General features: G+C 42.8%; 4 protein-coding genes across 7 annotated transcripts; 3 read left to right on the forward strand and 1 right to left on the reverse strand.

Moving 5' to 3' along the window:
• The first annotated feature begins 3,600 nt into the window (after positions 1–3,600).
• Positions 3,601–55,747, forward strand: LOC143930148 (lysosomal acid lipase/cholesteryl ester hydrolase-like). The gene is made up of 10 exons (XM_077454170.1): positions 3,601–3,742; positions 7,518–7,647; positions 17,435–17,549; positions 36,800–36,998; positions 41,979–42,088; positions 43,902–44,038; positions 45,519–45,665; positions 47,789–47,860; positions 49,974–50,042; positions 51,892–55,747. Exons 2-10 carry the CDS (start codon positions 7,525–7,527, stop codon positions 52,123–52,125), a joined length of 1,206 nt encoding a protein of 401 aa, XP_077310296.1. The 5' UTR covers positions 3,601–3,742; positions 7,518–7,524; the 3' UTR covers positions 52,126–55,747.
• A 4,204-nt stretch (positions 55,748–59,951) lies between these two features.
• On the forward strand, positions 59,952–124,745 carry LOC143930149 (lysosomal acid lipase/cholesteryl ester hydrolase-like). Of its 2 annotated transcripts, none has more exons than XM_077454172.1 (10): positions 59,952–59,981; positions 67,702–67,851; positions 70,323–70,437; positions 92,540–92,738; positions 93,392–93,501; positions 96,812–96,948; positions 98,106–98,252; positions 103,766–103,837; positions 106,258–106,326; positions 124,365–124,745. In XM_077454172.1, the coding sequence occupies exons 2-10, from the start codon at positions 67,717–67,719 to the stop codon at positions 124,596–124,598; spliced, it is 1,218 nt and encodes a 405-aa protein (XP_077310298.1). In that variant the 5' UTR covers positions 59,952–59,981; positions 67,702–67,716; the 3' UTR covers positions 124,599–124,745. The 2 variants fall into 2 exon arrangements, with proteins under 2 accessions (XP_077310298.1, XP_077310297.1); XM_077454171.1 differs by lacking the exon at positions 59,952–59,981 and adding an exon at positions 65,896–66,009.
• Positions 124,746–130,676: 5,931 nt separating this feature from the next.
• Positions 130,677–181,322, reverse strand: ANKRD22 (ankyrin repeat domain 22). The gene is made up of 7 exons (XM_077454173.1): positions 181,096–181,322; positions 150,219–150,410; positions 147,700–147,807; positions 140,625–140,702; positions 134,080–134,178; positions 132,905–133,013; positions 130,677–131,807 (listed from the first exon to the last, which is right to left on the reverse strand). Exons 1-6 carry the CDS (start codon positions 181,114–181,116, stop codon positions 132,936–132,938), a joined length of 576 nt encoding a protein of 191 aa, XP_077310299.1. The 5' UTR covers positions 181,117–181,322; the 3' UTR covers positions 130,677–131,807; positions 132,905–132,935.
• Positions 181,323–209,915: 28,593 nt separating this feature from the next.
• STAMBPL1 (STAM binding protein like 1) lies at positions 209,916–281,276 on the forward strand. Of its 3 annotated transcripts, XM_077454175.1 has the most exons (12): positions 209,917–210,145; positions 247,353–247,749; positions 249,105–249,188; positions 253,516–253,733; positions 253,820–253,895; positions 254,740–254,835; positions 259,565–259,916; positions 262,137–262,261; positions 271,372–271,509; positions 274,789–274,901; positions 276,612–276,711; positions 280,987–281,276. In XM_077454175.1, the coding sequence occupies exons 3-12, from the start codon at positions 249,159–249,161 to the stop codon at positions 281,041–281,043; spliced, it is 1,305 nt and encodes a 434-aa protein (XP_077310301.1). In that variant the 5' UTR covers positions 209,917–210,145; positions 247,353–247,749; positions 249,105–249,158; the 3' UTR covers positions 281,044–281,276. The 3 variants fall into 3 exon arrangements, with proteins under 3 accessions (XP_077310302.1, XP_077310301.1, XP_077310300.1); XM_077454174.1 differs by lacking the exon at positions 247,353–247,749; XM_077454176.1 differs by lacking the exons at positions 247,353–247,749; positions 249,105–249,188 and having other exon boundaries at positions 209,916–210,145.
• The last annotated feature ends 7,082 nt before the right edge of the window (positions 281,277–288,358 follow it).

The raw sequence follows: 288,358 nt of genomic DNA on the forward strand, positions 1-288,358 counted from the left end.
GCAAAAATGGCCTGCATGGCAGAGTTCCAAGGAGAAAACCACTGCTGAGCAAAAAGAACATCAAAGCTCGTCTCAATTTCTCCACAACACATCTTGATGATCCCCAAGACTTTTGGGACAACATTCTGTGGACCGATGAGACAAAAGTGGAACTCTTTGGAAGGTGTGTGTCCAAGTATATCTGGCGTAGAAGGAACACTGCATTTCATAAAAAGAACATTATACCAACAGTAAAATATGGTGGTGGTAGTGTGATGGTCTGGGGCTGTTTTGCTGCTTCAGGACCTGAAAGACTTGCCGTGATAAAAGGAACTATGAATTCTGCTGTCTACCAAGAGATCCTGAAGGAGAATGTCCGACCATCTGTTCGTGTACTCAAGCTGAAACAAACTTGGGTTCTGCAGCAGGACAATGATCCTAAACACACCAGCAAGTCCACCACCGAATGGCTGAAGAAAAACAAAATGAAGACTTTGGAGTGGCCTAGCCAAAGTCCTGACCTGAATCCTATTGAGATGTTGTGGTATGACCTTAAAAAGGCCGTTCCTGATCGAAAACCCTCTAATGTAACTGAATTAGGACAATTCTGCAAAGATGAGTGGGCCAAAATTCTTCCAGGACACTGTAAAAGCCTCATTGCACGTTATCGCAAACGCTTGGTTGCAGTTGTTGCTGCTAAGGGTGGCCCAACCAGTTATTAGGTTTAGGGGGCAATCACTTTTTCACACAGGGCCATGATGGTTTGGATTTTTTTTCACCTTTAATAATAAACACCTTCATTTACAAATTGCATTTTGTGTTTACTTGTGTTATCCTTGACTATTGTTTAAATTGGTTTGATGTTCCGAAACACTTAAGTGTGACAAACATGCAAAGGAACAGGAAATGAGGAAGGGGGCAAACACTTTTTCACACCACTGTATGTAAACGATGATTGCACCACACATGGGAGGTAATGTCAGATTTAGAGCAATGATTTTTGCATCAGACCTCCTGTGTAACTCTTAACTGGTAACCTGTAAAGGCTTTTAAAGCATCACCTATGGATAATTTAATGTACCTGTATGTCGGCTCCTTTAAGAGCCATAGCAGACGCACGCGCCCTGCATGGGGGGGACCTGATGCACATGGCCGGCATGATGCCCGCTGGCCACCCGCAATCGCAGGAAAGAGAGCCAGAACAGGGATCTGCTAATGTAAACAGACAGATCCACATTCTGACAGGGGAGGAGAGAGAGTTCTGCTGTTCCAATGGATTAGGAACAGAGATCTCTCTCCTCCTCAAGTCAGTCCCACCCCCCCACAGTTAATAAACACCTCCCAGGGAACACATTTAACCCTTTGATCGCCCCCCCCCCCCAGTGTTAACCCTTTCCCTGCCAGTGACATTTATACAGTAATCAGTGCATTTTTATAGCACCGATCGTTGTATAAATGCCAATGGTCCCAAAAAAAGTGTCCGATCTGTCTTCCACAATGTTGCAGCCCCACTAAAGGTTACTAGTAAAAAAAATAACAATAATAATAAAAATATATTCCCTATTTTGTAGACAATATAACTTTTGCGCAAACCAATCAATATACGCTTATTTTTATTTATTTTTTTTACCAAAAATACGTAGAATACATATGGCATAAACTGATGAAGGGATTCATTTTTTTACGTTTTGTTTTTTTGGATATTTATTATAGCAAAAAGTAAAATATATATATAAATTTCTTTCTAAAAAAGGATGCCAATTTTGTTTGGGTACTGCAATTGTCAGTCGAAGCAACGCAGTGGCGTATCGCAAAAAATGGCCTGGTTATTAAGGGGGGGGGGGGGAATCTAAGATCTTCCACTCTGTAAGTGGTTAACGTTCATGTAAAAGCAGGTGCTCTGTGTGTTGGCAGTGTTGTTGCTGTCTCTCTGTGTGTTGGTAGTGTTGTTGCTGTCTCTCTGTGTGTTGGCAGTGTTGTTGCTGTCTCTCTGTGTGTTGGCTGTGTTGTTGCTGTCTCTCTGTGTGTTTGTTGCTGTCTCTCTGTGTGTTGGCAGTGTTGTTGCTGTCTCTCTGTGTGTTGGCAGTGTTGTTGCCGTCTCTCTGTGTGTTGGCAGTGTTGTCGCCGTCTCTCTGTGTGTTGGCAGTGTTGTTGCCGTCTCTCTGTGTGTTGGCAGTGTAGTTGCCATCTCTCTGTGTGTTGGCAGTGTTGTTGCTATCTCTCTGTGTGTTGGCAGTGTTGTTGCTATCTCTCTGTGTGTTGGCAGTGTTGTTGCCGTCTCTCTGTGTGTTGGCAGTGTTGTTGCTGTCTCTCTGTGTGTTGGTAGTGTTGTTGCTGTCTCTCTGTGTGTTGGTAGTGTTGTTGCTGTCTCTCTGTGTGTTGGCAGTGTTGTTGCTGTCTCTGTGTGTGTTTGTTGCTGTCTCTCTGTGTGTTGGCAGTGTTGTTGCTGTCTCTCTGTGTGTTGGCAGTGTTGTTGTCGTCTCTCTGTGTGTTGGCAGTGTTGTTGCCGTCTCTCTGTGTGTTGGCAGTGTAGTTGCCATCTCTCTGTGTGTTGGCAGTGTTGTTGCCGTCTCTCTGTGTGTTGGCAGTGTTGTTGCCGTCTCTCTGTGTGTTGGCAGTGTTGTTGCTGTCTCTGTGTGTGTTTGTTGCTGTCTCTGTGTGTGTTTGTTGCTGTCTCTGTGTGTGTTTGTTGCTGTCTCTCTGTGTGTTTGTTGCTGTCTCTCTGTGTGTTTGTTGCTGTCTCTGTGTGTGTTTGTTGCTGTCTCTGTGTGTGTTTGTTGCTGTCTCTGTGTGTGTTTGTTGCTGTCTCTCTGTGTGTTTGTTGCTGTCTCTCTGTGTGTTTGTTGCTGTCTCTCTGTGTGTTTGTTGCTGTCTCTCTGTGTGTTTGTTGCTGTCTCTCTGTGTGTTGGCAGTGTTGTTGCTGTCTCTGTGTGTGTTTGTTGCTGTCTCTCTGTGTGTTGGCAGTGTTGTTGCCGTCTCTCTGTGTGTTGGCAGTGTTGTTGCTGTCTCTCTGTGTGTTGGCAGTGTTGTTGCCGTCTCTCTGTGTGTTGGCAGTGTTGTTGCTGTCTGTGTGTTGGCAGTGTTGTTGCTGTCTCTGTGTGTTTGTTGCTGTCTCTGTGTGTGTTTGTTGCTGTCTCTGTGTGTGTTTGTTGCTGTCTCTCTGTGTGTTGGCAGTGTTGTTGCCGTCTCTCTGTGTGTTGGCAGTGTTGTTGCCCTCTCTCTGTGTGTTGGCAGTGTTGTTGCCCTCTCTCTGTGTGTTGGCAGTGTTGTTGCCGTCTCTCTGTGTGTTGGCAGTGTTGTTGCCGTCTCTCTGTGTGTTGGCAGTGTTGTTGCCGTCTCTCTGTGTGTTGGCAGTGTTGTTGCTGTCTCTCTGTGTGTTGGCAGTGTTGTTGCTGTCTCTCTGTGTGTTTGTTGCTGTCTCTCTGTGTGTTGGCAGTGTTGTTGCCGTCTCTCTGTGTGTTGGCAGTGTTGTTGCCCTCTCTCTGTGTGTTGGCAGTGTTGTTGCCGTCTCTCTGTGTGTTGGCAGTGTTGTTGCCGTCCCTCTGTGTGTTGGCACTGTGTTGTTCCTGTCTCTCTCTGTGTGTTTCCCTGCCCTGTGTGCGGTTTCCCCCGGAGCCATTTCCTGGACGGACAGTAGGCGGAGCTGTGCAGAGCACATTGTACAGTCAGAGTGGGGACAGATGGGAGGGGGGAGCTTCCTGCTGTCATCCAGAGATCTCCAGTGATCAGCAGAGAAGTAGAAGAAGAGAGGACTGTCCAGGTGGTAAGAGATCTCACAGCCCTTATTATTTATATGTGATAGCAGTGTTCATAGTCCTAGAACACAGCCTGTCCTCTGGGTGGGTGAGCCATCTATGGAAGGTGGGGTGGCTTCTCTGTGCAGATGACAATATAAACAGTTATTGATGTCCTTTTTTAGCATGTTCATAACTTTGTAATTCAGTGTTTTTATACCATATAAAACATAAAATCACTTATATATGACATTCTTGTGTCACCATAGACACTCAGCCTGCCATACATAGGGAAAGGTGACACACACATTGAACTTTCCTTATTCAAATTGCAAAGCGATATAAGCGGGTTCTGATCAGCTGCAGGACAGGAATGGATTCTGGTCCCCACAGCGGCGATCTAAAATCATTTTTTTACGTTGTTGTAGTCCTGTTAGTTTCCACTTCAGCTCGATCTCTCATTGAAGCTGCCCGATTTAAATTTTACAATCAGCCCGAATTCTGGTGGTGAATTGAACCCGTAGGTGGGAGATTTTTTCGTTTCTGGCTTAAAGGCTAACTCCGGGGAAAGAAAATAACTTTTCTAGTGGGATTTCTCAAGCGCTACAAGGGTTACATGTTGGGGGAGGGGGATAGCAGTTATACTTCCTTATTTATTTATTTTTTATTCTGTTCTTATTTTATTTTTTTAACAGACAAGTTTATTAGACAAATCAGCATTACAGTACAGTTATTTACAGGAAGTAATACTGTACATAGATCAAATCATCAGAAGTGTGCGTCCTATCCGAGAGCCATGACCCAATAACTGCGAGCCGGTGCCAAGTTAATCAAAGAGAAACAGTTGTGCGTGATAAACAGTTACTGGCAAATTCTGTTCTTGTTTACATTTTTTCAAGTTAGGCCAGCCATACATGGTCGGTAAGGATGAGCTCAGGTTCACGTGCAGAGCCCGCCATGATGTCGGCGTAGCGCTGCGCTAATCACAGGCAGCGAGACATTGCCCCAATGTGCAGCTGCAGAGATCGGGTAATGTGTCACTGCCTGTGATTAGCGCAGCGCTGCGCCAACTTCCTGGCGGGCTCTGCACGTGAACCATGCAAACACGATTCCGATCAAATTTTAGAAGGAAAAGTCTTTTGAAATTCGACCCATGTATGGCCGGCCTTAGAATGTATACAACAGTATACACAGTAGTTACAACCGTAACCACAAAGCACACACAGACCAGTAGATCAGCACTAGTAGTCCCTGCGCGCCAAAAAATATGTTACAGATGTCCATCGCAGAACATTACAGCGGTATGGGATGCACATCCAATTGTTCTGGCAGTAACCAATAGTTCTACTTTTCTTATCCCTCAGTCCAGGAACTGGGGTTTTGCGCACCTGCATAAACACAGCCACTGCTCCCAGTTTGACATCTCTGCGGGTCCTGGAATGCAGACATTGTGGGTTCAGGGACATGCACAGATATCAAATTGGGAGCAGTGGCTATGTCCAATCAGCTGCTGCTTCCCAATTGCCATGAATGGGACTGCGTGCGCATGTGCATCCCACGCAGGCAAAACCTGGCCCTTGCATGGTTGCACGCTTAAGTAGACCTGTATAATCAAGGCCTTACAGTGCAGGACCACTGACCCTGCATTGCATGTGATGGCATCAGGGTGCGTCTGATAGAGCACCGAAGAGCAATGGCTTGGGGGTTCCTGTGGTTCAGCTTGGAGGAAGCTGCTGGAAGGGTGCCAAATGGATCCCCCTGCTCAGTGAAGGATCTGTCTTCGGATCCCCGCTGAGCAGGCGGGTGACAGGTCAGTGTCCACTCCACTGTGCAGAGCGGACACAGCCCGCTGTTCCCTATGGAGTGGTCAGATGGAAACGGACTGCCTGTCCATTTCTTTCTGACTGTCATCCGATCTGATCCACCGGACGGATGGGGAATGGATCCTCATCTGTCTGTTTTTGGCAGACCGAATCAAATTAGATGCCAGTGGGTGTTGATGAACACATATCCACTGACATTTGGCGGACCCGATCAGTCTGACCATGTGAAAGGGGCCTTAGACTAAACAAACATTTAACTCTTTAGTTACCATGGGATCCCCACTGCAAGAATCTTTGTCCCAGAGCTTTAAAGAAGCACCCCGGGCCTCCCTCCAGTACTGAAATTGCTCCTCAGATTTCACTGCACACTGTGAGATTTCTGTAGTATGCTTTAGAAACTGCAGCAAGTCAGATAGAGCCTGCCTTATTTCCTGGTTGTAGGATGTCCAGCACCATTTCCTCCCCAGCCTGATTGTCCCCGTTCTTTTCATTCATTGGATTTCAGTTCTTTCAATCATGGAGGCCGGCATCATGTGTGGGCATTACCATAGCTTCTCTATGCAACGTACAACATCCTACCAGCCATGACCTGCCTGCATGATGTTTTGCATTTGGGCCAGAAACTATTATGCCTGTTAATTCGGCAGGCTTACTGCCTGCCAAACATGACCCACATGACGTGAATGGGGAAGCGCCGCAAATGGCGTGTTTGTGTGGCAGTAACAGTCCTCACTGCCTAGCAGATGCCTCTGAAAAGCATTCCAAACATAGATCGTTATCAGAGGCTTGATGTTTTAGATGCTAAATCTAAACTTAACCTTGCTGCCATATTCTGTATATATTGCTAGGCAGCTGTGCAGTGGATGTTTATACATAAGACCAGGAGAGTTCCAATACACATACAGATCGCAGTACTATTGCGGCAATCTCTCTGCTTGAGCTATTGTGTTCTGACAGCGGGACTGGCCCCACACCAGAACACACCGGTCAGCGCTCACAACCATTGGTTTTCCAGCATGCTCAACAGAAGCCAGTTGTGGGACCGGCTTTTGTCGGACCAGGCGCTGCACACACGGGTCGAAAGTCAGCCAGTGGTGACCAAACCAGCTGTTTTCAGACGATTTTTGGCTGTGTGCACCTAGCATAAGATGGAATGGGGGACCTTCCCCCTTGCTCCCTAGCAGACACACTAAAACACTTTATAGCATGAGGAAGGTTTAGAACAATGATTAAGATTTTATTGTGTCCATGTGAGGTAGTTTAGATTCCCTTCCTGTGTGGGTGATGGGTATCAGATGAAAATAGAGAAAAGACATTTCCTCTCTGAGAACACAACATTTAAAAGAATAGTGCTCCTTTCTGACCATGTTTAATGCTACACCCATATTTATTCCCCAGCCCCCCCCCCCCAACATTAAAACACATCCCCCTTACCTAAATCTTCTCCCTGGAGCCCTCTGATTTCATTGGAATTTACTTTGGCTGTGTTTGTCTCCATCTGCATAGCCACATCATCCATTCTCAGGATCTGTGAGTGGAAAGACTACAAGTCCCATCTACCAATGCAGCAGAGGGACTCAGTGGAGTAGTTCAGCAGATCAGTGACATCATCACACTTGTAGTCCATTGATTATATCTGTTAGCCCTAAATATAGGTGTAACTTGAAACAGCCATGACTCCATACAGACCTGAGGCTGGAGGAATAATCTACAGGAAACTGAGCATTGCACCTGCAATCTGCTGATCATGATTTCAATGCTTTGCCGATGCAAAAAATAATAAATACATATTCTTTCTTACAATAATGTGGGGGCATATTTTTATTTTGTTTAAAAGGTACTGTACCTTTAAAAACAGAATTTCTAATTCTTCCCTGTTCCAAAAAAAAAAAATAAAAATAAAAAAAAAAGCTGCCTTTCCAAGCATGTCAGAATTCACAATGATTATAAGTTATAAATATTCTTTTTTTTTTCCTTCTAGTCAGAAGATGTGGCAGTTGATTACAGCGGTATTATTTATACTCCCGATTGCAGTACAGTCTCTGGACTGGAATATCCGTATAGATGATGGTTTTTTCTCTACAGCAGACCCTGAAGCCACAATGAACATTGTAAGTCTTAACCAGATATATGTTTTTATAATTGCAGAAATAAAAAAACCCCAAAGGCAAACTTCTATATCATTATTGGGGCCTGTTTACAATATTGTGTTGTGTAAAAATGCTTAAATTACTGCACATGCCGTATCATTCCATACGTGCGTTGCTGCACTCCAGTTCCATTCATTTAAAGACACCCTGGTGCACCTATATAATGCACCTGCAGTGCAATGCAGCATGTCACAGTCTACTGTGTACGTTGCAGTATGCTGAAAAAATTCCAGCCTGCACTAACCTTTTGTGTGTTGAAGTGAGGAACCATTCAATTTGATTCACTTTTGTCTCCAAAAAAGTGCCCATCACAATGTTGTTAATGTTTTGAGGCTTTCAGCCCCTTGTTATAGCAATAAAATAAGGTGAAAAACTTGTAAAAAGTAAAAAAAAATGAAACAACCCCTTACCAACATGCACATATGCATGAATAAGTACACCTAGGACACATATAAACCTGTATAATAATAATATATGTACCCAAATGTCATTAATAGATATGTATATAATGTTTTGGAGGTTTTAAGTAATCTTCAGGCCTAGGGCCCCTTGCACACTAGTGCACTGATCCCTATGGGGAGCCCTATCCTATCTGCTAAAAACAGACGGATGGGGATCCCCATCCATCTGATGGATGGGGATCCCTATCCTATCTGCTAAAAATAGATGAATGGGGATCTCTATCCTATCTGCTAAAAATAGATAGATTGGGATCACTATCCTATCTGCTAAAAATAGATGGATGGGGATCCCTATCCTATCTGCTAAAAACAGACGGATGGGGATCCTTTCCCATCCGTCTGGCGGATCGGATGGCAGTCGGGTGTAAATGGACAGGTGGTTCATTTACATCTGACCACCCATAAAGAAGAGTGGGCTGTGTCTATGTCTGCTTTGCAAAAGCGGAGCAAACACAGGCAAGCCATCGGACAGATTCCCTGCTAAGCAGGTGGACTCCAACAGAGCTTACCATGAGTGGGAATGTGCATTTTTACAGACGGTCCGTGTTCATCCGATCCTCCATAGAGGAGAGCGAAGATCTGACAGGGTGGTCCCTGCGACGTGTGAAGGGACCACCCTGTCAAGCGGATCATCACGGAGCAGATCATTACAGATCCGTCCCGTGTGAAAGGGGCCGTAATCAATAAAAATAGTAAAGATATGATCTTGATCAAGGTTAATGCCAGGGTTGAAGATTAACAAGGTCAAAGGTCGTGCTTTTTTTTTTAGGTTGGATTAAAAAAAACGTACAGTTTTACTAACACAAGTGATAACATTTACATGAATTGGTTAAAAGAGACCATTTATTTTACTTACTCATCTACCTTAGTTTGAGAATGGGATTTTACCTTGTTCTCAGAGTTTGCTGTGACTTTGCTTCCCTGGGGACTTTTTCTTGTTAGCATCTCTTTTTTTAATTTCCTCTTTCATTTGCACAATAGCTACTGCAAAACATTGTGACAAACCAACGACCACAACTAAGTCTAGCTGATTTATTTCTTTATTTTGCATCAGTTTTTTTGCTGCTCCTGGATAGCGAAAATCCATGCTGGGTTTTTAGTTTGCTTGCTGTTTTTATTTTGAGAACTCCAGACTAAACTTTCAGTTAGAAAGTAGAGGGAAAAAAGAAAAAAAAATGCCACATAAAACCCTAAGAAAAAATAGTGACTATACAACCTTTAAAAAAAATAAAAAATAAAAATAAAAAAAATTAAATAAAAATAAAACCTTTTTAAAATGTAGAAATCTTTATTAACAACATCGTTGATTACAAACCTATATCCCCAAAAAATGTTGGTATCCCAATAAAAACAGTCTGTCCAACAAATACAGGCCCTCCTGTACCTTTTGTATTGTACTGTAATTGTGTTGCCCCCCCTATACATTGTAAAGCGCTGCGTAAACTGTTGGCACTATATAAATCGTGAATAATAATAATAATAATGTGTGAATATGAATATTCCTGAAAGAGCGCTAATCCTTCTAGGCCATAATCTTATATAACCATACTTGAACAGGTTCATATTATTGCACTATAATTGTACAATAAGCATGGTAGGCCAAGATGCAGAAAAGAAATCCTAGGTCTCAACTCATTTTGCCTATTAATTGTTTCATCAATTACATGGGCACAGCCTTATTTATACTGCGCTATATCTAAGCAGGTGATACCCAAGTCGCCCCAGGTGGGAAAAACATGCAAATGCAATAAGAGTCTGCAGTGCAAAATGGAGCCCCTTATAGGTGGCTGATATCGACAGCTAAGCGGTTAAGACACCCACACACTCAAAAGGAGTGGGTCCTCTTCTATGGATAGTGGGCAATGCAAAATGTGATTGTAGCCAAACAATAGAGATGTTCATCTGCCGGTCCAAAAATGTATACTGCCCCGATGCTCTCTCAAGGCCGTAAGCAAGTGAAAACCGCTGCTTTTGACCCCCATTTCCAATCGATTGATTGGGTTGGCCTGCTCAGTATTGTTTCTGGCTTTTTGACCTTGGTAGCAATCTGCCACTGTTAGCTTCCTAACTCTTCATGGAAATATTTGGCTTTTGTAGTGTGACACGTCCAGCTATAGAAATCAGATGACCTCTGATGGTATGCTTTGATATTGGAAGAAAGACGAGCACCAGTAGAGGATATTGGGACCCTCTGAGCTGCTAGTCAGAGACTGGCAGATCTTGCAGGTTGGATGTGCCTACCACCTAGCAGCAAGTGCGGACAGGAAAAGTAGAAAACCTTGTGTAGGATCATTGGAAATCACTTAAGCCATGCTGTGTTTATGCCCATCCCTGCCAGGACATTATCATTCTGATACCTGAAGCACAAGGAGGAAACTCTTATATATTCAAATATGGTTTTATATGCCCAACTATAACATGCTGAGAAAAAGGGGTGATCAGGAAAACTCCTGTGTTATCTTTATTTAAAAACCAAAAAAAAATTTTCTCTAGTTTTGGATGGCATGGAGAAGATTTGGAACCCCTGTCGTGTTTTACCAATGTAAATGGCTCTGTTAGAGAGATTTCTATGACTTCCTGTTTTGATCACACACTTTGGTACCAGACAGGAAGTGAGGAGAAATCTCTCCAACTGTAACAAAGACAGAGGTAAAATATGTTGATGTTAATGTTGTCTGTTTCCCTTTTGTCGATTTTTCCCTCTATTCCTGCGTGGTAATACTGTGTCACCAAAACAAAAAATGAGTCTGGGATAACAATAAAATCTGACAGGGGTTCTAACCTTTCTCCACGTCATCCCAGAATAGGAGAAAAAAAAAACAGTGTTGGCTATATACAGTAGATCCACTTTAATTTCCTCTTATTCAGACGATGTCATGGTACAGTCCTGGGGACTGGGAAGTGGTCCACTGCATAATAATAATATGGGTGAAGTATGGGTGAAGGAGCAGATAGTTCTGGTCACCAGTTATTTTATTTGGCTTCTCCAATGTGGATTGAGTGGGAAAAAATGAGAAAATACATGGATTTACATTGGCAGGCATACAATCTAGGGGGTGTCAGGGTAGGAAATGCATAATTTAATAATATTTAATTGAATGTTGCTCAAACCATTGACCCATGTGAGTATCATGTGGCCAGACAGAGCAAGGAGTCATCTGCTCTGAGGAGGTTAAAGGAGATAATCAAGTAGTATTTGCTTCTGGCAATGTTTGTCCTGTGAAGACCAAGCCGGGCAGGGGTTAGATTCTTTCCAAACATGTTACACTGCAGATTTTTTTTTTTTTTTTAAATAGCTTTACTTGAGCATGACTGACCTGGTGACTGAGATTATAGTGACAAAGCAACACAAAAAAAGAAGAAAAAAACATGTATACAGCATCTCACAAAAGTGAGTACACCCCTCACAATTTTGTAAATATTTTATGGTATCTATTCATGTGACAACACTGAAGAAATGACACTTTGTTACAATGAAAAGTAGTGAGTGTACAGTTTTTATAACAGTGTAAATTTGCTGTCCCCCAAAATAACACGACACACAGCCATTAATGTCTAAACCGCTGGCAACAAAGGTAAGTACACCCCTAAGTGAAAATGTCCAAATTGGGCCCAATTAGCCGTTTTCCCTCCCCGGTTTCATGTGACTCATTAGTGTTACAAGGTCTCATGTGTGAATGGGGAGCGGGTGTGTTAAATTTGGTGTTATTGCATTCAATCTCTCATACTGGTCACTAGAAGTTCAACATGGCGCTTCATGGCAAAGAACTCTCTGAGGATCTGGAAAAAAAAAGTGTTGCTCTACATAAAGATGGCCTAGGCTATAAGAAGATTGTCAAGACCCTGAAACTGAGCTGCAGCATGGTGGCCAAGACCATACAGCGGTTTAACAGGACAGGTTCTGCTCAGGACAGGCCTCGCCAAAGAAGTTGAGTGCACGTGCTCAGCGTCATATCCAGAGGTTGTCTTTGGGAAATAGACGTATGAGTGCTGCCAGCATTGCTGCAGAGGTTGAAGGGGTGTGGGGTTCAGCCTGTCAGTGCTCAGACCATATGCCGCACACTGCATCAAATTGGTCTGCATGGCTGTCATCCCAGAAGGAAGCCTTTTCTAAAGATGCTGCACATGGGGCTGCATGAGTGCTGCCGACACTGGAGAGCTACAGTTCATTGAGGGAACCATGAATGCCAACATGTAATGTGACATACTGAAGCAGAGCATGATCCCCTCCCTTCGGAGACTGGGCCGCAGGGCAATACTCCAATATGATGACCCCAAACACACCTCCAAGATGTCCACTGCCTTGCTAAAGAAGCTGAAGGTAAAGGTGATGGACGGGCCAAGCTTGTCTCCAGACCTAAACCTTATTGAGCATCTGTGGGGCATCTTCCAATGGAAGGTGGAGGAGCGCAAGGTCTCTAACATCCATCAGCTCCGTGATGTCTTCCTGGAGGTGTGGAAGAAGATTCCAGTAGCAACCTGTGAAGCTCTGGTGAACTCCATGCCCAAGACGGTTAAGGCAGTGCTGGAAAAATAATGGTCTCCACACACAATATTGACACTTTGGGCCCAATTTGGACATTTTCACTTAGGGGTTTACTCACTTTTGTTGCCAGCGGTTTAGACATTAATGGCTGTGTGTTGGTATTTTGAGGGGACAGCAAATTCACACTGTTATACAAGCTGTACACTCACTATTTTACATTGTAGCAAAGTGTAATTTCTTCAGTGTTAGCACATGAAAAGATATAATAAAATATTTACAAAAATGTGAGGGGTGTACTCACTTCTGTGAGATACTGTGTGTGTACATACATACATATAATATACTTTTTTTTCCATTGTGAAGACCTGTAAGATCTGAGCTGTAGAGGAGGCTGGGCTGTGTACTTTGGACTTTCAGTGTGACAATGATTGTTCCAGCAATCAGATGATGACTAGTACCAGTAAATGTTTTTTCATAGTTTCTCTAAGTTAAGCCCTTTTATTGCAGAGTTACTCAGCCTTTTTTTTTTCGGTTGTGGCATCAAATAAAAGTGAATCGTTTTTTTGGCACCAAAGCTGTCCGTTTTTTTGTTTTGCTGCTTGTTTTGTGGACTCCAAGATGTGTTTTTGAGTAGAACCGGTCATATCTGTTGCTTCTAACTTTAAAGCGGAGGTCCACCCTAAAGTGGACCTTCCGCTCATCGGAACCCTCCCCTCCTCCGGCAACACAATTGGCACCTTTCAGGGGTGAGGGGGGTGCAGATTACGCCCCTTTCCGCAAGTGCCCGCCCCTTTCCGCAAGTGCCCCGCTGCCTGCTGGGAAACACACAGATCCCAGAGGCAGCGGGGACCGTCCTTATTGCGCAGCGCGACTCGCGCATGCGCAGTAGGGAACTGGGAAATGAAGCCGAAAGGCTCCATTTCCTGATTCCCATACCCAAGATGGCGGCGGCAGCACCCGAGAGACGATCTAGAGATCGGCTTCGGGTGCTGATATCGCGGGTGCGCTGGACAGGTAAGTGTCACTATTTTAAAAGTCAGCAGCTGCAGTATTTGTAGCTGCTGGCTTTAAAAAAAAAAAAAAAAACGCGGAGTCCCGGCGGACTCCCGCTTTAAAGAGGTTGTAAACCTCAGGCATGAAAGATAAACAAATCATATCCCTCCATAGTGTGTATTTGCCTCAATTCAGAGCACTAAGTGCCATTTCTGTCTGCTGCTTCCTTCCACTGCTATCCGCATGAATCACTCCTGAGTTTTCCTGACACCAAGAGAAAAAAGGTGACAGGGGTAGGGATCTCCAGGACACCGCCTGTGATTGACAGCCTCGGCTCTGTTCCTGTGTGTTGTGTGAAGCAGGGTTAATTTTGACATCAAATTTTGATTCAGTTTTAGTTATAGTCTTTTGACTAAAATGCTGTTTTAGTCATATTTTAGTCAACTAAAATCCATTTAATTTAGTTAATGAAAATAATTTAGTCTATGAAATTAGCACTGGTGTGTGTCCTTTCCCTCGAATCAGCTGTCCGAGTTCCCCTCACTGAGCTCTGCAGAATGTAACTTCAGCTTTCCGACCACCTGTTTTCTGACAAGCCAAGCTTTATAAATTCTGGACATTGAATAGAGGTAGAGAAGAGAAGACTGCAGATAGACAGGTACACCTTATGTAGGAGGATTTGTTTCATCTGTGTATCAACCAAGGCCAGTCACTTCACTGGATATATGTAAGGGTTTACAACCACTTTAAGGCTAGCTTACCTAATGATACTTTGATGACCCCAGTACGTGAGGCGCTACTTGCAATATTTGCAAGACTGGGACGCTCTCTGGCAACCCAGGAGAGAATTCACATATCATGTAAGATAGTTAGACTAACTGGTGTGATTTAAAGAAGCTACTGTATGCTGGTGTGATCTGGGGACTGACTCATAGCCTAGCATAGGCTTAGTGGTGGTCAGGGCTGATGGCAGACAGTAGCATAATCCATAGTCCAGGCAAAAGGTCAGGGCAACCGGCAATCCTCATAATCCAAAATCCAGGCAGGGGTCAGGGCAGGTTACAGTCAGAGAAGAAATCTGTGTCCAGGCACAGGGTTAAGGAGGCTGAAGCAATTGTTAAGTACAGGAGCCAGGAAGCTGAATGTGATCTCAACTCCAGAGCCCTTGGCTTGTGATTTTCAAAAAAGATTTCTAATCACGCGGACACACAATCGGAATTCCGGCCAGAAAAAGACAGATGAGAGCTTTTCATCTGAAAATGCGACCGTGTGTATGCATTGGAATTTAGCTGTCCAAATTTCCGCCAGCCAAAAATTGATAGCATGTTCTCAATTTTCCCGACGGAAGAACCTTCTATCGGAAATTCCGATTGTGTGTATGCAATTCCGACACGCCAAAAATCACGCATGCTCAGATTCAACTACGAAACGGAAGCTATTGGCTACTGGCTATTGAACTTCCTTTTTCTATTCCCGTTGTACGTGTTGTACGTCACTACGTTATAAACGGAATTTGGTGTGACCGTGTGTAGGCAAGACAGCTTGAACGGATTTCAGTCAGAATTCCATCGGGAAAACCATCAGAGCTTTTTCTGATGAGAATTCCAATCCTGTGTACGTGGCATAACAGTACAGCTGGCCAATCAGGGCAGGGGAAATAGAACAGTCGCCGCAAAAAGGATACAAGTAAGTGCAACAGGTTAAAAATGACTGGGTTTTATTAAAAGCCAAATGGTAACCTACATAGGTGGTAGACAGGTAGGCATATATCTATATGTTGTATCTGAACCAGATGGAGATTTCTCTGAGTCATTTGTGGAAGTTCTTCGGAAGGTAAGCTGCTTTTAGCCTAGTGTGCCTGTTACCAGCCGGAAGGAACCGTAGCCAGCGTGGAACATAGGGGGAGCCGGACCAGAAGTGGCGTAAATGGTAAACCAGAAATGCTGCAGATAGTTCAAGTGTCATGTTTCCAGGCATCCAGTTCTTATTCAAACCTCCTTTTTCAAAGAGGATTGAAGAAGAAGCGGATGCTTGGAAACACGTCACCTGACCTATCTCTAGCATTTCCGGTTTTCCATTGACGCTTTTACGGTCCTGGTCCCCCCTGCATTCCGGCAGCTCTCAGTCCGGTACAGACACACTAAGCTGAGGAGCAGCTTGCCTTCCTAAGAACTTCCACAGATGACTCCATGTAACCTCCATCTGGCACAGATACAACATATAGTAGACAGGTAGGCACCTGTCTATCTATGTAAGTTGCCATTTAGCTTTTAATAAAACCCAGTAGTTTTTAGTCTGGCGCCCCTTGTGTCCCTTTTGTTTCCTACAGAGAATTGCTTCACTATACGGGTTGCTGCCGCTAATATTACTTATATACATTTTATATATTGACCCTTCATATATTATGGCATTTTATAATTAAGGACTTTGTTTTTTTAGACACTAGGCAGATCTGTTTTTCCAGCGCTATTAATATTTTTCCAGGCACTCCCAAGCCGCTGCCTAGCAATGAGGATGCTGCCCACCACTAGCCAGTAACAGCCCAGTGCCCTGCAACTGATTCTCAGGCCAGGGAGTAGAGAGCAGCGGGGGACAAGGAGACGGGCATAAGATTGTGTCCCACGCTGCTAAAAGATTTCAGTCTGAAGGCCCTACGCACATACGCACACACACTCTATGGCCAATTTGGTGTTAATCGCAATTATTTTTGAGTTGTAATAGGAACCAATGCAAACACCAGGAGAACAAATTCCACAATGCCATACAAAACAGGTTTTCTATGCTTGCTCTGATGGTGAGCAGAAGGCTGAAAACAGCTGCATACGAGGCTCTGTGAAGCTTGGCTTTATGTGTTATAAATCAGCAATTCTGGATGCAGGATTGGCCATGGGGCATACAGGATTGATTTGCATGGCCTCTTGTCCTGAAATGAAGCATGACCCCTTCCCTTGTTGTTGAATGTGATAACATGTAAATGCCTTCTGGTTTGTGAAACCAATGCTGTGCAGTGCTTCAGGTCACTGGTTTCCAGCCAATGCTCCATGATAGCCTAACAAGCATGGGCAGTCCCTGGGGCTCATCATAATAGTTAAACTAATTGTAACAGTTATTCACATATGCAACTGGTTTGAGATATACATTTTTGTTTTGTTTTCTTAAATGTAGGGAATTGTTTTATCAGTTTTTGGGGTTCTGATCATGTATGTACACTTCATAGGGTTCTCCAGATAAGGTGACATACTAATGCCGCGTACACACAACTGGACTTTTCCGGCAGACCATTCGATCGTGTGTGGGCTGCAGCGGACATTTGATTTGCAAAAGTCTGACAGACTTTAGAAATGGAACATGTTTCAAATTTTTCCGCCGGAACTCCGCCGGACCCAGTTCCTATCGAGAAATCCGCTCGTGTGTGTGCTAGTCCGACGGACAAAAACTGATGCGAGGGCAGCTATTGGCTACTGGCTATGAACTTCCTTATTCTAGTCCGGTCGTACGTCATCACGTTCGAATCCGTCGGACTTTGGTGTGATTGTGTGTGGCCAAGTCCGTTCATTCGGAAAGTCCGTCAGAACTCTGTCAGAACTCCGTCAGAACTCCGTCGAAAGTCTGTCGGACCTAGTCCCTCTAAAAGTGCGGTCGTGTGTACACGGCATTAGAAGTACTTGACGAACACTACTCTTTATAAAGAAGTTTATATTTTAACAAAGCCGAAACATATGGGCTCTGAGCAGAGAAAATGAAGATGATATAAATTAGACAAGAATTGTCCACAGTTCTTAAAGATTATATTTATAATATTTTTCAGAGTGAACTGATCCGATACAGGGGATACCCCAGTGAAGAATATGAGGTGGTCACTGAAGATGGGTATATTCTGAGTGTCAACCGAATACCGCATGGGGTCAAGTATCCATCCGCAGGTATATACATATAGCATGTATTTTGTGCATGTGTGTGTATATGTATGTATGTATGCATGTATATCTCTGTCTCTCTGTCTCTCTCTCTGTCTCTCTTTCTGTCTCTCTGTCTCTCTCTCTGTGTCTCTCTCTCTGTCTCTCTCTCTCTGTCTGTCTCTCTGTCTCTCTGTCTCTCTGTCTCTCTGTCTCTCTGTCTCTGTCTCTCTCTCTCTCTCTCTCTCTCTCTCTCTCTCTCTCTCTCTCTCTCTCTCTCTCTCTCTCTCTCTCTGTCTCTCTGTGTCTCTCTGTCTCTCTCTGAAGGTTCCGTGGGCCTCTTCTATGAACTCTGATCTTTAGTTTTTTCCATAGATTTTCTATTGAATTCAAGTCAGGTGATTGGCTGGGCCATTCCGGCAGCTTTATTTTGTTTCTTTGAAACCAGTTGAGAGCTTCATTGGCATTGTGTTTGGCATCATTGTCTTGCTGAAATGTCCACCCTCGTTTCATCTTCATCATCTTGGTAAATGGCAGCAGCATAACCATTGACAGTTTTTTTTTAATCTGCCTTTAATGCATTTTCTGTGTTTAAGCTAAGCTTTTAATAGTAGCACACCTCCCAGCTCCCACTTAAAGCGGAGTTCCACCCAAAAATGGAACTTCTGCTTTAAGGGAAGTGACCCCCTGACATGCCACATTTGGCATGTCATTTTTGGGAGGGGGGGGGGAGTGGATACCCTCTTTTTAGAGGATTCCGGCTCCCACTTCATCCCGGGCTCCGCGGAGCCAGAAGGGAGATCACCTCTCCCCCCTCCCTCTCGGCAATCATTTGGGACATGTCACAGGTCCCAGATGATCGCCCGGCCAGTCGTGGCACGCACATGCTCAGTGGGTGCCTGGCTGTGAATCCACAGCTGGGCGCCCACAGTTACAATGCCGGCGCTGCAGAGAGGAGGGGGAGACAAGCGGGGCTTCGTTCCCCCACATTACTGGAACCTGGGACACTGTAAGTGTCCGAATTATTAAAAGTCAGCAGCTGCAGTATTTGTAGCTGCTGACTTTAAATTTTTTTTTAAGCAGAACTCCGCTTTAATACTTACCTGAGCCAGATCGATCAAGAGCTGTGCATGTCTGCAGTAGCTCTTCTCCTCTCTCCACTCTCACAGGCTTGGCTGAGAGCAGCATCACACCTGTGATGCCCACATGAGAAGTATGGCCAAAAAAAAACAAAAATGCTTCTCTTTTAGGGCCAGTTCACAACAGATGCAGTTCCATGCAGTTCCGTTTTTTCTGCACCAATACAGTCAGTTCCGGTCAGTTTCTGCACCAAAAGCTGACTGGAAACTGACCAGAAGCTGACTGCATGGTGTGAACTAGAGCCATTGGAATACATAGAAAACCCCGTGCATGCATTTTTAGTGCAGAATAAAAGCACACGGAACTGAACGGAACTGCGTCTTGTGTGAACTGGCCCTTAAGGCAATCTAATAAAGAAATATGGAAACTGTCATTGCTGACTAAAAGGAGCAGATCTCATGGCTAGCCATCTGTTTTGACACCCTCTTATACTTTATTTACTTCACCATTAAAAGATTAATTGACCCAAAGCAAGCAGGCGTCAGGACAGATTCCTGAACTATGCATCTTTAAAAGGAAGCGAGCATCAACAGCAGAAACTTTGATTTGTCTCCTGACAGGTTCCTCCTTACTGCTTTGGGACAGTGCATCCCAAACTTGTCAAGTTCCCCAAATTATGTTTGTTTTGCAAGTCGATTACACACAGGTAGAGTATTATATGAATATCCACTAAACATTAACTATGGCACCTGAGTACAGAAGAAGCAATAATGATAAGTGCAGTAAGTGCTCTTATCCTGTAACATTAATTCCTCTGCCAAGTTCAGTCCTTGTGAATGTGGAGGTTATTAGCACATGTTTAATATTATTAATTAAAGCCATATTAAAGTGATTGTAAAGCTTTCTTTAAAATAATAAAAAAAAATGTTATACTTACCCGCTCTGCACAGTCTATTTGCACAGAGCAGCCCAGATTCTCCCCTTTTGGGGTCCCCTACCAGCACTCCTGGCAGCCCCCCCAATGGCTCCTGCTGCTCTGAGCCAAGCCTGTGAGAGAGGGGAGAGAGGAGATTTGCTATTGCAGACATGCACCGCTCTGGATCGATCTGGCTCAGGTAAATATTAAGTGGGACCTGGGAGGTGTGCTACTATTAAAAGATTTTTACCTTAAGACAAAAAATGCATTAAAGGCAGATTTAAAAAAAACTGTCAGTGGTTTTGCACAGAGCGCCCCCAATCCTCCTCTTCTTGGGTCCCCTGCAGTGGTCCTGGCTCTTTTCTCCTACTGAGTGCCCCCCTAGAAAGCAACTTGCTGGGGGGGCACCCAAGCAGGCTCGCTCCAGAGTCACTGCTCTGTGTGTTCATTCACAACTTCGCTCTCTCCTCATTGGCTCACTGGCTGTGATTGACAGTAGTGGGAGCCAATGTCAGAAGAGTGCCGATGCTCTTGTGCACATCCCTGGATCAAGATGGGGCTCAGGAGGTATTAGGGGGGCTGCTGCACACAGAACGTTTTTTACCTTCATGCATAGAATCGATTTAAGGACGTGTTACAGGAAAATACTGTTGAATCTTACCCATGGGGAGGTATGGAGATTATAAATACAGAAAAAATCAGCGCAGTACAACCCCTTTACGAAAAGCTGCTGAACACCAAGGATCAAATCCCAAAATACAATATATCAAACAGATGGTACAGCGCTCTAACTAAAATAAAATGATTACTAACATATTAAAATTAATAAAAAGTCCAAAGATAGCTTTTTTTTTTTTTTTTTTTTAATTAATGTTTATTAAAGAAGAGAAGCGTGTACAGAGCATAACAATCAATATAGAAATCAATAGCAAGATCTACAACATTATAACGTTAGTTACATGGGCACATAAATATACACCCTCCTCTTCTATCATATAAGAGGAAATATAGTAGACAGAATTAGGAGGGGAGTAAAGGAAAAGGAAAATAAACAGAAAGAGAGAGAGAAAGAAAAAGAAGGGAGAGGGGGGGGGGGGGCGGGGAGGGGGCAGACCACCGTCAGACAACCTATTGCAAAATAACAGTAGATGTAGTAAAAACAAGCGTCATGTTCACTTCACTCTGGTTGAGACATTATGGCTGCATAACTCGAGGAATATTTGAAGGCAACCCAACAGGCCCAGATCTTTGTTGACAACTCAGATTTACCCCGGAGGGAAAGGGTCATATCCTCCATGTAATATGTGGTATCCACAGTGAGCAACCAACGCCGGAGGGTGGGGATCGTCTTCATCTTCCAAAACTGAGGAATGAGGGTTTTAGCAGCGTTTAAGAGATGTGGTGTAATCGACCTCTTGTAGGAGCCTGTCGGCCTTCCCGTGCAATGGAACAGGACATACCACGGGTCATTAGGTACCTCCCATCCCTGGATTTCTTTAATTGTGTATATGATCGCCAGCCAGAATGGGCGGATCCTCGGGCAGTGCCACCAGATATGGGCATGAGTGGCTACCTCCCCGCACTCCCGCCAACAGAGTGGGGAGGACTGGGGAGAGAACCTATGTAGGACAACCGGTGTGTAGTGCCATCTGGTCAAAAGTTTATATGCCATTTCTGATGTCTTAGAGGATCCCGAGGAGGCATGAGCCAGTGTTAGGATTTGTGACTGCTGGGACGGAGACAGCTCCATTTGTAGTTCCCTTTCCCAGTACCGTAGAAAGGAGGGGGTACCCGTAGAGGTGAGGGACAGCAAGGCCTGATAGAAGTACGAAACTGGCCGCTCAATCGGGTCAGGTTCAGCAAATGCGGTTTCCACAGGTGTAAGCTCCGCCAGGGTGCGCAGGGGTTTTGGGAGCATGCGAACAAAGTTCAACAGTTGATGATGTTTCCAGCGATCCATGTAGGAAATGGAGGAGTCACCCATGATGGAAACAAGAGGTAGCACCCCGGATGGGCCGGTGAACTGATGGAGATAGGTGTTAGTGCCCAGCCACCACGGGTGAATCTGAGGGTCCATGTTACCCGGTGGGAAAAAGTTGTGACCCACCAAGGGCATCAGGGGGGAGTTATGCAGCCAGCCATTTCTCTTACAGATAGAGTCCCATACCATCAAGGAGGAGTGTGTAAGTGGGGACGTGGTAGGCAAAAGGGTTCGGAACTTCCTCGGTATCCACATCAGCGTGGAAGGTTCAGCTCCACAAAGGTCTGTTTCCACATTTACCCAAAGTTTCGTGCCCTTGCAATACTTTAAGTCAGAGAGTCTGGTCAGCACAACGGCCCTATAGTAGAGTTTGAAATCTGGTACCGCTAAACCCCCGCTACACTTAGGGCGGATGAGGAGCGTTCTATTCAGCCTGGGCCTTCTCCTATTCCATATGTACCGGTATACCATAGATGTCAAAATTGTAAAAAACCCCACCGGTATTCCAAACGGGACCATCTGCAACATGAAGAGCACCCTGGGCAGCAAGTTCATCTTAACCAGGCCTATTCTTCCCAGCCAAGAATGTCGTAGCTGGGACCACTTTTGGATATCGGATCTAAGAGTGTTGAGTAAAGGCAGAAAGTTAGCGCGGAAAAGGGACGATAATGAGGGCGTTAGGTAAATGCCCAAATATTTCATGGAGCTCAGCTGCCAGTTAAAGGGATAGTTCTTTTTCAGGTGGGATACTTGGTTGGCGGGTACAGAGATGTTTAACATTTCCGATTTGGACATATTGATTTTAAAGTTCGACACCGCGCCGTAGGCCGCAAACTCGGACATAAGATTTGGAAGGGTAATCAGAGGCTGTTGCACGTAGAACAAAATATCGTCCGCGTAAGCCGCGTATTTGTGTTCCGTCGTACCAATGGTAACACCACGTATATTCGGATTTTGTCTAACAAGGGATAAAAATGGTTCTAGGGATATCGCGAATAAAATCGGCGAGAGCGGGCACCCCTGACGAGTGCCGTTGTATAGGGTGAAGGGGTCACTAAGGGTTCCGTTGATCCGTATCTGGGCTGTGGGGCAGTGGTACAACGCCGCTATTTGGGAGCGCAGAGTGGGACCTATGCCCAGGTGCGCCAGCGTAGCCATAAGGAAGTCCCAGTCCACCCTGTCAAACGCCTTCTCAGCATCCGTGGAGAGTAACAGGGTGGGCTGGGCAGTCCGCCGCACATATGCCATCAAGGAGAGTGTGCGGAGAGAGTTATCCCGCGCTTCCCTCCCGGGGATGAATCCTGTCTGATCCCGTGAAATCCATTGTGGCACCAGGGGGAGCAGCCTATTCGCTATAGCTTTAGCATAAATCTTCGCATCTATATTCAAGAGCGAGATAGGGCGGTAGCTCGCGCAGTCACTAGGGTCCTTGCCCTCCTTGGGTAATACCGTGATATGTGCATGAGTGGTCTCCGGGCGAAGGTCCCCGCCGTCCGAGGTCACGTTAGCATATCTGGTCAAGTACGGCATCAGTATGTCAGCGTACGCTCTATAATACGATACCGTGAGGCCGTCTGGACCCGGTGCCTTACCGCGCGCCATAGCTTTCATGGCGCCCAGAAGCTCCGCAGTCGTCAACTCCCCCTCCAAGGAAGCCAAAACCTCCTCGGAGAGTTTCGGGAGAGCGGCGCGGGCCAGATAGTCCCCAATAAGGCGTCTCCGAGCCTCTCTATCATGGTCCCCCTGGTGCACCCGATACAGGCGCTGGTAAAAGTCCCGGAATGTCTTAGCTATACGGGGTGTCTCGAACACCAAGTCTCCCGTGGGGGTCTTAACTTTGGCAATAAACGCTGCATTCTTCCGCTGTCGCACCGAATTAGCCAGCAGTCTACTGGGCCTATCGCCCCACTCATAAAAACGGTGAGCTACCAACCGCGCGCGACGTTTGTGGTCTAAATGAAGGAGAGACTTCAGGGTCTCCCGTTTTTCCGTTAAGGCTTGGAAAAGGGCTGGAGTCTGGTTCAACTTATGTCGGCGTTCTAAGTCAGTGATGTCCCGCAACAAGTTGGCCTGTTGAGTTAAGCGCTCCCTCTTTTTCCTAGAACCCAATTCCATGAACTTTCCCCTAATATAGACCTTGTGGGCCTCCCAAAGCACTCCCGGTGAAACTTCAGGACTGACATTAGTCTTAAAATAAAACTCCAAACTTTCACCCATCACCTTTTTATCCGCTTCTTCGGCTATAAGGTCCTCGTTCAATTTCCAATTAGTGGCCTTCAGGGGTATAGACGCCACGCTAATGGTTAAGGATATCGGAGCATGGTCCGAAATGGGGGAGGAGTCAATGCTTGACTTCACTACGAGCGGGAGATGTTGGTGGTCAATGAAGCATAAATCTATTCTAGAGTAGGTTTGGTGCACCGGGGAAAAATAGGTAAAGTCCCTTTCCCGTGGGTGAGCAATTCTCCAGACATCCATCAATTGTAGGTCATGGAGTCGAGAACGTATATACCTTATTCCCCTGCCGGAAAGCGAGGAACCACCCCTAGAGGTGTCCAGAGTAGGTTCCAAGGGAACATTAAAATCGCCTGCTAGGAGGATGCATCCACGTGCAAAGTTCCGCAGGGAGCTAAGTGTGGAAGCCAAGAAACGCACCTGGTTTTTGTTAGGGGAGTATAAGGTGGCCAAAGTACACTGCATGCTGCCCAAGGTGCCCCGCAGAAACAGAAAACGTCCCGCAGGATCACACAACATTTCCTCAAACGTGAACGCGGTTCCCCTACGAAGCCCGACGGCCACACCCTTGGCTTTAGAGATGTCCGAGAGGCTGTAGTACCACGTGGGGTACTGTGGTGAGTGTAACCTAACTCGAGTCGTCTGTGTGAGGTGGGTCTCCTGGAGGAAGACCACGTCCCCCCGCAAACGGTCCAGTTCCCTATATAAATTGTGTCTCTTCCCTGGGGCGTATAGGCCCCGTACATTAAAAGATACAATGTTCACAGTAGCCATGGGGCTTCAGGAGGAGGAACCGCGATCATCACAACATTATCAATACAATACCAAGGCGGTCTGCCGCCAGAGAGGGGGGAGGGGAACAGAGGAGGTGGAGGCAGTAGACAGAAAAGGTGAGAGAGAAGAGGACAGGAGAGAGAAAGGCAACAAAAAAATACAAGGCCCCACCTTAGTGGGAAAAACAAATTGAACCAAAAAAGGTGCTGTCGAGAAACAGCCATTAGTGCACGCATTACTATGCCGTGCAAGAGCGGGCTGCGTGCCCGCCACAGGGCCCCCACGCCCGCCACCCCAATGGGGGAACGGACGCCGAGGCCCCGCGCCGGGCGGCCCCCGCTCAAAAAGGGGGAGGCGGGACGCCGACAGCCGGGCGCAAACCACACCATAAAGGTCCAAGGCAGCGCCCCGCGGTCCGGTGCCGACACCCAGGCAAAAAAAAAAAAAATCTATAAACAACATCATCCAAAACCTAAAGCGCCTGTACAGAACAATATTGGTATAAAACTGAGGCGGTAGGGTACCCAATGGGGGGGGGGAGAGAGGAACCAAGAGTCAAATACGCTCCAGAGGCACAGCGAGGAAAATAAAGAAATGTCACGCCAATAAAAAGACAACGGGCAAAAGTGCAGCGATGTTCATATCCAGACTGAGGGCCCCCTAGGGGTGCTCAGCCCTGGCCTGCAAAAACGTTGTCGCCAAAGGCGGTCAGCTTCCTCGCACAAACTTAGTAAAGGAAACATTCAGGCGGTATGCCCCACAGATGCAAGTAGACGTCCTGAACAGGTAACCAAGCTGAACAAGTTGGTGGGCAGGATGCCCTTTCAAGGGCGGCAATCAGGTGCAGAAGTACGGCGGGCACGGCTCACTCTCTGCCAGCCCTGGTCGGTCCCAGCGGGCAGGGGCGGGATGCCTTCATGCCATCCAGGTAGTTCTGGGGTAGAAACGGACATGTCCGTGCAGAATTTGGACAGCTCCTCCGGAAATCGAAGTATTGCGGTTTTGCCATCTCTAGATGCGATCAAGGCCGCAGGGAAGCCCCACCTATATTTAATGGACGCCGCCCGGAGCAGTTCCGTGAGGGGCCTTAAAGCCCTGCGTCGATCCAAGGTTTCTTTAGCGAGATCCGGGAAAAAGGATAGCATCGCCCCATGAAAATCAAACGGATTAGCTCCCTTAGCTTTCTGCATAATCAGTTCCTTTTCAGGATAATGGTGGACCCGGCAAATAATGTCCCGTGGGACGTCTGTAGCAAGATTGCGTGGGCGGAGTGCCCTGTGCACCCGGTCAATCTTCAAAGGGGCGTCAGGTGCTCGTCCCAGAAGGCTATTAAAAATGCCCCGAACGGATGGTAACAGATCGTCGTCTCCAGTCGCTTCGGGAAGTCCCCGAATCCGAACGTTATTACGTCTGTTACGATTCTCTTGATCTTCGATCTTGTAGGCGGTCGTACGATGCGAAATGGCAAGTTGACGTGTAGTCGCCTGGAGGGATCGAATAGCGTTCGCGTGGCGATCGAGACGTTGCTCCGACTCTTCAACACGAGCCAATACTTGCGAGAGATCCGAACGAACTGCGGAGACCTCCTTCCTGATGACCCGCTCGAGGTTCAGAAGCATGGCGGCGAGATCGGAGGTAGTAGGGAGATCGCTCACTCTCGGCGCCGCTCCGGCGGAAGGATGTGACTCACCCTCGGCCCCCGAGCCCGCCGAGGACTCGGGCGAGCGCGACCTCCGGTCCGGCCCATCGCGGGATGCGGAATCCACTCTACTCCGCGGCTTGCGGCCTAGGTCGTCCTGCTCTTCCACCTCGTCCGGTTCCACGGAAAGGAATCGCTTAATCGACCCCGTTGAGGCTCCTTTCTTGGGCAGAGACTTGCCCGTCCGCCGGCCCATCACTCAGGTAGGAAAAATATAAATTTTTGGATGATTTTATGTATATTTCTCGGTGTCGGCCTCGGAGCTCACAGAGCACACGTCTGCTCTAGCACATCACCAGGCCACGCCCCCAAAGATAGCTTTTGAGTCAAAAAGTCCACGTGAGGAATCTTCAGTGGTATACAGTCAGTTCATGCATAAAGTGACTTAGTGCCAAGGGGGGGACCACCACCAATGGTAAAATTGGCTGCTCACCTCATCGTATGGACCCTTTAAATTACAGAGGGTCGTATGCACTTAAATATCAACTCATCCAATCGCTGTACTCCTCTCCGACAATATCCGACCGATTCACAAACGAAAACACAGCTTTCTCCCATTCAGAGTCAAATGAACTGACACGTTCGTGGAATACCCACACTGGATCGGTATATAGCAGTATTCACAATTCCTCAGACCATGTGGATAGAAAGACAGGCCATAGTGCTCTCCATAGAAAAACGTTTTAATGATGAATATACATAAAAAACACACTTACAATAACGAAGCTTCATACGATCTTTAAAATGATCAATGACCGCGGGTTCATGCATAGAATCGATTTAAGGATGTGTTACAGGAAAATACTGTTGAATCTTACCCATGGGGAGGTATGGAGATTAACAGTATCCACTCTCTGGCAGTGTACTCTTAGCCCTTGTACACACGGTCGGAGATTCCGACAACCAAATCCGTTGGATTTTGTCCTACGGATCTTGTCCGAAACTGTTGCATACACACGGTCGGACAAAGTTGTCGGAAAATCCGATCTTTCAGAACGTAATGACGTAATTTCGTTACGATGGGACTACGTTCACGCTAGTAGCCAATAGCTTTGGTGTAGGAATTTGATCTGAGCATGCGTGGCACTTTGTCCGATCGGAATTCTCTACACATGATCGGAGTATGTCCGATCGGAGCAGTTTGTCAGAAAATATTTCCAGCAAGTTGGAAAATTTGGTCCGACGGAAACAGTCCGATGCATACCACACACAGTCGGAATATCCGACAAACCACTCCGATCGGACACATTCTGACGGAATCTCCGACCGTGTGTACAAGGGCTTACAGTAATCTGTAATGAGCCATATGCTAACATCACCATATTACTGGAGCTTATATAGTATATTACTGCCTTGATGGCCATGTTACATTTTTATTTGGGCATGTAGATACATCATCCATGGTTATGCAGTCCATTTGGCACCAAAGCACACAGCTTTGTAACATTAGGCACAGCTATAGTGTTTATACAGACACTCCCCAAGTTTCCAAAGCTCTACTATTTATTACACTGACTTATAAAACTCGACCCAAACTAAGAACTAATGGTAACTATACACTTAAATAAATCAGCGTGTTCCAAATTAGGAACTTTAGGAGGCTTTAAAACAAATTGCACATCAGCTTTGGGAGTAAAGTTTTTGCTCATTAAGTGTAAAATAATACAGTTGGTGGAGCAGAATCTTCCCTGAATATTTTATATATGAAGAAAGATGCAGGTCCTATGGTCGGCCTTTGCTATTTATCAGACATAAACCTTACAGGCTTGTTTATGTTCCTCTGAGAGCAGAATGAGAGTATATGTTAGATTTCCAGACAGAACTGTGAACACGTCTGCACTTCTTCTCATGTGAGGAAAATTATTTTCCCTTTCATGCTTTTTAGGCCGTGTTAGGAAACATCTGTCTCTTTATAGTGATGTTCTGGCTAATTTTCCGAAACACAGTAGCTTGTTCAAATAAGTGCCTACAAAATGTTATTTTCTCTGTGCAGGAATGATCCTTTCCATTTGAAATGACACCATTTTTTTCATTGCGTATGTCCTGCTCTTTAAGTTAATTACGTGTGAAATGTTCTGCATTGATTTGGTGAGGTGACACTGGCCTCACACAAATGCCCTTGCAAGCTGCAATGACAACACGTATTCATTTGTACTCTTCTTCAGCACATTTGGCTCAGTGTTTGTGGTGCTTCAAAACATCTAATGAGGCTTCTAGGTGGCCAGGACAATATGTCCATGGCTATCTGTACTCTTGGAAATATTACAGAGTGTGGAAGTGCGTAGTTTCATTTGGCAATGCATGAGACCGAGATTGAATAAACACCTCTGACAGAAATGACAGAACATGATATTAGTTGACGGCCTCAAAGATGATGCCAAGATCTACTTCATGGAATTTTGTAAACCAGTTAATCTCCCAATTTTTATTTGGATGTATTGAGCTTTCCAAGTATGAAGCAGTCTAGGGGCATCCAAAACACAAGTTCAGTTTTTCTTGCTAGGATTGTGTAGTCACAGTAAATTCTGTGATTTAGGTTTTGGTTTATATGAGGATTATACAAATGGGAACACTCTTGTTCCAGTTCTTTTTTCATAGTACAGGGTCTTTAAAGGGGTAGACTACTAAGGAACCATATTTCAAATGTGGATAGATGTTGGCAGAATGAATTGCCCACTGGATTTAAACATCTTTTGAGGGCTCTGAAAGCGAGATCCCTGAGTTCCCCTCTTTGCCTTTGCCCCCACTGTCTCAGTTTTATTTTTAATTTGTTTTTGTTTTTCTATTCGGTTTTTGTTTTTCTATTCGGAAAAAGCTCTGATGGTTTTCCCGACGGAATTCCGCTCAAGCTGTCTTGCCTACACACGGTCACACCAAATTCCGATCGTTTCGAATGCGGCAACGGGACTAGAAAAAGGAAGTTCAATAGCCAGTAGCCAATAGCTTGCGTCACGTAGTTGAATCTGAGCATGCGTGAAAGTCACGTGTGATGTGACGCAACGCGTCAGGGAGGAGTTGATGAGCCATTTGTTTACTTCCGGTCGCGGCCGAGACCGGAAGCACCGCTGTCTGTTCGCTGCTAGTACTTATTTTAATGTAAGTTGATATATTTATTTATAATAAAAAGATTGAATGTACTACTCATTGGAGGCCCCCCTTTCTTCTCATTTATACCTACCGATGTATGGAGGATTAATTAAGGATTCGGAGGTGTATCTGTAAGAAGTGGAAGAATGCCCTTGTAATTACCCCTCAAGCGTGGTCTGGTGCTTAGGGACCGTTATTAGAGGTGAGAGGCTGGGGGAAACAGTGGGTGCACTTGGAGCACTGAAAGCCTAAAGGAACGATTTTTCACGGATTGATTTACACCTGCATGTTTATTACTTACTGGTTGGATAGAGTGCACAGTTTTATTGGAGTGGATTGTTTACATATTGCTGCACTTTTCACTAGATGGACTTATATCCATTGGAACTTTTTGGATGATTAAATTTGATACACACCTACAGGATTGGCACAGTATCGCACTATTGCATGGACTTTTTGGTCGCATATTGTTCAATGCACTGTATACATTTTATTTGTAATACGCTATATTGCTATTTTATGCACTTTATTGTTTTTGCACACTTTTTTGCACATTGTTTATATAATATTATTTATTATATATTTATTGTTAATTTATGCATTACTTTGATTAGCGCCACTTATAACACCCCCCCCCCCCCTTGATTATTACTTTGAGTGCAGAGAACACTTATATATGTGTGCAGCTTTCCATATTATATATATATATTCCTTTTTATCCCTATTTTTTAAAATAAGGTTGTGCGCAACAGGAATCTCTCTTTTTAATAAATTCCAAAGAAGCATACACACGGTCGCTTTTTCCGATGGAAAAACTCTTGGTCTTTTTTCTGTCCGGAATTCCGATCGTGTGTACGCAGCATTAGACTCCTCTGCTAGCAACAGTAGAAGTAGAGATCATGGTGGGTGAAGCAGTGCTGGAAACTTTGGGGAGAATTCACTGGGCTCTGATGTGAGTGATAACAGAAACCAATATGGCTAAACCAGCTTTTGCTAACCTTTTCAACACAGATAGTAAAAAAGATCATTAGTGTCAGTGGGAACTTATCTGAGAGGCAGAAGTTGCTCAAGAAGCCCCTAGCAACCTCTGGAGGAACCCTAGGGTCCCAATGAAACCCTGGTTGAGAAACCCAGGACTAAACAGCGCCTTGAGGCGATTTAGTTTGCGTTGTGCGCTATACAAATATTTCATTCATTCATTCACAAACCCTCTACTGTCTGTTACTACAGTTGAGGTATATCAGAGTTGTGATGTCATATTCAAACCTCATTAACAGGTAGAAGTGTGTGGTCTTGAATGCTGTATCTTGTTCAATTTGCATGGCAACATTTTGTGGGTAATTTGCTTGGTACAAATTCCTAAAACAGTGCTGGGATTGCCCTTTGAGCTGCCAGATGATAAATATCAGGCAGACTTTGTAGAAGAGTACTTGAATTGTTTCAGACTTAGGTAATGCTTGGGCTGTATATAGAGCATTAGTCACCTCAGTAGATAATTTCAAGCACCTTTCAAGAAATGGCCATCATGTTGATTATACGTTAGTGTTTCCCTGATTAGTGCCAAAATTGTGTTATCAGCCATGCATTACAATACAAAGATTGAATTGTAGTTTGATTTTCTTTTTTGTAACAAATAAGTCTAATGATAATAAGACTTTACACTTTTCTTTCCACTGTAAATCATCTATCACTCCTTTTATCACTTGGGTGGAGCAGACCTTTAAGCCTACTACACACGCACTGAATGTCAGGCGGCATCGGCTGGTTTAATAGAAATTGAGTATTCGGCACGTGTGTAAGGCAGCCGGTCCGGCATCTGTTGAAGTCATGACAGAAAAAGGTCTGCCGACCAACTCCCAATCAACGGTCTCAGCCAATGGCTGAGAGCTCTGACTGGAGTGTTCTTGCGGGGGTTGTCACCCTGTCATAAAACAATAGCATAGCAGGAGAGATCGCTGTACCAAGATCAGATTGTTAGTACAGTGACTCCAACCTGAGTACTACTGGATTGAATGAAAAAAAAAAATAGTAGTGTGTATGTGGCTTTACATGCAGTGCGGCTAATTAAAGATGAAAAGGTGTGGAACTATTACACGTAGCACCCTATAAGATTTTCATCTTCCATTGTCTGGGAAAATCAAGCACAAAATCTGCAAGTTAATGATAAGGCTGGTACACACGAACCAAATATTGGCTGATTCAACAGAAACTAGCTGACATTCGACCAACGTGTACAGCAGCCTGTCCGAACAGAAGCTGGATTAATGCCTGGCTTTTATTGAACAGGCATGCTGAAAAACCAACATCTGATCAGCGCTTGCAGCCAATAGCTGTGAGCACTGACCATTGTGTTCTGATGGAGGCGGGGGTGGGATTGGACAGCCATTGAGCTTCCATTTTCTTTTTATTGCCGTTTGTGTCCCCATTGGATATTTATCTTTCCACAGTGATAATGCATTCACCAGGACAGGAAGTAAAGGGAAATTGGGACAAAAATAAATAAATAAACAGACATGGATGCTTACCTCTTCACTACTCCACAAAAAGAAAAAGAAACCAAAAAAGAGTGAGTTTTGGCTTGGTTTCACTTGGTACATGGGGCCCAATTGTTAGCAAAATAATATATTTTCTACAAAAAACAATCACCCATTACAATAATTTAGAAGACAGACATGAAAAGAACATGGTGCCAAAATAGTTGAAAAGTGGATATTGGCGAAATGCCCTCCCTGAAAAGTTTTCCCCTGCGTTCTCAGAGCAGAAAATAATGATGCCAAGTAAAGGTGGTGGAAACATTCACTAATAGGAAATTTTCACTACTGATGCACTGGGACTGCACTTAGCAGCCTTTCCCAGTACAATCCACCACATTGCCTTGTGTTATTATGTTAGTTCATACCACTGCTTTGTGGTGGTAAAAAATGCCATATGCAGTACTTTTTTACACCGCAAAGTGACACAGTATACCACATTGCAACAGAGAATAGAAATTAATTAAATGTCATGTTGACCTTTTCGATACAGTTAAGACAAAAAAAGGTACAGGGCGCGTTGCGCCGATAATAACAAATTGCACTGCCCTTCACTCAGTGCCCACCAGCGGCCGTACTGTGCAGTTCTGGTGTAAACAAGCCTAAATTTTATGAAAGCTACCTTGGTTACCTTGGTTCACTAACAGAAGAGTTCACAAAAATTTGCTTTGGTTCACGAACACGAGCCGCGGCCATCTTCCCTGCTCTGATACATTCATATTGAGAAGAACAGTACAAGATGAGTCTTAGCCCTTGTACACACGGTCGGACATTCCGATGATAATCCGACCGTGTGTGGGCTCCATCGGACTGTTTCTGTCGGAATATCTGACCAACAAAGTTTTAGAGCTGGGCTGTAAAATTTTCAACAACATGATCCGATCGGACTTTGTCCGATCGTTTGTAGAGCATTCTGATCGGACAAAGTGCCACACATGATCAGATTAAATTCCTAGACCAAAGCTATTGGCTACTAGCCTGAACGTAGTCCCGTCGTAACGAAATAACGTCATCACGTTCTGAATGATTGGATTTTCCGACAACTTTGACCGTGTGTATGCAACACCAGTTTCGGACAAAATCTGTCGGACAAAATCCGATGGATTTGGTTGTCGGAATGTCCAACCGTGTGTACAAGGGCTTAGGAGAACCTGTCCTCAGCTGGAGATGGACACATGAAGGTGGGCTCACTTGATTGGGAATCACGGAAAAAACGGTTCCTATGAATTCTACAACTTGATCATGCTCTCGGATGATCTTTTCCTGGATGCACAGTGCTGTTTTCTGGCCCCTAGATTAATCATTTAAATTGGGGTATGGGATTGTTTCAAACAAGTATTAAAGAGGTCAGCTTACTGTAAAAGAATGTATGTAATATATATTTGAAATCCTTTTTTTTTTTTTTTTTGTACATACATTTCATAATTTTACTGTATATATAAACAAAAAAAAAGTTCAGAATGGATTAACCTGATTAACATTGAGCACTATGGGAAAATTTGGTTCGCGATCAGAGTTGTTGTGAGTTTGTGACCCGAGGTTCCACTGTATCTGCAAAATTATTATTATTAGTGAACTATGCGAAGAACAACTTTGCAACTGCAAGACTTTTAAAATAAATGTTTCACAGAAAGAAAATTACGAATTTCTGTTTCAGCCTTTTACAAACATGACCAGTTGTGTTCATAGATGATAGTATTCAGATTGTTCATAGATGAGCTTACACGGTCCCCGAAGTTTCTTTTTTCTTTCTGATTTATTGACTATTAGATATCTGTACATGATGGACATCAGCCTTCCCCTCATTTTCTGTCTTTTAGATCGTATTAGCTTAAGACATAATAAAACATTTCATAGTAATTAGGAGCCTAGTCAGATTTTGAACCAGTGAACTGTTTGATCGTAGTACAGCAATTGACCATTCTCAGCACTCCAGACATAACAGGAGCGCCCTCTAGTGTATCTGTATCCTAATCTGTGGTGTCCAGAGCGTACAAAGACGTATGGAAATGTCCACAGAAAGGGGAGAGAGACAGAGACCGTTAATATTTGTTAGCAGCAAAAAAGAAAGATTCGGCTCATTCAGTTAAAGGGTGTAATGTAAATCTGATGGGCTGTGGATAACCCTAAACGTATGGTGCATGCAACCTCACAGTAGCGCTTGCAGAGACTATGTCTGTCTCCATGTAGAGATAATTTAGGTCGCTCTTTTTGTTTTGTTTTTTTTTGGGGGGGGGGGTGTCTATGAAAATGTCCAGGGATTTCTTGTTAAAGTGGAACTTTAAACCAAAGGGGAAATTCCACTCTTCCACCCCCTCCTCTGCCATATTTGAAACATTTTTTTGGGGGGGGAGGGGGGAGGGGGTAGCAGGTACCTGGTTTTGACAGGTGCCTGCTCCCACTTCTGGTCAGATCATCTAGGCTAGTGGTCATCAACCCTGTCCTCAGGACCCACTAACAGGCCAGGTTTGCAAGATAACTGAAATACATCACAGGTGATATAATTTGCTGCTCAGTGATTGCAGTATTCTAGTCTACATCTCCCCAAGGTAATACATAAAACCTGGCCTGTTAGTGGAGGACAGGGTTGATGACCACTGGCCTAGGCAATCCCAGCAGAAGTTATCCCCCCTCCCTGCCACTTACTGGGACACGTCACAGGTGCACTTTGTAACTGGTCAGTGGGACAATTCACAAAGCGCAGGGCGGCTTGTGCATGTGCAGTCGGTAGCCGGCTGTGAAGCCGCAAGGAGTCGCAGCCAGCTGCCCACGGTTAACATGCTGGCGCTGGGGACCAAAGAATCTGGCCTGGGTGAGGCACTGGATCCTTGGACAAGTCAGTGTCTGTTTATTAAGTCAGTTTTTGTAGCTTCTAAATATTAGTTATATTATTATTAAATAATATTTAATGACTGAAGAACCGCTTCAAGCAGAAGAACCCTTTCAGTGAGTAAATAAGCTAAAACACAAAATAGCGTAATAAAATCCTGGTGGGACAGAGGAGTTGATAAAAGGCAATATCTGGTGAATAACAAAGACACGTCACTTCCACAGATCATAGGTGTAACACAGATTTAGCAAGCTGTGCTCTGGTGATTGCTTGTCATGTACAACTTCCTAAATCTCTCTTTACACCTACAGAATAATCGGAGGAAGTGACAGTCACCAAATGGGTCATTAGTGTTCTCTATATACCGCTCAGCCCTAGCATTATGACCACTGACAGGTAAAGTGAGTAACATTGGTTAGCTTGTTACAGTGACACCCAAAAGCAGGCGGTATATATTAGGCAACAAGTGAACATGTTGTCCTTGAAGTTGCTGTGTTGAAAGCAGAAAAAATTGTCATCGCCGTTTGTTGTGTATGGGGCTGTTTAGCTGCAGAGCAGCCAGGGTGCCCATACTGACCCCTGTCCACAGCCAAAAGTGCCTACAATGGGTACGTGATCATCAGAACTGGCCAACGGAGCAGTAGAAGAGGGCAGCCTGGTCTGATGGATCACGTTTTATTTTACATCATGTCAGGTACATATGCGTTGCTTACCTTGAGTGCACCAGGATACACTGTGAGAAGAAGACAAGCCGGCGGAGGCACTTTGATGATTTGGGCAATGTTCTGCTGCAATCCTTTGGGTGTTATTTACCAAAGGTAAATCCACTTTGCACTTGAAAGTGCAATCGTTGTAGATCTGAGGGGAAGATCTGAAATGAGTGGAAGCTCTGCTAATTTTATCATCCAATCATGTGCAAGCTAAATGCTGTTTTTTATTTTCCTTGCATATCCCCCATGGGTCCTGACAATTATATGGATGTTACTTTGATATGTACCACGTAAGCATTGTTGCTGAAAAAGTGCACCCCTTCATGCAAACTATATTCCCTGATGGCTGTGACCTCTTTCACCAGGATAATGTGCCCTGCCATATTGAAAAAAAATCTTCAAGAATGGTTTGAGGAACACAACGATGAATTTTTAGGTATTGATTTCAAATTCTCCAGATCTCAATCCAATCGTGCATCTGAGAGATGTGCGGAAAAAACAAGTAAAATTCCCGAAAGTCTCACCTTGAAAATTACAGAACTTATTTCTGCTCCTGATGACTTGGTATTAGATACCACAGCATATCTTCAGAGGTCTAGTGGAATCCATGCCTTGCGGGGTCAAGGCTGTTTTGGTGGCAAAAGGGGGACCTACACAATATCAGGTGGGTGGTCATAATACTCTCTGTATTCACACATCAAAGGGGGAATCTGATAGCAAGAAATCCCTGGTCTTTTTTACCCCACCTTATAGCCCCCTAGTGCATAGTCTACTGCAACAATGTAGAGCTACACCTGAAAATATATTTGTGATCTTTCATCCATGCTAAAATGGATGCTATAGATAAAAACCAGATGACAAAGTTTGATATCATATGGAAACCCTGGATTAAATATTATACGTCAGATAATATTGACAACCGAGTTTTATTGTTATGGTGATTAAGATTTTTTATAGAATTACAACATTAGATGATATATAAAACCTCCTCCGGAGAATTATTCCCTCCCCTTCCCCTCCTATATACCTTTTATGTTCTTCCCTTACTATATAATACTTACTATAAACATACTTTAGAAATTATGGTCAAAACTTTAAAATCATATTTTCTTTTAGACATATTTATATTTTCTTGGGATTAAAATGTTTAAAACTCAGCTATAAGAATGTTTTCAAATTCTAAAATATATAAGGCCATTTATTGTCATTCCCACGAGAATATCTTGAAATTCTTCTTTGCTTTGTATCATTCGTACTTCAATATGTCTACTTTTTATTTCTGGTATCACATAATTTGTCTTATATTCTGTACATGTAATTTATTTTAACATAAAATAAAAAATTTTGAACGAGAAGAAAATATATTTGTGAAAGTATAGCACTATATGTTTATCATTCATGTTATTTGAGTATGATTTTACTCTCTCTTTGTAGATGGAAGACCGGTGGTGTTCTTACAGCATGGATTGCTCGCAGACGGCAGTAACTGGGTCACCAATCTGGAAAACAATAGTTTGGGATTCATCCTGGCTGATGCAGGCTACGATGTGTGGATGGGGAATAGCCGAGGGAACACTTGGTCCAGGAAACACAAGACCCTGTCACCTGATGAGGATGAGTTTTGGGCTTTTAGGTAAGAAAGGCTGTATATTGTGAGCTTGGAACATGTTACAATTCTATGACGGTGTTCTTCCTATCTAATTAGTAATCATTTGTTTAGGGTTCCCGCTGAGCTGACGGAGGGATTTGGATTCTGCAGAAGGTACAGCTGGGGAGCATATTCTGGCATTTCCCAACTTTGTGTTGAGTGTCAACTATGTACCCCGGCATGTACCAATTTATCTGCAGTAGCCCCTTCAATGGATAACTTTATTAATTAAAGTGGTTGTAAACCCTTGCAAACCACTTTGACCTACAGGTAAGCCTAGATTAAGGCTTAGCTGTAGGTCCAAGAAATATCTCCTAAACCTACACGGTTTAGGAGATATTTGCCGAAAGACAGGCACTGCTGTCTACGGAGCAGCGAGACCCACCAAGAAGATGGATGCTCCGGACTACAAGGGACAACGGTTACTTCGCTGGCTCCTGTGTCAGGTAAGTGACACATAATGGACTACTATGCGATGCATAGTAGTCCATTATGCTTTACCTTTGCAGGGAATCAAAGAGGAAGTAAACCCATCAGGGTCTACTTCCTCTTTAAGTACTTTGTGTATATATTGTACTTCTCTGCGACTTTTTATGTTTTAATTGGACTGTTAGGCTGACTCTATACAGAACAATAAAAGCAAGAAATGCTCCAAGTGACAGGTATCTCTGCTGACTAACCAGCCATTTCTCTACTGCAGGAGGGTGTATAGAGTGCAAGGTGCAGGTGCTTGATTTCACACAAGGAGATTTTTCTAGCTATTGGAAAGCCGAATCTTTAAAGTTATATTAAATGCACACTGTTTATGCTCAGTTCACACTAGATTCCGCATAGCGCATCGGATTGCAGAGTGTATTTTAAGTTAATGACACCCCGAAATCGGTTTGCAAAAATCTATTTTTTTTTGTCTGTATCAGAATTGGATTGCATTGGTTCGATCCAATTCTGGTACAGACAAGTAAAGGGCCCGACACGAGTTTGGTGAGATTTGAGCCATACAAATCCATAGCTCAAATCGCAGCCCAGAGACACTGCATGAAATTTGCACAGGATGTGCAATGATTTACATTTTTCCTTCTATTTCTGTTTATAGATGATGGCACTGTAATTATTTTAATAAAAAAAAAACATCTATGAGTACCTTTTTTCCTAATCGATATACAGCTGTCACATGACCCAGATCTTTCCCAGCCTGTCTGCAGGGAAACATAAGCAAGAGGAGCTTCTAGTCCTTTGCTGCTGGTCACATGTTCAAATTATAAAAAAAAAGCCTTTGGAATACAGAGTAAAAATAAATAGTATAAATAAACTGTTTTAAATTGTCATACAAATATATATTTGAAATGAAATTTTTATTATTTTGTGGAAATAACATGGTGGGGGTGGATCTTTGCCAGGCATAGGCTGTGCCACACCCCTCCAGCTTGTGTCTTAGAATAAGAGGGAGTTGAAGCCACCGTTAATCTACATGTAATCTCCCACCCCCATTGTGTTTAGCTGGGAATGGAGGAGGAGGGAGGGGGTAGGCTGTCATTTACCACTGTGTATATACCCACATTTGTGACTCTGTAGTCACATGGGCTGCTCAGATGTGATAGGGAGGAAATGTTTAGCATAGAAACCTTGAGCATGTGCAGAGCTGACACCACAGCAGCAAAATCCCTAGCTGAATTGGGGACAGGGATAGAAGGTGGAGATAGAGAGCAGCATGATTAACCAGGTTTTTGGCAGACTACAGAAAACAAATAGTTTAATAGTGACTGAGTGAGTAAGAACGGCATGTAATACGGCATTTATTGATAGTTTTTATGATGTGGGTTTAGTGATACTTTAAGTCCCAGTCATTTGCTAAAAGTGAAGGATTATGTGTACGGCTATGGGCATTGGCTGGGGACCATGTGTAAAACTTGACTAGTTTTGTTGAGGAAAAACAATTTCCTGAAAATAATCTCTAAATTGCAAGGATCTTGGCAAACTTTTTTTATTTTGCAAATTTATATCCGTTTCTATTCTAAAGAAATTCAAGCAGGTGAAACAGTCAGTCATCGACATAAATAATACGTTGTCTTTATATTTCTACAGTAGTTTTGCCGCAAGGGTATCATACTGCAAAGGTCTTTCATTGACGTCATTCTGTGAATGAAGTCTTGTGTGCTGGTAGGGATTCCTGGAAAGTGTAGGGACTGTTTTCTTCTTCCAAACACTTTACAGGTGTAGAGGATGTAAGCCTGACTTGCTCCCACAACATCTGTTGAGCACAGTTTTATCAGTTTGTTACATGCTACTGCTATGTGGTGCCTAGAGCTGGCAATATTAGAATAACAGCCGTACCCTGAGAAAACCAATAAAGCACTCTCTGTGCATCTAGCAGAACTCTATTTTTGCATGTGGAAAAAAAAATTAAATGGAGACTAACATGTTTCTAAACCTATGAACAAAAATGTATAGTGTTACAGCTTACTGGTCCCTAAATGTGGTGGCTGCATTTGTTTTCTTTTTTCACCCTTTTTCCAGTTATCCTGGTAATCCTGCCATTCTCACACTTCCTGTCCTAGGGTGACAGCCGTATTGAGCAGCACTGTCACCCTGAGACAGGAATTGAGTTAGGACTACATTACATTGTGTTAGGGCTACATAATAGCAGGGAACAGTACCAATAGTCAGGGAACTGATCGTAGTTCAAGGCAGAGAGTACAGGTAGTTATCAGTTCACAAGATTTCTGCCTGGATGAATATCCACATTTTTTTTTTTTTTGCACTTCTCGAACAGATCTAATGAAACTCTTTCAATGGTAAACTTTACAGACTGAAAGGGAGCAAATACTAGAAATTTATTATTGAAGTTTACATATCCATTAACCCATAACTCCATCCATTTAGTTTTGGGTTGTTTATAGAAGTGTTATCATTTTTATGTCAGTTTTTTTTGTTTTGGGTTGTGACTCCATTGGAGAGAATTTTCTATACTTTCTGTCCCTGTGACATCTGTACAAGGAACTTGGGGTGTAGTTGTCACCAGAACAGGAAGGCAGAGATAACCTTATAAGGGTTTGTCTGCACTGGTGGCACCAATTAAACACTTTCAAAAGCTTTGAAAAAGTGCCCTGCCCACCCAGTTGCCACAGCCCATCGATGATGTGTACGTTACCATCGGTGGTAGGGATGTCTGATGAGGTTAATAAAGTTTCCATAGTAATTGCTGCCACACGGAACTGCATGGACCACAGCTAAAAACAAATTCACTAGGTCAGGGTGAGGCAACCAAATACATTTTCTATCAAGCAACACAATAAAAAGATGGCACAAAGAACACACAGTGTGTCACAGTAGTGTCCTCTGCCCCCCTTCACATCACCTACCCCCCATCCCAGTAGAATCCTCTGCCCCTTTTTACATCACCCCCACACAGTAGTGCCCCCCCACCCACAAACAGTAGTGTACTCTGCCCCCACCCACAGTAATTTCCTCTGCCCCTCTTCATATCACCCCCACACAGTAGCGTCCTCTGCCCCCTGATAGCAGTGTCCTCTGACCCCCATCACATTACCCCCCACACAGTAGTGACCTCTGCCCCCTGATAGCAGTGTCCTCCACCTCCCATCACATTAGCCCCCTCACAGTAGTGTCCTCTGCTCTCCCCCACACAGTAGGGACCTTTGCTCTCCCCCACACAGTAGGGACCTTTGCTCCGCCCCACACAGTAGTGTCCTATGCTCCGCCCCACACAGTAGTGTCCTATGCTCCGCCCCACACAGTAGTGTCCTATGCTCCGCCCCACACAGTAGTGTCCTATGCTCCGCCCCACACAGTAGTGTCCTATGCTCTGCCCCACACAGTAGTGCCCTATGCTCTGCCCCACACAGTAGTGTCCTCTGCTCCGCCCCACACAGTAGTGTCCTCTGCTCTCCCCCACACAGTAGTGTCCTCTGCTCTCCCCCACACAGTAGTGTCCTCTGCTCTCCCCCACACAATAGTGTCTTCTGCCCCCCACACAGTAGGGATCTCTGCCCCCCATATAGTAGTGTCCTCTGCCCCTTCAGGTCATCACCCTCCGCCTTCTACACACACATACAGCTGTCTTAGCTCCTAGCAGAAGGTAGCACAATTTTGGACACAAGGCGGGAGTTAACTTTTCCCAATAACAGGCTGGTGATTGGCTGCTAGGACTACCCTGCATCTGAGCAACCAATCACTGCTGGTTAACCCGAAAAATTAACTCTGCCCTCAGTGCAGAACTGTGCTGCCTCCTGCTCTCTGCTCTTCTGTGAGGTTGAGATTGGCGGAGGCTGGGGGGGGAAGGACCGGCACCTAAGTGGCGCGACTGGGATAGTGATCTGTCATTTGGTAATCCCTGGACTAGGGGGTTGGCAAAGCAGGAATGTATTTGCAATCTCCCTGTCCCCTGTCTGCACTTGATGGGTAGATTGCGATTGATGGTTTGCAAACCCCCGCACTAGGTAGTATCTGCTCCAGTGGCCCATTTTTAGGAAGGTGGGCATTGCCGCTCTTGATAGTCACCCTTCAAATTTTTTTTGCCTTGCTGTAAAGCTTCTGCTTGCATTTGTAGTGTGCCATTCAACAACATTATCATGGTTGTACAAGGTTTTTTTGGGGTGTTTCAGAGGTGGGGAAAAAGCCCTAAATCCTCCCTGTCTTCCCCCAGCCCTAACATTGTCAGAAAACGTAACGCTTTTTCACAAAATCTTGTCTGTGTCCCCATTGGAAAGATTTTTCATCACTTTCTATACTTATAATCTCCCCAATTGAAACAAATATTTTATAACCGTTTCTTGCTCCATCAAAATCTAAATAAAAGGCTTTGGTTGAAGTTGGGCTTTAACACATAATAGAATTCGTTTTTTCCCTTCAGCTCATGGACTATATTATATTACAGTTTTTTTTTCCTTTTTGTAATGTGTTTTTTTTTTTTTTGCACTTTATAATTATCTTGTATTTTTCTTACAGCTATGATGAAATGGCCAAGTTAGATCTCCCGGCTGTTATCAACTTTATCTTACAGAAAACAGGCCAGGAACAAATATACTACATTGGTCATTCTCAGGGCACCACTATAGGTATGCAAAACATTTTTTTACATCATTTTAAAAGTAAATACATTAGTAGATACACATTTAGATCTATATTAGTAAATATATATAAGAATATTTTTTCAGGGATCCCATGCTTCTTGTTCCACTCTTCAGTTTTCCATTTTAGGCTTGCCATACATGCTTAGGTTTCCCTTGCTCAGCTCAATGAGAGAAATCGGTAGATTCCCCCATCCATGCTAAACATCCATCCATGCTAAACTCCACTGCCGGCTATTGTATTCAGACAGCTGCAGCACCTATGCCTGCCTTAATACCCAACAAGTGACTACATCTGATATTGTGCAGTCACTGTTAATCTGCCTTTTTCCACCCAGCTCCTTTTGATTTTGAAATTTGTGTTTTGTTGAACTGAGTGGTGCCAACAGGGTCACCCACGGCTCAAATATTACCAATTCAGCAGTAATCAACCAATATCCGAGTCTTGTATGGGCAGCTTTATAAAACCCAGATTACCCTGGCTTATCAACCAAATTTACTGCCTGACATGCTAGGGTAAGAGGAGATCTCCCATTGGGCCTTTACAGTCCATGGTGCCCAACCACACCCAAAATATGTTCTAAAAACACATGCACAAATGTATATATCATTCATAGGAGAGAACATTTTTTTTCCCTCTGCCATTTTCATGGAATTGTTTAATGGATTCTTTTAAATATGAAAGAGGGCATATTTATTACAGCAAAGATGTAATTATTCTATATTAATACATTGACCACACGCTCCACCTCAAACTCCACTCCCTTGGCCTCCAAGATTCTGCTCTTTCCTGGTTCTCCTCCTATCTTTCACAGTGCTGCGTCAGTGTTACCTACAACTCTGTCTCCTCCTCTGCACTTCCTCTTTATGTAGGGGTCCCCAAGGCTCTGTTCTTGGACCCCTTCTCTTCTCTATCTACACCTCCTCTCTTGATCACGAAATAACCTCCCACGGCTTCCAATACCATCTCTATGCAGATAACACTTTCTCCCTACCCCTCACCTTACTCCTTGAGTCTCCTCTCGCATTACTAACTTACTAGCTGACATATCAGCATGGATGTTGCACCACTTCTTCAAACTAAATCTTTCTAAAACTGAGCTTGTAATATTCCCAAATCCGTATTTCACTCCACCATATTTCACTCCCTTGTTACTTTGCCTTGTCTATTGCAATGCCCTTTTCACATGCCTACCTCTACACAGGCTATCCGCCTTCGGTCTATCATGAATACTGCTACTGGACTTATCTACCTTACCAACCGCTCAGTGTCTGCCACCCCTCTCTGCCAATCACTAAACTAACTTCCGATTGCCGAGCGAAATTCAAAATACTAACAACAACATACAAGGACATTTACAACTCTTGTCTCTCAATATCACCCAAACCACCCTCTCTGCGTCTCCCAAGACTTCCTGCTCTCCAGCCCTCATCTCCTCCTCCCATGCTCATCTCAAGAGCTCCAGAGCCTCTCCCATCCGCTTTGCTATCCCCTACTCTGTACACATTTAAGGGATCCCTGAAAACTCATCTCTTTAGGGAAGCCTATCCCGTCCCCACCAAACAACTGAAAATGTAATTCTTCCATCAACTTCTCCCTCACAGGTATTACCTTTTGTACCACTTGCCTACCCTATTAGATTGTAAGCTCTTATGAACAGGGCACTCTTAATTAACCCTCCGTATTATATTCTAACTGTACTGTCTTCCTTTAGATTGTTAATCACTGCACAAACTGTTGGCGCTATATAATAATAATAATTTCATTGTCATATATATATATATTTTTTTATCATCTTAGCCTTTATTGCATTTTCAAGCATGCCTGAGCTTGCCAAGAAAATCAAAATGTTCTTTGCTCTTGCCCCTGTGGCTACCATCAAATTCTCCAGCAGCCCACTTGCAAAACTTGGTATTTTCCCCGAATTTGTGATCAAGGTATGATAGTTTGTTTTGCAGTTAATATGTATCTAAATTTAAGAAGAGAATTTTAAATATTTTACTCTATGCTGTGCTCTATGTGTAATGTAATAGATGTATTACTGTACCATATCAGGGATGACCAACCTGCTGGATGTGGCTGCCCGACTTAAAGTCGTAAACTTACCTAAAAAAGTTTATTTTATTTGGAATTTTTTGTAAAAATGCGTTTACACTTAGTGAATAAGCGCAGCCACAGTGTCTCTTTACTGGACTTTTATCTTCCCTGATGAGCACCTTGAGAATTAATTAAGAATTTCTAATACATCGATCCAACTAGATATTGATGTGTTAGATTAGCAAAAACAGTGATAGCACTAGCATTATGTTGCCATTTTTTTATTTTTATAATAAAAAAAATTACAAATTTTGTTTTTTTGTTACTCAAATAAGTACATCTATATCAGTGAATGTTAACTTGTGATCTGCCTGACTTTTTCTGCTCATCAGCTACCCTTATTGTTAGTGTATTTTATGTGTGGCCCAATACAATTTCTCTTCTTCCAATTTGGCCCAGGAAGGTCAAAAGGTTAGACACCCCTGTACTAAATGTATTATTAAATAAAAAAATTGCAAAATATATAAAAACAATATGTGCAGTGGCAAGAAAAAGGTATGTGAACCCCACCTAGTTTTCTGCAGTAAAACCTGTTCTGATCATCATCTAAGTCACAACAATAGAGAGTTGAGTTGAGTTGCACCTTGATATAGCACGGCCCTTTACCCCATAGGGTCCCAACACCCTTACAAACACATACACAGATACACATAGTGGATCCGATTATGCGTATGCCAGTAGACCATTGCTAAACTACGTTACCTAAAAATATATTCATGCGCGTCACTTTAAAAGCCCTTACAGATTGCCAGTTTAGAATTACACAGGAGATTTGGTGCTAGAATTATTGCTCTCACTCTGATATTCGCGATACCACCTCACATGTGTGGTGCGATCACTTTGTACATATGCGTGCGGGACCTACGTGTGCGTTCGTTCACACTTGTACGTGAGCACAGGCTAACAAGGGTTCTTTAAAACCCTTTTTTATTTTATTTATTTATTATTTTTTATTTCATTATTTTTTTACACTGTCCTTTTTTTTTTTTTTTTTCTTGCTATCACAAGGTATGAACAACATCCTTTGTGATAGTATGGGCCAGGACAGGTATTCCTTATGGAGAAATCTGGGGTTTATTAGTATCTGATCAAACCAAAATCAGCTTTACCAGATGCTGTACAAGCTGGTAACGGCTTGCAAAGAAACTGAAACCGGAAGTGACAAAATTCTCATCACCTCCAGTTTCTTACATCACAGAGATAGGCGGGTAGGCTCGGGAGATCCCATTAAAGGCATTGGTGGTGGGGGGATTCTAAATTAGAAAAGGTTTACTATTTTTATAATGTTTTTAAGTAAAAAAAATGTTTTCATTGTTTTAGGACCTGTTTGGGAATAGAGAATTTTTACCACAGACGGAATTTATTAAGTGGCTTGCCATTCACTTTTGTACCCATGAAGTGGTGGAACAGATATGTGGCAATATTTTCTTTATTCTGTGTGGATTTAATGAGAAGAACCTTAACATGGTAAGCAAGGCTATAATTTAGATAATTATTATTTGTAAGTAATAAACATCATCCTTAGCATTTTCACACTTTCAAGTGTATTTCCACTTTTGCAGTCAGATTTGAGAAACTCCTACTATATGTTAGTTATGTGTTCCCATTGTCCCAACATACCTAAAAATAATAATAATAATAAAAAAAATAATATATATATATATATATATATATATATATATATATATTTCTTACATTTCTATATATTTATTTGAAGCAATTCTATAGTGCTCTTCCTTTAGGCAGATTCTATTATTTAGAATAACTTTCTTTGTTATTGCCTGAATCATGGGGTTCTGCTCCCCACAGCATCCTGAGGTTTTCCTTAATTTGGCATGGCTGTGGGCAGCTCGACTTGCACAGCCTCATCATTCAATCACATATTCGATCAAATATTCATTCACACAGATCTGTGAATGGAAAACGACAAGTCCTATCTGCTACCAAGGCAGAGGGACTCGTAGATCTCAATGAAGCACAAATGTGGTGGCGTCGCCATACTTGTAGTCCATTGATTATTTCCTCCGGCCCCAAAACGGAAGTCTGTACCCCTGTATAGGCCTGTGGCTTGTGGAATGGTCTGCAGGAGCCTGTGCATTGTGCCCACAATCCAGTGATTGCAGTCGCAATGCTTTGCGAACTCCAATGCAAAAATATTCAATTCAGATTTTTTTTTTAATATGGCTGCATTGCTCCAAGCGTAACTTCACTCACTCAGTCAACATCAGGGGAGTTTGCTTTGAATATTAAAAATTAATTAAATAACATTTTTGGTTTGTGGTACTATAGTGTATACTAATTAATATGGGCTACTGGCGCTACCTCAAATTTATTTCTATTCAAAATATAAAAGGATTGAAACTAAACTTATTTTAATCACCGTTTTCTGGCCCTGAGGACTATGATATATTCAGTGTTTGGTGCTTTCAATCAACTAATGTGTATAAGCTGAAAGATTCCTCACTATTTTACTCGGAGAAACTATAATTTCTCAATATTTTATACCAACTACCATAAGTGACCTAAAAAATCCTTACTCTTGTAACCAAATAGAATTAAGTGATATCTAAACAATTCTGTGAAAACAAAAAAGAGGAAAGAATTTTTTTTCCTTATATAGGTAATATAACGGCTAGACTCCCAGTATTAAACAAAGCCAACTACATAAAACATTCCATGTGATAAATATACAGAAAAAAATCAACAACAATCCTACACCTTCCTTCAGAAGACAAGAGAGTGACTTTCGTGATTATAACTGCTTATTCGTGACTTCCGTGCTCATTCCCCCTCAAGGGTCCCCACTCACCGAATCCACACACCCCCTAAGGGGTTGTACGCATGTAAGCTGTATTCCACTTTGTTGAGGATTCCACCAATTGGCTGTATCTTCCAAAACGATTCTCCACAGATTTTTTCGTTGTTAGAGAGAAAAAACTCCTATCTCCTGTGGTAGTTCCTCAAAGGAAAAAAAACCCACTCATGGTGTAGTATTTCTGGTATACAGCACACTTATTGTTGGGGGGAGGGGAACAGGCTAGAGCTATTCTTCTATTATGCTCTTAGCAGAGCTGAAAGAATTTTATATATATATATATATATATATATAATACTATAGTGTATTTCAGCTTTAATTTACTACAAAAGGTGCAATATTCCTTTAACATAAAATGTATCGCACAAGTTTGAGATCTTTAACCCTTTGTTGAACAATGTGCACTTTTAGTTTACAACTGACAATGATCTCTGCCAGCAAAGACAGCTATTTTGGCTATACTTCTCCTATCAATCTCAGGAGTGCAAGTTCGTTCTGCACTTCTAAGTGCCCTGTGTGTGTCTTCAGCTAAAGCTGCAAATGTCAATGTAAAACTTTCTGTGTGAAAGCGTGCATTCTCTGAAATAATGTTATTTTAAATACAGTTGTTTCTGTTAAGAAATCAGTACTTTTAAAATATATTTTCTGTTTACTTTTTGCTATATATATTTATTTTTTTTAAATATCCCCATGAAAGCAAATGCATGTTTACTTCTGAGCCATTTTCTTCTGCAAACTTAACTCATTTTCTTAGTAACTCATTTTTCTCCTACAGAGCAGAGTAAATGTGTACACCACACATTGCCCATCAGGAACGTCCGTAAAGAATATGATCCATTGGGCGCAGGTACTGATTAAACTTTCAATTTTACTGTATTGACCAGTGAAGCTTGTAATCCTTAAAGTATAACTAAAGGCAAAACATTTTGGGGGGGGGGGACCACTAACACCGAAAGAGAAAGTAAAAGAAAATCCTGAATTTTGAGTGGTCACCAGAATAGGAATAGAGGGGAAACCTTCCAATTGGGACAGTAGTTCTGGTGACAACTATGGATTTCTTTTAACTTCCTGTTTTATCTATGGGGCAGGAAGTGAAGGGAAATCACCCAAATGGGAGACAGACGGCAAAAAGCCTGACAAGGGTTATACCCCTCCTTTACTCTCTCCAAAAGGAAAAAAAAACGTAAGGAAAAATGTATTACCCTCAGTTCTACTTTAAAGGGGTTGTAAACCCTCTTTTAAAAAATAAATAAATAAATAAATAACAAACATACTCATACTTACCTGCTCTGTGTAACCATTTTGCACAGAGCACCCCCGATCCTTTTTTTTTTTCTGGGGTGCCCCGCCAGCACTTCAGGCCCCTCTTTTTCATTGGGTGCCACTTTCCCTTGGGGCACCCGTGGGGGCTCGTCTCTGAGTCCCCCTGCTGCATCCTAACCCCCCCCCCCCCTCGCTCCTGTGTCACTGGATTTGATTTACAGCAATCTGCCCAATGAGGAGAGAGACAGCAGCCGCTGCGCTCGTGCACATCACTGGATTGGACCGAGCTCAGGCAAGAAAAAGAGGGGGCTCTGGGGGGAGCTGCAGCACAGAAGGTTTTTCACCTTAATGTATAGAATGCATAAAGGTGAAAAACCTTGAGGCTTTACAACCACTTTAACTGTCATTCAAAGGCTGTGTAGGTTAGAAACCTAGGTGGGTGCCACCCATCTGCATGCATCGATGGGCTCAAAAAAGCAATCACCTGGGTCTGAACTACTGCTTGTCACAGAATAAAATGTAACTAATTCAATGGGAACAGGTCACAACAATTCTTATTGAACTAAAATTGCCAACAGTGTATCTAAAACAAAGTCCACAAAAAGATCAACAGGATCATAGGATCGACAAGTACCCAATAGTTTAAACACAACATAGTCTATAAGGCAAGTGTCAACAAGCAGTATATTGCAGACAGGCGGTAGACACAACTCCAGGGTTTTATCACCACTCCCCCCCCCCCTCTAATATAAGTGTGAACGAGCCCTATGGCTCATTCACTGCTGTTCCTCTGAAAAGCGATCCAAGTTCAGTACAGGTGGTGGGTGAGGAGGTGACGTGTTGCCACCTCACCGCCTGATTTAAACACATGATTGCTGTACAATGCACGTGATTGTGATGTGGTAGTATGGCAATTAGAGGTTTAAATGAGGTGTGAGGAGGCAACACTGCCCGGGGATCTTTGACTTCTCCCATGTTGTTAAGGTAGATCTCCACCTCTTTAAAGTTCCCTACCCCTGCTATAAGGGCTCAGTTACACTAGCAGCAGCCCTTGCCACCCCCCTGAAAAATGATTTGCCATAAGTCGCTTTCCGGAGGGTGGTTGACAAGTGGCTGGGAGGCGATATGTTACCTCCCCAGTACTTGTTTAACCCTGAAAGCCCACACCATCACAACTGCATGCATTGCACATACTTGCAGGGCAGCTGTGGCCCAGCCGTGTTGACTTGACATGCAGTTAAAATTTTTGCCACAGCTGTAAAGAAAAGCATTGCGGCATGAGTGTAATCCCATCTGGCTGCTTTATTGAGTTAAAGAGGGTGGTTGGGAGGTGATAAAACTATGACTCAAGCGCCGATGTATTCTGAAGGTAGCCATACACGGCTCAGTTTTCTTTTTTCTGTGATCCTGGGGGCTGAATGGGATAAAGTCAGTTGATTCCCTCATCTGTGCCGACAGCATGGATGAATCATTGTCCACTGCAGGCTATTGTGTTCAGACAGCCGGGGCATCTGATTGGATGTAGTCACTTTTTTAAATCCAGTTTTTTGGACCCAGGGCAAGCTTGCATGGCTGCCCACGGCTTGAATTGCAGTTTATTCAGCAGGAATCCAGCGAAATTTGAGCTGCACAAGACCAGTTTAAGGGATAGGCAGCCACAAGCTGTCTGCATTTACAGTGTGAATTTTTTTTTGCAGGGTGTGAAGTGCGGTGAGCTGAGTGCATTTAACTATGGTACCAAAGGTAATCTTATTCATTACAATCAGGTAAGATTATTATGTTCCCTTTATGGTTAGAGCTTATCAGTTGTATGCTTGTGCCCGATGGGGATGCATGCTGACTGCACACTATCCAATACTGAAATATTCAAGAATAGCTTTTGGAAGTTTTCTCACAACGTCGCACCAGTCTGCACGTGTGGAACACTAAAGCCTGGTAAACACTAACCCTGGGTCGCACGAAACAAAACTAACAGCTCCGGTCAGAGCTGCTGTACTAACCATCCAACATTAGTACAGCGATCTCCCCCGCTGAGCTGATGTGTTCTGACAGTCCCCTCCGACAGCACACTCCAATCAGCGCTCTCCGCCATTGGCCGAGAGTGCTCATCAGCAGTCGGTTGGCTGCTGGTTTTCCAGCATGGACGTCCGACAGATTCTGGCCGAACGTCTGGCTTCTGTTGGACAGACCAACATACACACGACACAAGTGTCTCCTTACGTTCGGCCCATGTGTACCCAGCTTAAGGCTGCTTTCACACTGAACTTTTTTTTCTTCCGTTTTTGATTTTAAAAAAATGGAAGAAAATCACACGACCATTAAAACTTGTGGGTATTTTTCGCTCCATAAGACACACCTGACCATAAGACGCACCTACAAACAAGAAGAAGAAAAAAAAAATATTCTGAACCAAAGGGTGTACTAAAATATTTTCCAGTGCCCATGAAATGCAGAGTGACCATTACCATAGAAAATGCAGAGTGACCATTACCATAGAAAGTATTGGCAGGGTCTGACAGAGTATTGGCAGGGTCTGATAGAGTATTGGCAGGGAATTGCAGAGTATTGGCAGGGTATGGAGGGATGGCTGTGACTGCACTTGTCACAGAGCAGTGCTGTGGGCACTACAGATGCAGCCCACAGCGCTGCTGCCATCCGATCTCTCCCCTCCACTGTACAGATCTGTACACAGAGGGGAGAGAGGAATCGGTGTTGTCATGACGCCGGTTTGTTGAACCTCCTGCTGTTGCGAAACTACAAGTCCCATAAGGCATTGCAAGGCTGACCGTTACAAGCATGACTCCCACAGGCAGAGGCATGATGGGACTTATGCCATGTACACACGATCAGAATTTCAGCCAGCAAAAGACAGATGAGAGCTTTTCATTGGAAAATGCAACCGTGTGTATGCTCCATCGGAATTTAGCTGGCCGAATTCCCTCCAGCAAAAATTTGAGAGCATGTTCTCAATTTTCCCAAAATTCCGATCGTGTGTATGCAATTCAGACGAGCAAAAACTCACGCATGCTCAGATTCAACTAAGAGACTGAAGCTATTGGCTATTGAACTTCCTTTTTCTAGTCCCGTCGTAAGTGTTGTACGTCACCGTCTTCTTGACGGTCGGAATTTAGTGTGACCGTGTGTAGGCAAGACAGCTTGAGCGGAATTCCATCAGAAAAACCATCAGACCCTTTTCCCACCATAATGTTGATCGTGTGTACGCGGCATTATAATTTTGCAACAGCTGGAGGGCCGCCAGTTTGAGACTCCTGATTTAGGGTAATTTGCCAGCCCCTCCCACCCGTCATGATTTGCCTGCATTCCATAGTGAAGCTCAGAGAACCAGTGGTGACACCACTAGGTCCAAAATAGGTTATGTAATAAAAATTTAAAGGATTTGTTTTAAAAACATGATTTGTTAATGAAAGGGAAAAGGGGGGAACCAGGGAAAGCAAATATGAGCAGATTAAACTGTAGCTTTTTCCAGTTATTGTTAAATAATTTAGGAGCAAAGAGCGAAGTCTGTTTATTTAAATAGTGAAACTGTCAAGTCTTATGTATGGTGAAGTTGTGTGCTTGATTCCTTGGTTCATCCCTTGCAATGCTGTCTTTCAGACTACTCCTCCTTTGTACAATGTGAAAGACATGAAGATCCCAACCGCTTTGTGGAGTGGAGGCAATGACTGGCTAGCTGACCGCAAGGATATGGCTTTGCTACTCACTCAAGTCAGCAATTTGGTCTACCACAAGGAGATTCCAGACTGGGAACATCTAGATTTCATCTGGGGTCTAGACGCTCCAGATCGCATGTACAATGAAATAGTCCAATTACTGAAGAAAGCCCCCTGAACATTAACATTTCACAAATAAATGATGAAGCAAATACTAACAGATTTAGCAGGAAAACTTTTAGAAAATACCTATTATCCCAAAATACTTTGATTTTGTCAAACCACTGTCTATGGATGGACACCAAACAAGCCATTCTTACTAACAACAGGTGTGTCTAGCTGCACCTGGACAATATCTTTTACCCCCAAGGCTAAAAAACCAAAGTGCCCCCCCCCCCCATCCATGAGTTGTGAGCTGCTTTAGCAGCATAGTTTGCAACCTCCTCCCGCTTAACCACCAAGATGGCTGCTTCTTCTGCCCACTGTTTGGCCCAGCCTTGACACTCAATAAATTATTATATTTGTGTAGGTGGGGGCTGTTGCAGTATCCTAGACTTATTTTTATTTTACAGGAGGCAAAATATGCCACTAATCTAACCCTTAAGGGCCAGTTCACACCATAAATTGCAAAGGAATGTGCTGTGCATTCCTGTGTGATTTACATGCGACCTGGATAGATTTCAGCCCACTGGTCAGCGCCAAAAGTAGAGGGTTCACTACTTTAAGTGCGCTGCAACCAGATCGCATGGTACTACTGTACTGGTGCAGGCAAATGCACTGCATTTGAAACCTGCGTTTGGGGTGTCATTAAGTTAACACTGACATGCGCTGCAGATCGTAAGTGCAGTGCAGTTTGAACACGGTGCAGAAAGCGCCATCAGAATGCAGGTTTCCCACACCACATTTTGGTGTGAACTGGTAAGGAGGATTTCTTGGTTTTAGTCAAGAGATTTTATACTCAGCAGGAGAAACAATTAATGGTGTCCCTTTTTAATGTCTTTTTTCATAATCCAAAAATGTAAGTTTTAAAAGGCAAACATTCACCATACTGCAGTCCATGCTTTAGACTGGCCTGTCGATTTTTTTTTTGTTTTTTACCATATTTTTATTAGTATTAAACGCCTCTCCTTGTGTAAACACTGTGCTGATATAGGAGATAATTACATTTGCAGGCCCGTGTTGCATGAAAGAATCAAATGTTCAATGGGGGATTCTGATTAACACTGGGAATACCCTCTGTAGCCTACCTATTTTAGTTTGCCTACAAAAATTATATATTTGTGTCGTTTCAGATTTATATTTTTTTCCTATAGTTCCAAGGTCTAAAGCGGTGGTCTCCAAACTGCGGCCCAGGGGCCGAATGTAGCCCTTTTAGCTTGCCTCTTTTCTGGCCCTTGGGGCACCATTCCACCGACTAACACCATCAATGGGGCACTATTCCTCCCACTGACAGCATTTTCCATTCAAACCAATAATCGGGCATTGTTTGTGCCCGCTGATGCTGGGACATTTTCTATTCCCACTGGGCACAATCCAGCCCTCCTAAAGTCTGAAGGCCAGTAAACTGGCCCTTTGCATAGAAAGTTTTAGAGACCCCTGCTCTAAAGTCTATTATCCTTTAGTTCCAGTGTATCATTTTTTTTAATGCTTTTGAAATCATTTTTATCATTTTTATTTGTCTGCACACCAAATAGAGAACATTTCCTTGCCAATTAACTTATAGAAAAATGATTACCTCATTTCCTGTGGCATGCAATGTATTTTCTTGCTCAGGGCACATTCAAATTTTGCATTGTGATAACACGTTAATGCAGCACATTCTCATACATTAATGCACACCAGATAGTTCATTTTCAGTAAGCTAGCAGAGCATCTTAAAGCACTTGACCTATATTTTATTTATTTTTTTATCAGTGCACCATAGTTCAGTGTTGCACTGAAATGTATATATTGAGGTTAGCTAGAAATGTGCTTTGGGGTTGCCATTTAAAATAAATAGCACTGCATCGCGGATTGCAGTTTAATGCGAAATCTGGTAAAATGCAAATTTTGAGCTGTTTCCACAATTATATGTGCCGTTAAAGTTTTTTTTTACCAGTTCTTTGGTAGTCTGTATACTGGGTTGACTGTTTTTCCACCAGCAACAAAAAAAAATGACCAATACCCCAACCAGCTTTTGTTTGTTATATGCTGCTATAGGGTAGTGTCTGTGTTTTATTACAGGATCTATGTGGTGCCATCTCCATGGCTTATCGTTGAGTGCTATGTTTATACTAGAGTGCTTTTTACTAAATAGTCCTTCAACATAACATGTCTAACAATGTGTTTGCTCATCACCTTGAACCATTAATAACAAAACAAAAAATCGGTTACTCCAAAACAGCAAATAATGAACAAGATATTCTGCAGAAGGAAGCCATCTAATCCCAGCCTTAATAAATCACTGCACTGCTTTCTACTTCTCAAATACTTGTCATTTTTATATATTTGATTTACAGATTTATCTATACAAGTCCTGTCCATTTTCTGCCAGCAAGACCTACATTTGGGTCATAATGTTAACGTAAACAAGGCAGTCTTGATTGTAGAGCTATTCATGATTGTGAGAGAAATGCTAAAACTTTGGAAGGTCTAGAGATCACGGTGGGCAGCACTAGTTTATTCCATAATGAAAATGTAGAACTTGTATATAATGATATATATAATTAGCTAGTGTACTCTCATCCTCTAAACCAGCTCCACCCTCCAGGATACAAACTGCAATATTTTTTTTTATTAAAGGTTACGATGTTTGTCTACATTTTTGATACCACAGATTTAACATCTGGAAGCTCAGCCATTGACCGCATTGCTGTAAACAACTTTGTAAAGTAGCTGTCCTTAGATTTGTAACCAGGAGTTTTACATTCAGTATCTATGCTTACCATTTGCAGGATGGGTGACTGCGAGGCATGATGACTGTGTACACTCTTAGGTGCTTAGTGCTGAGTTACCATTGAATATCAAGCCGGTGGTAGCTAGATACTCTTCTGCATCTATCTGATGGACCAGATAATACTCGTACTGATTTGTGTAGAATTATAATCCAATATTGAAGCAAATCCATCACTCTATTCCAAACTTATCCTAACAGCATGCTAGGGGAAAGCATTTCAATTAGATCCCTGCTATCAAATCCACTATTTTTATCTTTTGAGGTTGTAGAAAGAAGTTGCATTACTTCCGCATCACTCAAAAGAATTACTAACAAGTATTATGTAAAAAATAAAATAAAAAACTTTTAATTATTGCCTAAAAGGTTCAGTATTATCCCTCATGGTGCGCAGAGATGCAAAGATGTCCCCAGAAGATTGGGAAGATTTGAGGGAAATTGGAAAATTGCTGTTGGAATAAAATATCATTTAAATACTGCATTGAAAGAATAAGTGCAATTTCAATGGTGTTATACAGTTCATGTCCTCTGTATAATCTAAATACAGCCATATTCCTTGCTGTAAACAATCAATGTTTGTAATTTTTAAAAAGATTCAATGTTTTAGTGGTCTATACACAAGGAGATTGTTCAGGATTTATAGGGGATGTTCCACTTCTTATAGGGTGACTCTTATTGACTGGTAAGGCTTTTCTTACTATGTTCAAGTCCAATCACAAGTTCTCAGGTTATCCTTTGCTTTTACAAAATAAGATGCTCTTTTTATGTGTGTATATAAACTGTAAGCTAATCACAGTTTTTACCAAGAGTGTGCCAAATAATGTATTTCAAATGTTTTTCAAGAATAAACTTTTACATTAGACACCTATTGGTGTGTTGCTTTTTGATAACTTACTTGCTGTTCTTGTGTGTTTTTGTTTTACATTTTTTAAATGTATGAGTTTTTTTAAAACAAATTCTATACCTATAAAACGAAATTTATGGCATATAAATGAGCTAGGCAAATTTAGCTAATGTAGGACTTTTAAAACAAAAAATCTGATTGTATGTCATACCTAATCTTTAACAAAAATAAAGTAACTAAGAGGAAAACAAATAATAATCAAAATCGAGACAAAAAAAACACAAAAAAGTACTTTAGGACAGTACAGTCAATATAGCAGAAATACAATTACTGGATCTATCAAATAATAGTTGTAGGTATAGGTAGTGCATTACACCCAAGTAGTACAAAGGGATGTGATAAACTTGGGACAATCCCTGAGATTGTGTCTAGCGTGGTTATCAAGTCCAGATAATATCACAGTACAATCCCAAAGAGTAAGTGGAGAGGCAAGTGAAAACAACCATTTAGAAGTAGTCTAAATGTACTGTGCTGATTGACACTGCCCTGTGTCTGTAAATCAATTAGAAATTGATGTTGAAGGGACAAGAGAGGAGTCTGATAGTGTAGATGCTCACTATGGGGATCATACTTTTTTAAATGTTTTTGGGCAACCCCTGTGCTGGGAGGGCAAGGGAACAATAACTTTTGGGCTATGAGACAAGGAAGAATATGCGCATCGGTATTAACCTAAACATCGGTGGTATAAGGTCCTCGGGAAGAATGCTCAAATTCGCCACCCTAGGATCAAGCGATAAGGAGCTGTTTTAAAAATGCAAGTCCAGTATTTGAAATTTTTTGAGCAACGCCATAGCATATGAATTAAAGAGCTGTCAGCACTGGAGCATCTCGGACAGCAAGGTGAGTCGGTTAGTCCCCATGTGTGCAATTTCTGGGGGATGTAAAAACCCTATGTAATATGAACAGTTGGTTTAATCTCTGGGAAGGGAAGAAATATAGTGGGTGCTGCCTCTGAGGCCATTGTCCATTGGTCATCAGTAATTGCCCCTATGTCCTGTTGCTATCTCTCGCCACAGCGCAAATGCATCTTGGAAGATGTGTTCAGAATAAGTACAGAGTAAATATCTCCAGTTAGGTCGTTTTTGGTAGTATTCAGAGGCGCTACCATACGAAGAATAGTGGAAGGGTTATACAGTAATGGTGAGTGGTGAGATTGCCCCTGTACAGCATGGCAGAGTTGTAAATATTGCTAGAAAGACATATGCAAGAGCTGATATTCGTCCAACAGTGATTGATAAGGAAACAGCATACTATTGTCAAATAATTGACATAGATAATTTATACCTGCCTGCTCCCAGTGGCTAAAGCCTTCCAATTTTCACCAAATATGGGTACCTGAGATTGTCCCAAATAAGCATATATTGAAAGTAGCCAGAATGACCTATTACTGTTTGGGTAGCCCTCCAAAATTTGTGAATCAGCAAAAGGGTAGGGAATTGTTGTAAGGTATGAAAACATCCGGCCTCCAAGGAAGAGACCAGTGGGTCTTGCGGCAGTTAGGACAACAAGACGCTTTGTGTGGAGGCTTACAATGCCAATTCCCCCCAGCTAGCAAGGTGTTGCATTTGTGAGGACAGAAAATACAGTTTAGGGTTGGGAACTGCTAATCCACCACCATCCTTTGGGAGTTGGAGAACCTCCAACTTTTTCTTGGCCATCTACCCTTCCATATGAGATCCCTGAACAAAGAATACATTTTGCTAAAAAAATCTTTGAGATATCCATATGGAAGTGTTGTGTAGGGAATACAATACCTGCGGGATCCATACCATTTGTATAAGGTTGACTCTACCCATAACAGAGATATGTAGCTTGAACCAAGCAGTGTGGTTCCTCTTCCATTTAGTAAATGGTGGGTCTGTATTCAGGGTAACCTATTCAGACAATGTGAAAGAAACCTTAATCCCTAATTATTCAGCAGGGAGGAGTGTGTCTGTTATTGGATCTATTGGGATACCCTTTTTGAGGTTGTCATATTAATAATAGGGGTTAAATTGTTACTAAACCCACAACAGTAAAATTAATTAATCGCTGTGGAACCTAAGGGGTTAAATCTCTGCATTGTGTAAAAAGGCTGTTTGACCCTGTATTCATTGATCCTCCTCTTTTACTGTCCCCTAACCATCTGCTGATAGTACAGAGCCTTGGGGGCACTCTGCACATGCTTAGTTTGGTGTAAATTGCTTGAGTTTATTTTTTTTTTTTTTTTCATTCTTGGGCGGGTGCATGTGATCGGCACAGGGCCAATCAGCACTGTCCAGACAGAGGGTCAGGGGTCCTGCAGCCTCGTAGGACAGTCAGAGTGGAATTAAAACTCCTCATTCAAGCTTTAACCAGACACTGATAGAAGGCACAAGATTTAGTTTATATTTACAAAAAAAATTGCATTTCTGTGTACTGTGGGAGACTAGACATATTTAATGCAGGGTCCTGGGTTTAGTGGTTTAGTAACACTTTAATTTCCCGAAAAAGTATTAAAGGACAACTAAAAATTGTCTATCAGGGCCTGCCTCCTTAATTGGTCTGATATTTACAGTAGCTCTGCCCAAATTCCAGCATTTTTTACTGAGTGCCCTGCCTGGAGCAGCACAACCATTCTTCATAATGCATCCTTGCCGAGTTCCCTTTATCCTACAGGGAGCTGTATCTATTGCGGCCCTTCAGAGTATGGCTCTTCTCAGCGGAAAGCATTTGGCCATGGAGAATATGAGCAGGATTAAGAGGATCCAACGTGGAAGCTTCCTGAAGAAAGGCTATGCTTCTCCGGCAGGGCCACACAGTAAAGAATGCTGGGAAAGGGGCAGTAGTATCTTTCAGAACCAGACTGGCCACATTGGGGGGAGCGACCATGCCTTAATGAGCCACTTATTCAAAAGGTACAGGTCCTTTAAATCTGAATACCACACATATAAAATGTTTCTCATCATGTGCCCTATCCTAGTTATATTTATGCAATGGTTTTGCCTTGTGTTTGATCCTCTTGAACAGCCGCCCTGGCTACTTACAGACTCCTGATATCTGCAAAGGCTAAGATCATGTTGTTTGGATCCCATAGTCTTTGGCTAATGACTGACATGATGTAAATGCCTTTCTACCACGGGTTCAAACGAGGTTTTACCTTGGTCTCCAATGTATGTGGGTTTGGAGACACTCTTTCTCATATATAAATAGTAGCTCTGACAATTTTAATCCTTTTCTAGTGTTTACATTACTATGAAAAAAATCAGTTGTTTACGATGCTCATTAGCTGAAGCTGAGATATGCGCACACAAGTGAATAAGTGAGGGCAGCCTTTGTACAGCACTCTCAAAGGTTTTGGTAAGAGACAACTATTACTGCTGGGAGTGCAATAGCCCCAAAGCTTAGTAAATGAGGTGAAGCTTCACTTTGCAAAGAATACCAAATCAAACACAAGGGAAAAAAAATTATTTTTGCTTGCACATAATTTGATGATGGAAATCAGCAGAGCTTCTCCTCATTTACCAAGTTCTGGAGTAACTGCACTTGCAGAGTTCATAGTCTATTTGCCTTTAGTAAATCAACCCCATTGATAAGATTTACATAAAGGCTTTGTGTACACTGCTGCTGGTAAATGGACGTTTAGGAGCAGTTGGACTTTTTTTCAGCTGCCCCTGAACTTTCCTCTGTGTTATCTTATCAGTATATATACACAGGGTCATTTTCTAGTAGTTTCTAGGCAGGCATTTTTCGGAAAGCAAATAAAATGCGTTCAGAACGGATGTTCAGAGGCATTCGAAACGCCAAATGCTTGTAACAGCTTGTAAACATGGTAACTCGCGTTTAGCCACATTTCCTTTACAGGCGTTTTTTAATGGATATACATTTTTAACTGTTTTCAATGCAATAAACGCTTCTAAACCTAAACGTGGCACAAACAACGTTTTTAAACATCGGTTACTATCTGTTAAGTTAATTCATTCAGGAGAGGTTTTAAAACATCCCGTGTACATGAAGCCTAAGCTGAGCTCTCTTACATGCTTCCTTAAAAACATAATACACTTCTTTTAATCCTGCATTGTAAAAATGCAATGTCAGTGTAAAATTTTTTTTTTTTTTTTGTTCAGCCTGTATAATTCAGATAAGGCAAGGCGTGTCAGTGGATTGAGGTGGGAGATCTTGTGATATACACTGTCTAGTTGCTGATATTGCTGACAGTACGTTACTTCTGATACCTGGGGTGAGTAAGGAAATTTCTTACTATACAACAGAGTTCAGTGCCCGTTCACACTACCGCGACTTGGCAGGCGACTTAGTCGCCTGACAAGTCGTGCTCCGTTCTGTACTATGGAACCGTTCTAATAGGAGCGACTCAAGTCGCTCCGACTTAGAAAAAGGTTCCTGTACTATTTTTGGGGCGACTTGCACTGACTTCTATACAGTCGTCGTTTTGCAAGTCGCTGCTGAAGTCGTGTGCAGGTCGCGTCTGTGAGTCGCGCTGCAAGTCGTGTCGCCCCTGTGTGAACGGGCACTTAGAGTTTATGTAATATTGGCTAATTGGCTAACTTGAGTTAATAAAGATGTAAGCTTTGGGACAACTCAGATCCCTTCATTGGGCTTTAAAATACAATACAATACAATAATGCAATGCAGTGATTTGCTTCTCTGTGTTAGTATATCTGTTGTGTTTGTTGTGTTACATGAAATATCTTTAGTGCAAAATAGCTTATAGCTTACTATTGTTTTTAGGGACACTTGTCCTTCGTGCATGAAGGGTTCATCAGACACATTATGTATCTATGTATATATATATATATATATATATATATACACACACACAATTAAACATACATGAAAGGATCTGCTTGCCAAAAATGTAAAATATTTAACTGTCTATAGTATTGCCAATAGGTACTAATAATGTAAAATGTAAAATTCATGAAATAGATATTGTAGGACAGATGAGATAAAGAACAGATAATAATGGACATTGTGGTTATAGGTTTGTTACAGTCTGTTGTATTTATCATAATGCACAAAACTTTATAATGTTGTATAATATAAATTATTGCATGTTGTTTTATTTTTCTTCTGGCAACCTCTAGAATAGAAGTAATCATATGTTTTTTTATATTTTACAACTATAGTTGGATGTTAGTATTTAGATTTTCAGGAAGTTTCTAACTAGTTAACTTTATAGAGGCGATTCAGTTCGCATTGTGCACTATACAAGTATTTCATTCATTCATACACAGAAACTGTGCTTTACATTCTTATAATAAAATAAAAATATACAATACGCCAATATAGCTATATTTATACTGCATACAAATGATCATTTCCATTTCGTTTTTATAACTTCATTACATTCATCAAAGTCTAACATGTCAGAAAGATCTCATTAAAAAAAATCTGATTGTATGGCGTACCTAACCTTTAACAAAATAAAATAACTAAGAGGAAAACAAATAATCAAAATCAAAAGAAAAAAAAAAAAAGTACTTTAGGACAGTACAGTCAATATAGCAGCAATACAATTACTGGATCTATCAAATAACAGTTGGAGGTATAGGAAGTGCATTACACCCAAGTAGTACAAAGTGATGGGATAAACTTGGGACAATCCTTGAGATTATGCCTAGCGTGGTTATCAAGTCCAGATAATATCACAGTACAATCCCAAAGGGTAAGTGGAGAGGCAAGTGAAAACAACAATTTAGAAGTAGTCTGAATGTACTGTGCTGATTGACACTGCCCTGTGTCTGTAAATCAATTAGAAATTGATGTTGAAGGGACAAGAGAGGAGTCTGATAGTGTAGATGCTCACTATGGGAATCATAATTTTTTAATGTTTTTGGGCAACCCCTGTGCTGGGAGGGCAAGGGGACAATAACATTTGAGGTATGAGACAAGGAAGAATATGCGCATCGGTATTAACCTAAACATCGGTGGTATAAGGTACTCGGAAAGAATGCTCAAATTTGCCACCCTAGGATCAAGCGATAAGGAGCTGCTTTAAATATGCAAGTCCAGTATTTGAAAATTTTTGAGCAACACCATAGCATATGAATTAAAGAGCTGTCAGTACTGGAGCATCTCGGACAGCAAGGTGAGTCGGTTAGGCCCCATGTGTGCAATTTCTGGGGGATGTAAAAACCCTATGTAATATGAACAGTTGGGTTAATCTCTGGGAAGGGAAGAAATATAGTGGGTGCCACCTCTGGGGCCATTGTCCATTGGTCATCATTAATTGCCCCTATGTCCTGTCGCTATCTCTCGCCACAGCGCAAATGCATCTTGGAAGATGTGTTCAGAATGAGTACAGAGTAAAATATCTCCAGTTAGGTCTTTTTGGTAGTACTCGGAGGTGCTACCATACCAAGAATAGTGAAAGGGTTATACAGTAATGGTGACTGGTGAGATTGGCCCTGTACAGCATGGCAGAGTTGTAAATATTGATAAAAGACATATGCGAGAGCCGATATTCATCCATCAGTGATTGATAAGGAAGCAGCGTACTATTGTCAAATAATTGACATAGACAATTTATACCTGCCTGCTTCCAGTGGCTAAAGCCTTCCAATTTTCACCATATCTGGGTACCTGAGATTGTCCCAAATAAGCATATATTGAGAGTAGCCAGAATGACTTATTACTGTTTGGGTAGCCCTTCAAAATTTGTGAATTAGCAAAAGGGTAGGGAATTGTTGTAAGGTATGTGTGACGGATCCTATCCCTCACACTCCGCTTGAGTGTGCCGTCAGTATACCGCTTCCTAAGTCCTGGAACACGGGTCCAATGGATCTGGCTATAGGAACCCCCAAGAACTAGACAACACCAGTCTTGGAGTACATCAGATAGTCTTTTATTTGAGAACTCACACAAATATATACAGCAGTATTACTAAAACCTAACCTAATTAGCATGAGCTAATTATCTAATCATTGACCCAGACTAGTTGTCTGAGAGATAAGACTTTTCAGGGTAAGACTTTATGTCTCCTAGCTCACTGACTGACTATGCAATACACATTACCATAAACATCAACACAGGGTTAATTAGCACAACAACAATGCGTGGAATACTCTTATAAACCAGACTAGGCTCATTTACACAACAGGTGGCTGGAGTTGATGACATTAGCATCTAACAGTTTGTGTCCCAACAGTATGATTCAGTCACTAATACTAACATGATATATACATATCCAGAGTTTGTGTGTCTTGGGGGGGGGCATGGACCTGAATCCAAGTAACACCACCTCAGGGGTTCCCCAGGCATACAGCTCACATAGAGCACCGTTCCCCCAAATGCCAGGGCCCATAATCAGTGCGCAAGAGGCTCACATTCAGTCCCCTGAAAAAGCCTCTGTCCCGGCTAGGTCTGTCACAGTATGAAAATATCTGGCCTCCAAGGAAGAGACCAGTGGGTCTTGCGGCAGTTAGGACAACAAGACGCTTTGTATGGAAGTTTACAATGCCAAGTCCCCCCAGCTAGCAAGGTGTTGCATTTGTTAGGACAGAAAATACAGTTTAGGGTTGGGAACTGCTAATCCACCACCATCCTTTGGGAGTTGGAGAACCTCCAACTTAATTCTTGGCCATCTACCCTTCCATATGAGATCCCATAAATAGTAATTACAATGTATGTATTAATTAGGTTTTTAAAATTTAACACATCCTGATAAAATGTACACAACAAAGAATCAATTTTCCTAAAAAAATCTTTGAGATATCCATATGGGAGTGTTGTGTAGGGAATACAATACCTGCGGTATCCATACCATTTGTTTAAGGTTGACTCTACCCATAACAGAGTAGGTAGCTTGAACCAAGCAGTGTGGTTCCTCTTCCATTTAGTAAATGGTGGATCTGTATTCAGGGTAACCTATTCAGACAATGTGAAAAAAAAACTTAATTCCTAATTATTTGAAGGATGAGACCAAGGCTATCTGGCTGACAGCAGGGAGGAGTGTGTCTGTTATTGAATCTATCGAGATACCCTTTTTGAGGTTGTCATATTAATAATAGGGGTTAAATTGTTACTAAACCTACAACAGTAAAATTAGTCTGTATATGCAGTAAAGCATGCTTATTATACTCGCTGTGGAACCTAAGGGGTTAAATCTCTGCATTGTGTAAAAAGGCTGTTTGACCCTGTATTCATTGATCCTCCTCTTATTTTACTGTCCTGTAACCATCTGCTGATAGTACAGAGCCTTGGGGGGGGCACTCTGCACATGCTTAGTTTGGTGTAAATTGCTTGAGTATATTTTTTTATTTTTTTCATTCTTGGGAGGGTGCATGTGATTGGACAGTGCTGAATGGCCCTGTGCCAGACAGAGGGTCAGGGGTCCTGCAGCCTCGTAGAACAGTCAGAGTAGAGTGAAAACTCCTCATTCAGGCTTTAACCAGACACTGATAGAAGTCGCAAGATTTTGTCGCAAGATTTTGTTTATATTTACTAAAAAATATTGCATTTCCATTTTCTGTGTACTGTGGGAGACTAGACATAGTTAATGCAGGATCCTGGGTTTAGTGACTTGGTAACACTTTAATTTCCATAAAAAGTATATTAAAGGACAACTAAAAATTGTCCATCAGGGCTTGCCTCCTTATCTGGTCTGATTTTTACAGTAGCTCTGCCCAAATTCCAGCATTTTTTACTGAGTGGCCCTGCCTGGAGCAACACAACCATTCTTCAAAATGCATCCTTGCCGAGTTCCCTTTATCCTACAGGGAGCTGTATTTATCGTGGCCCTTCAGAGTATGGCTCTTCTCAGCGGGAAAGCATTCGGCCATGGTAGCTTCGAAGCTTCCTGAAGAAAGGCTATGCTTCTCCCGCAGGGCCACACAGTAAAGAATGCTGGAAAAGGGGCAGTAGTATCTTTCAGAACCAGACTGGCCACATTCGAGGGAGCGACCATGAGCCACTTATTCAAAAGGTACAGGTCCTTTAAATCTGAATACCACACATATAAAATGTTTTTCATCATGTGCCCTATTCTAGTTATATTTATACAATGGTTTTGCCTTGTGTTTGATCCTCTTGAACAGCCCCTCCTGGCTGCTTACAGACTCCTGATATCTGCAAAGGCTAAGATCATGTTGTTTGGATCCCATAGTCTTTAGCTAATGACAAACTAACATGATGTAAATGCCTACCTACCACGGGTTTAAACAATGTTTTACCTTGGTCTCCAATGTATGTGGTTTTGGAGGCACTCTTTCTCATGTATAATTAGTAGCTCTGACAATTTTAATCCTTTTCAAGGGGTTTACATTACTATGAAAAAAGCAGTTGTTTACGATGCTCATTAGCTGAAGCTGAGATTTGCACACACAAGTGAATAATCAGGGCAGCCTTTGTACAGCACTCTCAAAGGTTTTGGTAAGAGACAATTTACCAGATAACTATTACTGCTGGAAGTGCAATAGCCGCAAAGCTTAGTAAATTAGGTGAAGCTTCACTTTGCAAAGAATACCAAATCAAACACAGGGAAAAAAAAATATTTTTGCTTACACATAATTTGATGATGGAAGTCAGCAGAGCTTCTCCTCATTTACCAAGTTCTGGAGTAACTGCACTTGCAGAGTTCATAGTCTATTTGCCTTTAGTAAATCAACCCCATTGATACGATTTACATAAAGGCTTTGTGTACACTGCTGCTGGTAAATGGACGTTTAGGAGCAGTTGGACGTTTTTTTCAGCTGCCCCTGAACTTTCCTCTGTGTTATCTTATCAGTATATGTACACAGGGTCATTTTCTAGTCGTTTCTAGGCAGGCCTTTTTTGGAAATCAAAAAAAAATGCATTCAGGACGGATGTTCAGAGGCATTCAAAATGGCAAATGCTTGTAACAGCTTGTAAACGTGGTAACTCGCGTTTAGCCATGTTTCGTTTACAGGCGTTTTTTAATGGAGATGCAATGCAAAAAACGCTTCTAAACCTAAACGCGGTACAAACAACGTTTTTCAACGTTGGTTACTATCTGTTAAGTTAAATCATTCAGGAGAGGTTTTAAAACGTCCCGTGTACATGAAGCCTAAGCTGAGCTCTTTTAAATACTTCCTTAAAAACATAATACACTTCTTTTAATTCTGCATTGTAAAAATGCAATGTCAGTGTAAAATAGTTTTTTTTTTTTTTGTTCAGCCTGTATACTTCGGATAAGGCAAGGCGTGTCAGTGGATTGAGGTGGGAGATCTTGTGATATACACTGTCTAGTTGCTGATAGTGCTGACAGTACATTACTTCTGATACCTGGGGTGAGTAAGGAAATTTCTTACTATACAACAGAGTTTAGAGTTTAAGTGATATTGGCTAATTGGCTAACTTGAGTTAATAAAGATGTAAGCTTTGGGACAACTCAGATCCCTTCATTGGGCTTTAAAATACAATACAATACAATAATGCAATGCAGTGATTTGCTTTTCTGTTAGTATATCTGCTGTGTTTGTTGTGTTACATGAAATATCTTTAGTGCAAAATAGCTTATAGCTTACTATTTTTTTTTAGGGACACTTGTCCTTCGTTCATGAAGGGTTCATCAGACACATTACACACACACACACACACAAACATACATTTTGAAATGTAGTGACACTTGCACTTTGAAAAGTGGTTATGGACTATGGGGTGTATTTTGTTTGTTTGTTTTTTTTGTGCATCTTATTATTTGCACATATCAAATGAGCACTTAGCACTTTTTTTCATTATATTTTTTCACGTTTAATTTATTTGTATTCATATATACAGATGGACATATAAATTATAGCACTGGAAGTGTTTTATACGCAAAGGTTGTCTCTGTTGTGCGTTTACTTTTTTCTTTTTTACTTTTATATTTTTTCTTATTTATTGGCACCATATTATGCTCTAGCTTTATATTTGATATATAGTATTCAACACTATTATATCTTTTGATTACACATGCACAACACCGCTGGGTGTTTAGCACCTCTGTAGTGTGTTTATTAACTTTGGATTGTCACTGTGCACTTTATATTGTTCAATTTCTTTTGGCACTTTACACATTGAATTTATGTGATTTATGTTTAATTTTTTTCTCTTTATATATGTTTGCACTGCAATTGTTAGCAATTTATGTACATTTGAATACCGTATTTCTTGAACTATTTGTTTATGATTGAGAGATTAACCTTGTATCAAGTAAGGTAGATTAAGAAGATTTATAGATAGTCCCTTGATTTACAATTTAATAAGAATAGCTCGACATCAATACACCCCATATTTCTTGCATTAGTGGATACGGTTTGATCCATCTCGGTTATTAGTGGTAGCGCAGGAATAATCATTTATTATTATTGGTTATGGACTAGTTATTATAATATTTTTCACTGAATATTTTTTCCTTTTGGGTTTTCTTTTTAATTTTTGGTTTGTACACTATACATGATTTAAACCTAGCTCTTTATATATACTGATGTATATGGGCCCAACACATAGCGATCTTCACACAGAAAGCTGGTGGGCCGTGTGGGTATCAGGGGGTTTGATTTAAACTTGATTTGTGTACAGCTGTGGAAGGTGAGATTTCCTCTCACTTTGAGAAGGTTTCCACAAACGTCTGTTCGGTCTTTGATGCAGGAAATGAGCATAAATTCCCCAGGTGTGGACACAGACAACAATAAAACCAGACAGAGGGTCTAACCATTTATTACTGAGACCTTTTATCAGCCTAATATGGTATAAATTCTATAACAGTATAACAGGTCAGGATAAGCATCTTATTGTCAAAAAGTGACAGTAATTTATAGTAAAGTTCAATGATATATGAAAATTAGAGTCACAGATCCTTATCCTTATCTTTGTGTTAAACATTGAAAATGCCTATTATGAAACATTAAAACTAGAAAAAAATTGATACAAAATGTATTGTGAAATAGTACAGAAGTGTTGTGCTATTTATATGTTGTGTTTCCCTTTTCTATAACCAGTTTTGAGAGTTTTCTATGACCAGATTTGAGATGTGGGTGTTGATGGTTGTGAGCATTTTGATTGCCGGATCTATTATAGAAACACTGAACATTCCAAGTGAAGAAAATGAAATGATTCATAAAGTGGACCCTGAAGTACACATGAATGTTGTAAGTTGTTCCTAGTCGGTGGGATAGAATTTACAAATGCTAAAGTGTAAAATAACTAGACGTGTGCAATTTGTTTTGTTCCAAATGAGTTTTTTTTGTTAACGAACTTCGACAAATTAGTTCATTTGGAAACATCCGAATTAACGAAAACCCGCTTAACGAAATGTTTGTGAATATTCGTCAATTCGAAAATCTGAAAAACCCGAAAATGTGAAAATCTGAAATAATAACTATTAAATTATAGGCATTGGAATTTCCTTTTAAATTTGGCTGTTAGTGAATGTAACAAATACAAATTTATCCAAAGTTACGAATTATCCAAAATAGCGAATGCCGTATCTAAACAAATGGAACATAATAGATTAAAAATAATAATAATAAAAACTTTTTATTATTCTTAATTTGTTCCGTTCAATATGTTTAGATGCGGCATACCTTATTTCAGGTAATTCGTAACTAAATTCGTATTCGTTACCTTCACTGACAGTCAAATTTGAAAGGAAATTCCAATACCTGTAATTTAATAGTTAGTTATTATTAGTTAGTTACTTGTTATTTAGAATTTTAGGATTTTCGTTCTTTCAAATTTTTCGGGTTTTCTTTCTTGTGTTCAGATTTACGAATTAACAAATTTTTTAAATTACAAATTTCCGAATTGTCATTATAACGAATGACCCAAAAAAAAACAAAAAAACGAATGAAACAAAAACGAACAAATTTTTCGGCAGTGCACATGTCTAAAAATAATATTAACCAGAGAAAATGATCACACATTATTACCCAATGAAAACCTTTCCAGAGAGACACATGGGGGAGGCATTGGCAGTTCTATTCTGAAGGTTATAATTGCCTGTATGGTACAAAGTTTGAGTCACTGATCTGGAACAATTATGCATATCTGTAAAGTAAGACATCTTTATTTGCAAAGGAATTAAAAACAAAACAAAAAAAACCAAACAGGTCACCACACTCCAATGACATCACATAACCCTGTTGGGTGAAATGCGTTAGTGAGTTTTTGTGGTTGTTAATTCTAATAAACTGGTATCTATGTGGTCATTGGAGTGTGGCGGCATATTTTTTTCTTCCTGTGTAATTGTAGCATGGATGATACTGTATACTGCCCACACCAGGCATCTGAGGAGGGAGGATTCTGCTTGGAGCAAGGTAGAAAATCATCACATGCATCTTTATTTGAATGCTTGTTCCAACATTTCAGGAATAAAAAATAGACAATGTTGCCTCCATGCTAAGAACGTTTTCCTTTAGGGCTAATTCAAGACAGACTGGAAACAGCACACTACAACATACACTTTGACCAGCACAATAGACATGGCACACACCTTACCTGACAATGAGCACAGCTAAATATACCACACCTAGTAAGGGGTACAATACATCACCTGTCTTGTGGCAAGCTTCAATAAAAGAGTAGATTAATATTTTTGCCCCTAATGGAACGTTACAGAGTATCTAACCCCAAAAACAAAGAATGTAACACATTGCAGCTCACCAGTCCTCAGCCAGTCCAAGAGAAACAAGCCGCTGTTAGCAGACATGCAGCAGTGCCATTGATTCATAGTGGCACCCCATTACCTTGCATGAGCAAAATGCCCACGGTTTACACATGCCGCAGCACCATGTGATTCCATGCAGCGCAATTTTTAAAGTTGGTCCAGGACTTCTTATTTTGCATTACTGTGGGTAGGACAACCCATTGAAATAAATGAAAAAATGTAACTTAGCCCACAGCCCGAACAAGTGTGAACTGGGCCTTAGATGTAGTGGTTGTGTTAGTTTTCTTTTTTTAATTGATTTTGTCCCTTTGTTTTTCACCTGATGGTCCTGCAAAAAAAACACACCTTCTAGGGGGACAACGCTCACTCCTCCAATGTATCTATGAGGCAGCCATTGTTGTCACCCAGACTGGACTTAAGTCTTCCTTTCTTCCTCCCCATTACATAGGGTGGGGGTGTTAATAAATTACAGAAGGAAGATAAGATTGTTGGTGTTTTCAGTTCCGCTCATAGGAAGTTACAAGGGCATTTCTGACAGGTGCAACATGTATTTTCTTTACTTCTTAAAATGTTCTTAGCTTGAAAAAAAAACTAATGTAGGTACCACATGTAAGGGCTAGTAAGCTGCAATATATAACATTTTTTAGTTTTGGGTTTAGATATCCTTTAAGGTTTCTCTATTAAGAAAATGAGGTTTACCTGTGGAAGTTTGGCATATGATATGTCTGCAATGTGTATGGTGACTAGGTTTTGGCACGCAGGTGCCATCTTGTATGCTACAGATTTCACATTGCTGTTTTAATTTTCACACTGCCATCATGTGGGTTTTTTAGGCTGCCTGTAATTTTTTGGACATTGGTCCATATAGGTTACAGTTTCAGCTGTCACCCCTTAAACCGTTACTAGAAAAACCTGTAAATTGGCAATAATAATGACTTGTGTATCATGTTATAGAGTGAGCTGATCACATACAGAGGATACCCCAGTGAGGAGTACGAGGCGGTCACCGATGATGGATATATTCTGACCATAAACAGAATTCCACATGGAGCCAAGTTGCAGTCTGCAGGTATGTTCACTCTCTGAGGGGTGATGTCACATTTTCTGTGCGTTTTACCAAAAATTTGAGCTCTGAAGAAATTTTGTATTACTGACTAGAAACTGATGATACAGTGGTGTTGGTTTATTAAACACTGTTTAATAAAGGCTGTTCAGTTTCCAAGAGAATTTTCCCTAGCTGAGTGAAGGAGGTGAAACTCTGCTAACTTCCATCATCCAATCACGTGCAAGCAAAAAATGCAGCTTTTTATATTTCCCTTGCATGTGATTGAGTATTTTTTGCAAAATTAAATCTCACTACATTTACTAAGGTCTTGGGAAAATTCTCTTGCAAAGTGCAACCTCCCCTGGCACAGTGAACCATCTTTTTGCCTTTAGTAAATCGAACTCCAGTGTGTTGTTATGCCATGCTGGATTGATTCCCTGTTATAGAATACTATTTGCACTAAGCTAAACACTGAAATAAGGCTGATGTCAGATGGATGATTCTGGTTCAGGAGACAAATAGGCAGCAGCAGGATCACTACAGAGGCTGCTTGTCTGTCCCTATGGAACCGCTCCCTCTCTCTGAGGCAGCGAGCAACATCTCGCTGCCTCAGTTACCAAGGGAGTGATTACTCAGGCCCCTTTCACACTGGCAGAGTCCACTAGTGGATCCACCTGCTCATCAGGTAATCTCTCTGCTGATCCCTGCTGAGCAGGTGGATGACAGGTCCATGTCTGCTCTGCTGATACAGAGGGGACACAGACACAGCCTGCTGTCGGGTGGAAACAGACCACCTGTCCATTACCTTACGACTGCCATCTGATCCAATCCGCCAGACGGATAAGGATGTGTTTTTAGTGGACAGGATCAGAACGGATGCCAGTGGGTGTCAACGGAAGCATGTTCATTGACATCTGCTGCTCTATAGAGAGCAATGTTTAGTCCGATCAAGCCTGTCTGTATGAAAGGGACCTAAGGGACAAACAGGCAGCCTCTTTATCAATCCTGTTGCTGGTGATTTCAACAGATTTCCATCAGCAGGATCAATAGCATCGGTGGCTCATCTGACATCAGCCTTAAAGTGTGTGTAAACTCTAGCAATACATTTGTTCTATTTGCATGTTAAATATACCATTGAAAACATTTTGGTATACCTGTTTGATGGGAGTGAGAAATCTTGTGAGATGTTAGATTCCTGTGCTCTGTTCTTCTGCTGACACCGGCCATCTTCCTTGATTATAAAACACCTCCACTCACGGTATGGCGAGGAGGAAGCGTTATATAATGCTATTATCCTTCCTAGGGTGACAATGCTGCTCCTTCTAAAAAAAAAAATACAATTGCCACACTAGGAAAGGTAGTGTGTTAAAGAAAAGATCACCAGATGAAAATAAAGAAGAAAAAAGTGTGAAAAAAAAACTAATGCAACCTTCACATGTAAGGAAATGTAAGTTTGTTGGATGATTTACTAAAACTGGTGCAGCTGTGCATGGTAGCCAATCTAACTGTGACTTGTTCAATTAAGCTTTGACAAAAAAAAAAAACCTGGAAGATAAGTACCCTTATCTGCACCCAAACAATTTATTTATTTTTTTATGTATTCTTTATTAATCAAAAAGCAGTTTCCAGAATATCTATACAATAGGAAACAAATGTGGTCTAGCCATAGATGGGAAATACATCCGTAAACTTCTGGTAGTAATGACTGCCAAACAGTATAGTTACATAGTTAGAATAAAGACACCAGTCCATCCAGTTCAACCTGAGTGAGTGTCTACAATTGTCCCTATCCCTATACATTGCACACTCAGATTGATCCCTACCCTCAAGGAGCCCACAATCCAAGGTCCCCATTCATATACTATACAGGGAGAACATGCAAACTCCAGGCAGGTAGTGTCATGGTTGGGATTTGAACCAGCAACCCTTTTTACTGCTAGGTGAGAGTGCTAACCACTACACCACTGTGCCACCACCTACACCACTGTGCACCACCTACACCACTGTGCCACCACAGGGTCAATAACATGTGTAAACTAAGTGAAGCAGAGCTCACATTAAAGGATATGTAAAGGTTTGTTTAAAAAAAGAAAACATGTCATACTTACCTCCTCTGTGCAGTTGGTTTTGCACAGAGTGGCGCAGAGCCCTCTCTTCTGGGGTCCCTCAGTGGCACTCCTGGCTCCTCCTCTTCTCGAGCGCCCCACTGGAGAGCCATTCTTCTTCGGGCACTTTTGTGGGCAACTGTTGTGTCCATTGACACAGACAGCAGGACTCGGCCCCGCCCCCACGTCATTGGATTTGACAGCAGCAGGAGCCAATGGCTGCGCTGCTATCAATCAATCCAATCAGGACCTGAGACCGACTGGAACTGGTGTGCTCAACACCATCATTGGAAAGACTGGGTTCAAGTAAGTAAAAGGAGGGCTCTGGGGGGCTGCTGCATCACAGGAGGTTTTTCACCTTAATGCATAAATGCATTAAGGTGAAAAACTTTGAGAGTTTACAACCCCTTTAATAAATCCAAGGGTAGGTCCATACCGTGAAAGGGTGCAAATAAGGTCCAAAACAACATGAGGAGCTATAGACCGGAGTTGGACCCTAATTACAAGGAACAATAAGATTGTTGCAGTAAGGGTAGATAAAATATCTATCCATAACAGATAGAGGACTACTAGAGTTTTGTAGAAAAGAGAAGAAAAGGAGGAAGAAAAGTGAGAAGAGAAATTTAAAGTAGTAAAGAGGGAGAGGGGGAATGGGTAAGTGTTGACCTATGGGAGGAGGGACAATCTGCACCCATCAGCTTGCAGTACTCACCTCAAAGAGGGCTTTACCCTTCTCAGAGAAGACAAACATGTTCTACAAAGTCCACGTTTAAGGCCTGGTTCACACCTATGCATTTTTTTGTGCGTTTTGAGTTTTGGAGAAACACACTAAAGTCCATTTAACATGGTTTCCTCTGTGTTTCACGTTCACATCTGAGCATTTTAGGGAAAGGGCCAGGGACTCTTTGTTCCATAGACTTCAATGGATTAAAAAACGCAAAATGCACCTGAAATATGCAAACCGCAACCTGCATAGGTATGAGGCCTGTTTTAGATGATGCTTCTTTTCTATGTTGTGCAGAAGGCACCAAGTCTTCCATCTGATTTAGCTCTTTGCTTTATTGAGCCAGAACCCCCAAAGTAATATTTACCATTTTATTAGCTTTGCTGGGCGTTGTACTCCATATGTGTTGCAGTTTTATCCTTGCTGAGTCTCTGTTCATTATCAATATACAGTATTTCTTTTATATCGGACAAATTTGGAGATATATTTAGAATACTTGAAGTAGATTAGTAGATTTGGATGTGTTCTGAGAAATAGCTTTGGTGGTATATGGAACATATAAAATGATTAGAAGAGATTATCCTATGTGGAATGGTGAACTGGAGCTGCGGATAATTTGTAAGGCTGAACAGCCGCATGTCTCTTTGTATTGTGCTGCCTGCAGTCCTGTGAGTCATCATTCCAGTCTCACTTCATCCTTCCTCCTCCTCCTGAACACCCACTTCATCAATTGTGAAAGACTCTCTGGAGAAACGCTGCTCATATTAAGGACACTTAAACGCATACCTTTTACTCCAAGAGCTCTTAATCTTTGTTCCCTTTAATCCAGGCAGACCACTGAAAAATAAAAAAAACTCAGTAAAATTAGATATATTAAAAGTCAATCTGATAAAATGCATGAAATCTTTGGAAGCTTGTTCCTATTTTTAACATAGAACGATAGAAATATATAATTTATTTACCCTGAGCCTAACAATAAACCACAAAGATCCACATAAAAAAGCTAATATCAGCTTAAAGAGACATTGCCAGATGGTGTGTGTGTAAAAGCCCCCCCGACCCAATAATACTGCCCTTGCCAATGTTCCCCCAACTGCACATTCCTCCATCATAGCCAACACCAGATTCTTTAATTTTGGCTGGTGTCAGACACTAAGGGGATCAGTCACATCATTCACTTCTTTATGTCACAGTGTTCAGTCCTATCAATTGTTGCAATATTTTGCTAGACCCCAGCACTGTCACATGGGAGGGGGCCACATGCTCTACTGTACCCTTTTTTCTAAGCAAGCAGAAGAAGACATGGTAGATCACATCCATTGAGAGTCAGTTGGTCAAGGAAGCCTTTTTAGCCCCCATTCACACTTGAGCATGACTGTTACCAAGTGATTAGAGACTTTTATTTGTGCATTTGTATGCACACTTTTCATTAGTATTATTATTATACAGGATTTAAATAGCGCCAACGGTTTACACAATGCTCTATAATATAAAACTGAGACAATACAGTTATAATACCGTACAATAAAATACAAGAGGATTAAGAGCACCCTGCTCAGAAGAGCTTACAATCTAAAAGTGTGGGACAGGTTGTAGAAAAGGTTGTAACTGTGGGATGGAAGCTGATGGAAGTGGTAGAGGATTAGTTGGAGGCGTGATAGGCTTTCCTGAAGAGATGAGTTAGCCTGAAGGTAGCAAGAGTAGGGGATAGCCGGACCGGTGGAGGCAGCGAGTTCCAGAGGATGGGAGAAATCCTGGAGACGAGCATAGGAGAAGGAGACGAGAGAGCTTGAAAGCAGGAGGTTTTGAGAAGAGCGGAGGGGACAATTTGGGTGATATTTGGAGACAAGGTTAGTAATGTAGCTCGGGGCAGAGTTGTGAATGGCTTTGCATGTTGTGGTTAGTATTTTGAATTAAATTCGCTGGGTGATTGGGAGCCAGTGTAGGGATTGGAGGAGAGGGTTGGCAGACACTGAGCGGTTGGTAAGGTGGATGTCTGGCAGCAGCATTCATGATAGACTGAAGAGGGAATAGCCTATGGAGAGGCAGGCCAATGAGAAGGGAGTTGCAATAATCAAGGCAAGATATAACAAGGGAGTGAATAAGGAGCTTGTGACTTACTGTACAGGAGCCTACAGGAGCCTGCCCCTATTCACACCTGACCGTTCATTCTTCATCCTAAGCCAAAAAAAAAAAATGTTTTTCTTTAGAGCAGAAACACACATTTTTGGCATCATAATCTTTAATGGGAACTTTTGAGTATATGTGTGTATATGCATGTTTTTCAGGTGCTTCCGTTTATGTCTAGGAGGCAAACAACACACAATTCTCATGAGCCCAGAACCTAAACCTAAGGCTTATCTGTAGATTAAGTTTCAGAATTCAGATTCAGAATACTTTTATAATGCCAAACGGAAATTATTGCGATGCAGCTACATTCAACAAAGACAACACAAAATCACAATAATGAACATAACAATGACACAATAAAATTACCAATAACAGCAATTAGTAAAAATAGAAAAAAAAATACTATACTCTAATACAGTCCTCAAGGCACCCCAACAGGTCACCTTTTCAGGATTTCCCTCAGATGAAACGGCTGTGATAATTACTAAGGCAGTTAAACTGATCAAATCACCTGTGCAAAACAATGGACAGCCTGAAAACATGACATGTTGGGGCACCATGAGGACTGGAGTTGAGAAACACTGCTCTAATAAACCATCCATACTATTAAAATACAACATAGAATAATTAACACAGATTGAAAACAACCTTTAACTTAACCTTAACCAAAACCCTAAGACCCCTTTCACACTGAGGCACTTTTCAGGTGCTTTCACGCTAAAAAAAAGTGCATGAAAAGCTCACGGAAAACTATTTCATTTAAAATCAATGAATGCTTTCACACTAGGGAGTGGTGTTGAAAAAACACCCCTCTACATCGAAATGAATAGAAAGCTATTCAAAAGCACCTGAAAAAGCTCTTCAAATGCTCTCAGTGTTTTACTGGCAGTTTAGAAGCTCCTCAGTGTGAAAGGGGCCTAAGCCTAATTCCCAGCTATATACATTTTGTGACAGTACTAGGCCCTGCTACTGTGTGAAAGTAGCCAAAATCAACACTTGGTTCTCACATATGCAGGTTGAGGGGCTCCAGAGCATCTGTACTGAGCGGGGAAGACTGGGTTTTCAGTTTTCTCCATATTTTGTAATCCTGAATCAAGGTCTGGAGTCCAAAAGCTTCAAGGAGTCTTGGATGGGACAAAGCCTTTAACCCTATGTCCAAGTTTTATTAGAGACCTGCTGTGGGAGTGTGCAGGTGTGCACACTAATGCTGGATTCACACCTATGCATTTTTTGTGCTTTTTGCATTTTGCAGATTTGCACTAAAGATCGTCGCGTTCCATAGGAAACAATGTTAAATAGACTCTAGTGCAAATCTGCAAAATGCAAAAAGCACTAAAACTGCATAGGTGTGAATCCAGCCTTATTGTAAGCAAGGACCTCACCATAGTACAGGCCTCCCATCAGAAGACAGGTGTACACCCGTTAAGAGAGGTGCTCTACTGCACTCCATGTTGGAGAAGAGATTCCATACCCACAGGATGAGAGAGTCAGGACAGCTAAGCGAGTTTGGAGGTCTTGATTAACTGAGATGACTAGGTAAGTCTAGTGGACTGATGGAATCTGAAAGTCTTGGAGGAGTGAAAGAGCCCAGGGTGTCAGGAGAACCCCTATCAAGAGGCCAGGAACCTTTAGCTACAGGCTGAGTGAGCCAGGAGAGCAGGGGGAGATGGGTTTAGGGACCAGTAAAAGAGCAGCATTGATGCTGAAGAGAGAACCAATGGCTTGGTATTTTCATTATCTGTTTTGGTGGAAATGGGCAATCGGTGGACTTTACATTTTAAAAAGGTTAAAATGTGGGTTTTCAATGATTGTGATAATTGTGAACCATCAATCAGCATGATGAGCTTGCTTTGTATTGTCGTTACAAAAGGGACATACTTGGCCTAGAGATTTATTATGGAAATTCAAACATCTACTGATGTACATAGAATGATCCAAATGAAATAAAGTTAAAGCTGTCCATAATTTGAGAGTTTATTTACAGTATAAGCTCCTAGTTTTCTGTATTTTTGTGTTTTTTTTTTTTTTTGTACATTCCCACATACAGGGTGATTTTTTTTCATTCAAATAGCTGTGATGTTTCTATTACAAAATGAACAATTTGGAGGCAGCTGCTTCCTGTGCTCTTCACAGGCTACTGACAACTAGCCATGTTTATATTAGTAAAGTAACAAATTGGAGGCTCCGGTTTTTCTAGATAGAAAGAGATGCAGCTGGAATGCTAAGCAAGGAATGATGGCTAGACAAGAATAGGAAAGGAAAAAAAAAGAAGAAAAAAAAAAGAGTGCATTTAAAAGAAAAAAAAAAATGTTTGCTAATTGAAATTGCACGTAGATTCATTCTTTTAGAGTGGGGCAAAATCAAAATCAAAGCTATATTCTCTGCAGATCAAATGTTATTCAGTGAAGCAAAAAGACTGTGTGAAGGGGGAAATATCACATTATGGCCACCAGATGGTGCTAAGGAGAATACTTACCTTATTTATTGGCGTATAACACGGACATTCATTTTAAGAGGGAAGTTTCAGGAAAAAAACTTATATAATAAATAAATAAGGGTCAGTGCCCATCTGCAGCCTCACCATTGCCATAAATGCAGCCTGATCAATACTCATCTGCAGCCTCATAAGTGCCATCAATGGAGCAGCCTCACCGTTGCCATCAATGCAGCAGCCTCACCATTGCCATGATGCAGCCTGATCTATGCCCATCTGCAGTCTAGAGGGGACAGGAAGGGGGGCAGGACGAACACCACAAATTACATACAGTGAGAAATTGAATCTCTTATGATAGACAGAATAGTGGTCCAATGGTGGCCCAGGAGACAGGGCTTCCTATTACATTTTCATATTCTTCAGCAGCCACAAGAGATATACAGTGCCTTGCGAAAGTATTCGCCCCCCTTGAACTTTTCAACCTTTTGCCACATTTCAGGCTTCAAACATAAAGATATAAAATTTTTATTTTTTGTGAAGAATCACCAACAAGTGGGACACAATTGTGAAGTGGAACGAAATCTATTGGATTTTTGAAACTTTTTTAACTAATAAAAAAATGAAAAGGGGGGCGTGCAAAATTATTCGGCCCCTTGCGTTAATACTTTGTAGAGCCACCTTTTGCTGCGATTACAGCTGCAAGTCGCTTGGGGTATGTCTGTATCAGTTTTGCACATCGAGAGACTGAAATTCTTGCCCATTCTTCCTTGCAAAACAGCTCGAGCTCAGTGAGGTTGGATGGAGAGCGTTTGTGAACAGCAGTTTTCAGCTCTTTCCACAGATTCTCGATTGGATTCAGGTCTGGACTTTGACTTGGCCATTCTAACACCTGGATACGTTTATTTGTGAACCATTCCTTTGTAGATTTTGCTGTATGTTTGGGATCATTGTCTTGTTGGAAGATAAATCTCCGTCCCAGTTTCAGGTCTTTTGCAGACTCCAACAGGTTTTCATCCAGAATGGTCCTGTATTTGGCTGCATCCATCTTCCCCTCAATTTTAACCATCTTCCCTGTCCCTGTTGAAGAAAAGCAGGCCCAAACCATGATGCTGCCACCACCATGTTTGACAGTGGGGATGGTGTGTTGAGGGTGATGAGCTGTGTTGCTTTTACGCCAAACATATCGTTTTGCATTGTGGGCAAAAAGTTTGATTTTGGTTTCATCTGACCAGAGCACGTTCTTCCACATGTTTGGTGTGTCTCCCAGGTGGCTTGTGGCAAACTTTAGACAAGACTTTTTATGGATATCTTTGAGAAATGGCTTTCTTCTTACCACTCTTCCATAAAGGCCAGATTTGTGCAGTGTACGACTGATTGTTGTCCTATGGACAGACTCTCCCACCTCATCTGTAGTTCTCTGAAGTTCATCCAGAGTGATCATGGGCCTCTTGGCTGCATCTCTGATCAGTCTTCTCCTTGTCTGAGCTGAAAGTTTAGAGGGACGGCCAGGTCTTGGTAGATTTGCAGTGGTCTGATACTCCTTCCATTTCAAAATGATCGCTTGCACAGTGCTCCTTGGGATGTTTAAAGCTTGGGAAATCTTTTTGTATCCAAATCCGGCTTTAAACTTCTCCACAACAGTATTACGGACCTGCCTGGTGTGTTCCTTGGTCTTCATGATGCTCTCTGCGCTTTCAACAGAACCCTGAGAGCCGGTTCACACAGGGGCGACTCAGATCCGACTTCAAGTCGCCCCAAGTCACCTCAGGTCGCACAACATGTAGAAATCAATGTAAGTGAATGAAAGCTGTCTTAAAGAGGAAGTAAACCCTGATGAGTTTACTTCCTCTTTCATTCCCTGCAAAGGCAAAGCATAATGGACTACTATGCATCGCATAGTAGCCCATTATGTGTCACTTACCTGACACAGGAGCCAGTGAAGTCGCCGCTGTCCCCTGTAGTCCGCCACATCCATCTTGTTGGTGGCGTCTCGCAGCTCCGCCGCTGTCATTCGGCGAAGCCGCGATGACGTCACTCCCGCGCATGCGCACGGGAGCTGACACGCGTGGCAGCTCCGTCGCTGAGAATGCTGCGCTCAGTGCGCCTGAGCGCCGCTGTCTACGGCGCATGCGCCGTAGACAGCGGTGCCCGTTTTCGGGCAAATATCTCCTAAACCATACAGGTTTAGGAGATATTGCTTGGACCTACAGGTAAGCCTTAATCTAGGCTTACCTGTAGGTCAAAGTGGTTTGTAAGGGTTTACAACCACTTTAATGCACACTACTGAAGTCGCTCCGACTTCAGAAAAGGTTCCTGTACTACTTCAATCCGACTTGTAGGTGACTGGTACCCATTGATTTCAATGGAGGTCGCCTCCAAGTCGGATCTCCGTCTATACGGAGGCGACTCTCAGAGAATTACCAGCTCTCAAAAGGAGTTCCCCCCTGAGAGCTCATTCTCTGATTGGCCACGGTAAGTCGCCTGGCCTGGGGTGAGAGTCCATTCACACAGGGGCAACACGACTTTGAGCGAGACTTTGGGAGGCAACTTGGACACGACTTGAGTATGAATCACAGCACGACTTGAGGCAACTTAAAAGGCAACTTGAAGTTGCTTCCAGGAGAGGAGACTTTACCAGTGGCCAATCACATAATAATCAGCTCTGTGGGAGGGAGGGGTTTGCCTAGAAAACTATTTTTACTTCCTGGAAAGTTGCTTCAGTTAAGACAGGGGATCAGACTTTGAGGCAACTTCTATTGAAATCAATGGGTACAAGTTGCCTAGAAGTCGGATTGAAGTAGTACAGGAACCTTTTCTGAAGTCGGAGCGACTTCAGTAGTGTACATTAAGGGCCGGTTCACACAGCAGGCGAGGCGAGGCGACTCCGACTTGCCTCGCCGCGACCTGCCGCGGCCTCAGCGGCGACTTGCAAATGACTTCTGTATAGAAGTCAATGCAAGTCGCCCCAAGGTCGCCCAAAAGTAGTACAGGAACCTTTTTTCTGAGTCGGAGCGACTCGAGTCGCTCCTCTCAGAATGGTTCCATTGTACAGAACGGGGGCGACTTGCGAGAGCGATGCGAGGCGAGTCGTGTCGCCTCGCATCGCCCGCTGTGTGAACCGGCTCTAAGACGGCTCTCATTCACTTACATTGATTTTATCATGTTGCGCGACTTGAGGCAACTTGGGACGACTTCAAGTCGGATCCAAAGTTGCTCCTGTGTGAATGGACTCTTAAAGTAGTGTTGAAAGTTGTGTCCAAGTCTGTCCAAGTCACGTCCAAGTCACGTCCAAGTCGCGTCCAAGTCGCGTCCAAGTCGCCTCCAAAAGTCGTGTTGAAAGTCGTGTTGCCCCTGTGTGAACCCAGCCTGAGACTATCACAGAGCAGGTGCATTTATACAGAGACTTGATTACACACAGGTGGATTCTATTTATCACCATCAGTCATTTAGGACAACATTGGATCATTCAGAGATCCTCGCTGAACTTCTGGAGTGAGTTTGCTGCACTGAAAGTAAAGGGGCCAAATAATTTTGCACGCCCCACTTTTCAGTTTTTTATTTGCTAAAAAAGTTTAAATTATCCAATAGATTTTGTTCCACTTCACAATTGTGTCCCACTTGTTGGTGATTCTTCACAAAAAATAAAAATTTTATATCTTTATGTTTGAAGCCTGAAATGTGGCAAAAGGTTGAAAAGTTCAAGGGGGCCGAATACTTTTGCAAGGCACTGTAGATTTACTTTGTGAGCATCTTTACAAACCTGGATATTCCCTTGTATACATAGTAGTGACATCATCACCATGCTTTACATGCCTGTGCAGAGAGCAGAGCTATTGGGGAGAGGGATTCTGCAGGCAAGACCCACCCACCCCGCTGCCTGCAGAAAACAGCATGGGGGAGCAGATACAATCACCCAGTCACCCTACAGAAGGAATGAGTGGCAGTGATCGCTCTTTATTACAGAAAGCTCCTGCACAAAGACAAAGTCTCCCGCTGAATTACTGCACAGAACTGGAAGAAATACACATTCAAGAAAGAATACACATGCCTTTTGAATTTAGACAGTGTGCTCAATTCACTTAAAATTAATGTTAGCGCTTATCAAAAAACACTTCTAAAATAATGCATGCGTTAAAATGTAATTATTTTGTGGTATTTAACACATTTTTTGCACCTTATTTTACTGCAGGCTGCAACAGAAAAGAAACCTTTAGCAGTAGTATCCCTGCCAGGTGTAAATACAGTTCCAGCTTGGAGATGCTGGTTGTCAAGGAGCTGGCATCTGTGTCCTAACAACTAGTGACTCGTCCCTGCCCTGCTCATTCAGCTGTCACTTGGTGATTCCCAGCTGACAAGTAAATTATTTTTATAAATTAAGGAGCAAAGGCTATATTTTGTAAAAACAGCATGGGAATTACCCTCCACGATCCGTACAAGGCACTTCAGGAGGACTATGAATTTTAAGGGGTTACCCAATGGCAAAAAGAAAATGGGCTGAGGTTCCCCCCAAATTCCATACCAGACCCTTATATAAGCATGTAGCCTAGCTGGCCAGGAAAAGGGGGAACAAGCGTGTGACCCCTCTCCTCCTGAACCATTCTAAGCCACATGTTCTCAATGTGTTGGGAAGACGCCCTTGTCCTTATCAACATGAGTACCCCCCTATGTTTTGGGCATGTGGCCTGATATAGTGGAGGAAGGGTGGGGCACGCGCTCCTCTTGCCCCTTTCTTGGTGTATTGGGCTGCATGCTCGGAAAGGTCTCATATGGGATTTGGGGGGTACCTCATGCCATTTTCTTTTGGTGTTGTGTCCCCCGTAAACCTATACCAGATTGGAGGGGCCAGGTATGAACTGTGGGGTAACTATTTTTTTTTTTAACTTCCCTGGCTACTTTGTTTACATTCACCTGTCACTCGGGAATCCCTGGGTGACAGCTGAATGAGCAGAGGAAGAATAAGTCACTGGTTGTTAGGATACCATCAGGTGTCGGCTCAAATTAAGTTTATATATTTGTATAATAGTGAGCGGCTAGGCCATTAAATATTTTAAGAAAGTGCTAGTTACCTTGCATTTCTTGTTTTTTCAGTAATTACCATATAAAAAGATAATGAATTCACACTTTCATTATGGCATGCGATATCTTAAAAAAATGAGTCACGTGATCATCTTAATGAAATGAGTCACGTGATCCAAATATCACATGCAATATCTCTTTGTGAATTGAGCCCAATGTTGCTTATCTCAGAGTTCAGCTTTAGGCTGGGTTCACATATGAGCCACATGCGGCTCACAGCACCGGGTCTGGTGCATCCTGGTTCACTGTTTCAGGTCCGATTTCAGCCTGAATTTTGGGCTGAATTCAGATCTGAAACGGACCAAAAGATGAACAGAAATTTTGTGCAAATCGAACCGGACCCGCTGCAGAGATATGTGAACCGGCTCCATGGAGAGCTGGTCAAAATCTCCTGCTATTGCGAATTCCCCACATCCAATTCGCAATGGTGTGAACCCAGCCTGAATACTATACACTCATTACCGATTTTCGTGCCAGCAGACTTGGGTAATGTACCAATGTGTTCTTGTTAAAATGTTTACTCTTTAAATAACTTTGATGTTGGTCATGTTCTCTTAATAGCTAAGAGGCTTTCAGCAGACATTCATAATATGAACACAGCAAATGAGCCAAACAATACTGGATTGCTTGATTTGCCAAGAAAAAAGTGTACATCTCTTCATAATGATCATTACATTAAAAAATTGCCATAAGTCTGTATACCTTAACACACTGAGCCAGATAAACACCAAATAATGGTGTCAAATAAACCTGCTTTTTAATCCACCAAATAGTGGTATTTTGTATGTGAAATTCAATTCACAAAGTATATCTCTCCTTATAACCCAGCTAGCTTGGGGCTACCATTATTTGGGAGTTTCTATGAGTTATCTGCAGAGAAGGTCAATTGAGGGCCCATTCATACCTCTCTATGTCTCTATATGTTCATTAAATCCTGTTTTTTAATGATTGTTGACGCAATATATGATAGCACATGGTGTACTGAAGTGCAGACGGGTTTTTGGCATTAATTGCCCACTTTGACTCATTAATTGCCCGTCCAAACTGAAAAGGATGCCTTACAGCAGCTTGCATTGGCATGAAAAAAAGGCATGTATTATCCATTGTATTACAACACACAGAGAGGTGCAATGAGGTTCTAAAACTGTCTGGGGTTTAAAGTAAGGCATTTTCTTAATGTATAAAAAATCTTTTATAAAGCAACATTTCTTTTATAAGACAGTTCTCAAAAATACTAAAAACACACAAAAGAACATTAAAAACACAAGTGCAACAGCTGTAAATTTGAAGTTAATACTTTTCCCAGTTAACGCAGAACTATAGACAAAACGATTTCTTTTGTTACATCAGGGGACACAGAGCCATAGTAATTACTATGTGGGTTATATCGGACCGACAGGGGCTAGACACTGGCACGCCCCTAAAGGCTTGTACTCTCCTATATAACCTGTCCTATAAAATCTCATTACTGGGAGCCCTCAGTTTTTTGCCAGTGCCTAAGGTGTTGGGCACAAGTAAAGATGTGCTGTGCTGAGCTCCACGGCAGTAATCTTGATGATGCTGAACAGCTCCGTTCTGATGTCTTTTTCATGGGCTAAATGAATGGTACCCAGGCCTCGTGTCCGAAGAAACAAGGTTTTGCTTGCGAATGCTTCTCTTTGAGAGCTGTGCCCTGGGATCCAGTACTTTTTGGTAGTAAGGCCATAAAGTTTTACTGGCAGGGTGCTGTCGCAGGTCCAGGATTGTGGGATAACCTGAGAGTTCCCTGGTTCCTGAAGGTTTCCTTTAAGGTCTCAGAGCCTACTGTGAAGGGTGAAGATTGGGTTTTTATCTCTGATAAAACCCTGCTGCGAGGATAAGGCAAGGGAGATTTTCTCAGGTGACACAGGCATTTTCCTTTTGACATATTGTACTGTAAGAAGCTAGGATTAATAGCAGCTATTGTGCTGTACTATAGCCTAGCAAGTTTACATTCTTTTGCTCGTAGTGCCTCTGCTTTGTGCTGTAAGCTATGAGTGGCAAAGGGACCAGGAACTCCTCTAAGGGTTCTAAGGGGTCAATGGTTACACAACAAACTAAAACCCTTTCCAAAAGAATGTCATCCTCCTCTAAGAGGGATACATCTAGTCAGATTTGGCCGTCAAGGGTAGAACCAGGGCTCAGGTCCTGCGGGAATGCATGGGAACGGAGTTCCTATACTTTTTCCACAACAGGAACTCAGTTCCCGTTAACAGCCGTGTCCTGCAAGACTTTGAAGTATGCAAGCTGTGTGGCAGGTGCTACACCAGCAGCTGCCCACACAGCTCGCAATAGTAAGTGGTGCACACCTGACCATTCAGGCATTGCCAGTAAGGGGGCCCCATGACAACTTCCACTTCGATCTACCTGTCAATCATAGCTAGCTGACGGGTAGATCAGGTCCCTGCTGCTAAGAGATTGTATTTAGTCAGACCACTTGTAATGCGCTCCTCCCCGCCGACCCCTCCTGATTTTCTGTCCCCTGCATACTTGCTCTATGTGTCCCTCTGAATACCCCCCTCCTCTAACTTCTGTGCCATATGATGAGAGAACCCAGAGGAGGAGCACAGCTTTTCTGCTCACAGGACATGCAGGGAGAGAGGTGAGCTGAGGGAGGAACATCAGTTTGGGGTGGTAAGCTGAGCACAATACCTGGCAAAGTTTAATGCCAGGAGGGAAGTTTATGTGGAAATATGTGAAGGGTTGGAATAGCAGCGAGTGTGTGTTGGAGACCTGCAGAGTTTGCAGCCCCCCAAGCTAACATACATCTCCTAAGCAGGAAGACATCCCTATCTCCCCAAGCATTCTGTCCAGATACTGTGCAGTTAATTTATGACCTTTCCGTTTAACCCTGTGTTCTCCAATTCTGTTCAATGAAAAGTGTAAACTCACCATAAACACTCTCTTTATAAAAAATAAAATTCCCCAATAAAGATCAGAACATGATGTTCACATTTGCATGGAAGCACAATTGAATGAATACTGATTATTCAGAGAATTACCGTATTTGTGTTTATTGAGGATTGTTTTTTTTATGTACTAACAGTTAAGCTTCATACACACAATATAAAAATTGGATGGAAAATACCACTTTTGAAGCGTTTGTGCATATGAGCGTATAATCTTTTTTTTTTTTTTTTTGGTGGGGGAGTGGATCTTGGGTGGGAGTTCTCACGCTTTTTTTCCCAGGACTTGACCCCTGGGTAGAACACTTTAGTCCCTGTATATATCATACAAATGTGTTTTTTTCTTCTACCATTTAAACATTTGAAAGAAGATTAATGCTATGATGTCTCTCCATAGTAGGACTAAACATAGCAGATTCCGATCTAGTCCTCAGGGCCCTTTTGTTGAGGTGCAGGGGGCTGTGGATCAGGTAGATCTTCCCAAATATTGGAAGATACTTATTTTTCCGCTTCGGAGGATCCTAACATGGAGGGAGTAGCCTCACAAGTCAGGTGTTTGTCTACTCCCTAACTTAACCCTTATGTTCCCCGCAGTACAGGCTCTTGCGGTATCTACCTCTAATTAGGTTAATTTGAACCTCCCACACCTGAAAATGTTTTTTGCTATTCATGCATAGCTTATGTATTCTGAATTGGAACATTTCTATGAAGAAATGGGGGGTTCCAGCAATTGATGCTGCAATCACCTCAGTGAGCAGAGTCTCACATGTCCGGTGGATAATGCACTGATGTTAAAGGATCCAGCAAATTAAAGTTGGACCTTCCTTTTAAAGACAAGGTGTCTTTTGCAGTCCTTGCTGCAATTGGTGTATCTCAGTCCTTTCACCCTTTAACGTCTGCTCCACGATTTTGGTGGAGCACATTTTGAGTCATGCTAACTCATTGAAAAATGTGGACTTCAAAGGGTTAAGGAACAGTTTGTGGAGAATACCGGTGATTCTGCCTGATCAGCAGGCTCAGCAATGGGCTGGTGTATCTGATGCACTATGTCTCACAGTATATGCTATGAAAGTCTCTATCTTATGGCTTATGCTTGGACTAGTGCATTCTCGTAGAGTTCTGTGGCTGAAATATTAATCAGCCGAAGCACCATGTGAAAGCTCTTAGCCAGTTTGTTTCCCTTCCTGGGGTACGGCTATTTAGGGTGGATAAGTACATCCAAAAGGGTAAAGCTCTCTTTACCAGTAAAAGGATGTTCAAACATTTCTCCTTTTATCGTGCTGCCTCTCCTATGCCTAGGGCATTTGCCTCTAGGCAGTCTCGATGGTCTCAATCATCAGGTTCAAGGGAAAGTCCCCAAGGGTAGCACCAGGATCTTGGGGGCAGAAAGCCCACAAAGCAGAATGCTAAAGCCCACTCGTTTGGGTGAGGGGAAAGGTCCTGCAATTCTCAAAATCTGGCAGGAACAATGTCAAGAGCAGAGGGATTTCTGCAATTTTTTCTCTAGGTTACGACTACAGTTCAGAGAGCCCGGATGGCTCAGTTGGCTTTTGACCTGAGGGTCCAGGGTTCGGGTCCCTGTTTGGGTGCTGCCTGTGGGGTCCTTGTGCTGCTGATGGGGTAGTCTTTATGCAAGAGTTTCTGTCTCCTCTGAGAATGTTCCTAAGGATCCAAAGAAAAAAGAAGTCTCTCTTTCTGGCCTCTGAATCAGCTGTTATCCCAGTCGGTGATATCAGAAGTTCCCTTAGTGGAACAGTTTTTTTTTGGCTCAAACCTTTTAAGGTTTCAGAACCAAACAGAGAGGTAAGACCCATTCTAGATCTCAAAGATCTGAATCGGCACTTAAACATCCGATCCTTTCATAATTCGATTGGCTGTGTCCATCCTGCAAGGAGGGGAGTTGCATGTCTCAATGTGCTAAAGTTTCCCGCTTACCAGAAATTTCTGCGGTATGAAATATAAAATTATTTTTGTGGCCCTGCCATTCAGCTTAGCCACAGCAGCACAAGTGTTCTGAAAGATTCTGGCACCTCCTTTAGCCAGGTTAAGGGCTCAAGGCATAGCGGTCCTAGCCTATTAGAAGATCTACTTTTGGTAGATCATTCAGTCTCAAGTCTAAAACCAGAGTCTGATCTCAGCCATAAATATCTGAAATCTCTAGGTTGGATTCTCAACCTAGGAAGAATCTCCTTAAAACCATCAAGGAGATTACGGTACTTGGGGGCTGGTTATAGATACCATACAGAAGAAGGTATTCTTACCCCAGACAAGAATCAGTACCATTGTAGGACTAATTCAACTTATCAAAACAAAGGAAAATTCCTTAATTCGGCTATGCAGGAGATTTTTAGGGGAAATGGTGGCCTCCTTCAAGGCCGTCCCTTACGCGCAGTTTTACTCAAAGACCGCTTCACGACATCATCCTGTCCGTCTGGAATAAAAGATTCAGGCCTTCCAATACGCTTGGCTCCCAACATAGGACAGAGCCTAAATTGGTGGTTGTTATCCAGCAAAAGGGAAAATCTTTATCCATGAAGGTGTTAACAACAGAGGCCAGCCTTCTAGGTTGGGGAGCAGCACTGGAAGAAGATTCTGTCCAGGGGAGATGGTCCAGGTTAGAGGACCTTGCCTGTCAACTTTTTTTTTTGAAGTTTCGGGCTGTACGCCTGGCCCAAGAATCTTGACAGTCAGACTACGGGACTGTGCTGTCACGATTAAGTCTGACAAGGCCACAGCGGTGGCTTACATCGATCACCAGGGGGGGCACGAGAGAACGTGAAGCCCAAAAAGAGGTGAATAATGTTCTAGCTTGGGCAGAACACAACATTCCTTGCCTATTGGCAATTTTCATTTTTCAGGCGTACTACTTGAGTCGCCAACAATTATTTCCGGGAGAATGATCTCTTCACCCCGACATCTTCCTAGCAATATGTCAGATAGGGTATTCCGGACATGGACCTATTTGCGTGCAGATTCATTAACAAGGTCGACAACTTTATGTCGAAAACAAGGGGTCCACTAGCAGGCAGAACAGATGTATTAGTCTTCTCATGGGATCAGTTTTTCACTGATCTATGCATTTCCTTCAGTTCTGCTACTTCTGCGCCTTCTCCGCAGGATTAAGCAGGAACAAAAGGAGGTGATTCTGGCGGCCCCAGCGGGTCCCAGAAGATCTTGATTTACCGAGATTATAAATATGGCAGCAGGAGTCCTTCAGAATCGGCCATTATAGCCAGACCTTCTTGCACAGGGTCTGGTATTTCATTCTACCTTACGGACCAAAAATTTAAAATGTTTGACTGTTGAATGCTACTCTTTAAAAGATTATGGGTAAGCTCCTTAGGTAGTGTCTTAACCTCCCTGGCGGTATCCCCGGGCGTGATTCGGGTTTGGATTTTTCTTGTATAATCGGTAACCCCGAGTCACGCTCGGGGTAACATTGCAGAGCGGCCTGCGGAGAGATCTTACCTTCTCCTGGTGCTCCAGCGATGTTCTACGCTGTCCTCCACTGTCCTCCTAGGTATGGCAAATTATCGTGACCAATTTCCAGCGGACCTACGTGCCAGAAAGGGAGGTCTGCGTGGATGAAAGCTTGATGGCCTACAAGGGACGCCTGAGCTGGATACAATTTATTGCATCCAAATGAGCGAGATTCGGCATAAAATCCTACATGGTCTGCGAGTCATCCACCGGGTACATCTGGAATTCGGTCATTTACACCGGTAAAGGCACGAAGTTTAACCCCAGGTACAGCGGCTATGGGATGGCCACATCATCAGTCCTCACACTGCTGGAGCCATTGCTGAACCAGGGATATTGTGTGACCATGGACAACTTCTATACGTCTCCGGAACTTTTGGAGGTTTTGCTAAAAAACATGACCAATGCGTATGGTACTGTTAGGCTTAATCGATGTGACATGCCATCTCTGTTCTTCAGGAAAAAACAAAAAACCGGAGAAATGGTTGCCTGGCAGAAGGGTAAGATGATGGCAATGTGATGGCGAGACAAGAAGGACGTGTGTCTCATGAGCACGTTGCACAATACCTCCACTGCCATGGTCCACACCAAACGTGGGAAAGATGTGCTGAAGCCGCATGTCGTGATAGACTATAATTGCACTATGGGAGGGGTCGACAGAGCCGATCAGGCAATGACATTTTATCCGGCTATGCGCAAGCAGCAAAAAAAATATTATAAAAAGATTTTCCGGCATCTTCTGGAGCAATGCCTTTGAAATGCATATGTCCTATACAGAGCACAGAGTCGCAAGCCTATTATTCATGCCGATTTTATCTGGAAGGTGGCTGAGCAGATTTTCATCAAACACCAGACACCATCAGGATCTGCGATCAGACCTGGACGACATGCTGTTGACATTGTCAACCCAGAACGCCTAACAGGTCGTCACTTTGTGGACTATATACCACCAACCGCAAAAAAGGCAGCACCTACCAGAATGTGTGTGGTTTACTGCTCAAAGAGAGATAGCAGTGGAAAAAAAGTCCGAAAAGAAAGCCGGTTCTATTGTCCGGATTGTGATGTTGGACTGTGTGCTGTACCTTGCTTCAAAATTTATCACACTCAGGATGTTTATTGGATTTTCTTTGTTTGACAAATTTAATTATTTCGCATTACATTATTGAATAAAATTATATTATTTATCAGATTATAATTCATGATTTTGTGTTTCAAACTTTATCACATCTGGGATGTCTACTAGAGTCTTGTTTGGTCAGGTTTTAGTAAGTAATTACTAAGAATTGCAGGCTTATAATACATAACACCAAATTTCCATGCAAAAGAATTGTACCGCTTTTGGTATAGAATTCCTGACAGAATCATACCGCCAGGGAGGTTAATGCCAGGAAGCCGACTTACAGAATCACTTACTTTAGAGTCTGGAAGGCATATGTTTCTTGGTGTGGATCTGGGGGTTGGCACTCAAGGAAGTATGTCATAGGCAGGATTCCTGATTTACTGCATATAGGATCTGAAGTGAAGCTGTCCTTGACTTCTATCAAGAGCCAGATCCCGGCCATGTCTGTGTTTTTTCCTATGGCCTCTTGCTTCCCACTCTTGGTGCGTAGCTTATTCAGGGGGTAACACGGTTTATTCCCCCTATCAAGGCACCTCTAAATCCTTGGGATTTAAAATTGGTCTTATCGGCTTTGCTGAATCAGCCGTTTGAACCTTTACGAGAAATTTCCTTTGGTTCTTTTGACAAGAAAGATAATCCTTTCTGGTTGCAATTTCTTCTGCTAGAAGAGTATTGGAACTAGTGGCTATGTCTTGTTTTATGTCCTCATCCTGAATTCCTACCAAAGTGGTAACAGGTTTTCGTTTAAACCAAGATATTCTTCCTTCTTTCTCCCCAGAGCCTTAAACTGGGAAAGAGAAGGCACTACATTCTCTTGATGTAGTAAGAGCGATCAGCGTCTATTTAAGGGCGACCACTCAGGTTCGCAAAACACAGGTTTTGTTTGTACTGCCAGAGGGTCCAAGATGTGGACAGGCAGCGTCAAGATCCTTCCTTCTCATGTTAAAGCACACTCATCCAGGGAGATTAGTGCCTCTTGGGTGGTGCATCATCAGGCCTCTGTGGCTTAGATCTGTAAGGCCGTGACTTGGTCTTCGGTTCATACGTTTATCAGATTTTATCAAATCGATATTAAAGGTCATGAGGATATTGCCTTTGGGAGCAGTATACTGCAGGCTGCAGTATGAGTCCTCTGGCCTCCTGCCTTTTGTTATGCCCCCCCCCCCCCCTTCAGTTGCCATTGCTCTGGGACATCCCATATAGTAATTACTATGGCTCTGTGTCCCCTGATGTAAGAATGGAAAATAGGATTTTTATAACAGCTTACTTGTAAAATCCTTTTCTTTGATGTACATCAGGGGACTCAGAGGTTCCTCCCTTCTTTGGGACACACTTGTATTGCTTGGCTACAAAACTGAGGACTCCCAGTAATAGGAGGGGTTATATTGGGGAGTACACGCCTTTAGGGGCGTGCCAGTGTCCAGCACCTATCGGTCCGATATAACCCACATAGTAATTACTATGGCACTGTGTCCCCTGATTTACATCAAAGAAAAGGATTTTACAGGTAAGCTGTTATATAAAAAAAAATATATATTTTGGGGAGACTAAGGCAGGGTTATAGTTTATGTCTGTTTTTTTGCCATCTGTGTCCCATTGGGAAGATTTTTATTCACTTCCCGTTCCATAGCCAAAACATGAAATGAAAGAAATCCCTCTTAAGGGAGGAAACCCCTGGTTGTCACCAGGACTAGTGTCCTCATTGAAAGATGTACCATCTATTCCTGTTCTGATGACAACCGAAAATTAAGAAGCACAGAAAGCAATAAAAACTTGACAGATGTTCTCCTTTAGGAGTAATTTAATAAATATCCTAATAAAAAATATCAGTGAAATTGGAGGCATGGAACACTCATACCAAAATTCTTTCAATAAAATCACAAAAATAATTGTATACCTATGAGATATTTATGTAGAGGAATTAAATGTTCTGATGAGAAAATATTAAAAATATTAGTTTGGGGGGGGGGGTGAAAGAGAGGTAGGTGTGTATGTTTGTTACCCTTTCGTTGTTGTGCGTCTTCTTATAGAAAGTTCTTAGACTGCTAATTTAAAATATATATTTAACTTGAGCTATAACAACCAACATTTTCATATTAACAATTCTCGTTCTACATATTTTTGATCTTTTAGGTGGTAAACCTGTAGTATTCCTACAACATGGCCTGCTTGCGGATGCCAGTATCTGGGTCTCTAACTTTGAGTACAATAGTCTGGGTTTTATCCTGGCTGATGCTGGTTATGATGTCTGGATGGGAAATAGCCGGGGCAGCACATGGTCCCGGAAACACAAGCGCCTGTCACCTAAAGATAGAGAATTCTGGGCCTTTAGGTGTGTAAGCATGCTATACTTTATTTCACTCTGACTATTATTTATAATTATTTGTGAGGTTTATATTTGTAATAGGTTTATATTTATTTGTAAGGAGCAAAGGCAAAAGTGCAAGAAGCTAACTAGAATTCACAGAGGAACCAATAGGAATTCACTTTGCTAAAGCCACACTAGTAAAATATGAAGTCTGATTGGTTTCTAGAGCAATTGCACTTTGAACCTATAGATGTTTTTTTTTTTTTTTTTGTGTTTTTTTTGCATTTTTCATGTATAATCTTGATGTTGCCATTTTATTAGTGTGTTTTCAACTTACTACTTAAAACATGGCTACTTTCATAATGTCTTTTGCCTATGCACAGTCAGTTTTTAAGCCCATGACTGTTAATTATAGAAATGTATTCAACAAATAGTGCAAGGAGCAAAGTGCTAAGAGCAGAGTACAATAAACCAGAGAAACTGATCATACTTTACTGAACCACGATAGTGCAAGATGAAATCTGATTGGTTGCTCTAGATACTACACTTGGCTCCTGGCACTCCATTCGAATATAGTCCACAGAGGGTTAGGTACGTTATCATGACCATAAACAATAATTCAAACCTAAAGTAAATGAGAGTTGTGTAAGTTCTATTCACTTTTCTTTTTCCCCCAGCTTTGATGAAATGGCAAAGAAAGATACTCCTGCTGTCATAGATTTAATTTTAAAGACAACAGGTCAGGAACAAATATATTACATCGGCCATTCTCAAGGAACCACTATAGGTGAGTTTTGATTCATGAGTGCAAGTTACTTGCACAGTGCCTTGAAAAAGTATTCACACCCCTTGACATTTTCCACAATTGCTCATGTTACAACCAAAAATATAAATGTATTTTATTGGGATTTTATGTGATAGATCAACACAAAGTGGCACATAATTGTGAAGTGGAAAGAAAACGATAAATGATTTTCACAATTTTTTACAAATAAATATCTGAAATGTGTGGCATGTATTTGTATTCAGCCCCCCTGAGTCAATACTTTGTAGAACCTCCTTTCACTGCAATTACAGCTGCAAGACTTTTTGGTTATGTCTCTACCAGCTTTACACATCTAGAGAGTGACATTTTTGCCCATTCTTCTTTACAAAATAGCTCAAGCTCTGTGAGATTGGATGGAGAGCGTCTGCAAACAGCAATTTTCAAGTCTTGCCACAGATTCAAAATTGGATTTAGATATGGTTTTTGACTGGGCAATTCTAACACATGAATATGCTTTGATCTAAACCATTCCATTGTAGCTCTGGCTGTATGTTTAGGGTCATTGTCCTGCTGGAAGGTGAACCTCCAGCCCAGTCTCAAGTCTTTTGCAGGCTCTAATAGGTTTTCTTTTAAGATTGCCTTGTATTTGGCTCCATCCATCTCCCCGTCAACTCTGACCAGCTCCCCTGCCCCTGCTGAAGAAAAGTATCCCCACAACATAATGCTGCCAACACTATGCTTCACAGTGAGGATGGTGTGTTCAGGGTGATGTTCAGTGTTAGCTTTCCGCCACACATAGTGTTTTGCATTAAGGCCAAAAAATCAATTTTGGTCTCATGTGATCAGAGCACCTTCTTCCACATGTTTGCTGTGTCCCCCACATGGCTTCTCTCAAACTGCAAGCGGGACTTCTTATTTCTTTCTTCAACAATAACTTTCTTCTTGCCACTATTCCATAAAGGCCATATTTGTGGCGTGCACGACTAATAGTTGTCTTGTGGACAGATTCTCCCACCTGAGCTGTGGATCTCTGCAGCTCCTCCAGAGTTACCATGGGTCTCTTGGCTGCTTCTCTGATTAATGCTCTCCTTGCCCGGCCTGTCAGTTTAGGTGGACGGCCATGTCTTGGTAGGTTTGCAGTTGTGCCAAACTCTTTCCATTTTTGAATGACTGATTGAACAGTGCTCCATGAGATGTTCAAAGCTCGGGATATTTTTTTTATAACCTAACCCCGCTTTAAACTTCTCCACAACTGACCTGTCTGGTGTGTTTCGTGGCCTTCATTATCCTGTTTGTTCACTAACAAACCTCTGAGGGCTTCACAGAACAGCTGGATTTATACTGAGATCAAATTACTCACAAGTGGACTCTAATTACTAAGGTTACTTTTAAAAGCAATTGGTACCACTAGATTTTAGTACAAATTTTAATACAAATGCACGCCACACTTTTCAGCTATCTATTTGTAAAAAAAATTGAAAACCATTTGATATTTTCCTTCCACTTCACAATTATATGTCACGTTGTGTTGGTGTATAACATAAAATTCCAATAAAAATACACTTACATTTTCGGTTGTAACATGACAAAATGTGGAAAATTTCAAAGGGTGTGAATACTTTTTCAAGGCACTGTAAATCTAAGCCTGTTCATGTTTTGGTTTCATTTATGAATAGTGATAAATCCTCTTCCTTTCCAGCATGCTCTCCTAATAAAGGCTTATTTAGTAAGCAGAGATTTGTGTTAATGTACAGATTGCAGTAACCTGCACCTACCAGACAATTCAATTTACTCAATCAGAGTAAAAGATGACTTCTGATTGGTTGCCAAGAAGTACTGCACTTTGTACATTGATTTTTACTATATTAAAATAAACCAGTCACAAACTTTGGCTTTTTGAATTAAGCATATGGGAAAATAATTAAGCCAAGGTTGCCTTCATGTCATAAAGGTCACTAAACTAGAGATATAGGGAGCTGGTGCATATCTAAATTTTAACTTTCCTCTAAAAGCTGGGCCTGTCCTCATCCTATCTCTGTAGCCTCTCTGGTTCCTCTTTAATATGATGGGAGGTCTCATCAACCCAAAATTATGCTCAGAAGGAGGGAGGGGTGGGAGTCTAGAGCTTCATATGTATTTAGCTGTTCAAATCTCTGGATGTACTGATGATACCACTAGAGGTTACCTTCCGTTTATAAATGGTCGGGTGGCTGGCCTTATAGAACATAGAGACTACAAAGCTTATTTTCACCAGTGTTCACACTTTGTTTTTTGCAGTTTTCACATAAAAACCTTGACCCATCTGGGTAGAATGAACAGCTATTGGCAGGACCTTGTATTTGATTATGTTACTGTATGCTTATGAGTTTGACAATTTAGAATATTTTAATTCAATGGATAAGCTGCCTGGGTTATTTTCCACTGGACTCAAAAATATGTACTAAACATATCCAGGTAGAGGTGGTAAAGTAGAGATGCCAAATAGTATGGGTAGGAGGGAAAAGCATGATTAATGTGCAAGGTTTCAGCCAGACCTGGCTAGTGTATAAAATGTAGCACTATTTACAACAAGTGTGTCGACACGCGTTGGGGAGGAGACAGTACACACGCTCTCTGAGCAGCTGCTGATGAACACAAGTTTCATAGCCAACCAATTGGATTTTTTAAAATAGTTTGCTGTAGAGTGGTGCGCTGGCATCACCATGAAAGAGCAAGCACCCTGATGTTTTTTTTACCTTCAATAAATTAGTGTTTAAACAATAATACACTATCTAGCCTTTTTTACAATTTGATTTGAGGAGAGCATCAGTGGATTAACCTGGGGAACCCACAAAGACCATCATACTCAGAGCCCAGTGGTGGTTCAGCTGCTTTTTCAGACTAAACTTAGTCGTTTGAAGTCACTGTGCATTTGTTTGAAGCACCGCTGCAAAGTCACATCATTGATTATCATAGGACTTTATATTTAAATACCTTCACTGTGAACTTACTCATCGTAGGACTTTTTAATTGATTTCCTTTCACTGTGAACTTGCTTGGAGCACTGTTATTATACATGTATATTTGCATTTTAGATATCAGTTTAATTTAATTCAATAGTTGATTGTATATATGTGATTGTCAATCGCTTATCTATTTGATCATACACTAATTTATTATTGGTATAAAAGCACTTTATGTTATTCGCCGTTGCATTGGTTTATGTTATGCATGATATTGAGTACACATTCACACAGCACTGCATTTATTTGTTTTATTTAAGTAGTTCAAATAATTACTTGTGATATTTTGAATATTGATGCTTAACATTGTTTTTTTTCTCTCTGTCTAGCATTTATAGCATTCTCTACTATGCCCCAGATGGCCAAAAAAATCAAAATATTTTTTGCCCTTGCTCCGGTAGTTACTCTTCAACATTCCTCTGGTCCAATTGCAGCTTTCAAACATGTGCCAGGCTGTCTTATTGAGGTATGACAATAGAGGAAGGATGGTAGTTAGGCCATATGTTTTGAGGCGCCTGAGTAACAATATAGTCCATGTTGTTTCAGTGATATGTCAGATTACATGTTTTGTTTGTTACCTGTTGGTTACCAATTACAGTTTTGAGCACTATTGGCTGGTATATCGTAAGCCCTATAGGTACAATTTTGATAAGCAACATTTTGGTAATTTTCTGTGCAAGCAGTAGAGGACATGAGGGCCACAGTTCAAAGCTTGGTGTTAGATGCCTCCTACCCAGATAGCAAGCAATTGAGCTTCAAGTTTGAAAATTACTTGCTAAGCTAGTGCTAGACTTGCCAGGCTTCACAAGTTTGTTGCAAAATTTCAGCAAATCCGCATTGCATGACCCAAGATCAAATTTCTTTGCAAACATTCTACAAGTCTGCCTGATCTGGTTCAGTTATGTCATCCCACCACAGGGGTCACTGTGACTTGCAAAGCTCTTGCTGTAGACTCACCATTGCAAATTTGCTCTTGCTAGAGACTTGCCACGCAAATTTGATACAAATTGGAAAAGTCTCAACTAGAACTTGCGCTCCAGGTGCTCTGCAAGTGTACAACTTGCCAGTGAAAATGTGCAGCAAGTTAACAGGCTTACAATTCAACACTGCCACAAATTTGTGGCAAGTTATTTTTGTTATCTGGGTAGGTCATTTAGAAAAAAGGGCATGTTGTTGACAGTTCCAATGGCTTTAACCCTTGAATCGCTAAGCCAGAACAAGTGTTCAGATTTGGAGTTCTGACTTTATCTGCTCCATGCATGTCCAATGTTAATGACTCAATATTAAAGAGAAAGAATTGAAGCTTGAGATAGCCAAGCACCGGTCATTTCAGAAGAAGATCAACAGTGGACTCTTAGTACAGATTTCCTTTCAGAATGCATCACTGTCTACCAAAGGGTGAAATCCACCTCCAGTCTAGGTAAGGGGTGCAATCTTCACATTGGACTTCCTGCAGAATGCTCTGTTGCAATACGAAAACCTAAATTATGGCAAGAAACCTATTTAATGTGGGCTTATTGTTGACTGCTTTTTTTTTTTTTTATATATATATATTTTCATCTGTAATATATATCAGCTATGTTGTGAACATTCGTTTTCATTTCTTTTTTTTTTTTCTTTTAGGAAATTTTTGGTCACAAGGAATTTTTGCCATCATCAAGACTAATCAAACTGCTGGCCGATAAATTCTGTAGTCATGCTGTGCTGGAAGAAATATGTGGCAATATTTTCTTCATGCTGTGTGGATTTAATAAGTGGAACATGAATATGGTATTTGTAGTATTGAAAAGGAATCAAATGTCAGGATATTGCCATCAACTTAGACACTGGCTAACTATGGGAAAGTAGGGCCAAGATACATGTTTGGGATCCCATTAGCATGATGACATTCCCCATGCTCTGACAATGTCATGTTTTAATTGCATAATTTCATTGTATATTCCTCTTAAAAGGGAGCTCCAGGCTTCAGAAAAAAATAAAAGTCAGCAGCTACAGATACTGTAGCTGCTGACTTTTATTATTAGGACACTTACCTGTCCATGAAACCAGCGGTGTCTTCACCCGAAGGCGATTTTTAAAACCGGTGTTCTGTCCAAAAATGTCTGCCTATCGAATACTGTCTGCCCCGTACTGCACAGGCACAGCGCTTGCGCAGTACGGAGCACAAGGAGATTCGGAAAATCTCCGAAGATGAACGGCGCCTGCGCCGTGAGTCCAGGTGCAAGCCCCACCATCCAAGTGGACATAGGGCTGCACATAGTTAGAGGGCCCCTCGTGGGCTCGCTTCACTCGCCATGCTTCGGGCATGGCCTCGCTTCGCTCGGCTCTTTTTATTCTAACTCTATGTCCACTTGGATGGTGGAGCTTGTCATGTGTACTGCGCATGCGCAGTACACAGCGGACACTATCTAGGGACTAGGGACTAGGGACAGTATTTGACAGGACACCAGCAGTGAAGCCTTGCAGCTTCACAGCCACTTCCCTACTGCACATGTGCGAAGAGTGTTGCACATTGTAAATGGCCCAGACGGTGGGGGAAAGAGAAGGGGAGCCAAACTTCCGGATGAGTTTACTGCCACAAAGTCAGACAGAAGTGCCAAATGTGACAGCAGAGGGGGGGGAGTAGGCAAATAAGTGAAGCTTCTCATTTTGGGTGGAGCTCCGCTTTTTAATGGAATTTATAATGGGTTTACAAGTGCTTGAACACATTCTGTGTATATATTATTATTATTATTATTATTATTATTATTAATAACGATTTATATAGTGCCAACAGTTTACGCAGTGCTTTACAATGTATAGGGGGGACAACACAATTACAGTACAATACAAAATATATAGGGCGAGAGGGTATCGTAACAGTCTGCTCACATATAAAAAGGCCAATGGACAGCTGAAACTAATAATAGACATAGGACTGCAGGTTTTATACCACCCAAAGCTCTACAACACCTCTGGGCTCATGGAGCCAGTACAAAATTTATTAAGATTCTGAGAAAGCAAAAAAAATGTTTTCTCCACAGTGGCCATAAACCCTGGAGCCCCTAACCATGTATATATGAATACCTATATAAATATAATGTCTCTTGAGTCATTGCTCTGACTCATCCAGTTCTCTGTAAAGTTTCACTCACTTTGATCTATCTAATCTGAACCCCTGGGAGGGAGAGATAGAGAGAGAGCAATAAAAAGAAGCCTAGAGCTCCACTTGCTGGCTGAATAAATCACTGCAATTTAATAACTACAAATTACTATATTTTTATGTGCAATGTGTAAATATTACATTTTACCTGATATTGGCTAAAAAAAACTGAACATACTAAAGGAAATATCTAAACAAATAAAAACATTCCTTTCCTTTAAAGGAGAAGTACAGCCAAAGTTTGTTCTGCACTTCTGTGACCCGTTTTTGTCAGCTGAAGCCCTCTGTCAGCTTAAATCACAGAGCCAGTCCAGGATAAAGAAATATCACAACCATATGGTCAGGATCCACCTAGATGCCTGAATCGTCATCTGGCTCAGCCTCTCATTGATCTGCTGAGAGCCAAAGCCAGCCGCTCCCACCCCCTCCATAGCCCAGCACTCCAGTGAGCAGGGAGGGGAGGAGGGCAAAGCAGAGATCTGCTCACAGAGCACTGAGAATTGAGTTATCAGCAGTGTTTGATTGCTCAATTCTCAGTCTTAGAAGCAGTGGGGGACAGATGCAGCATCGGACCAATGCTGCATCCACCTAGGTAAGTATGATTTAAAAAAAAAAGCCAAACTTTTCTTTTAATATGAACAAAAATGTCCTAGATTGTGTTTACAATTACAACTTGCCTATACAGTAAAAGTGCCATAATTTATAACAAGGCAGTTTCAATACCACAGAATATATCTAAAGAACATTTATTAAAGCTGATATGTTTAGTTCATGTTTTATAGGTGCTTCCATTGGTCTGTTTTGTCTCAGCCAAATCACCTTCAGATCTTTCAGATCATACGCTGTGTGGTCCAGAACAGTTTCTTCAATGCAATCACAGAAAGCTGTCAATAGTCTCTCATATGGAAGAATATAGAATAGCTTTTTAGGGTGCTACTCATCTAGGGAATTAAATTAAGCACAAGGTGAATTATCATTACAGGAATACCTATATAAAATAGGGGGTGGACAACTGCATAGCAGATGAAGTTCAATAATGAATAATGTAAGGTTATGCACTTGGGCACTAAAGATATGTATGCAACATACTTTTTGGGAAGGTCTCCTCTGGGTAACCCTGTGATGGAAAGGGATTTTGGGGTCTTTGTAGATTGCAGACTTAGCTGTAGATTGACAATGCATGCTGTATGCTAACAATATAGATAAACCCAATTTTGTCCCTTTTATAAAACATTGGTTCAACCTCATCTTGAATATGCAGTGCAGTTCTGGCCATCAATCCATCAAAATGATGTCTTTGAACTAGAAAGAGTTCAGAAAAGGGCAACATGAATGGATGAAGGAGCTTAGTTTTGAGGAACAATTACAAAACGTACTTTTATTCACCTACGGCGGCGACATTGACACATCGCTGGCCCCGTAACCTGGTATGGACTTAAAGGGGAAGCCCTATGCTGAAAATAACGGTGTGGGGGTCCCCTCCAGGTCCATATCAGACCCTTATGCGAGCATGCTACCCGGCTGGTCAGGAAAGGGGGTGGGGGCGAGCGAGCGCCCCCCTGAGCTGTACCAGGTCGCATGCCCTCAACATAGGGGGGTGCTTTGGGGAAGGGGGGGCCATGCGGCCCCCCCACCCCAAAGCACCTTGTCCCCATGTTGATATGGACAAGGGCCTCTTCCCGACAACCTTTGCCGTTGGTTGTCGGGGTCTGCGGGAGGGGGGCTTATCGGAATCCGGGAGCCCACTTTAATAGCCCACTTCTGCTCTTTTGCTAGTTCTTCTACTAGCAGAGAAGCCTGACTTTCTTATTCGTCGCCGCCGCCGGGGGTCTTCTTCTCACTTTGGGGGTCTTGTCCCCCTCTTCGGGGTCTTGTCCCCCTTTTTGGTTCTTCCGTGCTTTCTTCCAGCTCTTTTACAAGTGGTGGCCCGGTCTTCTATCGCCACCGTCTTCTCTTTTTCTTGTTCTTCTTCCTTGAGATGTTGACTCGACGCGCTCCCTGGCCGCAATTACAGGGATGCAGCGTGCGGCGAGTTATATAGGGACATTGCCAGGTGATGTCCCCACCCATTATGATGTCACAGTCCCAGAAGATGCTGGGACTGTGACATCATAATGGGTGGGGACATCACGCGGTGACCCCGCCCATTGTGCCTATATAAGTCTCCGTGCAACACGTCCCTGTCATTACAGGCAGAGACAGCGACGAGTCAACATCTCAAGAAGAGAAGAACAGAAGGCGGCGCAGACAGCAGCGACAGAAGACGGGGCCACCGCCAGTAAAGGAGCTGGGAGAAGGAGCGGAGGCCCAGCAAGAAGAACCGAAGAGGGGGACAAGACCCCCGAAGACGGAGACAAGACCCCGGAAGTCGGAAGAAGACCCCCGGGTGGCAGCGATGAAGAAGAAAGCCGGGCTCCTCCGCTAGTAAAAGAGCTAGCAGAAGATAGTCCTGCGAGAAGACCCACCAAGATGGAAGAAGACCCCCGGAGCTGTGCAATAAACTATTTTTAACCCTTGTGTGTTGTGTTTTATTAAATTTTTTTTTTAGAGGTGAATGGGTAGGGGTACATTGTACCCCATACTCATTCACATAGGGTGGGAGGCTGGTATCCAGGGGCCCCCTTATTAAAGGGGGCTCCCGGATTCCGATAAGTCTCCTGCCCGCAGACCCCGACAACCAATGGCCAGGGTTGTCGGGAAGAGGCCCTTGTCCTCATCAACATGGGGACAAGGTGCTTTGGGGTAGGGGGCCTCGCAGCCCCCCCTTCCCCAAAGCATCCCCCCATGTTGAGGGCACACGGCCTGGTACAGCTCAGGAGGGGGGGTTTGCTCGTCCCCACCCCTTTCCTGGCCGGCCGTGTTGCGTGCTCGGATAAGGGTCTTGTATGGACCTTGGAGGGGACCCCCACGCCGTTTTTTTGGTGTAGGGCTTCCCCTTTAAGTTCATACCAGGTGACGGGGCCAGCGACCTGTCAATCTTGACATTGACTTCCTTCGCTAGTCCCGGCTACCTGGAGCCGCGTTCAAAATGAATGGACTTTCCTCCATGTGTGGGCAAGTCCGTTCATTTCAAAAGTACGGCAGATAGTCCGCCAGAAAAGTCCCGTGTGTGGGCAGGTCCGCTCGTTCCGAAATTTGGCGGACTTTCCGGCGGTTTGTCCGCCAGACTAAATCCGCCGGATAGTCTGGTTGCGTGTATGCGGCATAATACACAGCCCGTACCCTATGGAATTCTTATATTTGATAGGAGGTTGTCCAGGGATTTATCTAATCACCTGTATTAAGTTTGTGGTGGTGGGGGGGGGGGGGATAAAAAAATTTTTTTTTGCTGGCTTAAAGTAAATTAGACTTTGCTTATAGGGGTTGGTTTTCAAATACCTAAAACTCACACTCTTACACAGAGGTTGAACTTAATAATTTTACTAGGCTGCAAACAACTAGTATAAAAGATGCAACTACTAGTGATGTAAAAAAAAAATATATAGAACAATGACTAAATAAGAACTCAGATAAGCCCATACTGTAACATACTAACATACTGAATTTCAGAAAAATACTAATCTTTTCTGTTGCAGAAAAACGTAGTTTCCATTACAACAATACAAACTTAGTACAGTGCGCTATGATCTGGGTTGTCAAGCATTTTGGATAGAATGTAGAGGGATTAGAACAGCTTTCAGGTTTTCATTGCTGTGTCCCCAGTAGGGAGATTCACCCTCTCTATTTGTTCTGGTGGTGGTTATCAACAAGAGTGTAGGGGAAAGAAATCCCACATTTTGGGATAACATCAGAATAGTAATAGAGGAGAAATCTTCCAATTGGGACACTAGATCTGATGACAACCAATGATTCCCTCACTTTGGAGGGATTCCCTCTCACTTCCTGTCTGTCTACGGGACAGGAAGTAAAGGGAAATCTCCCCAATTAATAGAACAGGGATGGCAAAAAAAAAAAAAAAAAACAGGAAGGGGTTGTAACCTTCCTTTACTATTATTATTTACTATTATAATTGGTGTGCTGCAAGAAAAATACCAAGTGTTTTTATTTAGTGATTTTAGTTTTTCATTTGAAAATCGTTCACTTATTTATACAGAATTTCCTATCTGAAGTTCTTTATGTATTATTTGTTTGTGATTTGCAGAGTCGGATGCCTGTGTATTTGTCTCACAGTCCTGCTGGAACATCTGTACAAAATATGCTCCACTGGTCACAGGTATTATGGGACATAATTTATATAATCAGAAAGCATCTAAACAATGCTAACACAGGTATAACTGTAGGATTCCAACAATGCATATGCCAAAAAGCTTTCACGGTATGGTATATTGGACGCATTTCATTTACAGTAGATGCTGCAATACTGTTTACCTATTCCAGTTGTAATGTATATAGTGTGGTATCTCATGACTTCCAATCAGAATTCCTATTTGCTTTTCTCACTTGAGTAAACTGTTGTTTGCTGGATTACAGCATTTTATAACTAAAGACACAACTTTTTTTTGCAATCTAAATTAATACATTAGTACTAATTGGTATTTTTGTAAATGTTTACTCATGCTCAAAACTAAAGTAAACCTGTTGCCTGCTTTGACGCCATCTTCTAGAGCAGTCTTTCTCAACCTTTTCAACACAGAGGAACCCTGGAAATAATTCTCTGGTCTTGGGGAACCCCTGCTAAAAATGAAAAATCTACAACTCATCATACATTAGTGTGATGGCCAATGAGAAGAATGCTTCTTACACTTGTGGTTATTGAGATGAATTACCCCCTTACAGATAACTAAAAAGATCAATGGTGTCCTTGAGAACTTACCTGAGAGGCAAAAATTGACCGTTGCTCAGGGAACCCCTAGCAACCTCTAGAGGAACCCAAGGGTTCCACGGAACCCTGGTTGAGGAACAATGTTCTAGAGTGTCTTTTAATCCCCAAACATCAAAGCTATTACTAGAGGTGTTATTGACAAAAACTGAGGTATGGGAGACAAGAAGACACAGGCTATATGTTGATGACTCTGGGCTTTCAGGGCACTCAAGCAGATGTCTAGCAATATACACCCATCAGCCATAATGTTATGACCACTGACAGGCAAAGCCAATAACATTAATTATCTCATTGCAATGGCACTCTAAAACCGGGTAGGATATATTAGGCAGTGAGTGAACATGTTGTCCTTGAATTTGATATATTGAAACCCAAAAAAATGGCAAACACAAGTATTTGAGAAGTATTTGAGCGACTTTGACAATGGCCAAGTTGTAATGTCAAGATGATTGGGTTGGAGCAACTCCAAAACTGCAGCTCTTGTGGGATGTTCCCGGTCTGCAGTGGTCAGGACCTCCTAAAAGTTGTCCCGGGAAGGAAAACTGGCGGCAGGGTCATAGGTCACCAAGGCTGATTGATGTATGTGAGGAGCTAAGGCTGGCCCCTGTAGCCCAATTCTATAGAAGAACAACTGTAGCTCAAATGGCAAAAAAATAAATAATAATAATAAAATAAAATGCTGGTTCTGATGCACCACAATGCATCTCAGTTTGTTGCATATGGGGCTGTGTGTACATAGGCCAATCAGGGTGCCCATGCTGACCTTTGTCCTTAGCCAATATTGCCTACAATAGACACATAAGCATCAGAACTGAACCATAGAGCAATATAAGAAGGTAGCATGGTCTGATGAATCACATATTCTTTTACATTCATGTGGATGGCCAGGGGTGAGTGCTTTGCTTACTTGGGGAAGAGATGGAACTAGGATGCAATATGGGAAGAGGCAATTATCTGCTACTGATGGCTTGGTGTCAGACACCACAACGTAACTTCAGAGGTCTAGCTGCATCAATGCCTTGATGGGTCAGGGCTTTTTTGGCGTATTTATTCAATATTAGGTGGGTGGTCATAATGTTATGGTTGGTTGGTGCATGTAGTTATTTGACCTTAGTTGTAGCAAGAATGTTAAACTAACAAAGCAACAGGTTTCCTTTAAAGTAGCCATATTGTGTCTGAGCCAGTTCCCATTAGAACGCAGGGCATTTGCATATTGACCAGTCATGATAGAAACATTATGATGAACTTCTCATCCTGCTGAAATTGATGATCAAGTGACCATCTAATATTTAAAGGCAGAGGTAGAACTGTAATGCTGAAGCCCCATAGCAGAATCATTGTAACATTATGAGTCCTCAGTCTACTGTATTCATAGTGCCTGTGCTGGCGTGCATTGGGCTTGTGTCAGTGACATAGATTTAACAGCAGATTGAGACACTTCTGAGATCATTCTTTGACAGGTGCAGTTGACCTGCAATTGACCTCCTTCTAACTTGCATTTGACATGCTTCATGGGGTCATGCTTCATTGACTTGTATGGAAATGCAAAACCCATTTTAGATTGAACAAAAGCCCATTGACACGGGCCATAAAACTTCCAGTAATTGGATTGGTGTGTAGAAGGTCAGGGCTAACTGGTGACATTGTTACGCAGTTCAATTGTATTGAGCCATATTTTAGTAATTACGGTACATTCGTTTCATAGCTGCAGATTATAATTGCACAGCGCAAAGAATAAAAGGATGGATTTATCATTGCCTTAGTACCCAATGAATGTATTCAGCTAAACAATTTTTTTAACTTCTACTCAGGTTCTGCATTTAGGCCAGCTAAAGGCTTATGACTGGGGTGGAAAAGAAAATAAAAAGCATTACAACCAGGTAATATACAATGGAGTAAAGTGTGTTTTTTTTTCATTACAGATAAAACAAGATTTCAAGTTGTACATTTGTTTAAAAACTTTCAGACCGGACCATTTTGCTGGTCAATGACCAGAGGTCTTTTTACAATTTGGCACTGCGCTGTTTTAACTGGTAATTGCGCGGTCATGCAATGTTGTACCCAAACAAAATTTGCGTTCTTTTTTTCCCACAAATAGAGCTTTCTTTTAAAGGTATTTGACTGACTCTGCGATTTTTATTTTTTGCGATATAAACGTAAAAAGACCGCAAATTTTTTAAAAAAATGATATTTTCTACTTTTTGTTATTAGAAAAATCCAATAAACTCAATTTTAGTCATACATTTAGGCCAAAATGTATTCAGCCACATGTCTTTGGTAAAAAAAAAGTCAATAACTGTATATTTATTGGTTTGCGCAAAAGTTGTCACATCTACAAACTAAGGTACGTTTTCTGGAATTTACGCAGCTTTTAGTTTATGACTGCCTATCTCATTTCTTCAGGTGCTAAAATGGCAGGGCAGTACAAAACCCCCCCCAAATGACCCCATTTTGGAAAGTAGATACCCTAAGGAAATTGATAAGAGGCATGTTGAGCCCATTGAATATTTATTTATTTTTTTTACACAAAGTTGTCACTAAATGATATATTGCTCACACATGCCATGGTTATATGTGGAATTGTACCCCAAAATACATTCTGCTGCTTCTCCTGAGTACGGGGATACCACATGTGGTCGACTTTTTGGAAGCCTAGCCGCGTACGGGGCCCCGAAAGCCAAGCACCGCCTTCAGGATTTCTAAGGGCATACATTTGTAATTTCACTCCTCACTACCTATCACAGTTTTGAAGGCCATAAAATGCCAAGATGGCACAAAACCCCCAAAAATGACCCCATTTTAGAAAGTAGACACCCCAAGCTATTTGCTGAGAGGCATGTTGAGTCCATGGAATATTTTATATTTGGCACAAGTTGCGGGAAATTTACAAACTTTTATTTTTTTTTCACAAAGTTGTCACTAAATGATATATTGCTCACACATGCTATGGGCATATGTGAAATGACACCCCAAAATAAGTTCTGCTGCTTCTCCTGAGTACGGGGATACCACATATGTGGGACTTTTTGGGAGCCTAGCCGCGTACGGGGCCCCGAAATCCAAGCACCGCCTTCAGGCTTTCTAAGGGTGTAAATTTTTGACTTCACTCCTCACTACCTATTACAGTTTTGAAGGCCATAAAATGCCAAGATGGCACAAAACCCCCACAAATGACCCAATTTTAGAAAGTAGATACCCCAAGCTATTTGCTGAGAGGCATGTTGAGTCCATGGAATATTTTATATTTTGCCACAAGTTGCGGGAAAATTACAAACTTTTTTTTTTTTCACAAAGTTGTCACTAAATGATATATTGCTCACACATGTTATGGGCATATGTGAAATGACACCCCAAAATAAATTCTGCTGCTTCTCCTGAGTACGGGGATACCACATGTGTGGGATTTTTTGGGAGCCTAGCCACGTACGGGGCCCCGAAAACCAAGCACTGCCTTCAGGATTTCTAAGGGTGTAAATTTTGATTTTACTCCTCACTACCTATCGCAGTTTTGAAGGCCATAAAATGCCAAGATGGCACAACCCCCCCCCCCCCCCAAATGACCCCATTTTGGAAAGTAGACACCCCTAAATTTAGGGGTACACTAGTGAGACTCGGAGGTAAAAAAGCACCTAGGCTGTCAGCGACTGTATCAAAACGCTACAAGAAAAACTGTTAGCGATCGCAGGGATCAGGCCTGACTCTGCAAACGCTGCAGTTATGTGTGTTGTGTTTTGTAAGTGACAGTGATCGATCGATACTGCACTTGGGTGGGCTGGTCTGGGCTTGGCGGAGGGGCTAAACGCAGGTGCTAGCAGGTATCTGGGCTGATCCCGCTAACAATGCGTTTTGAGAAAACCTAAACTGCTGGCGACGCTAATATAGATCTGATCAGATACTATATTACTAAGGGAGGTGTATGCTTTGTGCGTGGGTGTTAGCGGTACTGGCACTAACCTGACGCTGCCTGGGGCGACGCAGACCCTATCTGACCCTCAAACTTATATCACCCGCCGGGTGATCAGGGGGTTAAACCTTTATTAGGTAATAAATGGCGGGTGCCCTGAAACTATAAAAAAATAACTAACCAACCAGCGTCACCTGTAACAGGTATATGGTGATCACTGGTGAAAGGGTTAACTAGGGGGCAATCAGGGGGCTTTATGCGGTAGTATATGGGGGTCCCTGGCGCTATAAAAAGCTGCGGCGAACCTAAATACCTACCTGCCTAACTAGCGTCACCTGTGACACTAATACAGCGATCAGAAAAACGATCGCTTATTAGGCTGGGTTCACACTGGAGCGATGCGGGAACGCCACGAATCCGCGGCGGGTTCCCGCATCGCATGCCTCCCGGCGGCAGTTCACACTGCCCTATGCGAACTGCTGGGAGTGTCAGTGAAATGTTAATGACACCCCCAGATCAGTTCGCATATCGCAGTGCGATCTGCAAACTCGGATCGCATGGTGTGAACACCCATGCGATCCGATTCTGCTGCGGACCAAAAAAAGGGTCCCGTGCGAGTTTGTGGCGGGTGCGGCGGGTGCGATGCGAATTCAGCCATACTATCTGTATGGCTGAACTCGAATCGCACAGAGATCGGATGTGATTTGCACTGCAGTGCGGTGCGAATCACATCCGTTCTCATAAACCGCTGCAATGTGAACCCAGCCTTAGTGACACTGGCGACGGGGGGGTGATCACGGGGTTAAACCTTTATTGGGGGGGTTAGGGGGGTACCTTAGAACTAAAGGGGGCTAACCCTAACTGCCCTAACAGTTATTACAGTCACAAATGACACCCGCCGGGTGATCAGGGGGTTAAACCTTTATTAGGTAATAATGGCGGGTGCCCTGAAACTATAAAAAAATAACTAACCAACCAGCGTCACCTGTAACAGTTATATGGTGATCACTGGTGAAAGGGTTAACTAGGGGGCAATCAGGGGGCTTTATGCGGTAGTATATGGGGGTCCCTGGCGCTATAAAAAGCTGCGGCGAACCTAAATACCTACCTGCCTAACTAGCGTCACCTGTGACACTAATACAGCGAACAGAAAAACGATCGCTTATTAGGCTGGGTTCACACTGGAGCGATGCGGGAACGCCACGAATCCGCGGCGGGTTCCCGCATCGCATGCCTCCGGCGGCAGTTCACACTGCCCTATGCAAACTGCTGGGAGTGTCAGTGAAATGTTAACGACACCCCCAGATCAGTTCGCATATCGCAGTGCGATCTGCAAACTCGGATCGCATGCGAGTTTGCGGCGGGTGCGGCAGGTGCGACGCGAATTCAGCCATACTATCTGTATGGCTGAACTCGAATCGCACAGAGATCGGATGTGATTTGCACTGCAGTGTGGTACAAATCACATCCGTTCTCATAAACCGCTGCAATGTGAACCCAGCCTTAGTGACACTGGCGACGGGGGGTGATCACGGGGTTAAACCTTTATTGGGGGGGTTAGGGGGGTACCCTAGACCTAAAGGGGGCTAACCCTAACTGCCCTAACAGTTATTACAGTCACAAATGACACCAATGCAAAAAAAAAAAATGCAATTGGTGTCACTGTGACTGGGGGGGCAGGGGTGATTGGGGGGGTGATCGGGGGGTGAAGGGGGGGGTGAGAGTGTGCCTGGCATGTTCTACTGTGTAGTGTCGTGTTGGTGCAACTCACCGATCCTCTCTCCTCGGTGCCGGAACGAAAAATACCGACACGGAGGAGAGATTACATCACTTCCTCTGCCTGTGTTTACATTACAGGAGAGGAAGTGATGCTTCACTTCCATTCGTCAGGAGCGATCGCGAGGGGTTGGCCATGAATGAATGGCCGCCCCCTCATCCCGGATCGCTCCTGAACGGATACCGACCGCCGCTGGCACCGGGGGGGGCCCGATCGGGCCCCCCACCCGCGGGAAGGCAGGGACGCCCATATGCCTGCCCGTGCCATTCTGTCGAAGTACATCGTCGTGCGGCAGTCGGCAAGTGGTTAAGGCTGGTCATACATTTTACAATCAGATTGTTCAATTGCTGAACAATCCCCTTTAGATTTACAAACACTGTTTAATGTAAGGCAACCTTTCTGAATCTTTTTAAAACAGGGGAACCCTTTGAAACACATTTCATGCCAGGGAACCATTGCTAAATACTATCTCTAGCTCATGATATATTTATGTGGTTAGTAAGTTGTAAATATAAAAATATAGAAAGTGGCTATAGAAAGGGAAAAAAAATGTTTCAATAACAAACATAATATGGGACAAATAACAATAATTTCCAGAAAAGAAACAGTGACAATAATACGTGTAGTGCCCCCTACATTGGTGGTCAGTGGAAAAGTTCCTTCTTACATTGGTAGTCAGTGTAGTGTCCCATACAGTACATGGTGGACAATGGGAGAAGTACCCCTTACATTGTCAACCAATAGGAAGGCTGCACCTTTACGGACAGCTAAAAAGATAATTTACGTATATCAGTGGTTAGTGAGAGTGATGCCGCATACACACGATCAGACTATGGTCCGCTGGACAATCCACCCGTTTGTGGGCTCCGGCTGACTTTTTCTTTCCAAAAGTCCAGCGGACTTAGAAAGAAGTTTTGACTCAAAATTGTCAAATCACCTGTCTGTGTGCTAGTCCTCCAGACTTTTGAAATTAACACGGCTCCAGGTAGACGGGACTAGTCAATGTCGCTGCCTCCATCGGCGAGATTGACACCTCGCTGGCCCCGTCACCTGGTATGAACTTAAAGGGGAAGCCCTATGCTGAAAAAAATGGCGTAGGGGTCCCCCCAGAGTCCATATCAGACCCTTATCCCAGCATGCAGCCTGCCCAGGCAGGAAAGGGGGTGGGGACGAGCGAGCAACCCCCCTCCTGAGACGTACCAGGCCGCATGTCCTCAACATGGGGGGTGCTTTGGGGAAGGGCGGGCCCTGCGGCCCCCCACCCCAAAGCACCTTGTCCCCATGTTGATAATGACAAGGGCCTCTTCCCGATAACCCTGGCCGTTGGTTGTCGGGGTCTGCGGGCGAGGGGCTTATTGGAATCCGGGACCCCCTTTAATATACCGGCCCCCCACCCTATGTGAATGAGTATGGGGTACCATGTACCCCTACCCATTCACCTGGTGAAAAAAAGTGTAAATAAAAAAACAACACATGTTTTTAAAATAATTTATTGGACAGCTCCAGTGGTCTTCAGTCTTGGGGGGTCTTCTCGCCGGACTCCTCCGCTATCTTATGCTCTTTTGCTAGCTCTTTTACTAGCAGAGGAGCCTGGCTTTCTTCTTCTTTGTCGCTGCCGCCGTGTGGGGGTCTTCTTCCGACTTCGGGGTCTTGTCCCGCTCTTCGGGGGTCTTGTCCCCCTCTTCCGTGGTCTTGTCACACTCTTCGGTTCTTCTGCTGGGCCTCTGCTTTCTTCTTCCAGCTCTTTTACTAGCGTTGGTGCGCTCTTCTGTCGCCGCATTCTTCCCTTCTTCTCTTCTTCTTCCTTGCGATGTTGACACGACACTGTCTCTGGCCGCAATGGCAGGGGCACGTTGTGCGGTGACTTATATAGGGACAAGGGGCGGGGTCACTGGATGATGTCACATGGTGACCCTCCCCTGCCGCTGTGATTGGCCGGAGCCACGATGACGTCACTCCCGCGCAAGTGTGCGGGAGCCACCGGTAACGGCATGCTCACTGAAGTAAATGGCACGCATGTATCTTTATAAATGATATTCGATCTGGGATTAAAAGTACCATTTCAATCTTTGCAGAAGACACTAAACTTTGCAGTGGAATAACATCATTACAGGATGTCTCCAACTTACAAGCGGACCTCAATGCACTGTCTAATTGGGCTACTGTGGCAGATGAGGTTTAATTATTATGCACTTGGGGGCTAAGAATATACATGCATGTAGGAGTAGTACAACTTGGGACATCCATAGTGAAGAAGGATCTGGGGGTTTTGGTAGATCATAAGCTTATTAATAGCATGCAATGCCAAGCTGCAGTTTCGAAAGTGAGCAAAATCGTTTCTTGAGGTATGGACTCCAGAGAGAGAGATCATTTTTCCCCTGTACAAATCGTTAGTAAGGCTTGATTCACACTAATGCGTTTTTTGATGCATTTTACATTTTGCAGAAATGCAGGGAAATCTTTTAACATGGGTTCCTATGGAACCTGTTCAAATCAATGCATTTTTGTGCCTCTGCATTTTTGAAAAGGGTCGGGGACTTTTTTCCCGTAAAATGTACCATTTTGCATGTAATAGAGTTCAATGGACCAGCATCCAAAACGCAAGTACCGTGATTTTGAAGCGATTTGCGTTTTTTTTTTTTTTTTACATTCTATATATAGCTGGTGGCTAATGCCGCGTACACACGGTCGAACTGTATGACGTACTTAGTCCATCATACAATCCGACGGACAATCCGGCGTACTTTCCACTGAACGGACTTGACCACACACGGATACACAAACAGTCCGACGAAAGCTTGCACGATGACGTGTACAGCACGTACGACGGGACTAGAAATAGGAAGTCCAAGACACAGCAAAGCCCTGTAAATCCTTTCTGGGCATGTGCCATTCTTAGTCCGTCGGACTAGCATACTGACGACCGTATTGTCCGCTGAAACCAAAGTACGACGGAAAGATTTTTGGAAAAACCGAAATTCTTAATACTCCGGACTGCACGCTGAAAAAGTCAGCTGAAGCCCACACACGAGCGGATTGTCCGCTGAAATGTGTTTCAACGGACTAAGTACGTCAAACAGTTCGACCGTGTGTACGCGGCATAAGAAGTCGGCCGCTGTGTCCTTAACAACCGATGAGTCATCATCGCTGTCAGCTGGCTTCCTGCTCAATGTAAAAAAAAAAATGCCATCTAAAAAAACAATTGTGAAAAAAAAAAGCATGGGGTCCCCCCAGGTCCATACCGGGGTGGGGGGCGCAGAGCCTACCTAGCCTAATGGCTCCTCCATTACATAGGAGAGGATTCAGATCTTTGTATGATACAGATTGTATGGTTCCTATTTCTTCATGTTTCTCATTAAAGTTGAGTTAAAGTCAAAACCTTTTTACTTTATTTTGGATAGAGCAAGCAAACGTAATAACCCCTGCCAGATTTTTTTGTCATCTGTGTCATATTACAGGAATTTGTCTTTACATTCTTTTCCAGTGTGACAATAGGAAGTGAAAATTATTTCTTCCAAAGTGGAGGAACTCCCTAGTTGCCACCATAACTATTGTCCACATTCAAAGATTTCCCCTCTATTCCTCTTCTGCTGACAAACCAAAATCTTGGGATACTCTTTGGCCTCTTTCACACGGGGCGGATCAGTAATGATCCGTCCCGTGAAGATCCGCTCGCTCAGCGGGGATCGCTCCGTTGTCCCCGCTGAGCTGGCTGTGGACAGGGCGGTCTCCGCACACTGAGCAGGGACCGCCCTGTCAGCTCTCCATTCTCCTCTATGGGGATCGGATGAGCACAGACCGTCTGTCCGTGTTCGTCCGATCCGCTCTGCAGACGGATAGAAAAATAGGATTTTCCTCCATCTGCAGAATCGGACTGTTGCGGAGGCGGACGAAATCGGGTGTCTGCGGATGCTCATCCACAGACACCCGCTATCCCATAGGGATGAATGTATGCCCGTATTTCATCCGCAAACGGATGGATGAAATACGGACATACCATCCGCATGTGTGAAAGGGGCCTTACACTTTCACTCTTGTTGATAACGCCCGCCGGCACAGATATAGTGAGTGAATTTCCCTAATGGGAACACAGACAGCAGTCAAAACCTGACTGGGGTTCTGATCCTTCCGCACTCTATCCAAACTTTAAAAAATAAAAAGGAAAAAGTTTGCCTTTTATCTGTATTGGCACATCTTTGCCAGCTTCATACAGCTGGCTTCATACAGCTGGGCAGTGGTCTCCTGCCCCCTGCTGGTTTCAGTTGCACATACAATATAAAGAGTGCACAGTCAGAGTAATCACATTGCTAAACACAAAGAAGACAGAATACTTAGAATGCCATCTGTCTCTAGAGCATTATGTTGAGGCTGGCCTTATCCTAGGAAAATCTTTAACTACTTGTATACCAGCCACCGTGCAGGGCAACCGCTCTTTGCCAGACCACGTACCTAGGAGCAGGGCTGGTGCAAGAATTTTTGACACCCTAGGCGAAACCTAATTTCGGCGCCCCCCCCCCCCCCCCCAATTAGCTCTGCCCCTGTAGATTTTTGCTGCACCTCGCCACCTTTTTCTTTGGGCCATGATCAACAGGCCCACACCTGCATCACTGGACCCGGCCTGAAGACAAACAGTGGTGGTACCGGCTTGCTTCCTCATGCCAGCTGTGGTCTGCAGGTATAGGGACAGGCTAGGGTAGTATAAGGGCAGCCTAGGGTATTATACGGACAGGCTAACTGTGTAACTACTACACTAACAATGCCTAAATAATAATAAATGCACATTTTTTTACCTGCAAAAAGATCTGCATTTATTATTTCTTTACAAAGGTGAACTTGAACCTCCACGCCTTAAATCACCCCAATTCCTGTATTCTCAGGCCTAAGATCACCACAATTTGTCCACTTTTACCCCTTTGTAACCCCCCTCCCCCCACAAGCACATCAGTTCCTCTTTGTACCCCCCCCCCCCCCCCCCACACACACACACACACACACACACACACACACACACACACACACACACCTATTCACTTCTGGACACTTGCCCCCGCATATCTGTTCCCTCTGTACCCCCCCCCCCACACATCTGTTCACCTCACACACATCTGTTCCCCTCTGTACCCTCCCCCACATGTCTGTTCCCCTCTGTATCCCTTCCCCATATATCTGTTCCCCTCTTTACCCCCCACGCATATCTGTTCCCCCCTCTTTACCCCCCACATCTGTTCCCCTCTTTACCCCCCCCCCACCATATATGTTCCCCTCTTTACCTCTCCACCATATCTGTTCCCCTCTTTACCTCTCCACCATATCTGTTCCCCTCTTTACCCCCCCCACCATATCTGTTCCCCTCTTTACCCCCCACCACCATATCTGTTCCCCTCTTTACCCCCCCCACCATATCTGTTCCCCTCTTTACCCCCCCCCACCATATCTGTTCCCCTCTTTACCCCCCACCACCATATCTGTTCCCCTCTTTACCCCCCACCATATCTGTTCCCCTCTTTACATCCCCCACATATCTGTTCCCCTCTTTACCCCCCCCACATATATGTTCCCCTCTTTACCCCCCCCCCCACATATGTTCCCCTCTTTAGCCCCCCCCACATATATGTTCCCCTCTTTACCCCCCCCCCACATATGTTCCCCTCTTTACATCCCCCACACATATCTGTTCCCCTCTTTACCCCCTCACACATATATGTTCCCCTCTTTACCCCCCCCACATATGTTCCCCTCTTTACATCCCCCACACATATCTGTTCCCCTCTTTACCCCCCCCCCCACACATATATGTTCCCCTCTTTACCCCCCCCCCCCCACATATGTTACCCTCTTTACATCCCCCACACATATCTGTTCTCCTCTTTGCACCCCCCCACACATATCTGTTCCCCTCTTTGCACCCCCCCACACATATCTGTTCCCCTCTTTAGCCTCCCATATATCTATTCCCCTCTTTACCCCCCCATCTTTTTCCCTCTTTGCCCCCCCATATATTTATTCCCCTCTTTAACCCCCCCCCATATATCTATTGCCCTCTTTAACCCCCACCTCCATGCACAACAGTTCCCCTCTGCACCCACCACCCCACCTCTGTTCCCCTTTGTGCATGCAATGCAATATAAACTTGACAATGCAATATTAACTTATACAGCAGAAAAATGTTTTCTTTTTTTAATTCAAGTTACTGGATGTGTGGTGCTTGTTCTTCCACTACCTGTGCGAACGGCGTGGTGGCCTCACCTCCAGCAGATCGGAGCTGCTGCCTGTCTTCCCACAAAAGATCCCCGATGGTCTAGGAGGAGGAGGACAGGGAAATCGCGGCAAGCTCGAAACTTACATGCAGGGTTCCATCTCATCCGCCCGGCCGATTCCATGTGCCCTGCAACTAAGCAAGCACATCAGGGCCTGCCGGCGCTGCTCTTTGTCCCTGGCTCTCTCCCTCCTCTTCTTACTGCCTCTGCCAGGGACGCACTTCGGGCTGGGGATAGAGTGAAGTCCTGGCAGGGGAGTCCACGGCGTTCACATTGAGAGACCCATCCGGGAGAGCTTAGAAAAAAAAGGAGGCTGACAGAAGGGGGATGGAGAAGGTTATATGTTTGTGCGGGGATCACAGGCACATTTTACCGCGCCCCCCCCCCTCAGCCTAGCGACATTGCTGCTTTATGGTATTACCGGCCCTGCAGGTATTTTAAAAACCGAATCCCCAGTGAGTGGCTAGGGATCCGGATTTTACCGCCCCCACTACCCTGGCGCCCTAGGCAGCTGCCTGACTTGCCTATTGCTAGCGCCGGCCCTGCCTAGGAGGTAATCTGACACATCTGGGTCTGGGGTGCATGTGCACCACTGGCAGCCGTTCCCACTGTGATTATACACAGCAGGAGCTGATCAGTGGGTACAGCAGACTCTATTCCCGCCAGCACATGCCGATGATTCTGTACACAGGCAGAACAGCAGTCTGCCTAGTTAAACAAGGCAAATTGCCATTTTGTCAGTACAGAAGGCATGGATCTCGTGTACCTGTAAAGCAGAAACACTGATCCCTGCCTTCCATTAGTAAAATCACCTCCCCCACTACACTGAATCACAAGCTAGGCACACAGTTAATCTCTGGTTCGCCCCTGATACTACCCCTTTCCAGCCAGTGCCATTAGTGCAGTGAAAGTGCATTTTTTTTTTACCACTGATCACTGTATTAGTGTCACTGGTCCCCAAAAAGTGTCAAAAGTTAATGTCCGATTTGTCTGCCGCAAAAATCAGTGTCCCTCTATAAGTCGGTGACCACCACCATTACTAGTAAAATAAATAAATAAATACATAAAAATATCCCATAGTTTGTAGACGTTATAACTTTTACGCAAACCAATCAATGTAGCAGAATACATATTGTCCTAAACTGATGAAGAAATTAGATTTTTCACATTTTTATTCTTTATGGATATGTTTTATAAGCATAATTGACAGTTTTTTTTGTTTATAGCGCCAAAAATAAAAAACCGCAGAGGTGATCAAATACCACCAAAAGAAAGCTCTATTTGTGGGAAACAAAGAGCATCAATTTTATTTGGGTACAGTGTCGCATGACCACACAATTGTCAGTTAAATTAACACAATGCTGTATCTCAAAAAATGGCCTGGTCATGATGGGGGGGGGGGGGTAAATCTTCCGGAGGTCAAGTGGTTAACATAGATACATAGAAGAGTGACAACAGAAAAAAAGAGGCAATTAAGTCTATCCCTTTTCATTTTCATACATCATGGGACACAGAGTTAGGCTAATATTCATTACATACTGGGTTATACTTCATCTGCAGGTGAATGGACACTGGTAGACCAAAGATCTTTAGACAGGAAGTGATCCCCTATATAACACCTCCCATACAGGAAGTACTTCAGTTTTTCACCAGGTGGATAGCACGATTTGTTTGAGCTATCTGAGCTCCAGATCTCTAGTCCCACAAATGGTTCTTAAATGAATTAAGGGATTAACCGATCGGATCCAGTTGACATGGGCTCTATATGCTTAGATAAATGGTACCCGAGCCTCGCAAAGAAGATCCTGCAAGGTTCTGCCTGTAATGCGACCTCCGGGCGCTGGATCCTGCGAAGTGGAATCCTTGACACCACAGCGCTGAGACATTCCTGCAGGGTGCTGTACAGGTCCAATGGAGTGGACCCTAAACATGAAAAGGGTACCCAGTCCTTGAAGGTCCTCAAGTGACAGGAACCCACTGTGATGGGTGAAGATTTGGCTTTTAGTTTCCAAGCTGCCCTGCACCTGGACGCGTAAGTGAAACCCCTTTATTTACTTATTGTGGGGTGTCCCAGTGATTGTAACAATCAGTCAAGCTAGCTAGATGCTGGACTGCTGTGTGCGGTGACCATACAGGGGAGTTGTAAATATGACCCACCCCCTAATTTAAATATGACCCATCCCTTTCTTTCAAGACCACATCCCTTCCTGTTTAAGACCCACTCTGTCATCTGTAAACCACACTACTTCAGTGCCTCATATCAGTGCTGCCTTATCAGTGCAGCTTAAGAGTGCCACCTCATTATTTCAGCCTTATCAGTGCGGTCTCATCAGTGGCCATCAGTGCAGCCCTATCAGTGTAGCTTAAGAGTGCCGCCTCATTAGTGGGTATCAGTGCAGCCTTATCAATGCCCATTAGTTCTGCCTCATCAGTGCCCATCAGTACAGTCCCAGCAGTGCAGTACCACCTTATCAGTGCCCAGCCCAATGGTGCAGCTTATCAGTGCAGCTTATCAGTGCAGCCTCACTGGAGTGAATGGAGCAGCAGTTTGAGGGCAGATTGCAGGCGCTATTTCTAACGCTATAGCGCCTGCAAAACACCCTCAGTGTGAAAGGGGTCTAAGTGTCCACATATTAAAAATCAATGCAAACTCAGTCCACATTTAGTGAAAGTTCATGAACTGCAAAGTTTGCATTGATTTCAGCATGTGCAAAGTGCATGCATGCTGAAATCAATGCAAACTTTGCAGTACATGAGCTTTCACTGATTGTGGACTGTGAGTTTGCAGCATGGGACACTTTATTACAACAAGATCTTTATATTAATTTCCATATTAGGCACTTATATGCGATTGGCTGCTTGCCACACATTAGAAAAGTAATAGTGACTTAGTAAATTTTACCTACTGTCCTGGCCGCCGCCAGGGGTTCCCCTCCTGCTCTTATCTCTCTCTCCTTCTTCTCCTCCTCCTATCGTCAGTGTCACAGATAGACCCCGCCCCGGGGTAAGGGAGAAGATGCAGTGTGGAAAGCCGCAAGGAGGAGGGTAGGCTGGGCCTTAGGCATAATATTTACAAGTGCCGGGCAATAGCAAATGGGTCACCGACGCTGGGGGCTGAATTTGTGTGGGAAGCAGCCACAGGTTCCGGCACTTGGCAAGACATGTCTGGGGGGCCTTTTTTTCATGCGGGGAGGCCACAGGGGGGCCCACAAGATGCCGACCTAGTCTTGGGCCTTGTCGGCTTGGGCCGAGAAACAGCACTGCTCTTAACTAGATGGTTCATTATGCCTTTATGTTGCCCCTTATAGAGGTTACTGAGCCCCCCTGGTTTTCTTTGGGGTCCCTGAGGCCTCTTCAGGCTGCACAGGCTTTCCCCTTACACCCTCTGTTGAAACAGGTGGTGTATATGCTGATTGGAAACATCCCGACAGGATTTTTGCTCCTCCTAAGAGGTGTTCCCTTTTATATCCCATGGATGAAAAGTTTGTTAAGAAGTGGAGCTTGCTAGCTATATATGCAGCAGTCTCTTCCTTAAACAAGAACTTAAAGAGGAGTTCCATCCAAAAATGAAACTTCCTCATATCCGGTTCACCCCCCCCCCCCCCCCCCCCCCCGGTGTCAGATTTGGCACCTTTTAGGGGGGAGGTGGGAGCAGATACCTGTCTAGTACAGGTATTTGCTTCCACTTACGGAAAAGGATCACTGTAGAATATGTGGTGATCTACGCCATGTCCAGCCTCTCCTCTGCCCCCCTGCTGTTTTCTGTGGACGCACAGGTCCCGGAAGACAGCAGGGACCAATCGGGACACACAGCGAGACTTGTGCAGCCACAGTAGGGAACCAGGCTGTGAAGCTGTAATGCTTCACTTCCTGATTCCATCACTTAAGATGCCGGTGCCTGCACCCGGGAGCTGAGGGACATGTCGGCTTCAGGTGAGGACATTGCAGGCTCCCTGGACAGGTAAGTGTCCATATTTTAAAAGTCAGCAGCTGCAGTATTTGTAGCTGGTGACGTTTAATATATATATTTTTTTTTGACGGAACTTCGCTTTAACTTAAGTCATTATTAAAGTTACTTTTCTTTGGCCTTTTCAGCTATTCAGCCAGCTGTTGCAGCAATTGGTATCTGCCAGTCCATAAAGGATCAGGTCAGATGACCTAACTGGGAGGATGATCTGGCTGAAAATAAGACAGATATTGCTTGAGCGCTGTGTTTTGCTGATGACGCCTTAAAGGATTCAATACAGCAGGTTGCTCATTTGGCTCTCTTGTCTGTACATATGCCCAGACTTTTGTGGCTTAAGAACTGGTCAGTCAAGCTTCCTTGTAAAACGTTATTGTCAGGTTTCCCCTTTCATGGGGAATGTTTATTATTTTGTGATCATTTGGACAAATATATGCAAAAGATTTCTGGAGGGAAGAGTTCTCTACTTCCTTTGAAGAAAAGCACCAGGCATCCCTTGTTTAAAACCTCACGGACTGCTTCCTCAAGTGTCTCAGCGCCAAGGCAGTTCTGCTGCCAGTGGGGTGCAAGAGCCAGGGGCAAGCCGCAAGACCAGGGCCAGAAAAAGCCCTGGGTCCAAAACTCTTCTAAACCCAGCACCAAGCCCTCCTTAAAGGGGACAACCTCACTCTATTGGGTGGGGGGAAGGCTGCTGCACTTTGCGCACATTTGAAGAACAATAGATCAGGACAAGTGGGCCACCTCAACTATATCCAGCGGTTACAAGCTGGAGTTATTGGGGGATCCCCCTCAGAGGTTTCTAAGATCCAGCATTCCCTCCGATCCTCCAAAAAGATTTATTGCTGCACTACATCATTTAGTGCATCAAGGAGTGATTGTACAGGTTTGTGTATCCGAAAGGGGTGCAGGGTTTTACTCAAACCTGTTTGTGGTTCAAAAACCAAACTGGGACACTTTTTGGACCTAAGATCCCTGAACGGGTATCTACTGATAGAGTCCTTTTGGATGGAGTCTGTCCGCTCAGTGGTAGCCTCACTCTAGATGGGAGACTTTCTAGCCTCCATCGATATAAAAGACGCGTAATTACACATACCTATCTTTCAGCCTCATCAGAGTTTCCTATGATCAGTTTGTGGCTCTACCCTTTGGGCTTGCTACAGCTCCACGGGTGTTCACAAAGGTCCTAGCACCTGTACTGGGTCTTTTAAGGGCCCAAGGGATCTTGGTGCTCGTGTATCTGGACGACCTCCTGCTCAAAGATCAATCACTACAGTCTCTAGAACAGAGCATAACATGCACAGTGCGGTATTTGCAAAGCTTAGGCTGGATCATAAATACCGAAAGGTCAATATTGAGACCAGCTCAAAGTCTAAAGTATTTAGGTCTGATCCTAGATACGGTCCAAGCAAAGGTATTTTGAAACAGCCATAAATCCAGTTCCATTCCAGACCAATCCAATGTTTTTATCTCCTCAGGCATGCATAAGCCTAAACTGGTGGTTGCAAGATTAGAACCCACAAAAGGGAAAATCCCTATCCCTGTCCCTAACTTGGAGAGTACAAACTACAGATGCCAGTCTCTCAGAATGGTGAGCGACCTTAGAGGGGCTCACAGCTCTGGAGAAATGGTCAAGGACAGAACAGATCCTTCGGATCAACATCCTGGAATTACGACAGTATATCTGGCCCTACAGTCCAGAACGGTGGAGCTTCAGGACTGTCCTATCAGGGTTCAGTCCGACAATGCCACTGCAGTGGCCTATATAAACCACCAAGGAGGTACCAGGAGTCGTTCAGCTCTGAAGGAGGTGAACCACCTACTAGCCTGGGCAGATGGACATGTGCGGATTCTATTGGCAGTCTATATCCCGGGAGTAGAGAACTGGAAGGCAAATTATCTCAGCCGCCAGCAGACATACTCGGGGGAATGGTCCCTACATCCAGGGGTGTTGCAGGAAATTTTCCTGCGTTTGGGATGGGTAGAGGTCATCCTACTGGCATCCAGGTTCAACAACAAGCTACATCAGTTTGTGTCCCGACCAAGAGATCCTCTGACAATCGGAGCAGATGCTCTTGTAGTTCCATGGAGTCAGTACTCCCTGGTTTATGCAATCCCTCCAATCCCTCTCCTTCCACATTTGTTGCACAGGATTCAGAAATAAGGGGGTTCCAGTCATTCTGGTGGCACCAGCCTGGCCCAGAATGCCCTGGTTCCTAGGAATTGTGAGACTGACAATAGATGGGCCATGGATGCTTCCATGTCGCCTCGATCTACTGTCTCAAGGTCCTATATTCCACCCCAATTCACAGTCTCTAAATTTGACAGCATGGCTATTGAAGCCAGGGTGTTAAAGGACCATGGCATCTCGGGACCAGTGGTGTCTACCCTAGTGAATGCTAGAGAAGCTGTCACTAGGAAGATTTATCATAAGGTCTGGACGATTTATATCACCTAGTGTGAAGCCAGAACATGGTTGATTGGGAGAATTCTCTTTTCTACAGTCAGCTGTGGAAATCAGATTGGCTTTGAGTACAATCAGAGGTCAGATTTCAGCCCTGTCAAAATTCTATCAAAGGCCTTTAACTTCCCATTCACTGGTCCAAACCTTTATGCAGGGGGCAACTCGTTTGCTCCCCCCATTAAATCACTTATGTGTCCTTGGGACTTGAACTTGGTGCTATCTGTGTTACAGAAACAACTATTTGAGCCTATCAAGGAAATTCCATTAAACTTGCTGTCACACAAGCTAGCCTTCCAGGTGGCCATCACCTCGGCTAGAAGGGTGTCGGATTTGACGGCTCTTTCGTGCAGGGAACCATACTTGATCCTTCACCACATCAGGGTTGCGTTACCACCTGTTCCGTCCTTTTTTGCCAAAAGTGGTGTTAGCCTTTCATTTAAATCAGGTCATTATTTTGCCTTTTTTTTTTTCTCTCAGCCTCATTCGGCACAAGAGAGACGACTGCATTCTTTGGAAGTTGTCCAGGCAGTCAAGGTTTATTTGCTTAGATCTGTGGAGATCCGAGGATCAGACTCCTTTTTTTTACCAAAAGCACCCAAGAAGAGCAGGCAGCTTCCATTGCCAATTGAGTCTGTCAATTGGTCATTCTGGCCTATGGTCTGAAAGGTAAAGCTCCTCCCTTAGGATGAGAGCTCATTCTACTAGGGGTGTAGGAACCTTCCTGGGCTTTTCACCATCAGGTATCTGTGGCTCAGATTTGTAAGGCTGCTACCTGGTCTATAGTGCATACGTTCACAAAATGTTATCAAATGGATGTTCGAGCAGCCGAGGATTTGGCTTTGGGCAACGGTGTACTGTGGGCTGCCATATAAGATCTGATGACTATTGTTTGGCAGGATGCCTCCCCTCCACTCAAGGCTATTTCTCTGGGATGTCCCAATAGGTAATGAATATTAGCCTACCTCTGTGTCCCATGATGTATGAAAAAGAAAATAGGATTTTTTTCATCATACTTGCCTGTAAAATCCTTTTCTTTGAGTACATCATGGGACACAAAGGTCCCTCCCCTCTTTTTGAGGATTCAGTGCTTGCTACAAAACGGAAGTATTTCCTGTATGGGAGGAGCTATATAGGGGATCACTTCCTGTCTAAAGACCTTTGGTCAGCCAGTGTCCATTCACCTGGAGAAGAAGTATACCCAGTAGGTAATGAATTTTAGCCTAACTCTGTGTCCCATGATGTATTAAAATAAAAGGATTTTACAGGTAAATATGATTTTTTATTTGTTTCTTGTTTTGTTTTTATGTATCTTTGTTTCTCCCAAGCATATTTGATTCCACCTACTGTTGACTGACTCACTACCAGTACTGGAAGTCTATTCCAAGCATAATAATACTTTCTAAGATTTGTTTTTTAACTTTAACTGCTAATTTGAGGTCATGTCCTCGACTCGTTTAAAACAGAGTATATTTCTATATTTTAACTAGTCCATTAAGGCTTTTTTATTGTATGTGATTTCTTTGTCATGATATTTCTGTATTTTTGATTTTTGTAGACCACCCCTCCTTTGTACAAAATAAAAGACATGAAGATTCCCACAGCTGTGTGGAGTGGGGGCAATGACTTGTTGGCTGATCGTAAGGATGTTGCTCTATTACTGCCTGAAATAAACAACCTGGTCTATCACAAGGAGTTCCCAGAGTGGCAACATCTAGATTTCATCTGGGGTCTGGATGCTCCATACAGAATGTACAATGAAATTCTTCAGCTCCTGAAAAAGTTTTCATAAATTGGACCACATGACCATTTTTCTGTTTTGTAGAGAAAGTTAGTTCCCAGGCAAGAATGATTATAAAGACAGTGGATATGCAGTATCATTGCTGTAAGAAGTATTTAAAATGTTTGAAAACCACAACAATAAACATCTATCTTCATCTTTTGGTCTGTTAAAGGGTCATTAAAACCACATCATAAAACAACTATCAATAAATGTTGTATTACTTGATGTTCGTACTGACTCATTCACTATGTGATTAGTTTTCTGTATTCTGCAAAAAAACTGGTTGATCCTGCTGTTTTGTCTCCCACTCCTGTCCATGTCCCCACTGCAATTAAGGGGAATTTGCAGAGAAGTGTTGGCAGATAGTGCACATGCCCATGTATTTTCTACCCTTACATTTTCTCATTTTCTCAATATCACATCTGTGCCAATCAGCAGCCGTCAATGTACAGCGATCTCGCAGTGCATTATTGGGTGCTCTGCGGCAGACAAATTTGCCACAAAGGCCCCATATGTTCCTTGTTATGCGAACAAACATCTGATGTTCGAGTCAAACTTATGTTTGAGTTGAACATCCAGCCCATCTCCAGTAGGGATGGGCCGAACACCCCCTGGTATGATTTGCACCAGAACACGTGAACAGTCAAAAAGTTCTAGCGCGAACCCTATTAAAGTCTATGGGACACAAAAATGAAAAAGCAAAAGTGCTTTTTCATGTTTATATGCAGGTTAATGACATAAAAAGTGTATGGGGACCCGGGTACTCCCCTAGGGGACATGTATCAAGTGGCGCATCTGTGTCATGTGTAGAAGAGTGTCGCAGCAAAATTAAATTTCTAAAGGAAAACATTTAATTTAAACTTGCTTGTGGCTGTAATGTATTGCTGGCTCCTGGCAATATAGATTAAAAAAATCAAGGAAAAAAAACGATGTGTGGTCCCTCACCCAGTCCATACCAGGCCCTTTGGGTCTGGGATGGATTTTAAGGGGAACTTCACACCAAAATTTGAAACAATTACTTGCTACCCAGGCCAATTCTGACACTTTGCTCCTACATGTAAAAAAAAAATCACCATTTTTTTTTTAGCAAAGACCCTGCGGAATAAAATGGTGGTCATCGCAACTTTTTTATCTCGCACGGTATTTAAGCATGTTTTTTTTTAAAACGGTTTCACGCATTAACCCAATTTTTGGCGATATCTCACATGTGTGGTTTGAACATCACTTACATATGTGGATGTAACCTACATATGTGTTTGCTTCTTTAACTTTTATTTTTCTGTTTTGACACTTTTTTTGATCACTTTTATTCCAAATGCAAGGAATGTAACCATACCTTGTAATAGGAATAGTACATGACAGATCCTCTTTACAGCGAGATCTCTGGTCTATAAACCCCCAGATTTCACCTCTGGGCTGGCAGACCCGGCAGCATTCCTTCAGATGCAGTGGCCGGGCGTGGCATCATAACATCAAGCCCGGCCCCTGAAAGATCACAGAGACGTCCGGGGGCCATCTGGTCTGCCGGATTCTCTATGGTCAACATGCGGCATGGACCGATTTGATCTCCCTCTCGCATATCGTACAGGTGAGCAGGGAGAAGCACCAGAGGACGGCGTCCCCTCCCGCTACCTGTAAGAGTGATCAAGTGACTGAACAGCCAATATGATTGTTCTAAGATCCCTTTCATACTGCCAGCATTTTTCAGGCACTACAGCGCTAAAAATAGCGCCAGGGCTTTCACACTTTTCGGCTGCTAGCAGGGAGTTAAAGCCGAATACCACCGCTAAAATGACGGTAAAGTGGCTCAGTGTGAAAGCCTTTTTATGGTGCAGAGGATCGCTGGCTGTAAAAGAAGATATCTGATGCCTGTAGCCAGTCGACGACATCATATGACGTTGTTAGGTAGAAAGTGGTTAACTAAAACAAAGTCCCAGATAATATCTTCTGTATTAGCCAAGATCAGTGGTATAAATATTTCTTCACTACAACATACTGCACAGTGTGCATTGCATATTACTGTATATTATCCATGTAAAAAAACTCAGTAGTCTCTAAAAACTGAATTTCTTATTGTTAATTCTTTTTAAATCATTAAATGTTTTATAATATACATATTTTTATAGCATATATATATATATATATATATATATATATATATATATATATATATATATATATATATATATATATATATATAGAGAGAGAGAGAGACAGTGTGTAACATATTTCAGAGGGTAATATTAGGTCATTAGTGGTAGGGTAACCAAAGCACATAAACCCAAGTTAGTATAGTAGCAAGTCCTAGTTAATATTCCTATCTATGCACTCTTTTGGAAAGAGAGTGAAAAGGAAAGGTGGAGGGGTCTGTCTGTATGTGAGAAGTGATCTCAAAGCGAGTGTGAAAGAGGATCTGGTGGATGGAGAGTGTGATGAGTCTGAAGCATTATGGGTGGAACTGCATACAGATGTGCGTAGTTCAAAGTTAATCATTGGAGTTTGTTATAGACTACCCAATGTTAATGAGGAGGTGGAGACTCAGCTCCTTGCACAGATGGAAAGGGCTGCAAGGGCTGGGACAGTGATAATAATGGAGGATTTTAACTACCCACAAATTGACTGGAGTAATGGCACTGCTGGGACAGTTAAAAGGGCAAAAATTTATAAACGTATTACAGAACAATTTTATGGTCCAGTTTGAGGCCCCAACTAGGAATGATGCTCTGTTGGACCTGGTAATCTCAAACCATGCAGAGCGTTTTACTAATGTTCAGATAAAGGAACACATGGGTAGCAGTGGCCATAACATGATTTCATTTGATGTTAGCTGTAAGCAAAAATCACATATGGGAAAGATAAAAACACATTTCAAGAGAGCAAATTTTCCAAGGATGAGGGCTGCTCTCCAGGACTTAGACTGGGAGAGAATATTGTCATCAATGGGCACAGAACAGAAATGGGAATACTTCAAAAATACTGTTTGTGAACTCACTGCAAAGTATATTCCCATGGCCAATAAGTTTAAAAGGCTAAAAATAAAACCTTTGTGGCTCACGGCCAAAGTTAGAAAAGCTATAAGAGAAAAAGCTTTTAAAAAATATTAAAATGAAGGAACACTAGTGTCAATTAAATGTTACAAAGAATATAACAGAATATGTAAAAAGGGAATGGAGGATGCAAAAATTCAAAACGAAAGACAGATTGCAAAAGATATTTGGACAAACCCCCAAAAATTCTTCAAATATATTAATAGTAAAAAGGTCAAGTCTGAGCATGTAGGCCCTTTACAAAATAAATTTGGAGTGGGTGACTGGGGACAAAGATACGGCTAATTTATTAAATACTTTCTTCAGCTCTGTGTGTACAAAGGAGCATGGGGGAGCTCATGTCCATAATGGGGGTGGTAGTGACACAGCCCCAAATCCACAATGGCTCAGAATTGCTATGGTCCAGAAATATTTGGACAGAATAAAGGTGGATAAAGCACCTGGACCTGATGACATCCACCCACGGATCCTAAAAAAATTGAGCTCTGTAATTTCAAAGCCATTGTATCTAATTTTTAGGGACTCATTGATGACAGGAATAGTACCACTGGATTGACGCAGGGCCAATGTAGTGCCTATATTTAAAAAGGGAACAAAGTCTTTACCAAGTAACTATAGACCGGTTAGTTTAACTTCTATAGTTGGGAAGATACTGGAGAGATTAATAAAAGACCACATAGTGAAGAACGATCTGGGGGTTTTGGTAGATCATAAGCTCAATAATAGCATGCAATGCCAAGCTGCGGTTTCCAAAGCGAGCAAAGTCCTTTCCTGTATTAAGAGAGGTATGTACTCCAGAGAGAGAGAGATAATTTTGCCCCTGTTCAAATCATTAGTAAGACCTCATCTGGAATACGCTTGCCTCTAGGGGGATCAGGAAGGAATTTTTCTCCCCTGCTTTAGCAAATTGGATCATGCTCTGCTGGAGTTTTTTGCCTTCCTCTGGATCACCTGTGTGTATAGAATTGGGTATATGGGATTGTATGATATATATTTTTTTGTGGTTGAACTGGATGGACTTGTGTCTTTTTTTCAACCTGACTATGTAACCATGTAACTTCAGATAAAAGCACAATTTCCCACAGGAAAACCTAGAATAGATAGTGTCTTTTAGATAAGTTATGCATGACTTATGAATATGCTAAAAATGAATACTCCTTTTATCAACGTGTATTATTTTTAATGACTAAAGGGCCATAATATACCTGACCACTTGATTTCACATGTAAGTTTGTATACAGGAAATAAAGCTCTGCATAGATTTGGAATATTACTTAAGTGTGTGTTTCGGAGTGCCCTTTCGGTAACGTACCCCAGGTTAGATAGGGGAGAGAATGGATTTGCTTCAAAGGAAAGCTCAATTGAATAAAGACTTCTCACCATTGATGAAGCTGGTATTTGCCTCAAGCGCCCCCCCCAGTGGCCAGCGAATTGATCCTTCCTCTTAAACCAGCTCTCTCCAGCTTTAATAGGCAATCCTTTTTCTTCTCTCTCTCTCTGCAAAGTCTGTAACAGCATCTCTGGTTCAGCAGTACATTAGGCAGCACAATTGCTGGAACAGTGGGCCTTCTGGATAACAGAATACACTGGTTTATGGACTACTTTAGTCACTTGCCAACCAGCAAGAATGGCACGGCTGGGCGAAACAAAGTTATGTTACGTCGCTTCGCGATGTGGCCACTAGGGGTGCGCCCGCTGCTCACCCCCCCGAGCCGATGTGAGTGCCTGGTGGTCACGATCACCGCCGGGCTCCCATGATCGCTGCCGAAACATGAAGAACCGGGATCTGTGTGTGTGTAAAACACACAGTTTCTGGTTCTCTGAGGGGAGAAGAGACAGATCATCTGTTCATACAGAGTATGAACAGCGATCTGTCATCTCCCCTACACGGTCCCCTTCCCCCCTTCAGTTAGAACACACACTAGGAAACACAATTCCTTGAGCACCCCCTAGTGTTAACCCCTTTCCTGCCAGTGACATTTTTACAGTAATCAATGCATTTTTATACCAATGATCGCTGTATAAATGCCAAAGGTTCCAAAAATGTGTAAAAAAAAAATGCCATAAAACTATCCCCTATTTTGTAGACGCTATAACTTTTGCACAAACCAATATACGCTTATTGCGATTTTTTTTTTCCCGCCAAAAATATGTAGAATAATACATATTGGCCTAAACTGAGGAAAAAAAGGCATTTTTTTGCTTTTTTTTTATATATATTTTTGGGGGATATTTATTATAGCAAAAAGTAAAAAAATTTAGGTTTTTTTTCAAAATTGTCGCTCTTTTTTTGTTTATAGCATAAAAACCGCAGAGATGATCAAATGCCACCAAAAGAAAGCTCTATTTTTGGGTGCAACGTCACACGACTGCACAATTGTCAGTTAAAGCCGAATCGCAAGAAGTGCTCTGGTTAGGAAGGGGGTAAAATGTTCCGGGGCTGAAGAGGTTAAACTTGCAGTCTCTGAATGCATTTCCTTTCTTCCTGCAGCAGCAAATACTGTAGTAAAACAGCACACTTAGCCCGAGGCTCTTAACACACTCACCTTAGATGCACAGCAACCACATGGTAGCCCAATAGCTAAATCCTCTCTTCTCGGCTCCTCCAGCACACAGCCAGATTACAGCACAACACCACTCTGGGCTCTTGGCATTCTACACCCAATACATCTAATACAGCATCCATTTCTCTCCCTCTCTGATGCAGGGTTCCTACCTCCTAGCCCTGCTAAACACACAATGGGCTGACTTAATAATGACAAATAGGCTGTTCAGTTTGCAAGAGAATTCTTCCAGAATAAGGCGACACTCTAGTGACTTCTATCATCCAATCATGTACAAGCAAGAATGCTGTCATTTTCTTGCAAAGAGAAAAGAATATTTGCCTTTAGTAAATCAACCCCTATGAATTGAGAGAGGACCCATAAAATTAAAAGTGGGGCAAGTCAGCATGAAAGCCAGAAACCATGCGATAACATATCGTAAGCAGGATTATGTTTGGCATTCCAAGGTAGAAATATATAAATACACAATAATGTGCTTCTTTTCCAAAAATATTTATTAACAATTTTTACAAAAATGCTGTAACCTTAAACTGACACACTATAAATAATACAACTCACTGATATAAAATGTAAAATAAATGTAATGTTGAAAGCTGTAGCAGAATAAATAGCACCTTAAGAGCTCGAAAACAAGTATTTACATTCATGTATATCCAGTGCTTGTCTTGTTGCAGTTCCTTCTAGCTACTTCATGTACAAAATAATTAGAAAAATAAGACATACATGCTGTCCACAGCAGTTAGTGAGGTTCTATATCATTTCTATCCAGCAGATTAGAAAATGGAAGAAGGCATCTGACTGGGTCTCATGAATGGCACAATTCTGCCCATTTTGGATTTATTTAATGGTCCACCGATGGCCTTGTACTACTTCACTCACCATCAGCCTTATTGACTAAAACAAAGAGCAAAGCAAAAATGCAGTTAATCGTAACAATGTATTGGCAATCATTTTTCCTCTTATGATTGGCTGTTATGGGTTACTGTACTCTGTATATCATCATTGATCTTTATATTTCTTTATTAAAGAAGTTTGCACAAGTTTGCCAAGACATTGAACAATATATAGATTTGGAGGTTCTACAGGAAGTAACTTCAAAAACATGGCCAACCTTACGTATAGCTGTTCCTGGTCTCAGACCCAGACTTTCAGTACAGGAATCTATGACTGAGTGGGCCTAGGACATTTCCTTCATATTCAATGACACTGCACAGTTCTAATGTGACAGCACTCCACTGCCATAGTAAAGATAGACCCTTAGAACAACTGAAATGTTGGGCAAATGTCATACTTGTGCTGGATTCCTACTGATATAAACCCTACCCTCTTTCCATTAAGCCCTGCCCTTTTATCACTATACAAAAAAACTGCTTATTAATGCATACTGGGTAAAGTATGACCTTCATCCTAGAGATAAACAACTCTTAATTTATGAATTATAATTTATTATAGTCAGGTATGACAACATCATTGTCCCATATGTGGAGATGCTATTTCATTATACAGTATCACTATGGTTGGAGTGGGTCTGTTTTGCCTTCTCTCTTGGGTTTATGAGCTCTAGTCTTCAAAAAGCTTCCACAGATTTGATATGGTTAACCTGCATTCTGAAAAAGCAATGAAAGAAAACATACAGGCAACGATTACCAATCTCCTCCTGAAAAGGTTCACATGCAGATCCAGTGGCTTCCAAGCTCTCTAAATAGAGCAAGTAAGCAGATTAGGTATATAAATATAAACCTTTAATTGGCACAAATCGATATTATAATTATTGTTTATAGGTCATTAAAATGCTAAAGAAATTAGAGCTTTTTTTTATTTTAAAAAACAAAAAAATTAAAAATACATTATATATAGATATAGATATAGATATAGAGAGAGAGAGAGAGAGAGAGAGAGAGAGAGAGATAGATATATACATTTAAAAGTTTGTTCACTTATGTATCGTTCTATAGCATTTCAATCATTTTGTATAACCTTTGTTATTATGGATGAGATATACAAACTTCATGCTTGTCCTCAGCCAGTGACTCTAAATATTCAAATCCAGCCAGGCAACTAGCTTTTATAGAAGGGGACATCAATTCTACAATGTCCTGAGCTATAATTTATTTATCATTTATTTTCTTTGCTGTTAAAGAATCAACTATCATGAAATAAGACATATACATGATTATTAGAAGAGAGCATGCTTCCTGTGCCATGGAATAGCAGCAATATACTATCACTCACTAGAGGCTTCTAATTGGCTGGGATTGGATACATGCAAGCAGTTTTATACCACTATGGTATACTCTGTGTAAGGTCAAATAAAAGCACAGAACAATGGTAGATACCAACAGCACTTGTATTAAGATGCCAAAGGTTGTGGAAATACTAGTATAAATGTAAATAAGGCCATATAGGTTATTTCATGCCAAGTGTAATGTCCGAACCCCAGTAAGAACCACTCCAGTCTTGGCACACATAACGAAGAACTTTAGGACTTACAGCTGAGCCTGCTTCATTATAGCAACAAGATGATATTACATAGTAAATTAAAGTAACCATTTGGCAACTACCATTACAAAAAAAAAACAAAAAAAACTTGTGTATGGCTTTTGATACAGTTACATATCCAGTGCACTCATTATCCACACTTCTCCATTGCCTGTCTGTATAGCATTCCACAGGTAGGTAGACTGATCTTTTTTTTTTTTCTTACCAGCTTTAGGAAAACACGTCCCCCATTAAAGCTATGGAGACTTTTTCATTAACTCCAAAATTTTTGTAAACTTTAATTTCTCTGCAATGTCGACTGGACTTTCACCTTCCTGTTAAAGAACAAAAAATAAATAAAAACAAATGTCTTTTCTAATATTAACTACAATGCAATGGGAAGGATTTACTTATGGCCAATAAGCTGCTCACTTTACAAGGGAACTTAATGAATGTGGTGACATTTCACTTTGCAAAGAATACCCTATTACTTCAAAGGAAAATAAAAAAAAAATTGTATTTTGCTTCCACGACTGGTTTAAGGAAGTTAGCAGAGCTTTCCTGCATCTACTAAAATTGCCTTGCAAAGTGAACAGCCTATTTGCCTTTAGTGATTCAAACCCCCCCATGTGTTTTTACATGACCGTGAAATCTTGAATACTATCAAAAACATTAAAGAGGACCTTGCATTAAAGACTCTTCTATTTACAAGTCCCCCAATGCCACATGCAAAAACAAAGTGACATCTAGAAAAAAAACCAAAAAAAAAAACCAACATTAACGAGACTAAACGCTGGTTAAAAAAAAAAAAAAAGTGTTCTTAACTCAAACAGTACTTCTATAGCTCCCAGCCTTCTCCAAATCAGGAACTCACAGAGGTAGTTAAGTGGGGGGAAGAAAAACAGAACCAAATTTCATGAAAAATAGATTACAGGGAAACTAAATTGCAGATGTGTATGGATTTTTTTTTGGAGAATAAGGATATTGTTTAGTGACACTTTAAAAGAAAAAAGTACTTATCTTAGATCCCAGCTTCTGCGACCATACACTGTCACTTTTTTTCTTTTAGGGGTCACTTCATGTTATTGTATGGGGATGGGGGCATATAGATAATGGACATTTTCAGGCAAGTTCCAGTTTAAAAATACCAAATAATGAGTACAAGTATAGTATATTATATATACACTGATATAGTCCTTTGATGTTACCAGCATGTTTAACCATTTTACTATACATTTTCAAGTGGTGGACAGTCAGAATAATGGCCAATCTGCTGCTGATAATCCGTACAAATTACCAAGGTTACTTATGTATGTATTTCCTCTGAACATTCTCTTAAAATATGAAACCAGCACTGTGCTTTTATAGGTCTAAAGCAACCAGCTCTTTAGTGCTACTCACCTTATTTTTAATGTAGGGATTAGCATTAGCTTCAAGCAGTATTGGTATTGTGGCTTGGGTCTTCATTTTGCAGGCATAGTGAAGGGCAGTGTTTCCCCTCTACAGAAAAAGAGCCATATGTTATTAAAAATCTGACCAGCCTAATAGGGCAACAACTCATCCTATACAGTTTACATAGAAGGTAATACATTTATAACAATACAAAATGCCTTTATACAATATCCAGTATAAAAAAAATAATTACAGTGCAGCTGTCATGTTTTTAATTCCTATTTGAAAAGGATTAAAACCATCTGATTTGTTGTTTAATTATTTTTTTTATTCTTTGCTTCAGCTTTAAAGCTGAATTTTAGTATATTGTACAGTAGGGATGTGCAGTGAGGTCAGTGGCTGATGAGGTACTGGCTAGTATCAGAGCCAAATACACACAGGTTACATAGGCCGTGATCGTTAGAGGGAGAGCAATAATTCTAGCACTAGACCTCCTCTGTAACTCTAAACATGTAATACATAAAAAAAAATAATAATAATTGAAAGCGTCTCCTATGGAGATTTTTAAGTACTGAAGTTTGGCACCATTCCAAAAGGCTGTGCAATTTTAAAGCATGACATTTTAGGTATTTTTTTACTCGGCGTAACATCATCTTTCATAGTATACGGAAAAAAAATGTATATCAGTCTAACTGTAGATTTATTTATGAAACGGTTTCCCCACCCCCCCCACCCCAAAAAAAAAAAGTGTTTGAAAATTGCTGCACAAATACTGCGCAACATAAAAAAAATGAATTACCATAAGTAATATACAAATAATTATAAATAATTTTAAGGTAATTTACTATATTTTCAAAAAATGTCTGGTGGCTTAACGGACAAAATTATGGAAGTTTAAAGTTATAACTTCAAACCCTAATTTTCACAGTAAATAGATAAATAATACATTATCTTATAACATATAGCATACTAATATATGATTTAGCTTCTACCTTTTCAGCAGCAGCAGATTCTCATTCCCCGTCTTAACTGTGTGAAAAAAACATGGGATTGTGGGTAAACCTTACACCCATAAACCCATGTATTTTGTTCTAGTTAAAGAGGAAGTAAACCCTGATGGGTTTACGTCCTCTTTGATTCCCTGCAAAGGTAAAGCATAATGGACTACTATGCATCACTTACCTGACACAGGAGCCGGCAAAGTTACCGCTGTCCCTTTGTGTACGGAGCCTCCATCTTCTTGGTGGGTCTCGCTGCTCCAGCGCTGTCATTCGACGGAGCCGCAATGACGTCACTTCCGTCACTCACGGCATATCGCCGTTAACAGCAGCGCGCTCAGTGCGCCGCTGTCTACAGCGCATGCACCGTAGACAGTGGTGCCTGTCTTTTGGCAAATATATATTTATGGACCTACAGGTAAGCCTTAATCTAGGTCAAAGTGGTTTGTAAGGGTTTACAACCACTTTAAGAGGGCTGGGTTGGAAGGGAGCATGTGTCTTTTAGATACATGCCCCCTTCTATGACACTGCAGTGAGAGGCGTGCTTCTACTGCAGCATTTTTATTGGACAGCTTACCATTGGTCCAAGACTCCAAGCTGTCCATTGAGCTCAGTGCCTCTGTAGCTTAGGACAGGCTACACATCGTATCTCCGCAACCATAGATGATAGGAGCCCCCCTACATTTGACAATAGTGGGGTAGGACTTCGGCTACCTACCTCCCAAATGTGGGGTCTCTGTGACCCCAGGTCGCCAAGCTACAACCCTAAGTCAATCATTTTTTGTTTTCCTTCCTTTATGTTCATGGCTCTACCTCCCCTGACTGCACGTCCCTTTTGTACAGGACACAAGGAATGTGTCCTGGGCAGCAGGTATATTCTCCCAGTATTTGAGTAATGGGACAGTTTTGAAGACATTGTTGAGTACTTGGGTGTTCTCACCCATGCAGGGCTAGGTGTTCCAGGGATGTCTGGCTAGAGAGGACTGACTTTCAGTACTCTCTGGATTGAAAAGTCCTTACTAGGGACCCAGAATTTCAGAGGTTAGAAGAGTTTAGAGTGGGAAGAACCTCCAAACCCTGGTTACATGGACTCTGGTCCCATAGGGGTTAAGCCACAGGTAAGGGAGTCTTGAAAAGCAGCAAAATGCAATCAGCAAATGTATCAGTGAGTCAGAGTAGAGTGATTCAAAAGCTGTGAGCAAGTGTGAACTCTCTGGAAACTTTTGTTGCTGAATTCCCTGCAGCGTTTGGAGCACCCCGAGGCAAGTGGAAACCCTAACCCCAGTGTGGGGCTGAGAGTTTGGCAGGGAGTCTGTTAAATGGTTTTCTTGACACAAGGGCTATGAACTGTTTACTTTACTTATGCTGAAGAAAGCCATTTGTGTTTGACTGCTTTGAGAGACCAATAAAGACGAGTAAGTCTTTAAAGTAAAGACTTTTACAAGTAACATGCTGGTGATCTCGACCGGAATTTAACTCGCTCCTGCTGAACCTGCTGAATTCCAAAGTATACAGAATAATTTTTTTACACAGGGTAGGCAGGATACATACAGCAGGGGAGAGGTGAAGGAATATTTTTAAGACTAGTTAGTGTAAAGCTTAAATTCCTTTTTAACCGGTTCAGATCTGCCCTATAGAAGTATTACCGTTACAGGGCGGCACCTGATCATGTGATTATATAGATTTATTATATATATACACACACACACACACACACACACACACACGTGATCCGACACTTCCGGATAGGGAGTGCGTATTACACACAGCGGGAGCTATGTAAACAAGGCAGATCCCTATTCTGACAGGAGGGAAAGCATGGATCCTGTATCTCTGCAAAGCAGAGACTAGGATCCATGTCTTCCCCTAGTAAAACCACCCCCACAGTTCACAAAACCACAGGCTAGACACAGTTAACCCTTTGATCGCCCCTGATGTTTAACCTCTTCCCAGCCAGTGTCATTAGTACAGTGGCAGTGCATATTTTTAGCACTGATCACTGTATTTGTGTCACTGGTCCCCAAAAAAAAGTGTCAGTTATGCCACGTACACATGATCGGACTATCCGGACGAGCGGACCTGCCTACACATGACCAGACTTTTCCAGCGGACTAGGCCCAGCGGACAATCTGCCGGACTATGGCCAGCGAGGTGTCAATCTCACCGATGGAGGCGGCGACATTGACTTCCTGCGCTAGTCCCGTCTACCTGGAGTCACGTTCAAAGTGAGCGGACTTTTCTCCGTGTGGGCAAGTCCGTTCATTTCAAAAGTCCGGCGGACTAGCACACAGATGGCTGGATTGTCCGCCGGACTGCCGAGTCCAGCGGACAATTTTGAGTCAAAATTTCTAAGTCCGCCAGACTTTTGGGAAAAAAAAAGTCCGCTGGAGCCCACACACGGGCGGATTGTCCGGCAGGCTCTGGTAAGTCTGATCGTGTGTAAGAGGCATTAGTGTCCAAATGTCTGCCGCAATATCGCAGTCCCACTATAAGTCACTGATCACCGTCATTACTAGTGAAAAAATAAATAAAATAAAAATATCCCATAGCTTGTAGTGCTATAAAAAAACTTTTGTGCAAACCAATCAATATACGCTTATTGGAATTTTTCTTTACCAAAACATATGTAGCAGAATACATATTAGCCTAAATGTATGAAGAAATTAGATTTTTATAACATTTTTATTGCTTGTGTATTGTAGCAGAAAGTAAAACATCTTGTTTTTTTCAAAATTGTCAGTCTTTTGTTTATGGCGCTAAAAAATAAAAAATGCAGAGATGATCAAATACCACTAAAAGAAAGCTCTATTTGTGGGGGGGAAAAAAAGGACATACATTTTATTTGGGTACAGCATCACACAACAGCACAATTGTCAGTGAGAAATAACGCAGTGCCATATCGCAAAAAATGGCCTGGTCAGCAAAGGGGGTAAATCTTCCGGAGGTCAAGTGGTTAAGAAAAAGTAAACAGTGCAATGGTGCTGTAAAAGCACAACGCATAACCTTTTACTACCCCTCTACAATGGACACCAGCCTGCAGCTTGTTATTATGCAGGCTGGTGTTAAGGAGCCCTGATGGTGAACATACAGTATATGTAGCTAAACTTACTATGTTTACACAATTCAATAAGATTTGAAAACAGTCACTTGGCTACATTAGAAAGTCTTCTCCTTTTGTTAAAGCTTTGTGAATTGAGTCTATGGTTTTTCATTTTTTTTCTCTCCAATAACAAAAATAATTGTTTTAACAATGGTATTCTACTTTTTAAATAGTCTCATAGAAGAGCTGACTATCGTTGCTCTGGGGACATTGCATTCAGGCATTAGACCAATATCCCATCTAATGCACTTAATACACAATGGAAACAAACTGCATACAGCTGCTTAATGTGTTCTAGTCAGCATGAAATCACGACTACCAATAAATCACTATTAGCCAGCTGAGGCACTTGTGAGCTGATGCTACATTAGTCTAGAGGCTCTTTCCTAGACTAGTGTGTAAGACCATGATTATGATAGTCTCTAAACAAGATCAGAAAGACAGAGGACTGGTATTTCAGAAAAATAACCTATGGTGTCCACCAAAAGGTTGTGTCTGGTGGGCTGACTCACCTCCTGGCTTCTATTTCTTGGAGAATCCATTGACAAATTTCCTAGTCTCTTTCTTCCCAAACTTCCCAGTCATGGCTACATTTGCTCTAATAGAAGGCAAATTAAAAATCCATCAAGGAGTGTAGATCCTGCTGGCAATGAGTTGGGTAAATGTAGAGATCATGGAACTCAAAGGGGTTGGATAACCCATGTTCCAAAGATACAAGCCTGAGGCTTTAATAGTATACCGAAAGTTCCATATACAAAGTGTATGTTATCTCAACATATAGTGGGAAATATCAGAACACAATTAGACCCCCCCGTCAGAACACAATAGCTCAGTGGTGGAGATCACTGTACTAACATGTGTTAGTACAGCGGTCTGTTTTTTTTTTTTTTGGTTCAGCCCGCTGGGTTGAACGAAAAAAAAAAAAAAAAAAGAAGAGACTTCCCGTGTGTACGTGGCATTAGTTAATCCAGGAAAGCAAAAGTGGTGGAGAGAAAGTTTGCCATGGAAGGAGCGTCGCACTGCTCTATATCCCATGCTCCATGTCCAATCCTGTTTTCTTAGGTTTCATTCACAGGCATACGTGTATTTTCTGCATGGAATGCAGGCTCTTGCTGGCGGAGCTAGCAGAAGATTCTGCATAAAATACAATCTTAAAAGGACTTGAATTTATAGGCATTTAGTTGCATACAACATTTAGACGTGAACAATCTAATGACTTATTGTGTATGCATTTACACATGTACTGGTGTAAAATTGGCAGATATGTATAGCCCCAAACACAAGCTACTTTTTTGTAAGCCTCTAAACACAGCACACATTTGTTTGTAGAAGCAGCTGTTTGTACGCCGCCACTGATTCATATAGTGATATGTTTAGAGGTGTATAAAACAATATGCTATATGCATCTAAACGCTGCATTTTAGATGCCTGTGTGAATGAGCTCTTAATGTGAAAATTGCTAAGTTTACCTGAATTTATACAGTGGGCGTATTTGAATGGATAGTATATGAAAATGTTTGAATTGGTATGCAGTAAGAAGCTGTTGAGAGGCTGCTGATAATTAGTAGTTGGCTTGGGTGAGTATGGATTGAACCCGCCAGGAAGCCGTCATTGCACACCACCAATCATAGGCCATGAAGCATTTCACGACCAGCAGCTGTACATGCACACACTACCTATGATTGGCAGTGTGCAGTGCCGGCTTCCTGGCATGTTTGAACATGCCTGAGCCCAGGGGCATTGCTAGGTCTACAAAAGATCTGGGGCTAGAGCCCATAGCAGCGAAGTATATATATCATAATTACATTAGGGTCCCCACAGAGCCTCCCCCTTACATCAGGGTCCCCACAGAGCCTCCCCCTTACATCAGGGTCCCCACAGAGCCCCCTCACTTACATCAGGGTCCTCAGAGAGCCCCTCCTTATCTCAGACCCAGAGAACCGCTCCTTGCATCACTGTCACCAGAGAGAGGGCGGGCAGTGAGAGATTATGTCATCTCTCTGCTGCCGGCGGTTGTGCAGTGACAGCAGAACAACATTGATACAGGGTGGGCGGTGAGAGACGATTTCATCCGTCTGCTTTCTCCCTGCCTGGCTCTCCTGTGCTGCCTGCCCACTCTCCGGTGCTGCCCGCCGCAATCGCGGGCCGGTTGCAGAGAGGCAACGGCCGTCTCTGAGAGACTCAGGGCTATAACCCCAAAAGCCACCCCCCCTTAGCGACGCCACTGCCTGAGCCCATTCCTACTGAAAATAAACGATGAAGAAAGATACTGAGTTAGTTTTGCTGTCTCTAATGTCTAATATAATCATGTGCACATAATGAGAAATATTAGTATAAAAATATGCCTTTGGCGTTTCGGTTAGGCCACATTCCTCTTCATCATACAGAGACAATATAAAATAAGTCATCGTAATACGACAATATAATACTCAATACTTAATTTTCTAATGACCTACGTTGTCTGCAGCATTGACATCAACACCTGAGTGCAGTAAAATTCTGATCAGTCTCTCATTCTGTTTGCCCTTTGAAATCTGTAACAGGACACATACATATTAAAAGTCTAATCGCTGTATTCGTGGCAAAGTGTACATGTGTACATTTTAGAAGGCAGGCCACAAATAGGGTTAAGATTTTTCAAACAATTATTTCAATTATTTTCACATTCTTTCAATCCCATGAGTAATATAGAAACATGTTTCCTGATAAACATATGTTACAGAAGATGTAACTATATATATATTTTTTGGATGAAGTGATTGTAGTCATTTGTGCACTTGCAACCAAATAGAGTAGTGTCTGTGATACGTTTGAACTAACAGTTACTGTACATTTTCAGGACAAGCTTTCGTCCACATCTTGGACTGAGAAGAATGAAACATCCCAAAATATTGTCCTAAAAAGGTAACTGAAAATGCAAAATAAAAAAAACATATAGTATTCAGCGGTTTCGTCTTTTTTTTTTTTCTCATTAACAATTTTTGACAGATTGAAGAGCAATCTGTCATGTCATACACACATTAATCTTCTCAGATGTCATATAGAAGCTCCAAATCTGCAGCCAAGTTCAGCTACAGTTGTTTCTCCTTATATATGATGATATACCATCTTGCTTGAGGTGATTGTAGCCACTTTAGTGCACTTGCGACCATGAACAGCACTCAGTGGATGATATACAAACTACAATAGATGAAGATTATGGCATGGTTGTGCTAGATATACTTTTCTTCATGGAGAAGAATAATTTCTAACATTTATTTGGATATAAATTTCACGTTCTGTAAATCCATTTTTCGAATTGCTTTTCTTCCTTCATTTCCCTACATTAAAGTGGTTGTAAACCCTAGAAAAAAAAACAAACCCAAAAAAAATAAAAAATAAAAATCTGCAAGACAAAGGCATAATGAGCTATTATGCATAGCATACTAGCTCATTATAAATGATTTACCTGAAATCGAAGCCCCTGCAGCCATCCTCTTACCCCGCTCCGGCTTCCGACATTGCTCCCAGAGTTACCTCCAGGTATCGCGGGCTCTGGCACAGGCACGAGCCACAGTGACATCACTCCTGCACATGTGTGTGGGAGCTGCCAGTAACGGCACCATCTAATTGAGGCAACGAAACATACGCGCCGTTGCTTCAGTGTGCATGCGCCAATAACGTTGGCACATGCAAATACAGGGGATATCTCCTAAACCATGCAGGCTTAGGAGATATCCAGTGTAGCTACAGGTAAGCCTAATTATAGGCTTACCTGTAGCAAAAAGTGGTTGTAAAGGGTTTACAACCACTTTAAGAGTCCCATAATATAAATTTGGCTCCCTGCTACTTAACTGCTTGCTGACCGGCTCACAACGGCAGAAGGGCACATAAGGCATATTAACGTACCTGTACGTTGCCCTTTAAGAAGCGGTTTCCCGCGAGCCCCGCAAGTGTGATCGTGGGTCCTGCGGACTCTATGTCCGTGGGGATACCCGTGATCGTCTCACGGAGAGGAAGGACAGGGAAATGTTGATGTCAACAAGCATTTCCCCATTCTTCCTAGTAACAGGACACTACACTGATCACAGCTCCCTGTAATCGGGAGTGGTGATCAGTGTCATGTCACACATAGCCCCTCCACCCCACAGTAAGAATCACTCCCTAGGACACACTTACTTAACCCCTACAGCGCCACCTATTGGTTAACCCCTTCACTACCAGTCACATTTACACAGTAATCAATGCATTTTTAATTGCACTGATCGCTGTATAATTATGAATGGTCTCAAAATAGCGCCAAAAGTGTCCGATCTGTCCGCCATAATGACGGTGATCAGTGTTTTTTATCGTGACTGCAACACAGTCACGATAAAAAACACTGATCACCGTCATTACTAGTAAAAAAGAAATTCTTAAATGAAAATGCTGTAAAACTATCCGCTATAACTTTTGCAAAACCAATCAATACATGCTTATTGCAATTTTTTTTTTACCAAAAATATGTACAGAATACATATCGGCCTAAACTGAGGGATATTTATTATAGCAAAAAGGTTTTCAAAATTGTCACTATTTTTTTGTTTATAGCACAAAAAATAAAAACCGCAGAGGTGATCAAATACCACCAAAAGAAAGCTCTATTTGTGGGAAAAAAAGGTCGTCAATTTTGTTTGGGTGCAATGTCGTACGACCGCGCAATTGTCAGTTAAAGCGACATGGTGCCGAATCGCAAAAAGTGCTCTGGTCTTTTGCCAGCCAAATGGTCCGGGGCTTAAGTGGTTAAAGTGGTTCCAAAGACAAAAAACTTTTTTTTTTTTTTTTTTTAATCCTAATGCAGTGATGGCAAACCTTGGCACCCCAGATGTTTTGGAAGTACATTTCCCATGATGCTCAACTACACTGCAGAGTGCATGAGCATTATAGGAAATGTAGTTCCAAAACATCTGGGGTGCCAAGGTTTGCCATCACTGCCCTTATGCATTCCCTGCATTAAGGTGAAAATCCTTCATGTGTTTGTGTCTTAAGAGGCATGTATCCTGTGCCATATTTACAAAGCGTGGTATAGTGAAGGTATATGTTGTGTGTGAAAAGAAACTATAACGTAGCGCCAATAAAGTGTTACAATGAAAATTGAAGGTGGAGTGGCTGACACCAACCAAAATAACTATAAAGTCCAAAGAATGAAGTGAATCAGTCCCCAGAATCAATAAAAAAAGAGTCCCAGATGTAGTGGTTCATACAATGCATAGGCAAAAGAATAATCCAGAAGACATCTGAGGCAATAACATCAAAACGAAAATGTGAAAAAAGTGAGTACTCTTACCAGAGCCACAGGACCTGTATGTGGGCAACACCAGGTCAAACGAGCATGAACTAATGAATCCTCGACTCTACAGGAACCGTTTCACGGACACCAGTTTATACTCAAAATCGATTTCTCCCTTTACAAGGAAGAGGACCGAGAATGACATACGAGGATACATATGGGTTTGTCGATAGGGAGGAGGATTCTTATATCCATTCTCCGTACCGATATAACCAAAACCAACCAGGACCCTCCTACCAGTCGGGTTTTCCCGGTCGGCACAAGAATATCTAGCAAGCCCTGAAAGAGGAGAGGTGCCAGAGGTGGGTGGAGGGTCCAAGGCAAAAAGAAAAAAAGGACCTGACCTGTCCTGGTATCTTTAATCTAAGCACGGTCACCTTGACCAATGATGAAAAATTGGTGTTGGACAAGGGACTGAAATATGTCCCTTCAAAGACACTTAATAAATTTTCCACTTTTATTGATATTCAAAAATTCATTAAAAATTGAGTATTCAAAGACATTTTTTGACTTCCCCCCTCTAATACGGCCTCTAGTGTTGAAGATGAATATACACATATGGGTCTTTCAAACCCGTCTTTGTTTAATCTTCCAGGGACCATGGCTCCAGCCACCAGTGTGTTCCGTAGTTTGGTTTTGAAGGATCTAGAGGAGTTACCTTCTAAGAAGACTTATCTAGATCCAAACTTCAAAAAAACGATTAAAATCACTATGTGAACAAAAAAATTTGATTATATGCCTCGCCGATAAAGGCGGAGCAATAGTCATATTGGATAAATAAAAATATATAGCCAAAATGGATGAGATTCTGGCTGATACAAATACACTCTCATTCATTTTAATCCTACTACTAATTATAAGGGATCCTTGACCGATCTTGTCAATGAGGGCTATGCCCTGGGGATTCTGGACAAGAAAGAACGGAGTTACCTAGTTCCTCTTGCACCTCGGATTCCAAACTATATATTACCTCCCAAAGGTTCATAAAAACCCTGTAGACCCACCTGGACGACCTATAGTCAGCGGAATAGACTCGGTCACATCCCGTAAATATGTGGATTTTCATCTTCAACCATTGGTCCGTCGGATGCCCTTTTATTTGAAGGATACGGGGGATACTATCAGGTTACTACAATCTTTTGAATATATTGAAGGCACGTTATTGGTCACAGCTGATATGTCTGCACTATATATGTGCATCCCGCATGAGCTGGGATTCAACGCTGTTGAATACTATCTATCTAAAAATACTTCCCTTCCTTTATTACAACGCAATTTTATTATGGAACTTCTTAAGTTTGCCACGCAGCACAATTTTTTTTGGTTTCAAGAAAAGTTTTTTATGCAGACCGCTGGTGTAGCCATGGGGGTTAAATTCGCCCCCAGTTTGGCTAACCTATTCATGGCCAAGTGGGAGGAGGATGTCGTCTATGCCCGCGAGAGACCAGAATTGGTCCTTTGGGCTAGATACATAGATGACATCATCCTCTTCTGGAAGGGCGATCGTGCATCTCTTGATGACTTTATGTCCCTTCTTAATACAAACAATAGAGGCATACATCTCAGCTATGAAGCTAGCCTTACTTCTATTCATTTTTTGGATTTGGAGATCCGAGTTTTTGATAAACAACTAGAATTCAAAACATATTTTAAACCTACTGACCGGAATGGTTACAGCCTGTACCTAGGAAAGGTCAGGAAGATAAATTTAAATGGTCTTTTACATCCTACTCAGTTCAATCCAGACAAATCAAGAATATTATTCAAAAACATTGGGGTGTGTTTCAGAGCGACAGGTTTTTGAGCTCCATTATCCCTACTAATGCTGGCGTAATTTTTTAGGGGGGCCCACTCCATACAAGGCCGGATAACACCTAATGTCATAGACCCACCTAAACGTACCCCCTTTTTCCCCCAAGAATGTAAGGGGTATTACCCGTGTCGTGAGTGCAACGTCTGCCTACATAATATTTGTGGGAGACGTAGGAACGAGACCTTTTCGTCCGTAATTACACATCGCACTTACCACATGGAGCACTTCACTACATGCACTACTAAGTTCGTTGTTTATATGATGACTTGTCCTTGCAACAAGCAGTATATAGGACGTACGATCAGAGTATTTTCCATTCGGGCTAAATGAACATCCGACTAATATCAAAAAAGGCAAGACTAATCATAGTGTCCCTCGACAATATCTTGAGCATCATGATCGGGATCCGACAGGAACACGGTTTGTCATTATTTACAAATTCGTCCCCCATTAGAGAGGTGAATCCCAATTACGGGGGGGTTTCGCATCTTGAAACCCAGTGGATTTATTAACTCAAAACTTACTCACCATTCGGCTTGAACGTAGAGTGGGACATGAATTTGTTTATTAATAAAGCTTAATTTTGTGCAATTTTATCGTTTTTTTTTCTTTTGTTGTTGTGCTGTGTAGGTGTGTTGCCATCTAATTAAGAAGGGGCTTTTATCCTCCTTCCCATTTTATATGCAGGGTGGAGCATTTGTGTCTTAGGGATACCTGGGCGCCCATTTATTCACCCTCAATAGTCGTAGGTACATGCCGATGTAGGGGTCTTTTGGCGTAAGGCCGATAGTCTACTACTGTCTATATGTGATGTGCCTTTTTATTTGAGCCATATGGTTTTGTTGCCACGCATGTACACGGGTGAAACAGCGCGATTTTCGGTGTCCCATGATGGCGCATGCTCAGGGAATATGGCGAATTGCTGTGTGTGCATGCTGTTTTTTTTCCTTTCTCTCCTTAGTTCCGGTTAGAATGGTGGGGCCAGACATCGTGTTGAGATTTGGCTCTTCCGCATTGGATGGATGGCGCGCGGTGGTGTGTTGACATCGACGTGCACGGTTTGATATCAGTGCGAGGCTTGGATTGTTTCCAACCAAGCCTCGCTTCTGCCTCCTATAATAGCGCTTTATTTATATGTACTACAGAGCCTCTTCTGAGTGGCCATATTGTGTTTGGGCATAATAGTGTTGTCGTCAGACATTGGTTGATGTATGTCGGGAAGACCCGTTTTCGCAGGCTTTTTGCCCGTTTTCGCGGGCTTCCCTGACACAGACGTTTGGATGTTATTGCCTCAGATGTCTTCTGGATTATTCCTATTGATTCTGGGGACTGATACACTTCATTCTTTGGACTTTATAGTTATTTTGGTTGGTGTCAGCCACTCCACCTTCAATTTTCATTGTAAAAAACTTTATTAGCGCTACATTATAGTTTCTTTTTGTATATGAATTTTGTCACATTCGTGTGTAGCAGCTTGGTTCACATTTTTATATATTAATTGGCGCAATAATATTCTTTGCATTCATATGTTGTGTGTGGCCATACATTGTAATTAAGAAGGGTGAATAACATTTTATCCATCAAGAAGTGTTAATACTTCGAAGTATTCCTTATTCTTCTAGGCAGTGCTGGGACAAGGTCATCCAGAGCCCAGGGTGAAAATGATGTGTCAGCGCCCCCCCCCCTTTTACCCCAAAAAATCTGCCCCTGCTGAAATCCCCATTCCCAGCATTTATTTTTACCCCCAACCCCCCCAGCTCAAATTCTCTCATTCCTAATATGCCCCCAACATAAATCCACCCCCTCCCTGAAAAAATTCCCCCCTCCTAGTACAAATCCTCTACCCCTCAAATTTACCCTCCGAGCACAAATTCTATCCCCCACTGGAAATCCCCCCCTCCCTGCAAAAATTCTCCCCAATCCCCCATCCTAGCACAAATCCCCCCCCCCCCCCCCATATTTCCCCTCCTATCACAAATACCCCCAATCATCCTTAGTAGCACAAATCCCCTCCCCCCTACCATATTACATTTTCTAGATAATTTCCTTTCCTAGCACAAATCTTCTTTCCCCATCCCAGTTTCAACACAAACCCCCTCAATTCACTACTCTTAGCACACCTCCTCAAATTTCCCCTCCAAGAACAATTCTTATCCGCTGCCGCCCCAGCTTTCCCCCGCTCAAAACAAATCTCCTCAACCTTGTGGTGCCCCCCCACCTTACATGATACCACAGTGCCCAGGGCAGCTTCCCCTCCTGCCCACCCCCTGTCGAAGCCCTTCCTCTAGGTAAGCCCCCCATGGCTTGATTCCTGCTTGAACATAGCAGGCGATGTCCACAGAGATTGGTCTCAAAATGGCTACCATTGGTTGCAAAAACAACCCTTTAACAATACCTTTTTTATACTCACCATGATAACATATCCAATAAGCATAACTGGCATCAGGATTATAATCAACAAGTAGTCCAGAAAACTGAACCTTTTTCTTACAGCATAGTGCAAACATGTCCTTTCCTTCTGTAATCAGATAAGAAGAAACGTCAGCATGTCACCTTCACTTACCATTTATGTAATCCAAATGTATATTTGATTTGTGGATAACACTAGTATTGACACTGGAGATTTGTAAAAGGTATTTTATAACAAATGAGGGGAAAGGGGATTATTCATATCAAAGTACACTGGTAATCTAAGAGCAGAACTACCTAAATGCAAACAAAATTATTTGGCAGAAATATTCTCTCACTACTCTGTTATGGTATGGGACATTCCAAGGCTGCAGAAAGATTAGAAGAGCTCAGTGTTTTAGAGGGATCTGGTTCTAGCACCAGTATTCCAATGGAAAAAGTTACTATATAAAACAAAAGAAAATTAAGAAAAAAAAGGTGTCAGTGCTGCAATCAAATCAAGACAATCAAATCAAGAGCTCCAGTTTATGATTATTTCAGGTATTTATATAACGTTGTCAATTTACAGAGCACTTTACATATATATTGTACATTTACATCAGTCCCTGCCCTCTAGAATCTTACAATCTAGGTTCCCCAACTCACATTCATACACATAGTATGGCCAATTTAGACCGGAGCCAATTAACCTACCAGCACGTCTTTGGAGTGTGAAGGAAATCGGAGGACCCGGTGCAAACCCACAAGGAGAACATGCAAATGCCAAGTTAAAAAATAAATTATCTTCTTCCACCTTGCACTGTTTTTAAGTATAGGTGTGTGCACAGGGTGTGCCAGGTGTGCCTAGGCACACCCTAATCACCCTCGATGCAGATTCCCCCTGTGTCAACCCCCCCTTATTTCAGAATGGAGAGCGGGGGAAGGGGCCAGTAAATATGTAATTTATGGGCCCCTTCCATTTCTGATCAGTACCGATCACTTACTGTGATTGTAAAAAATAGAAACCTTAACAAGATCCTAAACTAAGCCTAAACTTGCTGGAGTACTTCTGGAACTGGATTCAGGGCTGGCACTGAACAGGTAGGAGGGACCTCTAGTCCTATGCGTGAGCTACACTGTCAAGGGTTAGAGGTCATGCCATCATTCTTTGCAGGTTTGGCAGCCCCTTATGCACGTTTGAAAATCAACATTTATTTTTATACTGGATCTTTTTAACCGGTTCCCGACCGTCCGCCGTAGTTTTACTGGGCGAGACACCGTAACTGTACGTCGGCCCTTTAAGACGCTGTAGGAGACACGGTTGCAGAGTGTGCCTGGAACTGATGCGAGTGCCCGGTGAGCTCGATGACTGGCGGGCACCCACGATCGCTCGTGACAGAGCGAGAACTGGGATCTGTGTGTGTAAACACACAAATCCCGGTTCTCTCAGGGGAGTGGAGAGAGATTGTGCATTCACGCTAAGTATGAACACTGATCTCTCTCCTCCCCTAGTCAGTCCCATCACCCCTACAGTTAGAACACAGTTAACCTCTTGATCGTCCGAGTGTTAATCCCTACCCTGCCAGTGACATTTATACAGTAATCAGTGCATTTTTATAGCACTGATTGCTGTACAATTATGAATGGTCTCAAAAATGTGTCAAGTGTCCAATTTGTCCGCTGCAATATCGCAGTCCTGATAAAAAAAAAAAAAAAAAATTTAAATCGCAGATCCCTGCCATTACTAGTAAATATATATATATATATATATATATATATATATGTAAATATATATATATATATATATGTAAATATATATATATATATATATATATATATATATATATATATATATATATATATATATTAGTAAAAATGCCATATATCTATCCCCTATTTTGTAGACGCTCTAACTTTTGCACAAACCAATCAATAGACGCTTATTGCAATTTTTTTTTACCAAAAATATGTAGAATTAGAATTAAAATTCTTAGAAGAAGAATAAATATCGGCCTAAACTGAGGGGAAAAAATGGTTTTGTTTTAAAAATTGGGATATTTATTATAGCAAAAAGTAAAAGATAGTGTTTTTTTCAAAGTTGTCGCTCTTCTATTGTTTACAACGCAAAAAATGAAAACCGCAGAGGTGATCAAATGCCATCAAAATAAAGCTCTATTTGTGGGGAAAAAAAAGTAGGTAAATTTTGTCTGGGTACAACATTGCACGGCTGCGCAATTGTCAGTTAAAGCGACACAGTACCGTATCGCAAAAAATGGCCTGCCTGACAGCATATCCCTCTGGTCAGTATGTATTTCTACCATTGGTGAAGGATTGGCACTACGGGGGTTTCTAAGCGTTGGGTGAAGGCTGAAGTGGAGCACTTTCTTGTTTTACACCTATAACAATATGAACTGTTTATTTTTGTTTTTCTGACAAACTTCAGTTTATGGTCACATTTTTCTGGGCACTTATTATTTTAGCGCTGCCATTTTGTTATAATATGAATGTTTCTACTTCCAGAAAATAACACTTTCTACTTACATTATTTCTGAGGTTTACATCTGCTTTCATAGATAGCAAGTAACTGACTATTTTGATATGACCGCGCCGACAGGCACATATCAGTGGAGTATCGCCACCAAAACTATCCTTCACATTCAGGTTTTTGGGATCTTCTGCTAACAGGAGCTCCACATCATCTAGGTCATTGTCATACGCAGCTTGACAAATTGGCTGGTGAAAAAAAAAAAAAAGTAAAGTCATTGATTGGTCATAAACACTAATCTAATAGCATTATATTTTAGAATGTTGAGTGGCTGACCATTGTTTCTTCCATCCAAACATTGATGGCCAACCTCTCCACAGGACAACTTACATAAAATAAAAACAGTACAAGAGTCATTTTTTTCCCCTTACATACACTATATGACTAGTATTGGGACACCTGCCTTTACATACACATGAACTTTAATGACATCTCAGTCTTAGTCCGTAGGGTTCATTATTGAGCGGCCCACCCTTTGCAGCTATAACAGCTTGACATAGTCCTGACCTCAACCCGATAGAACCCCTTTGGCATGAATTTGAGCGAAGACTGCAAGCAAGGCCTTCTTGTCCAACATCAGTGCCTGACCTCACAAATGCGCTTCTGGAAGAATGGTCAAACATTCCCATAGACACACTCCTAAACCTTGTGGACAGCCTTCCCAGAAGAGTTTAAGCTGTTATAGCTGCAAAGAATGGGCCAACTCAATATTGAACCCTACAGACCAAGACTGGGATGCCATTAAAGTTAAAGGGGTTGTAAAGGTTTGTTTTTTATTTTCTAAATAGGTTCCTTTAAGCTAGTGCATTGTTGGTTCACTTACCTTTTCCTTCGATTTCCCTTCTAAATCTTTTTTTTCCTTTGTTTTCTTTGTCTGAATTTCTCACTTCCTGTTCCTCCTCAGTAAGCTGTTCTGGCTGACTAAACACCGCTCGGATGATGGTGTGAAGTTTACTGAGGAGAAACAGGAAGTGAGAAATTCAGAGAAAAGAAGAAAAACATTTAGAAGGGAAATCAAAGGAAAAAGGTAAGTGAATCAACAATACACTAGCTTAAAGGAACCCATTTAGAAAATAAAAAAAACAAACCTTTACAACCCTTTTAATGTGTGTCTAAAAGGTAGTTTAATACTTTTGACAATATTATCTATGTGGATGGCATTTATAGGGATAAGGACACCACTATAGGTTGTTTTACAAAAAAGGGTTGAAGTTTTACAAAATAAGGGTCTGTTGATATTTCCAATATAGATAATACAACTTTCTTCAACATAAAATTGCAAAGACTTTAGATATATCAGCATTTGCAGTACATAATCTCATCAAAAGATTCAAAGAATCTGGGGAAATCTCTGTGAGCAATGGATAAAGCTGAAACACAATATTGTATGCCTATGATCTTCGGGCCTTCAGGTGCCACTGCCTTAAAAAACAGGCATGATTCTGTGATGGACATCACTACATGGGCTCAGGAAAACTTCCCAAAAATCTGTCTGAACACAATCCAAGAAATTGCAAGTTAAAGCTCTATCACGCAAAGAAGAAGCCATATCTGACCATGATCTAGAATGCTGCTTCCTTCCCTGGGTCAAAGCTCATTTAAAATGGGCTTTTCCAAAGTGGATAATTGTTCTGTAGTCAGACAAATCAAAATTTGACATTCTTTTTGTCAACCATGGGTGTTGCTTCCTCCAGACTAAAGAAGAGCAGGAATCTCCAGCTTGTTATCAAGGCTCAGTTCAAAATCCTTCATCTCTGATAGTATGGGGGTACATAATGCACATAGAATGGGCAGCTTGGACGTCTGGAAAGGCACCATCAATGCTGAAAGATATATCCAGGTTTTAAAACAGCATTCAGACGACACCTTTTTCAGGAAAGGCTTTGTAGTAGAAGAATCTGGGTGCTTAACTGGCCTGCTTGCAGTTCAGACCTTTCACTAATTGAGACTGAGACTAGTTGGCACATCTTGAAACAAAATATATGACAAGAGTCAGGACTATTGAGCAGTTATGCCCCATACACATGGTCGGACATTCCGACCACAAAACCTTGTGTTGCATACACGCGTTCGCACAAAGTTGTCGCAAAATCCGATTGTTCGGAACGAGGCGACTTACAACACGTGCGACGGGACTTCGTAGAGGCCAGTAGCCAATAGCTTTCGTCTCCAATTTTTTTCTGAGCATGCGTAGCACTTTGTGCATCGGAATTCTCTACACACGATTGGAAAAAGTCCGATCGGATTATGTTGTCGGAAAGATTTTAGATCCAGCTCTCAAACTGGATCTAAAATTCAGACAAAAAGTCCGATAGAGCCCACACACGATCAGATTTCCCGACAACATAATCCGATCAGACTTTTTCCGTCAAAATTTCTGACCATGTGTATGTGGCATTAGACTCCTATATCAGGCAAGAATGGGACAACATTCCTCTCCCAAAATTCCAGCAATGGGTCTCCTCAGTTCCCAGAAGTTTACAGACTGGTGTTAAAAGAAGAGGGAAAGCTACACCATTGTAAACATTGCCCTGTCTAGACATTTTGACGCATGTTGATGCCATCAGTTTAAAAAAAAAATTACCTTATTTTATTTTTTTCTTAAAAATTTTACATTTTCTCAGTTTAAACATTTGATAAGTTTTCTATTTTCTATTGTGAATACAATATGGGTTTATGAGATTTGCAAATGATTGCATTCTGTTTTTAATGTAGATTTTTCACAGTGTCCCAACTTTTTGGGAATAGGGGCTGTAGAATATATCAGAGTTTATCTATTTTTTTTCTCCAGTTGTACAGGTTCCTCTCCTGCACTAAAATTGCTTACTCTGATTTCAATGCACACTGAAGTTCTCACAGTGTGCATTAGAAACTGCAGAAAGTCAGATACAGATCGCCTCATTTCCTGGCTGGAGAAAATCCAGTATCATCTACCCTTTCCTCCCCAGCCTGACAGCCCAGGGGCCAACTCTTCCAGTCATTGGATTTCAGTTAATTCAAGCATGGAGCCTCAGCATTACATATGAGTGTTACCCAAGTGGCTTGCAAATACAATCTGCCTAGTAATTTCCACTCTTCCAGACTGACATCCACCCATCAAAGCATTTTGATATTTACATAAATCCTCCCAAGAGCCAGGCCATTGCTTGCATCGGGGCTAAGGGCTGTTAAAGCCCTGTACGCATGGGCCAAATGTCAGAAAGGACATTGGGCGCTTAATAAAAAAAAAAAAAAAAAAAAGGGCCAACATTTGGCCTGTGTATGAGGCAACCTGTCCGACAGAAGCCGTTCATTGTGGAAAACCAGAAGCCAACCTGCTCCCAATCAGTGCTCTCTTGCCAGAGTCGGGAGTGGTGGTCCCCTGTCAGAACACAATAGTTTAGCCATGGAGATCTCTGTAGTAACTTTGGATTGTTAGCAGCTCTTACGGAAACTGGCAATTTTTTTTACGTTCAACCAAAAAAAAAAAACTCAGTGTGTACCAGGCTTAAAGTGGGGTACCCCCTAAAAAAAAAAAAATTAAAAGTCAGCAGCTACAAATACTGCAGCTGCTGGCTTTTAATAATTGGACACTTACCTGTCCCAGGGTCCAGCGATGCGGGGGAACGAAGCCCCCCCCCTCGCTCCCCCCTCCGCTCGCGGCGCCGTCATGCATACTGTGGGCACCCGGCTGTGGCTTCACAGCCGGGCACCCACTGCGCATGCGTGAGCGGCGCAGGGCGCCGTGATACGCCGTACAGTCACCTGGGACACATGACAGGTCCCAGGTGAATGTGCGGCGCGAGGGGAAGTGATGTCACCAGCCTGGGCAATGAGGAAGGCAGATTACGAGGGACCCCCTAGCAACCGGTATTTAGAGGTGAGTAAAAATTTTTTTTTTTGCCAATTATTTTATTTATTTTTTACGAATTTTAAGCACTTTTAATTTTTTTGGTGGCAACACCACTTTAAGAGAAGTACCAAAAGCAGATGTTTCCAAGTGGCAATTACTGCAACTTGCCAGCCTCTGCCACCATCCATGATCTTCCAGGTTTGCATAGAGAAACAGACCCAATGATAACATCTGGGGTTAAAATAAGGTACACAATGAAAACAGAAAGCTTTTATTTAAAAATGTAATTTGCATGTTAATGAGGGGGGAAAAAAAAGGAAACCAGGGAAGGGAAAACATAAGCGGATGAAACTTTAAAAGGGGTTGTAAACCGTGGTGTTTTTTCACCTTAATGCATCCTATGCATTAAGGTGAAATAACACCTGTTAGTGACTGCCCCCCCCCCCCCCCCGCTTTACTTACCTGAGCCCTGCAACTTGACCCAAACGGGGACGTGCTATCTCTCTGCCCGGGGTTCTCGGCTCTTGATTGGATAGATTGCTAGCAGCACAGCCATTGGCTCCCACTGCTGTTAATCAAATCAAATTATGCAGGTGGGGGGCAGGATGCCGAACGCTGGACTTTGGAGTGTGCCCGCAAGGTAACCCCCTCAGGAGAGCGCTTCTCCTAGGGAGTTATATGATGCAAGGAGGAGCTGAGAGAGCCGCCGTGGGACCCCAGAAGAGCAGGTCCGGGGCCACTCTGTGCAAAACAAGCTGCACAGTGGAGGTAACCATGTTTGTTATTTAAAAAAACAAAAAAAAAAAACGAATCCTCTACAATCACTTTAACTTCGTTCACACCAGGTGTGCAATGGAAAGTCAGACAGCTCTTCTATACCTCGATTTACAACTAGCTCAGAGATGGCTCTTTGGCAACCCTGACGGTGGCTACTGTGGTCACAACAACCAATTAAATTGCACAAGAGGCACAAATATAGTGAGGACTTTCATGACCAGCCTGAATTTCCACTGCACAATAAGTGTAATAAAAAATAAATAAAATCGCCAGAGTGGAGGGAAGGGGAGGACACCCGGAGCACATTGCAACTCCTGGGACTGAGAGCAAAAAGCAGCCAAGCCAACCAACCCAGAAAGCCGCAACCAGAACAGAAGATCTAAAGAGAAAAGGTTGCAAAGTTAACCCTACATGTGGTAGTTTGGGAGACTAGCTGAAAGATTGACCATAAATATATTAAGTGAATATTGTAGTATACACCTAAGCTGTTGCTGGCAATAGGTAGTAATTGATTGATAAATAAAAGCAGGGGTTGGGACTTTATATGAGGCTTTGAAGAAAAAGGACAATTGCCCGACAACCTCTCCGGGTCTCTCCATGCTTGCACCCACATCCATGTTTTACATGTCACATCTGTGTTTTTACATGTAGGCATGATTCTATAATATAGCTATCAGATACCCCTTTTTGAATACATTTCAGTACCATTATCCTATCATTACTACATATACTAGGCCTACTGGAGAGTACCAATTTAATTAAGATTTATTTATTTCTATATCATGGAGACACACGTCAATGAGTTTGGTTTTTACCATGGTTTACAATATGAACTTACATGTTACCTTGTTGTACCATTATCATGTTATTTGTATAGAATAAATTATATGTACTTTATCTATTTATACATTGTGCTACTATGTAACATATGTGGTTCTTACTAATCATGTACTACCTACCAGACACACTCTGTCATGTTATCTCCTTGGCTGTATGATTCATATAAAGTCCCATTTCCTTCCCCATTTTCCATTTATTAGGGATGGAGGCAATTGTCCTTTTTGTTCAAAGCCTAATATAAAGTCCCAACCCCTGCTTTTATTGCTGAACCTAGTGTATCATCTCCAGCGCGTTATTAAAAAGATACAAAATTACACTCACAAATCAAAAAGGACAATTAGCGTAACAAGCTAACAGAATCCAGAAGACAGCCCTCCAACTTCATGTAATAGTATGGACGGCAACAACTGTGTGATCCTCAGAGCAATGTCTTTGCCCTTTTTTGTTGTTTGTACTGTACAGAATTCTCAGATCTGAGGAGGGTTGCACCACCATCACCATCCAGTTCACAGTGGTTATATTTGTATAGTTTATGGCAAGCTTCCCTGTGAATTCTGAGCGTTGCAGTGTCAAGTTTATATTTGTCCATTAATTTGGTAACAGTTCAGACACGAGACAAATTGATGGCGTTATTACCTCTACTTTAAATGGGCCATTCACATTGGAACACTGTGTAGGAAAGGGAGTGTTCTGTGCTCATTTCCCGCACCACACAAGAACGCACTGCCCAGGCAAGACGCGTGGGGGGTGGCAATTGTTAATGACATCTCAAATGCGTTGTACGCACTGGATTAGTACCATGATATAGTGTCATTTGCAAAAGTAGTGCTTACATATTTCAATGCATTTTGTAGGCCCATTCAAATGAATGTAATCTAAGAGTCTCTTTCCAAAATTACCACCACAAGTCATCAGTTGGTACATAAAGAAACCAGAGATATTTAACACCAACTGCAAGTTGGCATAGGACCCAAAGTAATGAAGGGGAAAGCTCAGTGTTTAACTTTATTAAAGAATAAACAGTCGTATATATGCGCCATTGGTTGCAAAGACCCAGGCCTGATGGGGAATGACTAGTTTCCCCATCAAATATGCCTGCCTTGCGGTTGACAGAACAAAGCATTGGGCGGCTATGTGTAGCACCACCCCCCAAAGGAGCTGCTTGATGATTTTGGGTTCTGTGCCTTAACTCCAAGAATGGCCTCCGCCCCTCTGGCACACCTGGTTAGATATACAATTTCTGCAAACACTTTCAAGAATACAAGTAAAGAAAATACCAATATCCTGGCTGTAGACTGATACCAGAAGCAGACACAACTGGTAGTGATAAATGAGCCGAATATATTATCACGAAAAGAATACTTGGAAACTTACAGCACTGTTGAACCTTGCTGCAGAGTATCAATACAATAGAAATGACAATCTCTAATATTTTAGCAACAGTAAATATATAAAACAAAGCATAATAATCTATGTCAATTGCACAGGAGCTGAGAGGGAGGAGAGGTGGTTTATCAACTTCTCAGCTCCTACCGGGCCAAAAACACCAGTGAAAGATATAATACAAAAAGAAGAAATGGGTTAACAGGTACAGTAAAGCACAATTCTGTAATGTTACAGGTCCCGAGTTGAAGGGTACTAGTGTCTTCTGCTAGCAAACGTTGGGGCACTTTGTAAAGAACGTAGGTTTAATCAATCTTCTTAGGTAGTGGTTTGTAAGAACAGAATGACTAAAAGTGGCAGCTCCAAACAAGCATCCTCTGACAGTAGAAAGGGGAATAGGTGTCTGCATGCAGTGTCTGTAGTGTGCTAAGACAAATGTTGGGTTTACACCCACTCGCCTGGGTGATGTCACAATGGAAGTCTCAAATGGTGGTCCAGGCTCCTGGCAATGTTGTAAGGCTCTGGATCACCTCTTGTCGGTCGATCAAGATGGCTGGTAGCTGAACTGGAAGGGTGAAGGGACAATGGCCAACAGGACCAGGATGGGTCTTCTGATCCCCAAAGCGGTGCATGGGTTGTCTCCGCTGGGATAGATGGTGCTGAGTTGCGGAGTAGAGTCCCTGAGCTGAACGGTGGAGGACTGTGTGGGTGATACTGTTCATGGCTCCTTTATCCTCAGTCTCTTGGCAGCAGTCTCAGGAAAAGCGTGTCTCTCTCTCTCTCAGATGCTGGTAGACAGTGTGGCTCCCTCTCTCTGTGGAGTTCCACCACACAGTCCTATCACCTCACCACTCCTGTCTTCTATCCTCTTTCCTCACAGTAACTCTCCCCGGTAGTTTCAGAGAAACATGGCTTTCTCTCCCTCTGTTGGGTCACACAGTCCCTGGTGTCAGCGTGTGTCTCTCCCCTCAATCAGATGCTGGTACCTCAGACAGCTCTCCTCAGATAGCTCTCCTCAGATCTTCTGTCAGCACTCTCTCTGTAGTGCCGTGCGGAAAAACTGTCTCTGTCTCTGTCTCTCTCTCTCTCTCTCACCTCAGCCCTTCCCTCTCTTTAGTCTCCTAAGCACTTCCTGAAACTCCCCTTTTTCCCCAGTGTGCTTTGTGTCTCTGAGTTTTCTGGAAGGACAAGCCAGCATCTCTCTGTCTCCAACTTGTGGCCAAAAGGAGAAACTGCATTACAACATGCCTGCTACATATGATTAGCAGAAAAACTTCAGGGCTGTGGTGCCTATTGGTGGGCAGAGACTAATAGAGAACTGAGAGTAGTTCCCCATCAGGTCTGTCTCTAGGGTTAACACCTCATTCCTTTAAACCTGAACACAATAATTACACAGGTTCTGTGGATGATTAAGGTGGTAATTAAACTCACTTAGTACCTGATCTGCAATAAATTAGCCTCAGAACCTGTGTAATTAATATGTGTTTGGGTTTAAAGAGATGAGGCTTCAACCCTATCTGTCTGTCTTGTGATTGATAGCATGGAATCCACAGCATATTCCATGCATGCTTGCCAATATGTTGGCAAAAATGCATTTTGGGATATATGATCCCCAAGTGTGAAAAAGGTGCAAATAATTGTGATTTTTTTTTTAAAAAAAAATATTTGTTAAAAAAGGTTGAAATTTTTTAATTTAAGAATTATTAAAATTATAGCATCAGAATCGCAGAATGAAAAGCTGTGTAATCTATTACTTGTTGGAGGAAATAAACCAAAAATGAAAAAAAATTATATTATATATATATATATATATATATATATATATATATATATATATATATATATATATATATATATATATATATATATATATATATATATATAGGATGCAAGGTGGGGTTTGGCATACACCTGTAAAATTCTGGTAAAAATTATTTGCGTATTTGTAAAATATGTCCATGTGACAGCTTACTGAAGAAAAATGTGAACACGCAGGGCGTACATGGTTTCAATGGGTGACTCTTCCAGCATGGGTGTGTCACTCGAACATTAATGTCATCTTAACAGCCACAAGTATTCAAGTGTAACGCCTTACTTATCAGTTCATACTAGCTTTTCCTGATTTACCAGGGAAACCAAGAATAGATAATTAGATAGTATATAGTTTGCTGTATTTTAACACAATAAGGTATTTGCTAAAACTCTACAGAGTGCCCCACCTGAGCCCATCAGACATATCCCACGGGGATCCCATGTGAGAAGCAAGGTCTTATTCTACTGGAATATTTTAGAGCAATAGATTTTATACAGAAGATTTATTCTTCTTTCGTGTGAGCAAATCAAAGCGCAGGCCCTTTTTTTAGGCCCCTGTAGGCAGGTTCAACTGTGTATAGTTATAGTGAGCCAGCGGCTGACCCTGGTTGGGGTAAAGGGTTAAATGTTGCAAACTCACTTCCTGGTCTTTTGGTCCTAGTCAGCCTACCTGTGCTATAAAATAAGAGGGTGGGTCCACTGCAAGGGTCACCTTTTCACTTGTAGCCCTAGACCAAGGCACTCTCAACTCCAACTGCATAGACCAGACTGGCACAAATGCTGCAGACACACGCACAGCCAGTGCTGAAGCTGTTCTTTCTCTCCTTGTCTGATGGTCAGGAGAAGCGGAGAGAGAGACAAAACACTAAACATTTCCAGGACTGTGTGCAGTCACAATCACAGCCTGAGGAAAGCCCCGCAAACCACTGTGGGAGCAGAGGAAGCTGTAGTGTAATGCTGTGCACCCTGGTAGAGGACAAAGCCTCCTGGGAGCAGCATATTGTTCATTGGGGTTTGGTTTCTGTTACTCCGAGGACCTTTTTTGGCCCAATAGGTGATATACTTCCTTTTGGGAGGTTGCCCAGCCATGTTATACGATAATACCTTGTCTCACTATTACTCGGGTTGTCACGACTTACCTTGGTGGGTGGTGGTTGTATCAGTTCATGTCCCCAACCCCTTTGTTATGTCCCCACCCTGCCATTTCCCGAATGTATACAAACTTATGACACTGAGTCACATTTGATCTCTTACTTGTCAATATATTATTTGTACTAGTTGCTGGTACTTATTGTATGTATTTTTATCCTACAGTACTTACCCAAAGCTCCTGAAGAAGTGCTTATAGCGCAAAACATGTAGAGCATTGAGCTCTCCTACCCGTGACATCAACCTACACCAGGCCCATCTTTGATATCATTGTTTATATGTACAAAAGTTCTATGCTGAATTATATTATGGCCTAAAGGTGGTTGTGGTGATGCGTATGGGGTAGCTTCTTTAGCATAAAGTCCTCGGAATTTTAAACTGCACTTTGTCCATTTTTAACATATGTGTCAATAAACTATTATAGATTTTCAGATGATTGTGTTACGGTGATACCTAAAAAGTCCATCTAGAGTCTACTTTTCCAAATTGTCATGTCTGGTGTTGCTGCCTGGTCACAGGGAGGGCATCTCAGCAGTTGGGATCGCTGAATTCCAGAAGGAGAGTTCATGCTCTGTATCAGTAGGAGGCCTCTGGCCATACCCAACTGCATCTTATTTAACAGTGCTGCTCATTTTGACCACCACTTCGATCTTGGTTTGGAGGGACTTACTGTAACTGAGCACTTAAATGCCAGATTAGGGCCCCAACGCAATGGCTATTGAAAAAAGGGTTTGTCAGAGACTGTCAGACCACTATTGTTGCTTTGCCCCTCAGTCAAGACCCCCTTGAGTATAGCAATTATGTGTAAATAATTGGTCTGCTTGGCATTCACATGACATTTTTTAACTGTTTTCATATACTTCTTGGCTGTTACTACTGTGCGTTGCACAAAAAATATTTTCCCTTCAGCCTTGGTGTGTCAAAGGGTGTGACATTGCCGAGAAGATTGTAGACATCCAAAGACGGGGACCCAAACAACAGTGGTTTCTTCAGGGGTTAGCACACCACATTAAAGTCTGGTACACACTGAGCTGCACTAATGATCAAATGTTAGTACAGCAATCTCCCCCACTAAACTGTTCTGTTCTGACAGGGGGACGCCCCCCATCAGAACACTCCAATAAGTGCTCTCAGCCATTGGCTGAGAATGCAGATTGGGAGTCAGTTGTCGGCTGCTGGTTTTCCATCATGCATGTCCGACAGAAGCTGGCCGTTTGGCCAGCTTCTGTCGGACCGGCTCCCATGCACATGGGAGCCGGTCCGACAGAAGCTGGCCCACATGGGCTGAATGTCGGACAGTTTTTATTGAACCGGCCGATGTAGTCCAGCATTTGGTTTGTGTGTACGGGGCTTTAACCTGAGAGTTCAGCTTTAACTACTTCCAGACCGCCCACCACACATATACTGCAGCAGGCTGGCCGGGCTGCATGAAACAACCTACGTTGTTCATGACTTCCGGGTCTAGGGCGTGATTGGACACAGCGGGAGCCAATCAGCAGGTCTGGCAGCCACAATGTCCACTGGCCACCCATAATTGTTCGGAGGAGAGACAGAACGGCGATCTGCCTATGTAAACAAGGCAGACCGTTGTCCTGTCAGGCAGGAAGAGAGATATCTTGCGTTTCTGCTAATCAGGAACACAGATGTCTCTCTTCCTCGAGTCAGTCCACCCCCCACACAGTTATAAAGCATTCCCTAGGAGCATACTTAACCCTTTGATTTCCCCTGTTAACCCCTTCCCTGACAGTGCGTGTATTTTTCGTCATTAGTCCCCAAAAAGTATCACTTAGTGTCTTCCGCAATTTCGCAGTCCTGCTAAAAATCGCTGATCGCCGCCATTACTAGTAAAAATAAAAATGACACAAATATATCCTATAACTTTTGCGTAAACCAATTAATATATGCTAGCTAGGATTTTTTTTCATGAAGACATTTGATTTTTTACATATTTTTTTTATTGGGTATGTTTTATAGCAGAACATGTAAAAAAATATATTTTTTCAAAATTGTTGCTTTTTTTGTGATATAGTGAGAAAACTAAAAACCACAGCGGTGATCAAATACCACCAAAAGAAAGCTCTATTTGTGGGGGGGAAAAAAAGGACATAAACTTTGTTTGGGTACAACGTCACACGACCGTGCAATTGTCAGTTAAAATAATGCAGTGCCGTATAGCAAATAATGGCCTGGTCATTAAGGGGGTGAAGCGGTTAATAGTATAATCTGAATGCAGTAATGTCTTGTAGAATTATTGTCCCATAACAAAGTACTCTTGTTTTAGTTAAATATCTTTAGGCACTGAGCAGACATACCTGGCACTGGATTTATTTCAGGGGGAACAATGGCACAATTTCACAAATATTTGAACAGTTTATTGTATACCTGAAAAGCATTATACCATGATGTCATGTGTAGAGGTTGCAGAATTACTTTCAGCTGAGGTGCCGATGTCGCTGGACTCCAGGACAGGCAAGTGTCTGATTATTAAAAGTCAGCAGCTGCAGTATGTGCAGCTGCTGGCTTTTAATTTTTGCAGCGGTGGGCGGATCTCCGCTTTAAACTGGGGGTGGATTAAAAAGTGGGTTGAACGATGCTGGCCTTCTGAGAACATCTAGCAGCAGAAAAAAAATACTGCTGGAGAAATCTCTGGATCGAAGGCGAATAATGCAGCACAAGCTCTTTTCTATTAGAATGGGAATGTAATGAAAATATAATTACTTAAAAAATGTGCCACACAGGTTTTTTTCAAACATATTTTGCGTTCTACAAGTTTATCAAGAATATTTTTCTTTAAGATTTTTTTATAGCTAGGACAGACACAGACAGTGGCAATAAAATGATGGGTGCACAAAGAATTTAATCTGCTCCCCCAAATGCAAAACTTGCTGGAAACATATTGTTATTGCAGGCAATGTCATATTAGGACATCCTAGACAAGGGTTTAGGTTACCCATTACATTTTGCTTAAAGGGGAACTGCAGTCTGCTCACATAATCTGTAATAAAAACATCTTTGCCATTCTGAAGTTTCCTCCAACCACTTTGCACACATTATATATATATATATATATATATATATATATATATATATATATATATATATATATATATATATATATATATATATATATATATATATATATATATATATATATATATGAGAGAAATACTTGCCAAATATGCTGCAGAAATCTCCCTCCACTGAGTCTGACTGCAGCCATTTTAACTGTGGGCACCTGAAGCTGCTGCCTGTTCACTTCCTGGATTTACGCAGAGGCACACCTCCAGCTCTGCAGCTCGCATTGGCCCTCTTATGACTTACCCCCCTTCCTTTCCTGGCAAAACTCTCACAAGAGTGACCGAGAGAGCTGTGCATGATGTCATAAGCCTAGGCTTTTTACAAGACAAGAAACAAGAAGTGGTCTGTATAAGGCGTTTACTGGGAGAAAAAAAAAAAGTTTTACTTTCCAACGTCAAAACAAGAGCAGAAGATTTAATAGATGGAAAGATGAACAAATGACTGAAGTTCTGCTTTAACATGTAAGGGCAGTAATGCTGTGTAGCGTCGGCTCCTGACGAGCACATGCTATATGTTTTTGAAAATTAATATTCCTAAAACCACACTTGGGTTTTAGGGCTAATTTTGCTAAATTGTGGTTTCAGTACCAGTCTAGCTGGATTGCAGAGAGTTTTCCTTGGCTGTAGGTGTCGCTGTCACCGCCGGAACCAGCCCAGTGGGAGCATTTTCCTGCTGTGTATTCTGGGAGGCGGTATTTAAGGTACTGCGATCACGTGCTTCTGGGTTCCGGTCCAGAAGAGATTTTTTGTCTGTTTGGTCCTGGTCCTCCTGACCAGCCCCCATGGCCCTCCTGGCATGGGGTGCGGATCAATGCAATTCTGAGCCTCAGGGCTGCATAGCCCGAGGCAAATTAACTGCAGGGACAGGTCTGAATGGATATGAGGCCGTAATGATTCAAAGGTGGTCCAGAGCCGTCTCATCTAGGGAGAGGCCCAGCACCTAGAGAAGCATCCAGGGGAGGACTCTTCGGGAGAAGGCCATACGAAAGGCTGGTTTCTCAGAAGGAGCCTGAAGGCTCAGTTGAAGGACACTTTGTGTATCTATATTCATACCGTATCGCCGGACCGGCTGAGAGATTCTGGTACCGTATCATAGTTCTCTAAATTTGTCTACATCCCTCAGTTACATCCAAGTCTGTGGCAGAGACTTTTGCTTTGCTTAACACCCTGCCGGCTGCTAGGCCTAGTGAGAGGAGGTCTATCTGGAGGTTGCGGAATCCAGCTGTGAAACGTTTATTCTCTGGATTTTGCAGTTCCAAAAGTACCTGAACTTCCTTTCTAACTCTCTACCTTTATTAAGAAACTGTGTTATCTTTTAAATAAATAACCCAAAAGAGGATCCAGTGTCAGTTTCTGCATTTCTTTGGGTCATCTACCACGGGAACCCCTAGACGGAGGCGAGGTCAAGAAGGTAACGGTAAACCCAACAAAACCAGCATCTCCTTCGGGGGTCAGTGCTACAGCTGTTTTTATGATGTTCCTGTAGCTTGCTGTATATTGGCCATTCTTCCTTTATGGTGAAGTTATACAGTAAAGAATACATTAAAAAGTCTGATATAAGTTTAGAATTTGCTTGATATATGCAAGGAACAATGGCACCACTAGGCCTGGGCATTTGAGCCATGAGCCCCAGGTGTCCTGGCAAAAGCCTCATCTCTAGAGCATGCCAATGTCCCCATATATGACAGCACAGGTCTCAGACCACATGACTAGTATGCAGAGAATGCACATATACAGGTTTGTGCAGGAGGAAGAAGTGGCTTTCCTGCATCAGCAACAGACCCTCAGAACGCAATAGAACATTCAAACCTTAGGCAGTCAGCAAAACATAGCATACCTGTCCAAGGGTCAATCCAATAAGGTAATCACAAATATCTTGCTGCTTTTATAGAGAAACAACGCTCTGGAGAATCTTGCCAATATACCTAAAAACAAGACTGTAGGCAGAGAGCAATAGTGCGACTTGAGAGAGGGGATCCCTCTATAAAACGTGTTGTCTAGACCAGACTTTCAGCCAGGGTACCTTCTGTCAATAAGCCGGCATTTGGCTCAGACTGTCTTTTTGTTACTGTGCAGCATTACAGCCCCAGGCACCGTGTTGGCCAGCTGCCAGCATCCCAACAACTGATGACATCATAGGTCGATAAGGAGGGAAGCTGTTGGGCACCTGAGGATGTCCTTTTTTGCTCCTCCCCCGAACCAGCCCGCAGCAACGGAGTCACGTTAGCTGAATGAGGGCAAGAACCTGAGGAAGAAGAGAAATGCAAGAATTCTCACCACTACATAAAGCAGGGCAATAGCTTCTCTGCAGGATGTGGAAACCTTGCAAGAAGATCCAAACAAATTATTGGGGTGGGCAACTACATGGCAAATTAGGTTTAATGTAGCAAAATGTAAAATAATGCATTTAGGTGGCAAAAACATGAATGCAATCTATACACTGGGGGGAAAATCTCTGGGGGAATCTAGTAAGGAAGAGGACCTGGGGGTCCTAGTAGATGACAGGCTCAGCAATGGCATGCAATGTCGAGCTACTGCTAACAAAGCAAACAGAATATTGGCATGCATTAAAAAGGGAATTAACTACAGGAGATAAAACAATAATTCTCCCACTCTGTACGACTCTGGTCTGGCCTCACCTGGAGTATGCTGTCCAGTTCTGGGCCCCAGTCCTCAGGAAGGATGTACTGGAACAAGTACAAAGAAGGGCAACAAAACAAATAAAATGGACTGGAGGATATTAGTTATGAGGAAAGATTATAAGCACTGAACTTATTCTCTCTGGAGAAGAGACGCTTGAGAGGGGATATGATTTCAATGTACAAATACCGTACTTGTGACCCCACAATAGGGCTATAAACCTTTCCGTGAAAGGGCATTTAAAAAGACTTGCAGCCATTCATTAAGATTAGAAGAAAAGCGATTTAACTGGAAACTTCGTAGGAGGGTTTTTTTATGGCAAGTACGGTAAGAATGTGGAATTCTCTCCCACAAGCAGTGGTATCAGTGGTCAGATATGTAGATGGTAGATAATTTCAAAAAACTATTAGATAGGCACCTAAACTACCACAACATAAAGGGATATACAATGTAATACTGATATAAAAGCGCACAAACACAGGTTGCTGATCACTGGATCCCGGACATCTTTTGTCTTTACACCCAACACTGGCTATGGCTGATGGGGGTCTTGAGGGGGTCTTCTGGACTGGATCTGGGCCACAGATATGCAATTGCCACACTTATTTCTTGCGAGTTCATTTTATGCCACTTTTTGATTAAAACCATTAATGCGCTATAGATGAGCTCTTATCCTGCACAGCGCTGCAGATAAATGTAGAGGCTAGTGTCTGTTCAAATGGCAATATGGCAACATGGCAGGCTTTTTATAATACCCACTTTTCTTCTTTCTGCCAGATTCCACTGGTGCCACTATCTCAATGCACTGATTAGCAACTACAGATCAATAAAAAATTACAAAATGTCCCTTCAACATGTTGGAAATGGGGGGGGGACACTGATCCCTATGGAACCGATCTTCAAATTTACGTGTTTATGACAATTGACATTCTGCGGAACTTCATTGCAACTTGCCTTTGACTTCATTAACAGAAGTGGCGATGAAGTTGCCTCAAAGTGTTGCAGGGACCTTTTACTGAGTTGCATCGATTAGAACAGTTCCATTGCAGTTAATGGGGTGAGACTTGTCATATGACTATTAACTCTCATGTCACATGACAAGTTGCGGCAGTGTAAACCGAGCACAATACTGAAGAGTTTTGTAATGTTGCATTAACTTAAATGTGTAGATTGCAGTACTGTTTACATCAGTCAATTTTTATTAGAATATTTTCATTATCACAATGTTCATTCTATTTTCAAATGGTTGGTGCAGTCAAATCGGTGAACGCAAGTAGAAGAATGGAAATGTTTTCATCCGATCAGAATGACGGATGGAAAAGTAGGGTTTTCATTCGTCACACTTAAGTAGGTCGGATGTCAGCGGACATGTCACCGATGACATCCGTCACTCCAAAGACCTGTATGGAGCGTCCGTTCAGGTCTACCTAAAAAACTGTCAGGAGGACCTGAACGGTCTGCCCATGTGAAAGGGGCCTTAGTTTCTTATTTGGCTGCCCAATACAGGAGGAAGGGGTTAATGTTTCTTGCTGCCTTCCCGGGGTACGGCCTCCCCTCCCGTGTGATAGAAAAGGGAAGAGAAAAAGTGCACTCAAGTACGGGAAGCTTGCTGAAACCTGTGGTCCACCATCAGAACACCAACTCATCGGGATCCCGGCAACTATTCGAGTTCTTCCAAACATGGACTTTACCTACTGTATGCTGGGGGCAGCCAGAACTAGAAATAGTTAGGCATAGGACATTATGCATGTTCTGCAAAATTTTCAGTAAATGTTGTTTCAACTGCTTTGAGCCTGGTCTGACGGTATTCAAGGGGTGCATGTTGGGTCTTACCATATTCTTAGCCCCTGTACACACGGTCGGAGATTCTGCCAACCAAATCCGTCGGATTTTGTCCGTCGGATTGTGTCCGTCGGATTGTGTCCGTCGGATTGTGTCCGAAACTGTTGCATACACACGGTCGGACTAAGTTGTTGAAAAATCCGATCTTTCAGAACGTGATGACGTAATTTCATTACGATGGGACTAGATTCAGGCTAGTAGCCAATAGCTTTGATGTAGGAATTTGATCTGAGCATGCGTGGCACTTGGTCCGATCAAAATTCTCTACACATGATCGGATTACGTCCGACCGGCCCAGTTGGTCGGGAAATATTTCCAACATGTTGGAAAATTGGGTGCGACGGAGATTCGGACGGAATCAGTCCGATGCATACCACACACAGTCGGATTATCTGATGACGCGGTCTGATAAGACGCATTCCGACGGATTCTCCGACCGTGTGTACACGGCATTAGAGGACCTGGCTCTGTTGAAGCACTATGGGGTATACAGAACAACGCTACAAAAGGTTAATATGCAAGGCTAAAAACAGAAGGTAGTTGCCATGGGTAACCAGAAGGAAGAATAGCTACAGCAAACAGTCACTTGGCATGATACTTGGTTAAGCGACATTTTCCGGTAGCGGGGGGGGGGGGGGGGCTACGGGAAGGAAAGAGTTAACTTAGGACATGCATGAGACCTATGGTATGTGTCCAGCAGGGTTTTATTCTGTTACTGGGAGTAAGGTGACAGAGGTATGCTGGACTTGTGGCGTGGGAAAGGGCTCTTCACGTCCCTTCAAATGCAACACATACATCAGTTACAAGTGTGTAGTTACTATACTTTGGATGAAACATCCTATGGAGGAACTCTGTACATTAGTGCTGCACACAAGTGACATCTCCGAGTTGGGGACTGCCCTAATTTTTTTTTTTTTCTTTGATTTTTCACATGACCGCAGCCTCTGCCTGGTCCCGGGCATTGGTCAGCATGCCTTCGGGCAAGGTGTTATGCCACGTGCAGGGCACAGTAGACACCCCCCAACACACACACACAGACTACTGGATACAGGCCAAAAATCTCACTACAATTTAACCATATGATGTTAAATCACAGTCATTATTTGTTGCTGCGCGTATATATGCAGCAACATTTAACACATTTTGGTGCCCTAGGTCTTTTATAGTCCTGTCAGTGCCCTTGATAGGTAAAGATCTAAATCAGGGAATTCTATGTAGGAAAAAACAAGCGGAGCGTGCTCTTCCATGAACTTCTAGCGTGTGAACTATACATGTGCACTGACATCTCATAGGAAAAGATATTACATGAAAAATTCCAATTGGTTAGAAAAAATTTTTTGAACAGCGATCACCCAAGGTTACTTGCTACAGTACTTCTCATCTCACATAGTTCCACGTTATCCAAACCTTCTGAAATTACTGCAGGTATTAGAAGACGCATATGAGCCTTAAAGTTTTGTCAGAAAATAAGCCCTGCTAGATCACTTCACACTGGCCTCTTTTTCAGGTAGAGTTACCGTATGTAAAACATTAAAAATAAGTGCCTATACTGTTTAAAATCTAGTAATGCACTGTCTTGCCTTGCTCTGCACCTGCTCAGTTGCTCTCTATTCTCGGAACTGTGCAGGTGTTTCACCAGGCTTGGCGACCCGTCTGAATGTGTAGCGGAAGTGAAGTTAGGTCGCCACCATCTTGCTACACCCTGCACTCGCCCACAGTAAGGATACACTGAGAAGGGGGAAAGCAGACATCTTGTTACACCCACCAGTGTTTTGCATTTTACACTTATTTTTAACTGTACATTGGGGTTATATAGTGAAATACAGTACTTAGAACTCAGTCTGACAGTTTGAATTTGAAAAGCAACAAACATCTGTCAGATTAGCAAACCTGTGAGATCAGCAGGCTTGCCGCTGCTTTTAAAATTCAACATCTAAACAGTCAAACAGAGTTCTAAAGTACTGTATTTCACTATATAACCTCAGTTTACAGTTAATTTAGTCAAATAATTGTAAAATGCAAAACTATGGTGGGTGTAGCAAGATTTCTACCCCGGTCAGAAGAAAAAAGCAGGCGTTACTGCCCTATGTGAATTCGCTAATGATACAGGGAGCCATGGTGCTTGTTCCGAAGAATTCCATGGGGTGTACTCCCCTCTCTTCCTAGTGCTAAAGAAAAACGGTTTATGGTGCCCCGTGATAGACCTAACTTACTGAGTTTATAAAATAGGAAAGATTCAAAACAGAGACTGTCTACCATCCAGCAAGCCGTGCAGCCAGGTGATTGGCTAATCTCAATCGACTTAAAAGATGACTATTTCCACGTGCCTGTAGCAGAAGAATTACGCAAATAACTCCGGTTCAGGGTCAGGCAAGAACATCTACAGTGCAATTACCTCCCTTTCGGGCTGACAACCTCACCCCGAGTCTTTTCAAAAGTTCTTCTGGCCGTGGTGGCCCTCTTTAGAACAAAAGGGTATACGCTTGTACCACTATCTCGATTGCCTCCTGCTACTATCCCGAGACAAGGAGCAGCTGTTGATCCACAGAGAGCAGGTCATCACACACTGCTCGAGTTTGGTCAGCTCCTAAACTTTGAGAAAAGCCTTCTGGAACCAGTTCCATGCCTGGTATATCTAGGGGCCCAGTTCGACACTGTGGAAAGTACCAGCAATAGAACTCAGGAGACAATGACCAATCCATTCACATAACATAACACAATGAAAAGGAACAGCCTCTTCTAGTGGCTTCAGCACAGAAATCGGCTCACGTGCCACTCCATCACCCCCATTTGCTGGTTAGGAAGCCCTTTGCAAGTCAGAACTTGCACAAGGCGGGTGGGATGCCCGTTTCCACAACCCCGGCTTGTCCTGGAACTACGGGCAGCCGGTGTGCCCTTCAGTCATCTCCTGAAAGGGGAATCAGTTTTATTGAGATTGGACAACACCACAGCGGTCTCCTATGTAAAGAGGCATGGGGGCACCCAGAGCTCCACCTTGCTCCAAGAAGTTGAGCCCATCATGTTCTGGGCCCAGAAAAACCTGGCCAATATCTCAGCAGTCTTCGTACCCAGAGTCCAGAATGTCCAAGCGGACTTCCTGTCTCGCACACAGTTGGACAACGAGTGGTCCCTTCATGTGGAGACGTTTCGAGTGGATCCTGTCCTTGGGAGTAGATCCTGAAGTAGACCAATTTGCATCCCCCTGCAACTTCAAGATCAGGATGTTTTATACTCAGGGCCATTGCAGCCAGGCCTTCAGAATAGATGGCCTGACAGATCAGTGGATCTTCAACAGGGCATATGCCTTTCCCCGTTCCCAATCACCCTAAGATTTTTGCGGAGACTCCAAGGGGAAGCAGTCGAAGTGGTGGTGATAGCGCCTTACTGGCTGAACAGGCCATAGTTTGCCCTTCTGACCCAGTTCAACTTCTGGGACCTGGGTTCCTCTTCTTCTCAGACCATACCTTCTCTTTCTCAGGGGGCAATCCTGCACCCTTGCCCAGCATTACTGAGACTGATGGCCTGGTTCTTGAGAGGAAGAGACTGGAAACTCTCGGTGCCCATCAAGAGTATGGGCCAAGTTTGTTGAATCCTCATCCCCTATGGGTAGATTGTTCAGAGATCCAAGATAGCCTCAGCTTCCTTCGACCCAGCCTAATCTGTCTCTATCCATCAGCTCTCTCAGGGTCAAAGTCTCAGCCCTTTCTGCCTTCTTCGGGACGTCATGGGCATTTATCCTCTAATCCGGCAGTTCTTCCGTGGGGTGGCAAGACTCAGACCCCAAGGAAGGCCAAGATTCTCCAAATGGGATCTTCCCCTTGTTCTCGACTCACTGATTGGACTCAGTACTGCGGGATCCGCTCTGCTTTCTATCAAAGACCTTTCTACAAAAGTCGCCTTCCTAATAGCCATCCCTTCGGCCAAAAGGGTTTCTAAGATCAGGTCCTTGGGTCATGAAGAACCATTCCTGAAAGTTACTTCAGTGTTCCATGAGAACCAAGAAATTGTCCTACCTACAGTCAGGGCCCCAGGGTCTACTGAAGCTCACCCTCTGGATGTAGGGGAAATACTGAAGGAATACCTGCAAGTTACTTCCTCCTTTAGACGTTCTGACTATCTGTTGTAAACACACATTGTAAAACACACAGTTTCCAGTTCTCTGAGGGGAGAACTGACAGATCGTCTGTTCATACAGAGTATGAACAGCGATCTGTTACCTTCCCTGCGCTGTCCCCATCCCCCTTCAGTTAGAACACAAAATAGGACACACTTAACCCCTTCACTGCCCCCTAGTGTTAACCCCTTCACTGCCAGTAACATTTTTAATCACACTGATCGCTGTACTAATACGAATGGTCCCAAAAATGTGTCACAATAATAATAATAATAAAAAAAAAAAAAAAGCTATAAATCTATCCCCTATTTTGTAGACGCTATAACTTTTTCCCAAACCAATCAATATAGGCTTATTGCAATTTTTTTGTACCAAAAATATGAAGAAGAATACATAATCGGCCTAAACTGAAGAAAAAAAATATCTTTTTTTTTATAGATTTTTGGGGGATATTTATTATAGTAAAAAGTAAAAAATAATGCATTTTTTTCAGGTGATCAAATACCACCAAAAGAAAGCTCTATTTGTGGGGAAAAAAAAAAAAAAAAAAAAAAAAAAAAAGAGGACGTAAATTTTGTTTGGGTACAACGTCGCACGACCGCGCAATTGTTAAAGCGACTCAGTGCCGAATCGCAAAAAGCGCTCTGGCCATGAAGGGGGTAGGAACTTTCAGGGCCGAATCGGTTAATGTGTCACTAAAACAAAAGTAAAAAAAAAAAAAAATTTGCAAATGCATGCGTAAGCCACAGAGCCTTGTCAAGGCACCCTGGTATCTGTGGTACCTACACTAATTTATAAGTGTCCCCACAGTGGAGGCATGCATTCTGATGGATAGGTGAGAGCAGGTGGACTGAAGGGGAGCCACCCCTTCTTAAAGATACAGGGGCACACTGAACACTCAGCATATAGCACAATGGCTGCAAAGGTGTCAGTGCGTTGCCTGACCAAAAAACACGACAGTGATACAAAAAAAAGACACCACTTGCTCCCATTTAGTGTGCCTCCACTGTAGGGACACTTATAAATTAGTGTTAGGTACCACAAATACCAGGGTGCCTTGACAAGGCTCTGTGGCTTACGCATGTATTTGCAAATGTGTGCAGACTAAACCCCTGCTTTTAACGTATACTGTTAGACAGGTTATTTGGTTGTTTGCGGGCTGGTGGTGAATTAAGCTTGGTTTTTGTACCTGTAAAGCCCCGTACACACGAGAGGATTTATGTCCGACAGACTTCCGAAGGAGTCCTGCCGGAGTTCCGACAGAGTTCTGACGGACTTTTCGACTGAGCGGACTTGGCCACACACAATCACACCAAACTCAGACGGATTCGAACGTGATGACGTACGACTGGACTCGAATAAGGAAGTTCATAGCCAGTAGCCAATAGCTGCCCTAGCGTCGGTTTTAGTCCGTCGGAATAGCATACACACGAGCAAATTTTTCGAAGGGACCGGTTCCGGCGGAGTTCCGTCGGAAAAATTTGAAGCATGTTCCATTTCTAAAGTCCGTCAGACTTTTGCGAATCAAAAGTCCGTGGCAGCCCACACACGATCGAATAGTCTGACGGAATCAGTCCGTCGGACTTTGGATGTTGAAAAGGCCGCTCGTGTGTACGCGGCATTAGCCTTCCAATGCTTCTTACTGCGATAGCCAGCTATTGATGGGAGCAAGTGGCATCTTTTTTGAGTGACGCAGGTAGGCTGGATGAGACTCAGCAGCAGCTTCTCTGGCGACTTCTCCCTGCTTGCTGGAAACTTAAGAAGGTTCCAGAAGCAGTTGGGAGGGGTGTAGGAGGAGCTAGCTGGAGTGTTCTGAGGACCCTGAGCAATCCCCAACAGGTGGGTTGGCAGGGGGCAGGCCTCCTCAAATACTCAGGATCAGCCCATCTGGGGCAGTGTGGATTTCAGTTGGAAGATAGAATTGGAGTGTTAGACTGGAGGCCTTTGAGAGTAGTTCCCCAGTCTGAGGGGGGCAGGTTAACTCAGGCCTGGGTTTGGGAGCGGAGGGGACTAGGGCTGCAACCAACGATTATTTTCGTAATCGAATGACTGCCCGATTATTTTTTTTGAACACCAATGCCGGGGGCGCTAGTCCTCCCGGGGACACCAATGCCGGGGGCGCTATTCCTCCCGGGGACACCAATGCCGGGGGCGCTATTCCTCTCGGGGACACCAATGATGGGGCACTATCCCCCCCAGAAAACCAATGGGGCACTATTCCCCCTCTCCCCCTCCCAGAAACACCAATGGAGCACTATGACTATTCCCCCCTCCCTCCCAGCAAAACCAATGATGGGGCACCCCCGCCCCCCCCCAGGAATACTTAGTTGGGGCACTGGTCAGTGAATGTTGTACTGTGTATGTATGCATGTTTTTACTGTGTAGTGTATTGTAATGTATATAGTCACTACCTTTTCACAATGTGCAGCTCGGCTCTCCTCACAGCTTCTCTCCCTCACCTCTCTGTTCCATTAAGGCAGCAGCGGGCGGGGCTGAGAAGATCGTTGGGAATGCCGTCAGCGAGGAGGAGAGGCACGCCATGGACGTGCAGCGGCATGGACGTGCCTGGTTACAGACAGCGATACAGGATTACACAGGAGGGAAGGATTTTTTTTCACGGACGGACAGGAGGAAGGTGCGGAGCAACAAATCGATAATGAAAATTGTTGACAACGATTTTCATTATCGATTATCATCGATAATATCGATTAATCGTTTCAGCCCTAGAGGGGACCCCCTCTCATGACACACGGAGGGATGCTCACCAGGAAGCATGGGAGCAAGGAGAGGATGGCAGAAGGACACTGCCGGGCAAATCTCCAGAGAGGAAGACAGCCAGGCAAGCTGGCAGTTCCCGAAGAGGTAGTACTGGGAGCAGTGCCCACAACCGGCATTTGCTATGGTCTGATTACGCTCTTGTCAGACCAGCCTGTCAGTACAAGCTGGTCCTGGGAGTTGTGGTTCACAAGCAAGTCTGTGCTGGAGGTAGACGAGAAGTGAGTATATACTGGATGTATATAGTTGAGTCCCTGATGATCTCCTACTGATCAAGTGGGCATACCATAACAACGCTTCCCCATCCAAGTTTAATCCCCTAAATAAAATAAACAAAAACAACGCTGCAAAGGACTGCTTCTTGTCTCAGAGCTTGGAGAAAAAATTTCCATCTTGCTTTTTTGAATTTTCTCAATGCTGTGGTCAAAAACCATCGATTTAACCCACTGATGATTAGAAAAATGAACGAACATTCCTACAACTAAAAACATTGAATGGAAATCTACTAGTGTTTACCCAGCTTTATGAGGGTGGCTTTGTGGATTCTCCATGGGTCCGCTGTATACACCCTCATTGGTGCACTCCCATGAACTATGATAAGGGCAGACTGGCATATATAAGAAAAATAAACACCAATTGCTACAAGCGCTGCCCACACAGTACAGCTCATAATGGAAATATGAAAATAGGCATGTGTAGGCAGGTTGCCTAATGTGTATGTGTTGTTAGTACCTGACTGCCCAGATCAAGCGAAAGGGTAATGTTTTGCCGCCTTTCCTGGGGTATGCAAGGGCTTTCGCTGGGGTCCAGCCTCCCTTCTATCTTCTATAAAAGGGAAGAGATCCGGATACTAGGGGGGCTCTGGGGAACACATGGGAAACCTATGCTAAAGGCTTGCTGGGACCTACGGTCCGCTCTAGAACATGTCATTCTCTGTCAGAGCATCACCAAGTATGGACTTTCCTCTAAGAGACTTCACACGAGCAGGTGACCTGGGGCAGCCACAGTTAGAAATGGAATGTTATACATGTTTGCCAAGTTACAGTGAACATTGATTAAGCTGCTCAGAGCCTGGTCTGAAGTTATTCAAGGGGTGCATGTGAGCATATCAAAGAACTTGGGTCATTATCCACTGTATGGGGTATGTGTAATGCCACGTACACACGACCAGACTTTTCAACATCAAAAGTCAGACGGAATGATTCCGGCAGACCATTCGATCGTGTGTGGGCTGTAGCGGACTTTTGATTTGCAATAGTCTGACAGACTTTAGAAATGGAACATTTTTCAAATTTTTCCGACAGAGCTCCGCCGGACCCAGTTCCTACTGAGAAATCTGCTCGTGTGTGTGCTAGTCCGACGGACAAAAACCGACACGAGGGCAGCTATTGGCTACTGGCTATGAACTTCCTTATTCTAGTCCAGTCATACGTAATCACGTTCGAATCCGTCAGACTTTGGTGTGATTGTGTGTGGCCAAGTCCGTTCATTCAGAAAGTCCGTCAGAACTCCGTCAGAACTCCGTCGAAAGTCTGTCGGACCTAAGTCCGGTCGTGTGTATGCGGCATAACACTAAGTAGAGATTCACAAGTAACTACAAGGAGAAACAGCAACCATTCATTGGCATAGCCTCACCTGTAGTGAGGGGGATGGTGCTTGAACCCCCTCCCTAGCTGTCTATATCCATTGGTCACTGGGAGCGGGCTAGAAATACGGAGATCTATGGCATGGTATGAGAAGGGTTAAGTGAACGCACGTATGTAATCCATGCTATGTACTCACCAGGACCCCATTCTGTTACTGGAGGTAACAAGAGGTATGCTGATTGGTAAAGTGGGCAGCGGCTCAGCCTGTCTCTCTGAATTCAAGGTATATGTAGTGGTGGCTCCTGAAGAGCATGCGCTATGCGTTTTTCAAAGTTAAACTTTGCCTAAACTGCAGTTTGGTTTGGGTTTATTTGTCGAAATTGGACCTCTGCATCAGTCTGACTGGACTGTGAGATGTTCAGCCTGGCCACAGGGGGCACTGTTTTTTGTGGCAGGCGTGGAACTATGGTCTGGTTAGGTGCTTAAGTTACTCTCTTTTGGAGCCAGGTCAGTGGCCCTCTCGCCGTGCACTCTGGGAGAGGGTATTTAAGATGCGGACGTCACGTGGTTTGGGGTTCCGGTCCAGTGTGATTTGCTGACTTCATGGTCCTGGTCCTTCTGACCAGCCCCCAGGAAGGCTATGGCCTGGGGTGCGGATCCACCCGACTTTAATGTCTCGGGGCTGGCTAGCCCGAGGCCAGGAAACTAAAGGAGGATTCTGAGGTGGTTGGGTGCCGTCTCCGGTTCGGGAGAGACCCAGAGTACTTTGAGCATTCCAGGGGAGGACTCTTTAGAACACCACGTATGGGTTGGTTTTCTTAACAAGAGCCTGGAAGGGCTAAAGTAACTGAGAGAATCCAGTCTTGTGGATATCGCCAAGCAGGCTGAAAGAACCAGGTATCCTACAAGTGTTTCAAGTTTAGTTTCCCTACATGTTCTACAACAACGTCTGTTTGCAGAGACATTATTTTGTACATTCTACAACGTCTGTGGCAGAGACTTGTTCCTGAGTAAGCACCTTGTTGACTGTTAGGCCTTGTGAGAGAAGGACTGTCCAACCTGCGTGTTCATCCAGCTGCGAATGGCTATTCTCTGGATGCAGTCAAAGTAAGCAAGTTCTTCAACGTTTTTGACCTTGACACCAAGAGTACCTGAACTTCCTTCCCAACCCTCTGATCCCAAGTTGAAAGACTGTTCAATTGACTGAGTTTTGCAAATAAAATCCATTCAAGTGGATCTGTTATCAGTCTCAAGTTACTGGGCTATTTACCACGGGACATCCCCTAGACGTGCCACAAGGAGAACAGAAGGTAACGTTAAGCCCAAAATAACCAGCAGCTCCTTCGGGGGTTAGTGCTACATATAGATCGGTACAAGTGTGTAGGACATGGGACGAAGATACTTAAAGTGGTTGTATAGTAAATTTTTTGACTTTACCTACAGGAAAGCCTATAATAAGGCTTACCTGTAGGTAAAAAAAAAAATCTCCTAAACCTGTACGGTTTAGGAGATATTCCCCTTGCAATGCACCGCTGACTGCAGCGGTGCATGCGCACAGGGGATTCTCGGCTGAAAGCCCGGCAGACGCCGGACCCTGCCGGGATGAAATCTCCCGTGCGCATGCGCGGGAGTGATGATATCACGGCTCCGGCCACTCACAGCGCCGGAGCCGCGATACCCGGAACAAACATGTCAGCTCCCTCGGTGTGGATCGGGACAGATGTTGGGGCCTCGCTCTAAGGTAGCCTCGCTCTAAGGTAAGTATTTCATAATGAGCTAGTATGCGGTGCATACTAGCTCATTATGCCTTTTCCTTTGCAGGTGGCAAAAAAATAAAATAAAAAATACATCAGCGCGTATACAACCGCTTTATGGAGGAACGCTGTATCTTAAGTATTACACACACACACACACACACACACGTGGCTCATCTCCGAGTTAGGAGATTGCCTTAATGTCTGACCTTTCACACGACCAAAACTCTCACCTTGCCCCGAGCACGCATTCGGGTGATGTATTACGCCACGTGCAAGGATTAGTGACCCAGTTGAATGCCTGGCGTAGTCCAAAGAACCCACCCCCGAAGGGGGAACCTCTCATGTGACCCTTGATAGCGTCCAACATGAGAGGGAAACCTGTGACAGACCACCTGTTTTCCAATTTACAGACGCATGCATAGTAGAACCTGGCCCATTGACTACAGTGATCTGTAATTAAAAGGAGAGCAGTGCATGTGACCGCAATACACACACATTGTTCGTAAACCTAAAGATTGTAAGTGACGAGAAAAGGGGGAAAAAATTATGATTATATGAAAATGCTAGATTATTTTTATTTATTTTTTCTAAAATTTTAGAGTGTCACTATTTCCAAAAGGCTTTGTTAAACCAAAAGATCATTGAAGAATAAAGCCTCATACACACGATCGGATTTTCGGCAGGGAATTGTGTGATGACAGACTGCCTAAAATCAAACCGTCAGTATGCTACATCAGACAATTGTTGTCCAACTTTCTGCAAACAAATATTGGATAGCAGGCTAGTAAATTTTCGGTGGAACGGTCTATTTTCAGATTTTCATATCATGTGTACACAAGTCCGTCACACAAAAGGCAAAAGTACAAACACGCATGCTCGGAATCAATGCTCACTAAACACGACATTAGCAGAAGGTGCCCAAAGGGTGGTGCTTGAGCTGAAATTCCACGTAGTAAATCACTACGTTTGTGTTTGTTGGCCGACAATTGCGTGCCGTTAGTATTCAAGACAAGTTCCTGACACATGCCCTTCGGACAAAAGTCTGACACTCTGTTGGCCAATAATCCGACGTTTGTGTACGAGGCTTTAGTCAGGAGTAAATCGGTAAAGACTGGGTTAAAGGTACATTTTGTGCGAAGCTGAGACCACGTGAATGGTGTATATTCAGACCTATTCAACTTTCCTCTGCCACAAAGAAAAGCTACACAGATCTGTCACTGATTAAGCCTACAATAGAAAACTTGCTCTTACGAGTTGACTTTACATTCCCATTGACACCATGGTCTTGAAATGTATGCAAAAGTCAATTTTTTTTTTTTACGTTATGAATACAAAAGCTAGAAAAAAAATAAACTAACAAGTTTTAATCATTAAGTCCTTTTGGAGAGCTTTCTCCTCCCAGAGACCCACCAGAAAGTGAAAGGAAATCTCTGCAAGGAAAGAGGAATTCCCCTCTTAGATATTTGTTACTGAAACAAATGTCCCCAGTGGATGTTTTTCTCATTCTTCCTGTTCTGGTGACAACTGTAAAATGTGGGATTTTCTTTTACTTTCCTGTCTCAATGTCTGACAATGGGCCACCAGGCCAAAAAGAAAGGGTTAATCTCTCTAATATGGCCACAGACAGCAATAAAAAGGTCTAGCTTTTCCAATCTCCAATCTAAAACTAAGCAAAAAATGCGTGTGCTATACATGCTGATAGACTGGCAGAAGATTAGCATGAGTGAAGTCTAAAGCCCCATACACACGGTCGGACTTGTACAAACTTTTCCGTGGACTTTTGTACAAAGTGTGTTGTCCACAAGTTTGTATTGCATACACACGGTCGGACTTTTTGACAACAAACACGAACGTAATGACGTCACAACGTACTGACGCCGCTTCAAAAGAGGACGTTCAATGACTCCAGCGCCACCTTTGGTCAACTTCTGTATTGTAGTCTGATCGTTTGCAATGGTTCTGAGCATGCGTGTTTGTACCTTGTACAAAAGTCCGATGCTTTTGCGTACACACGGTAGGACTTTGCTCCATCGGACTTCTGTTGTCAAAAAGTTTGTCCGTTCGCAGAGCCAACAAAAGTCCGATGAAAACAGAAAAAGTTTGTCCGATGGAGCGTACACACAGTCGGATGTTGCTCCAAAACAGCTAATTTGCATGTTTGTTGTCAAAAAGTCCGACCGTGTGTACGGGCCTTTAGGATGAGCTCAGGCGTGTCTGCAAGGAAGCTGACACTCCGCAGCACCAATCACAGGTAGTGAGACATTTCCCGATCTGTGCAGCCGTGGATTGGGAAATGTCTCGTTGCCTGTGATTAGCACTGCAGAGTGTCAGCTTCCTGGTGGGCGTGGGTACGTGGACTTGCAAACGCGCCTGCGCTCATCCTTAAAGAGGAAGTAAAGGCTATTAAAAATAAATAAATGCAACCTGCAAGGCAAAGGCATAATGAGCTAGTATGCATAGCATACTAGCTCATTATAAATAACTTACCTGAGAATGAAGCCCCCAAAGCGGTCCTCCGTCTTCATCTTCGCCGCTGCCATGTATCCTGGAGTGACTTCCGGGTCTCGCTGCTCTGGCGCTGTGATTCACCGGAGCCACGATGACGTCACTCCCGTGCATGCGCACAGGAGCCGACACAAGCGTCATATCGCAGTGATCTGCGGCTTGCTCAGTGCGCCATAGACAGCGGTGCCTGTCTTTTGGTAAATATCTCCTAATCTGTATAGGTTTAGGAGATATTTCTTGGACCTACAGGTAAGCCTTAATCTAGGCTTACCTGTAGGTCAAAGTGGTTTGTAAGGGTTTACAACCACTTTAAGTCTTTAGAAACCGTCACTTGTATTGATATGGTTATTGTTTATTATGCACACAGGTACAGAGGTATGTACACCACCAGAATTCAGTGTATTTCTCCACCTGGGAGTCAAAGGTGTTTGCATATAGCTGCACCTAGTAGCCTGTACAAACTAACGACAGGCGCACATCCATGTGGATACATGTGTACAGAAACTGATGATCGGTCCTGAATGTAAACTGGTGCATATGCATCCATTGGGATGTGAAGGTTCATCCGTACAGCTGTGGCATCGGTCAGCCTGTCATTGATTTGTACAGGCTGCTGGCCGCAGCTTTACAAAAACGCCTGCGACTCCTGGGCTGTGGCGGTGTACAGCCCTCTGTATCGGTGTGCACGAGTTCTTAAACAAAAGAGTATTCGATATAATGTGCAAAACACATCTCAAACCTAATAGCTGAAGCTGTGTTTTGCCTCCATTGAAATCACACCAACCTCAGAGTAGAAGATCCCCATGTCCACAGCACGTCTTCGGCTTCCAGATCAGACGCTCTTCCAGTTAAATGGATCTCCTCAATTGACCATCAGCTGCTTTTAAAAAAAGGAAAACGTGAAAAAATAAAATTGTGAAAGATGAGGCAAGCTCCACTCATAGCATGTCAGTACTCAGGTGGAAGTGTGAAATATCCTGTCATGAAAGCATTGCGGATGATAATGCCCAACCCAGGAGTGTTGTGTTACTCAATAACAAGACAGGACTAGAACGAGTTACAACACTGGCCTCTCCCATTCATTGTTCACAGACATTGCCAGCAGCATGTGGAGCTGCCATAGAAGGCACATATGACAAATAATAGATAACATATAATTAATCATAGCCGGAAACATATCCTATAGTAGATATCACATCAGGAAATCATATACCTCATGTGAACATCGCTTCCCCTTCCTTCCACAGGTATGCTGCTACTTTACACAGCCGCCTAAAAACTGACTGATTGCTCTGTCGATGGTCAGCTGCTGCATTTCACCACCTGTAACCTTGTCCACATTATTGTAAAGTGAGGATGAGCTCAGGCGTGTTCGCATGGTCCACGCGCAGAGCCCGCCAGGAAGTCAGCGTGGCGCTGCACTAATCTCAGGCACTGAGACATTGCCTCAATGTGATCGGGCAATGTCTCACTGCCTGTGACTAGTGCAGCGCCGACTTCCTGGCCGGCTCTGCACGTGAACCATGCGAACACGCCTGAGCTCATCCCTATTATAACGTTTATATTGTTCTTTAGCCCAGGCTCACACTAAACTGCAGGAATGAAGCCATGCAAGTTCAGCTGAACTCGCAAGATTTCACTCCCGCATGTCAGTCCCGATTTCGGATGCGGATATGCGTACAGATGTCAATGTCAATCGCAACTCAAAATCGCAAAAACTGCTACAGAAACTACTTTTTGAAATCGGTGTAGCGCCACAGACACGTCGTCGCACTGATTAAGACGATGCCATTGACAGCAATTGCCGCCAATTTGACATGTCAAAACGTTCCAGTGTGAACCAGGGCTTAGTGTCTTACCAAAATTTGGCTTGTCTATATTCCCCTCGCACAAGTTCCTGTGAACAAAGCTCATCAATAGTGGGCGCTGCAGTGACTACCAGCTGTTTACTGGAATATGTGCATTTACCAACATTTTGGACTGATCTTAATTTTTACAACACAGCCCTCTTGCAAGTCTAATGCTGGCCATACACCTAAGGTTGCCACCTCATCCATTTAAATCCAAACACATATGAATTACACACCTTCTGTGGCTAATTTTAATGCAGATAAGGCACCAAGTGAGTTTAATTACCACCTTATTCAGCCACAAAACCTGTGTAATTAATATGTGTTTGGGTAAAGATGAATTTTGGCGTGTGCGCACACTCTACGTGCAGAGCCTGCCAGGAAGTCAGCACTGCGCTGCGCTAATCACAGGCTAATCACAGGCAGTGAGACATTTCCCGAACTCTGCAGCCACACATCAGGACAATGCCTCACTGTCTGTGATTAGCGCAGCACAGTGCCGACTTCCTGGCGGGCTCTGCACGTGGGCTGTGCAAACACGCCGGAACTCATCCTTATTTAAAGGGATGAGGTGGCAACTCTACGAGAAAGCGTCTAAGATTCGGTCATTTGGACAGTTCATTAATTTTTCGGCCAGTTTCGATTACAAATCGGCAATCGATTGTGAAGTTTTTGACCCAAAAAACGAAGGACAAGTTTGGAAATTTTCTGCTAAACGAACGATAATTTGAAAGGTTAATGTGTTTCTCGTCCAAACTGTTTGCACTAGGTACTGTGAGGCAAAAAGTATTTATCCTCTGCTGATTTTGTACGTTTTCCCACTGACAAAGAAATGATCAATCGATAATTTTAATGGTAGGTTTATTTTAGCAGTGAGCGACAGAATAACAACAACAAAAAAATCCAGAAAAACGCATTTCAAAAAAGTTATAAAATTGATTTGCATTTTAATGAGTGAAATAACTATTTGATCCCCTATCAATCAGCAAGATTTCTGGCTCCTATATGTTTTCTATACAGGTAATGAGCTGAGATTAGGAGCATTCGCTTATAAGGAGTGCTCCTAATCTCAGTTTGTTACCTGTATAAAAGACACCTGTCCACAGAAGGAATCAATCAATAAGATTCCAATCTTTCCACCATGGCCAACAGGGCCGTCTTTTAGGCTGGGTTCACATTGCAGCGGTTACGAAAACCAGATGTGATTCGCACCGCACTGCAGTGCAAATCACATCCGATCTCTGTGCGATGCGAGTTCAGCCATACAGATAGTATGGCTGAATTCGCATCGCACACGGCCCAAACTCGCACAGGACCCTTTTTTTGGTCCGCAGCAGAATCGGATCACATGGGTGTTCACACCATGCGATCCGATTCCTGTCCGAGTTTGCAGATCGCACTGCGATATGCGAACTGATCTGGGGGTGTCATTAATGTTTCACTGACACTCCCAGCAGTTTGCATATGGCAGTGTGAACTGCCGCCGGGAGGTATGCGATGCGGGAACCCGACGCGGATTTGCAGCGTTCCCGCATCGCTGCAATGTGAACCTAGCCTTAGGTAGCAGTATTACTGCACATTAATCTCTAGAAACCAATTAACAAGCAGAAATCATTTGCTGTAACCTCTAGCAACTAATCAGTGAACCGTAATATGTTCTGTAACCTCTAGCAACCAGGCATTAAGCAGTAATGATATGCTGTAACCAATGACAACCAATCGCAATCACTGCCTCATCTGATACAGTAAACTTATTTTAAGTCTAGCTGCTATTTATTGTATGTCTCAGAGCAGGTGGGGAGTGAAATTGCATGGGGTGGGGGGGCAAGAAAATTCTTGCCAAGGGTCCAATCAATATTAAAGGCGGCCCTGATGGCCAAGACCAAAGAGCTGTCCAAGGATGTCAAGGAAAAAAAGACTGTAGACTTACACAAGGCTGGAATGGGCTACAAGACCATCGCCAAGCAGCTTGGTGAGAGGGTGACAACAGTTGGTGCAATCATTCGCAATTTGAAGAAATTCAAAATGACTGTCAATCGCCCTTGTTCTGGGCCTCCATGCAAGATCTCGTCTCGTGAAGTTCCAATGATCATGAAAACAGTAAGGAATCAGCCCAGAACTGCATGGGAGAATCTTGTCAATGATCTCAAGGCAGCTGGGGCCATAGTCACCAAGAAAACAAATGGTAACAAACTACGCCGTGAAGGACTAAAATCCTGCAGCTCCTGCAAAATCCCCCTGCTCAAGAAAGCACATGTACAGGGTCGTTTGAAGTTTTCTGATGAACATCTGGATGATTCAGAGGAGAACTGGGTGAAAGTGCTGTGGTCAGATGAGACCAAAATCAAGCTCTTTGGCATCAACCCAACTCGCCATGTTTGGAGGAGGAGAAATTATGCCTATGACCCCAAGAACACCATCCTCACCATTAAACATGGAGGTGGAAACATTATACTTTGGGGGGTGTTTTTCTGCTAAGGGGACAGGACAACTTCACCGCATCAAAGGAACGATGGATGGGGCCAGGTACCATCAAATCTTGGATGAGAACCTCCTTCTCTCAGCCAGGATATTGAAAATGGGGTCGTGGATGGGTATTCCAGCATGACAATGACCAAAAACACACGGCCAAGCAACAAAGGAGTGGCTTAAGAAGAAGCGCATTAAGGTCCTGGAGTGGCCTAGCCAGTCTCCAGACCTTAATCCCATAGAAAATATGTGGAGGGAGCTGAAGGTTTGAGTTACCAAAACATCAGTCTTGAAACCTTAATGACTTGGAGAGGATCTGCAAAGAGGTGTGGGACAAAATCCCTCCTGAGTTGTGTGCAAACCTGGTGGCCAACGACAAGAAACATTTGACCTCTGTGAACGCCAACAAGGGTTTTGCCACCAAGTACTAAGCCATGTTTTGTAAAGGGGTCAAATACTAATTTCACTCATTAAAATGCAAATCAATTTATAACTTTTTTGAAATGTGTTTTTCTGGATATTTTTGTTGTTATTCTGTCTCTCAATGTTAAACTAAACCTACCAATAAAACTATAGACTGATCATTTTTTTGTAAGTGGGCAAACTTACAAAATCAGCAGGGGATCAAATACTTTTTTCCCTCACTGTATATGTGAATAAAAAACAAAAAACTGATTAATTTATGGCCATTGAACAATTTATCAGTCATTACATGATGGCACTATCGGTTGCTCTCACAGCCAAGTGTTTGTGTTTCGAAAATGAGTTTGAACAATATATCGTATAGTGCAGTGATGGTGAACCTTGGCACCCCAGATGTTTTGGAACTACATTTCCCATGATGCTCTGGCACTCTGCAATGTAGTGGAGCATTATGGGAAACATAGTTCCAAAACATCTGGGGTGCCAAGGTTCGCCATCACTGGTATAGTGTATGGCCAGCATATCTCTGGTGTGAAAAGTTTTCTCGGCAAGACGTGTCCATAATTAACTCCTGATTGACAAACACCCTACCTATAACAGTATAAGCCCCAGTTCACATGTATGCAAATTCTACAGGGATCAGATGTGATCCAAAAAGCAAAGATTTGCATGTCATGTAAAAAAAGCATTATTTCCAATGAAGGCTGTTCACATATATGCGGTGCAAATTTGATCCGGTTCAAAAAAGAGTCCTGTGCGAGTTTAGTGCAGTGGGGTGCGAATTTCAGCTCCATTTCTATGGGGCCAGGTTGAAATCACAGTCCAGTGTTCACATCACTGCAATTTTTTTTTTCTGCCTAGATTTTATAGAAAATAAAATTGCCGATGTGCCCACCACTCCACGTCGTCTACTGCTTTAAATTTGCAGCGCATAAGTGTAAACAAGGTCTAAAACTGGACCCCCTTTGTGTGTAGCACTGCCTCCAAAGAAGCCGCTGGAATTCGACCTATCCTCCCCCCGCCGCTGGAATTCTGGCCTTTTTCACACTCTCCAATTGGCTTAAGAAAACAGTCTAGGGGTTTTAGTATATTTTGCTTATTCAGGGAATGTTGAACCTGAATAGGGATTTCTATACCTGGGATGCTAGAACTGGCGTAACTTGTAAACCCTAAATGGTTGACAAACTACTAAAGTCTCTGGCTGCTAAAATCCAACTGAACTATGTTGCATGCTTGCAGGAGTAATGAAGCAGCTGAAACAGTAATTCAAAAATTCCAAAAAAGAGTCAATGCTTAAAGAGGAGCTGCACCTAAAAAAAAAATATTAAAAGCCAGCAGCTACTAATATTGCAGCTGCTGACTTTTAATAATATCACACTTACCTGTCCCAGGTTCCAGCGATGTCGGCGGCAGATGACGAGCGATCGCTCGTCTCGCTGCAGCCACCACCGCCATCCTCTGTCAGGGAATCGGGAAGTGAAGCATGAGGGCTTCACTGCCCGGTTCCCTACTGCGCATGCGCGAGTTGCGCTGCGCTTCTCTTATGGTCCCCCGCTGTGTCTCTGGGAACTGTGTGTTTCCCAGAACACAACGGGGGGGGGGGGGGTCGGAGCGATGCGGGGGTCTGCGGCGGTCTGGCCGGAAGTGGGTGCAGTTACCTGGATTATCCAGGTAACTGCACCCCCCTCCCCCCCGAAAGGTGCCGATTGTGGCACCGGAGGGGGGGAGGGATAATACTAGCGGAACTTCCCCTTTAGGGTGAAGAACCGCTTTAAGAGACAGTACCTGGCTGCTCTAGGCCCTAAGTAGAGCTATTGGGGTGCTCTTTGCTGTCTTGCACTGTACTGAAGATGCCCCATAGGTCCCAAACCTATGGGACACCTATGGGGACTTTTAATTTTTTCAGTTTCCATTGCACTACACTGTCTCCCCTGTGGCTTTGGGTGTGATGCTGGTTTATACTCATTCAATTCCCTTTAAGTCGTTTCTTAAAATTCAGAAAGCTGCTGCACTTGCATACCTCCCGACATTTTGAGATGGGAATGAGGGACACCTACTAGAGAATGTATGTAGACATAAGACACGCCCCTGCCACACCCCCTTAAAGGAGAATTAACAAAAAAAAGGTTAATTAAATCCACAAGGAACTTTTTTTTTTTTACCACTACTGTTCCTTTATATTGGCCTTTTATATTTACAAATGCAGCAATTTAGAAATCAAATGAAATGTTTAGCACTAGGAAACACCTTTTGAAAGATAAAAAGTGCATTTTATATACATCTATATAGATCGGACCAAAATTAGGGACAAATGAGGAATGAGGGACAGAGGGACATTGCTGCAAATCAGGGACAGTCCCTCGAAATCAGGGACAGTTGGGAGCTATGGCAGTGTATAGCTAGGGCAGCCATGTTGGGAGGGACAGTGTGTAACTAGGAGAGCCATGTTGGGAAGGGCAGTGTGTAACTAGGGCAGCCATGTTGGGAGGGGCAGTGTGTAACTAGGGGGGCCATGTTGAGAGGGGCAGTGTGTAACTAGGGGGGCCATGTTGGGAGGGGCAGTGTGCAACTAGGGGGGCCATGTTGGGAGGGGCAGTGTGCAACTAGGGCAGCCATGTTGGGAGGGGCAGTGTGTAACTAGGCCAGCCATGTTGGGAGGGCAGTGTCTAAGTAGGGCAGACATGTTGGGAGGGGTAGTGTGTAACTAGGGCAGCCATGTTGGGAAGGGCAGTGTGTAACTAGGACAGCCATGTTGGTGGGAGAAGTGTGTAACTAGGGCAGCCATGTTGGGAGGGGCAGTGTGTAACTAGGGCAGCCATGTTGGGGGGGGGCAGTGTGTAACTAGGGCAGCCATGTTGGGAGGGGCAGTGTGTAACAAGGGCAGCCATGTTGGGAGGGGCAGTACATACCTCCCAACATTCTGAGATGGGAATGAGGGACACCTACTAGAGAATGTATGTAGGCATAGGATGCGCCTCCTGCCACATCCCTTTAATGGAGAATCAACCAAAAAAAAGTTACTTAAAGGTTTAGCACTGGGAAACATTTTTTGAAAGATAAAAAGTGCATTTTATATACATCTATATAGATCAGACCAAAATGAGGGACAAATGAGGAGGAATGAGGGACAGAGGGACATTCCTGCAAATCATGGACAGTCCCTCGAAATCAGGGACGGTTGGGAGATAAGCACTTGCCTCTATGCTGAGCAGACATATGCTGTATATGCTATATTTTGCATATACTGTGTGCATATAATAGCCAATACATATACGTACGATGTGTTTTCTCCAGCAGACTGCCCCTCTGAAGAAGACCCCAATAGTGTGGGTTGAAACGCGTCAGTGTTATTTTTTCATACTTTCGACAACTGTCATTATTTGTTTGTATGAAACTTCAGTCTGTGCTGTATATCCATATTTTTTACAGTATTATTGTCCTGCTAGAGCTCATTTTTTAAACATTATGTCAATACTCTTTTTTTTCTAATACATTTTGGATTATCTATAAATTGATGACTCGACCCATAATTCTGCTGCCTAAAAATCCCATTTCTGGGGGAGCACTTCCCAATTTTGCTGCAGACTGCAGTTAAGCTTAGCTGAGACAATAGCTGAGTGATGTCCTCGAACTTTCCTTCTCTCTCTTTTTCTTCTGCCCCAGGGGTCACCTTTAGACTGCTGGACTCTGCTCACAGACTGACAGACTTCTGCATATTTATGGGTTGTTTCCCTGCCTTCTGGGCCCTCCTTCCCAGGGATTGGTGGAAACTCCATAAATATTTAGCCTGGCGCCTCTCTCACTCTACCCACCACATTTTGAAAATTTACAGAGAGTTCCAGAAAACAGGGACGTGACAGAGCCACAGCCTATGAAGCACTGCACAGTCACCTAAACACAACATGCTCCTCTCCCTACAGGGGAGCTAAACTAAATTGACCTACACTAGCAACTGTGAGGGTGCTACATGGAGGAAGCACATGTTTGGGGTTCTTTAATTACGTCAAAGTAAAAGCAGTGCAGCGCTCAAACCCAGAGTAAGTGTGAATCAGCTGAACAATGAAAAAGTGTGGCAATCAATCACAAGTCTCCTTTTGAATAACGTGGAACAAATAGCAAATATGCAATTCATATCAGTAAAAGTAAAAACAATGCAGCACTCAAACACTGAGTTAAATATAAACCAACCAAATAAGGAAGTGTAGCAATAACAAGTGTTCCTTTCAATACCATGTGGCAGCAAATACACAGTTCAATTCATCTCTATATCACACAATTGTTCCATATGTAAAAGAAGGTGATAAAATTAAATGGAAAAAAAAAGGTAAAAGTAAAAACAATGCTCATACCCACAGTAGGCCCTTGTACACACGGTCGGAGAATCCGTTGGAATGTGTCCTATCGGACCGTGTTGTCGGATAATCCGACTGTGTGTGGTATGCATCGGACTGATTCCGTCGGAATATACGTCGGACCAAGTTTTCCAACATGTTGGAAATATTTTCCGACCAACTGGTCCGATAGGACATACTCCGATCATGTGTAGAGAATTTTGATTGGACAAAGTGCCATGCATGCTCAGATCAAATTCCTACATCAAAGCTATTGGCTACTAGCCTGAATGTAGTCCCATCGTAACGAAATTACGTCATCACGTTCTGAAAGATCGGATTTTTCGACAACTTTGTCCGACCGTGTGTATGCAACAGTTTCGGACAAGATCCGACGGACAAAATCCGACGGATTTGGTTGTTGAAATCTCCGACCGTGTGTACAGGGGCTAAGTGTAAATCAGTTAAAAGTGTAGTAATGACAAGTGTCCCTTTTAAATAACATGAGGTAACAAATAGCAATTATGCAGTTCAATTCAGTGAAAGCAAAAATAATTCAGTGCTCAAACACTGAGGTAAATATAAATAAACCAAATAAGAAAGTGTAACAATACTCACCAAAAAAGTGTCAAAAAGTATAAACAGAGATCAGTAGACAACATAGTGCTGTGTGGAAGGCGGGAGCAGGAGCTGCTGCAGTTAACATGTCATAATTACAAGCTAGTGATTGGTTGCTAGGACCACTTAGCAACCAATCACATAGTCAACTCCTGCCCTCCATCCAGCACTATGCTGCATCCCTCTGTAGCGTACATGAGAGTGGCGGAGGCTGAGGGTAGGCAGAGCCGTGTTTACAATCCACCTAGACAGTATCATACGTTCCTGGGCAATTGAGGATGTTGTCAGGGAGTATCCTAACTAGAAGAAGTAGTTTGCCCCTGAGTAAGGTGTGGCTCAACCGCAGATTATTATCTCACACCCATGCAAGGAAGCGTGATCCATGAAGAGTCAGTGGAAAAGCTGAGCACCCAAACGAAGGGTACATTGGGCTTGGCCTTGAGGAAAGCAAGCACTTGGCAAGGTTCGAATCCCAAAAGGTAGCCCGGGGGAGGAGAGGCATTGAAGGAGGTCTAATCTTAGGGTCTGTCTAAAGCATAGATGTGATATCAAGTATCATCAGATCATTTTCTAAAGAGACTCATAGCTTGGGGGACCTCCCATGATACCAATCTAGTACCCAAATCAAGGCAACTGCATGAAAATAGAGGGAGATTGCTAGAGAAGCGAAGCTTAAAAGGGGACATCAAGGCAATTTACAAATATCTCAATGATGATCCCAGCATAGGAAAGAAATTATTCAGTCTCAGGGCATGTAAGAGGACACGGGGCCACACAATGAGATTGGAGGAGAACCGGTTTAGCCTAAAACTGTGCAGGGGGTTTTTCACTGTCGGGCAATAAAGATGTGGAACTCTCTTCCACAATTGGTGGTGGCTGTGGGGAGTATGGATATTTTTAAAAGACTCTTGGATGTGTATCTTAAAGAACACAACATACAGGGATATGGGAAATAATTATAGACACTGACACATGTGCACCTACACAGGTTCAACTGGATGGACTATTGTCTTCATTCAGCCTTACCTACTATGTAACTATGTAAGATTCATGGAAGTGCCACCACACCTCGCGCCTGTGCACAGGGATAGAACATTCAGTTTAATTCTAGGTCGTTTTCAGATATACTTGCATAAGGCTTTAGTTACAGTGGGACTGGGACTGCTTGAAAAATATAAAAGAATTTTGGATTTCATATGTTTTAATAAACAGGTGTTTTAGATTTATTTTACTCTGTTTATATAAAATCTTTATTTTAGAAAATGAACATTCACTATTGGTTTTTAAAGAAGAAACACAGCAGAAACTGATTCCCTCGCTTTCTCACTGATTAAAATTCTGTATTACCCTTCTAAGTAATCAGTAAGGGGGCTGGGACAAGTCCGGCCTTATGCAACTGTACATGGAAATTTGAGCGTTCGCCGTAAACGATTGGCTTTTTCAACACAGCAGCTAATAATGGACATGTAAACGGGAAGATAAAGTTAGAGTTCCACCTGCTGGTTGTAATATGAAATGTGCACTATATTTTTTCTTAATAGTTGTTAGTCTTAAACACAAAAGAATGTTCCTCAGTGTTTCTCAGCAGGGAAAATTACATTTTGACCATAATACTTTATAGGCATTCCTAACATGCTGTACCTGACCTTTCAAATGACTGCCATCCACATTTATGAATATATTGGCCTCACCCAGCTTGAATCTAAATGACTAAATTATCAAGACTGGTTCTTCCAGTTCATTCGTTAGCTTCACAGAATAATATTTAGTTAGATTGCTTCATGCTTTGTAGTGTGGAGCCCGAAAACGAAGAAAGTGTAATTATACCACTGATTTTTTTTCTGCTGACTGGGCAAATTACTGACTGTTTTGTACTTGATAAGGACTTTGTTGCCATTGGATTAAAATTCTGGATAGCTGTTAAAGTAGAAGAAAACATAATTTGATATACTCCATGGATATACAAATAACTATATCTGTGCACAGTAGGTGACTTCTCACCAATATGGCACCTCCTGCAACTTTGCTCGTCTATCCATGCAGAGCTGTGCAGGTAAGTTCCTACCTTGTCTAATTCTCAGATTCCCCTACACACATCTACATGTAAAATAAAAACCATACCGTTCTGTAGTTTCTTTTGCCCCTTTCTCAGCTACAAAAATTTGTATGTATGATTGTCAGTACATTTACTGATAAGATCAAGATTGCTGCTGCTGCATCCACCTCATTTAGCCTAATGATCAATTGAATTCTTCAACCCCGTTTATGAGTGCCTACTACTTTAATGACCCTCCCCATACATATGACCATCTAACTCCCTCCTAGACTGCTGACCACTTATAACATTCCCTGGACTTATGACCACTTGGGAACATCACCCTCCAGTTTTTGACCAATCAAGTCTGACTAGATGCTAGCAGGACAACAAATGTTTTTGGAAAAAGTGTAAGTCCTCATTTAGGCATTTATTTATATTATAGACATAACACCCTCCTGGGTAGGTGGTAGGATTATATAGATAGAATTAGTATGTGATAGGTAAATTTGATTGCCACCCTGTAGCCAGTGTGGCTGTGATTCTTTATTCAGTAAAAGCATTGTTTGCTCACCATGCTCACCACTAGTTAGGTCTGATCGGTATGCTCAGCTGCTGCCAGTCTGGTAGCTCCATCTGTATCCAGAGAGCTTGAGAAGCTTCTGGATCATAGGTGTGGAGTTATGCAGATGGTAGATGACTATTGATACAACCCTGACCAATCCCAAAGAGGCAGGCCCTGAAGGTATGCTGGGAGACTTTATATATTCTGTGGGCTCTGGGTCTTTTCCTGGAAAGGATTAGTCCAGCCTGGAGGGCACATTGCCCTTCCAGGCAATGCTGCTATATATTTTTTTCATAAACCTGTATGCCAGGGGAAAAGGTATCAATATCAAAAGCGCCAATAAATAAAAATAGAGAAAAATTAATAAATAAAAGCCTTGCTGCCACCCATGAAGTGTAGAAACACTGAATATAGTAATGATTGTGATATATAGGGGGCGCTAGTGATTCACAATTAAACACACCCAATAGACTAACTATATATATATATATATATATATATATATATATATATATATATATATATATATATATATATATATATATATATATATATATTATAGTTAAAGTGCTTATATAAATATATAAAAAATGACCGTCCATAGATATATAAACTTTCAGTTCATAAATGATGTGATCCAGATAAATATAAACAAGAATTGTGAATAAAATATTAAAAAGTTGATATAATTTCAAGTCCTTCTAATTTTACCTAGACGTAAATACCACCACAATTGTGCAAAAAGCAATCAAGAAAAAGAGAACTACTCCAGTCCATATAATAAATCCAACTTGAGTCTTCCTCTCCACACCATGCTATGACACCCAGTGGTTAGTGTGCATGCTACAAACTCACCAGAACGCCAGTGACCTTGTTGTTAAAAGTAGTCAATGTGCGCTTGTTCCCACTCCTCGCGTATCCAGGGAAAATCAGCTCTAGTTGTTATAAGCTTCTACTCCCATGCATCTCTTCCTTTTTCAAGCATTTTCCATGCATCTCTTACATACAACAGATTAGCCCAGAAAAGAAAAGTTTCTTATAGTGTAGCAAATGTATTTAAAATTAGGGACATAAAACAGTGACAAATGCAGGTAGATGGCCTCTGACATAAAATGGTGCCTAATACAACCCAGAAGTACACTAAGAAAACTGAAAGTTTATATATCAGCATCACGGGACAGAGTATACAGCCCCAGAATCACAGGAGAGAGTATACAGCTCAGCATCACAGGACAGAGTATATAGCTCAGCCTCACAGATCAGGGTATATAGGTCAGTATTACAGATAGGGTATATAGGTCAGCATTACAGATAGGGTATATAGATCAGCATCACAGATAGGGTATATAGATCAGCATCACAGATAGGGTATATAGATCAGCATCACAGATACGGTATATAGATCAGCATCACAGATGTGGTATATAGATCAGCATCACAGATGTGGTACCGTATATACTCGAGTATAGGTCGATCCGAATATAAGCCGAGGCCCCCAATTTACCACAAAAAACTGGGAAAACTTATTGACTCGTGTATAAGCCGAGGGTGAGACATGCAGCAGCTACTGTTACATCCCTGTGTCCCGTCCATGCCTGTGTCCCGTCCATGCCTGTGTCCCGTCCATGCGTCCATGCCTGTGTCCCATCCATGCCTGTGTCCTGTCCATGCGTCCATGCCTGTGTCCCATCCATGCCTGTGTCCCGTCCCTCCCTGTGTCCATCGCAGCCTACCTGTCTCTTTGCCTTCTGCAGCCTCTGTGTGCCATACCGCGCCGCACCTCTCCTCCTCGTCTGACAGACGGCGGCCATTCCACTGTTCAAAAGCCGCGCCTCTCTGTCTGTGATAGGCGGAACACTCAATTTCCCAGCAGTCAGTGTTCCGCCTATCACGGACATCCTCTCATCCTCGTCCGTAGTATGAGAATGAGCGGATGTCCGTGATAGGCGGAACACTGACTGCTGGGAAATTGAGTGTTCCGCCTATCAGACAGGGAGGCGCGGCTTTTGAATAGTGGAATGGTCGCCGATCTGCGTGACTCGAGTATAAGCCGAGGGGGGCACTTTCAGCCTAAAAAAAGGGGCTGAAAATCTCGGCTTATACTCGAGTATATACGGTATATAGATCAGCATCACAGATGTGGTATATAGATCAGCATCACAGATGTGGTATATAGATCAGCATCACAGATGGGGTATATAGATCAGCATCACAGATGTGGTATATAGATCAGCATCACAGATGGGGTATATAGATCAGCATCACAGATAGGGTATATAGATCAGCATCACAGATGTGGTATATAGATCAGCATCACAGATAAGGTACATAGATCAGCATTACATATGGGGTATATAGAGCAGCATCACAGATGGGGTATATAGATCAGCATCACAGATAAGGTACATAGATCAGCATTACATATGGGGTATATAGAGCAGCATCATAGATAGGTTATATAGATCAGCGTCACAGATACGTTATATAAGTCAGCATCACAGATGGGGTATATAGAACAGCATCACATATAAGGTATAAAGGACTGCATCACTGCCCAGTCCACCCCTTCCCCATGCAGGGCTCGCAGCACTGACAGCACCACCCCCCCCCCCCGCATGCTGCACGGGTCTCCCTGCACTGACCCCACCCCGTGCAGTGCTCCCTGCACTGACTGCACCCCCTGCTGTGTCTCCTCTAGCGGGGTGCCGCTCCTCATGCTTCCTCCGCTCTGCGTCTCCTCTTCCGCCAAAGCGCTGGGTATCCAATAGGATCATTGACCTGCCTCCCGATTGGCGGGGAGGCACTGTAGTGTGAAAATATGGTCATACAATTGGTTGGGATCAGGCACACTCTTTGTGCCCCAAGCCCACCTTTTTTTGAAGCCTATTAGAGCCTCTGGCTCTAATCACGTGGTTAAACAAAAACACCCCTCCCATCCCGCCAAAGGAATCCATGCACCTGGAATCCTGAAAGGGGCCAGCACATGGATAGGGAGGTGGCGGAAGGGATGGGGGGCGCATGTGCGCCCACAATGCACGGGTACACCTCATTTGTACCCCCTCTCGCCATTGAGGGGGACTTCCAGTGCACACCCCGACTTGATGTCATGTATTCCTCCTCCATTGTGCCTGGAGTCCATCTGCAGTCTACTGATGCCCGGAGCAGCTGTGCCCTCACGTATGCACGGGACATCCTCAGACGCGGTGTCACGTCACATTCGGCTACCCATCACATTTTTTTACCCACTGTGGTGCGCATGCATGACGCCACCATATGGATTCCAACAGCTTGCTTCGCTCGCCACGCTTCGGGCAGGCCTGACTTCGCTCGGCATAAATATAATCAAACTCTATGTCCACTTGGATGGTGGGGCTTGAACTTGGGCGTTGTATGCGTTCCACCCCTGCGTTCCAACATATGGTCACCCATAGTGCCTTTGTGATGTCGCTCGCATGCGCTGTGGCTGTTTACATGCCGCATCTCGGCGGTGTTCTGCTGGCAGCTCCTAAATGGTGTAATCGTGGGTCTGGATGGAACAGCCACTAGGTCCGGATCCGGTGATGCCCACTCTAGACCCCCTTTTTAGGTGTCATCTTTACTTACCTGTTTAGTGTCTTGTATGGATGGAAGTGGCATGGCTGCTATCCTGGGAGTGTGTTTTTAGAAGGACAACGTTGTTGTTTTAATCTTTTTTGCCATCGTTTGTGAATGTTTACAAATTGTTTATTTGTGTATCATATCTATTCTGCACTGGAAGAATCAACCTTTTTGCTGCTGAGGCTATGGCAGTCAAAGTTTCTAATGGATACGCACCTAAGGTTATTGTTGTGCAAGGGATTTGCATGCTCTAATGGTGGTCAGGAAATGGTTCTCTTATCTTTATCACCAAAAAAACTTGCATTATTGGTCATGGGCTAAGGTGATGGTCTGTGACTAGTCAAGCAGAACGAGTTGGATAAAATTATTTTCTGGTTAGTCCTAGGGCAGTTATGTGGCTCTCTGTGCACCAAACTTAGGTCCCTTTCACACTTGTGCGACTTGGGACTTCAAAGTCACATAACAAATCGTGCCCTATTATTTACAATGAGTACCATTCATATCTGTGCGACTTCAAGTTGCACCGACTTCAAAGTACTGTACTACTTTGGTCCGACTTTAATGTGAGTTGACACAAGTTTACACAGGCATTCCCTGAAATTGCGTCAAAATTGCGGTAAAATGGCTTTGAAGTCGTGGTAGTGTGAAATGGGCCTTACTAGACTGAGGCTGTTATAGAAGAGAGAGCAACTAACGTTTACCTAAAGTTCTAAATAAAGGGAGGTATAATTAGTGCCCCGTGTACTAATAATGAATAAAGCTAAACAGCAAACACGTTGCATCATACACCACAACAGTGTTTATTATATCATGTAGTAAACAGTACTTAAGCTAAACCAAATATTAGGCAATGAGGGATCAGCAAATATTAATAATTTACAGTTTAAAATACTTATATATAGCTTTATGCTCATAACAGCAGTTTTTCTCCTATAATATATAGTGCAAAATAGCATAAATTTGTAACAAAGCATATATTACCTCAGTAAATGTATTAATAAAAATGTACATGCTTCTGAGTAGAAAGAGGTGAACTTCTGAAGAATCCAAACACTTGTGGTTTGCAAAAGCATTCTAAATTATTAAATTATAGAGTCTACAAACTATGGGATATATACAGTACTGGATTTTTTTTTTTATACTACTAATGATGGCGATTAGTGACTTATGGGACTGGGATAGTGCGGCAGCCAAGCTGACACTAACTGACACTGGGGAACTGACTAACTGCTAGTGACATTACCACAGTGATCAGTGATAATACTATACACTGTCACTGTACTTATGACATTGGCTGGGAAGGGGTTAACATCTAGGGTGATCAAGGGGTTAAATGTGTGTCTAACTATGCGTAATGTGTGTAAAGTGTGCTGCTTTTACTACTAGATCTCTGTTGCAAAGCAGGGAAGAGAAACTGACAGCTCTGAATCATTGGCCGGGACTTGCTGACAGGCTCTCACTGTATACAATCCAGGGCTTTTTTTCTGGTGGAATGCACCAGAACGCCATTGCACCACCTTTGCCAGAGCACTTCCTACTCCTAATCTGTATAGCCTGCCTGCTGCATGTGGCCATGGAGGGATCAAACACAGGCCACCTCCGCCAGCGCACTCCCCCCGTATCCTGTGTGTGTATGCCTCCTCCTATGTAGTCTGCTACGAGCTGCTGCCTATAAAAACTGCCCTGAGGGATCGAATGGCTTCAGCTTGTGAGAGTGGAAGGCAGAGGGATCTGTACTCCACCCTGCCTCTTAGTGCAGACCGACCAGACTGGAAGCTTGTTTTGGCACAGATGTTCGTGGATGGTGTGGGTAGAGCACCGTTATATAGCCTGGCTGTCCTCCTGCTCACTTAAAGTGGTTGTAAACCCTTACAAACCACTTTGACCTACAGGTAAGTCTAGATTAAGGCTTACCTGTAGGTCCAAGAAATATCTCCTAAACCTACACGGTTTAGGAGATATTTGGCGAAATACAGGCACTGAGCGCGCCGCAGTTAACGGTGATATGCCGCGAGTGGCGGCTCCCGTGCGCATTCACAGGAGTGACGTCATCGCGGCTCCGACGAATGACAGCGCCGGAGCAGCGAGACCCACCAAGAAGATGGAGGCTCCGGACTACAGGGGACAGCGGTGACTTTGCTGGCTCCTGTGTCAGGTAAGTGACACATAATGGACTACTATGCGATGCATAGTAGTCCATTATGCTTTACCTTTGCAGGGAATCAAAGAGGAAGTAAACCCATCAGGGTTTACTTCCTCTTTAACTGGTGTGTGTTTTGAAGTTTTCTGGTGTTAAAATGCTGCTGAATGGGGCTGTGGTGTGTCTCTTTGCTGTGGACTGGGTGGTCTCTTTGCTGTGGACTGGGCTGAACGGTCTCTTTGCTGTGGACTGGACGGTCTCTTTGCTGTGGACTGGACGGTCTCTTTGCTGTGGACTGGGAGGTCTCTTTGCTGTGGACTGGGCTGGACAGTCTCTTTGCTGTGAACTGGGCGGTCTCTTTGCTGGGCGGTCTCTTTGCTGTGTGTCAGTGCTGGGCTCCGCTCTTCTTTCCTCTGAGCTGGCTGCTCAGCTATTGGCTAATTGCCAGCTCCTATTTCTCCACAGTGATTCACCTGTTGATAATATCCTGCTCTTCAGTCCTGCATACTTAAGCCGTCCAGCCCAGATTATCAAGGCTTGCTTGGCTGACATTCTATCTGGCTCCAGATCCTACTTGCTGTTCCACTACGCTATCATCTCTGGCTTTCTGACTTCCTGGCTTGTCTGACTATCCATTCTGGTTACCGAACTTTGGCTATGTTTTGACTATGTTTGTTCTATTTACTTTTATTAAACAAGTGTGATTTAACTGTACTTCTGTCTTGGTCTGAGTCATGGTTTCTGACACTGAGGATTGGGTGGTCTCTTTGCTGTGGACTGGACTGTCTCTTTGCTGTGGATTGAGTTGAGCAGTCTCTTTGCTGTGGACTGGGCAGTCTCTTGGCTGGGCTGGGTGGTCTATTTGCTGGTCTTGTCAGTCTCTTTGCTGTGGACTGGGCAGTCTCTTTGCTGTGGACTGGGCAGTCTCTTTGCTGTGGACTGGGCAGTCTCTTTGCTGTGGACTGGGCAGTCTCTATGCTGTGGACTGGGCAGTCTCTATGCTGTGGACTGTGCAGTCTCTATGCTGTGGACTGGGTTAGGTGGTCTCTTTGCTGTGGCCTGGGTGGTCTCTTTTCTGTGGCCTGGGCGGTCTCTTTGCTGTGGACTGGGCTAGGCAGTCTCTTTGCTGTGGAATAGGCTGGGCAGTATCTTTGCTGTGCACTGGGCTGGGAAGTCTCTTTGCTTTTGACCGGGCGGTCTCTTTGCTGGACTGGGCTGCGGCTGTCTCTTTGCTGGGCTGGGCAGTCTCTTTGCTTTTGACTGGGTGGTCTCTTTGCTGGACTAGGCTGTGGCTGTCTCTTTGCTGGGCTGGGCGGTCTCTTTGCTGGGCTGGGCAGTCTCTTTGCTGGGCTGGGCAGTCTCTTTGCTGTGGACTGGGCTGGGCAGTCTCTTTGCTGTGGACTGGGCTGGGCAGTCTCTTTGCTGTGGACTGGGCTGGGCAGTCTCTTTGCTGTGGACTGGGCTGGGCAGTCTCTTTGCTGTGGACTGGGTGGTGTATTTGCGGGGAGGTTACTTTGCTGTGGACTGGGCTGGGCGGTCTCTTTTCTATGGACTGGGCTGGGTTCTTTTTGCTGTGGACTGGGGTGGGGCAGTCTCTTTGCTGGACTGGGCGGTCTCTTTGCTGGACGGGGCTGCGCGGTCTCTTTGCTGAACTTTCCCTTTGCTGGACTGGGTGGTCTCTTTGTTGGACTGGGCTGGGTGGTCTCTTTGCTGCACTGTCTCTTTGCTGGACTGGGCTGCCTCTGCTGGGCTGCAGCTGTTTTTTTGCTGGACTGGACTTGTCTGTCTCTGGACTGGGCTGTAGCTGTTTAGCTCCCAAATTATACTTGGTTCCCTGTTCTCTAAAGGGGCAGTTCTTAGGGTGGGTAGGGGTGTGACCTAGGAGGGGTGGGGGGGGATTCCTTCACCTTTTCTCGTTATAGAGTCACAGCTTAGTGATCCTCTTTAAGTTGGCCATTCACCAGCCGAATTACCTGAGTAACGGTTTTGTAAAGTTTTTGACCGTAGTGATGAGAAAATTTGAAGGCGCTGGATGGAAAATTTTTCTTGCATGAATGAAATTCTGTGAATATGGTTTTCATTTGGGAAAATTATAAAACAGAGTCTAAGGCAGGGGTGTCCAAACTTTTTTCAAAGAGGGCCAGATTTGATGAAGTGAACATGCGCGAGGGCCGACCATTTTGCCTGACATTCTTTGAACCATTAAAATTCGGTCTAAGTGTGTTCGTTTGAGCACTAATACACTGCCCAACAAGAACTCTCTTGCCTTTGTGGCTGTGTGTGGTGAAGAGATGAACTCAGGTGTATTATTAGGATATACCGTATTTATTGGCGTATAACACGCACCTTCACTTTAAGAGGGAAGTTTCAGGAAAAAAACACTTAAAATTTTAAATAAAGAACTGTGAAGCAAAATAAGGGTCAGTGCCCATCTGCAGACCCACCATTGTCAGGAATGCAGTGCCCACCATTGCCAGGAATGCACCCACCACTGCTAGGAATTCACCCATTTCCAGGAATGCAGCCACCATTGCCAGGAATGCAGCCACCATTGCCAGGAATGCAGCCCCACAATTGCCAGGAATGCATACACCATTACCATCAGTGCAGCCTTGGAGGGGGCTGCCTAGTAAACAGGAAATAATCCTCCTGTGTGCACGGCACTCGTCCCGCCTCCTGCCTCCGAGGCAGCCAGCCTATATATCTTTTGTGGCCCCGGTGCTGGGAGATCGTCGGGGGCCACAAAAGATATACATGTTTAAATAACCAGGCGGGCCGTTCAAAACCGGACCGCGGGCCGGACTTTGGACATGCCTGGCCTAAGGTATAGAAAAATCGTACATATTTTAATGAAACCTGTTTAACACATATGGGATTCCATTCAAATAGCAGGTCTGGACAAAATTTTAAAGGCTTTCGAGTGAAATTAGTTGACACAGTAATGGCAAGAAAGAATGTTCTGAAGAGCAAAATTTCAGAATACCCAAACAAATGTTCAAACAAAAATCTAATTGTTTATGGCCAGCTTCAGATTAGTCACAGACTTGGCCATACATTATACACGTTTTCTATTCATTTCCTTTAGATAGACCTTCAACTATAAAGTGCAATGTTTAGGTTTGACCTCATATTATATGATTTTGGAAAATCGAAAGGAACATTGTATAATGTATGGCGGGGATATGCAATTACCTCCAGCTGTTGCAGAACTACAAGTTCCATGAGGCATTGCAAGACTCTGACAGCCACAAGCATGACACCCAGAGGCAGAGGCATGATGGGACTTGTAGTTTTTCAACAGCTGGAGGTCCGCTAATTGCATATCCCTGATGTATGGCCAGCCTTATGCATTTTTTGAGGATAAAGGGTTTGGTATGCTCAAAACAATTGCTGCTACTTTGTATCCTGTAATGATAGAAAGTGTGCTGCAATCATCTGATTAAAACTTCAGGACATATATGTATATCCCTAAGACAGTCAATGCAGCCAGCCTTTGGTTGTAACAAACAGTGGCGGCCCATGCCACTCCTGGTGCCAGGATATCAGGCACGTGAGTTGAATATATATATATGAGTTTTTCATCATTGTTCCATAAGCACCAGCACTTTTCACTGGGGAATGTTTTATTTATTTATTGTTTTCAGTATTTTACATTTAATTTTCTGTATGTAGCAATATATTGAAGATAGCATTTAGCACGGTATATTTATTATTTATTTTTTTTATCAATTGTTTACACCAATTTCACACTGCAGCAGCAAATCATGTGGTAATTTTTACTTTTATTTTTATCCATGATATGAATACATACATGAGGTGATTTACATTGGTAGTAATCCTTTTGGCACTTTGGTTCATATATATATATATATATATATATATATATATATATATATATATATATATAACAGTACAGCTCAAATAAACATAAAAATAAATATAAAAATAAATATAAATAAATTTATATTTATTTTTATTTTTATATTTATTTTTATGTTTATTTGCGCTGTACTGTTACTTTTTACTTTGTAATGTGGGATTTGGTATTTTGACCTATAGTATTCTAGCTGCATTAATATTTTTTTCACAATTTTTTTCACTATTTTATATTTATTTTATTGTGTTCAGCGCTGATTGATTTCCGTTTAATATATATATATATATATATATATATATATATATATATATATATATATATATATATATATATATATATATATATATATATATATATATATATATACATTATTTTTTTTTTTTTTTAACTGTTAACCCAAGTCAATAAAAATAATGCCATGTTCTTTCTCCAGATTATCTCCACAGAAAATAATAGATTATGCCAGGTTTAAAGCAACATACAGTATGCTATCATTCAAAATATAACATGAAAAATGAATATAGAGAAAATGACAATCTCATACATTTTGATATAAAATAAATGTGTCCTTTGGAAAATGTATAGGCACACATAGCTAAGCTTCTTCTAAAAATGCTACTTGCCTGGTTGTCTCTGGCTTCAATGACGAGGCACTGGCCTGTAACAGGAATGCAGCCAGAAAGTCAAAACTTTTGATCTATACACTTACTCTTAAGCCGCATACACACGCTCTGATTTTTCGACGGGAAATATGTGATGACAGGCTGTTGGTGGAAAATCCGACCGTTTGTACGCTCCATCAGACAATTGTTGTCGGATTTTCCGCAGACAAGTGTTGGATGGCAGGCTTTAAATTTACAAACACGCATGCTCGGAAGCAAGGATGAGTCAGAAGCGATCGGCCTTGTAAACTAGAGTTCATAATGGAGAATTAATATTCGTGACGCAGCAAGTTATGAAATCTAGAAATGCAGCGCAAATTCTCTTCTTCTTTAATGGGATAATAATGAAGCTGCTTTGCTGGTGACATTGATGGAGTTATTGCAAACTAATTTTCAAAGGCCTTTTTTGTTCTAGTGATATCAAGTATAATATTATTATGCTTGTTATTTTTTCTTTGGTGCAAGTTACCACAACACCATTATCCTGTAGTTTTTAAGATCAAAGATACAACTATGTTGGTGTTCTTTGTTAATTTTACATTGTATTTTTTAAAATGTAACTGCCTACTCCCAAACTGTCATTTGAAGTAAAACACATAGCCAAGTATTATTCTACACAATTTTTTTATTATTGTGCATTAAAAAAAAGAAAACAAATAAAATTAGACATGCTATCTGCCAATAGAACCAAAAAGTGCATTCTATGCATACAAAAATATAGAAAATATAACAAATCAAATCATTATTCAACCAAAAAATAAAATAAAAGCCTCATGCATGTGTCCTGCTTCTTAATATAGGGGGTCAACAATGCCAAGAGTTGGTGAAAGCAGGGGTCCGTCATCCAGAGATAATTCCGAAAAACATCCGGATTATTCTCCTGGAGCTCCCGCAGCAAAGGCATATGACATAATTGGTCACGATTAATAAAGCAACCAATTTTTGGTCCTAGAACTCCTCCTCCTCCAGTTCCTGGACTGGACTTGGGTCAAAGCAATAACTCCAAGGCCAATAATAAATAACACGTTATGTCCTCCGATACCGCAACATGTCTGAAATTAACTGAAAAGCGTGGAATGAAAAGCTCAAAATGAAAAGTGTGAATCAACACTCGCCAAACTTCTACTAATATGAAATTAGCAGATGGAGCCCAAAGGGTAGCGCTAAAGAGCTAAAAAAACATGCAGTACGTCACTATATTCGTGTTTGTTGGCTGATAATTCCTTGTCGTTTTGTATGCAAGACAAAATCCAGGCACACGCCTTCGGACAAAAGTCAGAGGTTTTGTCTGCGGAAAATCCGATCGTGTGTACGAACGAGGCTAAAGACTCAGAAAGTTCAAGTCAAAGAATCAACAAGTCAGCTGGCCAAAGAGCATTTTCAAAAGTTGATCACCAGTGGGATCCTTCACATTTCTCTGAGGACAAGCTCCCTTTAACCACTTCCCACCCGGCCAATGCACATATACGGCTGGGTGGGAGCCGTCTACTCCTGATAGGACGTTCAGGAACGTCCATCAGGAGGAGCGGGATCGCGCGCGCACGTGCCCGCGCAGCGGCGCGATCCCGATGCGCCCGTGTCGCCGGGACACGGCGCATCTCAGATCGGCAGGAGGGCTCTGTGATTGGCCCTCCTGATCACATGACGGCCGTGTCCAATCACGGCCGTCATGTGATGTAAACAAACAGCCGGTTGCTAGGCAATCGGCTCCTCCTCTCCTCACACAGAAGTCATCGCTGAGGAGAGGAGAGCAGATTGCTGCAGCCGGCTGATGATCAGTGAGTATGAGCTGTTTTTTACAGCTTTTTACTCACTGATCTTCAGTCTAGTGTAAACACACAACACACCACACAGTGTAAACACAGTCCCCACATATGTCCCCATAACACACATGTCCCCAAAACATGCATGTCCCCAAAAAATAAAAACACATGTCCCTAATAATAAAAACATGTCCCCCACATATGTCCCACTAAAATCACTTGTCCCAATGATTATGTGCACACATATGTACGTGATCACCTGCACACATATGTACATGATCATTTGCGTACATATGTCCGTGATCACACAAACCAATTATTATACACTTAACGGAATTTTTTTTACCAAAAACATGTAGCAGAATACATTTTGGCTTAAATTTATGACAAAATTTGATTTTATTGGATTTCTTTTAAAATAGAAAAAAGAAAATATTGTTTTTTTTTTTCCAAATTTCCGCTTTTTTGCGCTTATATCGCAAAAAATAAAAAACGGAGTCGTGAATAAATACCACCAAAATAAAGCTCTATTTGTGCGAACAAAATGATAAAAATTTCATTTGGGTACAGTGTAGCATGACCGCGCAATTGTCACTGAAAGCGCTAGAGCGATGAAAGCTGAAAATTGGGCTGGGAAGGAAGGGGGCGAAAGTGCCCTCTATTGTAGTGGTTAAATAAAGAACTTTGATATTAGTACAATAATAAAAGGCTGATTATTTTTATATGAAGCAGACAGATTACCCTTTTCCTATACTTATACTAGTGAGTGCAGCTTGCTCATCATGCTTGAACAATGTTGCTCTTGGTGATGAAATTGGTGCCATAACTGACAGAAAAATAAAAATCACATGAAGAAAAGTTTAAAAGGATTTTTTTTTTTTACATTTTCTTATAACAAATGATACTTAAAAACATAGGGGGTAACAATGTAACTTGTATATCACATAGCCACATAAAAAGGACAACTCAAAAGTGACATTTTTGTCATAGACAGAGTGTTGTGGATAAGACAGCACCTGGCTTCTTTTACATCTTGGATACTCCAATAAGGAGATCTCCGTGCCCTAATTCCAGACTCTGTTCTTATCATCTGGGGATTTAATATCTTCCTGGCAACCTTCACATGTTCCAGCACCTCTTAGATTCTCTACAAAATAAAATAACACAAGTGATCATAGTAAAATGATCAATATATTATCAATATAGTATGGCTGAAAGCATCACATTTGGACAAAACTCGCACAGGACCCTTTTTTTGGTCCGCACCAGAATCGGATCGCATGGGTGTTCACACCTATGTGATCCGATTCATGTCCGAACTGTCAGTTTGCTGTGTGATATGCGAGCTGAAATGGGGGTGTCATTAACATACAGGCACTCCCTGCAGTTCGCATATGGCAGTGTTTACCGCCGTGCGAGTTGGGTGCGATGTGGGAACCCGCAGTGGATTCGGAGGGTCCCCGTATTGCACAAATGTGAACCGGTGCTTAAGAGTCCTGGTGCACTTAAAAAATGCATTAAGTGCTTTTCATGCATGTTTGGTGTGCTTTCTGGTTTCCTGACTCCCAGCATGCACCGGCAAAACATGGACACGTGACTTAAAAAATGCACCAAAAACGCAGACGTGGTTCTCATTGTCTGTTTTTGGTGGGCTTTTGAATACCTGCACAAAGTTGCGCACAGATGCAGCATGCAGGACTTTTCAAAAAGCAGTGCACCTGCAACACAGTGATGTGAACAGTTACATAGGATTTATAGGGAATCGTTTTCATGCACTTTTATTGCACTGGAAACGTGCATTTTAGTGTGGCAAAAGCGCCCCAATGTGAAACTGGTCTTGTAGAAAAAAAGTGTAAAATTAAAAGCCCAGTAAACAAAGTGTGAAAAGGGACAGAAAAAAAATAGATTTTGCCAGATGTCATAAGATGTCATAATCTGTAATATTAAGGGTCCTTTCACACAGTGCTGATCCGCCCCGTGGATATCCGCTTGCTCAGCAGGGATCGTCGGAGTGATTTCCGCTGAGCAGGAATATGACAGGTCCGTCTTTGCACACTGCGCAGGGACGGACCTGTCACAGCGCCGCTCTCCCCTATGGGAGATCGGGTGACGATGGACCGCAGTGTCCGGCCATCGTATAGTGTCCGCCCCGTACTGCACATGTGCAGCGCTTGCGCAGTATGGAGCAGAAGAAGCTTCGGAAAATATCCGAAGATGAACGGCGCCTGCGCCGTGAGTCGAGGTGGTAGCCCCACCATCCAAGCGGACATAGGGCTGGGAAAATTAGAGGGCCTCTCGCGGGCTCGCGATCTCTGCTGAGCAGGAAGAGGACAAGTCCGTCTCTGCACACTGCGCAAGGACGGACCTGTCACAGCGCCGCTCTCCCCTATGGGAGATCGGATGACGATGGACCGCAGTGTCCGTCGTCACCCGATCCGATGACGGATGGAAAAATAGCTTTTTCCTCCGTCACACTTTTTTGGATCGGAGCGGGTCGGACGTCAGCGGACTTGTCACCGGTGACATCTGACGCTCCATAGAGCTCTATGGAGCATCCATTCAGGTCCGCCTGAAAAACTGACAGGCGGACCTGAATGGATTGGTAGTGTGAAAGGGGCCTAATGCAACATGTTATACCTTGGTGCCAAGCGTTAGGGCTCTTTCTCATGGGTACGCATAAAAAAAAAAAAAAAATGGGCATAGCTCCCAACTGTCCCTTATTTCCAGGGACTGTCCCTGATTTGGAACAAAGTCCTTCTCTCCTCCTCATTTGTCCCTCATTTTGGTCTGATCTATATAGTTGTATATAAAATGCACTTTTTAGCTTTCAAAAGTTTTTCCCAGTGCTAAACCTTTCATCCAATTTTTTAATTGCTACATTTGTAAATTTCAAAAGCCAATATTAGTGTAGCAATTTAGAAAGTAGTGGGGGTGTTATAACCAGAAGAGAGCAGCCGAACGTTCACCATTAAACTACTAAGGTAAGTGAAAAAAAATTTAAAACGAGGGGTGGAGGGATTGTCTTTTCTTTAAGAACAAGTTCTAGACAAGTTTTACATTCTATAATAAATTATTTCTTTTTTTTTTATTTTTATTCAAAAACTATACTCTTTATAATTAGTTTGAAGAGGAATGTCGTTGTTATGGCAGCAGCTAGCTGACCCTGATATTCTCTTCTTCGGCCAGCGGTCCGCTTTGTAGTAATTTTTTTTTTTCTAAATGACAATTTTTTTATTTCTTTTAATTGCATTTAAGGCCACTTTCACACTGGGGTGTTTTTCAAGCTCTACAGCTCTAAAAATAGCGCCTGTATAGCGCCTGAAAAAATCTGGCCCCTTTCACTCCAGTGTGAAAGCCAGAGGACTTTCACACTGGAGTGGTACGCTAGCAGGACGGTGAAAAAAGTCCTGCTAGCCACATCTTTGGAGCAGTGAAGGAGCCGTGTATTCACTGCTCCTAAACTGCTTCTACCCATTGAAATCAATGGGGCAGCGCGGCTATACCGTCGGCAAAGCGTTGCTGCAGCAGCGGGCGGTTTTAACTCTTTTTCGGCCGCTAGCGGGGGGTTAAAACCGCCCCGCTAGCAGCTGCATACCCCTGCTAAAATGATGGTAAAGCAGTGCTAAACATAGCGCCACTTTACCACCAACTCCGCTCCCGCCCCAGTGTAAAAGGGGCCTTAGTGTAAAGCGCAGCTATTTCTAAAGGTGCTTTACTGTTGGGTTTGCGACGCTATTTGGCTGCTAGCAGGGCGGTTTTACACCCTGCTAGCAGCCAAGAAAGGGTTAAAAAACCCTGCAAAGCGCCTCTGCAGAGGCGCTTTTCCGGCTGTAAAGTCGCGCTGCCCCATTAATTTCAACAGCAGCGGCTGTTTCAGGTCGGTTTGCAGGTGCTATTTTTAGCTCTGTAGCGCCTGCAAAACGACCCAGTTTGAAAGGGGTCTAAGTGGTTAAACTACTTTTAGTTTGTTGGAACTACAACTCAATATTATTACCATATATGATCTTCTTTTGATGATACCATATGTACTTATGTATACTAAGACCCCTTTCACACTGGGGCGCTTTACAGATGCTACATCGCTAAAAATAGCGCCTGCAAAGCGCCCTGAGCCTCTGCTGTCCCTCTAATGTGAAAGCCCTGAGGGCCTTCACACTGGAGCGGTGGGCTGGCAGGACGTTAAAAAAAAGTATAAAGCGCTCCTGCCCATTGAAATCACTGGGGCAGCGTGGCTATACCGCCGGCATAATGCTGCTGCGGCAGCGCTTTGCGGTGGTTTTAACCCTTTCTCACCGCTAGTGGGGGGTAAAAGCGCCCCCAATAGCGACTGAATATCACCGCGAAATTGACGGTAAAGCGCCCCTACAAATATCGGCGCTTTACCGCCGATGCCACCACCGCCCTAGCATGAAAGGGGCCTAATTGTTCAAATGCAATAAACAAATTTGACAAGGAAAAAAAAAAAGAATAATTTTCATGCACTTTTGCGATGATGGAAAGGTGCGTCTTAGCATAGCAAAAGCGCACCAGTGTGAAAAGAGGCCTTAATGGCAAGGATGAGCTCTGGCGTGTGCAGCAAGTCGACACAGCGCTGCGCTAATCACAGGCAGTGAGACATTTCCCGATTTCTGCAGCCGCACATAGGGGCAATGTCTCACTGCCTGCGATTAGCGCAGCGCAGAATTGCTGGCGGGCTCTGCACGTGGACCATGCGAACACGCCGGAGCTCATCCTTATTGGTGAGTAGGGATGAGCTCAGGCATGTTTGCATGGAACACGTGCAGAGCTCACCAGGAAGTCGGCGCAGCTCTGCGCTAATCACAGGCAATGTCTCACTGCCTGTGATTAGCGCAGCACTGCGCCGACTTCCTGGCGGGCTCTGCACGTGTTCCATGCCAACACGCCTGAGCTCATCCCTATTGGTGAGTATCATCCTGAATTTGCCCCTCCCTTTTGGATTGTAAATTCTTACAAGCAAGTCTTGTTACCCCCTTTTAACTGCACTGTTTCCCTTTATTTTGTAAAGTGCTGGCTCTGTGTAATAACATGAATGTATATTTGTATATTATTGTATGTACCTGCCCTCCTCAGGTGATCTCCTAAAGCTTTGTCCCTGCCATGATTCTAGAAAGGGAGCCCTTTGTCTTCTGTCCCTCCATGCACACAAAGCCTGTGATGATCCCACATGTGAACATTACACAGCAGCATGCAGCCTGCATTCCCCTGGGCTCTTTAATAATAAAGCCATATGAGGCCAGCAAATAGGCAGCTGCAGACATTTTGCTTCCTGGAGAGGCGGGAGGTGTGTTCCTTGTACTGTATGAGAAGTGCAGAGCACGCTGCTCCTTCCTCTGTGCCCAGCACCATCCTCATCCTCAGCTTCCCTGCCCTCTGCCTGCCCCCTCCGCTGGAGCCTGTGCACCCAGGGGGCAGGACACACTCCATACAAAACACAGCAGCTGCAGCTCTTTCCAGCAAAGCCAGGAGCAGCCTCTGCATTGTCAGTGAGTAACTCCATCATTTTCTGGGCTGTATGGGAGAGAAGGGGATGGACAGGGATGTGGGGGCTGATGATCACATATAGAAGGATGAGGAGGAGGAGGAGGAGGGTGGCAATCTGACATCTGCTGTAATGGGAGAGCTGACATTACATGGCAGCTTTCCTGTCCTCCTCTAATAGAAGTGCATTGTATTCTACACTCAAGGACATCCAATAGAAGTAGCTGCTTTCTGTACTTGTATACATACATGACACCTGGGATGGGTCATGTGAAGAGCGTTGCCTATGGCAATCCAATAATGATGTGTGCTAGAAAACCAACGGCAGGCATGTCATTGGTGGGCACAGGGGGACCCCCAGGACTTTTATACTGTATAGAAACTCTATTGTGAACTTGTAAATATTTGAACCTGGGGGGGGGGGGGGGGGCATTGGTGGTAATAACAGGCGGTTAAGCCGCAGGTTAAACTAATGTTGGCTGGAGGGGTTGATTCACAATCGCAGCTAAATTTATACCTCCCGCTGTGTTGGGTAGGAGCAGCACCGACAAATGTGACTCATTCGAGTGAACGACAGCATGTAATGCATACGTTGCTGCAGGCTTTCAAGGGTTAAAACAGATGTATCATCTACCAGCCATCAACTGCCCTCTGAAAAGTGATCCACACGTGTAAACAAGCCCTTATGGCCTCGTTCATGCATGAGTGTCTTTGGTGTTTTTCTGTCATTTTTTCCTTTTATTTTTTTATTATTTATTTTTATTTTTTTGCATTTGTACAGGTGTTTTTATTTTATTTTTTTTGTTTTCGCATGTATTTCAGGCTTGAGCTTTTTCCCTTTTACTAGGCAAGAAAGTGCCTGAAAAACGCTCATTATGCACATTTTTCACATGCTCCTGATTAAACTCTGTTGGGGCCAAAACATTGAAGTGCTTTTAGTTAAGCTCTTCAAACCACTCAGGTGGGGCCTCAGGACAATGAAAACAATGACGGGAGATTTGGATTGGTCAGGATGGAATACTGCACTTTGCCCTCTGATTTATATAGTATACACAGGTGTGGGTTGTGTTTATTGACACACATCAATCCTGTGAGAAGAAGAAATGTTATTACTTATAATGTTCATGGTGGGTAAAGAATAGCTGAACTCCAAGAATGAGGCGAGGATTCAATGCTCCTTTACCCTAGTTTCACACCTTTGCGTTTATTTTTTCTTGCAGTTTGCAGAAACGCACTACAGTCCATTTAACATGGTTTTCTATGGTACACATTCACATCTTTGCGTTTCAGCCGGTGCGTTCTTGGAAAGGGTCAGGAACTTTTTTCCTGCAGCAGATTGCGTTTTGTACATAATAGACTTCAATGCGTTTTTACATGCACTTTGCGTTCTGCAGCCCCCCCCATGTTGAAGGCATATATGGTATGGTTCAGGAGGGGGGAGCTCATTCATCCCCTCCCTTTCCTGACCTGATGGGCTGCATGCTTGGATAGGGGTCTGATATGGATTTTGGGGTGGACCCTTAAAATCCATATCAGACCCGAAGGGGTTTTTGCCAAGTTCTTCCTTTTTTTTAATTTTTATTTTATTTCAGGTGTTCTGTCAAGAATGCTCCCCATCAAATAGTGCCCGCTAGGGATGAGCTCAGTCATGTTCGCATGCTCCACATGCAGAGCCCGCCAGGAAGTCGGCGCATAGGCAGTGAGACATTGCCCGATCTCTCTGCAGCCGCGCATCGGGGCAATGTCTCACTGCCTGTGATTAGTGCAGCGCTGCCCCGACTTCCTAGCGGAGCATGCAAACTTTTATTTTTATTTTTGTTTCTATTTTCATTTTTTATTTTTCTCTCTTTTTTAATTTACATTTTTTTTTAATATATTGGACTGTCTGGTTGTAAATGTAGGAGTGTACCTTATGGATCAGCTGGGATGGTTTTTATAAAGATATTTTAAAATAATAATTTTTTGTGGGCATGTCCAACATGTCCGACTCAGCTTTAGGATGTACATTATTATAGCTGATTATGTGGTGAATCATCACGTGGACATTGAGGCTTATTTTTTCTCCTATCCTCTCTTATTGTTATATTTGCTGCCACATTCTATGGTTGAATCGGGTGTCATGGTGATGGCCGTACACCCGTTTTTATTGGCCTTAGCGGTCAGCTGACTTGGTATATAAAGCGGGTGGCTTATGTCATGCCATCACCGCTGATGAAGTCCTGCCCCCTTGGGACGCAACGCGTACGGAAACCACGTGACTGCGATCGTGACGTCACCCGCGTCCTTACACGCTGATCCTTGTGGAACACTTAGTTTGAGATTTGTCTTTTATCCTTAGCACTGGGGCACAGTGCGGTTTATGTGAGTGCACACTTTTACTTTTAAATAAATATTGTTTTAAGCAATCAGAGAGCACTAGGTTTTGCTGATTTTTATTACATGTATTACGTCTGGAAGAGAATGATGATAAGCCTGAGATACAGCAAGCTCCACAGTTGATACCAGTGTTTGGGTCCGCTAATTTATTCCCTGAAAGGGACCGTTGTATTTGACCTGTCCGATTTACTCAGGGGTCCATCTCCTGAGGTGAGTGGCCATTACTATTGGTGGTGACCATACTTGATGTGTAGATCACCTGTCTCACTGGATATTGCTGGGCTTCTTTGATGATTTCATCAGTTTTTTTTTCGCTTTCAGTTTAAAGAGAATGGACTGTTTTATTTTAGTTAAAATTTTTGTTTAATTATCTGCACTGTACTGCTTTTTTATAATGAGAATGCGAACACGCCTGAGCTCATCCTTGGTGCCCGCGCATTTGCTGGATGGAGCTGCACTTCAGCTGGAGTGACGTGACCAGGGCGCAAGCGCATATCGTAGGAGGCATCTCTCGATGGGAGATACCATTTTACGGCCACAATTAGAAACAGCTGGGGGGGGGAACGTAATTCTCACATTGTGCCTCTCTGTTGCGGGTCAGCTTTACAGTGGTCTGATGGTCCGCTTTTGTCTGTGTTGCAGGGCAGGTTTGCTGTGTTGTATGGCCGGTTTTGCCTGTGTGAAAGGTTGGATTACAACACAGACAAAACCAGCTCTTCAACACAGCAACTAGTCACCCTCCAGCAGCAGTGTTGCACAATCTGAGAACTATGGTCTCCCCCGCTGTTTGTATAGGTTTAAATTGTACCTTTTTGAAATGGTATCACCCATCACAAGATGCCTCCTACGATGTGCACTTGTATTCTGGTCACGTCACTCCAGCTGATCCGCAAATCAGCTGTTGTGCTGTTCCGTCCGGTGCATGCGCACTACATACAGCGCATGACAGAACACCAAAGCTTCTTCTTACATTCAGCTGTCTGCGGGGAAGCCCGTCGACAGCTGATGACTCTTCGGTTGTTAAGGATGGTCTCCTGGCCCCCGAACCAGCTATACACAGTTTGTTAAAGAGGGGGGGGGGGGAACTCTAATGCACGCACAATGGCAGAGGGGATTGATGTCTTCAAAAGGTCTGATGGTCAGGGCATATTCTGACACCAAGATAGGAACTCCACTTACAGGGATCACAGAACCAGGGGCTAAATATTTATACATACACAAGATTTCTGAATAACAATCATTCAATAGAAGGGGTACGGGATAGTCCATTCAAAACAACTTTAAAAAATGTGAATTAAAAACACTGCCAATCATTTTGATGCACAACATGTAACAACCTGGGAAGACATACACTACTCCCTTCTTGTGGCCAGTGTTCAGGGCAATCTGTGGATGCGCAGAGCTGGAAAAACAGTGGTGTCCTTGATACAAAGCAGCAAACCTTCTGGTCCCAAAGTCTGCCTCCAGGTAGCGTCAGTTTACCCCGACAATGCTTTTTTTTTTTTTTTTGAGGAAGTAAGGTCACGTTATTTATCATCTCGTAGACAAAATGAGCAGTTAACCCTTGCAGTAGGGAACCCAATGCAAAGGTAAAATCTTTTTTTTTCGCCAAGAGCTCCACTTTATTGCCCTGTACATAAGGTCGGACTTACCGACGGATAATGTGCGATCGGATCTTGTTGTTGGAAAATCCGATCGTGTGTGGGCTCCATCTGACTTTTTCCATCGGAATTTCCGACACACAAAGTTTGAGAGCAGGATCTACCGACAACAAAATCCGATCGTTTTAAATTCCGATCGTGTGTAGACAATTCCGACGGACAAAGTGCCACACATGCTCGGAATAAATTACGAGACGAAAACTATTGGCCACTGCCCTCTTTATAGTCCCGTCGTACGTGGTCTACGTCTCTGCGTTCTGAACGATCGGATTTTCCGACAACTTTGTGCGACCGTGTGTATGCAAGACAATTCGTTGGAAAAAATCTGATGGATTTTGTCGTCAGAATGTCTGACCGTGTGTACAGGGCATTAGAATGTTAATATGTAAATTATGGCTACTTATAGTCACTAATTTGAATTAAAGAGGAACTGCATTCTGCTCACATAATTTGTAATAAAAACATCTATGCCATTCTGAAGCTTCCCTCCAACCACTTTGCATATTTTTATATATATACCGAGATTCTGTACTTACCAAATATGCTGCAGAAATCTCCCGCCACTGTGTCTGGCTGCAGCCATTTTAACTGTGGGCAGCTGAAGCTGCTGCCTGTTCACTTCCTGGATTTACGCAGAGGCACACCTCCAGCTCTGCAGCTCGCATTGGCCCCCTTATGACTTACCCCCCTTCCCTTCCTGGCAAAACTCTCACAAGAGTGAGCGAGAGAGCTGTGCATGATGTCATAAACCTAGGCTTTTTACAAGACAAGAAACAAGAAGTGGTCTGTATAAGGTATTTACTGGGAGGAAAAAAAAAAAAAAGTAAGTTTTACTTTCCAACGTTAAAACAAGAGCAGAAGATTTAATAGATGGAAAGATGAACAAATGACTGAAGTTCCGCTTTAACATGTAAGGGCAGTAATGCTGTGTAGCGTCGGTTCCTGACGAGCACATGCTATATGTTTTTGAAAATTAATATTCCTAAAACCACAGTTGGGTTTTAGGGCTAATTTTGGATTTACTGGAATTCCTGGAATTCCTGGATTTACACAGACACACACCTCCAGCTCTTCAGCTCTCATTGACCCTCGTATGACTCATCCACCTCTCCTTTCCTGGCAAAAGCTCACAAGAGTGAGAGAGAGCTGTGCATGATGTCATAAGCCTAAGCTAATGACCAGACAAGAAACAGGAAGTGGTCTGTATAGGGTATTTACTATCCAAAGTTAAAACAACAAGGGCAGAAGATTTAATAGATGGAAAGTTGAAAAAACTACTGGAGTTCCGCTTTAAGTTAATTATACTTGCTAAATATCTCTGGTGACCTTGCAGTGCTGGAGAGTTTGCTTACATTCCTTGCTGTGTGTGACCTTATATGTAGTATTTAAAGTGTGTGTGTGTGCCATTGGAGAAATTACCCTTCACTTTCTGTCCCAGAGACACAACAGGAACTTAAAGGAAATCTCCCAAAATGAGAGGATTCACCTCTTTAGGCAGTTATCCCCAGAACAGGTGTCCCCATTTGACAATTTTTCTTTACCTCATGTTCTGGAAACTCGAGAATTTTGGATTTCCCCTAATTTTATTTTTCCTGGCGACACAGGGGGTAATCTCCTCAATAGAGACACATACAGCAATAAAAACTTGACATAGGGTCTAACTTCCCCACTCTATCCAAAACGAAAAAAAAATAAAAAATGGTTAGAGATACTTTAATATTTTATCTGCTTTAGGCAAACCTACAAAAATGCCTATGTGTTCCTTCAGTGGTAACTGGCATTTGACGGGTGTATGTGATTATCGCAGATAAATGGGCACTTCTCTTGCCCATGTTGGACTATGGATTTTGCAAAAGACATCTGCAGCACATGTAGACATGTCACTGGAGAAGTGGTCGGGGGGGTGTACATCTCACCTAGGTTGCTACACAGTGTGAGATGGTAAGTCCAGGATGGATCAGTTTCTCAGCAGCAATATGCTGCTGAGTTGTTATTTAATCTTGCCGGGCCTGGGTTTATATGGAATGGCAGGTAGGTTTGGTAGAGGGACCTGTCATTCCACACCCCCCATCCCTCGTTCCAGTTCTGGGTTTTGGATCAGGTGAGCTTTGATCCTAATTAGCCTGGGAAGGTAAAGGCTCTGCGGGCCTGCAGGTGTTTGCTCTCAGCCAGGGAAACGAACAGTCTGTGTGTTTGAGGAAGCTGCAAGCACAGCCACTGCTGGAGCTAAAATCCACCCTGCGATATCCAGGCGAAAGACGCTGTGTTTATAAGTGTCAGATAGGTGAGAAGAACCTGTTAGTAAGCGCCCAGCCGGGCTAGGTTGTTTGTTTTGTTATTATTTTGTTCCTGTTATACACAAGAAGCACGGTGTTGCTGTATACTTTGTTTGTTGGACTGTTTGTACCACGAATAAACGCCAAGGTCTACTTTATAAAGTCCAAGTCTGCTGTGAACTGTGTCTAAACACACCCTACCCCGGGAAGATCCCTTACAATTGGTGGAGAATGCGGGCAACACGGTTGCTAGGGGCAACGGTGTGGACAGACTTGGCTACAGCTGCTGATGTCCTGGGTGAAAGCTGCAACTACACTCCAAGAACAGTCCAGCAACATGGAGGAGATGCTGAAGCAGTTTATGCAAGTGAGTTTGCAACAACAGCAGGCTCAGACAGAGGCCAATAGACGACATGAACAGTCCATGGCTGCACAACAACAACTTATCGAGCACCTGATAGCAAATCGAGAGGCGCCTGTGGTTGCTAATCCACCCACAGTGATGGGAGCCGCTCCAGAGATTTTTTTTGGGAGAAGGACTGTGCAGAAAGCGCTGCAAAAGATGACTGCTGAGGACGATGTTGAAGCCTATCTAACAGTATTTGAGCGCGTGGCTGAGCGAGAGAAGTTACCAGCCGCTGAGTGGGCAGAGGTAATTGCGCCCTATTTAACAGGTGAACCTCAAAAGGCCTACTATGACCTCAGTGAGCAAGAGGTTAAGGACTATACTCGGCTAAAAGAGGAGATACTTGCCCGACTAGGAGTTACTACTGCAGTCCGTGCCCGGAGGGTACGCAACTGGAGCTACAGTCTGGACAAATCAGCGAGGTCCCAGATGTATGACCTAATCCATTTGGCAAGAAAGTGGTTGGAGCCAGACACTTCTACTCCTGCACAAATCCTAGAGAAGGTCGTGATGGATCGCTACCTCCGAGCGCTTCCTACTGACCTGCAACGCTGGGTGGGACAAGGTGATCCTAAGAATGCAAACGAACTTGTCAACCTTGTGGAGAGGTTCCAGGCGACTGAGGACTACCTCCGTGATGTTCCTGCAGCATCTTCACCTCCCCGGAGCGCCAGATCTGTGCCGTCAGCTGGTAAGAGACTTCCATCTATTGGGGGAGTGTGGAGGGGTGCTGATGGAGGGAAAAGGGCTCAAGTGGTGTCTCAGGGACAAAAGACTGGTGATGGTCCCGGGTGGCTAAGGGGCTCTGAAAAGGACTCCTTGCCAAAGAGACCAGGCCCTATCCAGTGTTGGAGATGCCATGAGGCGGGACACGTGTCGGCCCATTGCCCTCTTACCACTGAACCCATGGAGTGTGACGCTAGCCGGCGTCAGTCGCTGTTTGCGGAACCATCTTGTGCTGCAGTTCCTGGACTAGAGACTGAACCGCAAATCTGCAATATTACCATCAATGACCTTCCCGTTGAGGCGTTAATGGACTCGGGAAGCCTCGTAACCTTGGTGCATGCTAGCCTGGTGGCTGGGGACTTAGAGTCTAAAAAACATATGAGTGTTGTGTGCATACATGGTGATACAAAAGTGTACCCTATAGTGCTGGCTAAAGTCGGGACTGAACAAGGCACCGTACAATATGAAGTGGGTGTGGTAAAAAACCTCATGCATAATGTAATATTGGGGCGCGATTTTCCATTATTCTGGGCTCTCTGGGAAAAAAGAAAAATCCCCAAAAGGAGTGGGGATACCTCTAAGGGGGTTGCTTTGTCCCCTGTGAATGATAGAAGTGTGCAGGATGAAAATGATTGTTCTCCTTTGCAGGTCCTGGCTGGGGAGGAGGAGGCTCCTCCCACTGAGCAAAATATACTAGACTTAGAGGTGTCTAGGGATAATTTTGGCGCTGCACAATTACAGGACCCCACTCTCAAAAATGCGAGAGAGCAGGTTGCTGTTATGAATGGGGTACCTCAGGAACCAGATGCTGAAAAAAGATTTCCACATTTTTCGGTGACTAATGATCTTTTCTATAGAGTCAATAAGGTTAAGGATGAGATTGTGGAACAGCTTCTGGTACCTAAGCCGTACCGGCGTCAGGTGCTTGACATGGCACATAACCATGTTCTTGGGGGACACTTGGGGACTGACAAAACGCGAGAGAGGGTTCTCCAGAGGTTTTTTTGGCCGGCGATATATGATGACATTAAAAAATACTGCGAGTCGTGCCCCACATGTCAGGTTAGTGCCCCAGTGTCACATTTTCGCAGTCCTTTGGTTTCGCTCCCTATTATAGAGGTGCCTTTTGAGCGTATTGCCATGGATTTAGTGGGTCCCGTGGTAAAGTCAGCTAGAGGACACCAGTATATTTTGGTAGTCATAGATTATGCGACCCGCTATCCTGAGGCTGTACCCTTAAGAAACACTGCATCTAAAACAATTGCACGTGAGTTGTTTTATATGTTCTCTAGGACTGGGATCCCCAAAGAAATCCTAACTGACCAAGGTACGCCATTTATGTCAAAACTGATGAAGGAATTATGCAAACTATTTAAAGTCTCACACATCCGTACCTCTGTATACCACCCCCAGACGGACGGATTGGTGGAGAGATTTAATAAAACTTTGAAACATATGTTGAAGAAAGTGGTGGAAAAAGATGGTCGTGACTGGGATCATTTATTACCCTCATGTTTGCTATTAGGGAGGTGCCCCAAGCATCCACAGGGTTCTCACCATTCGAGTTGGTCTATGGTCGTCACCCTAGGGGTCTACTGGACATTGCAAAAGAGACATGGGAGAGTGAGTCCACCCCATACAAGAGTGTTATTGAGCATGTAGCACAAATGCAGGACCGTATAGCCACTGTAATGCCCCTGGTAAGGGAACACCTCCAGAGAGCTCAAGAGGCCCAAAGTAGAATTTACAACCGGTCCGCAAGAATCAGGACATTCAACCCAGGCGATAGGGTCCTTATACTAGTCCCCACTGTTGAGAGTAAATTCTTAGCGAAGTGGCAAGGTCCTTATGAAATTGTTGAAAAGATCAGTGAGGTGAACTACAAGGTGCACCAACCAGGTAGAAGGAAGCCTTTCCAAGTTTATCACATAAACTTGATCAAGCCCTGGAAAGACAGGGAATCCTTGGTGGCGACAAATACTGTTAATAATTTGTCACCACCAATCCCTCCAGTCAAAGTAGGTGATGCTCTATCAGTGTCACAGAAACAGGAGGCTCTGGAATTTTTACAGAAAAACAAAAACAAGTTCTCTGACCTCCCAGGGCGTACCCACCTCATCCATCATCACATTGAAACTGAGCCTAGAAGCAGAGTAAACCTAAAGCCCTATAGGATACCGGAGGCACGTAGAAAAGCCGTATCTGACGAGGTAAAACGTATGCTTGATCTGGGGGTAATTGAGGTGTCACAGAGTGAATGGTCCAGCCCAATTGTGCTAATCCCAAAGCCCAATGGAACTTGGAGGTTCTGTAACGATTTCAGAAAGTTGAATGAGATCTCCAAGTTCGATGCTTATCCTATGCCCAGGGTAGATGAGTTGATTGAGAAGTTAGGTAACGCCAGGTACATAACCACCCTCGATCTCACAAAGGGCTACTGGCAGATTCCACTTTCTGGCGAGGCTATAAAGAAAACTGCATTCTCCACCCCTGATGGGCTATTCCAGTATGTAGTGATGCCATTCGGGTTACATGGAGCGCCTGCAACTTTCCAGAGGTTGATGGACTTGATTCTGCGACCACATCGGGATTACTCAGCCGCCTACCTCGATGATGTGGTCATTTTTAGCCCTGATTGGGAAAGTCACCTCTGTAAGGTACAGGCCGTGTTGGATACCATAAGTGATGCAGGGTTGACCATAAATGCCGAGAAGTGTGCTCTAGCCCTAGAAGAGGCCAAATATCTGGGCTACATTGTTGGGAGAGGATTGATTAAGCCACAGCTAAATAAAATTGAGGCAATACAGAATTGACCTAGACCCCTGACAAGGAAACAGGTTAGAGCTTTCCTGGGTATTACCGGTTATTACCGTAGATTTGTGCCGAACTTTGCCTCAGTTGCTGCTCCACTAACTGACTTGACAAAGGGCGGAAAGACAGCAATGGTCACGTGGACCCCAGAGGCTGAGAAGGCTTTCCAAAGCCTTAAGTCTGCCTTGTGCCAACCACCTGTGTTAGTTACCCCCAATTTCAGGCGAGAATTTCTGGTCCAGACAGATGCCTCTAACACAGGCTTAGGTGCAGTACTCTCACAAGTAGTGAATGGTGAGGAGCATCCGGTGACGTACTTGAGTAGAAAACTAACCCCGGCCGAGAAAAATTATGCCATTGTGGAGCGAGAATGTTTGGCAGTGAAGTGGGCCCTAGAATCTTTAAAGTATTACTTGCTAGGCAGGAAATTCAAGTTGGTGACAGACCATGCCCCCCTAACATGGATGAAGTTAAACAAGGAGAGAAATGCAAGAGTGACTAGATGGTTTCTGTCCTTACAAAACTTTAATTTCACTGTGGAACACAGGCCAGGGAAATTATAGGCAAATGCTGACGCATTGTCGAGGGTGAGTTGTCTGTGGGGACAAAAGGCTCAGCCCTCCGGTCTGAAAAAGAGGGGGGGGATATGTAGACATGTCACTGGAGAAGTGGTTGAGGGGGTGTACATCTCACCTAGGTTGCTACACAGTGTGAGATGGTAAGTCCAGGATGGATCAGTTTCTCAGCAGCAATATGCTGCTGAGTTGTTATTTAATCTTGCCGGGCCTGGGTTTATATGGAATGGCAGGTAGGTTTGGTAGAGGGACCTGTCATTCCACACCCCCCATCCCTCGTTCCAGTTCTGGGTTTTGGATCAGGTGAGCTTTGATCCTAATTAGCCTGGGAAGGTAAAGGCTCTGCGGGCCTGCAGGTGTTTGCTCTCAGCCAGGGAAACGAACAGTCTGTGTGTTTGAGGAAGCTGCAAGCACAGCCACTGCTGGAGCTAAAATCCACCCTGCGATATCCAGGCGAAAGACGCTGTGTTTATAAGTGTCAGATAGGTGAGAAGAACCTGTTAGTAAGCGCCCAGCCGGGCTAGGTTGTTTGTTTTGTTATTATTTTGTTCCTGTTATACACAAGAAGCACGGTGTTGCTGTATACTTTGTTTGTTGGACTGTTTGTACCACGAATAAACGCCAAGGTCTACTTTATAAAGTCCAAGTCTGCTGTGAACTGTGTCCAAACACACCCTACCCCGGGAAGATCCCTTACACACAGTATTTCTTAAAAGCGTGATAAACTGCTTATAGCATGTATTTTTACATCAATAATCTGCTGGGGTACGCCTCTGAAAATGTCCATCTGAAACGGAATCCCTGTAGAGGGAAAATGACATGACGCTGACACAGTGACCCGATGACGTTACCTGCTATTGTCATCTACATGACTATAACAGTCTGTTTACATCAGCCATAATGCTTGTCATTCTCCAAAAATTCCATTTATTAAAACTTGCTTGAAGTTTATGGAAAACTTTACAGGTTTATTAAACGTTCTGTTTAGTTATGACCAGTCTATGAACAGTCCCTATTGTCAGGGGTATGATGATGTTCTACAGGCTTCATATACACTGCTGTTGTTTCATTTTAACTTGTAAAGTTTGCTCCAAGGGCGTGTTTACGCTTTGCGGTGACTGGGGTTTATTCTGGCCTGTATTAAGGTATGGATCTTCAGTTATGGAGTTGAAGGAAGTGTCAATGGATGAACAGTACGGTGATGTCACCGCACTGTTGAGAACTATGAGTCCCCCCTGCTATGGTGGCAGATGGGACTTATGGTGATCCGGGCGGCTGCAGAGCCACTTGTTCATTTTAACTGCATTGTACTGTTGCCGGGCGTCCCACCGCCACTGTCCCCTGTGGTTTCTGGGCTCTCCCATTCCTCTAGAGAGCTAGGACTGCCGTAAATATTTTCCAAGATGGAAAATGGAAGGAGGTTTTGGGACATCCCTTTCCTGATCTCCTCTGCAACGGATGAACCCGAAACTGATTATTACACAGTGTGTAATAACTGTGATTACTGGGACGGATCAGCCACCTGCTGACTATTTCTTCAGGGCCATTTATAAAAGGCATTGGGTAAATAATGGGCAGCTGATCTGTTGATTTAAGGACATACCTCAAGAAGAACAGGGGTTAATGCAAAAATGCATTGTGTCATTTTGTAAAAAAAAATAAAAATAACGTTCAATGCAAATGCCATACCTGTAGGCCTTTTCTGTCACCTATGAAGCCCGGCTGAAATACCCCCAATAATGACACTCCTGGGTCCAGTCTTATTTTCAGGACATGGGCTAACAACAAAATGGCCAACGAGGCTTCTTCTTTGAGGACAGCAGATGCTCAGCGGATATTTCGTTGTACCCAGGGCCAGTGCTACCACTAGGTAAACTAAGCAGCTGCCTAAGGTGCAGCTACAGCATGTCCTAACAAGACAGCGGCATGTACAGAAACCACCCCCCTGCAGCTGCTGAATGCCGGCTTCTCCTCCTCCTCCTTCTCCCACAGGCATTCAGCAGCTGCAGAAGGGAAATGAAGGTGATCTGTATGTCGCCCCTCCTATCCAGGTCCTGCGTCCCCCCCCCCCCCGCTGTTTCCTCTCCCCCACCCAGCTCTACTGGCTTCTCTCTACTCCTCTTACGCTGGCTGCTGCAGGGATGGAGAGCAGGGATCACTAACTTTTTTGTCCCAGAATGTAGGTGCCCAGGACCCAGGACAGGCCTACCAAATGCAGAGTGGCCAGAAGAAAGCCATTAGTTCAGCAAAAAACAAAATGGCACATTTTAAGTTTGCGAAAAGGCATGTGGGAGTCTCCCAAAATGTATGGAGGAAGGTGCTCTCGTCTGATGAGACTAAAATTGAACTTTTTAGCCATCAAAGAAAATGCTGTCTGGCACAAACCCAACACATCACATCACCCAAAGAACACCATCCACACAGTGAAACATGGTGGTGGCAGCATCATGCTGTGGGGATGTATTTCAGGAGTCTGGACTGGGAAACTGGTCAGTGTTGAGGGAAAGATGGATGATGCTAAATACAGGGATATTCTTGAGCAAAACCTGTACCACTCTGTGTGTGATTTGAGGCTAGGATGGAGGTTCACCTTCCAGCAGGACAATGACCCCAAACACACTGCTAAAGCAACACTTGAGTGGTTTAAGGGGAAACATGTAAATGTGTTGGAATGGCCTAATAAAAGCCTCAACCTCAATCCAATAGAAAATCTGTGGTCAGACTTAAAGATTGCTGTTCAGAAGCACAAACCATCCAACTTGAAGGAGCTGGAGCAGTTTTGTAAGGAGGAATGGGCATAAATTCCAGTGGTAAGATGTGGCAAGCTCATAGAGACTTATCCAAAGCGACTTGGAGCTGTGATAGCCGCAAAAGGTGGCTCTACAAAGTATTGACTTTAGGGGGGTGAATAGTTATACACATTGAATTTTTCTGTTATTTTGTTCCATTTTTTTTGTTTGCTTAAAAAAAAATCTTCAAAGTTGTGGGCATGTTCTGTAAATTAAATGATGCAAATCCTTAAATAATCCATGTTAATTCCAGGTTGTGAGGCAACAAAAACACGAAAAATGCCAAGGGGGGTGAATACTTTTGCATATTGTACATATTGTAGCTCATCTTTGTTGACGCGCCCTTTTACCACATATTATCTATTTCCACTCATACAGAACAGGTGAAAGCCTAATCCCTTGTGTATGTCAAACTAACAGTTCTCCGTTCTGCCAGGAGACAAATTGGAGCATATTGTAGTTCCATCCATGGGATCCACCCAGGATGAGCACCTGGAGCATATCAGTGTTATAAATAGGACAAAAGCTTTCCAGCGATGGAAAGAAATGTCTAGAAATTGTAGCAGTCAGAGCCAAGCATGATGCGTGTTGTGGGTTTTTTTTACATTTTATTTTTTTATTTATGAAACAGTCATACCCCATGGTTTCCAGTGAGTACTGTTCATATCTGTGCGACTTCAGAATAGTCCCTGAACTACTTTGCTCTGACTTTGATGTGACTTGAGGTCCATAGACCTCGCATTGCTTCAAGTCTTGTGACTTTCAGGTCGTACAAGTGTGAAAGGGGCCTTATGGGCCTTGGTTAAAATGAAAAAAGATGGATCGCTAGAAACACAGCTAGTGCGATATGGAAATAGTTCCAAGGTCCAGGAGGGCCAGTAGGCAAAGTCCAATATTTAGGAAAGATGTTTTACACACATGTGCAGGTGAAACGGCCATTCACTTGTATGACAGGCTGTACATGCCATACGCTGATGCATGTTCCCCTTGTGAGGGCCTTGGTTTACCCCCACATGCACAGGTGTTCCATGCATCCCTGTGCAGGCAGTGCCATTGATGTCAATTGGAATGAGCAGACACAGCCGCTGCACCTAATGGGATGGCGCACCTTGCACGCAGCCCTCACATGGGCCACATATGCATGAGACCCTTATGCTCCCCTGATGATCCAGCCAGTAAGTCTGTTCTCTTGTTCTTTCTCAACTTACTTTTATTATTATCATTATACAGGTTTTATACAGCGCCAACAGTTTTCTCAGCGCTTTACAACATTTACAACAACTTTTAAGGTGAGCGACTGCAGTACCTCTTTAAAGATGGGGGGGTATTTACTAAAGGGAAATCCACTTTGCACTACAAGTGCACTGCGTAAGTGCAGTCTCTGTAGATCTGAAGGGGACATGCAAGGAAAATAAAAAACTGAATTTTTGGTTGTACATGATTGGATGATAGAAATCAGCAGAGCTTCCCCTCATTTCAGATCTTGTAGTGCAACGTGGATTTGCCTTTAGTAAATCAACCCCTAAGCTTATTTCTGACACTTGTTGCTTACAAGTTGAAACCAGTATTTTTTATTTTTTTGCTAAAAAATTACTTAGAACCCCCCAAACATTATGTACATCAGAGACCCTAGAGAAATAAATGGCGATTGTTGCAATATTTTATGTCGCACTGTATTTGCGCAGCAGTCTTTCAAATGCAATTTTTTTGGGATAAAACACACTTCAATGAATAATAAAAAAATTTAAAAAACGTAAAGTTAGCCCAATTTTTTTATTTTTTTTTCTTTAATGTGAAAGATGATGTTACGCCGAGAATCATAAGAGAATCGTGATCTTTATTCTACGGGAAAAAAATGTGATTCTCATTTTATCCAGAATCGTGCAGCTCCAAGTTGTACTTGTTTTTTCTGTAGCCCACTCTCATCTACATCCATTTTAACCACTTTTGTACCGCTGCACGCTGATATACGTCAGGTTTTTCAAGAGGGATATCTTTTGTTATTACAGAAGCTAGCTGCCATAACCCAGGTATCATCTTCTTCAAAGGGCGGCCCAGTTTCCGATAATAGTGGTCTCTGCAGTGGATTCCCTGCAAGATCACTTTTATCAGCGGTGGGAGAGGGCCCTCCGCTGCTTACTGGAGCCGTTGGTAGCGACGGAGGCGATTGGGTCCTCTTCTGTGTGTGGTATGGAGACGAGTGAGGGGAAGATGGCTCCCGCCCATCTCCATAAAATTGCAGGGCGGAAGCGACGTCAAAAACGTCACTTCTGCAGATAGCTCTTAAAGGGCCATTTTTTTTTATTTTTTTTCATAAGACAAAATAAAATTCATATTTAAGGGGTCCTGACATGCTTTTTTTCCATTACAAGGGAAGATTACATTCCTTGTAATAGGAAAAAAGCGCCAATTTTTTTTTTTTTTTTAAAGAACAGTGTCAAAATAAAAAGGTAAAATAAGAGAATTTTTTTTTTAAATGCACTCCATCCTGCCGAGCCCATGTGCAGAAGCGAACGCATACGGGAGTAGCAACCACTTATGAAAACGATGTTCAAACCACACACATGAGGTATCGACACGATTGGTAGAGCGAGAGCAATAATTCTAGCTCTTCTCTTTGTAACGCAAAACATGCAACCTGTAGAATTTTCTTTAAACATTGCCTATGGGGATTTTTAAGGGTAAAAGTAAAAAAATGGGCTAACTTTACTGTTGTCTTATTTTTTTAATTAAAAAAAGTGCGCTTGTAAGACCGCTGCACGAATACAGTTTGACAAAGTATTGCAACGACCGCCATTTTATTCTCTAGGTTAGAAAAAAAAATTATAAAGTTTGGAGGTTCTAAGTAATTTTCCAGCAAAAAACAAACAAAACTGTTTTTAACTAGTAAACAATAAAGCTCAGAAAGAAGCCTGGTCCTGAAGTGGTTAATGGACCAAGCTGTCCAGAAAAATGGCAATTTGAGGGTTGAGACAAACCATTTTACCGGTGTGGTTACAATAGTCTGTTTTATAAATGGGAAAAAAAAAACTGACCGCAACAGTTTATCTGGAATTCAGCTGTATTTATTAGTCAAGTCCATATAAATCTGCTAGTATATCTGTTTTTGGGTTTAATACAGTTTTTAAAAAAGCTCCATTGCATTCCCCCCTGTGACCGCATACTTGATGAACACCTGCTATTCTATAGGAATATATCGGTGTACAGGTGCCTTTCTTTCATGCTGGCAGTCACAGGAAACTCGAAGAAAACCATAATTTTTCTCTTCCTCTTTTCTGTCCTAAATTTATGACTGCGTGGCGATGCACGCGGCATGAACCCATCATACGAGTGTAGTTACAATTCATTCTTTATGGGGAAGATGACAGTCATTTTTCTGAGATTCTGCCATCTAAAGGCTTGTGTTCTTTCAGCCTTCTTCCTTTCAGATGACGTCTTCTCTCCTACTGTACTCTGCTTGAATAACACAGAGTATAAGAAGAGGAAGTTGTATACACTGATGTTATGGTCTGTGTAAAGTGCCTGTCGGTATGACTGGCAAATCTAGAAATAAACGTGAAGGTCAATAAAGCCACCATCACATTAAAGTGGTTGTAAACCCTTACAAACCACTTTGACCTACAGGTAAGCCTAGATTAAGGTTTACCTGTAAGTCCAAGAAATATCTCCTAAACCTACACGGTTTAGGAGATATTTACTAAAAGACAGTGACAGCTGTCTATGGCGCATGCGCCGTAGACAGCGGCGCGCAGGTGCACTATCGCGTTAGCGGCATGCCGCTGCTAACCGCGATATGCTGTTACTGGCGGCTCCCGTGCGCATGCGCGGGAGTGACGTCATCACTTCTCCGGCGCTGTGAGTGGCCAGAGCAGCGATATCAGGAAGAAGTTGGATGCTCCGGACTACAGGGGACAGCGGTGACATCGCTGGCTCCTGTGTCAGGTAAGTCAATATTTGCATACAACTTCAGCTGCTTCTATCACTGGATCTTCTGATTGTTAGCATTCAGTTTTCACTGAAGTTATTTTGTGCTTAAACGTATTTCTTTCTAACCTCTTCTGTACCGTTCCACACAGATATACTGCGGCAAGGCAGCCCTCCTGCGCAAAATCGCATATCTGTACCGGATTTTGTGCACTGGGTCTGGGGGGAGATCCGCCGGCGACCCGCTCCTCCTGTGATTGGACACAGCGGGAGCCAAACAGCGGGTCCAGCGGACCCAATGTTCGCCAGCACCCCACAATCATTCTCAGAAGAGGCAGAAAGCAGACCACCGTTCTGTGAGAGGGGCAGATGGAGATGTTGCGTTGTTTCTGCTAAGCGGGAACATAGATCACTGTGTCCCCAACCCACCCCCCCCCCCCAGTCAAAGGACAGTTCCAAAGCACTCTCTAGGACAGTGATGGCGAACCTTGGCACCCCAGATGTTTTGGAACTACATTTCCCACGATGCTCATGCACTCTGCAGTGTAGTTCAAGGTTCACCATCACTGCTCTGATGTTAATTCCTTCCCTGCCAGTGTCATTAGTACAGCGACAGTGCATTTTTTTCAGCACTGATCAATGTATTGGTGTCACTGAGCTCCATAAAAGTGCCAGATTTATCTGCTGTAATGTTGCAGTCCCGCTAAAAATTGTTTATCGCCACCATTACTAGTAAAAAAATAAAAATGTATTAAAATTCCTTAAATATTTCCCATAGTTTGTAGACACAATAACTTTTGCGCAAACCAACCAATATACATGTAGAAGAATACATATTTGCCTAAATTGTTGAATACATTTGATATATATATATATATATATATATATATATATATTATTAATATAATTTAAAAAAAAAATAGCTTTTGTGGGGAAAAAAGGGACATACATTTTATTTGTGTACAGTGTCGCACGAGCGCGCAATTGTCAGTTAAAGTAGCACATATTGCAAAAAGTGGCCTGGTCATGAAAGGGGGTAAACTTTCTGGGGTTGAGGTGGTTAACTGGGGGAGTTTGAGGTAGGTTTACTTAAAGTGGTTGTAAAGGCATAATGTTTACCTTAATGCGTTTTCTGCATTGAGGTAAAGAACCTTCCAATATATGCCCCCCATACCCAAATACTTTTGGTGCGCATACGCTAGATGAAAGATCGTTCACAAATCTGTCATTTGGACAGTTTGTTCATTTTTCATCCAGTTAATGGGCACAAATCAAAAAACGGTTGTGACAAAAAAGCAAAGGAAAAGTTTGGGAAAACTTTTGCCGAATGGATGATAAATTGAAAGGTTATTGTGTGTCCTGCCCATTAAATATTTGAACTGTACGTACTGCACATATGGGGCTCAGAAGCAAAAAACGAGTGAGAAACTGATTCATGTCCATTGAAAGCTTTATCGGTCTTTACATGATGGGAATATTGTTTGCTCTCACGACCATGTGTTCGAAAACGTCTCATTTTCGACTTCAATGGAAAAAAAATTGAAAGAGGATAATAGCAATTTTTTATCAAGGGAACAAAATTTGAACTGATGGTTAGTCTTGGTGCGGGTAAGCTATGGTAATAGCCTTTTTTAGCAGCATTTCAGGAGCATTAGCATTTTATTAGTGTTTTTGCAATAAGGCTCCATGCACACTAGTGTTTTTTTTTTTTTTAAGCTCCTGGAAGCTAAGACTTTAGGCTACTTTAGGCTATTAGAAATTTTTGAGCTTCAAGTGGAGTTCCACTCGAAATTGGAACGTCTGCTTATCCATCTCCTCCCCTCCTCTGTTAGCCACATTTAGCACCTTTCAGGGGGGGGGGGGAGGTACCCGTTTTTGACATGTACTGTTCCCCACTTCCGGGAGGTGGGGCCTGCAGCCCGTCTCCTGGAAGTTCGGCCCCCTCCTCCTTCCTCCTTTGCTGGAACATTAGAGGGCGCAGCTTGCTTCGCGCATGCGCAGTAGGGAACTGCCTTCATTACTGTGTTCCCTTACCAGGAATGGCAGCGGCTGCACCCGAAAGCTAATCCGAAGATTGGCTGGGGTGCCGACATTGCAGACTCCCTGGACAGGTAAGTGTCCATATATTATTAAAAGTCCACAGCTGCAGTATTTGTAGCTGCTGACTTCATGTGGGGCTTGACCTCCTCTTTCAGCTTCAAGGAGCAGAAAAAATAATGTTTTTGTAGAGTTTCTTGGAGTGTTTTTTCTAGCAGAAACGCTTTTAAATGCTGCAAAATGCTACTAATAGCGTTCTTTTTTTTTTTTTTTTTTTAAGGGAACTGCAAAAATGCTAATAAAATGCAAATGCTGCTAGAAAAACTGTTACCATGTTTTTTTATCTAGTATTTTTTATCTTAAAAAAAAAACGCTAGTGTGCATGGAGCCTAAAGGGGGGGGGGGGGGGTAGCCCAAAAAAACGCTATCCGCAGCATTTAGGTGCTTTTCTGCTGAAGAAACGCTCCAAGAGACTCTACAAAAACTTCTTTTTCTACTCCGATTCAGTGTGTGTCATATAGGTCAGTGTATATCAGGTCAAGTAGGTCGGTGTAGTGGTCAGGTAGGTCAGTGTATGTGTCGGGTAGGTCAGTGTACGTGCCAGATACACTGACCTATCTGACACGTACACTGACCTACCTGACACATACATTGACCTATGTGTCAGGTAGGTCAGTGTACTTGTCAGGTAGGTTAGTGTAAGTTACAGGTGACGGGTACCATTCCCCACTTCCGGGAGATGTTAACCGGTCTTTAGTGATTGGGTTTGCATGTACTTTGGATTAATACAATTATTTGGAAAGTAAACCTTTTACTAAAATCCTTTATATTTTTTTTCCCTGAATGTTTTTTTTCCTGTTCAGAACAAAACTGGACGAACTCGCCATATAAATCATTTATTTTTCCTGGTAATGGGTCATGTTGGCTGTAATGGCCACTCATTGAACATGCAATAGTATGCTGTGATTTATGAAAACTTGGTTTGCTGAGTACAGTGTTTTCATATGTAAAGGTAGGCCTGCTTTCCAGGCAGCAGATAGCTTTGACCTCCTGTTTCACGGTCAGCGGGATAGGAGGTTATATTGTGTTTGGCAAAATATATCTGGCACCAAGCACCAGTAACACCGTTTTCATTTAGAGGCTTTATAAACCTTCCTACCTGCACCTTGTGATTTTCATGTGTATGGGATTGCAGACCCCACAAGCACCCCCTTCAACCAAATAATAACAAAAACACCTGAAATAGAAAAGGTACTTAAATGAAACAATATACAACTATCTTGGAAAATATTAGGTCACACCCCTATATTTGGAGTTAAAGGCTTGTAATTAAAATCATTAAACTTTAGAATCCTAAGCAAACCAATAATTATTTTGAAATATATATCAAACACCAAAGCTCAGTCACCAAGACTTGAGCTGAATGTAACAGTTTATCAAGTTCTTTTTTTATCAAATTCTTTAATCACACTGTCCACCCACAATAATGGGTGACAAATCCCACCAGCTGCCCCTCAAACCCCCCCCCAACACAGTGGCTTGATCAATCAAGGATTGCAAACCTGCCTGAAAATATCTGAACAAATATGAGAGGGTCTGCGATGATGGCCAACAGAGTCGTTTTCCAATATGCAATGTCTAAAAGAAAGAGACCAATTATGCTCTTGCGGACCTTATTTAAAATGCAAACTTGGGAGCAATAAAATAAACCGTCTTACAAATAACAGCTGAGAAAACCAACACAGCAGAACCGGAGGGGGGGACAGGTGCTGAGAAGCAGGAGAAGTAAGAGCCTTAACTAAACTGGACAGGCAGGCCCAGACTGGTCATAGCCCCCACCGGGTATTTGGTGGGCTGCATGTCAGGGCCAGACTTGGCCGGCTGCTCTGATGCTCCAAAAAAAAGGCTGCTGCTTCCATCACAGTACTAGGCCTGACCCAGATCTGCTTCCACTGATTCTACCTCTGGCTGCCAATGCCCACTGTCTGGTTGCTGGTACTGCCTGGCGTCTAGCAACTGGTGACATCATTATCAGAGGCCCCAGCATTTAGAGCAGAGGAGGGTGCAACTTCCTCCTCCTAGTGCTCAGCTGCACTTGCCTCCTCCAGCCTCTGCCGTGGCGCCCCTCTGCTTGGAAGGGAAGGGAAGTGGGTTTGAGAACCTGAGGTGAGGTCAAGATGGAACCTGTTGGGCTGTCATGAGGGAGCCAGGCAGAGAGGCAGGGACAGAAAGGATGGCAGCTGAGCTGGTCCTGGATGACAGTTGACACCCTGGGGATAAAAAGGGGAGGAGGTCACATCCTTAGATCTCAGGGGTTCATGCTGGGACTTGTAGTCCATCACTCCCAAAAGTGAAGGACTACAGGTCCCAGCATGAATCCCTCAGAGCTAAGGATGTAACCCCCCCACTAGTGATGGACTACAAGTCACAGCATAAACACCTGAGATCGAAGGGATCTCACCCTTAGATCTAAGGAGATCGTGCTGGGACTTGTAGTCCTTCACTTTTTGGAGGTGGTCACATACCTAAATCTCAGGGGTTCATGCTGGGACTTTCCCAGAAGGGAAGGACTATTACCTTCCCCCACAAGTGAAGGACTACAAGTCCCAGAATTAACCCCTCAAGGATGTGGTCCCCTCCCCTCCAAATTAAAGAGATGCTGGCTCGCACTGAGGGGACGACCCCTCTGTGCTTACAAGCATAGCCTTCTATATGCCATATGTCCAGCCAGAGGGACGTGGGGCATGCTCAGAAGCATCAGTTCCAAGTAAGGGGAAGCAGCTTGTGCAATGTGAACTAGTCAAAACAACAAAAACATTTGAACGTGTACAATGCCTTTAACCACTACAATACTACACCCCCTTCCTGCCCAAGCCAATTTTCAGCTTTCATCGCTGTCACTGTTTAAATTACAATTGCGCAGTCATGCTGCACTGTACCCAAACAGAATTTGTACCCCTCCTTTCTACTCCCCGCAGATGCAGAAGGAAAAAAAATATTTGTGAGGAAAAAAGGGATGTCAATTTTGTTTTGTTCACCGCTTGACTGCACAATTGTCAGTTAAAGTGACGCAGTGCCGTATGCAAAAAATGGCCTGGTCAGTAAGGGGGCAAATCCTTCCAGGGCTGAAGTGGTTAAAGAGCACTTGTTTTTTTTTTTTTTTTTTTAAATCTATACTTCTTTTTTAGATCTATACTGTTCTAGAAATTAATATTAACTATTTAAATATTAGCTTTTGAATAGAGTGAGAACCATTGTAATCACATCCAATATGTGCAATGACATCTCACTGCTTAGTGTTGTCAGACTGTCTTTGATGTTAGAATTGTGTTAACAGATTGAATATCTGAGCAGGCCGCTTGGCAAGAACAGCAATTCAGTTTGGTTTTGGCAGCTGTGCGAAGGTGAAAGAGAAATCAAAGTAAATGATCCCTTTCACGGATGTCTAGATTATCCATCTGTAATGCTGTGCTAAGATTTTATGTGTATCCTAAAATAGTAAGTATGGTGGATGCATGTTTGTAGGCTATCCATATACAGTACATACAATTGGTAGAATGAAGCTTTAATGTTGTTGCCTGTAGCAGTTCTTTCTATGCTTTCTGACCTTTTGGGCATTGCGTTATCAGTTTTCTTAGATATTTAAACATGAACGAGATCGATTTGATATATACGCTGCTCAAAATTATTATTATTATTATTTTTTGCTTGATTTTTCATCTTTATTGCCGGGAGCCGGCAATACATTACAGCCGCGAGCAAGTTTTAAATGACATTTTTCTCCCTTTAGAAATGTAAATTTGCTGCAGGACTGTTCTACACATCATACAGATGTGCCACTTTACAGGCAGACTAAGGGATTCCCCCGGCACAATATTAAAGGAATATTTCATTTTTATTGTTTGACTTTAAACATTATTAAAATCATTGCTCCTGAAAAAACTGTTGTTTCAAAAACTTTTTTTTTTGCATTAATACATGTCCCCTAGGGCAGTACGTAGGTCCCCATACACTTTTGTGTGGCAATAACTTTCATATTAGCCTTTAAAATTATCACTTTTGATTTTTCATGTTCATGACCCATAGACTTTAATAGGGTTTGCATGTTTGCTCAAGCTTTTTGCCTGTTCACATATTCTGAACTGAACGTGAAGGGGGGGGGGGGGAGGGGGGGGGGTGTTCAGCTTGTCCCTATCCAGTATGATATTTTTCCCATTGAGATCTGATGTGTTTTCAAAGTATTCCTTTAATTATTTTTAACACTGTATGTATGCTAATGAATTTGATACTTTTTACAACTGACGATTATATATGTACACAGATGAAGCCATATTTGCTCATTACATAGCAGGTATTGGTTCATGTTTTAGGGGGCTACACAATGGTTGTGGTTTACTGCTGCTTACAAGTCTGTAAGTCAGCCAACGCAGATAGGGATTACTCCTTTTAACCACTTTCAGACCGGACCATTTTGCTGGCTTAAGACCAGACCACTTTTTGCGATTCGGCACTGCGTTGCTTTAACTGACAATTGCACAGTCGTGCGACGTGGCTCCCAAACAAAATTGACGTGCTTTTTTTTCCCACAAATAGAGCTTTCTTTCGGTGGTATTTGATCACCCCTGCGGTTTTTATTTTTTGCCCCAAAAATATATAAAAAAATAATTTTTCCCTCAGTTTAGGCCGATACATATTTTTGGTAAAAAAAATCGCAATAAGCGATTATAGCGTTTACAAAATAGGGGATAGTTTTATGGCATTTTTATTAATAATTTTTTTTTACTAGTAATGGCGGTGATCAGCCATTTTTATTGTGACTGCGACATTGTGGCGGACACATCGGACATTTTTGACACATTTTTGGGACCATTGTCATTTATACAGCACTCCATGCTATACAAATGCATTCCTGTGTAAATGACACTAGCAGTGAAGGGGTTAACCAGGGGGTGGCAGTGTATGGGTTAAGTGTTCCTAGGGGCGTGCTACTAACTGTGGGGGGCTGGGTTGTGTGTTAGTGAACACTGATCTCTGCTCTAATCACATGGAGCAGAGATCAGCGTCACTTGTTGCTAGGCAGAACAGGGAGATGGTGTTAACAATGGAATCTCCCCGTTCAGCCACCCCGTGAGACGATCGCGGGTATCCCCGTGGCGATCGAGTCTGCAGGACCCGCGGCCAGACTCACGGGGGTCCCGACCAGCATGCAAGCGCACCACCGGCGGTGCGCGTGGTGGCAGGGCGGCATTTAAAAATGGACGTACCTGTACGCCAATATGCCTGCCCGTGCCATTCTGCCGATGTACATCGGCGTGCGCTGGTCAGTAACTGGTTAAAGAGAGAATTTGGTTTTATATACACTTCAAGACTACAGCTGGAGAGAAGGTATCCTGCCACATCTTGCCTTTAGATTACCTGACTGCTGCCCCTTTATAGATTAATTACAGATATGGCAATTTTTCAGTAGTTCTATTGGTCCAGCTTGGACCAATGTAAGTATGTATGTGCCATACCTTGCCAATCCCCAAAAAGCTGGAAATCGCTGTGGTAGGCACCACTACTACATCTCCACTCGTTTTCCTGGCCTGTGGCTTTAACTTCTTAGCACAACATTATACTTGCAATCTGCTGATTCGTCTGATGTGCAAACTTGTCTAGATATTAATTATACATTCACTGAGTACTATCAGGAACATTACAGTGTACTAAATTGTGGTAAGCCTCAATACTAACACAGGCTGTGGCTTTCAAGAGATGACTGGTATTCAAATGCCAAGAGAGCGTGCCAAGAAAGCATTCCCCACACAGTTACACCACCAGGCTGGACTGTTGACACAAGGTAGGTTGGATCTATGAATTCATCCTGTTGATAGAAAGGTATGCAGTAGTCCTAATACACTTCTTGTTCTAGGGCAGTCATGTCCAAAGGCCGGCCCGCGGGCCATTTGCGGCCCGCGGTCCGGTTTTGTATGGCCCCCACCTTGCCCCCAGCTTCTCCTGTATTATGGCCCGCCTGGCTCCGCACACCCCGAGCGCCTCTCTGACAAGCTGGGGCGTGTGCGGCAGGTCCCGAGCCTGTGATTCCGCGGGGATTGGTGGCGGTGATTGGCTGCTAGTGCCTCTCACCCCGCCTCTCATCCCCGCCTCTCACTGACAATCAGATGCTGGGGAAGCGGTCCAAGGCCTCCGGGAATCTGACAGCACACGCCGCCAATAGCAGACACTGAGCTGTCCCTGCAGCAGCTGCAGATCTCTCACAGTGCCTGTGATTGGCGGCGCGGATTGGCCAAAGCCAGAACGAGAGGAGAAAAAAGGTAAAGAGAATTACAGATAAAGATAATTAAAGAGAATTAAAGAGAGAGAATATTAAAGAGAGAGAGAATTAAAGAGAATTAAAGAGAGAGAGAAATAAAGAGAATTAAAGAGAGAGAGAGAGAAATAAAGAGAAATAAAGAAAAAGAGAATTAAAGAGAAATAAAGAAATAAAGAGAAATAAAGAAAAAGAGAATTAAATAAAGAGAAAGAGAGAAATAAAGAGAAAGAGAATTAAATATATATATCCAAATAACAGCTCATCTTCCCCACACACAGCTGCAAAAGGTAGCAGAATTCTTGCTGGGCGGTGTATAAGTGTATGGGACGAACACGCTTAGACCAAAACCTCTGACACTGCGCTTACATAATATTTTCCCATTCTGGTCAATTTCTAAAATGGCGACTGTAAACAAGAGAAGGAAAGTTGACAGTGAGGGCCGCCGCTTCCAGGACAAGTGGAAAGTGGAATATTTCTTCACTGAAATACGAAATCACTGTGTTTGTCTGATATGCCAAGAGACTGTGGCTGTTTATAAGGAATTTAATGTCAAGAGGCACTACCAGTCGCGACATAGCACATATGACAAGCTAACAGGGCGCGACCGCAGTGAAAAGTTGAAGCAACTTGAAGCTGTTTTAATGTCGCAACAGCGATTTTTCACAAGAGCCCGTGAGTCAAATGAAAATGCCACAAAGGCAAGCTATGAGGTGGCAACGTTAATTGCTAAAAATTGCAGATCTTTTGCTGAGGGTGACTTCATCAAAGAATGCGTTATGAAAATGGTGGAGAATATCTGTCCAGAGAAGAAGCAAGAGTTTGCCAACATTTGCCTGGCTCGTAAAACTGTAGCACGGAGAATTGAGGAGATTTCATCAGATATTAAGAGACTTCTTTTCAATAGCCTGTGATGAAAGCACGGACCTATCTGACACGGCTCAGTTGCTGATTTTTGAGAGGGCTGGACGATAAAATGAATGTGACTGAAGAGCTACTTGACCTCCAGAGTCTTACGGACCAAACAAGAGGAAAAGATTTGTTTGTTTCTGTTAGTTCCGCCATAAATGACATGAAACTGCCTTGGAACAAAGTTACTGGGATTATTACTGATGGGGCACCTGCCATGGCTGGTGAGAGAAGTGGATTAGCAGCCCTAATCTGTAACAAGGTGATTGAAGAAGGAGGCAAAGCTATTAAACTCCACTGTATCATTCATCAACAAGTTCTTTGTGCTAAACATCTCAAATATGACCATGTTATGAAACCGGGGGTGAAGACTATTAATTTTATTCGCTCTAAAGCCCTGTGCCACCGCCAGTTTAAACAGTTTCTACTGGACATCCAGTCTGAATACGAAGATGTTTTATATCACAACGATGTAAGATGGCTCAGTCGGGGGTCTGCACTGCAGCGTTTCTACTCTCTCAAAAAGGAAATTGGAGAATTCTTGGAAACAAAGGGACAACCGATGCAAGAACTATCTGATACGATGTGGCTGGCCGATTTGGGGTTTCTAGTTGACATAACCAAGCATCTGAATGTCCTGAACACGAGTCTTCAGGGGAAAGATGCAGCAGTGAACCAGCTTTATTCACACCTCAAAGCCTTTGGAACAAAGCTGCAACTTTTCATAAGGCAGTTGTCACAAGCACAACCCAATCTTATACATTTTTCAGCGTTGCAGGAAATAATGACCAGTTTTCCACAGGACAATATCAGTGCGCAAATGAGCAGATATGCAGCAGACATCACATCTCTGGCTGGGGAGTTTAAACGGCGCTTTCAGGATTTTGCAGCTATTGAAAAGGAGATCAGCCTTTTCTCCTCTCCATTCACTGTTGACCCCGATGATGCTCCAGATCAGCTGCAGCTTGAGCTCATTGAGCTGCATTGTGACAGCGAATTACGCAGTCGTCACCAACAACTCTCTTGTGAACTTTTATCGCCAACTGGATAAAAGCCGGTTTCAAGAGATTCGAACATTGGCTAAGAAAATGCTGAGCTTGTTTGGCTCACCATATATTTATGTGAGAAGACGTTCTCTGTTATGAACTTTAACCTCCCTGGCGGTACGATTATTTCGGATTTTAGGTGCTAAAAGCGGTACCATTATTTTGCATGAAAATTTGGCGTTTTATATTGTAGTCCTCCAATTCTTAGGAATAACTCTCTTAAATCTGTCCAAACCAGAGTCTAGCAGACATCCCGGGTATGATAAAGTTTGAAAAATTAAATCATAAATTATAATATAATAAATAATTATAAATAATTGTACCAAATAATAATATAACAATAATAAAAATTATTCAATAATGTAATCAAATCAAAAACACTGAAATTTGCTCAGTTGCAGAATTGTCACTGTCATTACTTTTCAGTATTTGATGACGGATCTCCCCACAAATCGCTATCGCTCAATTCTGCGAGTGATTCTAATTTATTATCGCTGTTTTCTAGCTGGTCTAAAATCATTTTTGATGTAGTGACAGTTTTGGTTGCTATGGGCAATCTCCAGTTTCCAGGCATAAAGAACAGTTTTTATTATATAAAACTGCATGCAGGACACTGGGCAGACCACTAGGGACAAAGGGGATGTGAAATATTTACATACAGCAATGTAATCTGTAAGATTACATTATACTGTATGTATACTGTGTGTTTCACTTTTTGAATTTGGCGCCGATCTCCGTGCCCGTGCGTCGCAACGCTCGCAGGGCACGGAGATCGGCGATGTAATGCATCGAGCGAGACACGGCTCGCTCGTACAGCGGGGAGACAACGCTGGATCCGAGGGAGAAGGTAAGTAAACCTCCTCCTGGATTCAGCGATGCAGTCCCGAGTCTGACTCGGGGATACCGCTCTTGGTATAAAAAATCCACCCCGAGTCAGACTCGGGAATACCGTCAGGGGGGTTAACAAGAACCGCGTGAGGACAAGACTAAGTGACTCTCACCTGCGGGACATTTTGCGCATCAAAACCACTGCCTTTGACCCAGACCTGACCTATGTGCTGCAGTCCAGATCTCAGTTTCACCCTTCACATTAATGCAGACAAGTTTTCTTTTTCAATTCAAATTAATGTAAAATCTCAGTTAGTATCAGTTGGTCTAAATAAGTTATGACTATATTTCACAAGATGGACACTTGGTTTTATGTTCCTGTTCATATTTTTTTTTTAGCTTAAAAGTTGACAGACAGCCTTTATTAATGTACTTTAGAATGTTCCTGACATATATTTCAGCTTCCTGGATTTTTTTTTTTTCATCCGGCCTTCTATGAAAGGCAGAGTGATTTAAAGCGGAGGTCCACCCTAAAGTGGACCTTCCACTCATCGGAACCCTCCCCCCCTCCGGCGCCACAATTGGCACCTTTCAGGGGGGAGGGGGGTGCAGATACCTGTACAGTACAGGTATCTGCACCCACTTCCGGGATAGCTCTCTGCGGAAAGGGGCGTAGATTACGCCCCTTTCCGCAAGTGCCCGCCCCTTTCCGCAAGTGCCCCGCTGCCTGCTGGGAAACACACAGATCCCAGAGGCAGCGGGGACCGTCCTTATTGCGCAGCGCGACTCGCGCAAGTATTTGTAGCTGCTGGCTTTTAAAAAAAAAACGCGGAGTCCCGGCGGACTCCCGCTTTAACACCTGTGTAGATTTGTCATCCATGTGACGAAATGAAAAGTATGCCGTTTGCAATAAACTTTGGTTAAAAATGTAATTTGCATTTCATTTTAACGGTTCAAAAAAAGTCAGGCAAAATGGTCGGCCCTCATGCATGTTCACTTCATGAAATCCGGCCCTCTTTGAAAAAAGTTTGGACACCCCTGTTCTAGGGTGAAATTGATGCTCCTCCATAGATACAATAAAATGTTGTCTCCTTAGGACAGGAAGTGTGTTATTGGTCAGACCACCAGGTACAAAAAGGGGGCAAAAGCTTGGTAAGATGAAATATATAATACATTTGTATTTTTGGGTCTGTGATCCTTTTTTTGGACTCGCTAGTCGAAAAGGAAGTCTTTTCTGTTCTTAGAACAAATCATTAATGGATGTGGATGACTCATTCGTTTTTGGTAAATAGCTGCAGTGTCTTGCTGGATAATGTTGGACCCCCCCCCCCATCTTCCCGTACCAAGCAGCACAATGCTTGGGATGAAGTGCAATTTATTTTTCTGTCGCCTTGTGTTTTGCAACAGTCTCTTTGATGAGAAAGCTTTGTGCTCTGTTCTTTCGAGGCTTTGAAGGTAGAGAATTAGCACTGCACTATAAGCAGAGATTTTAATATAGGTTTTAATCCCTAAGGGCTCATTTAATGCGGGTTCAGTTGAGCTGCAAAGATCAATGCAGGCTCAGCACCAGGATACACAGGAAACAATTGTTTCCAATCTGCCCTGTTCACACTATGCAGCCTTGAGGTGGGTTGCAGTACGTTGCATAAAAAATTCAGATATGTTGCATTTTTCCATAGCTTGCCTCAAGTCACTGTCGGTCACCTCGATGCATGGAAATTAATAGAACATTGTTTTGTGATGCTTCAATAAGGTTAAAAAAAGGTAAACATTGGGGCTGATTTACTAAAACTGGAGAGTGCAAAATCTGGTGCAGCTCTGCATAGAAACCAGTTGGCTTCCATTTTTTTTTTTTGTCAAAGCTTAATTGAAGTTCGAAGCTGATTGGCTACCATGCAGACCTGCACCAGATTTTGCACTCTCAGTTTTAGTAAATCAACCCCCAACGCCTTGCCTTGTAACAATGCAGGCCACCACACCCCACCACCCGTACACAACAGACACTACCTTTTTGTTTTTAACATATGGACTGTGAACAAGCCCTATAAAACATCTACCAGTTTCAATAGGGATGGAGGTTGTAGTAATCGTAGCATATCCATGGTCAAGACCAAATACATTTTAATGTATAGTACATAATAACATTTGGAAATGCTGGAAGGTGGCGAAGAAGCTGCAGGTAAGAAACTAAGGGGAGGCAAACCATCAAATAAGTTTAAAAAAATGTAAAGAATAAAACAAAATAGAGGCTTAAAGAAAATACAACATACAACCATACTAAAAAAAAAAAAAAATATATAAATCGATTAGTTGGCTGATTGTTGTTTTGATTAATCGGTTAATAACTTTAAAAAAAAAAAAAATGTGGGTCAAATTGACTTTCATTTTCAACCACAGTGACAGGAAAATTTGGAAATAATAGAAAACTTTAGTCAAAGGAATTTTCAGACAGTGTATGTGGTTTTCGTTCAATTACATTCATTTTAAAAACAGAATGTTAAAAACAAGTGAAAATTTCAAACAAAATTCTTTCATTCAGCGAATGTACAAAGATTTTTTGCCTGAATATTCTCATCTGAAAACTGATCTGTGTGGCCAGCATACGGCTCGGTACACACCTATGCAGTTTGATCTGTTTCTGCAGTGCTTTTTGCTGTGCGTTTTGATTTTTGCGCACGTGATTTTAATGCAATTCATTACATGCTTTTCTGCAGCTTCTCCATTGAAGTATATGGAACCAATAAAGCACCATTTTGTGTTAAAAGTCCCTGACCCTTTCAGATGTGAACGTATCCCATAGGAAACCATGTATATGAACTGCAGTGCATTTCTGCAAAAAGCATCAGTAAACACATAGATGTGAACCAGGTCTAAGACGTTTAGTAACATAATGGGGTTAAAAAAACTAAAATTAGCCCTTTATAGTACAAAAAAGCAGATATTCACTACTGTAAGGGGTCCTTTTTTTACTGTAGAACAGTGAAAGTAATATTTACAGTAGCGATTATTTGCTCTTTTTGTACTATAAAGAGATCATTTTAGTTTTTTTTTTTTAACCCCATTATGCTACTGGCCGATTAATCGATTATGAAAATATTAATTGATTAATTTCATAATCGATTAGTTGTCGATTAATCGATTAGTTGTTTCAGCCCTACTTGAGTTTCATACTTGATAAAGGAGAGGGGTTGTCTGTATGGGTGAGCCGATCGGAGCATTTTGTCGGAAAATATTTCCGACAAGTTGGAAAATTTGGTCCAACGGATATTCCGACGGAAACAGTCCGTTGCATACCACACACAGTCGGAATATCCGACAAAACGCTCCGATCGGACACATTCCATCGGAGTCTCCGATCGTGTGTACAAGGGCTTAGAATTGTTTAAATTCAGCCACATTGGAGGTTTTTTTTTTTTGAGAATGGATGGCCTGTTTGAGATGCTATGGCATGATCTTAACCTCCCTGGCGGTGATCCCGAGTCTGGCTCGGGTTGGGACTTTAGTTCCACGAGCAGTAACCCCGAGCCAGACTCAGGATCGCATCGCTGGATACAGGGAGGACACAGGGAGAGTTACTTACCTTGTCCCCTGGATCCAACTATGTTTAACTGTTGGTACGATGTGCTTTTTAAAAAATTCTGTGTTAGTTTTATGCCAGATGTAACATCAGTGTTCATGACTCAACAATAAGTGCTCATGCACACGGACGTTTTAAAAAACTGGCTGCAAAGCTAGCTCCAATGCCTGGAAAAATTGTTGTTAAAAACGTGATTTTTACCGCGTTTTGCATTGGCGTTTTTGCGCGTTTTTTAGCGTTAGCGTTAAGTAGCGTTTTTTAAGAAACACATCTCTTGGCTATAGCACTCAGAAAACAAAGAAAATATGTTGCGCGTTTATGCGCGTTTTTGCGTGTTTTCCCGCGATTCGCGTTTTTACAGCTCTAGCTCCACGCCACGGAACGCACTGGTCCTGGGTTTTTTTTACAGCTTAAAAACGCCTATGCCATTTGCAGCTCAAAAACGCCTAGGTGGGCATGAAGCCATAGACTAACATGGACAGCCGTTTTTAAGCTGCAAAAAAAGCTCAAAAAAGTGGCTGTAAAAACGTCCGTGTGCATGAGGCCTAAGAGACTGGGCAGAAATGGTATTCATGGGAGAGTTTCAAAGCAAAAGCCACTGTTGACCAAAAAAAGAACACAAAGGCTCGTCTTACATTTTCCAAAAAAACATGAAACAAAAGCTAGACTTTTTGGAAGGTGTGTGTCACGCACACCTTACAAAAAGTTTAGCTTTTGTTTCATCAATCCACAGAATATTTTCCCAAAAGTCTTTTGCCTTGGAACTCTCCCAATCATACCACTTCCGCCCAGTCTTATTGTTGAGTCATGAACACTGACCTCAACCCTTTCCCGCAGATGTGCTTATTCAGCTTTCGGGGGTTATACCGGGATGATGCCCGCAGCTGCAGGCATCATCCCAGTAACATTTTTTAGAGTGGGTGACCGGCTTTCCGAGGATAACAACTGATGCGGCTAAAAGCCCGATCTTCCCGATGGCACGGGAGAGCCGATCGACGATCCGGCTTTGTTCCAGTCTCCTTGATGTAAACACGGAAGCAATGTCACTTCCTGTTTACTCTGCTGCCAATGATGCCGGATTTTAAAAAATATGCAGTATTCAGATACACCGTTTTCGGTGATCTGAATACTTTGAAGTGCAAAGGAGGGATTTGGGGTCTTTTAGACCCCCGATCCCTCCATAAAGAGTACCTGTCCCCACCTAATACTGTCACAAGGGATGTTTACATTCCTTGTGACAGCAATAAAAGTGATCAAAATTTTTCTTTTTTTTAAAAAACACAATTTAATAATACAAAAAAAATAAGAAAAAAAAATGTTCAAACCGCCCCCTCACCGCAAGCTCACGCAGGAAAGAAAGCGCATACGGAAGTCGTGCCCGCATATGTAAACTGTGTTCAAATCGCACATGTGAGGTATCTCCGTGATCGTCAGAGTGAGAGCAATAATTCTAGTACTAGACCCCCTCTAACTCTAACCTGGTAATCGTAAAAAAATGTAAAGCGTCGCCAATGGAGATTTTTAGGTACCAAAGTTTGTCGCCATTCCACGAGTGTGTGCAATTATAAAGCGTGACATGTTTGGTATCTATTTACTCGGCGTAACATCATCTTTCACATTATACAAAAAAAATGGGATAACTTTACTGTTTTTTCTTTTTTTTTAATTCATGAAAGTGTCCCTTTTCCCAAACAATTGCGTTTAAAACACCACTGCACTAATACCGTGTGACATAAAATATTTCAACAATCACCATTTTATTCTCTTCTAATATATATATATATATATATATATATATAATATACACAGTGGCTTTCGCTTTGAAACTCTCCCATGGATACCATTTCTGCCAAGTCTCTTATAAATATATAATGTTTGGGGGTTCTAAGTAATTTTCTAGCAAAAAATAGGGATTTTAACTTGTAAACACCAAATGTCAGAAATAGGCGTAGTCATGAAAGGGTTAACTGAGGCAAGTGAGGCCTGCAGTACTTTTAGATGTTGTTCTAGATTCTTTTATGACCTCCTAGATGGATCGTCTTGCTCTCGGAGTAATTTTGGTTGGCAGCCATTCCTGGTAAGGTTCACCACTGTTCCAAGTTTTTTGTATATTTGTGGATAATGGCTTGGTTCACTGGAGTCCAAAAGATATAGCTTTGTAATCCTTTCCAGACTATTCTTTTATTTGATTTCTTTAAATTTTAAATCGAGACATGATGTTGTTTTTTGAGATCTTTTAGTGTGCTTCAGTTTGTTAGACAGCTTCTATTTAAGTGATTTTCTTGATTCAACAGGTCTGGCAGTAATCGGGCCTGGGTATGGCAAGTGGAATTTAAATTAGCTTTCCAAAAATGTCGTTACTCACAATTCATTGCTTTTTCACACAGGGTCGGGCAGATAACGACAGCTTTTTTTCCATTCATAAATGAAATCATCATTTAATTTGTGTAATATTTGTTTCATCTGAAACATTTTAAGTGGGACAAATTTATGCAAAAAAAAAAAAAAACCAGGAAGGGGGCAAATACATTTTCACAGCACTGTACATACTGTACATACAAATTTGGAGTCGTATGAAAAAATACATGTATTGGTTTTTCTCAAACTAGATTGGTCTTTTATATTTATCTGTTGCTCAACTGGTTATGCAACAAATTTAAGAAAGTGACAACCATCTCAGTTTCAGTGTATTTATGTACACAGTTGTGAAAGTGATCAGTCCGGCTTCCGCATAATGCATATCTGATGTGCACTGTTAGGATATTGAGGTACAGTTAAAAGACAAATATGGCAACATTGCTGATCTCTTCTGAAAAAATGTTAGGTGCCTGGTTGTCAATGCTGTTTGAGTAACTGAGACGTAACAAATATTCAGCAACGAAAGTCAAGGTGATGTCAAGGTGATGTCAAAACCCAAGTAAAACACCCTGGTGTACTTGTTCTAAAGCCAGAGGGTCAGAATGATTGATAGATATCTAACATGTAACTGATGGAGGCAAGCAATGGCAGCTTCTGTGTTTGTTTCATGACTATCATCTTGTAATGTTCACATTGTACTGTCTTCTAACCCAGTCATGTGATTTCCTGTCATAAGCAGACACTATAAATATTAAACAGGTTTCCAGCAGTAATGCTGAACAGATAGGATATTGATTTAAACCAGATCTAGTGAAACTGGAAACAGCGTTACAATTCTGTATTTGAATTTCTCAATATAGTTAACTTGGCTGTACCTCTCAGTCCCTTTGGTTCCCCTGAGGAATATCACCACACATCCAGGGGTGCCTAGTGTGGTGATGTGAGGTCTGAAATGTGGTCCATTCAGCAATGTCCTACCGTGGTGATTCTAAAGCCTCATACACACGGTCGGACTTTGTACAAACTTTTCCGTGGACTTTTGTACAAAGGGCGTGGTCCACAAGTTTGTATTGCATACACATGGTCGGACTTTTTGACAACAAACACGAACGTAGTGACGTCACAGCGTACTGACGCCACTTCAAAAGAGGACGTTCAATGACTCCAGCGCCACCTTTGGTCAACTTCTGTATTGTAGTCTGATCTTTTGCATTGGTTCTGAGCATGCGTGTTTGTACCTTGTACAAAAGTCCGATGCTTTTGCGTACACACGGTCGGACTTTGCTCCATCAGACTTTTGTTGCCAGAAAGTTTGTCCGTTCGCACAGCCAACAAAAGTCTGATGAAAACAGAAAAAGTTTGTCCGATGGAGCGTACACACAGTTGGATGTTGCTCCAAAACAGCTAATTTGCATGTTTGTTGTCAAAAAGTCCGACCTTGTGTATGGGCCTTAACTCTGATTTAACACACAATTCTAACTATACAAGACGCTGAAGTACTACTATATGGTTCCCTGCAAATACGTCTCATTTGCAGCCTAAAGCGATGGCCACACAGCCACAACATAGCATGCCTCTAAAACCCTCCCATGTGGCATCTTTTTACCATGCTCTAGTGGCCACAAAGGATTATGGATGGCAGAGATAATAAAGCATAATATTTGTATGAAGTGGATCATTAGCGTTTTATTTTATTTTTTATGTTCTTTGGCAAGATCTTGCTTTATTGTTGGCCATGATTTCCTCTTCATCGTGTTTTGGAGTATTGGTTGAATGGGGTTCATGGTGAAATTTCAGGATCGTTATTTTGGAGTAGTAAGATAATGATGAAAAGCTTCAAACAGAAGGAGTTCTGATGAAAGAACAAGATTAATATTGTCAAAATATTTCCAAATAAATATTTGACTACTTTTTGACTAAATGCTGGATAGGAATGACAATATTACTTTAGATTAGGACACTCGAGGCAAAAAAAAAAAAAAAGTAATATTATTGATCAATGAATGAAAAGGATTAGCCCTATTTGTTTTTAATCTGGATTATATAACCCTTTACAATAAAAGCATTGGCTCTGCATAACTAATTACAAAAAGTCAAAATTTTATATAGAGTAATTCAATACACTAAAATTATTTCATTAAACACTTTTTAATTTGCTAGTTAAATGTGTGTTTTTATTAATTGGGGGGTTCATTCTCTTTTGACTGATACTACTTCTGTTGGAAGTTTAAAATGTGCTGATGACCCATCCACTAGAATTTGCAACGGTTATAATGCATTCATATTGTAATGAGAAAAAGAATTGTCCTTGATTTTTGTTCATTGTATAGAGAAATTGACAACAAAAACAATGTTAGTATTATCAAATACAATACATAAAATTTAAACCACACAGCTATCAGAAAAAACTTGAAATAAACTGGCATACATTTTAACAAACTGAGAGAAAGAACAACTAAGTTGAACAAAGCCCTCAAAAAATTGGGTTTAAAATGAACCTGTGCTTTGTTGTGCCGGACAAAGTAACAGGTTTACTTAACGTGTATGTAATTCTAACAACAAACGTCTCTAATTTACCGTTTGGTAAATTTGCTTTTTCAAAGAGTTCCTTTTGGCGCTGAAGCAAGAAGGAAGCATGGGACATTATTGGAGAGTTAAGTAGATATTGACTATATTTTATTTAATATATATTGTGGAAAAGGAAATTTTAAGATTTTTGTACTTATTTTTAAACTTCTACTTGAAGTGAGCCTGTTTTTTTCCTGCATTGACAAAACACAATTTTACTTTTAAAGGGATATATTTAGGAGCTACCAAGAAGCTCATGCACTTTTTCGAGCTTCACATGAAAACATTCAGGCATGAGCTGGCCCATTGAGAATAATAAGATGCTTCATCTTGAGCGTTGTCATGCTTCAGAAATCACACAGATGTGAATGGGGGCTAAATGATTTTTGAGCTGAAGAAGGAAAAAAATGGAAAGGTGGAGAGATATAAAAAGTATGTTTTGGTTTTGATGCTTAAAGCCTGACACAGTACTTCTTAGCCCTTGTACACACGGTCGGAGAATCCGTCGGATTGTGTCTTATCGGACCGTGTTGTCGGATAATCCGACTGTGTGTGGTATGCATCGGACTGATTCCGTCGGAATATCCGTCGGACCCAATTTTCCAACATGTTAGAAATATTTCCCGACCAACTGGGCTGGTTGGACATACTCCGATCATGTGTAGCGAATTTTGATCGGACCAAGTGCCACGCATGCTCAGATCAAATTCCTACATCAAAGCTATTGGCTACTAGCCTGAATGTAGTCCCATCGTAAGGAAATTACATCATCACGTTCTGAAAGATCGGATTTTTCGACAACTTAGTCCGAAAGTGTGTATGCAACAGTTTCGGACAAGATCCGAGGGACAAAATCCGACGGAGAAAATCCGACGGATTTGGTTGTCGAAATCTCCGACCGTGTGTACAGGGGCTTAGTGAGGTGCATTCAATGTGAAATTAGTAAAAATAATGGATAATTATGTAAAAAATTTTACTTTTCCAAGCTGTAGTTGCATGTGGATTTTGTATGGAGGTGTGTTTTGATCATTTTTTTTTTTCCTTCACCATGCATTAACGTACGCCATTTCCTTTCTATGTTCAGTTGCCTAATTTCAGCATATTTTGAAATTGTGTAAGGCTCCATGCACACTGGCGTAAAAAATGTTGCTTCTACAGGATTGTTGTGTTCTGCCTGTAGAAGCAACTCATTGTTATACTATGTGTCCATGCACATTAGGCCGATTACAGGCATATTTTGAGCTCAACGTTTAGAGGCAGGATAAAAACTCTTCTGGTTCGCGTTTCTGATTGGAGTTTTTTTTAAGCTCAGTGTGCATGGAGCCTAAAAGCTAATATTTCCCACTTCCAATAAAACCATTGTTAAACACCATCTGTACTGATGAAAATTGTTGTTTATTCAGAAGATGCAAACACAATTTTCATGTACAGATCTGAGAAATGCATCCATGCCATTCGTTTTTTTTAAATTTTGCTGAGGTCTAATTAAATAGAAAATGTCAATAATAGAAATAAGAGTCCTCACTCCAATCCATCTTGCATTCTGCCTTCAATAATTAGAGGCCTTGTTAAAGGAATCTAATGAGCAGAAAATGACTGGATTGTATTTTCTGAAAGGATGCTGAATGTGTGTAATGCTGCCACGCCTGTGTACAGGGCTTGAGATCATTAAGACTGTTATAATTTTCTGAGCTGTCCTATCGATCGGTGATTCATAGTAGAAGAACTGATGTTATTTGATACTTATGAAGCAAGCATTGATTTTGTTTGTACCCCTCTGGTTTCAGATGGAAGGATTGTAAAGCTCTTACTAGCCCCTTCCCATCAAATCTGAAGACAGCATGGAACAGTCCATCTCCATTTCATCTCTGGTGAAACCGCTTTCTTTCTTTGTTATGCATGATTTGTTTTACGTGAATCCCTGTCATATTGACTTTAGACAACAAAAGCATGTGACACCTACAATAATTGGTAAAATTTGTGGAATTGGCTATATGACTGTATGTATTAAAGTTATACTAAAGTCGTGTTCTAAAAAAGAAAAATGACCGTGTTATACTTACCTGCTTTATGCAGTTGGTTTTGCACAAAGTAGGCCAGATCCTCCCCTTCTCGGATCCCTCTTCGGTGCACCTAGTCCCTCCCTCCTGTCAAGTGCCCCCACAGCAAGCAGCTTGCTACGGGGGCACCCGAGCCAAGCCGCAGCTCCGTGTATCCATTCAGACACGGAGCCGTGGATTGACCCTGCTCCCTCTCTCAACTCTGATTGGCTGTCGGCTAACTGACTTTGACAGCAGTGGGAGCCAATGAATCTGCTGCTGTGTCTCAGCCAATCAGGAGAGCCGAGGCCCTCGTGCACATCGCTGGATAGAGATGGGGCTCTGATAAGTATTAGGGGGGCTGAGGGGGCCGCTACACACAGGTTTTTTTTTTTATCTTCATGCATAGAATGCATGAAGATAAAAAAACCTTCTGCTTTTACAACCACTTTAAGGTATTGATGCTTGAGGTGATTGTAGCCATATTTGTGTAATTGTAACGACAACAATTGAGTACTGTCAGTGATACTTTTTTTTTTATTTGCACTTACATTCAAGTTTTCAGGACAAGCCTGCAGGGTGTACCTCCTTCAAGGTCCAAGCAATACTAATACACAAAATTTTAGCAGAAATATTTGCAACCCATCATAACAGACAATGAAACGGTGAAGGAAATATTCCAACAACCCTCAATACTGGCTTTCAGGCAACCCAACCTTAGACATAATCTAATTAGCAGGAAACTTAACCACTTGCCTACTGGGCAATTAAACCCCCTCCTGCCTAGACCAATTTTTAGCTTTCAGTGCTCTCACACCTTGAATGACAATTACAACAGTTTTTTGAATTTGTAATTTCTTTGCAAAATTAAGATTTTTATTTTTCTCACAAAATTGTCCTTGTAATAGGTGAGAAATAACTTATTACAAGGACAATTTTGGGGGGAAATTTTAAAAAATCTTAAAATTTTGCAAAGAATTGTAGGGAAGAAATTACAAATTCAAAAATGGCATGTGCATACCACAAATGACACCACAAAATACATCCTGCTACAAAATACATCCTGCAAAACCACATGTGTGAGACTTTTTCACAACCTGGCCACATATAGAGGCCCAACATGGAGGGAGCCCCATCAGGTCTTCTAGGAACATTAGTTACACATCTAACTTGTTGACTACCTATTACACTTTTGAAGGCCCTGGAGCACAAGGACAATGGAAAGGCCCACAAAATGACCCCATTTTGGAAAGCGAACACCCCAGGTTATAATCTGAGGCATTATGAGTCTTTTGATCGGGTAATTTCTTTCCAGAGGTTTTTGGAAAATGTGAAACAAAAATAATCATTTATCAGATACCATTTATCAGATATTTCCAACGCTTAGCATGTACATAGCAAAAATTACAACCCAAAATACATTCTGCTACTCCTCCCGAGTATGGCGATACTACGTGTGAGGCTTTTACACAGCCTGGCCACATACACAGGGCCAACATTGAAGTGTAGCACCTTTAGGCATTCTCGGAGCATAAATTACGCATCTCATTTCTCAACCACTTATTACATTTTTGAAGACCCTGGAGCAAAGGATTTTTTGGACATTATTATTGTTGGTGATGATGAAACTGCACAGGTGTGTGCTGATAAGCCTGCACTGATGGGCACCGATGAGCCTGCACAAATGTGTACTGATAAGCCTGCAATGATGGGCACTGATGAGGCAGCAGTGATGAGCCTGCACAGATGTGTGCTAAGTCTGCACTGTAGGGCACTGATGAGCCAGCACGGATGTGTGCTGATAAGCCTGCACTGATGGGCACTGATGAGGCGGAAAAAATGGGAACTTAATATTGGGACCGATGGGCACTGATGAGGTGGCACAGATGGGCACTGATGAGGAGGCACAGATGGGCACTGATGGCACAGATGGGCATTGTGACACTGACCCTGATGGGCACTGTGACACTGATTGGCACTGTGACACTGGCACTGAATGTGATTCTGTATAGAAGAAATCCCTCATGCTGATCACGTGGTAAATGGCCGATCACAGCGGGGGGCACGGCTATCCCAAATTTTTACACGGGGAGCATACAAAGGGGAGGACGTCATAGGACAGCGTCCTGGCAATTAAGGCCCGTGCTGTAGCCGTCATTCAGCTATTGGGACTAGCGGGAGTTTCCCGGGGGGCCAGTGGCTCAGTGGGCCACTCTGATGTAAGGGGGCTGGTGATGGGCCACTCTGATGTAAGGGGGTGCTGATGGGACACTCTGATGTAAGGGGGTGCTGATGGGACACTCTGATGTAAGGGGGAGCTGATGGGACACTGATGTAAGGGGGCTGGTAATGGGACCCTCTGATATAAGGGGTGCTGATGGGACACTCTGTTGTAAGGGGGCTGGTGATGGGACACTCTGATGTAAGTGGGCCGGTCTGGATGAAGTCCAGGGCCAAATTTCTGTCCCAGTCCAGCCCTGGAGGGAGATTCCAGAAGAGGAGGTTCAGGGCTGCTCTGTGCAAAACCATTACACTGAGCTGGTAAGTATGACACGTATGTTTATTTAACCTTTACCATAACTTTAACCACTTCCTGCCCAAGGCCGTCATATGATGTCCTGGACTTTCAGTGGGAATATGTAAATGATGCCAGCAGCCACAGGCATCATTCAGATATCCTTGTTTTCAGCCAGCACCATAAGAACGATCATAGTGGCAGTTTCGCCGCTTGATCGTTCTTACAGGCAACGGGAGGGGACACCCCCCCCCTGCCGCCATCCGGTGCTTCTCCGGGCTCTCCTGTGCCATCGGGGACCCAGAGAAAGGATCGTCCAGCGCCAGATGATGACGATAGAGATTTCCGGTGACCAGATGGTCACCAGTCATCTCTATGACCGTCAGAGGCCCAGGCACGACATTATGATGTCACGCCCGGGTTCCCGGAAGTAAACAAAGCCGCGATCGTGGCTGTCGGCATGGAATCGGTGGGATCTCATGCTTTCCAGCCTGGAGGAGAGATGTGGGGTCTTATTGACCATGCATGCTCGGAATCGAGTACTAGCCGGAGATATAACTAGCGTTGGTAATGGAGATATCAGGTGCGTCTTGTACAACACTATGTTCATAATTGTTGGCCAACATTTGTGTGACCATGTGTATGCAAGACAAGTTGGAGCCAACATCCTTCGAATAAAAATCCACGTTTTTTGTTGTTGGAAAGTCTGATTGTGTGTATGGGGCATAACACTGCAGTCACCAATTCCAGATGTATAGAAATTCCAGACTGCAAATTAGAGGTGTGGGTCGGATGTGGCAAATCAGTATATACTGTACAGCAGATAAAATAATATTATAGGTGCCCCGTAAAATCTCCTCTTCCTCACACCCTTCAAAGTGCGCATGTTGGGAAAAGAAAATGATTGATGAACATAGAAATGTGACACTGAGGTAGGCTTAAAGCGGAGGTCCACCCTAAAGTGGACCTTCCGCTCATCGAAACTCTCCCCCCCTCTGGCGCCACAATTGGCACCTTTCAGGGGGGAGGGGGGTGCAGATACCTGTACAGTACAGGTATCTGCACCCACTTCCGGGATAGCTCTCTGCGGAAAGGGGCGTAGATTACGCCCCTTTCCGCAAGTGCCCGCCCCTTTCCGCAAGTGCCCCGCTGCCTGCTGGGAAACACACAGATCCCAGAGGCAGCGGGGACCGTCCTTATTGCGCAGCGCGACACGCGCATGCGCAGTAGGGAACCGGGAAATGAAGCCGAAAGGCTCCATTTCCTGATTCCCATACCCAAGATGGCGGCGGCAGCACCCGAGAGACGATCTAGAGATCGGCTTCGAGTGCCGACATCGCGGGCGCGCTGGACAGGTAAGTGTCACTATTTTAAAAGTCAGCAGCTGCAGTATTTGTAGCTGCTGGCTTTTAAAAAAAAGTCCCGGCAGACTCCCGCTTTAAAGTTTGGCTTAGTCTGAATTAGTTTGGCTTAGTCTGAATTAGTTACCTTATTTAAGTGGTCCATTGACCACAAGTCCAGGATTTTGTGTTGCAATTGTGGGACTTGGAGAGATGGTTAGTAGTAGTGTCCACTAACCAGTGACATGGGTGGCACATGTAGCTTTGAAGCTCTTAACACATATATGTTTTATTTTGGGTGCAGAAAAAGCTTGTAGCGATGCCCGATCACACAGATGTATCTCTAAGCCCGGAGGAGCGAGTTCGGGCTCTCAGCAAGCTTGGCTGTAATATCACCATCAATGAAGACATCACGCCCAGGCGCTACTTTCGATCTGGGGTGGAGATGGAAAGAATGGCCTCTGTGTACTTGGATGAAGGAAATCTTGAAAATGCCTTTGTTCTCTACAACAAGTTTATAATGTAAGGAGTCCAGTCATATTCTGATTTAAAAATGTCTTCAGTCACCACCATTTAATGTAATCAATGAGATGTCTGTTTGGTTCCAGGCTGTTTGTTGAGAAGCTGCCCCAACACCGAGACTACCAACAATGTGAAATTCCAGAAAAACAAGATATATTAAAGGTTAGTTTGAGTTACCTATATTGCCAATTATTTTTCTCCATAAAAAAAAAAATATTCATATATAAATTTCAATAGGACACAGATGGGGGTAAAAAAAAATAAAAAGCCTAAGGCTGGTTTTACACAGGTGGTCCTAGTAGTCCACATCTGCCTGCTCAGCAGGAGATCACCCCGCTGAGAAGGCGGGTGACAGGTCTGTGTCCACTCAACTATGCAGAGCAGACACAGCCTCACTGTTCTGTTTAAGAACGGACCGCCTATCCATTTCCAACTGACTGTCATCCAATCTGCTGTTCTTGGTGGACAGGATGGGATCAGATGCCAAATGGTGTCAGTGGACACGTGTCCACTGATATCTGCTGCTCCATAGAGAGCTATGGATGGTCCAATCAGGTCTGCCTGAAATACTGACAGGCGGACCTGATGTAAAAACCAGCCTTACTCTATCCAAAATGAAGAAAAACATTTTGGCTTTGGTTCTAATTTAAATAATTAATACTAGGTGTTAGCTGCATGTTGCTCTTGGCTGATTGGGCACATCTACCCTGTAACACAGAGATGCAGGTTAGATTGTCACTGTTAGCAAAGCTACAACTTATGTTACCCTCTATGGGGGGCAATATAGTAGCAACAGTTGAACTTTCTGTATGGCTGTATTGATTGTAAACCTATGCTTCTTACATGGGCTCCTGTAGTTTCCCTTTAAACACAAGTTTGGTTGTAAGAGCTTTCTTGCAAATACAAATATTCATAGAAAATGTATGGTAAATTGTTCAACCTGCAGTTGATAGAAATTATTATTTACATTTTTTTAAATATTTTCACCTGTGTTTTCCTTTTGCAGAGATTAAAAGAGATTGCATTTCCAAGAACAGATGATCTTAAGAAAGAGCTTTTGACAAAATATAACTTAGAATACCAAGAATATATGCAAGGCATTGTAAGTGCTCTAGAATGTTACTACTGTTTTTCTCTTTTTTTTTTTTTTACCTTGCAGTGGCAGTTATTCATGACTGGCACATTAGGGGTGTATAGTGGAACTGAACCCACAAATGTAACTGCTTTTTCCAAAAGTTAAAATGTTCTATACTAAATTACTAAATCTTTATCAAACATACCAATGTCATTTTGTTTTCATTTGCAATCTTCCTACTAGCCCATGGACAGTGTACTGTATGCTATATTCAAGGCATGACTATAAATGTCACAGTTGCCTTCTGTAAGCTCACAGGCAAAGTCTTTATTTAGGTGACTCAGCTGAAAATAACTGACACTTTTTTTTAAACAAATACCTTTTATCCTTTATGAATTGAGCCTTGTCTTGCCTATGCATTCAGTGGCTTTGTGTCTTATCCTGATGTAGAGAGTGAGCAATTAAAATAATACTATTATTTTTTTTCCCTCAAATTTTCACATACTGGTATAGAAATCGGACTACACTGTGGCAAGGATTGGTCCTGCCCACTTTGGACCTCCTTAATCAAGAGGGTAAAAAAAAGTCGGTGACCAATGCTTTTGCAAATCATCAGTTTCACTTTGTTGATTTGATTTTCTCCTTTATTCCAGTGGGGCCATTTGAAACCCTCTAGGCCTTGTTCACATAGGATTTTTTTATTCCAGTCAGCGTGTCTTTTGGTTTTCATCAGCTAATAGTCATGCTCTTACATTTGATCCTACAGTCATAAGTAGAAAATTAGAGAAATGTGTTTTCAGTGGCTACGCTTCTTTTGAGTCAATGTAAGCTTTAGGGTACTTTCAAACTGCTCTGTAGCAAAATCGTGGTAAAAACACGAATTCCGTTTTTTACTGTGATCTTGCTGTGTTTTAGATGCATTTACTACAAAAAAACAGGAAATCACCCTGGGACTTTAAATGAGGTGAATGTGGTTAGCCAACAATTGACAGAGTAAATGCAGTCTCAAAATGTACTAAACAATTTACTAAACAAACATAAACAACACGAATCATAGCCAAGCCACTGAAATGATACATACAGTAAAAATGTCATTACACGTATCATGTTATAGAAGATGACTTGCACAGGCACAAGTACACAGGCGTGAAAAGTATTCCAACGCGTTTCGCAAGACCATGCTCGCTTTATCAGTGGTAGATGTGTGTGTAGTACTTCTGTGGGGGGCATAATGAACCAAATAAGTATAAACACAGAGATGGTATTGTGACAGTTAGTCAAGAGGGCTGAAAACGCATGGCACTAAACTCACCAAAGGCTGGATCAGACCATCAAATGCTGAATACCCAGAGGCAGCAGTAATGAGTGTCCGGCTTGAAGCTGAGGAGGCAGAGGAAAAGCCAACCCAACAGAGCACAAACGGGGGCAGACATGGCCAGGATGGGCGAAAGTGTCACCAAAGATCTCCCAGTATCCATTAATAATGTCAACTGAAGCATAAATGTATCAATACATGCTAGATGAGTATGTAGTATATGATATAAGTATGTATATGCATGAAGCAATCTGGTTCAATAATGGTATGGGCTTAGAATCTAGGGGACAATAGAGAAAACAAAAAACAAATATATATAAATAAATGCTGTATTTATCGGTGTATAACATGCACAGGAGTATGTCACGCACATTCATTTTAAGAGGGAAGTTTCAGGAAAAAAACTTATATTTTAAATGAGGATCTTTGAAGCAAATAAGGGTCAGTGCGTATCTGCAGCCTCATCATTACCATCAATGCTGCCGGATCAATGCATATCTGAAGCCTCACACATGCCATCAATGCAGCTCATCAGTCTACATCAATGCCACCATTGCCATCAATGTAGCAGTCTCACCATTGCCATCAATGCGGCAGCCTCACCATTGCCTTCAATGCAGCAGCCTCACTTTTGCCATCAGTACAGCCTGATCGTTGCCCATCTGCAGCCTGTAGGGGACAGGGAGGGGGGCTAGATGAGCGCCGACAGATTACATACAGTGACAATCTCCTATGATTGATAGAACAGTGGTCCAGTGGGGGCTGACGGCGCTCATCCCGCCCCCCTTCCTGTTCCCTTCAGGCTGCGGATGGGCATCGATCCCTCAGAGGCAGCTAAAATTGAAGTATTGGTGTATAACATGCACACGCTATTTGCACCCGATTTTCAGGGTAAAAAAGTGCATGTTATACACCAATAATAATATATATTTGGTTTTTTTTGGGGGGGTGGGAGGTTCTCCATTGTCCCCTAGTGTCTAAGCCTACACATGCATCTACCCCTGATGACGCGAGCATGGTCTTACGAAACATGTCGGGATACTTTTCATGCCTGTATACTTTGCAATTTACGTTTTATAACATGATACTTGTAATGACATTTTTTACTGTATGTACTGTATCATTTTAGTGGCTTGGCTATGATTCATGTTTATGTTTGCATGCCAATTTTAATAAATCTTGAGACTGCAATTGTTGGCTAACCAAATTCACCTCATTTAAAGTCCCAGGGCAACTGTAATGCAGTGGTGTGAAAAGTCCCATAGGATTTGAAGGGAAACATTTTTCCTGTGTATCAGTGTGAAAGGGCCCTTAGTTGAACATACCGTTCATATCATATTCACTTTCATTGGAAGCACAGCCCTTGTGCACTACTAATCAGGATATACAGCCTGCTTCTGACATAAGCAAGTATGGCTGCCACTACTTACATTTAAATTTACAAAGAGAACAAGAATTAACACTCAGTGTTTAATATCTGTATATAGTAAGCTGTTCACCTTTACTGACCTGTGTGTGTGTGTGAAGGCTAGATCCACCTTTTTATACTCCAGCCCTGGTGCCCTTTGGTATTGCTTCTAGGTATTTGCAATAATCCCACCTAAAAGAACTACATTTTGCCCCAGAGAAGGAGACTTCTGTAATAAAAACAATGGAAAGATTCCCTCTCGGTGGGGAAGGGAATTGATCTTGTATCTGCCCCATGTAGTGTCTACAAGGCTGCCTGTAATTGGTACACCCTGACTGTAGATCCTCTGGTCTGTCACCACCCATACACTCCGATTTATTTGCAACACCATTGCTTCTATGCAAAATGAATTTATATTTGTGGCTGTTGAGGCATCAATTGCAAATGGCTATTAACACAGGTCAGTTTTAAAGCAAGCCTGCCATTTTCCCATTTAGAACAAAGCAACAGTTTTGCTAGACAAAGCTTGTAAAGATCTAGGTTTTTCCTTCCTCGCACTTCCTTGCATCACTATTTGCCCATTCGTCCCAAAAAAAAAAAAAAAGTGGAGCATGTGAATCTCTCTCCTGTCTTAGACTTTGGGATGTTTGAGCAGTCAACCATTAGGCCCAAACATTCTCCCATGAGCAGAAGCTTCCTACCCTTCTGTGAGCTCCAATCCAGTGTATAGTCAGAACTCACACAGTGATTTCGAGAGGACTCTGGCAGGAGACCTTGGCAGTGGGGATCCATGGAAGGGATGAACAAACTCTTTACTATGCCTGCTAACAAAGAAAAAGGACCAAAAGTGGCACTGGTTCAGACTTTAGAGGCAAAATGGATGAGAATATATATAAAAATGTAATACGTGTTGGCGCATAGGGGCTCACTGCTGTCCATATGGTGTTAACATTTTGTTACACCATACATTTATGTCGATTGTGTGTTTACTGTTTGTGGTTTTAATTCTTTTGCTATCTGCTTTATGTATAACCAAGTGTTATTAATAAAATATAATATTTTTGTATACATTCTCATCCATTTTGCCTCTAAAGTCCGAACCAGGGCCACTTTTGGTCCTTTTTTTATTTCAAAATGTATCCCCATATGGATGTGACTTTGGGAGTTGTTCTTTAACTCTTATGCCTGCTAACAAGAAGTGATGAGCTGGGTTTGGTCCAAACTCAGTCTGAACTCAGTTCAGCAGAACCCATGGAAAGCTGTCACATGATCGCACAGTCAGCAGCGTGTGGGGCATTCCCGGCCTGCAGTTGCATGCACACATAAAGACGGAAATGTCTGTGACGTCATTAACCTAATATGTCCACATAGCTTTTTGGCCATACTTGGACAATTATGTCACAAGCATCACCACCCCTTTATGCAAGTGCAACTGTAGGGCAATAATGCGCTGGGCGCTGTTTACTGGTTAGGGGATCGCGGAGAGGCTGCAATTGTGTGATAGCTTTCCACGGGTTCTGCCGAACTGGGTTTGGATTTAACTCTGCTCATCCCAACTATCCAATGCACCATTACTAATTATAACTACCCTAAAACACTAAAATTTCTCAAAGAAAATATAACCTTACAGTTATTAGTAGCGGTGTTCTCTGCTCCTGGAATAAAAAAAGTTAGTCAATGGTGTGGATTTACTAAAGGCAAATAGACTATGCAAGTTGAGAGTGCAGTTGTACTCATTTTCCCCAGAGCTTAGTAAATATGGTAAAGCTCTGATTCCATCATCCACTTGGGCAATAAAAAAAAAATTTATTTTTTATTTTTATTTCCTTACACCAAATAGGGTATTCTTTACAAAGTGAATCTTTACCACATTTACTAATGAAAATGAGCACAACTGCACTTGCAAAGTGCAGTCTATTTGACTTTAGTAAATCCAACCCAAAAAGTCCTTTTTTGAAGTGAAATCCAAAATGAAACCCTGCAATGCAATAGAACTGGTCTGAACATTCACAGCTGCTTTTACACTTTATCAGAACAAGAGGAAAGCAGAATGTCTGAAGAAAATGGAGCAGCAGCAGCTTATAGAGGCAGAAAAAAAGCGAGTGGCCCAGCTACGGCAGCAGCAAATAGAGACTGAACAATTCACCTTCTTTGAGGACCAACTTCGAAAACAAGATCTTGTCCGGGACCAGCAGAAAAATACAGATAAAGTCTCTGAGCAGACCGATGGTAGCGCAATGACTTGTTTTCCTTCTCCTAAAACCCACCCAACGTGCAATGTTTTTTCTGGAAAAGCTGGAAGGAATGACGCAGCCACATATGCGGGTCAATCACCTCCTATAAACAGAGCCTTAAGGCCAGCAGCCACTCTAAGTGCCGTTCAGAGTGAGTACTTTTATTTATGTGATCATTTTTAGAGCTGGATTTCCAGTTGGGGAAATTTTTATGTGTTACACAGTTTACCAAAACCATATGCAGATTCAGGAGCATGTCAAGGTTGGTTATGTTAACCTCCCTGGCGGTACGATTATTTCGGATTTTAGGTGCTAAAAGCGGTACAATTATTTTGCATGAAAATTTGGCGTTTTATATTGTAGTCCTGTAATTCTTAGCAATAACTAACTTAAATCTGTCCAAACCAGAGTCTAGCAGACATCCGGGTATGATAAAGTTTGAAAAATGAAATCATAAATTATAATATAATAAATAATTATAAATAATTGTACCAAATAATAATATAACAATAATAAAAATTATTCAATAATGTAATCAAATCAAAAACACTGAAATTTGCTCAGTTGCAGAATTTTCACTGTCATTACTTTTTAGTATTTGATGACGGATCTCCCCACAAATCACTATCCCTCAATTCTGCGAGTGATTACAATTTATTATCGCTGTTTTCTAGCTTTTGATGTAAAGGGACAGTTTTGGTTGCTATGGACAATCTCCAGTTTCCAGGCAGAAAGAACAGTTTTTATTATATCAAACTGCATGCAGGACACTGGGCAGACCACTAGGGACAAAGGGGATGTGAAATTATTACATACAGCAATGTAATCTGTAAGATTACATTATACTGTATGTATAGTGAGTGTTTCACTTTTTGAATTTGGCGCCGATCTCCGTCCCCGTGCGTCTCAACTTTTGCAGGGAACGGAGCTCGGCTCCGTGATAGATCGAGCGAGACACGGCTCGCTCGTACAGCGAGGGGACATTGCTGGATCCGAGGGAGAAGGTAAGTAAACGTCCTCCTGGATCCAGCGATGCGGTCCCGAGTCTGGCTCGGGGCTACCGCTTTTGGTATAAAAATTCCACCCTGAGCCAGACTTGGGAATACCATCAGGGGAGTTAATGACAACAGGCAAACAGGTTTGGTTTCCAAGGTTTTAATACAATTTTGTGAATGGTTTCATCTACTGTATGAAAGGATATTCCAGCTGGCTATTGTTGTGATGCACACACTCACCTCTGCCAATAAGGATGGGCATGCTGGTACCATACTGTTAGTATCTCTGCTTTCTTGGTGAGCTTCCAGCTCATTTCATAGAAGTAGAGGTGATGATGTTCACTGATTGTCTATTGGACAGGCTATAGACAGGTGATACAGGAAGCTGTACTGCTAAATCAGGAAATATGTGTCATCTGCCTAGTTCCCCAGTGTTGCAAAGATGCATAAATCACAAGACTGGCTGACCAGCATCACAATTCCTTTGGCAGGTGTGGGGGTTAGCTTAAATGGGGATCACCTTCCCTGTGAAAAAGGCAGTCCAAACAACGGGTCTTTTCTTAAAAGTCTGACTTGTAGCCAGTTTTATTTAAAAGGTTGCCTAAAAAAATAAAAAACAAAGTAAATCCTTGCCATCCAGGCACTAACTAAGCATTTCAGGTTCATATCTCATAGGTGAAGGGCTTCTCCCAGTCACCAAAAAAAAAAATGTTTTGCAAACCTTTTCCTTTCTCTTACAGAGCACTGTCCATATGCAGCTCTCTCAGTTAGTTATTAGCTTCCCTAAACCACAGGCTAGAGCAACCTTTTGCTCCAGTCCTGCTTTATTTATACCACCTGCTGGTGGTCACCAGTGGAAAGCAAAATCCGGTTCCGCACCAACTCTGCCAAGGTGGCCTGGAAAACCCAGACCGGATTCCATCTTCATTTCCTGCATATGAACGCATGCGAGGAGATACATAGCATCCATCAATCACCTCGCCTTTCCCATTGTCACACAGGTTAAGCCATAAACCTAAACCGTAAGTATTTCCGGTATATACTTGCGCATTTACCCTAAATTTTTTCATGAACAAAGTAAATTGTTATGTAATAATGTCTTAAATTGTGGAGACTTCAGTTATCCAAGCTGATATGTCATCCGCTCTACGCCATTACGCTAGGTAACAAAAATGCAAAAAAAAAAAAAGAAGAAGAAAAGTGCAAAAGATTCTAACTTTTAAGACCTCTGATACGCTTGCTTTGGTGTCAATATCTGCATGAGCATTATGAGACTATTGTTAACCTAGTGTTAGATAGATGTTTGCAGATATGATACCAGCTGGAAATCATTTTGTCCACATGAAAATAACTGTTTTCTTGTTTTGCTGTGTTAGATGAAATTGTGGAAGGCCTCCGAATGGTGGTTCTACCCAAAGATCTTTCTCAGAAATTTTTGCAGTTGGCGGATGCAAATACCACCCGAGGAATTGAGACGTGTGGGATTCTTTGTGGCAAGCTGGTATGACTTGTATTCAAATCTGTTCTAAAGAGATGCAGAAATATTGAATAAAATGATGGACTTAGGTCACAGATGTTAAACTTTTGAGGCTCCATTGACAAGTTGGCATTTTTCAGGGGCCTCAAAAAGATGTGGTCTCCAACTGAAAGCTGTGGTACTGTAAAACATCTGAAAAAAAGTTGTGTAACCTTTATTTAGAGCTCTATTCAATGGGTTTACCATATCTGTTAATTTAAGGAATCTATAGACATTAGATGTTGGTTGAACTTGTAGGCTCAATCTGACTGCCTAATATTTGTAAGAAGTCTTTCCCCAAATGCATATGCTTGATTCTTTGACATATACGCACAGTTGAGCTCTTGGATGAAGGTGGAGGTGCACTTAGCAGACTCCCCAAAATAAACTAGCCTTAAGCTGAGAAGGCAGAACGTGTTTTAGAATCTCCAGAGATGCACTCAGACACAAAATAACATTTCTTTGATTTCTTTTAATGCAGGGGTGCCCAACCTTTTGAAGAGCGAGGGCCACTTAAGCGACTTAGTAACCAGTCGCGGGCCACAATGAGCATATGACAGTTCTGCGTCCACTCTGCATATGTAAAGCGGACACAGACACAGCCCACTCTACTCTATGGGCCCTCTCATCTGGTCAAATGGAAGGGGACGGATCCTGGTCATTGTGTTTACACAATGGCCACCTTTTTCACTCTCCCTCTTCACTATCTCTTCCCCACTTTACTTATTTATTTATTTTGATTGTTGTGTGTCACGTTTTGTGTTGTCACTGGATGTTTGGCGAGTAGGGTGTCGGTCCTCGGGCCAACCCTGAAAGTCTTCTGGGAGGGTGGACACAGGCCTTCTGGCTTGGTTCGCCCTCTCTTTGGGGGGCCTCCCTTCGGAGGAGCCCCTACCCTAGTACCTAGGTGGGTCTGTTTCGGCAGACCTTCTGGAGAAAGGCGGTCGTCCGGCTTTGGCTGGATGGGCCATGTATTTGGTACCTCAGTCCCCGTCTGGAGCCTAACGCCCTGGGGGATCAGGGTAAGGTCCTTCCTTGTGGAGGACAGCAGACACCCATTGCACATTTTTGTGTGTCACTCTTGATGTGTGTCCACTTTTTTTGGCACCGGGTGGACGTTTTTGGGTGTGTTTTGCACGCCATAGGTTTTTTTTAAAAGAAAGAAAAAAAGAAAGTGGAAGGGGACGGATCCACTTTCCGTTTTTTGAGCAGATCGGATTGGAAGGAGGCAGGTGTAAACGGAAACAAGTCTGTTTACATCTGCTGCTCCATAGCGGTAAATGGAGGGTCTGATTGGGTCAGACAGATCATGTTAAAGGGGCCTTAGGCTACTTTTACACTGATGGTCTGTGGTCTACCTGCACCTGTGGCTTTCCTGTAGGTTAGCTGTTCTTTGCCATAGAATTTCTTTCTGAAAGTGCAATAAACCCACAGGTAAGACGAGAAGTCTATGGCTCAGTGCAGGTAAGCCACAGGTACACTGCGCTACACCTGGAAATCAGTTTAAAAGCAGCCCAGTAACCACTGCAGAACAGATATGTCCATATATACACTGTGATTTTAGTAATAAACTTGCTGTCCCAGGCAGAGTGCATTTGGTATCACTCCACCTATGACAGGAGCCGGTGCTATACAGGAAGCATTGGCTTATGAAGCTCTGCTCCACAGCTGCTTGCTTTCTCTACTGCTGGCTTCATTCACAACACTGATGCTCTGGTATGGCGGGTAGACAAACTGCAATCTGGGCTTGCCAACCCACCATCCCAGAGCAGGAGGTTGCGGACCACATCAGAGGGCTCCACGGGCCACTGGTTGGGCACCCCTGTTTTCGTGGATTGGGTGACTATCCTATTCAAGTGGGTAGACCATGAATCAAGGGGAAAAAATTATCAGGCAAGAAAGAAACTCTGTTCCGATCCCTTTTTGATATTAATCTGTCAAGCTAGCCTCAGTTCTTGCTCCCTCACTTTGCCAAACGATTCTCCTGTTTTGCTGTCAGCAGTGCTTAAAATATGAGAGTAAAAGTATTCTCGCGCCTACCAATGTGTCCTAAAACTAGTGGGGTTGCAGCAAAACACCGGCAGGGGTATACACCCTCCCCAGATTAAGTAATAATGGTTAAGAAATGGTGTTGCGCTCCGACTACATAAATCTAATTAAATTAACATGTACTCAAATGACAACCAAAACAGTAATAAACTAAAGTGTGGAACTGTATGTTTAAATAAACTCAGACAATGTGCATAAATATTAAAGTGCAATACACCAGGTCACATTGTGCGCTTGACAAAAAACTTGATATGAGAAATCCTCTATAGATGACAGTGAGATAATATTAAGTATATATCCGAATATATAGATGATATGACAAAAAAAAAAAAAAAAAACCTGAGTGTCGTTATAAAAGTGCAAAACAGATCAAAGAATACACAAAATACTAATAATCCATGTGTAGTGTGTCACGTGTCTGAACAAAATACTAATAGTCCATAAGCAGTGAAATGTGTGTTTGAGCAAAAATTCCAAAAACAAAAATAAGGTGAACTATAGTTATATAGAGAGCATATCCATTTAATGATAAAATGCGTCCATTTGGTGATCAACAAAGCAGTATCCTGCGTGCTCCAAAGGCAGGGGGTGGATTCCACCAGTGCTCCTATCCGTATAATATCCTCACACTAGGTGCAGTAATTACCTTACCTTACTGCTGTAAGGTAAACAGCATTTCCAAAGTGACGCTTGTTGTCCAATGTAGGTTCAGTAGGTGATGTAATCCTGGACTCTCATTCACCGTGGGCACGTTGTAACATGCAGAGAAAGCAAGGGGAACACTCCAATAGTGAAGTACGTATTCACAATTTATTGGGTATAAAACGAAGGTAAGGTACTCACATTTAAAACAATAATAAAAGCACAACTTAAACGAACGCGTGTCACGTTCGCGCTTCCGGACGTCACTTCCGGTGTCCTTACTGGCCAATTGTGTTCCTACGCGTATCGTCAAATGACTTCATCAGGGAATAACAACTGGGGTAAGGGCGAACGTATAAATAGTGTCAGTAATTAGCAGCCATTTTTGTGAAGTCCATTGTGGCCCCATCTACGGCCATTTTCTCGTGGGCTAATATATATAGAGTAATGGTCAACGGACGTGACAGTGACAGGAAATGTGCAAGCCTCACTTGCGATCATTTTGTGGGGGTATTTTTTATTGTAGATTATCATTAACTGTTATAGCCCGCTGGGAAATACCCAGGAAACATTATTCTTATTGGCGCAGCCCCGAAGGTAATAACAGAGCAACCCTTCTCATTAGCGTACCTGCGCAATAACGTTCGTTTCTAAAATGACATCTAGCATAAAACAACAAAGAGGAAAAGTATAGGCAATACTGGGCGAATATATTAAAATTGAAAGTGATTAAATAAAAACAAAAAAGCTACACTAGTAAAACCATAGTCATAAAATTATTATGTGTAAGAGATATCGATAATTATATAAAATCTTAAGGTGTGTGGTATAGCATGGCCAATAATTGGGAATCAGCTATTGGCGATATAAATTATCAACAGGTCCATTTAAAAAGCAGTGATGTCTAGGAGGGAGACAGTGATCTACAACACACTTACGACTATTTACTAGATCACTAGCAGTGTATAAACTGAGTGATATGGGAAAAAGTTAAAAGTTATAGCTAAAATTGTGTATATATGAGATCAACAATATATTGGACTAGGATGTAAGAATTCCATGATAACGGCCATCATAGATGGTCCTAACGGGAGTCATAATCGATCTCCAAGAGTAACACTAAAAACATAGACTGATTAAAAAAAGGGGAATAGAATATATATAAAAATAGAATAGAATAAGATAGAATATGTAAAAATATCAGAATCACTCTGATATGAGCGTTGTAGTTTAGTATGAGCGGTAGTCATAATCGATCTCCAAGAGTAACACTAAAAACAGAGACTGATTAAAAAAAAAGGGGAATAGAATATATATAAAAATAGAATAGGATAAGATAAAATATATCAAAATATCAGAATCACTCTCAATTTAGGAGAGGACACCGGAAAAGAGATCCAAAATTCACATAATAGTAATTTTAAAAACATCCTAACAAAAGAAGCTTATAAATAATGTAGTCAAAAATCACTAATAAAACAATTAAGGTCAAAATCAATATTGAGTCCCTGGGGCGCAAAAGTGTCAGTGTTTAGACACTTTAGACACTTTTGCGCCCCAGGGACTCAATATTGATTTTGACCTTAATTGTTTTATTAGTGATTTTATATATATATATATACTTAATATTATCTCACTGTCATCTATAGAGGATTTCTCATATCAAGTTTTTTGTCAAGCGCACAATGTGACCTGGTGTATTGCACTTTAATATTTATGCACATTGTCTGAGTTTATTTAAACATACAGTTCCACACTTTAGTTTATTACTGTTTTGGTTGTCATTTGAGTACATGTTAATTTAATTAGATTTATGTAGTCGGAGCGCAACACCATTTCTTAACCATTAGTGCTTAAAATATGTTAACTAGAGTTTAGCTTTGTGAGCCACTTACGGTATGTAAAGTCCATCTAATTCTTCTAGTCCGTCTAACACTACCCTCCTCAGGCAGTGCTGCTTTCCAAGTGTGACTGTTTCTTATACTTAGAAGAGCCAGGAAGTATGTTATTGGCCAGATCACCAGGTGAAAATAAGGAAACAATGCCTAAACAATAAATGCACCCACTACATTTAAGGATTGGTAAGCTGCAATATAGTACATTTTTGGTTTAATACGACTTTTATCATGATGGCGGTTGTTTAGAATTGTTGAAGTATCTGGCAGTGAGTTTCCTACACATAGAGCATGCATCGTAATTTCAAGCAGACCTGCTTGGCTTGTTATGTATGGCAGAAACTACAAACTGTCTGGTCGATTTCATTATGGATATTTCAGTTGTTAGCACCAGTGCTCCAGGGATAAATGTGAAAGGCCATTAAACCATGGGGAGTTCAGTATATCTAACATTTCTCATTGCTTTCTGTGTCTGTTATGTCATGCGGAAGGAACATAGCATTTACTTCTCTGCATTTGATGGAGCTCTATGTGACAGATATGTTCAGGCCTCTTCAAGTGTGTCAGATTGTTCTGACAAGCAGTAAAATAAGGAAAATAACTAGATCTATCAAACAGAAATGCTAGCACTGGGTATTGTAAGACAGCTAAAGCGTTTTTATTGGTAGAAGCAGAGAACTTTGATTTAAATATAGTAGTAAAAAATGTATTTGACAAACAGACCAGCAATAATCAGTCAGATGGATATATTTTTTTTTTACCAGAGTACAAATCCTAGATTAGTCTCTCCTGCATAATTTTAAAGGAGAATGCTAATGCATGCCAAATTCCCCAGCCTGCCTGACTAGGGTTTGTTTAAAAGAATGGAAGAGCCTTCTTTGGGTTGAGAAAAGTTCCCACCTTTTTTCTGATGGTGTAAAAATCTTTAAATGGAACCCCTGTCATATTCTGGTTAATATCCAGACTTTTGAGAAGACCCAGAGTAATGAGCTAAAACAGAACCATTACAGAAAAAAATGGGCAGTGGTCTCCCAACTGCGGCCCGGGGGGTGGATGTGGCCCTTTATTTGATTTCATGTGGCCTTTGGGGCACTATTCCTCTTGTTGACACCTACAAAGGGGGCATAATTCTTGCCACTGACACCAACAGTGGGGCACTATTCATCCCACTGACACCAACAATAGGACACAATTTCTCCCACTGACACCAACAATGGGACACAATTTCTCCCGCTGACGCCACTGTTAAATCAGGTTAGGGAGGCTCCAAACAAGACCATTCAGTAAGCCCAAATCGATAAAAAGGAAAATGGTGCTGTTTATTCCATACACTGCAGGGGAGAGGTACAACACAGTTCTCAGTAACCTAAGCGAGTAAAGTGAACATGTTTCTGAGGTTGCATCTACAGGCTATAACATTTTATACGTATGAATATGCATAAGGTCTAGGCGTGTTTTAGGTGTGACTGTATAGTTTAATCCAATCAGAACTCATATCATCTTTGCCGCCATGACAGTACTGCATCAGACCAGCTAGATAAGACAATCTATTTCTGGGAGCAAAAAGGGAGGTTCAAGATTTAATTTGCATATTTCTTCATAACATCCGTTCTAAAGCATGTCTTCTCTTTTGTACAGCACCAGTGGCACAGGTTGCAGCTGCAGCTTTATTTTTGTGTTCTTGCCACGACGTAGATCTTGGTGCAGCCACCAACCATATCTATTTCATACGCGGTTTGAAAGGGTTTGCGGTCAACAGGGCAGGATGAGGAGGGTTCACACCATTTAAGAATGGAGGATATACATAAAGCGTGACAATAATCTTCTGGACAGCCAACTTCTAGGGAAAGACTGTTCAGATAAATTGGTCACCTCTCAGTTGAACTTAATGCTAAAGTACTGGCACCAGTCCTATCTTTGCCTTTGTCGCCATCCTTTTCTTCATGTTGCCCGTCTCTGGCATCAGATGAGCATAAACCTTTGCTCCTCATCTTTCTCACTAAACCTATTAATGTGATTTATCTCAGCAGGTTCAGAAATGGATGCAACCATAAAATCACAAGCCAAATAAAGGCTATCGTAGCTCTGATTCCTCAACTGCAATTCTGTTATTCCATTATATCGTTCACAATGTTCTTTGGTGTCTGCGCCTTTGGCAAGATGCCCACTTTTACCACAATTTAAACATTTCCTGGTTTCTCTTTGAAAAACACATTATCTTCTTGAACCTCATTTTAGGCTAAAAAAGCATTACGTCTGTTGTCTTCTCTTTTCTCTCCTTTCTCTGGGCTTCAATGCTCTGCACACTTCTCTTGGCAAAGCCAATTCAAATCCTTGTTTCCTTATTATGGCAGTAAAGATAGTACAATCAGTTGCATCCAAGGACTGAACACATTTAAAGTAATCAAAAACATCCTCAGCCTTTTCTTGTCTAGCATCCATCAAGACACCTGATTTTTTTCCTGAGAGGGCCACTCATTAATTCTACAACATTTTGTCCACTTTCTTTCTAGTGCAATTCACTTTCATGTTTCCCATTTACTTCTTTAAATCATCAATAACCTTCTGATTTCTCTCTTCTACAAACACACAATGTTACACAGGAATGTAAAGGGGAGGGGCACCTCACTCCTTTCTTACACAGAAATACAAAGGTGGGAGGTGAGGAATCTGCAAAAAACGCAGGCTTCTCATATCCCCAATGAATTCTCACACTTATTTTTTTCAACTCAGTTATACTTAGCTATATTTCTGCTTCTCAAACATTTCTTAAACATTTAGATAACACTTGCATTGCCTGGTCTTATCCCTTTTGCTAGACCCATCAATGATATGCATTAGATAAACTTTGACAGGCTTATAACTAGTTAAAATTTTATCACGTTTCATACTTTCAAAAATCCAATATTGTACACATTTAATCCCCTTATCCAACTCTGTCAATCTGCCTTAAAAATTAACATACACAGAAACCCAAATTAATAGATAATAACACCTTCTGGTATTAGATCAGCTCTGTTTTGGTCCAGCCTATAATAGTCTTGGTGTAATATCTTAACCACTGTCCATATCTGTGTGCCATAGGACTTACTCGTGCCACTTTTACCTCTCCCGGTCTGCAAGGCCCATGAGAGTGCCTTGCTCTCAATCTAGAGTCCTCACACCGAGTCTCAAAATTTGTGGGTCGTCACCCAAAATTTATCCCGGGCTACACACAGTAGCCGTCAAATGGCACTTTATTGCACATGGCCACAAAGGCCTGTGCACTTCCCACATAGGCATTACTTGCCACACAAGCTCACTACTACAGTCCTCTGGTCAGACCTTCTCATAAATCTATTGACACCCCAAGCATAGAAACAAAACATCAACAATGATAATTATTATCGGCTCTATTATTTCTGCAACAAGTAAAGTAAAAGAGCTATTTGAGTCAAACTGTGTAACATCAACATTATTCTAGTTTACACTAAATTTCTCCTTAATTTTTCCCTAATCTCACCATCTCGTGAACAACTCCTTCAGCCAATGGATCCCAGACACCGACTAATTACTCGCCACAGAGAGCAGAATAAGTAAAAATAACAGTTTCTTACTGTGGCCACTTGTCTGCTCAACGTGAGTTTTGTGTCTCTGTGGCTGGACTGTATCCGCAGGCACCATTCTGTTAAATCAGGTTAGGGTGTCTCCAAACAAGACCATTCAGGTGGGACAGTGAGCCCAAATCGATAAAAAGGAAAAAGGTGTTGTTTATTTCATACACTGCAGTGGAGAGACAACACAGTTCTCAGCAACATAAGCGTGTTAAGTGAACAAATGAATATGCATAAGGTCAGGGCGTGTTTTAGGTGTGACCGTATAGTTTATTCCTACTCCTACTCTCTCTCTCTCTCTCTCTCTCTCTCTCTCTCTCTCTCTCTCTCTCTCTCTCTCTCTCTCTCTCTCTCTCTCTCTCTCTCTCTCTCTCTCTCTCTACCTATATCTATATATAAACTCAACATTATCAGACTCCTATAATTTTACTCACCACTAATAGGGGCTTTATTACTGCCACTGACAGCAACAACGGGCTACTATTCCTCCCACTTACACCAACAATGGGGCACTATTCCTGCCACTGACACCAATGATGGGGCATTATTCCTCACACTAAAGATGTTGCATTGTTTACTCCCACTGACATCAAGAAATTTTCTACTCCCACTGGCCATAGTCACACCCATAAAGTCTGAAGGACAGTAAACTGGCCCCATATATGTAACGTTTGGAGACCCCTGCTTTAGGGTCACTACACTGCTGCTCCATGTTTATGGTTTGGTGAGAGAGCATTGTCACCCTAGGATAGAAAGTATGTTAGTGGTTAGAGCTAGTTGAAAAAAGCTCAAAAGAAAACAAATGCAACCACCACATGTAATGACAGGTAAGATGCAATATAGCAAATGATTGCTATTGGGTTTAGATGCACTTTTTAATTACCAACTTTGGTTGTTTGCTTGCTTTCTTTTACAGACACATAATGAGTTCATCATTACACACATAATTGTACCAAAGCAGTCTGCAGGTCCAGACTATTGTGACATGGAGAATGTGGAAGAATTATTTAATGTACAGGATCAGCACAATCTACTTACTTTGGGTTGGATTCATGTAAGTGTTGCTTGTTGGATGGTTTCAGAATATGAAAGGTTGTTATCCTGTAAAACTACTGCTAGATAATTTGTAAACTTACCCAGTTTAAAACTCCTATACGTGATCTGGTAGCTCCAAGCAATGTGACTTATTAGAGCCTTACAAACTATAATTGTTTACTGTATGGGTGCGCGGAAAAATGCTTTGGATGTCACTGGGACTTAAAGTGAGGGAAAAATCTTAAATTTTATGTAGTTACTGGACCGAGAATAGAAGGATATATTCCATTTGGGACACTTGATCTGATGACTGCAGTCTCTGAAAGAATTGACCTTACTTTAAAGACCTCTCCTCTCGATTATGGTTGTGTCTTGAGCAAGACATAAAATGTGAAGTAATTTCACAGAAGGAACACCACAAAAAATAAGATGGGTTGAATCATACTTGTCCAACACTAAAAACATATTTCCTTATGGTTTTTCACCTTAATGCATTTTTTTAACCTTAATGCATTCTATGCATTAAGGTGAAAAACCTTCTGTAGTGCTGCAGCCCCCCAGCCTCCCCGTTTTGCTTACCTGAACGCTGTCATCCTCCCTCTGGGAATCAGCAGACCAGATCTAGCTGGTGTCTCGTGTCCTGATTGGATAGATTGATAGAAGCGCAGCCATTGGCTCTCACGGCTGTCAATCAAATCCAATGACGTTGCCAAGTCATGCATTCTGTGTGAATGGACACAGATGCGGGACTCAGGTGGGTGTCCACCAAGCAGAGTGCTTCTCCAACGTGGACACTCGATGCGGGGAGGAGCCACCAGCGCTGCCGGACCCCAGAAGAGGAGGACCGGGGCCACTCTGTGCAAAACGAACTGTACAGTGGAGGTAAATATGACATGTTTATTATTTTATAAAAAAAAAACTTTAAAGTATAACTAGAGATGGATTTAGAACACTGGTCGGTTGTCCCCAGAAAAGTAATAAAAGGGAAATCTTTCAATGGGGACACTATTTCTGGTGACCTGGTGATCCACAAGAGATTCCCTTACATTTGCAGCTATTTCCTCTCATGTCCTGTTTTGGCTATGGGACAAGATGTGAAGGGAAATCTCCCCAATGGGACAAAATGACAAAAAATAAACCTTATGGCTTATAATATATATAATTTATTTACTTTTTTTTTGTTTTGTTTTTGTTTTTTTGCTTTTTGTCTCAGGCCTGAATTAATCTTTAATGCCATGCAGACTTTTGTTCTTGCTAAAAAATCTGCCCATTTAAAAAAAAATTATGTTGTGAGTCTAACATAAGTTGCATTTTATGGGCATCTCAGTAGCAGTGTATGCACAGTGCACAAGCTGTGTGTAGATATCCTGTTTCCCCAAAAATAAGACCTAACGTGATTTTTGGGGAAACAAGGTAGGGCTTATTTGGGGGCTAGGGCTTATATTGCAGCCATCACCGACAATCACGCTAGGTCTTATTTTCGGAGAAACAGAGTAGGTCTTAGGCTGGGTTCACACTGGAGCGATGCGGGAACGCCGCGAATCCGCGGCGTTTTCCCGCATCGCATGCCTCCCGCCGGCAGTTCTCACTGCCCTATGCGGACTGCTGGGAGTGTCAGTGAAATCTTAATGACACCCCCAGATCAGTTCGCATATCGCAGAACACCCATGCGATCCGATTCTGCTGCGGACCAAAAAAAGGGTCCTGTGCGAGTTTGCGGCGGGTGCAAAGCGAATTCAGCCATACTATCTGTATGGCTGAACTCGCATCGCACAGAGATCGGATGTGATTTGAACTGCAGTGCGGTGCGAATCACATCCGGGTCTCCCAGCCGCAGCAGTGTGAACCCAGCCTTAAAGTATGAGTAGTTTAGTAGCTGCTCACCAGAGACTCTCTTGCTGGAATTAGACTATTGGTGAATTGCTTCACATTTGTAGCTGGTACACAGAACACAGATTGTTCTCCTTGCTTAAAGTGGAGCTCCACCCAAAAGGGGAAGTTCCGCTTTAAGCACTCCTCACCTAGTTTTGACAGGTACCTGTTCCCACTAGGAGGCTCAAGCGGAAGTTCTCCTCTCCCCCCTCAATCCTTGCAATCTTCTGGGGCACATCACAGGTCCCAGAAGATTGCCCGACCAAAGGGGAGGTGCTGCGCAACTCGCACTCGGTTGTGAAGCGATGTGAAGATGTCACAGCCGGGTGCCCACAATTACAATGCTGGTGCTGTGGAGAAGCAAGGTTTTGGGTGGTCGCATTGCTGAACTGTGGGACAGGCGAGTGTGTGTTTATTAAAAGTCAGCAGCTACACTTTTTGTAGCTGCTGACTTTTACTAAACACAAAAATGAGTGGAACTTGCTTTAACCAGTTTTTAGCAAAATAGACACCTTGACCCTAATTTACCAGTTGGAATGTTCACATTCAGTGTAAATTTTTACTTTCCAAGTGAATGAGGAGAAACAAAGTGAAGAATCACTTTGCAAAGAATACCCAATCATGTGCCAGGAAAAGTTCGTTTTTTTTCCTTCCCTTTATCGTGAATAGGTTGTGTTTTTTTTTTTTGTTTTTTGTTTTTCACCATGTTTCCTAAGCTAAGAGAAAATCCACTCTCATAGTGATAAATAACTTTTCAAAGTGAACATGCTCAATTCCGTTAGTAAATTTCACTGAGTTCCTTGAGTACACGTATACAAATACCCCGTGTTTAATACCCAGTGCCCAGGGTTTGCATGATTTAACCTTAAAGCTGGGGAAAAGTGGCTTGGATTAATACAAAATGGAAAGTCAATGTATTCAAAGCAGGCTAAGAGAATTAAGGTATAATTATATTGAAGGTTAGGCCCACTGAACTGTGAGATTTCGCTTCTTTGTAGACGCTGGATGCTAGTTCAAACCATCTAATATGTCTTTTTATCAAAAAAAACTATTAGATGGGTATCCTAACGATCACAACATACAAGGGTATACAATGTGCTATTAACGTAACTGTGTAACTATGTCTAATATTTGGTTGTATATCTGAGCTTTTCTAGATGTGTGTTTTAAGTTCCTGTGTCTGTTCACATGCTGTGGCCCTTACAAGGAGTTCCACTTCTAATTTATATGCTCAGTAATGCAACAGGAGGAGTGTGGGCAAGAACTGGGGAGGGTACGGGCAGAGCTTGGAACTATAATATGGAGTCCTGAAAAGTGCCATCTCTGCCCTTCAGACTCTATAACTGAAATATCACTTTTAGATGGACTGGCCCTTCAATTATATGCGTTAAACATTTGTTGTTAAAATCTTGACTTTTTCTTGCAGACGCATCCAACCCAAACGGCTTTCCTGTCCAGTGTTGATCTTCACACTCACTGCTCCTACCAGCTCATGCTACCTGAAGCTATTGCTATTGTTTGTTCCCCAAAGCACAATGAGTATGTCTATTGCATGATACGTACAGTATATAAATAGACTATGTACCTGCAAAACTATATATATTCAATGTCATTTTTATGTAACAGCTGATGTGTTGTGTTATTGTAACATAGAGAGTCAATTAAAGCAACAGTTTCACTGTAACTCACTGTGAGCAGGCAGGCTGTTACTGCAGAAAAGACGCGCAATGTCCCTTCTGCAATAAAGGTTCACCTACCTGCCTGCCTGATCACAGCAATCCCCAGAATGTAATCTGAGCTGCACATGCACAGCTCAGCTTACAGCAGCCAGCTCCGATCCTGTGTGCCTGGATGAGTAACTCCTGCGGATGCGTACTGGCCAAAGAAGAGACCTGAAAACTGGCACACCGGAAGACGCTGGCACCAGAGGGACTGTTGGGAAGGTGAGTATCTCTGCCTTTAGTTCCACTCTAAAGCTAAACTCCCGGTATTATCTTTATTACATACTTACATTAGTCTAGTTTGTGTAAGTATGCAAATTTCTTACCTGGGGAACCACTGTGGAAGCTAACAATGGCTGTGGAAGCTGTTAGTCCCACTACGATGATAGTTGCAGTCTTCCAGGTCCTGTTCTGAGCCACTGTCCCACTGCATACTGACTGTAGGATCACTTGATCAGATCTGCTGCCATTTTCCTAATACCTTGTGAATACAAGGCATTTTCTAATTGGATGAGGTAAAGAGGAGGAGGGGTGATGTCATGATTTCCACCTCATCCAATCAAAGAAAGCCTTGTATTCACTGAAAGAAATCCGGAGCAAGGGACTCCCTGCAATGTAAGTATGCAATTAAGATCATACTTGGGGTTCAGCTTTAACTATTTTATAAGAAACCAGAGCGGTGGGGCTAAAGTTTCATCTTTTTATATTTAAACAAACTCAAGGTAAGCTGCTAGATATACAGACTGTATAGAGTACACATATGGAAGCTGTAATGCTTACTAAAAGCATTTGCATTCATCTATCCAGTCCTGATATTTAAATAGCTTTGTCATACAGTGCTGTCCTGTCTGGCAGAGAGAAGACCTGAATTTTCTCTGCTGCAATTTAGTAACACTTAAGCCTAATACAGACCACTAGTTTTTTTTTTTTTCGTTCAACCCGCTGGGTTGAATGAAACAAAACTGACAGATCCGTCCGGAGCCGCTGTACTAACAATGCAATTGTTTGTACAGCGCTCTCCCCTTCTGTTCTATTGTGTTCTGACAGATAGAACCCTGTGTTCTGGCAGGGGCAGCCCCCCTGCCAGAACACTCTGATCAGCATTGAGGTGGCCGGCTGCTGGTTTTCCATCATTGCTTTTGTTGGACCGGCGGGCAAAAACACGGGCTGTATGTCGGCCAGGTTTTTATTGAACCGACCAACGTCGTCCGACATTCGGCCCGTGTGTACTAGGCTGTAATTTTTTTCCTTCCCCAGTTTATGATTGGACTGTAAAAAATAGGAGCAGCACAGTCATGAGTTAATCTCTCTGCTCTCCGCTTCTGTCAGCATTCTCCTTGCACTGTATCACAACTGATTGGTATCTTAAATACTGCTTTCATAGGTGTCTAGTATATCTGCATGAAGTTCCGCTTTGACTTTTGTACTTTTTTATTTTACTACATTGTTCAACAGCTTCGTTTTTCCAACAGTTTTATGTTTCTTTTGATGATCAGAATACATTTTTTATTTTTTTTATCCCTTTCAGCATTGGAATATTTCGACTTACTAATGCTGGCATGCTGGAAGTGTCTGCCTGTAAGAAGAAAGGTTTTCATCCTCACAGCAAAGAGCCCAAACCATTCAATGTAAGGGAATGTTAAGCACTCAGTGACGTGGCTTGTGTGTTGGGGAGGGTAGTGTGGTGAACATGGTGTATTGTGTGCATCAGGCGATCAGATAAGGACAGTGCAATCTTAAGATGCCCATAAAGATTAGATGACTACATTAAGCTCTCATATGAAGTGCTGCCTTAGGCACTACTCCTAGTGAACTCTGCCTTCTCCTTACAGTGGCTCGACGCAGTTCTGCATCCCTGTGCTGCTTAATTAGCGTGAATACTAACGTGAAGACATTATTCAAAAGGCCATACAAAGAGTGGTTATAAAATCCAAGAATCCAAAGCAGCCAATAGTGGTTCAGCTTGCTGGGGAGATCTTGAAAGATGAATGCTGTTTGGTTGCAATGGGTTACTACACATTGTATGCTCTCATCATACCTTGGCTTGTTACATTTTGAACCGGGGCCAGCTGCGGCCTGTCCATTAGGGGCGCACCCTCCCACCCATGTGTAGCGCTACCCCCCGGAGGAACCGCTGAATTATAATTGGTTCCATACTCTGCCCCGCAACCCCAAGACTTGTCTCAGCCCCTTTGGCACACCTAGCAAGCAGTGTAAATGCATACACAGTAAAACCGACACAAATGTAGTGAACACAAGGTTTGTTTATTGAGAGACTTTACACAATCAAACAAACAGTAGTCTGATAACTCAATAATCAAAAATGGCAAACTGTGATCTTTGATCTGTGATCTTTAACAGTGTAAGTCAAAAGCAAATTCAGACTTCAAAATGGCACCATCAAACAACTTAAATGGCTCTAAAGTGACCTATGCACTTAGGCATAAAGGGGAACAAATCTGGCTTGACAACAGTCTGCCTGTTTCCCTGAAATCACAGACCCAGGCAAGGAACATGTGAGGCAATAGGGCACAAATGAAAGCTATCACTTTAACAATTAACGTGAGAGTTCCTCTTTAAAGGTCTTTTAATCAGTGGAATCACTAAATTACTAATACTGAAAGAGTAACAGAAAGGGTCCTCACAATGGAGATATCCAGAATCTTCCCCTAGCCTGGCGTTGGTGCATTTGGTGTCTTGTCAAGCAGGATAAACAAAGTGTACTTGAAAGTATCCTGGTATGGCAAAGTGGAATGGAGGATGTTGGCAGTATCCTGGTAAGGCAGATGAAATTTAGTGACTTCAGCAGGCAATGTTGCCTGCAAACAGTGTCTTTAAAAATGGGCAAATTGCCCGCTCACCAGTCCTGCGACCAAAAGGATCATGCAACAGGTTCCCCCGGCTGGCCATCTCATAACCAAAATGGCCCACGCCCTCAGAAACACCTGGAGATGCACCCAGGTTCCCTATCGGATGGGAGGTCCATCACCGTCTGACTCCTGGAGCTGTGGCAGGATCAACATACCGACCTCTGGAGATGTGGCAGGATCAGCAGATCATCGCAGGTCCCCTTAACCCATCTCTCTCATTTTCTCCCTCGTGGTGATCTCCCCTCAGACTCACAAGATGGAGTCCTTCCCCAAGCCATCTGTAGCAGAGCAGGCTGGGATTTGTAGTTCTTTCCCCTTTAAGGACAAATAAGGCCATCTGGTAATGAAACTTCATGTCCCATGGTCCTTTGCTGCTGCTGGGGTGGCTGCTGATTGGCTCCTTACTGCTTCTACTTCATTGGATCCTTCCTTGCCAATAGGGACCCAGGGGAGGAAGCAGAGCGGCCGGGTGCCTGTGTGTGAGAGGAGAGGGAGGGGGGTACCCCGCACAGAAGCTGTCAGGCACGCTCTCCCTGTGTGAATAGTCTGTGTCCCGGTGGCGGCCAGCTTGGTAGGTAACCGCTACACATGAGTCCGGCCCCCTAATCTACATTCGGGGCATCAGATGCAAGGATTTCATGGGGGGAGGGGGGTTTGAAGAACATGATTAAATCCAGAGGCTCTAATAGGCTTCAAAAAAGGATTGCCTCAGGACGCAGAGCACTGTGTTCCGAGCCCACCCAGTTGTGTGACAATAACGAATGGATATTCGCTATTGCCACACTGATCCTCCTCCCGACCAATCAGAAAGCAGGTCCTGAGACCCATCACTCGATTGGCTGAAAGGACAGGTGATTTTATTGGATGCCTAGGAGGGAGGAGATGCACAGTGGGAGACGTGCGGTGGAAGCCGTCACGATGCAGAGGAGGAGAAGTCCCGATGGAAGCAGAAGCCCATAGGAGTGCTGCCCGACCCCCCCCCCCCCCCTAAAAATAAATAAATAAAAAACACCATCCACCACTGACCAGAGCACAGAGCTGTGGGTCATTGCTCACAATCAGAGGCTCAATTAGAACTACTGGAAATACTTAGACTTTCTTTCCTCCTGTTTTAAAAAAAAAATAATAATAACTAAGATTAGCTCCCTGCAGCAGTACAGCTTTTAGGCCTCTTTTACACAGGGGGCTAAGGGGGGGGTCAGTAAAAACAAGCCGTTGAACCATGTTTTTTCAGCCCTCAAACTGTCCCTCTAAAGGCTACAATACAGCCAGAGATACTGTTCACATGATGCTGCTGCAATGCTTTGTAAACTTAACTCGCCATATTGAGATGACAGGTGGCACTGTCTGGCATAAAAAATTGCCATTATTGTTTTATTAATGCGAGCAATGTAAGAACATGTATTTGACTTGGGATGTCTATCAATCTCCTATACAACAGAGCTCAAACTGGGAGAGGGAGGGGCAGAAGTAGGAACCAATCAGGTGCAATCTATGGTTCAAACCCCAGCTTGTAAAGGAAACCAGCTGGATGGCATGCAAAAGAATGGTAGACCTTCAGTTCCGAAATCAGCTTGTATTGTCCTAGGTTAGGGGTCTTCAAACTTTCTAAACAAAGGGCCAGTTTACTGTCCTTCAGACATTAGGGGGGCTGAACTAGGGCCAGTGAGAACAGAAAATGGCCTGGCGTCCAGTGGGAGTAAACCATGCCCTATCTTTGGTGTCAGTGGGAGGACTAGTGCCCCATTGTTGGTCTCAATGGAAAGAGTTCTGCCCCATCGTTGGTGTCAGCGGGAGGAATCGTGGCCCATTGTTGGTGTCAGCGGGAGGAATAGTGGCCCATCGTTGGTGTCAGTGGGAGGAATAGTGGCCCATTGTTGGTGTCAGTGGGAGGAATAGTGGACCATTGTTGGTGTCAGTGGGAGGAATAGTGCCCCAAGGGCCAGATAAAGGCAAGCAAAGGGTCGCATCTGGCCCCAGAGCCACAGTTTGGAGACCTCTGTCTTGGGTTGATACATCTATAGCCCTACCTATTCCCCATTGAAGGACAGCAACTCCTATTCAAACACTTGCTGTAGACTTATTGGAGGCATGCCTCAGGCAGCAGCGAGTCTCTGCCTCCACTTACTAGCAGTGGATACTGTATGGAATAGCAGTCACATGAACACTTAAAAAAAAAAAAAAATACCAGAAATAAGATCTTTAGAGATCTTTAGAGTTTGGCTTAAAGATAATGTGAATGAAGATGTTACTTTTATGTTATTTTATAATGCAATGAGCATTTTAGCATTCAGATACACTTTAAAGTCCAACTGCAGGAAATCTGAAAATTCCCCCTTGCAGGAGGGCTGTGCCTGCAGTACAAGAATTAATCGCTTGACTAGTCTTAAGGAGAGTAAAAGCACTTTTACTTACCTGACAATGCTCCCCTCATGCTCCGGCAGTGGAATGTCCCTTGGCATTGACCCGTCCAGTGCAGGACTATGGACCCTGCATCTTTCTTGATGACATCAGGACTTTAGAGTGCTATAGCATGGAAAAAATGCTGTAGGGATCAGTCTAGCAGTATGGAGGATCAGGTAAGTAAATCTTTTCTTTGTCCCCTAGAACAAATCAGTAACATTCGCAGTGTGGGCGCAGCCCCAGTTCAAGGGAGTATTTTCAATCCCCCGGAGTTGGGCTTTAACTGTAGCAGAGAAACACCAGGGTTGTGCTGTGTAAATCTCAGGACTGGATGGACAATAATCCAGATCTTTTGGCAGGTAACGCAACCCACATGTACAGCATATATTTCAGTTCAGCTTAAAAAAAAAAGACCCCAGACAAATAAAGTACAGTGCTGTCTAATCTATGCTGGAGGAATACCACTCACCTATGTTTTTGAATTTATCATTTAACTGAAATGCTAATGACCAGAGCCTGCTAGAACTCTACAGCCAACGTTCAACCCAGACATCACTAAAACTGGATAACTGAAACTAGAATAGTAAAACAATGTCATTTTAATAATTGATTTCCTTTGCTGTCATCCAGGTGTGCAGACACGTGATTGTAAAAGATGTGAAAATTACAGTTCTGGATCTGAGGTGATAGTTCCTGACATCTTTTGTGCTAGAAGTTCTCAACAGGAACAAGCGGACTGTTTTTCTAATTTATCATTTTTAAATGTGATGATTTCATATTTATTGCTCCTGCCCATTTTGGATTCTTTTTTTTTTTTCAATTAGAGTGGCCTACGTGGTCATAGAAGTGAAACATGTACCATCTATGTTCATATGTAGATCACAAGAGGCCTCTAATTAAAAGTATGCTTCCATGAATAATGTTGGACTATCTCTTTATTGGCTTTTTTCCCCTTTTAAAATGTTATATTTTAACATAAAGTTTTTTTTTGTGGTTTCATATGCATTTTTAAGGCACACACACCCTATGAAAATACCGTATTTATCAGCGGATAACACACACCCTAATTTTAAGAGGGAAGTTTCAGGAAAAAAAACATATTTTTAAAATAAACAACTTTGAAGCAAATTAAGGGTCAGCGCCCATCAATGTCCATCTGCAGCCTGCATTAATGTCCTCAGTGCAGCCTGATTAATGCCTTTTTTTATTTATTTTTTAAACTACAGTCATTTTGCAGCCTCACCATCTCCCTCACCAGCAGCATGAATCAGGAAATCCCCGAGCCGTCATCTCCTCTCCACTCGGCTCTCATGTTACACCCACACAGAGTCCCACCTCCGTCAACGACATTGGACCAGCTCCTGTGATAGGCAGAACACTGGTCCAATGCCGGTGGCGGAGGTGGGACGGTGTGTGACGTGAGAGCCGAGTGGAGAGGAGATGACGGCTCGGTGAGGCATGATGGCGGCGTATTACACGCACCCCTGATTTCCCCCCAAAAGTCAGCGTTATACGCTGATAAATACGGTATGTATGCAATCAACATTTTTTATATTTATTTTTATTTTTTATTTTTTATTTTTTTATGCAATCAAATTTACAAGCAATATAGTAGAGATTGTGATCATTACACACCTTCACACCTATGCAGGTTGCAGTTGATGCATATTCCATGTGCGTTTTGTGTTTTTCATTACACGTTTTTGATCCATTGAAGTCTATGGAACCAAAAACCAGAAAAAAGTCCCTGGCCCTTTCCATAAAATGCACAGATGTGAATGTGACCCATAGGAAACCATGTGAAATGTTATGTGTCTTATGCCGCGTACACACGACAGGACTTAAGTCCGGCAGACTTTCGACGGAGTTCCGACAGAGTTCTGACTGACTTTTCGAATGAGCGGACTTGGCCACACACAATCACACCAAACTCCGACGGATTCGAACGTGATGACGTACGACTGGACTCGAATAAGGAAGTTCATAGCCAGTAGCCAATAGCTGCCCTAGCGTCGGTTTTAGTCCGTCGGAATAGCACACACACGAGCGAATTTTTCGGTAGGAACTGGGTCCGGCAGAGTTCTGGCGGAAAAATTTGAAGCATGTTCCATTTCTAAAGTCTGTCAGACTTTTGCGAATCAAAAGTCCGTTGCAGCCCACACATGATCGAATAGTCTGACGGAATCATTCCGTCAGACTTTGGATGTTGAAAAGTCCGCTCGTGTGTACGGGGCTTTATCGTTGTATGTATATTTTCTGCTGCACCAAGGCTTAAATGTACAGTATGTGGCGGTAGATAGCTTTTCCACCAGGGAGGTGCGGGTATTTTAGAGGTTAGAGTCGGAGGGGGTGTGTGAACAGAGGAAGGGCCAGATTCAGTTCTATCATGTTGTGTTTTTTTTTTTTAAGTTCTATCATGTTTTACGTTAGTATGGCATGGGGGAGTGGGACAGCACGTATTTTAATTAAAAAAAGTCAAATTTTTAATTATTAATACATTTTGTAAGTACATTAACTTATTAAAGCATATGCAATATTAGTTATTGTTATAGATTAAGTTATCACAGTCCACTTATTAAACCAAAGAATTTTGTTTTTAGTTTGATATAGGGCAAATTGGAAAAAAAAAACTGAAGGCAAGAAAAAAAAGGTTTTATCCATAAACCAGAGTGATAAATTGCAAGAGTGCCCCCTTGTGGTGTGCTCTGTATCAGCAACCCATTTATACTGCTGTGTAACAGTGCAGAAGCATACCATATAAGCAGCAGCACCTTCTTGCAAATGCCAAGGCGCGATAGTGTTTATTAAAACTAACCTGTACTTGCCCTAACCAGGGCAAAATATCAGATTTACCAGACAGCAGCTTCTGCTTGTGATGTCACTGGAGTATACAGGACTCCTTTAAACACCTCAATACTGGGCACTTTTACCCCCTTCCTGCCCAGGCCAATTTTCAGCTTTCAGCGCTGTCGCACTTTGAATGAAAATTCTACGGTCATGCAATGCTGTACCCAAACAAGATTTTTATCATTTTTTGGAGACAGACAGAGCTTTCTTTTGGTGATATATAATCACCACTGATTTTTTATTTGTTGCTAAACAAATAAAAAAAGACAGAAACAAATAAAAAAAATGTTTTTCTTAGTTTGTTACACAATTTTGTTACTGAGTTATTTTTTTCTTTACTGGTATGTGCTGATGAGGCGGCACTGATGAGGAGGCCCTAATATGCAGCTCTGATGGGCAGCACTGATAGGTGGCACTAATATGCAGCAATGAGCACTGACAGGTGGCACTGATAGTTGGCACTGATGGGCAGAAATGAGGAGGAACTGACAAGCATCACTGAGTGGCATCACTGGTGGGCATCGCTGAGGGGACTGCACTGATAATCAATGCAGACCCCTCCTGTCAGGAGAGCCGCTTATTGTCTCTGCGAGTAGAGAAATGACGATAACTGGCACATCCTATTTACACTGTGATTGGACACAGCTAGTCATAGGCTTTTTACTGTGATCGGAGATCCGGTGTGTTGGAGCGACACCCTGCACTGCCGATCACCACACACACTGCACACCAGTGGGGGCACGCAAATGCATCTTGTTTGGAGGATGCCATATATCTAGTGAGAGCAATGAAACCCTCCGCGCCGGACAGGAAGGTATTAAAATGGAGTTTCACCATGGAGTCCCCCCCCCCCTCCGGTGCCACATTTGCCATCTTTCAGGGGGAGCGGATACCTGTCCTTAACAGGTATCCTGTTCCCACTTCCGGGAGCCGTGGCTGTTGACATCACCGCTCCCTTACCTGCAATGGTGGAGGCAGCACCTGGCAGCTGATGGAATCAGCAGCGGTGCTGACATCACTGGACTCCAGGACAGGTAAGTGTCCTATTAAAAGCCAGCAGCTACAGTATGTGTAGCTGCTGGCTTTTAATTTCTGCAGCGGTGGGTGGACCTCTGCTTTAAGCCTATAATATGGGCTTGCATAGGACATTATCTTGAGGGGGAAACCATGGACAGCAGATGCACTGCCTTTGTAACTGCCCAGACTCCTTGTGTCAAGCAATAGGCAGATGTTTTCATTGGGCAGCGTGCACAACACGTGGCTTTACCCACAAGCAGCACAAGACAAGCTAAGTTCACAATAAAGGCACAATCTCTCCCTCCTTCTAAGGGCTATCTCATCTGTAGTTCACCTTCACTGACTGACTTCGTACCAGGAGGCATGGGAGGTGAGGGAGGCAAGGGTGGGACTGCAAAGCTCGGAGACGAATGTACAGGAGGCTTCCACAAGCACTCCTTAAAAGAGTCTTTCTCTGAGTCTGGCGTCAATGAGGATGGCAAATGTAATCAACTTCTCCAGCTCAGTGGGTATATCTTGGGCTGCTATCTCATCCTTGATGGTATCAGAGAGATCATGAGAAAAAGCAGCCACGAGGGCCTCATTGTTCTAAGCAACCTCTGCTGCCAGAGTACGGAAATCAATGGCGTAATCGGCAGCAGTACTCGTACTCTGATGCACATGAGGCAGCAGAAGCAGAGTGTGTGGGAATATCAAATACCCTTTTAAAGGAAGCCACAAACTCTGGGTAACTCGGGACAATGGGTTTTTGCGTCTCCCATAGAGGGTTTGCCCATACCAAAGCTCTTTCAGAAAGCAAAGATATCATGAAACCTACTTTGCTTCTGTCCGTGGGAAACGCCTGGGCCAGCATCTCAAAGTATATCTCAACCTGGTTGAGAAGCCCTTCTGCATTGAACTAGATCGCCCCAAATCGCTGGGGAAGTGGAGCGGAACCAGACATACCCGTTATAGAGGTAATACTTGAGGCGATTGCAGCAGCAGGGACAGCCTACAACACAGGTTGTACCGGAGCAGTCACAGTGGGAGATTCCAGGTGAGCCGTGTGATTTAGGAGCGCTTAACGTCATGACAAACTGATCCATACGAATATTACTAACAAATGGATTGACTGCATCTTCTGAACTTGTGGCCTTCACTTACTGTCAGAAACTATGAACCAGACCGAGACAGAAGTACAGTTAAATCACACTTGTTTAATAATAAAAGTAAATAGAACAAACCTGGTCAAAACATAGCCAAAGTTCGGTAACCAGAACGGATAGTCAGACAAGCAGTCAGGAAGCCAGAAATCAGCATGGTGGAACAGCAAGTGGGATGTGGAGCCAGAAGGAAAGTCAGCCAAGGAAGTCTTTAACATTAGCGCAGGAGAAAGTTTCTGTGATGTTGACCAAGGCGAAGGCAGAGATCATCTGGGCTGGGCGGCTTAAGTAAGCAGGACTGACGAGCAGGATATCATCAACAGGTGGGTCACTGTGGAGTGATGGGAGCGGGCAATAAGCGGACAGCTGATCGGCCAGCTCAGAGAAGGAAGGGCTAAACCCAGCCCTGAGGAGAGATTTCGGGTATAATAGACCCCAAATCTCTCCATAAAGAGAACCTTTCCTTGTGATAGCAATAAAGTTAGTACAAAAAAAGTGTTAAAATATTGTATAAAATATATATTTAAAAAAATTTAAACCACCCCCGTCCCACCGTGCCTACGCAGAAATGCAAACGCCTGCGTTACTCCCGCATGCATATGTAAACGGCGGTCGAACCACACATGTTAAATATTGTCGTGAATGTCAGAGCCAGAGCAATAATTCTAGGACCAGACCTCCTATGCAACTCTAAACTGGTAACCTGTAAAGGCATTTAAAGCAACACTTATGGAGAATTTTAAACAATGTAGTTTGCTGGCATTCCACGGGCAGAGGCAATTTTAAAGAGTGACATGTTGGGTATCTATTTAATCGACGTAGCATGATCTTTCACATTATAAAAATAAATTGGGCTAACTTTAGGATTTTTTTTTTTTTTTTACTTCATGAAAGTGTTTTTTTCACAAAAAATTGCATTTGAAAAACTGATGTGTTTTGACTAAAATGCCTTCCACTGGGGCATATCATAGATATGCCCCAGTGGAAGACTTTTTCGTTGAAATGCCTAAAAAGCAATGTGGGATGCAGGAGGTGCTGGCCCCACACATTTCGACTAAAAAGTCTTCCACTGGGCAAATCTTAGATATGCCCCAGTGGAAGACTTTTTAGTTGAAACGTGCCGGGCCAGCACCTCCTGTTTCCCACATTGCTTTTTATGTTTCTATTTGTGATCACTTTTTATATTTCATCCTGCATTCTGATGTAAGATGATTTTTATTCTAATAAACCATTATTTGGTTGACCTGCGCCATATGGAGTTCATTGTTTCTTAATTTTCCATATTTGGGCACTGACGGTTACCTTCCTGTTAACATCGTTTTCTGGATTGGTCTGGTTGTTGTGAGCCCCGGAGCCGCAAAGTGACCATCGAGTGGCTGGAGTCAGGGACGTATTGGTATAACTCAGCATCTGCATACCATCAGAAATCCAGCATTACAAGCCCGTTTGATGCACTGCCGTATGGTATGTGGGTCCATCTTATCTGGTAAGGGTACTCCACCTCTTATTTGTCTGAAGTGCTTATCAATATATTCTACAGTCTACTGCAATCAGACGTTTTACTCCAGATGGAGATCGAGGGGAAAGAACTTTCTTATCCTATATAAATTTCCATGCGGACATTGACACTTGTTTTTTGTTTTTGTCACACTACTTATTTCATACCCATTACTTTTGCCTTATGCCAAGGTTCTCTATCATGCTGGAAAAGGCATTGTTCTTAAGTAAAATTGTGAGTGATCCCACTCCCTTGCCTGAGAAGAAACCCCCACACTTGAATGGTCTTAGGATGCTTTACCGTTGGCATGACACAGGACTGATGGTAGCCCTCACCTTTTCTTCTCCAGACAAGGTTTTTTCCAGATGCCCCAAACAATCAGAAAGGGGAAAGCAGTGGAATCCCTGTACCTTTTGCAGAATATCAGTCTGTCCCTGATCTTATTCCTGGAGAGAAGTGGCTTCTTTGCTGCTCTTCTTGACACCATCCTACAAAAGTCTTTGCCTCACTGTGCATGCAGATGCACTCACACCTACCTGCTGCCATTCTTGAACAAGCTCTGCACTGGTGCTGTCCTGATCCTGCAGCTGGAATGAATTACTTATAATATATATAGCTGTATATATGGAAGAGCAGGGAAGGGGCAGGTGTTTGCAGAGTTGAACTCAGCAGGGCTGACAATACTGTTTGAGGTTTCAGTGCAGCAGAGGCACAGAACACAGGAACTTACAAGCTTACTGGATTTCTAGCAGGTATTTTTATTTTTTTAATGGGACCAAATGGGAGAAGTTTATTGTTGGGCTTACATATCCTTTATCCCACTGCTGTATTCCATACGTCGTCATCAGTGGGGGAGGTTTACATCACTATGTCCATTGTGCCACATGTACAGTTACAGGGTATGTCCACACAAAAGTGATCTTTCAGTTATAAGTGGAGTCTGCTGGGCTTAGTCGCCCACTGGCTTCTTATGTCTTCTATAGTCACCACCTTACAATAGTTTATTGTTCTGTTCCTGCCCACAATGGGGTGTTCTCACTTGCCCTGTTGCACCCACCATTCAATTAACTGAATCGCTCATCCAGGAGTCAACCCCCCTTACAATGGCTGGAGTAAATGTAAAGATCTGGGATCTCCGTTCCAGCCATCTGGTCACAACATATGAGAAACAGGTACTATAACGCTCCTCCATCTATTACTGAAAGTTTTGGATGGAGTGACTTTCCAAAAATGACCATATATACCATCCCCCTATAGTGTCATAACACTGCCTGTGCTCCTTTTTTGTCCAGGAAATCAGCACCAACTTAGAGGACATTTATAAAGCCGTAGAATGGCCTTAGTGGTGTTTAGTTGTTCAGTGTTCAACTTCAGTGTTCAGTGATCAACTCAAAATTGTACAGTCTCAAGTGCAGCCCCCAATACTTCCAGAGGGCCACAATATCACACCATTTTCACGCATTGAGGTGTCAAGTTAAGCAGCCCATTAAAAGAAATA

This window comes from Lithobates pipiens, unplaced genomic scaffold (assembly GCF_037356315.1).
Source record: "Lithobates pipiens isolate NorthernLeopardFrog02 unplaced genomic scaffold, aLitPip1_a1.2 Scaffold_25, whole genome shotgun sequence".
Taxonomy (NCBI): Eukaryota; Metazoa; Chordata; class Amphibia; order Anura; family Ranidae; genus Lithobates; species Lithobates pipiens.

What these genes read in the sequence shown, in the direction of transcription:
- LOC143930148 (XM_077454170.1), top strand. Translation starts at nt 7,525, where the DNA reads ATGTGGCAGTTGATTACAGCGGTATTATTTATACTCCCGATTGCAGTA. An exon ending in TTCTCAGGGCACCACTATAG is followed by an intron (nt 42,089 to 43,901) that starts GTATGCAAAACA and finishes TTATCATCTTAG; the next exon opens with CCTTTATTGCATTTTCAAGC. An exon ending in ATGAGAAGAACCTTAACATG is followed by an intron (nt 45,666 to 47,788) that starts GTAAGCAAGGCT and finishes TTTCTCCTACAG; the next exon opens with AGCAGAGTAAATGTGTACAC.
- LOC143930149 (XM_077454172.1), top strand. Translation starts at nt 67,717, where the DNA reads ATGACCAGATTTGAGATGTGGGTGTTGATGGTTGTGAGCATTTTGATT. An exon ending in AGCCAAGTTGCAGTCTGCAG is followed by an intron (nt 70,438 to 92,539) that starts GTATGTTCACTC and finishes TTGATCTTTTAG; the next exon opens with GTGGTAAACCTGTAGTATTC. An exon ending in TGCCAGGCTGTCTTATTGAG is followed by an intron (nt 96,949 to 98,105) that starts GTATGACAATAG and finishes TTTTTCTTTTAG; the next exon opens with GAAATTTTTGGTCACAAGGA.
- ANKRD22 (XM_077454173.1), bottom strand. Translation starts at nt 181,116, where the DNA reads ATGGGGATCTTCTACTCTGAG. An exon ending in TTATTGGATATGTTATCATG is followed by an intron (nt 140,703 to 147,699) that starts GTGAGTATAAAA and finishes GTCCTGTTACAG; the next exon opens with ATTTCAAAGGGCAAACAGAA. An exon ending in ATGTCAATGCTGCAGACAAC is followed by an intron (nt 134,179 to 140,624) that starts GTAGGTCATTAG and finishes CTTTTTCTGTAG; the next exon opens with AGGGGAAACACTGCCCTTCA.
- STAMBPL1 (XM_077454175.1), top strand. Translation starts at nt 249,159, where the DNA reads ATGGAACAGTCCATCTCCATTTCATCTCTG. An exon ending in GGATTCTTTGTGGCAAGCTG is followed by an intron (nt 262,262 to 271,371) that starts GTATGACTTGTA and finishes TTTCTTTTACAG; the next exon opens with ACACATAATGAGTTCATCAT. An exon ending in TGTTCCCCAAAGCACAATGA is followed by an intron (nt 274,902 to 276,611) that starts GTATGTCTATTG and finishes TATCCCTTTCAG; the next exon opens with CATTGGAATATTTCGACTTA.